Source organism: Pleurodeles waltl, chromosome 5, assembly GCF_031143425.1.
Source record: "Pleurodeles waltl isolate 20211129_DDA chromosome 5, aPleWal1.hap1.20221129, whole genome shotgun sequence".
In the NCBI taxonomy this organism is placed as follows: domain Eukaryota; kingdom Metazoa; phylum Chordata; class Amphibia; order Caudata; family Salamandridae; genus Pleurodeles; species Pleurodeles waltl.
Window position 1 is genome coordinate 1,720,915,606 of NC_090444.1, and position 225,634 is coordinate 1,721,141,239.

Genomic DNA, 225,634 nt, shown 5'->3' on the forward strand with positions numbered 1-225,634 from the left:
AAAACCATTCAGGGCGGCACAAAGGCCTAAAGCCTGAAGCTAAATGCGCAAAAGATACGTAAAACTAACCACACTACAGTAGCAGCACATCCTCAACCTGAGGGAGGTCTTGATGAACTGACATTTGAGGAGTCATTACCTGAGCTGCTATCTGAGCCACACTCAGACCCTGACGAAGGGCTTAGTGGTGAGTCACACTGAGTAGAGACCGAGGAGCATTGGCTGAGAAGGCAAGAAAAAGAGAGATTCAGATTGCCTATGGAGGTAGCCGAGTATGGCAGATGGGCTCTGAGTGAGCTCCGTAGTGCCGCGCCAAAATCCAAAGTAATCTGTCAGCTCCGCAGCACGACATACTCAGGGTGAGCATAAGATGGCAGAAGAAACCTTGACTGCAGCAAGGGGGACCTCTAGCAGCAGATTAGAAGCCTCCAGATAAGTTCCTAGGGCTGCAACCAAAACAGCAGAACAGAGCGGCCTCTCCAGACCATGACCACAAGGACACAGGGAGGTTCAACCTCACTTGCCTAGACTCCACTTGCCCTGGGCTCTGTTGGGAGCAGCCTGACCACTGTGCTCTTGAAGCTGGGGGCCCGAGTGTGTGGGGGTTGCCAGCATAAGAAGGCTTAGGAGTGCGGCCTAGCCATTTTCTGTGGTGATTGTGCAGCAGAACTGAAGAGTGATGCTGGAGGACACAGAACCGTTTTTTAAGCTGACCCAGCCGTAGAATGACAGGCCTGTAAGAAGAGCACAGGTGAGCCGGGGGAATGGGAGAGGGTCCAGTGAGCTTTAATCTGGAGAACACAGAGCACTGGAGGACGGGCCCGGGGGAGAGACAGCCCAGGCAATGCTAGTACTGTGAGGGGCCCCCAGGACCCCCCTGGAGGGAAAGGAGCTAGGGAGCACTGTGCCACCCCAGGTTTGCACATTGAGCTGGTTCAGGAGGGACGAGCTCAATTAGAGGCCCATCTGGAGAATGGCCCTCATATCTATCTGGCTTAAGATATGGGTCCCCACTTACGATTTATCAATCTGTTTTGTGATTGAAAGAGCTCACTGAGCCCTGATGGCTAGATTGCCGGTAAGGGCCCCGCCTAGCCCCTTTATTGCCTGTGTTCTTAACTTTGAGGACAGGGATGCGGGCCGTGGGGCCTCTGACATGTCACTCCTCCCCGTGATGATTTTTCAGATTACACCCTGAAGGTCCAGCAACAACGGCGTTCATTTCAGGATGCTAAACAAAAACTGACGGCCATGGGGATAAAATGTATGCTGCTCTTTCTGGCGAGACTGAAGGTCCTTCTTCTGGACAAAACCCTATTTATTGACACCCCCAAAGCAACCCGGGACTGGATCGAGGAGCACCCCAACCTCTGTGGCAAAGGCGACTCGCCCGGAGGGGGTGACGGTAACTGACTGGAGAGAGAAAGGAGACGGGGCAACAGGAGGACCTACTAGGTATGGGTGGGCGTACGACACTCAAAAAACAACCTAGATGCAGGGACAGGAGGGCACAGTCCTTGGGTCATCATTACAACCAGAGAGACATGAAGCCTGGAGGTGGAGGGAACAACCCTATTAGCTGCGGTAGCCCCACACAAGATGGGATCACCATCTCATGACTGAAACTTGAGTTCCACACTCGCAGCACTAACACTTATGCAGTTGTGGTGCAAGTGAACACCGTAGGCACTAGCTCATAATTACCACCCCCCAACTGATTAGCTGTTTCCTGCCAACTGAAAGCTTACGTGTTTAAGATGTAGAGTTAGCGGGTTACACTAAAGGCTGAGAGTTAGTCTTTAAGGGGATCTGGAATGTCTAGAATAGCCCAGTTGGCTTTTCCCGTGAGGCACACAACAGGTACTTCTAGGCTGGGAAGGTAGGGGGATGTAGGAGGTTGTTCAGGGTTTGAGTCCAATTCCACATTCTGATCTTTACACTGCAGACAGGGTACAACTGGGTGACATGCTCCCACCCATAACATTGATACTGCATGCCCTCCCATTCCAAGACAGGTCTTATGGAAGGAAGAGGTGAAGAGTTGCTGCCACGGCCATTGTCATTCCTGTCCTGGAACGTGAATGAGCTACTAGATTAAACGAGGGGCAGTGCTCAAGTTGGCACACCATCATGGGGCAGAAATCCTCCTGCTCCAGGAAACGCACCTCATGAGCACTAGGTGTCCATTCCTGGCCAGCAAGGGCTACTTCCAAATTCATAACTCTGGCTTTCATCGGGGGTAATGGGGATGGCCTTTTAATTCACAGAAGGATTTCCCTGATGGTTACCAAGACATGGCATGACAGCTTTTGTAGATATGTGGCGATAACGGGAACATTGGGGAGCTCTCCCATATCCATCCTTTGTGTGTGCGCTCCTTCCCACTTGACTGCTACCTTTTTGGATGTTTTAGGCACGCTTATACAGGAATTGCCAGATGCATTGTGGTTCCTAGGGGCGAACTTCAATGGGATCTGTGATTCCAGACTGAATCGATCCGGCATAACCTCAGGCATGGCAGGAGGGTCCACGTTGCTATCTGGGTTTTTACGCAGTCTGATGGCGATCGTTGTCTGGAGGGCCTATCACCCAACAGAGAAACAAGCAAATGCTACATTGGCTCTGCACAGCCCACCAGTCTGGGTCACTGGTAAATTTTCTGGAGAGGGATGATGGCACTTGGGTTACAGACAGCACAGATATTGTGGCTGTCTTCGCGAACTACTACAGTAACCTCTATGAGGGACAGCCAGAGGGTCCACCTGCAGATTTAGAACAATTTGTAACTGATGTACCACTCCTGTGATTAATGCCTGAACAAAAACAGTCTTTAGAGGGGTGTGGCCAGGCCGTCCAGCAAGATGGCCGTCACACCGTGAGGCTCTGCCCGGCGGGAGACTTCATCGCCTCGAATCTCCTGAGGAGCAAACATCCAGCCCCTACGCCTTTGCAGGGGTGGCAGGGGGGGCTCGGAAGACGGCTGATAGCGGCGGTTTGCCGCTTGCTTAACGCGGCCAGGTCCGGTCTGCCCGGCCTCACTGGGCGGGCCTGGATCAGTGAGCGGGCCACGCAGGCCTTGAAGAAACACGCCTCCTGAGCTCGGGGGACCGGACTGGTGGGTGCCGTGGGGGACGACCCCTCGTCTCTCCTGCCGGCCTTGCCCCGTGATCGGGTTCCCGGGGAGGCCTCCCCAGTCCGCTGGATCGTTGTCTTGGGCCTCTCTCTCCTGTGGGGCCTGTTCAGCAGCGGGATCGGGCCGCGGGCACCCGCAGGGATAGCGACCTACACTTTTTTGGAGGTTGGGGCCTCCTGCCCCCCCCTCCCCATGTGCCTTGACGAACAGGAGAAGCCTGCTGGCGTTCTGGCCTCGAATTATTTTTAGCCAGCCTCGCCCCGCAATCGGGGTCTGAAGACCTGGGGATGGCCTCCCCGGCCCACACGATCGTCACCTCTGCCATTTAGCTCCCACGGGGCCTATTCGGTGGCTTATTCGCTCTGGACTTCCTTGGAGGCCGAGGCCTCCTGCCCCCCTCCCCTCATGCCTTGACGCACCCAGGGAGCCTGTTGGCATTTTGTGGAGTGGCCTACTGGACAGCTGGGGTGCGGTTTATCCCTCCCTTTCTTTTTATTATCGCATAGCGGTGGCCAGCTGGCACTCCTGGACCTCACCTTTCTGGCTCGGCTGGGGCCCCATTAGTGACGGACCTGCGGGGCCTGTTCGGCGGCGGGCCTCGGGCCGCGTGGCCCCGCAGGTGAGGGGGCTGCAACTGTGGGCTGACGCAGGTGACCTATGTGACCGCGTCTGGGCCGAGAGGTGACGGACAGTGGGCTGGCTTTGGGGCCCTGTGCCCTCCTTCATCCTCCCCCAAGTTTTGATATGATATTAACGACGTGTGGGAGCAAACGCCAATGTGGAGCTTATGTCTTTGGGTGGCCCTACCTCTCAGGTAACTTCTACTGGTGTAGAGGGGTGATGCTTTGCTGGACACTGACCCGGCTGACCAAGGAGAGGATGGGGAAGGCTGAACAGAAGCAGCCTAAGCTCACTTTTGAAGGTGGGAAAAAGAAGAGCGGCCCAGCCGGCCGGTCGGCAGATGACCTGTCGCTCAAGGAGGAGGCTTCAGCTTCCTCCGTGAAGGCTATGTTCCTAGACCTCAAGCATAGCCTGGCCAGCATCCGAGCAAATGGATCATCTAAAGGAACGGGTAGATGGTCATGATGCCCGCTTCGAGCAACTGGAATCTCGCACCTCAGATTTAGAGGATGGTCGCCGTGCAGATGGAGAACAGTTGCTACACATGGTGCGAGTGCTGGAGGTGATCTGAAATAAAAACGAGGACCTGGAGGCCCGGTTCCACCGGAATAACATTTGTATTATAAGCCTCCCGGAGTCAACAGCCATGGGGCGCATGGAGGACTATGTTGAAACTGTGCTTACTGCGTTATTCCCTGGCAAGCTCTCCCAGGTGCTGGTGGTGGAGAGGGCCCACAGATCCTTGGGACCGGGTCAGCCGCCAGGAGCTCCAGTGCGCCCTATTATTGTACGATTACTGAATTAGAGAGATAGACACATTATACTCAGACTGGCCAGATAACGTAGACCTGTGATATATAATAACACTGAGCTGAGCATCTTCTCTGACTATACTCCTGGGGTGCAGGTGGTGTGTAAGGCTTTCTTGCCGGTCAAGCGCACTCTAAGCCTAACCGATGCCAAATACTCCCTCATTTATCCAGCTAAACTGCAGGTGCAGCATAAGGGCAAACTGTACTTCTTTACTGACCAGAAACTGGCTGCTAGGTACACTAAGGGGGTCATTCTGACCCTGGCGGCCACCCACGGGAGCACCGCCAACAGGCTGGCGGTGCTCCCACGAGCATTCTGACCGCGGCGGTTCAGCCGCGGTCAGAAGCGGCAAGTCGGCGGGCTCCCGCCGACTTACCGCTGCTTGGGGGAATCCTTCATGGCGGCGGAGCGCGCTCCGCCGCCATGAGGATTCCGGCACCCCGGGAAAGCCGCGGGAAAGCCGCCATGAACAGGATGGCGGTAGGGGGGGTCGCGGGGCCCCTGGGGCCCCTGGGGGAAAAACTCATAATACCCTCCGCGGTCTTCTGACCGCGGAGCGGTATAATGGGGGCGGAATTCTGGCGGGCGGCCTCCGCCGCCCGCCAGAATCAGAATCACCCCCTAAATCTGTTCCCAAAAAGGCATCTCTGGAGAGTCTGCAGGTTGCTGGCGAAGAGGGTGATGTCCTCAGTGACAATGACTAAATACCTTCCTCTGTGTCGGGCCCTTGTGGCCTTGTTCGATGCCTCGTGGACGGCAAATTTGTTGTTGATCTAAATGTTATTGCTGGCTGCTCTACTATATACCCTACATTGGGAGTCCCCTTGCCCCTCCATCCCGTTCGGGATGGTTTTTCGGATGGCCTTGCTTACGTCCCATTGGATGAGTCCATTCACACTGTCTATTATCATGTTGTGGGATGTGCATTTGGGGTTGGGTGGGATTGCAGTACTGTCCCATTTGGGGGGTCAGCATGGGTGGGGGTTGGTATGGTTCCATTCTTGGTTTACCCCTTCTATCTTCTTTCTTTCACTCCTGCTTCCTTTCCTGCATGCCGCTGAAGCAATAATGGTGATAGTATGGTAGGATATGTGTCTAGATAGGTTGCTGGGATGGCTCCGAATAGCGTGACATCTGTGCGCTGCCTCACCTGGAATGTCCGGGGGCTGAATGATGGGCGTAAGATCAGACTGTTGTCTGCCTATATGCAGAGACATGTGATTGATATTTGTATGCTGCAAGAGACCCATCTGGTAGATGCCGCAAAGCATTGAATAAGAGCTGGCTGGATAGGTGAATGTCACGCTGCGATGTATTCGCACTATGCCCGTGGAGTGGCGATTGTGATCCGGAAAGGGCTGCAGTGGCGCACTGAAAGAGTAGTTGTGGATCCAAATGGTCGTTATGTTATGTTGCGAGGTACACTGCTAGATAGACCATGCAAATTGGTGTTGATTTATGGCCCTAATACTGATGTCCCTGAATTTTTGGGAGAAGTGCGGCGGCTGATTGGCTCGCTGGGACCCGGATCCCTGCAGTGGGGGGGGGGGGTGACTTCAACGTGGTATTGGACTTTGGCAGATCGTGACAGCCTGGCTAGACCACAGCAAGTGGCGGCAGCCAAGACCCTGTCTCTAGTGATGGCCGAAGGTGCCTTGGTGGACTTATGGAGGGCTAAGCATGGAACTGATAGGGAAGGCACCTGTGTCAATTATGTGCATAGTAGTTGGTCGCGCATTGACATATGGCTTGGTACCAGGGATGTTGAACTCTGGACGTGATCGATTCAGCATAGGGCTCGCACCTTGTCGGACCACTCGCCGGTCTTGTTGGAGCTGGCTGTTCCCGGAGGTCCTGGTCGTGCCTTTATCTGGCAGCTTCCCCATGGTGCACTTAGAGATCAGGTATTTAGAGATGAGGTCCGCGATGGTATTGTACACTACTTTGCCAAGAATCAGGGGTCTGTGACCTCTGCTGGCACTGTGTGGGAGGCTTTCAAGGTAGTGATCCGTGGGGTATGCATCTCTAAGCAGCATGGAGTGCCGAGGGTGCTGAGGCGTGAGCTGGCGGATCGGAAGGCCCAGCTTGCCGATCTTGAAAAACGCCTAGCCGATGACTGGTTGGGGGACCATCTGGCCACCTTGCGTAGAAAAATAACACCGTTTGAGGAGGCGGCCCAGCGCGAAGTCTGCTTTCTAGGGAAAAATGCTACAGCAAGGAGATATGGCGAGGGAGAGAGGGCCGGCTGTACACTGGTGACAATGCTTCGTAAGCCTTGGGCAAGTAGCTTCATTGTGGAGCTGTCTGACTCGTCAGGTGAGCGACATACTGTCACAGAGGAGATCAGGCGCATCCTTACTGACTTTTATATGCTGAACTATCTGGGTTGGAATCAGCGGCAGCCAATGACTACTTTGCAGATATTAGCCTGTTGTGGTTTGAGAATTTGCATAGGTTATATCTAGATGCTCCCTTTTCTGTGGACGATGTAATCCAGGTTATACCTAGTCTACCGGGTGATAAGGCGCCGGGGCTGGATGGCCTGACGCCGTCCTTTTATAAGGAATATGCAGATATATTGGCGCCGCACTTCCTGGATGTTTATGTGGAAGCTCTTGAGACCTTCGTTCTCCCGGCCTTGCTGCGGGAGGCTCTTATTGTGACTATGCTGAAGCCCGGGAAAGACCTGGGCTGTTGCGATTCAAATCGGCCCCTTTCATTAATCAATATAGACAATAAGATTTTGGCGAAGTTGATTGCGACTCGACTGCAGCCTCTGCTCCCGCCCCTGGTGCTGCCGGATCAATCCAGCTTTGTTCCGGGACATTCCACCTTATAAAATCTCCGCACCTACTTTGCGATATCTAGCATGATTGACCCTGATGACCATGCAGCGGCGGTATTCCTTGATGTCACTAAGGCCTTTGACTCTCTCAATGGCCATATATGTTTGCACTGCTGGCTCAGGTGGGGTTGAGTTTGAGGTTTATTCAGCTGATCCGCCTGCTGTACATGTAGCCCCCTGCCCGGTTGAGAGTGAACAGGACTATATCAGACCCCTTTATGATTGCCAGGGGCACTCGTCAAGGCTGCCCACTCTCTCTTCTGCTTTTTGCAGTCGTGGGTGCTGGGGGACCTGGTTACGGCCCAGACCGCGGGGTGTCGACACTGTGGCCTGCACGGCTAGGGCCTGGACTGCGCTGCTGCGTCGCACGGATGTGCATTAATCTTTTGCACCTTCAATGCCGGTACTGGATGTAGCTGACAGGCAGTTGTCAGATGATGTCCGAGTATGTAAGTTTCTTCGGCGATCTGATCTAGCCTCCCTGGACTCTTGGTTCTCTGATGGGCTGTTCATCTCCTTGGAGACAGCGCTTGGAGGTGCACCGATTTTCTTTTCCTTAGAATTCGTGCCATGCTCTGCGCGCGCTACCCCTGTTTCCCTGCAATGTCCCCAGTGAGCCAAGCGCTGGAACTTTTGTATCAAACGCAATCCCTGCGCAGGCTCATCACCAAACTTTATGACTGCACGCAGAGAGCGGTGTCTGAGACCAAGATTAAAGCCAAAGCACACTGGGAGGTGGTCATGGGTGAAGCCATCCCTGAGGACGTGTTGCGATGGTGCTGTGCACATATGAAAGAGCTGTACCCTAACTACAGACTGCGCCAAATTCATTTAAACTTTTTACACCGTTTATATTATACGTCCCGTCGATTGAAGAGTATGGGTGTCCGAGCTGAAACGCGCTGTGAGAGTTGTCTGTTACCCGATGCGTACTTTTTGCATCTTGCGTGGAGTTGCACAGCGTTGCGTGAGTACTGCACCAGGGTGCTGCGGACGATGGAGGAGATTATTGAGCTTGGACTGCCACACACCCCAAAACTCGACCTTTTGGGGTATGTTGAGGAGATTCCCGTCGCGAACAGGAGATTGGTGGGGCTGCTGCTGGCTAAGCGTAGGGTCGCGATTTGCTGGGGTGCTGCTGGGCTTCTCGTTGTGAATGGTTGTGGGATGTTTCATATTGTCAAGAACAACTAATGGTATACTCAATCAATCAAATAATTTCTTAAGCGCACTACTCACCCAGAAGGATCTCAAGGCGCTGGGAGGGGGGGGGGCGGTTCCTGCTTGAAAAGCCATGTTTGTAGGTGTTTTCTGAAGGTTAGGAGGTCCTGGGTCTTGCGTAGGTTGGTGGGGAGGGAGTTCCAGGTCTAGGCGGCGAGGTGGGAGAAGGATCTGCCACTGGAGGTGATGTGTTGGATGCGGGGGACTGTAGCGAGGGCGAGGTCGGTGGAGCAGAGCGGAGCTGTCGAGTTGGTATGTGGAAGTTGACTCGTTCGTTGAGGTAGGCCCGTCCAGTGTCGTGGAGGGCTTTCTGAGCGTAGACAAGGATTTTGAAAATGATCCTTTTGTTGATGGGCAGCCAGTGTAGTGATCTGAGGTGGGTGGATATGTGTTCGTGGTGAGGGAAATTGAAGATGAGACGTGCGGCTGCGTTCTGGATCTGCTGGAGTTTTCTTTGAAGCTTGGCTGTGGTCCCTGCGTAGAGTGTGTTGCCGTAGTCCAGTCTGCTGCTTATGAGGGCGTGGGTGACTGTGCTTCTTGTATCTAAAGGGATCCAGTTGAAAGTCTTGCGTAGCAGGCAAAGGGTGTTGAAACAGGAGGATGATATGGTGTTGATTTGCTGGGTCATGGAGAGAGACGAGTCCAGTATGATGCCAAGGTTGCGTGCGTGGGTGGTATACTGGGAGCTTATGCCTGAGGGCTCCCGACCAAGAGACATATGGGCCCCCCTGCGCTCCTTCTTGGAGACCAGCTCAACAAGCAGCATACAGTCTCCCAGCGCTTTACATTGATCATGCCATGGTTAGGTTCTTCTTCCATGCTATCCATAAATACCTGCATTTATATTGGTGATCTGATGGCTGCAACATTCTTTTTAACACCCCCCCCCCTTTTTTCCTGCGTATCCACACTCTGTTTTTCTTTTTCTAATCACTTTCATTCTGATCTCCGCCCTCCCTCTGTTGTTTTTACTTTCTTTCCCTTCATTCACTAGACATATAGCAGTAACAAGATACGGTAATTTGTGCACTGTGTTTAGTAGTGATATGATACCTTTCTATTGATTCATACATAAGATGATTATTCGCCTTTGTTGTTTTTCACGCCATAAATTGTCTAGAGATGCACATATTGACCTTCAGATGTGTTATATTGGTTATGTTATTTCAAAAGTTAAAATAAAAATAAAGAAAAAAAAACGAGTCTTTAGAGGCGGAGGTCACCTGTAAGGAGCTGGGGACCGCACTAGGCCAGTTCAATGGGGGAAAGGTGCAGGACCCAACGACTTCCCGGCTGAATTTTGGTGCCGGCTCCATGAATCCATGGAACATGGTGCCCTATCTCACGATCTGAGGGTGGCCAAAATTGTCGTAATACCCAGGCCTGGCCTACTGGGCACCAAATGTGAAGAGTATGCACCAATATCTTTACTAATACCGAAGTAAGGCATGGGACAAGAAGCTAGCTAATAGGCAGAACAGGGTGATCTTGCAGTTAACTCATCCTGACCAATCTGGGTTTATGCCCCATCGGGCTACCAGATACCTTATCCATAGGGTTGACAATGCACTGGAGCTGAGGAGAGACTTACCAGGCCACCAGGCACTCCTTTTGGTTGATTTCCACAAAGATTTCGACACAGTCAGCTGGGATTATCTTTTTGCCCTGCTCCAACAATAAGGGTTTGGTTCGTGCTTCATCGGTTTCATTCGCCTGCTTTACACCAATTTGACGGTGCTGGTACGGGTCTGAGGAACTGTCTCCTCCTGATTTGTTGTTGGGCAGGGAATGCGTTGGATTGCCCCGTGCCCCCCAATCTGTTTGCACAGGCGGTCAAGTCCCTGGTGGCAAGGGTGCCGGTGGATGCTCTATTTCGGGGATTTCAGTGGTCCGAAGGGGTGAGTGATAGGATGCCCTTTATGCAGACAAAGTCCTATTATTCTTAGACACACCAGAGGACTCGGGACCCTGAGCAATGTAAATACTGCGAACATTCGGTACTTACTCTGGCCTTCACGTGAATGAGGCTAAGTCAACTATATACCCGATAGGGTCTTGTCCCCTGCCTGCACTGCAAATATTTGAGTGTTTGTTACACTGGACAGGACCACTGTGCATGAATGCAATCTATACTCCACTGTCCAAGGACTGGCGAAAGATATACAATTTTGGTCCACCTTTCCGCGATGGGACGCTCGGCAATTTTCAAATTTGTGGCACTGTCAAAACTTCTGTACCAACTCCAAAACTTCTCCTACCCGATAGACTGATTCTTCTATCCAAAAATCAATACCCTGTTGACGTTAAAATCCTTGCTGTGGGCAAAAGGGGACCCCGCAGGTGTCCCTAGGGAAGTATTGTCAGCCCGTGTTCAATGGCATTTGGTGACGCCTGACATGGTTCTCTATTACTGGGCGGCTCAAATGTTAATTCTCAATGATTGGTGGTTCACAGGCTTTGATTACCCGGCCTACGCTGCAGTGGGATGGGTCATGGGATGTACCAATCTATCTCACCTCCTCTAGGGAGGTGCAGTCCCAGAGCGGCTACCCTCAGCCACCTAGACCAGGCTGAAGACATGGTCAGACTCGCATAATACCATGGAATGGGCTTCCAAACACACACTGGAGACCCCATTATGGAACGGAACCAAACTCCTGCAGGTGGCGGCCCTCTGTGGTTTCTCCACCTCGGATATTATTGGTATCTCCACCTTAGGAGATGTTCTACAGGAAGGACTAATGAAATCCTTTTCGGAGCTGCAAGCCAAATATGTCCTCCACCACTCTCAATTTATCAGATACATCCAACTCTGGCACGCACTATAGCCCTACTTGTCCCAGGGAGGTGATATCCCTGCATACATCCCATTGGAAAACGAGTTAATCATGACTAAAATCAAGGAACATAAATTCACACACATCTACCCATATGCTTGTTCGGACTGTATGGCTAAGGTGCGGAAAGCATGGTAAGTGGACTTACCCCCACTCAACGACGAAGACTGGAGTGACACTTGCTGCTCCCTGGGAGGCAGCGATCATTTCCCAGTTTTGGTTAATACAATTTAAACTGCTACATAGGATGTATTTTACATGTATGCAACTGCACAAGATGGGACTGATCCCCTCGAGTGGCTGCTTGTGTTGCAGTCACCCGGAAGAAGATATACAACACACTTTTTGGCAGTGTCTTGCCTAGTGACAATCTGGAAATACATCCTCAATACTTTGGGGAGGTACTGGTTTGGCCTGTCCCGAGGGATCCAAAAACGATACTTCTACACATCGCTGAGGACCTTGAAGGGAATAGGTACCATAGAGCACTACTGTGGCTAGGGCTAGTGATAGCGAAAAGAGACATTGCCCAAGAACAGAAATCAGATTCCACCACAATCACCACTAATTGGGCAAAGGGCATGGACCACTATATGGCCCTAGAGAGACCAATATACCAGGTGCAGAGATGCCCCAACAATACTCCAAGATATGGCAGGGATGGGCTAAATGTCGAGATGTCACGTTGGAACCATTCTTCGTCCCACCCTGGTCCATACACAAACACCCTACATCACACTGGAGGGGGGAGATGGACAGTTGGGCATATTTGACTCGTAAAATAGGGGAAAGGGATGGGAACAATAGCGATATAATCGTTGATGCTGTTGTATTGCTTACAATATGTAGAATGCACTGTGTATTACAGAATATGTGGAATGTCAAGATGTTATGGAAAATAAAAAAAGTTTTGCAAAAAAAGATTGCCTATGGAACGAGGACTGAGTACTGTCCTGAGAGACAGTGAAAGTGGACAACCAGTTCCCAGGAGATCAAAAAGTGCTAGAGTGCCATGTCGGAGGTACTCATCCCCTGAATGGACATATTTTGGTGATGATACTTGTGAAAGGGAAACTTGTGATTTGAAAGACAAGATTGAGATCCCAGTTGAGCCTCCGTAAACTTGAGTTACAACCTGAACTGAGTTTGAACTTGCGCTCTCATTGAACAAATTGATTTGGAAGACAATTGACATGATCATTTGAACTGAACTTTGATTTGTAAATAATAAAAAGGACATTATTTAAATAGAATTAAGAAGAGTCCCCAGGCCTGAGGCAGCAGAAGGAGTGTAAGGGTGTAATTTAGAAGAAAACGGAGTAGGGCTCATGAAGATTTTGTACATAATTTCATTGCCTGTCTCTGAACTTTGTTTTGCTGTTAGCACAAGTAGAAACATACAGAGAAGTTTCTGTTTGCTGCTAATTTCAACTCAATGGTCCGATTCTAAAGAAGTTGTGGAAACTATTAACACGAATTGAGGTAGCTATATATTAGTAGGAGTATTGTTGACACTGCTGTAGTATTAATCATTCTCCTTGTAACATTATCTTCACCTACATCTTCCACAATAGCCAAGCTTAAGCCTAGTGTTACCCCTAAGACCTCGAGTTTCATAGATCATAGTCTGCACGCACTGAATTATATAGCTTTGTATGTAGATGCATCTAGAAGATATTATTATTCAAATGCCTATTTTAAATTGCTTTACAAATATGTTGACAGTATGGATGCAAAGCAGGGCACAAGTCGGGGTGCATGTGGGTACACAGCGTGCCCCCACTATTTTCCCAGGGCACTCTGCAAGAAGTGAGCCCCACTGAAATATGCTGAACAAGTCCAGCTGTGTTTTCAGAGACTGGGACACAATCAGCAGCGCCTGCACCTTCGCTGCTCTCATTTCGAACAGCAACATGCAGGCAGTGAGGGGGCATTCATGTTTCAGATTCCTGCTGGGCCCAAAACAAAGGCCGAATTTAAGGGGCCATCAGGCCTCCTTTTGTTCCGCTATCATGACTGGGATCTATCTGATCCTCACACCTAGATGCAAATGCAAGGGAGGGGAACCAAGGCACACAGATTGTTGTTATCTATTCACAAATATTTAAGAGAGGCATACTTTCTATGGTGTTCAATTCTTGTATAGAAGAGATAAGCATGTATTCTGTGAATTTTAGATGTGTTGGTGTGTTACAGTATTTACCCAAATAACAATTTAAATAACACTAATTTATTTTATTTAAAGTGCAGACTTTGCAAACAATTAAGCAGAACAAATTTACTGCTATGTTTCTCCTTGATGCCAACATCTTTGTGGCAGAGTTTTCAAAACATAAGTGTATAAATTGAGGCACACATATTGTGTCAGGATTGCGTCACATTTTTGACACAACCCACACACAAAATCTCATTTGTTAATTCTCATTATGCCCTCAAATGTATTCATGATAGACCTGTGAAACATGTGTGAAGAGTTAAAATCTGATATCACTTCTTGTCATGTCACTTCCTGTGAGATCATGGGTTCTGATGTCACTTTCTGTGATGTCACTTGCATACTGCCTAACTTGCTTAGTCCTCCCACTTCTTTTTTTACGACTTGTGTCCTGATGTAAAGGTTTGATATGTCAGTACGAAGTTACCTGCGTCAGCTGGCAATTACCTATCACCATATGCCTCTTACATATGGTGATACGTGTAGCCTCCTGTTGAGTCTGTTTTATGAAGAGGGACATTTCTAATTATTTAATTCTTTTTTTGAATCTTTATTTATGCTTTACAAAAACAAATGCAGTTAAGTATAATCATATATAGTTATCAATGAGGGCCTAGGGAGGAAAAATACCAGGGGGAGATCACATGAAGAACTGTATTGATACCAATTTGTAGACAGGAGTGCGAGTACACAGTAACAGATAATAACAATCAAGGAATACTAAGAAGAGGGGTACGGGTAATAGAGCAAATGCAGGATTCAGCAGCGTTAGGCATGAATATCGGTGCAGATGGCGAGAAGGTAGTCCCTGAGGGGTTGCCAGATGTTGCAGGGTTGTGATGTGGGTGGTTGTAGTGCAGCATAAATTTCACTGGTGGTATCGCAGTAGATTAGGCTGTCGAACCATGTCCTGGTCATCGGGCTTACCCTGCTACCCCAGTGTATCGCTATCTCTCTCATGGCCAGTAATAATGCAAGTGCTATGTATTGGTAAATAGATTTGGGAATATCCACCACGTAGCCAAGAAATGCCATAAGCGGGTTTGAGACAAGGTCAATATGTATCATTAAGGAGAGAGGTGCAAATACATTGTGTGGACATATCTATGTGAGGTGAGCAAAGTCAGAGTCAGGTGTATTACATTTCTTACAATGCAAGGATCTGGTGGAGTCGATTTTGGCCAGGGTACTGGGGGTAACATATGCCCTATGTAGGAATTTGAATTGTGACAGCTTGTGTCGATGATTGGGGGAGACGAGTTTAAGCTGTGAGCAAAGGTGGGACCATATCTTGTCCATAGGAGAATGTCTGAGATCAGTCTCCCATTGCTCCCATATCCAAGTGACATGAGAGGGTTTTAATGGCATACAAACTTTATATAGCTTGGAGATCAGTTGGCTCCCTTCAGAGTCTGATATTAGTAGTGACAAGAGTTGAAATCTGCAGGAACTAAAGGGTATGAGGGGATGCTAGGGACGGAGAGCAGCCTGAAGACAACATAAGATGAAAAGATCCAATTGTGTGGCTTTCGCGAATGTGGGGTTGTTGGCATCTGAAAGGACATACCCATTGGGAAATAAATCTCTCATTGTATATAGTCAAATTTGCTGAGGGTGGTTGTACCACGCACTCATGGGTGGGGTGGACCCACAAATTATTAGTTATGGGTAAGAAAGGGGAGTAGAGTGGGTGTCCCTAAATCACTAAATCTACCCGTCATGACGATCAGCCCAGATAAGGTGAAGCAGAAGACAGTGAAGAGTAAGGAAGAAGGTATTGGTGAGAGCTATGTGGATATTGCAGATGAGATAGAGGAGGCAGGGTAGAGCAACCATCTTAAGAATGGTTATCTGAACCGCCATCGAGAGGGGAAGGCGTATCCATCTCTCAATATGAACAATAAGTTTGTCAACAGCAGGACCGCAATTTAAGCGGATCACTTGTTCCCGGTCTCTATGGAGTAGAATACCAAGGTATTTGGTGGTCACCACACCATTGAAGTGGGTAGTCACAGAGGACATGCAAAGTGATGTCCATTAGTGGAAAAAAGTCTGATTTTGCTAAATTGGGATGGAGTCCAGAGAACTCCCCAAATCAGGTAATTTCCTAGACAACTGGGGGGAGATTTGTGCAGGATCACGCAGAAAAAGCAATATGTTGTCAGCATACATAGAAATGAGTAGAGGGCCTGGATGGAAATGGAGACCGTGGTGCATATGTTTTTCCTGTAAGAGGTGAACAAGGGGGTCCATAGCAATAATAAAAAGTAACGTTGATAAGGGGAAATCCTGGCAGGTTCCTCTAGTGACTGCAAATGGGGATGTTAAGGATCCATTTACACGTATTTGCGCTACTGGTTGGGAGTAAAGAAGCATAACGAGGGCTATAAACCCTTTAGGGAGCCCAAATTTATGAAGCGTGGCCAGAAGGAAAGGCCACTCCAAAGAATCAAAGGCCTTTTCTGCATCAAGTTGTGTGACGGCCGCGGGAATCTCAGGAGAGACCCTGTTGAGCACCGCCAAAACTGTTCGAAGGTTGAAGGCTGTGGAACTATGGGGGACAAATCCTGTCTGAACTGGGGAAAGGATCTGGTCCATTAGCAATGCCAATATGGTGGATATTACTTTGGCGAGAATTTCTTTTCGAAATTTAGAAGAGAAAGGCGATGTTATGATGTGCAAAGATGAGGATCTTTGTTAGGTTTGGGCAGGAGTGTAACCACCACCTCCTGAGGTGAGGGTGGGAGCACTCCGCCGTCTAAGGCCTCAGCATACATACTCAAAAGATGGGGAATTAGGACAACTATATATGTTTTATAGAAGATGCCTGCAAGCCCATCAAGGCCAGGTGTCTTGGATCTACTAAGCGCATCTATAGCCAGAGCAATGCCTTCTGCTGTGATGGGCTCACTCAAGAATTCGCTCTGTGCGCCTCTGATCAAAACCATGGTGACCTCATCAAGATAGGTCGCCCTGGCAGTATCATCGCCAGACAACCTGGTAGAGTACAATTGTTCATAGTAGTTAAGTGGGGTGTCATCAATGTCAGCACTAGATATGATTTGCCTGCCATCGTCAAGTAATAGCTCAGGGATGTAATCGGGACCACGGATAGAATGAAGTAGTCTTGCCAAGTTGTGCCCGAGGTGCTCCTCCTCTCCATATTGACAAGCTCTAGCATATCTGTCAAGTAACGTGACCTCCCTCTCAGCCAGTGAGTGGTACTCGTCCAGTAGTGTAGCTTGCCTGTGCAAGTGGGATAGTTCGTGTGATTGCATGTCAGACCCATCAAGATCCTTAAGGACTGTTTCCACGCAAGTGATACTGGTCCAGATATCTCGGAGAACGCCCACATATTTTGGAATGCAGATACCCTGAATGTATGCTTTGAATGCCTCCCAGAGCGTGGTTTGACGGATCACTGAGACAAAATGTATCATAAAATATTCTGTTATGGCATCCCGTATCTCAGAGCGGACCACCTCATCGAGGAGAGCTGTGCCCGGGAGTATCTATTTACGTGAAGATGACCTCTAAAAGAAAGGACTAGCACGATATGAACAGGGGAGTGATGAGACAATGTACGTGGCACATGTTGTATGTCCCTGAGCCATGAAAGAGCGACGTACGATATGAGCCAATAGACTATGCATGTCCATATAGCATTCGGTGCCAAGTAGATTGTGTATGAGGGTATTGTGGAGTGTATGTGCTTTCATGCATCTTTGGGAGAGTAAGTTTCCACAATGTCCTGAATTACCCGAGCAGCCTGTGGCCTGGCAGTGGAATGCGTCCTGTGGCATCTAGTTGTGAGTCTGTCCCTAAGTTAAAATTGCCACCTAGTAGAACAAAATTGCATTGACAAAGTGGCCAATAATTACAGAAAATATCCTGAAAAAAAGTTAGGGTTATCAGTTTTGGGGGCAGACACGTTAGCGAGGAGGACACATTGGTCAGCAAGGCACCCAACCAAAATCACAAAACCGCCCTCTTTATCAGTAAAACTAGCGGTAAGGGTGAAGGGGATACTTTTATGGATTAGTGTGCATACGGCCCTTGAGCAGGTACTGTAACTAGCTAAATATCGATGTGCCACCCAATTTTTTGCAAAAGCAGGTGAAAGTGGGGGAGGTATGTTTCTTGCAAAAATACAAGTTTGGCCCCATGTCTATTAATGTAGGCCAGGACCGGCTTGCACTTACGCAGGTTATTTAAGCCCCGTACATTCCAAGTCAGACAATTAATGTCTACATTTTCAGCTCGCCCTGTCACAGTCTTGGTCATAGAGAGAGATATATGGATGGAGCAGTGCACATGTCAAATTGTAATTTCCACTAGGCCTAGCATGAACAAGAGTACACAGAACAACATAACAATACCCATAGGAACAAACACCCATCACCCACACCCAAACAGAGCTCCTAATTAGTATGTGAATTCCAGAAAAAACACAAAGAAACTAAAATTAAAAAAAACAAGGTACAGTATATACCATGAGGGTGGGCAGGGCTAAAGGCAGCATGGCCCAACAAGGCTGACTGATAAAGTATATGATAGTTGCAGGCAGAATAACGCAAACCTATCCAGACCATGATGAAAAGGTGACAAATAAGAAATTGGACCAGTGTAAGCAGCAGTCTACCGCATCCACAGATGGGACAGCAGAGGATCAGTCTGGAGGAAAAAGGTCCAAACATTGCAAGGCTCAGGGGGCCACAGAAGCCAGGTCCGGTGTGAGTCGCAGTGAAGAAGCACCAGGAGGGCAAAGTGGTTTACAGTATGATAATGCCTCAGCTTTATCAGTCAAATATATGTGACTTCCCATCCACCTCAATCCGAAGCAGGGCAGGATATGGCATATTCCATTGGGAAGCAAAGTATTGACATCCTGAAATTCACTGTGTGCTTCTTGGACTACCATTGTAAAGTCTGGGTATATAGAGATGGAGGAGCCCTGGTTCTGCAGGGGGCCACGCTCACGGGCAAGACGGAGTGCTGTGTCCCTATCCCTGAGGTTTAATAAGCAGGCAATGATTGGACGGGGTGGAGCCCCTGGTGGGAGCCGAGGACCTAATGCTCTATGCACCTGCTCTACCACAAAGGTATTCGTAAAGCTGTGGCAGTCAAGTAGTTCAATGAGCTATCTCTCTACAAATTGATCTGGGCACCCCACATTGGTGGATTCTGTGATGCCAGTTACGCAAATGGTATTTCTGCGCGTCCTCACTTCAAGGTCTTCGTTTTTAATAGCCACAGATTTGAGAAGGCGTTTCATCCTGTCTAGACACTTGGAACGGGAAGAAGTGTTGTCCTCCAGTCCTCAAATACGTTCCACTGTGCCATCCAGTCATGTACTTTGATGCTCAAGTTTCCTTCCCATGTGTTCTAAGCGTTCAGTTAACGTATCAAAGAGGGCGTTAATTGAGGGGAAGCCGGCTCATAACTCCGCCATAATGGCATCAGTCCCTGAAAGATGTTCACTGTTGGCGATGGCCTCGATGTGGTCTTCACTGTCAGATGTAGACTTCGGCCTCCCTGACTGCCAAAGTTTTTCAAAGGGGAGTTTGCATTGTTTGGGGTTGTTCTTCCCCATATTGGTGCTGGAGACTATGAAACAGTAAGTGTAAATCTGTGCTGATAAGCGGCGTGTCAGGATAGGGTGCCTCCAAGTAACAGATGAGGGAGATCTGTACGACCTGTCAGGTCTACATGAGGCAGAGGAGGGTGAGGGGTGTATAATCGTTGGTGAGGGGGGGCCTACCTCCAATGCGGCCATAGCAGTTACCGCACTCCGGTAATCCTCCGCTCCAATTCAGCAATGTAGCATGGCCGCGACCAGAGCCCGTCCACAAACCAGGGCCTCCTTCTCAGTTGTCCTGGGGGGCACCCACAGTCGATGGTGAGACATCCCTGTGACAGTGGGCCTCGGCAGGGCCCATAGGGTCCGGTATCCCAGTCTTCAGGCTCGCCCACGGCCCCTATGCCGCAGGGCCTCAGTGGAGTCCGGACCGCCTAAGCCTCCAGATATGCAGACCTCATCTACCATTTGCCGGGCATGGGAGGAAGGGTGTGAAGGCAGGGAGTGATCCGATGTATTCAGGAGACGTGGATGGTATGAAGATAGGAATGGGGGCCTGCAAACTGCGTGTTTTAGGGCAGATGCAGCTGGAGCTTCACTGCCACACGGCCCTAGTGGATGCTAGCGTGGCTACGCCCCTCAATATTATTATTTGAATAATGATTTGGTATTTTCTGAAGTTCCCTTGTTGAAGAGTTTGAATTGTCAATTCCATGCTGAGACAATGAAGATGGTTGGCAGTATCCTTAAACCAATTAAGACACTGGACACAATCAATTTGACATGTTCTTTAACTGAGGTTGAGAAGAAATGTTTTGTTTCAGTAGAAGACAGGAAGAGAGCAATGGGTGAAAGGGGAAAACAGGAAGGGATGAGAGATACAGGGACAGTAGGATGAGGAAGAAGCGAAACATTGAGACTTCTGAGCTATGCCAGCACTACTTTTAGATTGGGAGCACAAAAGAAAATTATGTGAGGGTAGAAATAAATCTTCTCTTAGCACTAAGTTCATGGGTAGAGGTGATTGTGACCATATTTGCAAATATGGAGATATTTGGCTTCTGTTCTTGGAAGGACGACATCCTGTTATTCCTGGAGTTTATTTTGTATGTGGGGGTCGTGCATATTTCAAATTGCCCAAACGATGGTATGCTATATGTTATTTGGGTGTGGTTGTCCCAAAGATTTATCAAGTAGAACATTTAAATGTTTTTGTGTTGGAAACGAAACGTAGAACTAAACGAGGTTTTATTGGAGCTGAAATTGTGTGATACACTTTAGTGAAGTGATTCCAACTGTAGGTGTAATCTTGAATGATCTCATTATTAGAAAACTGTCCACAATAGTGGATGAATTGGTCTTAGTTTTAAAATGTATTCTGCTTGGATAGTGTGTTCTTTCTTTTGCAGGTGCATTTCAAGGTTTCAATATATAGAGAAATAAGAGTTTTGTTATATGTATTAGTTTGGTTGATAATAAGGCCTGAGAAGAGAAATTTTGGCAAGAGACGTGGCAACCTTATGAGTAGCTGGAGTTCCCTATTGATCGCGTATCAGGAATGGGGATGTTTCAAGGTTGCAGTAACAGTCCTTGTTCTGAGGAATGGGAAATTCAGGTGATGGTGCAAATGCACTTAATGGAAAAGGAGCTGATTTATAACTGGGGGGGAGGAAAGAGTTACCATTGATGCTTAAGAATCTGTTTGTTTTCATTAATGCTGAAGCTGTTAGCAGTTAAGGCAGATTCTCTTAGACTTCGAGGGGTACAGACCTCTCTGCTTTCTTTATTCTTGCAAGTGTAAAGCTTTATGCCAAACACTTACTTCCTTTGCTGGAAGACTTCTACTGGAGCCTTCACTATGCTTACACCTTCTCAGGTGTGCAAATTTTCCTTAGATTTCATTTAAACCATCCTCATTCCTTACTTAGAACTCTGATTAGATGGTTTGAGAACAATTTCATGTTTAGGAGAGAGAGCAGGGGTTTCTTTATGGAACACCTGTTTCTACTTCTGTTTCTGTAGTGATGTGGTTGTTATTGCTTTGTATCTTAATATAATGAGACTGAACCAAGTGTGATTTTCCTGCTTGCCAGCAGTAATTGTGTATCTCTTTAACATTTTCAGGACATACATATATAATTGACTAATTATTGATTGGAAATAAAACCGCTTAACTTCAATTACTGATTCCTATTCCTCATTGTGTGGTCAAACAGGCTTCACGAAATGTGAATTATTATTAACTCCCTCAATGTCACGCGCCTTAAAAAGATGCATCAGATGAGAAATTGTAAATCACGCTTCTGCATGCTCTCACATTCCAAAACACCCAATGGGGGGAGACTCCTGATTCTGAAGCAAAAAATGGCTTTAATTTATCTATCTCCCGCCTGATATTTCCGCTGCTCCTATAGATTTCAAAGGAGAAAATACATTCCCCAGAGTTTGTTTTCAAAATCTCCCACTTGCCTCACTTATGTTAGCCTGTATTACATAGCATGATCTTGAACCTCCTTTATGTGAGCACCAGTTACATTACACAAGGTCAAATTCACTTTTTTTGGCAGATGATATGATGTAATTAAATGTGTCAACACAGTTCTCAGTTTTTCTTTTTTTTAAATCTGCGCACTCTGATTGAAAAATGACAATCAAGTACGAGGAGAAAAATACATTTGAAAATGTCCTTATAAAATATGTGCATTTGCCAGCATCAAGAGAAAACTATCAAAAGGTGGCGCTGTGTAGTGCTTAAATTCCAAAATGCACCTGTTCCTGTTTTGTAAGCACGCGCACGTGTTTTTTCAAGATTCAACCAGAGTCAGCATGTGAGGCTACGGACCTGTCATAGAAGGGCTATGCGGTAGTGTCGCTCTGCACACCGACAAGAAAAGAGGCCATCTTATAAAGGTAAGTTTTTTATTGTGGTATATTTAAAACGTCAAATAAAAAATAGGGATCTTAACATAGAATTACATTTAATTTAACAAAAGACTCCTTACCTGAATTGTATTTTCATAATGATGTATCATGTGGCCGATAACATGCATTGAATGTAAGAGACCCGATCCATTTCAGTCTTTCTGAGATCAGAAGTACTCGTTTCAATTATAATGGAACTATGGTAATAGGCTACAGATCTGCCAGTTCGTGAACGCCATCAACCTTGATAGCATGCACGGGTAGACATTTCCCGAAGCGACCCCTGCATACGCTTGTTTTCCTTCATAAGTCAGCATTTCAGCCCCCTCACTTGACTGACGGTTGGGCTGATCAATAGAATTTCAGTTTTGGGGACGTCACAATAGCTTACTGTCCAATAGGCGAGTCGCTGAGCCGCGGTAGGCGAAGCGTAACAGGTGCTCACGCAGTACAGACAAGCCGCAGGCGGTGGAGGGACGGCAGAGCTGGTACTCGGCCACTCAGGTAAGCCCCCTCTCCCTCCGGCCCCGCCCCTAGAACCACTGAATGGGAGTGGGAGGTGGGACCTTACCTCGCGCCCCTCGGACTGTGGGACGTTGCAGTGAGGATGGGACGTTGTATCGAATCCCCTGTGTTCTGCTTCGTCACTCACTTCGATCTTCCGAAAGGCAGAGACGATTGACTGTATACTACGACCCTACCGGCTGTTTTACTTCTGTGTGTTTCCAGAATATATACTGCACTGTCCTTGTTTTCGTCCGCTTCTAAGCGGTACACATGATGCGGAAACGAGAAACGAAAATAAACTTAATTTGTCCACTACGCACTTGCACTAACTTGGAAAAGGTGGGGTTTGAACCCATTTTTATGTTGGGTAAAGCACACCGACTATCCTTCGGTCGGTAACCCGCAGCCATTTGAGAGGCGTGGACCCCCAGCAGGGGTAATGCAACTGTCAGAAATTGGTAATGGAGGTCTATCAGTTGCTGTGGATGGTGACCACCGTAACGTGTACTCCTTATAATGACCAGTGACAAGACCTTGAAGGAAAAGGCGTCTCGGCGGCGTTGGTGAATTCCGGCCTCTTCAAACAGTTGAGGAAATGGGGAACCGTTTTGCAAGAACTGCTTCGCAGGCAGTGCTTTAAATGGAAACACAGAAGTGCAGTTACTCATTATTTAGAGTCCATGTTTGCTTCCGAGAAGTACTAGTGCTCTCCCATTAAATATATTGCAGCAGTGGTGATAAGTGCAGGTACTCTCCCTTTCAAAATAAAGAAGTGCAGGTACTCAGTAATGCACAGTACTTGCCCATTTGAAGCAATGTTCGCAGGATTGTTCGTCGAGCAGACATGTAGCCCATTGTATATGAGGCAGGATATTTTCATTTTGCTCTTTCTTTAATTGGCGGCCAGTGCACTAAGTTGCTGCTGGTCTGGTGTGGTCATACAACTTCAGACCAAACAGTTGGGCTGTATACTTTTGAACTTTATGGACTTGTACGTGGGATGTATCGGATAGGCCTGCATTTAGGCAACTGCAATAATCGAGGCATGACATGACCACAGTAAGGATGTTGTTCTGCCGCCCAGCCAATGTTGCTTGCTCTGTGCACACTCCTCGCAGTCTGCTCCCTCTCCGAATATGGGTAAACATTTGCTTTTCTATATCACGTGTTACTATGTATCTTGGTTTGTATCAGTGGCTCCCTTTTGGGAGATACGTTTCAACACAAAATGCTATTCAGTAGTATCAGAATGACTGGTATATTTGTCTGAACGTTGATATAACTGAGAATGGTTTTTATTGGTCCTGAAGATTGCGAGGGTCTTGCCATGAATTGGCCTCTTTAGCTATGGGTTCTCGTTCCAGCCCTTCCAACTTAGTCAAAACCCATGTAGGTATTTTCTACACAGAATTGTCATTTGACCTCATCAATCAACTCTGTGATCAAATATGTGGTATTCTACCCTTGCTGTCTGTGTGAGATACTCCTCTTCAAGGTCCATTAGCCTTTGTATTAGCTGTGCCCCTATGACATTGTTTACTTAAGTGGAGCGAACGAAGGCGAGTTACCTACAAATAGCTCAAAGATTCACCATCAAGCTCTTTCTCTGAAATACGTGTTCTGTTTACATTATTTTAAGCATCACAGTTACTTACTAGGCTGCCAATCATACAAAAAATTCAATTGGAACTACTGTGCCTATTTCACAAAGGCTTGCTTGGTTCAGCTGTTGGTTACTTTCCAAAGGCCTAAGGTAGGCTTAGCACCATCTTACAGCTTTGCAGCTGAGATACAAATGGTATTGGGACCAGCCTCTTCAAGAAGCTCATGTCAGACCATTCTGCAAACAACTAGGGAAGGACACTTCTTCCCCCAACATTTTGGTCACATATTACGTTTCATTCTCCCTGAGCTGAACCTTACATACATGATCCCTCTAGCTATCAATATCTGCTCTCATGATATCAACGTCCTCTTCTATGCCAATAACATGCAACTCCTTCTCTCCCTTATGGACAAAATGCTCAGTACCAGATCAAGGTCCATGACTGAAATTGCCCACTGTATGAAGAACAACTGTCTAAAGCTGAAGACCTTTGCTGAAAGGTCTGGTTCTAAAGGAATGTTATATGGTAACATGAAGCATTACAGATAAATAAAAAGAGTGATCATTTATTTGTGTGGAAGCAAAGAACTGTAGAATAACAAAAGCTTAAACATTTAGGTGACAATTTCCACTGTCAAACAAGATCTTAAAAAGCCCCCATAGGTTAATGACAGCCCCCTTTCCATCTATGCTGCTGCTAGAGAAAAAGAACATACCTTATCTATCTAGTTATCCAAGGCACTTTAATAGCCTTACCCTGTCATGAGTGCCCCCGAAAGCTCAGGCAGCTGGATAAATAAACAAAATGATTGCAGTTGTGTGTGTGTGTGTGGGGGGGGGGGGGGAGGGGAAGGGCAAGCACTTTTGTGGTAGCGCTCTACTTCTGCCCTATCAAATTTACTCCTGGTTCCCAACATGTGAACGGAGCAAAATCCCCTCTCCTGGTGATCCTCACATAATTATCTGGCAACAGGTTCTCTGTCAAGCCAGACCATAAACATGAAAATATGCGTTTTCCTTCCATGTATACAGAATCTAAAATTAGATCCCTGAATCCTTGAACATTTCCCAACCCAGCTCCAATTTAGGAAAGCACCAAAGACACGCCTACTCCCACTCTTAGGAACAAGCAGCTTCCCCAATCACTTGTTCAGTATATCTCTGGCCTTGACCCTGTAGTGCTCCACTTTCTTTTGGCTATGTTTGCACTATAGAAATACGGCATAGATACAACCATTTTCTACTCTGCCTAAAAAACAGCCAATGATTTAGTCTCTGGTACCAGCCTTTTGCCACACAGGTGGATATGGCTCTCCCAGTTTAAAATAAATACTAGATAAACCCAAGTCATCTGCCTTTGTCCAGTACAATGCCCACACCCTACTTTTGGAGGGAGATTCAAAGCTTAATTTTGTTCAGGTACGTCCCAGTTACACTGCAACTAGGCTACAGGTAACTGTCACTCCACTTTTCTGGATTGGGGTCTAGATGGCCTCTGGCCTACCAGATGCCTTTGCAGTGTCCCTTCTCTTGTGACACAAAAGGACACAGGGTAAGCAGAATGAACATGTAACCCATCCATTTTGTGTAAGGTGTGCAGCTTTGTCCCTTCTCTTGCTTAGCCACGCCTTTAATCAAGTAATGCTTCTTGGGCCTCAGGGTGTTCTCCTGAAAGTTTCCTGGTGCAGGTCAAGTAGGCACAATTAACTGAATGTGAATTTGAACCACAATACACGCTCCTGGCTTTACAATTGTTTCTACACGAGGGGGGATGGGGACTAAAGAGCAGTGCTGTGGGGGTACTCCACCTGTCATATGGCCAGGCACGTTTGTGCTCACATCATACAAGCAGGGAAAAATCAAGGTGGCAAGTAATGGCACATTCCAAGGTGTTACACAGAGAAGGCTTGTTAGCAGTGGTGCAGTTAAACGTGATCAACCATTAGTTGTCATGATGTGGTCCTAGGACCAGGACTTTTCAATGATAACAAGCATTTGCAATGCAATATGTCTAGCATTTACTTGAGTTGGAGCTATTTGCATTGTACATGCATAACTGGACATTAATTTGTCAACCCTGTGATATATTTTTAGGTTTTTCCTGCCATATAGTTCCATAGGCCCTGCATCTAACTAAAAGGCTAGTAGGCCTACTGGATATTTTTTCCAAACAAGGCCCTTAAAACAAATTACTCCCTAGAGAGAGAACATTGTTTTAACATAGTTTTATCCAGTAGAAGCTTGGACTCATTATAAGGTAGCTTAGAGGATTAATGTGGCTGCTGCAAAGAATGTGTGTTGGGCAAATCAGAAAGTGCATATACAACAAAGAAACACCCATGTAAGGCCCCCTGACATAAGATAACACAAGGCAGCTTCATTGTGTTTCTTTTGGGATATAATCCCGCACAGAGCCATGCAAATCTTGATTTGCATACCTTGGTAAATCCCAACATGGATTTTGGGTTGGGCTACGACACAAAATCTTAGTAAATCTGGGCCTTAATCTCTAGGGTTCTTAACTCAGAGACTCTCATTCTAGAGACTGTACTCTTGGCTGAACTCATGGCATCAGCCCTCATCTGAGTTGAATGGCTAAACTCATACTCTAACTCATGCAGGTTTGCGTGACCAAACCCAGATTACGAGTTGTGCGTTAATGGATTTACTCCATGGCGATATTTCCTAAGGGTATTTCCGCCGATGGGCCTAAATGTTGACAAGTGCTTTAATATCTCTGGCCATCGCATGCCTAATTAGATGTATGGATCTGGTCTGTGTACATCTCAAGAAATATTCAAAATATGAATACCTTTCAGTTCTTGTTAGTTCTATTCTTAAATTAGATATCCTATTTATTCCTTTAGATCATTACAACTGTTTGCATTGAGGCTTACTAAATTTGCTATTGTTTATGATTCTAACTGATTTACACAGTACAATTATTTTGTGAGATCCGCCTCGATTTTTCACGTAGGCTAAGAGCGCTTCCTGAACTGTTTATTTGCCTGGCAGATGTAAAGCATTGTACAAGCCAACTGATTTTTTTTTTCTACAAGTACACTGCAGTTGTTGGGACTAGACTGTCGACAGCATTGTTACTTTACATGCAGAAAGCAGTCCTATGGTAAGGGAAAAAAAGAAAAAGTGCAGAAAAAAACTGCAATTAAAAAAAAAAAAAAATTCACGTGCAAACTTTCATCAAAGTGTCTTTTTCAGTAACACACCTTCTGAAGTAAGCTACTTGACCTGTGTTGATATCCTTCTTTGACCGCCCCTCCATGTTGACTCTTCTAGTGCTACAGTGTCCTTTTGTCGCAGTGGCCCCTTCTGTGCAGCAGTTTATTGATGGGTTTCGGCTGCTTTGGAGAAGGTTTATCCTTCCTGAAAGCAGTGGACGCTGAGGGCATGGAGTCATTAGTTTTTATTTCCCTTGGTGTATTCTCATTCATTTTGCTCGGTGCAGTGGGGCAGTCCAGCAGCCAGCTGGCATAGTACTGCAGAGCGCATACAGAAATACTGCATTCAGCACCATTAATACTTGGGAGACAAGGTGATTCCATGATTTCTTTAACCGAGGATGTGCTCGGCTAGAACTACGCACTTAAATGCACAAAGCAAAAATCAATATTAACTGTGGCATAGATATTGTATTCTTACGAGATGCATTTGTGCGCCCTTTTTTCGAAAACATTACAACATTAAATGTCTGGAGCCATGGTATTCTCATAATGATCATTTAATGTGCTGCTATGCGTTGCACAGACAGAGCCGTCGGCACTCTACAGCAATTGTATTTTAATGGGTCACATACCGTGTGTGGCCTGGAACAGACAGGCAATATTCCCCCCCTACACCGGACATGGTGTTCTCCTAAAGCAAGGATGCTGAACTTTAAAGTCAGTGAGGGATATTGGAACATTTGGACAGAGGTGTAGTGGTCTGTATGTTAATTGGGGTGGGTTAAAGTGATGAGGGAGCATGCAGGACATGACAATTGGGTGACATGGATTTTGTAGGAACTTACCTGACTCCACTCTCAGGATGCAGTATGTCCAGGACCGTCTCCTCCCAAGATGTGAAAGTAGGGGGGAGGAGGTGGGGCCCACCACCAGTCTTGCGTACTATCAGCTGGTGCCTGGATGCCATGGAACAAACCTTCCCCCTGAGGTCGTTCCACCTCTTCCTGATGTCCTCATTTGTGCATGGATAGCTGCCTACAGAATTGACCCTGTCACCTACTATTTGCCACAACTCCATTTTCCTAGCAATTGATGTTTGCTGGACCTGTCCTCTGAACAGGTGTGGCTCTATCCTGACAATTTCGTCCACCATGATCCTTAACTCCTCATCTGTGAAGTGTGGGTTTTTTTGTGGGGTCATGGTAGTGTTGGAGAAGACGGTGTGGTAGTGTTCAAAGAGAAAGGCTGCAGAAAAAGGTAAATGGTGAAGTGTAGGTGCTGTGATGTGAATGTGTGATGATTGTCTGTGGTAGTAAAATGTGTGTTGTGTATGTTGTGCAGGTGTGTGATGTGTGCGTTGTGAAATGTAAATGGGTGCCTTATCTTGATTTGTGTTTCTCTCTACACTAGTGGTTGTCTGTGGCTTTGTGTGGCGTTTTAGTTGCAAAGGATTGTGGGTGTGTTTTATAGTGGAGTGTGTAGGTGTGTGGATGTGTGTCAGATGTGGAGTATTTAAACTATCCATTGTGGCGTTGTGTTAAGTGTGATGTGAGTTGAGACGGCTGCGGTTCGCACCGCCAATGGTTTTCCGCCATGGAGGAACCGCTGTTGTGATTTGTGGAACGCATTCTGATGGGTGGATTTTTGTCAGGCTGGCAGTGCTGGTGGTCGGACTCCCTCTTTCCTTCCTACATTGTCCTGACGGTTTTGGAAATTTGGATGTTTTGGGCAGACGTCACAGTTTGACTCAATACAGCGGTTGGATTACCACCAACATGGTGGTCTTTTGACGGCTGCCACCGCAGTGGTCTTCAAAAAAGGACGCCAAACTCATAATCAGCCCCTTTGTATGTTACCTCTGACACACCCAGCGTCCAGTACTCTGTTGGTCAGCAATACACACAATCATGTAGATCTCCTCAGAGATCACGCATCAAGTCTATTGCACGAGAAAATATACTTGTCTGGTCAGAATGAGCAACATTCACCCCGACACTGTGCCAGGGACGTTCAACCCGATGCATAGCTTTTTTAATGCGATAGACGAGAGGATAACTCTACATTCAGGTGCAGACTGAAGAGTTTTGTGTTCCCACGGTCTTTGATTGTTAATGTTGTGATTATACTGGGGATTTTGTATTTCTGTTTTTGAAGCACTGAGAGACTTCTGGCAGTGCAGCTGTGGGAATGATCTTACCATAGCATAGCCATACTTATGAAGCTACAAAGCAATGGGATAATTTGTTTTAGACATCCCTTGTGCCGCAAAACCCTCAATGTGAAATCAAGGTACCTACTGCAAACTTTTGCAGGTAGTCATGTAGTGACAGCTGTCATTTTTCTTTATAGCAGACCTAATATTTACCCATGTGTCTGGTGTCCGAGGTCAAGCAGATTTGCTAGAGGAGGCCGATTGTAGGAATGCCGCAAGCACCTTGCAGTGTGATCCTGAAAAAGGCTCCATTTGTTTTATTTGGTTTGTGTGCTTTAAAATGAAGGACAAGTTGGAGTCCATTGACTGGTCCTTGGGACAGAACTGCTTTGATTTCATCAGGTGAAGTACTGTAATTTGTATGTGTGATTGGCACAGTTAAGTGTATGGAACACCTAAGATGTTGGATGTCCTCAAACAGTAATTGTAAGGCATTTAATATCCTGTTAGAGAGATCAATAATGGATTTTCAGATGTGCACAACCCTTATTATGTGGATATTTAGGCATGTGATTGTTAAAAAAAAAAAAAAAAAAAAAAAAAAAATCCTGTTAGGCCCCCTCCCCCAAAACAGTTTATTTTTTTAAAAGGAATTTTTATATGCTATTACTACACAACAGTTGTTAGATTGAAAGATGTTTGAAACTGCATGTGTAGCTTGCTTTGAAGAGTAATGAAGTCCAATGTTGAGAATGTGGGTTTTTAAATCACCTGAGATATAGTTTCAAGGCGTGTGTGTAGAATTTCTGTCTGGCAGACAATTTTGAACTGAGGTTGAATAGCAGATATGGTAATTCATGCAGCATGATAACATGATTATTTATGAACCTAGGAAATGCTGGAGCCACTACAATTATGAAGCAGAAATAGAACCAAGTAGACTTTCTTGCTACTACAAGGAAACTACAGCAGGAGAAAGTTTATCTCTCTTACTAAGGCATCAGGGATGATGATCACCAAAAATACAGTGAGCCCTTTTCACGAACCTGTGCTTTTTCTGTGTGTTAAGAGGCCTATATTTCCAAGTTCAGTTCTTGTATGATTATGGAACTTTTAGCCCCAATATACATAGTCACTCAGTCATTAAATCATTGGAGTGACTATGTATTGGTTGCAGTGAAGAGAATCTGAGTGATACATTCTGATTGGTATGTCCATCTATTTCTCTGTATTAGTTAACTGATCTTCTGGATCAGATTGTTCTGTTTGTTGCACTGCAGCATGCCTCCTTAGCCTTTAAACCTCTCTTAGTTACAAGTCGCAACACAAATGATTACTGTTTATGTGTTGCACACAAAAACACAAAAAAGTATGGGGTTCACTTGTAATGAGGAGCTATACCTGGGGGAAATTTTCCTGGAGCTCCTTAACCTCACGAGGTAAGTAAGCGGTGAATGGGTGCTGTGAAGGGTCGTAGAGTGATGATGGGGGGGTATTTCCTTTATGGACTAGGTCGTCTCACACTATATAGTGTCATTGGCCATTTATTTTTAGATAGGTGACCCAGTGAGTCCTAGTTCGCACAGTGGTGTTCCATCCTTGTTTTTAACACACCAGCAGACACCATTATTAAAAGTGTACATTTCACACTGGTAACTGCCTAGGTGTTTTGATATTTTCCCTAGTTTAGCTGGATCCCACAATTTCCAGAAACCAAAAAATGTGCGCACTCCCTCCTGTTCTTTTAACAGTGAGGTTCAGTCCGCTAAAGGAAGTACCCCCCCCTTCATCACTCTACGACCCTTCACAGCACCCATTCACTGCTTACTTACCTAGTGAGGTTAAGGAGCTCCAGGAAAATGTCCCCCCGGTATAGCTCCTCCTTACAAGTGAACCCCATACTTTTTTTGTGTTTTTGGCTTTACATGTAGGGAGATAGTATGGGTCGATTAGTTTGAATTTAGATTTGTTTAATTTCAGTCTCCCTGACTCTATATTTGTTTTGATATGTGTTGCACACTACAAACTGAATTCTCCTTTGGTGCTTAAGTAATAGGTCTTTTAATGCCAACATGCATGAATAATCTTGCATAATAGCTATATAATTGTCTCACAATGACATCACAACTCACCAACTGTATATAATTATGATTTTCTCACCGTCTCATAATACTGTACCACACTTGACATCAGTTCTGGTTCTTGTAGAACTTCATGTCAGCAGGATTCACATTTTCTCCTACCGGGTAGTTGGTTACTCCTCTTTCCACACCAGAGGAAGCTTGCCCCATTAACCACTTGAGTCTTCAAAGACAGTCTATCCTGCAAGCACCTTAAGACCTCGGTACCACACGCCTGTTGGCTTTTATTGTCCACCTTAAGTTAATTATGTCTTTTTGTTGCAGCCCATAACATGTGTGCTATCTTTGGCTTTGTGTCAGCTCAGAATTGCCACATGTGTTGGTGCCATTGTAAACAGAGTCCTGACTAGGGCTCTAAATATTATTTAAGAAGTAAAATTTATGTAAACAGGAGTATGAGCATTTATGATGGACTGATTCTGAAAAGCGTGAGGATAGATGGATGAGTGGCATTTTGAGAAATTAATTGAAGCAGTGATGGATGGATGATTTGTCATTGTATGAGTGGGTATAAGAATGACAGACCGAGGATTGATCAGGGATGTGGAATTAAAAAAAAAAAATCTATTTGTCCACAATCTATTTGTCCTTAAAAAAAATAAAAAATAAAAATCTACTTGTCCCTTTGTTGCTATGTACTGCCGCGACAAATTAAGGTAGCAATATCATTATATAAGAGCTATGATAAGAGCCTCTCTGATTTATGACTGGGCGAATACTATAGTAGGGCTTGACTACTAGCAATATCAAGCCTTACCATAGCAATTTCCTTATTTTGCCACCTTTCCACATATCTACATACTGGGACTGGATCAGGTAGTAAATAATAGTTCCAGGACTGAAATGCCTTTGAATCTGTGCAAACCTACTAACTTGCAGTTTTAAGAATTTTCACCAGCTCCTCTCTAATCTTTTCCTATAATGAGAAATGGTGGCAATTTACTCCTGACAAGGGCAGAAGTAGAAGTTCTTCTAGGGTTGGGAAAAAAGTGGTTGGAGGGAAAGTGAACTTGTAAACGCTCAGTAGATTTTCGCATGAGCAAATCTACACATGCATAATTACTTGAGCTAAAATACAGTTCACAAATATTTTCTAGGAGTACTGTTTCCTGGTCTACTTCTGTAAATTCTTTTGAATTCATTAAAGCCACTAATGCAAAGACACATACCATGGGTACACTTTTGTGACTTTCTTTAAGAATTGGGCTCCTAGTTAGGTCTGGTGTTAACCAAGACATTTTGTTTTTATTAAAAATAATTTTTTCTATCGAATGGCTTTACTGTGAATGATAGCATTCAACTCTTCCACAAGGAGCAAATTGGCACACAAAGTAGTTTTGTTCAGTGCCACAAACTGTGGCAATGTGTGCTTTTTGAGACCAGATTTTTTTCTGATTTTTGCCAATATTTGTGACAATGGCGAGGGTCTGGAAGCTCCCACAGCAATAAAGTGTTACAAAAGCCGTGTCAAAGCAAGACGCACATTGACAAAACCAAAAGACTGACCACCAGTGTCGGCTCGGTTGGCTTTGCCAGTGCTTGTTTATTTTCATGTTTCCCATAATCTTGCTTCAAAGACACAGCACCTAAAATTTCATAGTAGTTCAGAAAAACGTTTCTTTTCCTACTTGCATTTTTCCTGAACATTTAATTTTGAAAGCAAAGAATCATTAATCGTGCTTACAAGCTTCTGCAAACATTTGCATCTAATCAGAGAATATTCTGGGAGCTTTATATATAGACTCATATTGTTCAACTTTTCAAATGTGTGTACGCATTTTTTTTTTTTTTACTGGAACCATTGTCAGTAGTGCAATGAGACACTGCAAAGCTTATTTATGGTGCTCACCCTCATAATAAAGGCTGTGCGTTAATGATCCTCAAATACAAGTTTAAGCGGCATTAACATGTTGGCACAACTATTACCTCATCTGTAGACACTTCCCTTTCGTTTAAACTGGCTACAAAAGGGTTTGTCCTGCAGGGGGTTGGGCCTGCTTGTCCCAAGGACAAAATAAACATGAAAACTTGTTGTCCTTGACCCCAAAAAAGATATGCCATGGGTGTCGGGCTATAGGAATTCAACACCCCTGATTGATGGATGAATACGTGAAGAGAAAAATGATTCATTGAATAAGCAAAGATGAAAACCCGCAACTGGATAGATTGTGAGTTTTTTTTTTAGTTCTTTGTAGGAACTTTCCGTTACTTAAGCAGGGATGTGGAATTCCTATCGCCCGACGCCCGGGACATCTTGTTTGGGGTCAAGGGCAACAAGTTTTTATGTTTACTTTGTCCTTGGGACAAGTAGGCCCAACCCTCTGCAGCACAAACCCTTTGGCTGCCTGTTTACAGAGAGTGGAACTCACTGCAGTTGAGGTAATGTGTTTCCAAAAGATAATGCTGTTCGAACTTGTATTTATGGTTCATTATTTGAAAGCCTTGATTATTAGGGTGAGTGCTGTAAATAAATGTTTTAAGGTCACACTTCACTACTGACGTTGGTTCCAGTACAAAAAAAAAAAACAGCTGTGTATACACATGTTTGAAAACTTTAGGCTATGAGGCTAAGTATAATGCTCCCAGAATGCTCTCTGATTAGATGCAAATGAAGTGTCATTTAGTAAAATGTGTTGATGCATGCTAGTATTTCCCAAAAATATTTCTAATGGAAAATCAGTGTAACCATTTTCAACACGAATATGGGAAGCATGAAAATAAACAAACACTGACAAAGCCAACTGATCTGACATATTTTTATAAGTCTTTTAGTTTCATCAATGCGTGTCTTGTTTTGACATGGCTTTTGTAACACTTTATTGTTGTGGGAGCTACCAGGCCCTCAACATTGTAACAAACACTGCCAAAAAAAAAAAACCAAAATGTTTTGAACTCTAAAAGCACACGTTGCCACCAGTGGCATAACAAAGGCCCCGCAGCCGCCCTCCAAGGGGCCCCTTTAGCACAGCACCTGCCCTGAGTGAGTGTGGAGAGGGGGCTCCTCCATGTTCTTTGCAAAGGGGCACCCTCCAGTTTCCTTACGTCACTGATTGCCACTGTAGTTCCTGACACTGAACAAAACTACTTTGTGTGCCAATATGCTCCTTGTGGAAGAGCAGAATGCAATCACTCACAGTAAAGCCAGCCAAAAGAGAGAGGAATAGAAGTTTTTATTAAACAAAATGTCTTTGTTAACACCAGACCTAATTAGGGACCAAGACCCACATGTAGGTAGCTTTTTGCATGTCACAAACAGCGACTTTCGCTGTTTGCGACGTGCAAAAAGCACATTGCGATGCACAAACCCAGTTTTGCGATTCAGTAACCTGGTTACCGAATCGCAAAACGGGTTTGCGAGTCGCAATTAGGAAGGGGTGTTCCCTTCCTAATTGCGACTCACAGTGCAATGTAGGATTGTTTTGTGACCTCGAACGCGGGCGCAAACCAATCGCAGTTTGCACCCATTTCAAATGGGTGCTAACACTTTCGCAAAAGGGAAGGGGTCCCCAGGGGACCCCTTCCCCATTGTGAATGTCACTGTAAACATTTTTTCAGAGCAGGCAGTGGTCCTGTGGACCACTGCCTGCTCTGAAAAAATGAAACAAAAACGTTTCATTTTTCTGTTTTTGTAATGCATCTCGTTTTCCTTTAAGGAAGCAGTCACAGACATGGTGGTCTGCTGTCTCCAGCAGGCCACCATCCCTGTGAGGGCCGCTATTCGCAAGGGGGTCGCAAATTGCGACCCACCTCATGATTATTCACTAGGTGGGCATTTGCGAAGCCCTTGCGAATCACAGATGGTGTCAGGGACACCATCCTACATTCGGATTTGCGACTCGCAATTTGCGGGTCGCAAATCTGAACCTACCTACATGTGGCCCCAAATTCTTAAAGAAAGTCACGAAAGTGCACCCATGGTATATGTTGTACCCCTATAAAATATTTGTGAACTGTATTTTAGCATGGGTAAATATGCATGTGTAGATTTGCTCATGTGAAAATCTATTGAGCATCTGCAAGTTCATTTTCCCTCCGGCCAATTTCTTCCCAACCCTGGAAGAAGTTCTAATTCTGCCATTGTCAGGAGTAAATGTCCAACCTTTCTTATTATGGGAAAATATTAGAGAGAAGCTGGTGAAAATCTTTAAAACATGCAGTTCTGATGGATACAACTACCTGTGGATTCCTCACCTCATGAATACTCCCATGGCGCCAGCATTCGACGGAAATCTTCTTACTAGTCTCTGCACGTCGACGAGGACGTCACTGTCTCGCACGCGACGCCGTCTGACGTCATACAGGCAATAAGAGGTCCTCGACGACGTGCGGACGTCAGTTCCCTTTTTTCCGTGCATTCGAAACGGTTATCTTCGAGGGAGCAACTGTTACTCTTGCGGTTACAGTGTATATCTTGCTGCGTACTCTTTCTCTGTGGAAATAATGTCGCAGAGAAAGTCTGGATTTAAGCCTTGTCGTGAGTGTGGAGGCAAGATGTCGGTGACGGATCCTCATTCCGATTGCCTTTGGTGTTTGAGCTCCGACCACGACGTCTCGACTTGTGATTCGTGTCAGCACATGAATCCGAAGGCCATTAAAGAACGTGAGGCGAAGCTGTTTATGGCCAAGTCAAAGGAGAAGCATCACAAGAAAAAGTCTTCTCCAAGACATCGGCGTCATCGAGACTCCCGGCGCCGTAGAGAATCTCGGCGTCATTCAAGGGAGGCTCGTTCCAGGTCTCCGGATCGGCGCCGGAGGACATGGGAGGTCAGCCCCACGGTGACGCCGCATCCTTCGACGCCGTTGCTCTCTCCGACGTCTCCAACTTCGCCTGGACAGGCGTCGGTGATTGAGGTATTGGAGCCTCAGGTGTTTTCTCCGGCGCAGACGCCGAGGCCGGCGTCGGGGTCGCCTCCGAGTCAGGCACCCCAGTATCCGGCTTTTCCCACCCCTGGAGCCGATAGTTCCGCATTTTTGAATGCGATGTATGCCATCTTCCAACAGATGGCTCCAGGGGGTGCTCCGGCTGGGCCTTTGGCCTTTTCTTTGGGTGATCCTGCGCCTCTTCGGCCGGCACCCTTTATGCCCTTTCTCCCGTTTGGGAACGTGGGCTCGGCGCCAGTGTCGGCGCCGGTGGCCGCTCCGATGGCTTTGGAGGGATTGGCCCCAGGGATTTCCATCCCGTCGACGTCGAGATTTCGGCCTGTGACTCCGGTGGGTCCATCCGTTTCATCTGCTCTTCAGTCGGCGCCGAAGTTACCTGTGGCGCCGGATGCGGCGTCGGTGGCTTCGGAAGATCGGCGCCGATCTCCGACTTCGGCGGAGGTGTTGTCGACTCCGCGGATTGAGCAACGACTGCATTCAAGGAGGCGTGCTCTCCGGGTACTAGAGGAGCAGGAGTACCAACGAGCCCTAGAGGAAGGAGAGCTAGAGGACTCGGGTGATGGGCTGCGTGGACTGGAGTCGGCCAGTGGGCTGGACACTTCCCCTGAGTGGGACCTTTCGTCCCCGGGGGAATATACCGAGGAAGCTGCTTCCTTTCATACAGTGGTACGGAAGGCAGCTAGTTTTTTGGACCTGCCTTTGCCGGTGGTGGAGGCGAAACAAAACCTTTTGACAGAGGTGTTGCATCCGGCCTCAGCCGCGGCGGAGCCTCTATTACCTTTTAATGACGCTCTGCTGGATCCGGTTTTAGAGGTGTGGAAGAAGCCGGCATCTTCCCCAGCAGTTCACAGAGCCGTGGCCAGGAGGTATCGGACGGCTCCAACTGATCCTGGTTTCCTATCTAGGCACCCTACGCCGGAGAGCTTGGTTGTGCAGGCCTCCTGTTCGTCCAAATCAGCGCCTGGTTCTTTCCCGACGGTGCCTGGGGACAGAGACTCAAAAAAGCTAGAGGCGCAGTCGAAGAAGATTTTTTCGTCCTGCAGTCTGGCGTTAAAAGCCACTAATGCGACCTGTATCCTGGGGAGGTATATTCATGCTCTGATGGATGACATCTCCTCTTCGTTTACAGAGCTTCCCCAGGGTCTTTTGGATCTTGTCTCTGATGCCCAGGCTGCTGCGACCCAAATTATCCAGACGGGACTGGATACCACCGACTCGGTAGCCAGAGCAATGGGCACAACTGTGGTGGAAAGGAGACAGGCCTGGCTACGTAACTCGGGCTTTTCGGCAGATGTACAGTCCACATTGTTGGATCTCCCGTTTGATGGGGACAAACTGTTTGGGGCTAAGGCTGATTCGGCCTTGGAACGTTTTAAGGAGAGCAGGGCCACGGCTAAGTCGTTGGGACTCCAAGCTCCTTCTTCCACGGCCTCTTCCAGATTCTTCAGGAGGTTTCGTGGATTTGGGCGTGGCTCTTCCTCCTCTTCCTTTCGGGGAAGATATCAGCAACCTGCCTCTTCCCATCCCTATAGATCTTTTAGGGGGAGGGGTAGGGTCCGCACCAGGGGAGCCTCTCAGCAGCACTCTGCCTCTTCCTCATCCTCTGGCGGGGTGCAGCAGGGGAAGCAGCCTTAGGCTTCCACCATTTCCCACTCACTCCTCTCCTGTAGGGGGAAGATTACAGCATTTTCTCACCAAATGGGAGACTGTTACGTCGGACACTTGGGTTCTCAGTGTTGTGGGAAAAGGCTACACCCTTCCCTTTCGGGAGTTTCCGCCCCTCATCCCGCCCCGCCCTTCGTATTGTTCACAAGAACACCTCCTGTTGCTAGAACAGGAGGTAGAAGTCCTCCTTTTAAAGGGCGCGGTGGAGTTGGTCCCGGAGCAGGAAAGGGGTCAAGGAGTTTACTCAAGGTATTTCCTGATTCCCAAGAAGGATGGTCGTTTGAGACCAATTCTGGACCTGAGGATCTTGAATTGGTTCCTCAAGCAGGAAAAGTTCAAGATGCTGACCCTAGCACAGGTGCTTTTGGCGTTGAACATGGAAGACTGGATGGTGTCTGTCGACTTGCAGGATGCTTACTTTCATATCCCGATACTCAAGTCACACAGGAAGTATCTCCGGTTTGTGGTGGGATCGCAACACTACCAGTTTGCGGTCCTTCCGTTTGGTCTTACTTCAGCACCTCGAGTCTTCACGAAGGTGATGTCGGTGGTTGCGGCAGAGCTCAGAAGGAAGGGGATAGCAGTATTCCCTTACTTGGACGATTGGTTGATCAAAGCCAAGTCCCCGGAGCTTGTGTTGCGTCATCTGCAGTCAACAACCCAGTTGTTGTTCGACCTGGGCTTTTCGGTGAACGAGCCCAAATCTCACCTGGAGCCCTCTCAGCGCCTCCTGTTCATAGGGGCAGTACTGGATACGACATTGGGTCGGGCCTTTCCTCCGCCTCAGCGGATTCAAGATATTCAGGATTTGGTTCCAATGTTTCGAAATGGAGCGGTAGTTCCAGTCCTCAAGGTCCTTCGTCTGCTCGGTCTTTTTGCCTCCTGCATTCTGTTGGTCACGCATGCTCGCTGGCACATGAGGGCTCTTCAGTGGTGCCTCCGAAGGCAGTGGTCTCAACACAGAGGGGATCTAGAGGGTACTGTCAAGATCTCCAGAGATGCTGCTGTGGATTTGAAGTGGTGGATTGCAAGCAACAATCTTTCACAAGGAAAGCCGTTCCAGCAGTCGCCACCAGTGGCCACAGTCATAACGGATGCTTCCACTCTAGGGTGGGGAGCTCATCTGGGGGATCTGGAGATCAAAGGTCTTTGGTCTCCAGAGGAACAGATTTTTCACATCAATCTGTTAGAGTTACGGGCTGTACGTCTGGCTCTCAAGGCCTTCCTCCCTTCCCTTCGTGGTCAGTCGGTACAGGTCCTAACGGACAATACTACCACGATGTGGTACATAAACAAGCAGGGAGGAGTGGGGTCGTACCTTCTCTGCAGAGAAGCTCTTCGACTATGGTCCTGGGCAAAGGACCATCGGATTTGCTTGATAGCAAACCATCTGGCCGGAGTCTTGAACGTGCGTGCGGACAGTCTCAGTCGCCACTTCTCGGCAGACCACGAGTGGCGTCTCCATCCAGATCAAGTCCGTTTAATCTTCCAGAAGTGGGGGTTTCCTCGGGTAGATCTGTTCGCCACTCGAGAGAACGCGCATTGTCCGTTGTTCTGCAGCCTTCAGTATCCGATGCAGGAAGCGTTGGGGGACGCGTTTCAAATGACCTGGTGCGGCCAGTTGCTTTACGCGTTTCCTCCCATACCCTTGATTCCTCGAGTATTGAGGAAGATTCGCCAAGACCGGGCTCTAGTAATCGTAATAGCTCCGGATTGGCCAAGGAGGGTGTGGTACTCCGACCTTCTCCAACTCTCAACGTGCCCGCCGCTCCGTCTCCCTTTCAGGGCAGACCTCCTCTCGCAGTCGCAGGGGCAGGTTCTACACCCCAACCTCCAGAGTCTGCACCTACATGCCTGGAGATTGAACGGGGCAACCTGAGTTCCTTCTCTCTCCCGCCTGAGGTAGTGGATGTTATATTAGCGGCCAGGCGACACTCCACTAAATCTATCTACGCTAATAGGTGGTCTAAATTTGTTGCGTGGTGTGGAGAGAGGCAGATTGATCCTTTACAAGCTCATCTATCGGACGTTTTGTCTTTTGCTCTATCTCTGGCGCAGAAAGGTTGTGCAGTGGCTACCATTAAAGGTTATTTATCGGCCTTGTCAGCCTTCATATGTCTTCCAGACCAACCATCTTTATTTAAATCCCCTATTGTTATCAGATTCTTGAAAGGTCTTCTAAATCAATATCCTCCAAAGCCATTCGTTATGCCGCAATGGGATTTGTCCTTAGTCCTGACTTTCCTTATGGGGTCCCCTTTTGAACCTATGCATTCTTGCCCCTTGAGGTATTTGTTTTTAAAAACAGTCTTCCTGATAGCTATAACATCAGCAAGGAGAGTGAGTGAGTTGCAGGCCTTATCAGTAAAACCCCCTTATACAACTTTTTATGGGGATAAGGTGGTGTTGAGGACCAAGGCTGCTTTCCTCCCGAAGGTTGTTTCACCCTTCCATTTGGCTCAGGCAATTACTTTGTCCACGTTCTATCCTCCGCCTCATCCTTCCAAAGAGGAAGAAAGACTGCACCGTCTGGATCCAAAGAGAGCGTTGAGCTTCTTTATCGATAGAACAAAGGATTTCAGGCTGGAGGATCAGCTGTTTATTGGATACGTGGGCAAGAGGAGAGGAAAGGCAGTCCACAAGAGAACACTATCCAGGTGGGTTGTTCTTTGCATTAAAATATGTTACTCTTTGGCAAAGAAGGATCCTCCTGAGGGCATTAGAGCTCATTCCACCAGAGCTAAGTCGGCCACTTCGGCCTTAGCCAGAGGTGTTCCTGTGGTCGACATCTGCAAGGCCGCAACTTGGTCGTCCCTTCACACTTTTGCAAAACATTACTGTTTAGATTCTGAGGTTAGAAGGGACGGCCATTTTGCACGGTCAGTGCTGCAGGATTTCTTGGTTTGACCATTTAGGCACCCACCGCCGGGCGTGGTACTGCTTTGGGACTCTATTCATGAGGTGAGGAATCCACAGGTAGTTGTATCCATCAGAAGAACGAGTTACTTACCTTCGGTAACGACTTTTCTGGTGGATACATTAGCTACCTGTGGATTCCTCACGGTCCCACCCGCCTCCCCGTTGCCTTTATGGTCTTGCCAAGTAATCCTTGAGTGCGCTCCTCTTGATCTTTGAGGGTGCAATAGATGTATATATATAATATATTTATATATATATAGGTATATGTGTATATATCTTTATGTATATACTTGGTGTGTGTATATATTTTAAAAGAAAGAGTTTTATATATATATATATATATATATATATATATATATATATATATATATGTACATAAAAAAGATTTACAGTTATTCATACAATGTGGTGTATTTTTACAATATAATGGATGTTGCTTTGTTCTTTCATTGCATTGCCTGGTTGTTCTCATGCACGTAAAAAATGATTGGTACTGACGTCCGCACGTCGTCGAGGACCTCTTATTGCCTGTATGACGTCAGACGGCGTCGCGTGCGAGACAGTGACGTCCTCGTCGACGTGCAGAGACTAGTAAGAAGATTTCCGTCGAATGCTGGCGCCATGGGAGTATTCATGAGGTGAGGAATCCACAGGTAGCTAATGTATCCACCAGAAAAGTCGTTACCGAAGGTAAGTAACTCGTTCGTTAGTAGGTTTGCAGACTCAAAGGCATTCCAGCCCTGGAACTATTGCTTACTGCTTCCTCCAGCCCCAGTATGCAGATCTGCAGAAAGGTGGCAAAATAAGGAAATTGCTACAGTAGGGATTGAAACTGCAAGTATTCAAGCCCTATTATGGTAGTAGCCCTGGCATAATCAGAGAGGCTATTATCAGAGCTCTTACATAATGATATTGCTGCCATAATTTGTCGCCACACTACATGGCACCAAAGGGACAAGTAGATCTTTTTACAGGACAAGTAGATTTGAGAAGCAACCTGTCCCCTGGACAAGTAGATATTTTAATAAATTCCACACCCCTGCTTAAGAGTGCTAGGAGAGCTAATGATATATGCATAAGTAATGAGTTTGGAGTCAAGTCAGGAGGGTGGAGCTTCATTCTGATGTTATTCGATGACAGCCCTTGATCTTTGAGTTCAGTTCGAAAGCAAGTCTGAATAGTTCTGCCTTCAATGTCGTTTTGTTGATAGTAGAAAATTGTGACTGAATGCTGCAATTATTAAGAAGATGTTGATGTTCAAGAGTCGCTGACTTTTGCTATTTCCAGGCCAGAGCCCAGAGACTTTTGAAAGAAAGAGAGCTCTATTGAAGATCAAAAATGAATTAGTGACAAAATGATTACTGGCTCCGGTGTTCTTTCCTGTGAAATTGAAGGTGTTCCACCGGGATAGGACAGTTCTGCTTTTCCCAGTGATGCTTCAAATGCTTTACTAAACAGTCTAGAGGAGAACGGGGTGCATTGTTTTTTTGGTCAACCTTTTGCTCTTGTTTATGGCGATTTCACTTGTTTTCACTCAAAGTCTACTACTGTCGTAACCCTGAGGTTGCAAAGTCAGTTTGTGTTACCATTGGCAATGTGACTCTAAATGGCTGGAAGAGTTTTCCTTGAGGATGAGAATGTGCGCGCTGGATGCATGTCCAGCTATCTTTTCTGATTCTTCCTGCTTCCCTTCTTGACCCGCTTTAAAATCCTGGTGTCCCACATTGTTAATTTATTTCGGGATTTTATTACCCTATTGTGTGTTCAATATTGAAAGCAAGGAGAGAGAGTATGATGCTATATATTTTTAAATAAATGTGTATAACCGTATTTAGGTGCACTAAAGGCTATATGGTAACAAAGATTGTAGTTTTAAGCTGTTAAAAAAATTAAGAAACAGGTGGCAGCAGGAAAAAAGAGGGATAAAATCAGAAGGTAAAATGAAGGGAGGGACAGGTGAGGCGTTGAAGCAGAGGTGAGGCAGCTGGGATAGAGGTGGCTTGTATGGAACGGGGTGATGTAGCACAAGAGATATTAGTGGAGGTGGTGAATGAGGCAGATGACAGCGTGGAAAGCAGCATGGTAAAACAGGATGCTATAGAATGAAGAAGGCAATAGGGAAGGTGACAAGCATGAGAGATCATACATAACATCTTGCTCTATTGATGAGTCAGGTCCCCATTTCTGAACTAAATATCTTGATGCGTCTCTACTACATTTTATGTTCCTCCCTCCTGAATATCTTGTATTTAAGTGGTTGTTAGGATTGATGGCACAGACTGGGCCACTGACTGGAAGATATTCTAACTTTAAACCTGAGGAATGTTTAAATGTCATACTTCAATAAGAGTAAGAGAAAAGTGAAGCAAATGCGGGTTGTATTTCTTCTATTATATTTGCTTTGCCACTTTATTTGTAAAGAAAAAAAAATAAATTTTAGGGTTTGGCCAACTACATAGCCCTTTTTTCTACATTCAGGTGTATACAAAAATATGCCATGTTACAGATTTCCCTTTTGCGCTTTCAGTTGCAGATAGGACCTTATGAAATCTTGGGTGAAGGGAGTTACATTGCAGAGAAGATGTTCAGTTCCAAGTCTAAGAAGAATATGTTTCTTGTAGTGAGAATTTTTGCTTTCCACTGCAGCATCTTTTTAAAAGTAAAACTTTGGTGCACAGCGTCCTTTTGTTGTTCTCCGCCGCTGTCTCTCCTGCTAGGCCCATTTTGCTGGCTTTCATAATGCTTGGGACAGCAAGAAAGTGGGCTGGGAGAGTGGCCCAGTTGTGCCATGAATAGGATGTGAGTCAGGGGAGTAGGAGCTCAGGGTGTGAAGAGCAGCAAGACAGATGACCTCTATCATGTACATGGATCAAACGATTGACATCTTCCAGGACAAAGCACCATCAACAGGAGAAGGTTTCTGGCACCAATAACTGCTGGAACTGAGATGCAGACAGGTGCGCATCTGCTGGACTTTCTACTCTGCCCCGCGCCTTGAGACCCTAACGGGTGAGTAGTTGCGCTTTACAAGCACTAATTGATTGAACTCTAATACACATGTAATCTACACTGTCAAGCAAGCACAGGAGATCCTGGGCGCTATCAAAGTGCCAAAGAGGGCCCTCAGTCACGGTCACCCAAGGAGGACTCCAGTACAACCCATCCCGAGTCCTGCTGGGAAATTCTGCGCTCCACGAGGATAACTCAGTGGAAATAGACCGGCCCCTATTTTCTTTTTTTTTTTTTTTGGTTATATCCATTAGCGGCTATTGGAGGTCACTGAATTGGCTGAGGACATTGTCTTGGGACTTCTTCATTCAGCAGTGGCTGATTACATGCATCATCATGATTCTTTGCGACTCTAAAGGTGTTGACTTGGCCTGGCTCCCACTCTAGCAGCCACTGGGAAGGCAGATGGCAGGCCACAGCGCACTTCACCACTGCAGCAAGATGGTGAGATGTCTAGGGAATGGGGTTTGCAGTTGAAGAGGGGGGGGGGGTGAAAGCATCAGTTGGGAGGGTAAGAAGGGAGTGGACAGAGTGGGAAGGTTTTTTTGGGGACAACAACGGTGGGTACAGACAATGAGCAGTCCGCTTCACCCTTTCCCTAGATAGGTGGTAGACTGACGACCACAGATGCACCCTAGTAAGAGCTTACTTCCTTTAGCCATGATCAATGGTGCAACTTATGACTTGAAATGTTAAGGGGCTGAACTCCCTGGTTAAAGGACATAGGATTTTGGCAGATATAGTTTGCCTTCAGGAAACGAGCATGTGCTCCTCTGAGACATACCTAATGTGCCACATATTGTACCCCATGAAAATTCTTTTCAGCCACCAATAAGAAAAAGAGGGGGAGGGGTTTGGTAGGCATATATAAAGATTTTCAGTTTGAACACATAAAACTTGAGTAAGACCTGAGTGCGAGTTGCTTCCTCTACTTGGAAGGCGAGTGAGTGGATGGTCCAATTAATATCCTTAACCCCTTCTGTGCCCAGGACGTAATGGTTACGTCCTGAGGCACAGTGCTGCTGTGCCCAGGACGTAACCATTACGTCCTGTGCACAGAGCCCAGAGGGAGCGCTCTCGCTCCCTCTGTGGGGTTCCCCCCCACCCCCCCAAGTCAGAGATGGAAGGGGAAGCCCTTCCCCTCCCACCCCCGACCCTCCCAACCCCCCCTGTGACTTCAGCGCGCGCTGATTAGTCACAGGGTCTCCCCCATCGCGCTGGAAGCAGAGCTTCCAGCGCGATTGAAAAAGAAATGCTTTTGCATTTCTTTTTCAATCCCATGGGGGAGGCCCCGAGAGGCTTCAAAGGGAAGGAAATGTATTTCCTTCCCTTTGAAGTCTCTCACAGGTTTCAAAAGCCGGATTGCTTGCAATCCGGCTTTTGAAACCCCACTAGACACCAGGGATTTTTTTTTTTTTTCCTTGAAATTGGCAAAAGGGAGCGACCCCTTGGGCAAGGGTCGCTCCCAGGGGGGCATTTTTTTAGGAAGGCCTTTTCTGCCCCCCCTGGGGGCAGATTGGCCTATTATTAGGCCGATCTGCCCCCAGGGGGGGCAGAAACCTCTAGGCACCAGGGACCTTTTTTTTTTTTTTTTTTTTTTTTTTTTTTGTGATGATTTCTTTTTTTTTAGGTGGGGAGCGATCCCTTAGGCAAGGGTCGCTCCCCTACGGGGCAATATATATTTAGGCCATTTCTGCCCTCCTTGGGGGCAGATTGGCCTATTTTGATAAGGCCAATCTGCCCCCAAGGGGGTCAGAAACCATTAGACACCAGGGAGTTTGTTTTTGCGCGCGAATGTCACGCAACAAAGCGACCCCTTTGGCAAGGGTCGCTCCCAGGGGGGGCAATTTTTTGGGAAGGCCTTTTCTGCCCCCCCTGGGGACAGATCGGCCTATTATTAGGCCGATCTGCCCCCAGGGGGGGCAGAAACCTCTAGGCACCAGGGATCTCTTTTTTTTTTTTTTTTTCTTTTTGTTATGTTTTCTTTTTTTTTTAGGTGGGGAGCGACCCCTTAGGCAAGGGTCGCTCCCCTAGGGGGCAAATTATATTTAGGCCATTTCTGCCCCCCTTGGGGGCAGATTGGCCTATTTTGATGAGGCCAATCTGCCCCCAAGGGGGGCAGAAACCATTAGACACCAGGGAGTTTTTTTTTGTGCGTGAAGGCAAGGGTCGCTCCCTGGGGGTTTGTGGGGGGGGGATTATTTTAGGCCATTTCTGCCCCCCTGAGGGGGTAGATCAGCCTATTTCGATTCGGCTGATCTGCCCCCAAGGGGGGCAGAAACCACTAGGCACCTGGGATTTTTTTGTTTTTCTGTTTTACAGATGGGGAGCGACCCCCTTGGACAAGGGTCGCTCCCCTGGAGGGGCAAAATGTATTTAGGCCATTTCTGCCCGCTTTGGGGGCAGATCGGCCGATTTTAAGTCAATCTGCCCCCAAGGGGGGCAGAAACCACTAGGCACCAGGGATCTTTTTTTTGCGCCGTCACACAAGGGGAGCGACCTTGTAGTCAAGGGTCGCTCCCCGGGGGGGGGTAGGGGTGGGGGGGGACAAAATTATTTTAGGCCATCTCTGCCCCCCCTGGGGGCAGATCGGCCTATTGGTATTAGGCCGGTCTACCCCCAGGGGGGGCAGAAACCTCTAGGCGCCAGGGCAAATTTTTTTTTTGTGTTTTTTTTTATTGGTTTGGTGTTTTTTTTAGAGAAGGGGAGCGACCCATCAGGCAAGGGTCGCTCCCCTGTGGGGCAAATTGTGTTTAGCCCATTTCTGCCCCCCTTGGGGGCAGATTGGTCGATTTTAGGTCAATCTGCCCCAAGGGGGCAGAAACCACTAGGCACCGGGGATTTGTTTTTTGGCGCCAATGTCACGCAGGGGGAGCGACCCCGTAGGCAAGGGTCCCTCCGGGGGGGGGGGGGGGGGGGGGGAGTGGGTGTTCGGGGGGAAATTTATTTTAGGCCATTTCTGCCCCCCCCTGGGGGCAGAAACCTCTTGTTGCCAGGGCAAAATTTTTTTTTTTTTTTTTTTTTTTGTTTGTTTGGTTTTTTTTTTTGAGATGGGGAGCGACCCATCAGGCAAGGGTCGCTCCCCTGGGGGGCAAATTGTGTTTAGGTCAATCTGCCCCCAAGGGGGCAGAAACCACTAGGCACCGGGAATTTGTTTTTTGGCGCCAATGTCACGCAGGGGTAGCGACCCCGTAGGCAAGGGTCGCACCTGTGCAGGGGGGGTTTGGGGGGGTGGGGGGTCAAATTTATTTTAGGGCATTCCCCCCCCCCCCTGGGGCCGGCTGAGCTAGAGGCCAAAATCCACAGGTAGGCACTTTGCAAAAAACACCTCTGTTTTCTGTGAAAAAATATGTTGTGTTTTGGGCCATTTCCTTTTGTGGGCGCTAGGCCTACCCACACAAGTGAGGTACCATTTTTATGGAGAGACTTAGGGGAACGCTGGGTGGAAGGAAATTTGTGGCTCCTCTCAGATTCCAGAACTTTCTGTCACCGAAATGAGAGGAAAAAGTGTTTTTTAGCCAGATTTTGATGTTTGCAAAGAATTCTGGGTAACAGAACCTGGTCAGAGCCCCGCAAATCACCCCATCTTGGATTCCCCTAGGTCTCTAGTTTTCAAAAATGCGCTGGTTTGCTAGGTTTCCCCAGGTGCCGGCTGAGCTAGAGGCCAAAATCCACACGTAGGCACTGTTTTCTATGAAAAAATGTGATGTGTCCACGTTGTGTTTTGGGCCATTTCCTGTCACGAGCGCTAGGCCTACCCACACAAGTGAGGTATCATTTTTATCGGGAGACGTGGGGGAACGCTGGGTGGAAGGAAATTTGTGGCTCCTCTCAGATTGTAGAACTTTCTGCCACAGAAATGTGAGGAACATGTGTTTTTTAGCCAAATTTTTAGGTTTGCAAAGGATTCTGGGTAACAGAACCTGGTCCGAGCCCCGCAAGTCACCCCTCCTTGGATTCCCCTAGGTCTCTAGTTTTCAGAAATGCACAGGTTTGGTAGGTTTCCCTAGGTGGCGGCTGAGCTACAGGCCAAAATCTACAGGTAGGCACTTTTCTAAAAACAGGTCTGTTTTCTGTGATGTGTCCACGTTGCGCTTTGGGGTGTTTCCTGTTGCGGGCGCTAGGCCTACCCACACAAGTGAGGTATCATTTTTATCGGGAGACGTGGGGGAACGCTGGGTGGAAGGAAATTTGTAGCTCCTCTCAGATTCCAGAACTTTCTGCCACAAAAATGTGAGGGACATGTGTTTTTTTAGCCAAATTTTGAGGTTTGCAAAGGATTCTGGGTAACAGAACCTGGTCCGAGCCCCGCAAGTCACCCCTCCTTGGATTCCCCTAGGTCTCTAGTTTTCAGAAATGCACAGGTTTGGTAGGTTTCCCTAGGTGCCGGCTGAGCTAGAGGTCAAAATCTACAGGTAGGCACTTCGCAAAAAACACCTCTGTTTTTTTCAAATATTTAGGATGTGTCCACGTTGCGCTTTGGGGTGTTTCCTGTCGCCGGCGCTAGGCCTACCCACGCAAGTGAGGTACCATTTTTATCGGGAGACTTGGGGGAACGCTGGGTGGAAGGAAATTTGTAGCTCCTCTCAGATTCCAGAACTTTCTGCCACAAAAATGTGAGGGACATGTGTTTTTTTAGCCAAATTTTGAGGTTTGCAAAGGATTCTGGGTAACAGAACCTGGTCCGAGCCCCGCAAGTCACCCCTCCTTGGATTCCCCTAGGTCTCTAGTTTTCAGAAATGCACAGGTTTGGTAGGTTTCCCTAGGTGCCGGCTGAGCTAGAGGCCAAAATCTACAGGTAGGCACTTCGCAAAAAACACCTGTTTTTTTCCAAAATTTAGGATGTGTCCACGTTGCGCTTTGGGGTGTTTCCTGTCGCCGGCGCTAGGCCTACCCACGCAAGTGAGGTATCATTTTTATCGGGAGACTTGGGGGAACGCTGGGTGGAAGGAAATTTGTAGCTCCTCTCAGATTCCAGAACTTTCTGCCACAAAAATGTGAGGGACATGTGTTTTTTTAGCCAAATTTTGAGGTTTGCAAAGGATTCTGGGTAATAGAACCTGGTCCGAGCCCCGCAAGTCACCCCTCCTTGGATTCCCCTAGGTCTCTAGTTTTCAGAAATGCACAGGTTTGGTAGGTTTCCCTAGGTGCCGGCTGACCTAGAGGCCAAAATCTACAGGTAGGCACTTCGCAAAAAACACCTCTGTTTTTTTCCAAAATTTAGGATGTGTCCACGTTGCGCTTTGGGGTGTTTCCTGTCGCCGGCGCTAGGCCTACCCACGCAAGTGAGGTATCATTTTTATCGGGAGACTTGGGGGAACGCTGGGTGGAAGGAAATTTGTAGCTCCTCTCAGATTCCAGAACTTTCTGCCACAGAAATGTGAGGGACATGTGTTTTTTTAGCCAAATTTTGAGGTTTGCAAAGGATTCTGGGTAACAGAACCTGGTCCGAGCCCCGCAAGTCACCCCTCCTTGGATTCCCCTAGGTCTCTAGTTTTCAGAAATGCACAGGTTTGGTAGGTTTCCCTAGGTGCCGGCTGAGCTAGAGGCCAAAATCTACAGGTAGGCACTTCGCAAAAAACACCTCTGTTTTTTTCCAAAATTTAGGATGTGTCCACGTTGCGCTTTGGGGTGTTTCCTGTCGCCGGCGCTAGGCCTACCCACGCAAGTGAGGTGTCATTTTTATCGGGAGACTTGGGGGAACGCTGGGTGGACGGAAATTTGTAGCTCCTCTCAGATTCCAGAACTTTCTGCCACAGAAATGTGAGGGACATGTGTTTTTTTTTAGCCAAATTTTGAGGTTTGCAAAGGATTCTGGGTAACAGAACCTGGTCCGAGCCCCGCAAGTCACCCCTCCTTGGATTCCCCTAGGTCTCTAGTTTTCAGAAATGCACAGGCTTGGTAGGTTTCCCTAGGTGCCGGCTGAGCTAGAGGCCAAAATCTACAGGTAGGCACTTCGCAAAAAACACCTGTTTTTTTCCAAAATTTAGGATGTGTCCACGTTGCGCTTTGGGGTGTTTCCTGTCGCCGGCGCTAGGCCTACCCACGCAAGTGAGGTATCATTTTTATCGGGAGACTTGGGGGAACGCTGGGTGGAAGGAAATTTGTAGCTCCTCTCAGATTCCAGAACTTTCTGCCACTGAAATGTGAGGGACATGTGTTTTTTTAGCCAAATTTTGAGGTTTGCAAAGGATTCTGGGTAACAGAACCTGGTCCGAGCCCCGCAAGTCACCCCTCCTTGGATTCCCCTAGGTCTCTAGGTTTCAGAAATGCACAGGTTTGGTAGGTTTCCCTAGGTGCCGGCTGAGCTAGAGGCCAAAATCTACAGGTAGGCACTTCGCAAAAAACACCTCTGTTTTTTTCCAAAATTTAGGATGTGTCCACGTTGCACTTTGGGGTATTTCCTGTCGCCGGCGCTAGGCCTACCCACGCAAGTGAGGTATAATTTTTATCGGGAGACTTAGGGGAACGCTGGGTGGAAGGAAATTTGTAGCTCCTCTCAGATTCCAGAACTTTCTGCCACAGAAATGTGAGGAACATGTGTTTTTTTAGCCAAATTTTGAGGTTTGAAAAGGATTCTGGGTAACAGAACCTGGTCCGAGCCCCGCAAGTCACCCCTCCTTGGATTCCCCTAGGTCTCTAGTTTTCAGAAATGCACAGGTTTGGTAGGTTTCCATAGGTGCCGGCTGAGCTAGAGGCCAAAATCTACAGGTAGGCACTTCGCAAAAAACACCTCTGTTTTCTTCCAAAAACTTGGATGTGTCCACGTTGCGCTTTGGGGCGTTTCCTGTCGCGGGCGCTAGGCCTACCCACACAAGTGAGGTATCTTTTTTATCGGGAGACTTGGGGGAACATAGATTAGCAAAACAAGTGTTATTGCCCCTTGTCTTTCTCTACATTTTTTCCTTCCAAATATAGGAGAGTGTGTAAAAAAGACATCTATTTGAGAAATGCCCTGTAATTCACATGCTAGTTTGGTCACCCCGGAATTCAGATATGTGCAAATAACCACTGCTCCTCAACACCTTATCTTGTGCCCTTTTTGGAAATACAAAGGTTTTCTTGATAGCAATTTTTTACTCTTTATATTTCAGCAAATGAATTGCTTTATACCCGATATAGATTGAAAACGCACGTCAGGGTGCAGCTCATTTATTGGCTCTGGGTTCCTTGGGTTCTTGATGAACCTACAAGCCCTATATATCCCCGCAACCAGAGGAGTCCAGCAGACGTAACGGTATATTGCTTTCGATAATCTGACATTGCAGGGAAAAGTTACAGAGTAAAACGTAGAGAAACATTTATGTTTTTTTCACCTCAATTTCAATATTTTTCTTTTTCAGTTATTATTTTCTGTAGGAAACCCTTGTAGGATCTACACAAATGACCCCTTGCTGAATTCAGAATTTTGTCTACTTTTCAGAAATGTTTAGGTTTCTGGGATCCAGCATTGATTTCATGCCCATTTCTGTCACTGACTGGAAGGAAGCTGAAAGCACAAAAAACTGCAAAAATGGGGTATGCCCCAGTAAAATGCCAAAATTGTGTTGAAAAATTGGGTTTTCTGATTCAAGTCTGCCTGTTCCTGAAAGCTGGGAAGCTGCTGAGTTTAGCACCGCAAACCCTTTGTTGATGCCATTTTCAGGGGGAAAACCACAAGCCTTTTTCTGCAGCCACTTTTTCCAATTTTTTTGAAACAAACGAAATTTTCACTGTATTTTGGCCAATTTCTTGGCCTCTTTCAATGGAACCCACAAAGTCTGGGTACCTCTAGAATCCATAGGATGTTGGAAAAAAAGGACGCAAATTTGGCTTGGTTAGCTTATGTGGACAAAAAGTTATGAGGGCCTAAGCGCGAACTGCCCCAAATAGGCAAAAAAAGGCCCGGCACAGGAGGGGGAAAAGGCCTGGCAGCGAAGGGGTTAATAACTGCGCACCAAACACTGCCCAGAAGGTTTTCATATTGCAGGTGCTTTGGTAATGGAGGCTGGAATCCTCGTGATCTTCTCTTGGCCTTTAACATAGTGCTGTATGGACACCTAATTTGTCAACCCTGCACAACTATTCCTTAGGCGCTATGTTGGGGACATTGCTGAGTGAGGTGAGGGAAGAGAACTCAAAAGGGAAGGAGTATGCCTTTTTCTCCCACATCCACAGATGATAGTTATGCATAGACCTGATATGGGGGACCCGAAGTTGGGTGGAGAACACCCAAGGTGATCCATGGGTCAACTGCGATTGCTGACCACACCTATGTGACCTGGAAAGGCCCGCAAGCAGGGGACCGCGCGGTTCGATGGAACCATTCTTGGAGGTGGGCCAGTGCTCCACTCTGAGGAAGAATGTCGCTGACACAGTCTGCCAGAGCACACTCTAGGATTCATTTAAAGCAGTGTCATGTGGCCAGTGGAGATGGCCTTGGTCCACCAACTCTCTCTCGGGTGCTGGAGGAGGCACTAAAGGTGAGGGAGGAGGATTGCCTGAAGACTAGGTCGTTGTGTTCCCTCCAAGCCCTGAATAGGATGAGCGTGCGCCTGGGTCTGCTGGCAGCAGAGAAGGCAGAGAAAATATTACTGCACATACTCCAGAAATTCTTTAAGAAGGCCAGCAAGACTGACTCCCTGCTGGTTAAGAGACTGAGATGTGCAAAAATGATGAAGAGAATACTGATCCTAAAAGGGGCGGTGGTTCGCCCCCTTTGAGGAAATGAGGAAAAAGGCAAGGCTCCAGACCTATCACACAACCCCTTACTCAGAGAAGCGAGTAGATCTGGGAGAAGTGAGAACGTTCATTGGATCGGCAGGCCTGCCCCAACTCACGCAGGTAAACATGGAATCCCTGGAACAACTGATCACCTCTGATGAGGTCCTCAGAGTTTTCAAAGACTTACCCCTGAACAAATATCCGGGTCCTGATGGCCTCACTAACACGTTCTACAAATCCTTTAAACCAGACCTGACCTCTCAGCTGGTAGCTACATTCAGCTCCTTATAATCGACTCTGTCACACCGATGATGAACAAAGCCTACCGTAGGCTTAAACACAAGGGGGTAAACTGCAGGACCTCTGTAAGGTATATCGACCTATGGTCCTAATGAACTCCAACATCAAGATTTTCACAAAGGTCCTGGCTGACCGACTAATACCCCATCTGCCACACTTGATCCACCCGGATCAGTCAGGGTTGTGCCTTTGATGCTGACAATATCCGCCAGGTGCTCTACTTTATTGAGAGTATAATGTGGATTTGAGGAGCACTGCTTGTCACCCATGAGGGTATCCAGGTGCTGTGTAGAATATAAGGCATCCTGTTCCAAAACCCCTCTCACCATTCTGCCGTTGGCTGCTGAAAATGCATTTAACGGGTTGAGCTGGAAGTTCTTGTTTTAACGTGCTTGAGCAGATAGGCTTAGGTCTCCGCATGAAGACCTAGATAGCGGGAACCTACAGATCACCAGTGGCCAGAGCGCTCGTCAACTGAACCGTCGCAGCACAAATACTCCTTCATAGGGGGACTTGCTTTGTGTGTCCCTTAACTCCATTGCTGTTCACACCGTTTATTTAATCAGGAAGCACCCATACATCCAGGGTATGATGTTCACCACAGAATGTCATTATGCTGTACATTTCGACAACAAAATTCATTGCACCATTATATGCATCGATAACAATATAACTGCAGTAGCTATAAAATGGTTAATTAGCTGTACACCATCACAGGGCAGAGCATGATATAGAAAAGGTAGTGAAAAAATGGGCATAGTGAGCTAAGTAAGAATTAGGGAAAAGAGAGCGGGAGTGTACAGTGGAAGAGATAGAGGGCGAGAGGAGATGGTGGCAGAATTATGTCAGTGGCATGAGAGTGATACTGATGAAGGAAAAACATTAGTGAGCCTTGTGAAAAACAGTAAAAATCTGGGAGCTGGAGAAAGCAAAAGGGTTGTAGAGGACAAGAGAAGAGAATATGCATGTGGTGAATCGTGAAGGTAAAGGTCTGCAAAGTGGAAACTCTTGGAGGAGTTGAGAATTAAGCCTAATATTTGGAGTTCCTGGGAACATGGAGAACTAGACAGAAGTCTTTTTGGATTTGGTTTTGAAAAGGGTTTTTAATGATGCTTTATTTTTCAGTCCTTGTATAGCAGCAAGAAGACTAAGACACTTGCTAGACCGAAGACGGCAGCGTTGAAGGTTCTATTCCAGGGTTCAAAGTGTTTTGAAAATCAGTTTTAAGTAAATGTGCATAAAGTTATCAAGACGTGTAAGCACAGCTTTGTATTTCAGAGCGTAATTGTCTCATCTTTCAGAGCAGCATGTTAGACCCAGCATCCTTGTAGTTGTTTTCCCCCAAACATTTTGCCTTCAGACCTGCCAACGGGTTGAGCACAGGTTTAGGTTTGGCTTGTGCCTCACCCTAACTAGGATTGTGGTTGCTGCTTGACCAGGATTCACTCCCTAGTCAAGCAACAACCCAATTTCTTACAAGCATCGTTCAAGAGATTCTTACCAAGCTCTTGCCTTCTTTCAAGTTCGGGCAGCTAAAAGCGGGAGCCATGACTCCACCTATTTCTCAACTGAGCAATAGTAGTTTGCTAGCTCAACAAATGTAGCATCACTGGCCGCAATTGATGGATCAGGCAATAAGAAGAGACCTGGTTGCAGAACAAATGGCAGAGATTCATTTAGGACAGTGGTCTCAGTTCACCGCACCTTTGAAGTAATTGGTCATAAGTATGTCATTCCCCAATTCTAGAAAATGGAACAATTGTCTGAGAAGATATAGTTACCCCTTTCCTACATTTTACAGAAGAGGGAAGCATTGTCTGGGAAATTGTAAGCCCCCTTAGCAAGGATGTGATTCAGTTATAGTGGATGACATTGGCAAAGGAGCGTACTTGATAATTCTCCTAGTACGGAAGCTGATGTGTGTTTTCCAGCTAGTAATGGACTGCTAAGGCTCAGACTGAAACGAACTCCGTAGTGCATATGAATCTGATCGATGCTTACTTTTTTGTTTTCATACCAAGGAAACTCAGTTTAAAGTCAACTAAGAACATTTTCAGTTTACAATATTGCCATTTTAATTGCAGACAGCATTAGTCGTGTTCACTAAAGGTCAAGTGTCCTTATCCCACTTTGTTTTAAACCTCCTCTTTAGGTTGTGTTTCACAATTAAAGCATTCCCTGAACATTACCTGTTAGACCCGACAACAAGACCCCTTCGAAACAAGACATGGTGGAAATCATGAAGAAACAAGGAAAGCCATCTGCAAAAGAACCAAAGCTTCTGAGGGAACTATAAACCAGATAGTACACAAAGATGCCAAAAAAAGTGTAGCCATAAGATTGACAACCAAGTCACCCAATGCAGGAACTCAACCATTTGGAATGGTAAGGACCACTTCTGTCAAAAGATGGGCGTTGGTACTTTGAAATCAAAATACAAGAAAATAATGGAGGGGGAAAGTAAAAAATTTTGTGGCGGGAGTGGGCAGTGGAAAGGAAGTAGGATCCGGCCACACAATCTGAAATATTGCTTGGTATCTTGTGAGTTGTGAGAAGATGTTTATGCTGTTTCCTATAGTCCTGGACGCATTCTGCTGTTCCAATGTAATTGGGAAATGTCATGTTCATCACTGTTGAGGGTAATTCAGAATTTAGTTTTTCTTACCCTGAATCCAACACAAACCAAGTAATGGTATCCGCTACTACCTCTGGCACACATATATGGCACTGAAGAGTCCTTACTTCCCCGACTGCATTATGGTATTCATACCACAGTACCACATTACATGCTTTTTCATATAAGGACTCTTACAACTAATGATCCAGTGAAATAGTGTTAAGGAGGGAGAATGCCCATATGCCATGACTGTTACAGCTTTGAGTGGTTATAATTTCAGTTTAGTCAAAATGTGAATGACAATGATATGATCATAGGCTCTGTGGGGGACTTACCCAATGTCCTTTTCTTTGTTTTATTGCTTGTATACGCTCTGGCAGGTGGCTAAAGCTGTCTCTAGCCAGGGATAATGAACGAAGAACCACTTCTTTGTCCAATGAAATATTAAATATCTTACCTTCCAAAAATTTTCAACCGGTGGTGCAGGCTCAGAATTTTCATAACATTGACTTGATAATTGCTATTTTCTTCCCAGATAAATCTCCTTTTGAAGGATTTGGAGGGGGGCGAAGGGGAGCAGTGTTAGAATGTGTTGTCAGAAGCTCTTACCTCTACATGACATTCCTGCACAAAGTGCTACCCTGAAGCTCTTGAACATTCAGGAGCAGAAGAGATTGAAAGGGAGCGCAGGGTGTTTGGTGTGTAGACAGAGGTTTCACATCTCAGAGGGACATGCAGTGGTGCACACCCAAGTAATGTCAAGAAGAACTACATGTTCCTTGGAACCACAGAACCCTCAGGAGACTTGGAAATTTGGCATCTTTCTTTAAGGTTTGAAACATGAGTTTTTCATGGTCTATCATATCCTTTTAAGGCCATCCTGATGCATAGCTGCTGTAGACAAGACTTGTTGTAAGAAATCTTGAAGCCTGTTATTGTGAAAGTCGATGAAGTACCTATTTGGAATAAATGGAGTATTCTTGTACCACACTTGTGAAAGATATTGTTGTTTTCACAAGGTATTTTACATTAGGATTACATACTCCAGTTTTATGCTTCATTTGTTTTCACAAGGTGTTATTTGTTGGGATTAAAACCTCTGTATTGTTTCCATTAGTTTTGTAAGAGAAGCCGTTGAAATCAAGTTGGCACAGACTTATTGTTGTGTGGTATGGAGCTACTGGATTTAGAATGTATAATATTAAAGGGGTAAAGGTGAATCATATGATATCAGTGAATGATTTTCATATTACAGTTATTTCTCTTCAACAAATGTCATATAGTAACTCAAAGTATTATTTGTGGTTGCCTTATCAACTTGAATTATATTACAGATCAGGAGAAATATCTAATTTCATTCCAGCATTTAGAATGGGAAATAAAGAGAGCCCGAAAGTATATCATATACGTTATTAGAAATTAATTTCCACAGCCAACACTGTAGATATCGACGCTGCTTCACTGCGAGTAAAGTCCAGTTGTACAACCAAGCAGTGTGAGCCAGTGTCTCATTTCTCTCATTTATCCCATTCACCTCTCCCTGGGTCTACTTGTAACCTAGACAGAAAAAGTATAAGGTTGTTATGTGGTTCCAGAAAATAGAGGAAGCTCTCATTGCTCCTGTTGGATCTGCATTGCAAAATTAGTACATCTTGGCAAAGAGTAATCCCTCAGTTTTACAAATGAGTACAATAGTAAGTGTTGTTGTTAGCATCAGAATTGCTGATCCAGTCTTCATCACCTTGGATACATTAGAAAATAAATCCAGAGTTCACAAAATCAGTTTGTCAAAAAAACAAAAGGCAAAGAGCCAGATTTAGATCTTGGCGGTCTTGCCGCCAAGCCATGTCTGTGGCAGCCCGGAAAAGACTGCCACGTCCACGGTCTCTTGCCCGATTTATTTAGAAGCATTGTGGCCAAGCCAAGGAATGCCTCGACTGAGTGTACTCTATCACTCCAGCTGCTTCCCGCAGCTGACGTGGTGGACTCTAACGCTGACAATTATCACTCTGTCACCGCCCTCGTGGCGCCATCCTGCCAAGCCACTTTAGATCACAGAGGTGTGCTGGAGGTTGTCAGCAGCAGGCCCAGGACGTGGGACCCATCATTATAGTACCATGGCTGTGGCCATTGGTTGGATGCTAGTACCCCACACCTGTTGCAAATTGGACAATTGTGAACACCTGCAAAACACACTAAAAAACACCCTCCATTTCAGACCACGATCCTTTGCCGTTCCACTGCCGATGATCAGCCAGCCAAATCCCTACCATAGGAGACCGGCTTTTTGATTCTGTTTACACCTCCCTCCGTCTTTTTTGTTGAATCTAATTTTCTTACAGTACCCTTCAATTTTTTGAGCACTAGTTTTGTTTAGATATATTTCAGAATGTCAGGGAGACGAAATCCTTGTTTCACAGAGGGAAAATTGTCTGTCATGGTGGATGAAATTATAGTAGAGCCACAATTGCTTGGAGCACAAGTCCAAAATACTACCATTTCCCATAAAAGGCAAATGTAGACCAGAATAGTTGACACTGTGAATACAGTAGCTAACAACCTGCGCACACAGGAGGACATTAGAAGAGGTGGAAAGACCTGCAAGGGAAGGTTCATTCACTGGCCTCCAAGCGTCACCTGGAGTCCCTGAGGACTAGTAGTGGTTCTTTCCTCCCATTATAACTCATTCAGTGGGAGAAGAAGGTCTTGCAAATCCTCCATCCTGAAGGCCTGACTGGAATCCCTTGTGGAGTGCAGACTGGTAAGTCAGACCTATGTATGTCTCCCTAATCGCCAATGGAGTTCTGCCCTTAAGATAGACTTTTAGAATGGTACAACAACCTTAACAACACAAATACATCTATTTGTGACTAAACAAACTCTTTTGTGTTATACAAATTACCAGCAGCATAGGTGTATATCTCCTTCTGACATAATGCAATATGGACAGTCAGATTTGTGTTGCCCCCCATGGATAATTCCTTGCATGGGCTCTGCCCATTACTATCAGTGTAATGTTGTTGTGCTTCCAAAAATAGGTCCAAAACTACATCCATTGTCAACGGTGAGTATGATGTTCCTAAGTTGTATTTTCTCCTAGTCACATAATTATATCTATATATGTGTGTACCAGTTGCAAACGTGTTTTCATCTCTAAGATAGTCTTTGAAAGTGATATGTGTAACATTTTTCAAACAAGTATTGTCCATAGTGTTGGCAGATGACTATAGCAACCATGATGCTCTGTTATTGAATCTGAAAAACAATAATGGAATGTAATGGTGCTACACTGTTCTTTACTTTTCTATGCACACACATTTAGAAAAACCAGTGCGTTAGTCAATCGCCATGTCATGTTGTGGATTAAAATATCACTTCTTGTATACATCAAACACGTTGACAACTGTTCATGCCTACAGTAAATTGATAAAAATGCTTACATTATTCATAGTCTGTTGAATCCAAGATATCGAAAAATGTGTTGTGGCATGCTGAACAGAATTAGCAGCCACACAAAAGTGAAATTTTACTGTCCATATGATGACTAATTAGAGTATTATGTGCATTATGAACCACTTTATATCCAATGAATTTCAGCCTGCTACGCCTTGGAATGGTCCAATACTCCATTCTACTCACCACGGTGTTGGGTTCAGAGTGTCTCACATGTAACCTACAAATCTGAACTAACACTTTGGCCTTTCAGGACATCTCTACAAGGTCAGCACTGGAGTTGTCATCTGTGTAAATCAGTCTGCATGGGTAAAACAATGAAAATAATACAAAGGCTCAATCAGTCAATCTCACTCTTTCTTGGTTTTAGGTTGGCCCTTTTGTAGACCAAGACACATGAAATGCATAAACTATATTCGTATCACATGTCTTCTATATCCTTCAAAGCTCCAACCACCTGGCCCAGTGCACCATTGTCTGTCAGCCAAGACACCTCCCTCCAGGTCAGGACTCCATTGCTGCAAGTCCGGATGATAAGGAGCAAGCTGGTCCATCTGGTCTGTCTGGTCACACAGCATCAGTGAGTTAAACCCAGTCCACAGCTCCACCTCCCACCACAGCTGCAACAAGACCTCCTCTTGAGTACCCCTCCACTTCCTGTGCACCGAGAACCAGCACACCAGTCCTGTGCCCCTAGTCCTGGCTACTGTTGAGCTACTGGCAACTCAGCCTCCAGTTCTGCCAGGATGCAGTGGTTTGGGGCACACGACAAAGGGCACAGGCTAGTGGGGGTAGGGCTCGTAGGAGGTAATCTGTGAGCTAGCCAAGGGAGGCTACTGGGGTTTTAGTTAGCCAGACCAACATTGACCAAGTCTTGGGACCAGTCCAACAGTCCCAAGACATGATGGGCCAGGACCTAAACGAGCTCCGGGACATTAAATAGGTGCAGAGGGAGAACAGTCCAGGGATGCAGAACATGAATTCCAATTTGTGCTCCTTGACTGGGGTGATGTATGACATTTACCACATTATGTGCAGGGCTTTTCCCAGTCCATCTGCCGTGCCTGTGGTCCCTCAACTTCTGGCCAAAGTACAACACTACCAGACACAGACAGGGAGGTCCTGCCACAGGATGGGCCTATCCCTACTATCCCTGTCCCTGCACCTGAGGGCCCCCAGCAACCCCCTCACCCTTACCCCCCCAGAAGGGACGGTGATCTGGACCAGCAGCAGAGGATGGCAAGACCAACACCACCGCCGCCAAGAGTCGCCTTCTGTAGCTACCATTCACTCTCTGGACTGTTTCATGGACACATTTACGTTTTGAGAGGATAGTAGTGTTTTGGATATTGGGCTTCAAACTATTCAGCTGTATTACCATGTTTCCATCCACCATGATAGACTATTTTTAGTTTATTTCCTCTTATTGTATTTCACCTAGCACTCGTTTTCTTCGTCTTAATAAATGTAATGGAATCATAGTTCAAGACTCCTGTTTGATTATTTGTACCATTTCCTTTGTCATGTGCTTCTTTCACCATCATGTTGGGAAAACTATAGAACACCCATTTAGGAAAAAATGTTGCATTTACAAAGAGGAAAAATGTCAATAAATTTATTGAAAGTAAACTACAGAGGGTTTATGTGGGACATACAAATGTTAAAAACAAGTCCTTGTAGAAATGGAGTCTCTGTTACTAACACCACCCCTAACCCCAATATCTGTGACATTCAGGATTATATGCTCCACTACCTTGATACCATGGAGAAAAGGGAACATGCAATGGGAACAATAAAAAAAAAAAAATATATATATATATATTTTTTTTTACGGAGGTAGTACTTCCATCGCTGCACTATAGTTGTGATACACAGCTCCTGTTCACATTTTATCATGTCATCTTGTTAAGACAGTGTCGTTCGTATCTGACATTTAGAAACGCACTAGTCTCAATTTTGAGTGCCGGTGGTACAAAAAACATTTTCTAAAATGAGTAGCTTCACACCCTAAAATGGCTGCTGCCTGACCTTGCCATCAGGACATTCGCTATCCGACGGCCGTCAGTGGAAGTTGACTGCATAGTTGGTGGTAGCCTCCATGACAGGCCCTGCCATAGGCAAGTGTGTGTGACAGCTATGCATGAAAGCCAATGGCTGTGTCTGTCTCCATCACAGATCGTGTCTGTTGTGTACTTGTACGCTGCGTTGTGAAAAAATACTCAATTACCCCCATAACATTGCAGCCATCTAGACCGCCTTGTTTTTTGCTGCTGTTACTGACCTCTGGGAGCCAGGATGGCAGGCACAGCAGGTGACAGGGCCCCTGACTTCTCCCCTGAGGAGTTGGAGCTCCTTGCCAGTGAGGTTCTGTTCCTGTATTGCCAGCTCTATGGGACCCCAGAGGAACAGGTACGTCTGATTGGGAAATGTCAGAGTGAGTAGCCTCTTCCTTTATGATTCACAGTGTATTTGGTAATGTGGGTGGTGTGCTTGGAGTTGTCCGAATGTTGTAGCTCAGACAGATTTTTGTGACAAATGTCTGTGCATGGCATTGTTAAGTAACCTGACAGTAAAAGCTGTAATGTGTGTCCATGTAACACACACATCCTATTTCATCACACAAACCGCAGTCCACTGACTACCAGTGGCCAATAGACAGTGTTTCAATAGTATGCCAATGTTGAAATGACAGTTATGTTGAGTGAAAAAATGTGGAGGGTCATAAGTTGTCTGATGCTGTACTGTCATGTGGGATTCCAGCACATATTGTTGTATCATTTGCTCTTTGTGGTTTAAACCTGTTATGGAGCCACCTAGAGATGGACTTATTTTAGGGGCAGCAAGTTTAGATGACACTGGCTCACCATCATCCATACCAGTCTGTCCCATTTGAAATCACACTTGTTTAAACAACCTACAAATCACTGCTCTCATTGACACATACCAGCCCTCATATCTTGCCCTCAGTCACTGTATGTGATGCAGACCATGGGTTCTGACTCTTGGGGAGTTTAGGCAGGAAGCCAATGTAGCTGTGAATGTGATTATATGCAAGGATTCTATAGGTTGTTTAGCGTTTAGTAGCTAACACTGATTGTGAGTGATCAGGGGTGGGTCTCACAACAGGATTGGTTGCATAGTTCTGGCAAAGATGCTGACGTAGACCTGATTAGGTTACATGAGAAGCTAGCATGTATTGGTGGTGCACATGAGATTATTGCAAATCAGTATTTCCACTCTACCTATAACAGTTTTATGGAAAAAAAATCTAGTAGCTGTTTTATAAATGTGCGTGTGAATTTATTAAAAGTAATGTCACAGCAGTACAGCCCAACAGTGATACTGAATTGCCTTTTCCTGTACCTTTATGTCATCTATACAGGTCAACGCCCTTCAGAAGCAGGAAATGTGGACCCCACCAAGAAAGTGCAGACCCTGGGGATCCACAAGTGGCGTAGCCTGCGCTGTCAGAAGAGGTGGGAGGACCTGCATCAGGCTACAAGATAATCAGCCGAGAGACAAGTCGGGCAGTCTTCCCAGCAATCCAGGCTGACAACCCCACTCTGCCCCAATGGCCACCATCCTTGCAGTGGCTTACCCGGAGCTTGATGGGCAGTTGACGGCCCAACAGCAGCAACAAGGGGGTAAGTCATTGTCTGTAGATATTGTTGTGGTTTAACCTCTATACTTACCAGCTGTATTTTATGCCATCTACTTTGAGGAAAACACACATCCTAAGCCCAAGTGGCTGCATACAAACAAAGGGATTGGCAGCATTTTCACTATCACATGAGGGACAGTTTCACAAAACATGACCCATGTCATGATTGGGCTAGGTGTGATGGTATGTCACGTGTGTAGTGAATGTAGGCTTCATTACTGGTGACTGTGGCAATCTGTACAATTATGAAGCAGTTGATATATCAGACATTGCTTGACTGTTGTATCTGTTTTTTTCAGTATGAACTGATCAAGCCGAAGGTGACAGCAGCCAAATTGGCGGGAATGGAGCTGATCACTGGGGGATCATGTGTGGACACCACAGACCCTGAAGGCCCCAGTGGCACGGAGGGTGTGGGGACTTGCCAGGAGTCCACAAGTGATTTGACATGTTCCTCTGAGGAGGCCTTCAATATAGACCAGTCTCTAGTGGGGCAGACCCGGGAGAGAATGAGTCTGCTCTGTTTTTGTCCAACCCTGTATTCCATTCTCCACCCTTCCTCTTGCTCCCCCCTATAGAAAATAACCCTCTTTTGGTTACCCCCACTTATTGCCTGCTATCAGTATGTTTAGACTGTTTTCATTGGGATCCTGCTAATCAGGACCCCAGTGATTGTGCTGTCTCCCTCTAAATTTGGTTGCATAGAACTTTGCACATCCTTCAATTGGCATATTAGTGCCCTCTTATAAGTCCCTAGTATATGGTACTTTGGTACCCAGAGCATTGGGGCACCAGGGGCTCCCCCATGGGCTGCAGCATGTGTTAAGCCACCCAAGGGAGCCCTTGCAAAATGTGTCTGCAGGCCTGCCATTGCTGCCTGCGTGAAAAGGTGTATGCACCCTTTCATCACAGGTCACTGCACCAAGTCACTGTAAGTCACCCCTATGGTAGGTCCTCGTAGGCCAGAGGGCAGGGTGCAGGTCACTGTGCATGAAGGCAGCTCCTGCTTGAGCAGAGGTGCCCCTACGAACCCCAGTTCCATTACCCTGGACTTTGTTAGTGCAGGGAAGCCATTTTACCCATGTTCTGGACACAGGTCACTCACTACCTGTGTCCTGCTACATAATGGTAACCCCGAGCCTGGGCATGTTTGGTATCAAACATGTCAGAATCATACTCCTGTACTGTTGCCAGTATTGGTTGTATGATTCCATGCCCTCAGGGGGCTCCTTAGAGGACCCCTAGTATTGCTCCTACCAGTCTTATGGGGTTTTCCAGGCAGCCTACGCTGCTGCCACCCCTCAGACAGGGTTCTGCCCCCCTGCTGCTTGGCCAGCTCAGGCAGAGGAAGGCCGAACAAAAGATTTCCTGTGGTAGAGGCAGGCAACACCCTCTCCCTTGGAAATAGGTGTTACAAAACTTTGGAGGGGTAGCCTCCCCAACCCACCGGTTTGCTTTAAAAGGCACATTTGGTGCCCTCCTTGCATAAACCCCTGGTCCCTGCTCTGGCGTGAAATTGAACAAAGGGAAGGGGAGTGACTACTCCCCTGTCCATCACCAGGGGTGGTGCCCAGAGCTCCTCCAGGTGGCCACTTGATTCTGCCATCTTGAAACCATGATGTGCAGAGGCCCTTGGAAACATCTGAGTGGTCAGGTCAGGCAGGTGACGTCACAGACCCCTCCTGATAGGTGGTGACCAAATTGCTTTTTAGTGCTATTTATGGGACTCCCTGTTGGGTGGGTCCCCAGATTCGACATGCAAGACTCCGCCAGGACTCCTCTGCATTGTTTACTTCATCTTATGGCCACTGGATGGACTCTTCAGGAACCAACAATCTGCAACTCCAGCGACGACTCCGCTTTGCAACATTGTTTCTCTGGCTCCTTCCAGTAACTACAACATTTTCCCGGCTGTGCATTCTCTGAGGTCAGCTAGACTTCAGTCTGCACCAAGAAGCAAGAAGGAATCTCCCTTGGAGTGAAGGAGTCATTCCCCTGCATCTGCAGGTACCAACTGCAACGACAACCGGCTGCGTGAATCTGCTCTCCTCTGGAACAGTGTGGATCCAGCATCACAGGTGGGGTTCTTGAGTGGTCCCCTTGGTCCTCTCTGCCAGCTGTCTAGCTTGGGAGATGGTAAGCCCTTGCCTCTCCTTGCAGGACAGTACCCCTGTGCACTGCGTCTTTTGCAGCTACCAAGGCTTGTTTGCTCCTGCGCTAAGGGATCTTCAGGCTCGGTGTAGGTCCGGCTCCCAGCACTTCTTGCTGCAAAGTGCAGTCTCCCCTCTGCTTCTGTAGCAACGTGAGACTCTTCTTCAGGTGTGCTAATTGGGCCTCACTGCCTTTACTGTGCTTGCTGTCAGTGGGATCTGCATCTGCTTCTGTTGGCTCTCCCGACTGCTGAGGGTCACCTCGGGCTCCCCTCCCTGGGTCGAGTTCCCTTGCATTTGCCAAGGCTTGTTGGTGGTTCATCTGCACCCCTGACCATCTGTGACCCGACAAGTGACATGGGACACCATTTGCACTGCTCTAAGGACTCTTCTTCAGCTCCTAGGCTCCACAGCTACCCTTCTTCCCTCATCGACCTGGTTCTGCATCCACAAAAGGGTAGGGAGTGGCTCCTGCCCCCACTGGACACTCCATCGTGGACTGGACTCTGTCCCCTTCTTTTGCAGGTCTTCTACTGGAATCCACATTTGAGTTCCTCCTGTCTGGTCCTGTTCTTGCCCAATTCTTTTTCTAAGTCATCCTGCTAGTCCTTGGGAAAACCAGATATTTACTTCTGCTTTCTGGGTCACTGGGGTCACTATGGTACTCACCTCTTGGGGTTTCTAGTTTCTCTAGCTCCCTTCTAATGATTCCACATCCTTTGGTGGGGGACTGTATCTCGCATTCTGCTTCCTTATGGTTTGTCCCTCCCCTAGGGCCCTTTCTCTTTATAGTAAATATTGCCAGTGCTTCTTGCTTTTATGCTATTTTACTGATTGCTATTGTGTATATAATTAGTGTGTACTTACATTCAGTTGGGAACTGCCTAGAAGTATTCTAGTGTTGTGTTACTGTAATAAAGTACCTTTATTTTTTATAACACTGTGTGGTTCTTTTATATGTGATAAGTTGCTGCCTGGCTATAGTGGTATGGCATAAGCTTTGCATGTCTTCTAGATAAGTCTTGGCTGCTCATCCACAGCTACCTCTAGAGAGCCCTGGCTTCCTAGACACTGCCTACACTTTACTAACCGGGGATCCCTGGACCTTGTATAAGGTGATAACACCATAGGTTCTCACCGCCCACTAGGCCAGCTTCCTACATCCCTCTACTTGGCAGTATCCGTCCCTCTAAAAGGGGCAACGTCACTATTGCTGCAGGCACCTCTGCCGCTGCCTTGGTGTCCCAGGCTGCGCTCACTGAGGGGGATGTTGATCTTTTAAGAACGATTGCTGTAGGCTAGACCGCACTATTAAGTGCTGGCCAGAACACCCAGATGCTGGCTTACCTCAGTGACATTCACGGTGCCCTGTCTGGCCTGCAGCGGTCATTCAAGGGTCTGGCCTCCTCATTAGCCACGAGCTCCCACCCACCCCAACCGCGTGTCCAGACTTTCACCACTTCCCCATCCCAAATGCTTCAATCCAACCCTGTCCAAAACACACACAGACATATACATGCACCCACAGCAACACCCACAAGCAGCACATCCCAACATAAACACATCAAAAACATAAGTACAGACACCACACACCACCACCACAGTCACACCGCCAGTCATTACACCCACCACTACACAAGCGCACACACCCCACCACCACACCAACAGACATAACAGACACCACTACAGAAACACCCACACACCACAAGCACACCCCCATCATCATACCCTCCACCACACATGCATGCACCAGCACACCCATCGACACAACACCCACCACTACAGAACCCCACCACAAGACACAAAACTAAAGATACAGCACATACACCACACCCTCACTTTAAACAGACATGCACAACGGCCACAGCCACTCCCTCTACCTCCTAACCTGAACTCTCTCTCAACTACCCTACGCATTTTCCCAAAAAAGACCTTATTTTTCCCCTGACCCCTTCCAAATCCCAAACCCACCCCTCCATGCACTTACTGTCATTTGTGACAATGGTAAACACAGGTTGTGTGTTTTAGTTGTTTTTTTAAATGCACACATTAGTGTTGTACATTAATAATGGATATTAATTGTAGTGCAACCATTCATGTTGTTGCTGGATACTTAGACCAGAATGATATGATTCTGTTTTTGTGAGTGGAGGATGCATGTGCATTTATTTTAACATGTGTCAATATTATGCACATAGGTATTATACACTTCACCTGGCACTTTACATTTGAATGTGTTCTTATGTTTGTTCTATATTGCACACACAAAGGCGGCATGAGACCTTCAATCATCTCGGACATGTTTGCAGGTCACCAGTGAATACTTTGTTACATTCTATGTACACTCACCTGTAGCATGTTGTAGTGTAATTGCTACATTATCATGTGATTGTTTGGTTAAATTGAGGATACTGTTAGAGTTGATACTTGAGATCTTTTGGTTACATTCTTGCACACACCTTTAACAACACGTTTCTATTTATGATTGTTGAGACTTTTTGTTTAGTTGTCCATTGCCATGTAGGCAGTGCGTAAAAAATTGGTAGGTGCTACTTATATGTCGAGGTCTGTTCTGATACATTTTCAGGCTTCAACATTGCTCACTTCAGCACTGCCCAACAGAATGGTGGTGTTTACCCAAATTATTGATTCATGCACAAGTATTGTGTTACGGGTGACTAGCCGCGCTTTACAAATCCCTGTCTGATTGATTGATTGATTGATGAAGCTTCAACTTCTAGGTTAACAGGAATGCCTGTCACTTACCTTCTGTTCCAGCGACGAGGAGGTTGATTTGCATCATGGACCTGGCTCAGGCACAATGGGAGAACTGGTAGCAGCAGGTTCATGGCAACATGATACATAGAAAGAGTTCAAAAGGTGAGTTTCGTGTTTATATAGCTGTCAATCCGCCAGGTCAGGTGTGAAGATTTAGTTGCCACAGTTGAGTCGGTTGGACTGCACATTGTTATTGGCTGTGCGTAAAAGGGGCTTGAGTCCTGCCGCCAGCTGCTATTTCCTATGGTGCAGTCGACGTGGAAGAAAATTCTTGGCGGTGACGGGAGACTGTCGATAGTATGTTCACACTGACATCTAAATACGGCAGGCCGACCGTCAAGGCAATGAGCGGGTTTCCCATTGAAGAGTCGACAGTGGGACCGTTACCGCCATCATCCAAATCAGGCCCAAAGTGTTTTATTTGTAAACACAAAAATAGGTTTTCAAAATAAGGGCTCCCATAATACGAAGTGTTATTCTAGACATAACCCAGATGATTTTCCGGTCACATTGAATGTCCCTAAAGCAATTGAGGTAACAGCATCTTCATAATATAGGGGTCAGGGGCGTGGCTAAGATGTCGCCAAAGTGGCAGTGAATCCACAGAGCTCTGCCGCATGTGGATTAAATTTGGCGTCGGCAAAGCTCTCCAAGTAGCTGAACCATCACAATTTTACAGTAGCAGTGGGTGTGAGCTGAGCAGTGAAGAGGTGGCGGGAGCCCCTGATTACAGTGCCTTGTGTGTTTGGGGCTTCCGTGACCCCTGCAGACCCTGATGTGGCACTTCCAAGATGGTGGCCGCGGCCAAACTGTGGATGAGAGGAGCTCTCAGGACCTGAGCAGCAGTGACTACAACTGGATAGCTTGTCGCTGCACCAGGGTGAGTGACCGATAGCTGCATCCCGGCCAGCGAACATGGCAGCCTTGCCTGTAAAGCCAAGAGGGTAGGAGTGAGGCCATCCGGGCAGTTGGGCACTAAAGAGGCCTAGTGGGAAACTGGGCGACGCTACCTCTACCAACGTGCATCTCCTATTAAGGCGCAATATCCAAGTGGCCACCTATTAAGACTCACCTCGAAGGCATGCCTACCCCTATACTGTCAGTGACTGCACTTATTCACCTGCACACTCTGAAGCTGCCTCTGCGCCCCCACGGCTGGGCCTCTAAACATCCTGAATTGACGAAAGTGCAGTTGCCAGGCACACCAGCATACTCCTTCAGGGTAACGATGGGGGCTGTGTGCCCTGGTTTAAGAGCTGGTGAGGGCTGGACTCACCCTCGCCATCCGCAAAGTAAGAGATTTTGCCTCTGGAAACCTGCTATTGATCATACTTGGTGGTGCTTTGTGAGGTGCGGCCTAGTGTCCGGCTGACTGTAGCTTCACATAGAGGCCGTGGGCCCAGATACCAAATACTGTTGTTACCTGTTGCCTCCCTGAACCAACACGTACCCAGCCACACTCCTAGTGATACTCTTTGCTTTTGAGATGCTACCATTGTGATTACACTACCAGCGTCCACCTAAGTGATTTTTACCCCTCTAGGGGGAACTGCTGCTTGCTATAAATGGTACATACTGGTGGGTTAGTGGGAGGCAACCAATGCTGTGCAATTACTCTTGGGTGCAGCCACAATTGCTACAATGACCACCAACCGCTTAAAAAAAGACACAACCCTTGTTGCTCAGCAAACCACTACCTAAAATAGTGGAAAAGCAGCTGCTCACGCCACCTGGGACTTCCTCTACAATGTCAGATGCAGAGACGACCATCTTGACTAGTGAGGAGCCTGTAATTTGCATGTTCTTAGAGACTCTTTTTGGCACCTTGAGAGATGACATTGCAGCTCTTAAGAGGTATATGGCAGCTGATGTTAAAGACATTAAGCGAGAACAAACTGAAATGGGGCAGCAAAAAGATACCCTGGAAACAATTGGTGACCAACGGGAGGAAGAACTTAATGTGCATCAGTAGGACCTACTAGAGCTCTGTGATAAAAATGAAGATTGATAGTATCGCTTGGAAGGTTTGGAAAATAGATTGCGCTGCTCTAATATACTTATCAAATGGGTGCGGATGCAAGCAGACTCTGGCAACTTGGAAAACTATACGTCTATTCCATCATGTGGCACCAATGATGGTGGACTAGGGCATCATCTTGGATCACACGCAGAGGTTGGACAACCCTGCCAAGACCCCTGGTACCCCCCAAGATATTCTGACATGCCTCTACTCCTACAAACAAAAGGACCTTACCATGGCGGCTATCAGTAACAAGACTACTATCACCTTTGAGGGAACCAAATTTGGAATCTTTTAAGGCTTATCTGTATCACCCTTCAAAGACACAGAACTCTTCGACAGGCCACGTCCCTCCTCTGAGAGAGAGAGACGTGAAATATTGTTGCCATCACCCCTTCAAGCTCATCTTCATTTGGAACAGTGAATCGCACAGGGTGTGCACACTGGAGGAAGCTCAGGCGGTCCTTGGCCTTACACTCTCCTCAGAGAAGGATGCCAATTCCCATGAAACAGCTGCTTTGTCTCGTCCTTCGATGGAACCGCGCCGCAGCTTAAGAAACAGAAACGCACCTGCTGCCAGACCTACCACAACAGAGAACCACAGAGAACAAGCACCTCTACTCCAGCAACTGCGGAAGCAGAGCAACACATCTGACCCTGAAAGTGACTGATTGTTACAATATATATTTGTTTCCTGTTGACCATTTCCACTCTTCCTGACACATCTTCCTCACTAGCGGCGGACTCCGGGTGGGGTCCCACTGCAGACGAATCAACAAGACACCATGCGGCAGAGCCCCACTTAGTTGGACGATTGACCACTGAGATGTCCGGGTAGCACATAATTGGACCCCTATTGCTTGTTGTGGTTTGCTCACAGGCAAGGGAGCGTGGTTGTTTTGATATGTTAGTGTTTTTCTCTTCCTTATACCACACGCTGCACTCTGTGCTACCACCAGTATGGTCCTTCTCAGTCTGACAGAGGTAGGTAACTCCAATGCTGCTTCAACCAATCACTCCCACGGAAAGAGAATACTTAACATCTCCTCCACCACATGGTTAGAATTCTTAGGGCCAGATGTAGCAAAGGTTTTTCCCCATTCTGTGTCTATGGGAAAAAGTGTTCGTACATATGTCCCTTAGTCTCAGTACATGAGGCCTAAATGCCCCAGTGAAGCGCTTGGCCCTCCTTTCTGTGATAAGAGAATCTAAATGCCATAGCTGCCTGTTAGATGAGACTCCTCTCCTTACGCGGAACTGGTCTTGCATGCGCTTCCGCTGGTTTACCACCAGTTTTTCTCCTCGAGCTCAAAGAAACAGGCGGGATTTGCAATCTTGATAGCTACTCACTTTCCAGGAAGGGTGATCCAAACGCAGACCAGGATGGTTGGCAAACTATTGTCCTTTCATATCTCACTACACTCACAGACACTCAACATAGCCACAATATACGCCCCCAGCAACCCTTTATACTGGATGCGGTGATCCGCGTACTGACCTCACCTGACTCAAACATACTGATAGGCAGTGATTTTAACCTAATGCCTGATGCACAATTGGACAGGTTAGCAAAGAGAATGGGCCAAACTGGGACTTTTACGAAAGGGGGCCTCCAGTGGCTAGCTGACATGGGTCTTACAGACATCTGGCGCTCAACCCATCCCATGGAAGGGGCCTATGCTTATAACTCTGCAGTGCATAAAACTTATAGGAGGATAGACCTCTTCCTTACTTCACACCTCTTGACAGCAAGGGGCATGACTGTAGACATAGGATCTGCTGCTCTCTTTGATCATACACCGATTACCCTCACCTTACACACGCTGCATGCTCCCACCGCCAGCCCCCGCTCAGTGCCTTGCACAGTAATCCCAAACTGTTGCAACTATCAAGACCACGATTGCCACATTCATAGACTTTGACACTCCTGATACGCCAATTGCACTGCTATGGGACTCACGAAAAGCAACCGTGCGGGGAATTTTCACAGGTATTTCGGTGCAGCTCAATAAAGATCGCCGAGACCTGAGAAGTAAACTAGAGAGCTGGGTGGGGGATCTGCTGGAGGAACATGAATGCACAGATTCTCACAGAATATGGCGCCAACTAGCATCAGCCCGTAAAGAGCTGAAAGCACTTGATGTGGATACAGAAGAATATACCATTTTATGTACTAAACAACGCAACTACGTGGGAGATAACAAGGTGGGAAACCTTTTGGCACACTGCCTGAGGGCCCAAGCACTTAAATAGAGGATTACTAAACTAACGTGGGATCAAGGCGACACCATACATCAAGATACACACATTTCTCACAAATGTGATGGTTTTACACCGCCCTTTATACAACAGAGTCACTTGACATAACTTGGGAGCAACAATACCTCGACTCGGTGTCCATAGAACGAATACCTCCAGCCGAATCCGCTAGACTAGAAAGTGATGTTCAATTAAAGGAAGTGTTTATAGCCTGCTTGAAATCTAGGAAGGCCCCCAGCCATAATGGTTACACAGCTGACTTCTTTCCAACATTTGCACACATCCTCACTTGCCTCTTCAACTCCTTTAGTGAATCAGAAACGATTGCGGACACGATGAAGGAGGCCATTATAAAGGTCATGCCTAAACCTGGGTAGGACCCCAAACTTTGTGCCTCATATCGCCCCTCTCTCTCTTTTAAATATAGATGTTAAGCTCTTTACTAGCCTCTTGGCATTACAATTAGCCCACTGTATGCAAGGTCTGGTGGACCTCGACCAGAGAGACTTTATCCCAGAACGCACCTGCAGCGGCAATACTAAACGCATTTGCCATCTCATAAAGTCCACGTTATCATACACCAGCCCTCCTGCTTTCCGCCACAGTGGAGAGAGTTAGGGTGAATGGAGTGCTGTCAGACACCTTTCTTATTGCAAGAGGAACGCAATAGGGTTGCCCCCTGTCGCCCCTCCTATTTGCATTGTACATGGAAACTTTTGCGGAAAGGATACGGGGTGACCCGCGCATAATGGGTGCATGGGGAGGGGGCGGGGACCATAAACTTGCAATCTACATGGATGACTGGGTGATGACTGTCAACTGCTCACCTCTCTCCCACAGCTGATACAGGAGCTGGAACTCTTTGGTACAGTATCCTGGTCCAAAGTTATCCTCCAAAAAACACAGATATTGGGTCTTCCTATTACACACACAAATAGAGCCCTAATTGAATGCCAACCCCCTTTTCTCTGGGCTGCGCAAGGTATCTCTTATTTGGGCCTTCAAATCTACTCTTAATCTTATGTTTCGCCAGTGCGAGCAAAAATAGGTAAATGGGATAAAGTACAGACATCGAAGCAGCTATCCTTGCGCATCTCCCCGCTAACACCCACCAGAGGCAACCCAGCTTCCCCCCCACCCATTGGGGAACGGCATTCATCCCATGGCAGCCTACAGGTTGCCAAAGGCTGGGGGACTTCTTTAATCAAGATGTTCTTATTGATTTTCCTCCACTCCAGACAGATTACGGCATTCTCTGGTCTGCCCTATGACAATATCTTGCCATAAAACCTGTATCACCCAACCCCACATTAACAAACAGCCTCTTACGCCTTTTGAATGATGGCTTTTGACCCGGGGAAACAGAGATGAGCCTACTAGCAGCTATCCATGCCTTTCTTAATATGCCGGCTGCTGAGAAGATCTCTCAGCTCAGAAACAGTGGGGATTAGAATGTGAACCACTCTTCACCTCTAACGAATGGGAGGATATACTTTACAGAGCATGTACTTCTACTTTTTGTTTTGGTGTAAAGAAACACTTTTGAAAATAGCCATTATTGGTACTATACCCCTGCTCGACTGGCCCAGTGGAGACCAGGTGGGACGGATCAATGTTGGCGACATTATGGCCAATGGGTACGCTAACCCACATTTTGTGGCAATGCCTCGCGCTCCAGTCCTTTTGGTCCAAGGGGTTATCACTGCACTCAATAACATATACGACACAGACATAACTCGCTTCCCCAGCTATATCTCACGTGACCTTGTCAACGCTATGACTTATCCATTTCGCTCTACCTGGGACAGGCGGTTACTCCTGCACAGCCAAACACGTCATCCTAGCCAAGTAGGGGACAGACAATATTCCAACGAAATGAGACTAGTTGTATAAACTGGGCTCTCCTGGGGATGGAAAAGATGAGTGCAGTAATTGAATACAAACTACCAGTGTTTGATTAAACCTGGGGCCACTGCATTAGATACAATCCCAAGAATTCAGCGAACTGACTTGTCCAGCATACTTGCACGTTCTTAGCCATGCGCAATCTTCCCAGGACTCTACTGAGCGCTGTGCTCCTGACCCCTGAATTGGCCCTAACTCTGATTGGATTAGCTGCCTCCTCTTACCTGCACGTGATGCAGTGTGTGTACCCCAATATTAGTTCTCTTTCCCCTTTGAGGTTTCCCCACTTCCCTGACCATTTCTATGAAGCATGACACGAAACCCCACTGGCCAGAGAATGTAAGTGCTGGTGTTCTGTATTGTTCAATTACACTTAATAAAAACGATTTACCACCAGGTAGAATCGTGTGGCCACGATCGACTGATTCCCTTCTTTAGGTCTGATCTAGTTGCATTCATGAAGCAGGCCACTGGATGAAACAAAGTTTATTTTGCAAAATTGTAATGCTCGATATGCTGCTCATTTGGATTGACCATTCTGCCATGCCTTTCTTTGTTTTCAAAAATGTAATTGCATTGCTGTGCCTGTGAGGAGCAGGCGTTCACCAAAATATTAGGCACTCCGCTACAAACTACCCTAGCTCATTTCAATTTCTATCTCTTTCTTAATATTGCTGATGGTTCCTCCAATGCCCGCCTACCTCATGGCACACTTAAGATCTTAGTCACTAAATGAAAGTGTAAACAAGCTGAATGCCTATGGCACTACCACTGCAGTCTCCCATCAAAACTTCATATGCATGGCAGTAAGGGACCATAAGAGGCGTGCTTACTCAGGGCAAGCCACGTTGACAAATGCATTTTGAATGGCTGCATTTGAACCAAAACCTGTTCTAAGGGAGACACTGTTCAGCTTTCTTTCTAGCGCTGCTCTTGTACAATCTAGTGAGCTGTCTGTTTTAATGTTTCCATTCTGAATTTGAGCAGATCATGTTCTCACTTCACAGTGACATATGGCAATATGGATGCTCATCCTCTTATATTGGCTCCTGGTACCATTGGCATTGCTCACTCCAGTTTAATGGCTATTGAATCTGGTCTCACGAGTGGGAAATAGTCCTGGTTTGTTCTTTTTCGCCCTAAATCCCACCACAGGTCACTCATGCCATATTGCCATCCTACCTCCCCTGGCCGAGCTCATTGAAAAAAAAAAAATTGTCAACGGTCTTCATTCTTTAAGGAACATTGCGATCAGATGCCCGCTAGCTTCAAACCACTGTATGGCGCCTTTTGTTTTTCTTTTCTCTGGATTAGCCTCAGCACCATGCCATCCCCTGGGGCATTTGCTGCGCTTTACACATTCTTCATTAATTAATTCAGGATGTTTAGAGAACTGTTGCTTGACTTTACTTTCACATGTGCAGTGGCGATGTCTTTTAGTTTGTGCTGATGTCAGTGCCAAAAATATCTCTGCTCTGAAAAGGACGCGGAGTGTCTGTTTTTGTATGCTGCACAGCTTTAATTGCCATTTTCTGAATCAAGGACTGATGTTTTGCGGCAGAACACCGGAATAGATTTTGCACATAAACTGTTCAGCTGTGCAGCTGCAATCTAGCTTGGGGTTGCCAAAATCAAGTGAGTCTGGGATCTCATCTAGCAAATGTTAAAACCAACTGTAGACATTAGCTAAGCCAAGCAGAAGGCATGCCTAAATTGATCCTGTCTTGTACTCTGTATATGGCATTAAAATAGCTTTGGGTAAAATTACTACTGACATTTTGTAATTAATGAATGAGACTGAGGTGTCTGTGTGCTTCTGGTATTATGAGATCCGTCTGCAGCCTTCTTTACCGTAGACCACGAGATGCTATAACTTGAATTAGAACATTGGAAGGTTGAGCACTCCCTTGTAGACCGTGAAGTAGGTCCGGGCTTCTAATGGCTGGTAAGTCCGGAGCCCCAACATTCCAATGTTCGTCTTTCACAGCAGCAGCAGTGAACAAAGGCCTCACGGAGCCCAAGGGGATTTCACCCACTTCGGGCTCCGTGAGGCCTTTGTTTTACTAATTAGAACATTCTGCCCTGAGTTTTATAACCCGGCATAGCAGGGCTATACCCAGCTCCCTTGTTAGAGGCCCTCGCCTTTGGCTCGGGCCTTTAATGCTGGAACAGGACTTTACTGGCCATTATAGCCCGCTATGGCGGGCTGTAAAGCTTTAACAGTGACTTATGCTGCTCTGTCAAACCCATTACTTTCTTGGTTTAACACCAAGCAGATTAGAATGTTCATGGTGATCTGTGTAGTGTGCAGGTCATATTCAGTTCAGCTCTAACAGGGAAAGGAATTGTAGTGTCCTGTTAAGCTTCAGAACTATCCAGAACATAGGTTAGTGTAACTGAATCATTGATTCTTAACATTTCAGTCTCCAAGTCCACAGACAGAAAAACTTCAGGGACAGGTCCCACCATGTTGGGCAACCACCAGTATCAACGTAGGTCTGGCTTTCTCTCCCACTATGCTTAAAACCAAAGAAATAAACCTTTAGAGACTGAGGAGTGGGGTAGGGCCGAGCTCAACAGTTGGAAACACAAGACTGTACCACTCTTAGGCAGAATAGTGGGATATAAGACATATGACAATTTTATTTAAGATTCTGTACATTTTCCAAATGTTAACTGTCTCTACACCCAGGCAATATATCCATGACCTCGAATATGTTTGTTACCCTATCCCTGGTAGGGTAAGAAATAGAGGATCACTAGATTGCGGTGTTTCTTGCGACCATGGCAAGGAGGTCTAGAGATCCCCTTCTGTCTCTACTATGCCACCACTCACCTGTTTTTTTTTATTCATTGGACAAGGAGGGAGTTAGACAAAGGATGATACATGACTGGTGAAAGCAGAACCACTCTGGAAATTCCCTTGGCAGACCAAACTAGAACTCACTAAGACAGTCTACAAATTTCGAATTACCAGTGGCAATTTCGAAATCTAGGACAGAGATGCAGATAAGCAAGTTCTTACTACTTTCCCATCACCCTTTACATGTCTCTGTGATGATGTAGAATTCACACCTGGTTTGGGCAGAACCTCATACCATCGTTAGTTGGAGGGAGGGTGCAAGACACTAAGAGATACGTTCGACCATGCTGCAGCTAGTACATTCGAGCAGCTCAGGGCAGATTATGCTCTACTAGAAAGTGCACTTCACTGTATGCAGTTACTCCAGTGGTTTCTCAACCCCAAAATAGAGCAGAAATAGTTGGAAGAGATATTAACTCTGATGAATAACTTCGCTTCCCACACTGGAGGGGATGGAAACAATGCAGAAGATCCTCTATCCACATTACATCCTGACCTGACTGGCGAGTATGGTGGGAAGGAGGGAGGCAAAGGGAAGAAGGGATCCTGATGCATATTTTTTAGTCCTGTCCTATACTGAAACACTTCTGGAATTCAGTACTATCCACTGTCAAACAAGTCATGGTCCCAGCCACTGACATTTACCTTTTTCATGGGACTCAAGTCAACTTATTTCTCACCCGTTATTTGCTGCCAAACAAACAATCCTAAGCTCGGGGGTTTTGAAGATAATTAGAACATTGGAATGTAGGGAGCTCCATGGAAAATAATGGAGTGCTCCAGTGATTTGTTCACAGCTTTTGCTGTGAACAAAGGCCTCACGGAACTCCCCTCGGACTATGTGAGGCCTTTGTTTTATTTATTAGAACATTCTGCATTCTAGTGGAAGAATGTTCCTATAGCCCATCTGTAGCTGGGCTACACCGGCAGTAAAGCCATGCTCCCTTGTTAAAGGCCCTTGCCTTCAGCTTGGCCCTTTAACTTTGGAGCGGGCCTTTAATGGCCGGTGTAGCCCTTTAGGGCAGGCTATAAGGCTATATAAATTATCCCCAACTTGATGGCTCCGATTCTGTGGTCCTGCATAATCCCTTTGAGTGTTTACCATTTCTCAAATAATGTGAACATATTGTTGCAGGCTGCCATGAAAGAAGGTGGGGATTTATGTGGGGATTGGATGAAGAGAGAATGGGAACCGAGGTTTAGGAAATGCACGAGGTAGGGGAGGGTTTTCATAATGAGCGGAAATTGTTTTTTTTCTGTAGCTACTGCTCGGTCAGTGTTGTTGCTACATTCAGATGTGAATAGAAAGGTATTCAGACTTAAAATCAGCTTGTATTGCTACATCCCTTCACAATATGAGTGTATAAATCTATTTGAATGTCCCATTGTTACCTGTGAGGAGTTATGAGGGTAACATTCCTTTTCTACCACAGTTGTAACACATTAGATGGAGCTTTTTGTGAGACCAAAACCTGATTTATTCCAAATCCATGAAGGGTTGGTTAACTGAATCATTGTGCCTGTAGGATTCATATTTACGTGCTTTCAGATGTATGTTTGTTTTTTTAGGATAGGAGAGTGAGAACCAAAAGGTAATATCTTGTAATTTGGATACCTGATTGAGGATTTTACTCTCCTGAAACCTATCTTCCTCAAGAGTGACATACACCACAGGTATTTAAAGCCTTTTGTTGCCATCGGTAGTGCAGAGGTCCATTGCATGTCCTCCAGCTCCGTTCGGATGAGTTAGACCACAGATGTAGTTGTGTTAATCTAGAGGCCAGTACGTTTACCAAAGATGTGAAATATCTCAAGGTCTGTAGCATGCAACTTCTTCAGGTCCTGGAGAAAAATCAGGTGAAAGTCTGCGTACAGTGTCACCCTGTTTGAGACCCCATATTCTATCATAGCCCCTCACCAGGGCGTTGATGTGGAGCCTGTTGGTGAGAGGTTCAGTTGCTATCACAAATAGTAATTGGAAAGAGGACAAGCTTGCCCTGCCCCCCTACCCCCCCCCCCCCCCCCCCCAAAAAAAAATGGGAAAGTCCTTGAAGGTTTCTCAGCTGAGCCAAACTCTAACCTGCAGAGGAATATACAACAGGCAAAGATATTGGAGAAATTTGTATCTGATGTTGGCTTTCTGAAAGAGTGCAAAGAGATAATTCGAGGAAAAGCTTTTCAAAGACCACCATCAAAAGTGCAAGTGTACCCGGTAGCCTATCCACGACTGCTAGTGCATTATGGAGCCTAGATATGATGTGTTTGGTGGATCGCCTGGGAACGAACCCTCATTGGTCACGGTTGACCAGATGCTCTATTACCACTGTCAGACGAATTGCCAGGACTTTGGCCATGAGCTTTTCATCTATATTAATCAGTGATACAGGGAGGTACAAGCCACATTGGTCCTGTAGCACCCCTGATTTGAGAATCCTTAAAATATCTGAGAGCCGAAGCTCATGTGGCAAACCACCACACACAGCAAAAGTCCTCATCCAACATTGCGTTTATTGTTCATAGGAGGATCTCCGCTGACCAGTAGGTCCCAGGAGAACTCAGCCATGTTCAGAATAGAGGTGCACGTAGTATTCACCAAACATCTGAATCACTTGCTATCTCACCAACAGACCATCAATTGGACTCGCCACAGTAACATATCTGGCCCATTCCCTGTGGTTACATGCCCAATGCAACATTTTCAAGGCATCATTGGCCCATTGCTAAATCCTGCTGTGAGTAGATTCCATGCCGATTTCGCCTTCCTCAGTGGTAAATGCCTAATTCTAATGCTGTAATGGTCAATTTTGTGTTTAAGTGTCAGGTCCTAAGTGGCTTCAGATGTATGTTTCATAAACTGCTTAACGACATACATTTTCTTCTGTTTTATTGTGGATTACTTAGCTTATGAGTGACCACATTTATAAATGTAAACATATAAATCATAAAGTGACCTGAATAACTAATTTACATGTTATGCTCTATGTGATGAGAGTTCATGTTAGGATAGTGATAGGGTTATAATCATTTATTGTGCTGATAAATCTTCCTAAGCATGACGTAAATATAGACACAGGTATTTTGTCCTATGTATATATTTCAGTTCTGTAAGGGGCGAAATTATCTTTGGGATCAGGTAAATTCTTGACAATATACCTTGAATCTTGTGGCATGATGTTTCCTAGCTTAACAAAGCCCGTAGAGGCAGGTGAAACAGTGGTATTTTTGTTTCTTTATAAACAAAATAAACAAGGGTTGAATTCTAACGGGGCCTACAATTGCTGCACTGTCAAGATTCCTTTGTCTTAAGCTCTGTCTTGAGAACTAAAAGAAATTTAGTAGCCATTTCCGTGAAACAAGAACAGCTATTTTTTGTAGATGAAGCAGATAATCTGCTGTGAAGTTAATTTATTTCTCACTTTTGGCGGTCGACTGAGAATATAGTGCTCCGTTTCTAAGACAGTAATAACCCAACTGCTTCAAATGTGTAGTTCAAACAATTTCAGACGTAATTGCTTCTAACCTAACCAAATTGGTCAACTTCTCAAGGTTGTATACTAACCTAATCTTTGCCCAATTTCAGGAATGATGCTGATGCTAACATTATCCCATTCCTAGGTGGAGAATCATCAAAGATCAACCTTATACAGTAGCATCAGCAACATGTTCAGATAACTTACTTCTCCTGATCAGTTCTGCATTGCACTATTCCCATTGTAACCAAGGACATTGCATACATAATGACAGTATTCGACCTAATCCCCCGTTATTAATTAGGTTTGGTATTTGTTAAAATGTTTCCTAGTTTGAAATGGGTCAGGCCCAGAAAGGTGGGTATTTGACTGCCCTAAAAATGTTTTTTTCTTGCTGATCTGTCACTACACACCCTACATTCTTAGTACTGAATTGGTTCATTGTCTTCTTTAGCATTGCCGTGCCTTTTGTACAAAATTTCTAGAAGTGTGTGTGTATGCACACCATGGCTTGGTGTTGTCCTGCTCTCCTTTGTTGAGAGTAATTGATACATTGTGTCTTTTGTATGTATTTCTTTGTAAATCATTGTGTAAAAGGGTCATCCTGCAAAAGGAAACAACAGCTTTTCCTGTGCCCATGCATCGTTCTGATGCTGTACTTTATTGATCAGATATGCTCCATTGTTTCCTTTTGAACCCCAAAGCAGCCCTGGCAGAAATGGTTAACCCAGTCTGTAGGAGGCCTCAACTAAAATGAAGCAATTGAAGTATAGTTGGTTCATGGCAGCCTACTCTGCTCTGAAAACCACTCCACAGCCTTAGCCTACCAGGGAAATGCTGGAGTAGCAGCAGGGCCAGCCTGCCTTTGTGTGTGTTTAAAAAAACAAAACGCTATAGAGCAGTGTAGACTTTTACGTGGTCGAAGAGGGAATACAGAATGGTTGAATCAAGTGCCTCGTAGAGCATGGGTGTCTTTTCCAGTAACATTGTTGAAGCCAAATCAGATGTACATCAGATCCAGACAATTCAGGATACAAACCAAAGACCAGCCCGCTCTTCTGTAGATAAAGTTTAATAAGTAATACGTGTACACAGACTGAGCAGCCTAAGTCAAGCCCAAACAGTCTAAAAGAGGAAGTAATACATGATCTTTTATACAATTAAACCGCAAGCACATTAATACATTTCATTGGTTCTTGATACGGACAAATGATCAAATTTGCAATAGAGCACATGTGATTTATCATTTATTCTTCATAACGCTCCATAAAAGGGTTAAGATCGTAGACAAGGAACTTACACAATATGTCCTGTGAATCTAATAGCGCGTGATACATCTATATTAAGAGAAATAGGAACAATAAGTGCATACGTTAGTACTTTTGAGAGTGAGGATTGCTCAAGCTAGCATGCAGTGATGTCTCGTGATGGCTGTCAAGTTAGCAAGCCTTGCAGTATAATGCGTTCCAAGAGAGATAAACACATCTCAAAGGCCTAGCTAATCTAGCATTCTACGGTGTTCAACAGAAGCAGGCCCAATTGTCATTGTGTATCACAGGGCCCACTAGGCCCAAGTTGACACCAAGGATAAATGTGATTCCACAGTATCTGTTACCATGGTAGAGGTGACTTCATACTTGAGGCTCTCACCATGCATTTTAAACATTGCTACAATAATTGGGGGAAGAAGTGATAGCATGAGGGTAGACTTCAGGTTAACGCTTGTTGGGGGCCAGTCACTTGAGCAAGTTATCGCCAGTACAACACAGTTGGAATGCAATAGTAGTTTATGTAGGACTTACTGTTGCATTGCTGCTAAGCTGTCTAGAGCAGGATGAGGATCCAAAAAAGCTGACCCCATTAAAAGTGCAAGTGACTTCTGGGCAGAAACCTAGAAAGGTCGAATGTGCTTTAATCTGTTAAGCTACAGAGATACTTTGACCTAGTTGGATAAATCACTTGTATGACAAAGGGTGAGACCAAAGATCCCCAAGCTTGCATTACCCAATAAATGGTCGCATCATCTTGTGGAAAAGTCTATGATTTTTGATCACACAAGCAAATTGCTTGATTAGTTACAAATGTCTTGCCTCATTTGCAGCTCAACCCTTGTGGATATAGATAGGTTAAGTTGAAAAATGTGGTCCTTATTTTCACCCGTAAATGTGAGAAGAAAGGTAACAAAGGTTTGAGCCTAACCTAAAGTATCTAATGATCCATCAACTATAAACCTTTGTGCACTCAAGATATACATCCACTTAACTAGTGGCAATTGCTGTTTGTGGGATGGGTCGAGGTATGTAAATAAATCTCCTAGTCAAATTAAATTTAAGCAAAGGATTGAAAGTTTAGGACAATTATGGAAGAAATAACCTTTACAATGAAAGTTCAAGTGCTAAATATTTCACATTTAAATGATGGTAGTTTGTGCACTCTGGACTGTAAGAAGCAGCAATTGCATGTGGATGATCAAAATGTTCCCCTTTGATGCACTCCTGATTGCCTCAACCATACAAACTGCAAGAACTAGTTGAGCAACTTAAAGTTGCAACTCTGAATTAGGCCTGCTGAGAATTACTCATAATGGCAGTTGTGCTTCTAATACACCAGGAGGATAGATTACCAATGAGAGTGCATTACTTAAGGCAGTGCACATGGTATTGCCATTACTTGTTCAGTCAGGGCAAGGGGTGTGGCACTGGCCAAAGTTGAAGTAAATGTCTGGTGATTTTTTGAAAATAGGAATGAGCAAGAAGAGGGACAGAGGCATCTGGTTAAAAGGACTGTTGTGAGATACTGAGTACTTTTGTAAGGTGGAAGAACATGATATGAACCCCCATCAAAGTAATACTCCAGAGCAGTGGGTCCCAACCTGTGGGCCGGGGACCCCTGGGGGTCCGCGGCTGCTTAAAACATTTAATAATATTAGGTCCCAGCTATCAGTAATGACTCCTCGGGGGTCCCCGTGTTCCAATAATGATTCAGTGGGGGTCCCCGGGCTCCAGTATTGATAAAATGGGGGTCCACAGAAGTCAAAAGGTTGGGAACCACTGCTCCAGAGCCTTGAGGAACCATAGGCTTACGACTGGTAGATTTGGCTCAGAAGTCACAGGACATGCCTTTTTCAGAGTACAGTTTGTATTCAAATGTAAAAGCTGTAGCAAAAACATTAAAGTCAAAAATATCAAATAACATTTCCAAACAAATGTATTAAACAAATACTAGAATGGTAGGAATTGAATAAGGAGAATAGGGTCTTCTATATTTTTATTTTGAAAGTTAAAAAGCACCAAGAAGCCATACAGGCCAGGGTTAGGTAAGCCTAGTAGGTTGCCCAGGTGAGCAGTTTCAACTTTTGCACTTGATCTCCAAAGTAAAAGTCAAACTCCTCCAGCGGGGTAAGGGAGGGTACTGTGACTGACAAGGCCAGCTAAGATGAAGTTGAGGTCCTACTGTTGCCTTTGGTTTTGGTACAGAAACAAGATTGGTTTTCACATGACTAAATGCAAATAGTGTCTGGTGAAGTCTCTTTACCGCCGGGATCGTATTACCAACTTTTCTCTCTGCCTTCTGGCTCATTAAAACTTGTTTTTTTCCCCAGCGTTTAGAATCCCTGTGAGGATGTTTGGAATGATGTAGCTGTCAAAGACACACAGAGGCAAGATATGTGTTCTTTGGAGTTCCACTGACGTCTTGGGTTTTGGAAAAAATAGCTGTGAGTAGTGCCTACTGAAAATTGTAGCCCCCTAAGTCCTCTTGCATCCTTTACCCGATCATGCTGTCTAGGGTGGGACTTTGTCACTTTTTTGGAACTCAGAACCATATGACAAGACAATGTTGAGGGCCATCACTGGGCAGAAGTCCATGAGGCTTATTCTGATGAAGTCTCAGATTTTGCTGTGGAAAGCTCCTTATGAATGAACCATGAAATGTGCATGCTGAGGTCATCTGTTGCTCTGATGACCTCTGGTCCTTGCACCGGTTCTCTGAAGGTTGAAATATTTCTAAGTCACCAATTCTTTATTTATTTTTCATTGAACATCTTCCTCCTGGTCACTTCTAAAGCTCTCACACTGCAAATGTCATCTTAAAGGGTACCATGGCTTACAAGCAGTGGGAAGCAAGTTTTGCCCCTCTCTTTAGCCAGGGCCCACCCAAAGTGGAGTTCCACTGGTTATCTGGTAATTTGATAATTCTGCCCTTCTTGTCCTTTATGTACCTGTGACCACTGGAGGCCTGCTGGTCTAAGCCTTGAGAGGCACCACTAAGTATGGGCACAAGTGCAAGCAAGATTCAGGCCTTAATCTTTCCTTTAGGCTGAGAAGGCAGGTTCTTCCTACACTGTTTTTATCCAAACCCCACTTCTGTTCTTAAGTCTCTTGAGTGTGACCTTACCCAGTGATTACTCTAAGAATAGAAGGTTTCCACACTTCATTTAATTATTTTTTTGTCTAATATCGATAAGGGAAGTCCAAAAGATCAGGACTTCAGCGCCCTTTTGTGGAGCTATGTCAGGCTGCACAGAGGATTACCTATAAAAATATACAAACCTATGTAGGTGATTGCCAACAGTAACCTACATATGCTACATAGGCTGAGTCTGCTCAGGGCACCTGTTTGGGTGACGGGAACAAGCCTGGCAATGGGGAAAGATTGCTTAAAAGGCAAACTCAAACCCGAGCCCAATTTAGTATCAACAACTGTTCCTGAGATTTTTTGTTTTGTTTTGGGAGGCAATTACATCATTACACTTAGTTGAGAAAATCTAATGGCTGCCACTGCAAAAGGAGAAGTCAGGCTGGACCAGTTTGGGGATGAGATAAGCAGCTTTTAAGAACATAATCTTTGGGGCTTAATTACCAATTATCTGCATTTATGCATTTCCTAAGACTCCCTAGGGACAGATTACTTCTAAATTTAAAGCATGCCTGGGTAGAAACCAAAGGCTGATGCAGCCCAGTAGGTACAGTAAAGAGCAAGCTTGATTTCTAACATGCTAATCACTCCTGGGCCCCAATCGCACTTCAGCGGTTGCTTAGCTGATGCAGGAAGGATGCTTTTAAACATGCTCAAAAGCGTAGTTGGGCCTAACCCAACTGCAACATCAGCTTGTCGCAGTTCAAGCCTAATGGCAGCTTTGATGAATTGTTTTGGAATCCGTCGTGTGTGATATAAATCCACTCTGCTTTCCGCATGTGACATCCAACTTTAATGCTAATGCACTTTTGACACCATTTTAATTTGGCTTTTAATTCAGGTATGGCAGTTGGAGTTTACCAATTTTTTCTCTATGAAAAGGCATAGCACATTCAGTGGGAGGTGTGCAGCGTCTCCCATTTACCAGATAGGCAAGTACATCCAGTGCCATAGAAGCAAAAAATCTGAGAAGACCCCACAAAAAAGCAAATTTTCCTAAAACTGTATAGGTAATGACGGAATGAATCACAAGAACAGATGTAAGAATTCACCTACATTACAAAATGTGGTTAGTGTCTCTTTGGCCAACTCATTCTCTGTCATTCCTGAAGTATAGTCCGAAGAACAATCCGAATACAAAGGAACTGGCACAGTTTCATGTGGAAATTCAAATATAAGATGAGGTGGAGACAGTTGAGATTTTTTTTAAACTGTTGTTTGATCTTGCAAAGTTTGGATAACAAACAAAAGAGTAAGTGAATCACAAATACAGCATTTACATCTGAAGATCAGTAATCCTGATAAATGTATCCATGGGTGTGGAATTTAATACAATTTCTACTTGTGCATGGGACAGCTGCTTTATAAATTTATTTTTAAAAATCCTCTTGTCCCTTTGCTGCCACGTCGTGTGGCGACAAATTATGGCAGCAGTCTCATTATATGAGAGCTCTGATAGTAGCCTCTCTGATTTTGCCAGGGCTCATACTGTAGTAGTATGACTACTAGCAATTCACTGATTTTTCCACCTCTCAGCACACCTACTTACTGGGACTGGTGGTAGCGGTAAGCAAGTTTCAGCACTGGAATGCAGCATTCTTCTCTTTCAAAAGGAGCAGAGTGACACACAGTGTACTTGTATTTCTTTTTTGTGTTGTAATTTTTTTATTATTTCGTATCATTGAACAGGTATACAGAGCAGACAGAATCCCACCTTTTAGGGGATATACAATCTTTACAGTTTATGATCACTGTTTATAGATATGCCAAATGAGAAAGCACTTGAAATCAGTATTAATATTTACATTTGAGAGCCAGTATTGTTAGCATAAAGTTCTTGTGTCAACAAACAAATAAGATATAAAGATCGGGGAGGTATTCAGGTCTCATCAGCATGTGGTATAATTATAGTTGTCAGAGACATCCATACCGTGATACTGCTATAGAACGGTGCCTGTATGCTAGTGATATTATTATAACCTCTTATTAGCATAATCTGTGTCTCTCACGTGAGTGGGTCGTTGTATGGTTATTTGTGTCTATCCGTAGGAATAGCCCTTCTCTAGTGAATTCAGGGGACCGAAAAAAGGATAGGTGCACGGAGGGGATTGTCAAGATTCAAGGGATAATGATATGGGAGGAATAGATTCGAGCGGCCTCCATGTGGAGGGTGTTAATCGAAGACAAATGGGTCGTTCTATCCTAATATGTGGAGAAGTATTTTGCGGTATGAGTTGGTTTGTTAGTACAATAGTCTAGTGCTACCGATGTGGGTATTCCTGCGAGCAGGGGAAATTTAGTTTGGTAAAATAATATTGGGGAAAATGACAATAGTCCTGAAAAAAAGGGGATGATGATCACAATAAAGATAATGTTACCAATTATAATAATAGCAATAATAATTTAAAAAAAAGGACAATAACAATGATGACCGTGATGATAATAAGAGCGATGGTGACCGAGGAGGGGGATTAAGATTATAGAAAAAGAAAGGTAAGGGTTGTAGTAGTGATGCAAATAGAATCAAGGTTTCAGGGTAGCCGAAATGGTAGTGTTAGGAGATAAGGAGGAAGATGATGGTAAGGGGTTACTGGAAATGTTAATGTAGAAGTGGGGACATAGGGGGGCGTTGGAATTGAGGCCATGAATCGGCTATAGAGAATTGGGTTATGGGGGAATAATCTAAGAGAACGTCATTGTTGTGTCATTGTAGCACTGATTCCATCAAGGGAATACAGAAGGGGGATATGATATAGCGGAGGGCAATATTGTGTGAGGTAATGGGGAAGTGGTGGTCTTTTTGTTTGCGTAGATTAGATGGTTGTAGATCTTCGTAGTATAGATTCAGTTCGTCAGGTTGGGTAGGAAGGGTGACCATGTTTGTAGAAATATGTCAGTTTTGTCCTGTAAATCGTATATGAGGCGCTCATGGGAGGCCGCCTGATACATTGCGCCAATCCACTCTTCTGGGGAGGGAGGGGCTGTTGCCCGCCAGTGTCTGAGGATACATAATTTAGCCGTAGCTAGTGCGGTATGCAATAGTCGGCTTTGGGGTCGGGAGAGGTGATGTAGCTCTTCTGTATCGTGTAAGAGTATGAGGGATGGTGTGAGTGTTGGTGGCAAGGGTAAGACCTCCCTAAGAGTTCGTCCTATCGCCCGCCAAAAGTGTTGTATGGCGGTGCAATCATGCAGGATGTGGGTGAGGTCACAATGAGTATGAGGGCATCTCCAGCATTGAGCAATCGTGCCACACATAGCTTCTGGGGGGGGGTCCAGTACCAGTAGTGTAGAGTTTTGAAAAGACAGAATTTTAAGCTTGCCTCCCGTGCTCCTCGATCTCTAGCCTCGAAAAGGTCAGCCCAATCCTCTAGGTCGTAATCTTTCTGTAGGCGTATTTGCCACTTAGCCTTAAGGGAGTTGAGTAATGGCAGTCAGAAAAGATGTCTGTTCAACACCGCCTGTAGTCCCGATACGGCCCCTTTTAATTGGCTCCATGTTTCCAAATATTGAAGTATTGGGGAGTGTGCGAGTCGTCGGGGGAGCGTCCCAGCCGTTGTACTAGACAGTGTTGTAATAGTAGGTAGCGCCATTTATAGTATTCAGGGAGATTGAATTAATCCTGAAGTTCTCTTAACGTCTTCCAACTGTCTCCGGGGATGAGTTGGTCTATCCTCATGATGCCTTCTAGATACCAGTCTCTCCAATGAATAGTCTTACCCTCTATCTGAAACCCTCTATTGCCCCATAGGGGGGCTCTGTCATGTATGTATGGATCTATTTTCAGAGAGTGGTGCGTCCGTTGCCAGGATTTCCTCATGGCTCCAATTATGGGGTTGATGGGTCGTTGGCCCATCAGGCCTGTGTCATATATCATCTGGAGGTCGTGAGGAGCCTTTGTGAGTGTTCTTTCCACTATCACCCATAGTGGTGGGTCTCGTGCATTCGGAAGTAATTGGGTCAGTTGCTATAGGTGTAACGCGGAGGAATAGTGTTCTACGGAAAGGAGATTTAAACCTCCAAATTCACGCTGGGCTAACAGTGTGGCTCTAGGCAGTCGTGGGCACATGGATCCCCAGACAAAGGCACAGATGCTGCGGTCGATCTCTCGGAGGAGGGCTAATGGTATATGTAGGGGAAGCATACCTAATACATAGAGGAATCTCGGAAGGGTTACCATCCGTACTGCCTGCACCCTGCCCCACATAGAAAATCCTAGTTGTTTCAATTTCTCAAAATCTCATTTCATATTATTAATCAAGGGATCTAGATTATCCGTCACTATTTTTTCTACAGTACGCCTCTATTTATATCTACGCCCAGGTACCGAAGGTGTGAGTGTCTCCATTTAACTGGTAAGCCTTGTAGTATGGAACTGCCTGTTACGGGGGATAGGGGTAAAGCCTCACTTTTATCCCAGTTAATCCGGTAGCCTGAGAGATGTTCAAATTCTGTTAATATCTGCTTAAGGGCTGGTAGAGAGTTTGGTAGGTCAGTAAGGGTGAGCAAGATGTCTTCTGCTCAGAGATAGATGGTGGAACATCTGCCTGGGGTTGGGATTCCTGATATTAGGTTAGAGCTCCGAATTACCGCCGCTAGTGGTTCTAACGCTAATAAGATTAGCAAGGGGGACAGTGGACAGCCCTGCTGGGTTCCTCTATATATCGGAAAGGTGTCAGACAGAAACCCTCCACAGTTTACCTGTGCTGTAGGGGAGTCGTAGAGTAATCGTACTCTATCGATGAAGTTAGTCCCCTGTCCAAAGCGTTTTAGGATTTCGAAGAGATACCACCATTCTATTCGATCAAATGCCTTCTCGGCATCTAGTGAGAGGGCAAGGGCCTCTTCCTGTGAGTCTCGTGCTGTCCAGATGGTATGAAATAATGTCCGAAGGTGGTTCCTCGATGAGTGGCCCAGTACCAAGCCTACCTGGGTGTAATGGATTAGGGAAGGGATGACTTTTTTGAGTCGCGTTGCTAATATTGTTGCTAGTATTTTTGTGTCTCCATTAAGTAGGGAAATAGGGAGGTAGCTTCCGCAGAGTAGGGGATCGCTCCCTGGTTTAGGTAGGACTGTGATTGTGGCTTTGCTGGAGATAGGGTGTAAGGATCCCGTGTGATCGGCACCCTGGAAAGCATCGTATAGGGTTTCTACTGTATCGGTCCCGGTCCATTTATAGAATTCGGACGTGAACCCATATTCCCCTGGAGCTTTGTGGTATGATAAGTTGGCTATCGCCTATTGGATCTCTAACTTACTAATGTCGCCCTCTAAAAGCGCCCTACCTTCGGCCGTAAGACATGGTATATTCGTGTTTTGCAAGAAAGCCTCTAAGCGGTCAGTGGCTTTTACTGTTTCTGGGGTATAGAGGGCTTGGTAATAGCTGCCAAATTCGTTTGCAATGGCCTGCGGGTGTGTAAGGAGGTCATTGTTATGGTTATTAATCGCTGGTATGGCTAGAGTAATTTCTCTTTGATGGAGTTGGGATGCTAATAGACGGCTCGCTTTCTTGCCGTGCTCATAGTGGCAGCCTTTTAGCTTTTGTAATTCATATTCTGCCCGTGAAGTGTAGAGAGAGTTGAGCTCCATTTTGGCTTGTTCTAGAGAGCGGTGGTTAAGTGAGGTAGGGGTTCGTGTATATTCTCTAGTCACGTGAGATATCCTGTCTTCCAGTTTGGCCTGTTGGTCTTTTTTTTTTTTTTAGCATTAGGAATGGCAGCGTCCCTCATTAGCTGGCCTCTAATAGTTGCCTTTGCCGCCGCCCATATGAGTTGGGGTGAGGATACCGAGCCTTTATTATCGTTCAGGTATGTGGTTAAGTGAGCTTTAAGTTGTTCCTTTCCCTTTGGGGTTCTATATCTGGAGTTGGGGAGGCGCCAGGGTTTACGGCCGGGTCTGATCATCCCTAATTCCAATGTTATTAGGACCGGGGAGTGATCAGATATTGCAGCTATGAGGATGTCCGATACTCTAATCGATTGCATCAGTCTCTGGTCGATCATGAAGTAGTCCAATGGTGATTGGGTCCCATGGACCGAGGAGAGAAAGGTGTATTGGCGGTCAGAGGGGTGTTGCAGATGCCAACAATCCAATAGGCCATGGTCAGAGAGGACGTCACGTACTAGGGCCCGATCTGTGTTGTTGCCCATATTGAGGCCACTTGTACGGTCAAGGATGACGTCTTGTACAATATTCCAGTCTCCTCCCAGTATGTATTGTGAGGCGCCAATCAGTGTGAGTAGCCGGTTGAGGAAGAGGAAGAAAGGGCGCTTAGAACCTATCGGGCGTATACTGAGCCTATGCAAATCATGGAGAGGCCTACCCTTATTTTGGCGAGGACGTAGCGTCCTTCTGGGTCATGCCATGTTTTAAGCAATCAGAACTGTAGCGAGCGACGTATAAGGATTGCCACCCCGCATTTTCTTCCAGTGTTTTGTCGGGTACGGGTGTCCTTCCACTATAAAGCACTTTGCCCACCCAGTCTCTGCAGAGTTTTTCAGATTCTGCTGAGGTGAGATGCGTTTCCTGTTATAGGGAAATATCAGCATGTTTAGAACGTAAATAGGATAGTACCTTCTGCCGTTTGACATAGTGGGTCATACCATGTACGTTCCAAGAAAGGATTGTGAGTTGGGTTGACGGTCCCATGGATGCTTTATGGGTGGGGTGTGCTTTGTAGGATGTGTCTGTGTTTTGTAGTTGGAAAGGGGAGAGGGTGGAGGGGAGATAATAGGGAAGGGGTGTGTCGAATGGGGAATAACCTCTCCGGGATGTGTAGCGGGGATAGTGGTGTAGGGGGTGAGAGGGTGATTTGTTTAGGTCCCTCGGACACCAAGGATGATAAAGAAAATCAGTACAATTAAAGGAAGGGTTAGGAGATTCTGAAAATGAAAAAAGAATTGATTCAGACGCTAGTGGGTAAGGGGATGGGGAGGAAACCTCTAGAGAGAAAGAACTCGCTATCTACAAACTATTAGCCTGCGGGTTTGAACCTGTGGGGTCCATGCGCCAGAAGGATATTGTTATGGGGTACAAGTGTAATGAGGGGTGTTTTGATATTTCTTAGATAGTTGTGAGGGGCCATCAGGCAGTCTCCTTGTGTTACGTATCACGGATGTAAATAACAAGGCGTTAGGGGTACGTATGTGAAGTTCTTAATTTGTACGTGGTAGTAGTGCGTCTAGCATCATAAGTTAAAGTATATAATAATAATGCAGGCTGTGGGGAGCACGTGGAGACTCGGAGGGAGCAGGGGCTTTACATTGGGTGGCAGTGGGTGCGCACGGTGGTGTTATTGTGTTTGTCTGAGATCGGTCCGACCACATGAGTCCGATTAAGCGTGTGTTATTCACCATGTCTCCGTTAGTGGCGATCTGTTCGTTGAGAATGGTTCCCGGGTCTGGGGTCTAAGGACTGTGTGTGTGGAAGGGATCTATGGGTTTACTAGTGATATAATGGAGCTATGTGGCCTTGTTAGGCAGGTGCCCTGTCCATTGTCCTTATTTGACGTGTGTGAAGGGGGCAATATAATGGCATGGGGGCAGTCTTTCCCGCACCAAAGTGGCATAGCATGTTGCAAAAGTATTAGAAGAGTTTGATCATATACCAGTAAAAGGGAAGAGTATACATTCGGAAATGACATATTCTAAACAATTTTTACACTTTTTAGTTGACTTAATAATGTCCCAATCAACAGACAACAACTATTAAGAAATTGCGTCCCATGGTTGGGGAGTGTTAATTGAATCCTAAACCGCCCGGGTCCCTCCACATCAAAGATACAGTCTTAGTTTAGAACAGTTGGGCATGCCACTTATCTGTCCGACGATAGTTGGGTCTGTTGTTGAATACGGATCCGACATTCCTTCAGGGTGCTGGCTATTCACGGTGGTCATTGACCTGAGTGATCGTCCAGTGACGGTTTCAAGGGGGAGCAAGATTTGTCTCCGCCTATGTCTTGTGTGTGGTCCATTACTGCCTGTAATACTTGTTCACGGTTGTCTTGTGGCTTGGGGAGGCGGTCATACATTCTGCCTCTCTTGTGTGAGGTAGAGCGTTGTGATTGGGCCTGTGGCAGTGCAGCAGAGGTTTGAGAGGGGTCAGGGTCTTCACGTCCTGAAGAGGTGTCCATAGGATATGAGGCAAGATCGTTGAGAAATGAGCTGAGGTCATCTGGTTCGGTGAAGTCTTTGGATTTGCCACGATGAGTGATCCGCATCCTTGCAGGTTCGAAGAGGCCATATTTGATGTCTAGGTTCCTGACTTGTGGTCTAAGGGCTAGGAACGCCTTTCGTCAGTCTGGAGAAATCGGCAGCCACTATAATCTCGTGGCCATCTAGGGAAACCGGCCCTTGCGTTTTGGCTGCAGAGAGAACTTGCCGAGCCTGTTCATGTCGTAAAAAGCATGCTATGGTTTGTCTGAGGTAGCTTTATGGAGTGGACCGATTCTGTGTGCTCTCTGAAATTCTGGTGGTGGGGAGAAATCAATACCAAAGAGATCAGGCAGGAGTGACTGGAGGAAGGACTTGATATCGGATCCCTCTTTGCGTTCCGGGATACCGAAAAGGCGTATGTTGTCTCGGCGACTCCGGTCTTCCAGATCAGTAACCTTTGCTCAGAGGGATCATAGTTCTGCTTCCTGATCTGGTAATGCTACCACTTGATCCTCTACAGCAGTGAGGCGTTGGTCTAGGGCATCCGCTGTTTCTTTGAAGCCAGCCGCTCGGATGGAGGAAGAGGTTACAGTTAAGTCTGTTATCTTCAGATCCATTGCCTCGAGGAGACGTCCCACCAAGGCGATCTCCAGTAGTGTACGCTCTGTGGCTTCTAGGGCAGGGGGGGGGGTCTGTTGGCAAGGGCGTTGGACCAGGTGTTGCTGTGTGTGCCGCCATGGTTTTTGATTGTGTGATAGCCTCCGAGAACAAGAGTTGTCTGGAGTGTTTGCCTGAGGGCTTCCCGTTGGGCATGTCAGTCAGAGTGTAAGGGCCTCTGGAGGGCAGAGTTTGTTGCATGGACACGTGATGAGGGTGAGTTGTGCTAACTGTTTTCCTTATGCCCTGTTAGTGGAGGCATCGAGGCCGTGTCTGTTGCAGGAGGTTGGTCCTCGTAGACAATGGTTGAGGGGGCGAGGGGCTGAGGCTGTATGAGGGGTCTGCCTTCAGTCTGTCTTCGGGCAATGGGGTGTTTGGCAAGAAGGCAGAATCTACAGAGGGGGTAGCTTCTAGGTTGAGCCAGAATACCTACTGAGTTGAGAAGGGTGACATTGTTAATGAGTATCGGAACCTGACTCTATTTCTCATGGTACCCTGGTATGGGGATCTGTCCCACGTCTATTTTTCGTGCTGTCCTTCTGTTATTATTTCACCTTCCTCATTTTTCCACTCTATCCTTCCGCTGGTATTTCACCTCTTCACCACCTTCTCCATTGCATTCCGTCCCTCTGGTGATATTTCACCTCTTCACCGCCCTCGCCCCCTCACCCCGTCCTTTTGGCGGCTTTTCACTTCTTCACCCCCTTCGTCTTCTCACTCTCTGTCCTTCCGCTGTTATTTTACCTCTCCACCAGTCTCCTGTTCAGTCTGTCCCTCCAGTGGCATTCCCCTCCTTCACCACCTTCGCTGTGTCGCTCTGTTTCTCTGGTGGAATCTAACCTCTGTACCACGTTCGCCTTCTCACTCTGTGGGCCTCTGGGCAGAGCAGTAGATTGTGGCGGGTGGGGGGAGGGTATGTCGATCCTGTATGATAAGGGCCTCCTGGATTGCTATCACAGAGTTGCACGGAGGTGATTTCTCCTTTTAAAGCATGTGTACTGCAGTTAGGCATCAATGATTTTTGTTGAGGAATGGCATGCATTAATTGTTCCACCCATTGGGAGTCATTTGGAGCCACATGTCCCCCTGGGCCAGTGCCTTCATGCTAGGCTGTGAGGTGGGTAAATCCTGTGTTGTAACGCTGCTCGCGGGTCATGGGCGTGAACGGGGTGGGGGGATGATAAAGGGGCTCTGGTCTTTGCTGAGTTTTACCCCCGCGCCCCGACGCTCAAGCTAGTGACTCAGGCCGCTTTGTGCTTGTATGCGGCTGCTGCTTCCTCCAAGGTCGCGTCGCTAGGCGGATTGGGCCCTTCACTGTGGGCCGCGGCTGATCGTTCGCCCGCAGGCGGTAAATGGTGCTGCGCTCAGTAGTGCTGCGGTCGCCGACTTCCGCCAGAAAAGCCGTTGTCTCTCCGGACCGTGCGTCATGCGGTTCCGGGGAGCTGTTGCGAGGCTGCCTGAGGCGTGTAGTGCTCCCGCCGGGGCTGAGATCCGACTCGGCGCGCTGAGATCCGTCCTCAGGCAGCCATTTTGGTCCGTGGCCAAACCTGTACTTGTATTTCTGTGTCAGGGACTGCTTTTGCCATGTGCACTTTTTGAGACTGTCAGAAATTGGGTTATTAGTTGGCAGGGGTATGGACCCTGTCCAAGCAGGAACCCCAGTCCTAGTCAGGTTAAATCCCATACACTTCCTAAATTAGCCTGTGCTCACCCTCTGGTAGCTTGGTACAGAGCAAGCTTAACATAGAAGGCAATGTGTAAAGTATTTGTGCAACACTTAAAACAGTGAAACCACTACACAAAAATATACCACACGAGGTTAGAAACGTGGATCTTAATTTAATGATCAGAAGAAGACCAAAACAACAAAAATCCAATTAGTAGAAGTTGAGATATGAATTTGTAAATACTAAAATGCAATATAGTGCTTAAAAGCATAAAGTGCCAATGGGTCTCTTTGGTCGCAATAGATGGGGTCAAATCTAAAAAGTCAGTTGACTATGGAGCACCGGTCGGACACAGGGACCAGCCTTGTTCCGCTGAAACAGTACCATGGTTCGAAGGTGCGTCAACAACAAGATGCGAGGAGCAAAAGGGGTGATACATTGGCATTGATTCTGCAGATATAGGTGATGTCGGCTCCGAGCTGTGCAAAGTCAGAGATGCTTCGGGAATGGAGGCAATGCATCATGCGGTCAGCAATGTGGTGCTCCCAATCCTCGTAACCGCAGCAATGCACCGGCATCGATGGCAATGAAGTATCCTCTAACCTTGCAGCAGTGGTGAGGTGTGGATGGAGGTGTGCCAGTTCTGATCAACACAATGGCGTTGATAGGCAGGTTTTAGCAGTTATAGCACTTTATACCAATGTCCAAGGGCCCAGGAGTGCATTTGGCACAACCTGGCAGGGCAGGACTTGCAGCAAGCAAAGTCCAGGTGCTGTTGCAGGATGAAGATACATCTTTGATGTCCCTAAGACTTCGGAATAACAGGAGGCAAGCCAGCAAGCCCTTGGAGTTACTTTGGTTCTGGTTTCAGGTCCAGTCCTTCTCACTACCAGACAAGGAGGGCAGCAAAGCAGTAGGTCGCAGAGCAGGAGTCTAGCAGAGTCCAGCATAATGACAGTCCTTTCTGGCAGCATACAAGTCCTTCTTCCTGCAGAATATCCTCAGATGCAGAAGTGTCCTGAGTTGGTGGTGTCTGAGAGCCTGTTCTTATACACAGTGGTGCCTTTGAAGCAGAGGAGACTTCAAAGAGAAGTGCACTGAGTTCCTGCCTTTCCTGCCCTGGCTCCATACTCGCTACAGGAGGTTATGCAGCCATTTTTTTGTTAGAGAGACAGCCCATTCAGGTGCAAGTGTCCGCTCCTCCCTCCCATCTTGCCCAGGATGGGCCATCAGTCACACCTAAGCTCCTTTTGTGTGTGGCTGTCTGGAGGGAATGCACAAGAGCCCAGCTGTCACACACCTAGACATGTATCCAGAGACGGCCAGAAGGCACTAGATGGTTAAAGTAAGAAAATACTAACTTCGGAAAAGTTTTATTTTCAGAATTGCAGTGTAAAATCCAACTTCACCTTAAGTTGTGATTTTAAATTGTGATTCCAGACACACCAAACTTCAGGGTCCCATCTCTTTCCAATCAAAACTACACTTCTAAAATGTTTAAAGCAATCCCAATGTTATCCTATGGGAGAGATGGGCTTTGCAGTAGTGAAAAACTGATTTAAGCGTTTTTCACTACTAAGACAGGTAGAGCTTAACCCCTTGGGTGCCGAGGACGTAACAGTTACGTCTTTGTTTGCACCCCTCGGGTGCTGAGGATGTAACCGTTACGTTCTGCTATGGGCACTCGAGGGGAAGCGCTAGCGCTCCCGCCGATGGCCTGGTACCCCGCTCCCATGGGCAGGGATTGAAGGGGAAAGACCTTAACTTTCCTTTCCTTTGATGTCTCTCTGAGCATTTCTGCTGCCCGATTGTGAACCAATCGGGCAGCAGAAATCCCCACTGGACACCAGGGATTTTTTATTTTGTTTTGTTATTCACATGAGGGGAGAGACCCAGGAGGGCAAATTATTTTAATGCCATTTCTGCCCCCCCTTGGGGGCACATCGGCCTATTTATTAGGCAGAAACCACTAGACACCAGGGATTTTTTTATTTTTTTTAGGTCCGTTTTCACGCATGGGTCGCTCCCCTGGGGGGACAAATTTATTTTAGGCCATTTCTGTCCCCTTCGGGGGCAGATAGGCCTATTTGTATTAGGCCGATCTGCTCCCGGGTTGGGGGGGGTTGGGGGGGGGGGGTGGGGGGGGGTCAGAAACCACTTAGGCAGGGGTTGGTGTGTGTGTTTTGTTTGGGGTGGCAGCCCCTTGGGTAAGAGTTGCTTCCCATGGGGGCACATTGCTGTTGGCCATTTCTGCCCCCATTGGGGGCAGATCGGCCTGTTTTTGTAAGGCCCATCTGCCCCCAAGGTGGGAAGAAAGCCCACCAGGGAAGATTGTTTAAAAAAAAAAAAAAAAAGAGGATGAGGGTATGGCCATACCCCCAACCCAAATAAATGGGGACAAAGTTGCCTACCGGTGGGCAGATGGGGCAATTACCCCCCGATCCTCTCTCTCGGGGGCAGAAAGCCTACTAGATGCTAGGGAATAACAAAATATATATATATAGTGGGTGGTGGCTACCAACCATTATGGGCATGGTTATGCCCTCACCCAAACTGAAGGGGGTAACCGTCTTTCAGCTCTCCCCAGCACACTAAAACATCTTATCCCACAGCAAGCAAGAGGACATTTGATTATTTTGGGTTTTGGTTTTACGTTTGGGCCATGAGAGCTTGTCTAACTCTCAAAATTGACCCACTTGGAATGGTGAGGGCTGCACTTTTTGGACTTTGGGACGCTGCCATGTAGAAAAATCTACGAGACCTAGACACATCTGAAATCTAAACATCTGGGTGAGTCCATGGTGGTGTGATTCACAGGCACCCCACACCATTTTCTTACCCACAATGCCCTGCAAACCGCCAACTTTGCTGGAAATCACTTATTTTTCCCACATGTTTGTGACGGAACCTTACGGAATCTGCAGGAATCCAGAAAATTCCTACCACCCAGCATTGTCGCATCTATATCAATAAAAATTCTGCCCCACTTGTCAGCCTAAAAACATTTTTTTTCAAACTGCCCTTTTGGACCCGCTTTAGTCCCCCCCCCCCCCCCCCCCCCCCCCCCTCATTTTCGACATATTTTTGGCTCTTCCCTGTCACAGGCACTTGGCCCACCTACACAAGTGAGGTATAATTTTTACCAGGAAACGGAGGGGAACGTTGGGTGGTAGGAAATTTGTCCCGGTGCGGTGATCCCACCCAGTAATGTGAGAAAAATTAGATTTTTCTTTAGATAAATTTGAGGTTTGCTGAGGATTCTGGGTAAGAAAACACTAGGGGATCCACGCAAGTCACACCTCCCTGGACTCCCTCAGGTGTCTAGTTTTTAGAAATTCTGGGTTTCGTAGGTTTCCCTAGATGGCTGCTGAGCCCAGGACCAAAAACGCAGGTGCCCCCGCTAAAACAGGTAGCTTTGTATTTGATCATTTTGATGTATCCACATAGTGTTTTGGGGCATATCCTGTCGCCGGCACTAGGCCTACCCACACAAGTGCAGTACCATTTTTATTGGGAGACCTGGGGGAACGCTTGGTAGACAGAAATTTGTGGCTCCCCTCAAGAACTTTGCAGCACCAAAATGTGGAGAAAAAGTTTTTTTGTTTTTTTTGGCCAAATTGTGAGGTTTGCTAAGGAGTCTGGGTAACAGAACCTGATGACAGCCCCACAAGTCACCCCATCTTGGATTCCCCTAGGTGTCTAGTTTTGAAAAATGCACAGTTCTGATGGATACAACTACCTGTGGATTCCTCACCTAATGAATTCTCCCATGGCGCCAGCATTCAACGGAAATCTTCTTCCTAGCTTCTGCACGTCGACGAGGACGTCACATTAGCCCACGCGACGCCGTCTGACGTCATACAGGCAATAAGAGGTCCTCGCCGACGTCCGTTCCCTTTTTTCCGTGCATTCGAAACGGTTATCTTCGAGGGAGCTACTGTTACTTTCATAGTTACAGTGTATTTTCTGCTGCGTGGATTTTCTCTGCGGTAATTATGTCTCAGAGGAAGTCTGGTTTCAAGTCCTGTCGAGAGTGTGGGGGCAAGATGTCCGTTACTGATCCTCACTCCGACTGTTTATGGTGTTTAACCTCCGACCACAACGTTGCAACATGTGATTCATGTCAGCACATGAATCCGAAGGCCCTGAAAGAACGTGAGGCTAAACTATTCATGGCGAAGTCGAAAAGGAAAGAGAAAAAACATCATAAGAAGTCTTCTTCGCCAAGGTCTCATCGCCGTCATCGAGACTCCCGGCGCCGTAGGGATTCACGGCGCCATTCCAGCAAGGAGTCTCGTTCGAGGTCGCCTTCGGCTTGGCGTCGGAAGACTTGGGAAGTCAGTCCCATGGTCACGCCACATCCATCGACGCCGTTATTTTCTCCAGCGTCACCGACTTCGCCTGGACAGGCTTCTGTGATCGAGGTGACGCAGCCTCAGGTGTTTTCTCCGCCGTCACAGACGTCGAGGCTGGCATCGGGGTCGGGGTCGCCTTCGATCCAGGCACCCCAGTATCTGGCTTTTCCGGCCCCTGGAGCCGATAATACCGCATTTCTGAATGCGATGTTTACCATCTTCCAACAGATGGCTCCAGGCGGTGCTCCGGCTGGTCCTTCGGGGCCGTTGGCTTTTTCCTTGGGTGGTCCTGCGCCTCTACGGCCGGCACCCTTTATGCCCTTTCTCCCTTTAGGGAATGTGGGCTCGGCGCCGGTGGCAGCTCCAGTGGCTCCAGAGGTTTTGGCCCCGGAGATTTCCATCCCGTCGACTTCAGGATTTCGTCCTGTGGCCCCGGCGGGTCCATCGGAGACTCCAAGACGTGACTTTCTTCGTCCGGCTCCGACTTCGGCGCTGAAACTGCATGTGGCGCTGGACATGGCGTCGGATGGTTCCGGAGATCGCCGCCGATCCTCGACTTCGGCGGAGGCCATGTCGACTCCGCGTATCGAAGAAAGACTGCACTCGAGAAGGTGTGCTCTCTGTCTTTTGGAAGAGCAAGAGTACCAACGAGTCTTGGAGGAAGGAGAGGCTGAGGACTCTGGTGATGGACTTCATGGTCTGGATACAGCCAGTGGGCTGGATACTTCCCCTGAGTGGGACCTATCATCTCCAGGGGAGTATACGGAGGAGGCTGCTACCTTTCACGCTGTGGTAAGAAAGGCTGCTAACTTTCTGGACTTGCCTTTGCCGATGGCAGAGGCGAAGCAGAATTTGCTGACTGAGGTACTACATCCGGCCTCTGCTGCAGCGGAGCCTCTTTTGCCATTCAATGAGGCTTTGCTTGATCCGGTGTTAGAGGTGTGGAAGAAGCCAGTATCTTCCTCGGCTGTTCATAGGGCTGTGGCCAGGAGATATCGGGCTGCGCCATGTGACCCTGGCTTTCTGTCTATACACCCTACGCCGGAGAGCTTGGTGGTGCAAGCCTCCTGTTCCTCTAGGTCAGCGCCTGGATCTTTCCCGACGGTACCAGGGGACAGGGACTCCAAAAAGTTGGACGTGCAATCTAAGAAGATATTTTCGTCTTGCAGTATGGCATTGAAGGCCACCAACGCGACTTGCATTCTGGGGAGATACATCCATGCTCTTATGGACGACATATCATCTTCATATACGGAGCTTCCCCAGGGACTTTTGAACATTGTCTCGGATGCCCAGGCTGCCGCAACCCAGATTATCCAGCCTGGGCTGGACACGACCGACTCGGTGGCTAGGGCGATGGGCACGGCTGTGGTGGCAAGGAGACAGGCCTGGCTCCGCAACTCGGGGTTCTCTGCGGACGTGCAGTCGACCCTGTTGGACCTCCCGTTTGATGGGGACAAACTGTTTGGGGCCAAGGCGGATTCGGCCCTGGAGAGGTTCAAAGAAAGCAGGGCCACAGCCAAATTATTAGGACTACAAGCCCCTTCTTCTACCTCCTCCACATTTTTCAGGAGGTTTCGTGGATTTGGACGTGGCTCTTCCTCCTCTTCCTTTCGGGGGAAATTCCAGCAGCCCACCTCTTCCCTCCCCTATAGATCATTTAGAGGGAGGGGTAGGGCCCGCACCAGGGGAGCCTCTCAGCAGCACTCTGCCTCTTCCTCGTCCTCTGGAGGGGTGCAGCAGGGAAAGCAGCCTTAGGCTTCCACCATTTCCCACTCACCCCTCTCCTGTAGGGGGAAGGTTACAGCATTTTCTCCACAAGTGGGAGACTATTACATCGGACACTTGGGTTATCAGCATTGTGGGAAAAGGCTACACCCTTCCCTTTCGGGAGTTTCCGCCCCCCATCCCGCCCGCCCATCTTATTGTTCAGAAGAACACCTCCTGTTGTTAGAACAGGAGGTTCAAGTCCTCCTTTCAAAGGGCGCGGTGGAGTTGGTCCCAGAGCAGGAAAGGGGTTGAGGTTGTTACTCAAGGTACTTCCTGATTCCCAAGAAGGATGGTCGGTTGAGACCAATCCTGGATCTGAGGATCTTGAATTGGTTCCTCAAACAGGAAAAGTTCAAGATGCTGACCCTAGCTCAGGTGCTTTTGGCGTTGAACAAGGGAGATTGGATGGTGTCTGTCGACTTGCAGGATGCTTATTTTCATATCCCGATACTCAAGTCGCACAGGAAGTATCTCTGGTTTGTGGTAGGGTCGCAGCACTATCAGTTTGCGGTCCTCCCGTTTGGTCTTACTTCAGCACCTCGAGTCTTCACAAAGGTGATGTCGGTGGTTGCGGCAGAGCTCAGAAGGAAGGGGATAGCAGTATTCCCTTACTTGGACGACTGGTTGATCAAAGCCAAGTCCCCGGAGCTTGTGTCGCTTCATCTGCAGTCAACAACCCAGTTGTTGTTCGACCTGGGCTTTTCGGTGAACGTGCCCAATTCTCACCTGGAGCCCTCTCAGCACCTCCTGTTCATAGGGGCAGTACTGGATACAACATTGAATCGAGCCTTTCCTCCGCCTCAGCGGATTCAAGATATTCAGGAGTTGGTCCCAATGTTTCGAAATGGAGCGGTAGTTCCAGTCCTCAAGGTCCTTCGTCTGCTCGGTCTGTTTGCCTCCTACATACTATTGGTCACGCATATTTGCTGGCACATGAGGGCTCTTCAGTGGTGCCTCCGAAGGCAGTGGTCTCAACACAAAGGAGATCTCGAAGGTGCTGTCAGGATCTCCAGAGATGCTGCTGTGGACTTGAAGTGGTGGATTGCGGGCAACAATCTTTCACAAGGAAAGCCGTTCGCGCAGTCACCACCAGTGACCACGGTAATAACGGACGCTTCCACTCTAGGGTGGGGAGCTCATCTGGGGGATCTGGAGATCAAAGGGCTTTGGTCTCCAGAGGAACAGATTTTTCATATCAATCTGTTGGAGTGGGGGCTGTACGTCTGGCTCTCAAGGCCTTCCTCCCTTCCCTTCGTGGTCAGTCGGTACAGGTCCTGACGGACAATACTACTGCGATGTGGTACATAAACAAACAGGGAGGAGTAGGGTCGTACCTTCTCTGCAGAGAAGCTCTTCGACAATGGTCCTGGGCAAAGGACCATCAGATTTGCTTGGTAGCAAATCATCTGGCCGGGGTCTTGAATGTACGTGCGGACAGTCTCAGTCGCCATTTCTCGGCCGACCACGAGTGGCGTCTCCATCCAGATCAAGTCCGTTTAATCTTCCAGATGTGGGGGTTTCCTCGGATAGATCTGTTTGCCACTCGGGAGAACGCGCACTGTCCGTTTTTCTGCAGCCTCCAGTATCCAGTGCAGGGAGCGTTGGGGGACGCGTTTCAGATAATCTGGTGCGACCAGTTGCTTTACGCGTTTCCCCCCATACCCTTGATTCCTCAAGTATTGAGGAAAATTCGCCAAGACCGGGCTCAAGTCATCTTAATAGCTCCGGATTGGCCAAGGAGGGTGTGGTATTCCGACCTTCTCCAACTCTCGCTGTGCCCTCCGCTCCGTCTCCCTCTCAGGGCAGACCTCCTCTCGCAGTCGCAGGGGCAGGTTTTAAACCCCAACCTCCAGAGTCTGCACCTACATGCCTGGAGATTGAACGGGGCAACCTGAGTTCCTTCTCTCTCCCGCCTGATGTAGTGGATGTTATATTAGCGGCCAGGCGACACTCCACTAAATCTATCTACGCTAATAGGTGGTCTAAATTTGTTATGTGGTGTGGAGAGAGACCGATTGATCCCTTCATGCTCATCTGTCAGATGTTTTGTCTTTTGCTTTGTCACTAGCGCAAGAAGGTTGTGCAGTGGCTACTATTAAAGGTTATTTGTCTGCCTTGTCAGCCTTCATTTGTCTTCCAGACCAACCTTCGTTATTTAAATCCCGTATTGTTCTTCGATTCTTGAAAGGTCTTCTAAATAAATATCCTCCAAAACCATTCGTTATGCCTCAATGGGATTTGTCCTTGGTCCTGACTTTCCTTATGGGGTCCCCTTTCGAGCCTATGCATTCTTGTCCCTTAAGGTACTTAGTTATTAAAACAGTCTTCCTGGTGGCTATAACATCTGCAAGGAGAGTGAGTGAGTTGCAGGCCTTATCGGTAAAACCTCCTTATATAGCTTTTTATGGGGATAAGGTGGTGTTGAGGACCAAGGCTGCTTTCCTCCCGAAGGTTGTTTCACCCTTCCATTTGGCCCAGACAATTACTTTGTCCACGTTCTATCCTCCGCCTCATCCTTCGAAGGAGGAAGAGAGACTGCATCGATTGGACCCAAAGAGGGCGTTGAGTTTCTACATTGATAGAACAAAGGATTTCAGGCTGGAGGACCAGCTGTTCATCGGATACGTGGGCAAGAGGAGAGGAAAGGCAGTCCACAAGAGAACACTCTCCAGGTGGGTTGTTCTTTGCATTAAAATTTGTTACTCTTTAGCAAAGAAGGATCCTCCTGATGGTATTAGAGCTCATTCCACCAGAGCTAAGTCGGCCACTTCAGCCTTGGCCAGAGGTGTTCCTGTGGTCGACATCTGTAAGGCCGCAACTTGGTCGTCCCTTCACACTTTTGCGAAACATTACTGTTTGGACTCTGAGGTCAGAAGGGACGGCCATTTTGCACAGTCAGTGCTGCAGGATTTCTTGGTTTGACCATCCAGGCTCCCACCACCGGGCGCGGTACTGCTTTGGGACTCTATTCATTAGGTGAGGAATCCACAGGTAGTTGTATCCATCAGAAGAACGAGTTACTTACCTTCGGTAACGACTTTTCTGGTGGATACATTAGCTACCTGTGGATTCCTCACGGTACCACCCGCCTCCCCGTTGCCTTTTTGGTCTTACCAAGTAATCCTTGAGTGTGCTCCTCTTGGTCTTTAAGACTGCAATGGATTTTGTATATATGAATACTTGTGTATGTATGTGTATGTATGTGTATATATATATATATATATATATATATATATATCTATCTTTGTGTATATACATAATTAGTATATATTTGTTTTGATTTAAAAAAAAAAAAAAAGGAGTTATATTAAATCTACAGCCATTCCATTGCAATGTTGTGTGATTTACAATGTTATGGGATGTTGCCTTGATCTTTCATTGCATTGGGTTATTGTTCTCATGCACGTAAAAAATGTTGGTACTGACGTCGGCACGTCAGCGAGGCCTGTATGACGTCAGACGGCGTCGCGTGGGCTAATGTGACGTCCTCGTTGACGTGAAGAAGCTAGGAAGAAGATTTCCGTCGAATGCTGGCGCCATGGGAGAATTCATTAGGTGAGGAATCCACAGGTAGCTAATGTATCCACCAGAAAAGTCGTTACCGAAGGAAAGTAACTCGTTCGTTTGGTAGGTTCCCCTAGGTGCCGGCTGAGTTAGAGGCCAAAATCCACAGCTAGGCACTTTGCAAAAAACAGGTCAGTTTTCTTTGGGAAAATGTGATGTGTCCACTTTGTGTTTTGGGGCATTTCCTGTCGTGGGCAGTAGGCCTACCCACACAAGTGAGGTACCATTTTTATCGGAAGACTTTGGGGAATGCTGGGTGGAAGGACATTTGTGGCTTCTCTCAGATTCCAGAACTTTCTATCACCGAAACGTGAGGAGAAAGTGTTTTTTGTTTGTTTGTTTTTTTTGGTTTATTTTTGCCAAATATTGATGTTTGCAAAGGATTCTGGGTAACAGAACCCTGTGAGAGCCCCACAAGTCACCCCATCTTGGATTCCCCTAGGTGTCTAGTTTTGAGAAATGCACAGGTTTGGTAGGTTTCCCTAGGTGCCCGCTGAGCTAGACGCCAAAATCACTTTCCAAAAAACACGTCAGGTTTCAATGTAAAAATGTGATGTGTCCATGTTGCTTTTCCTGTCAGGGGCGTTGGGCCTACCCACACAAGTGAGGTGTCATTTTTATCGGGGGACTTTGTGGAACACAGAATAGCAGACTGGTGTTACTGCCACTTGTCTTTCTCTACATTTTTCCCTTCCAAATTTAAGACCGTGTGTAAAAAAAGAAAGACGTTTATTTGAGAAATGCCCCATAATTCACATGCTACCCCGTAATTCAGAGATGTGCAAATAACCACTGCTTCTCAACACCTTATCTTATGCCCATTTTGGAAATACAAAGGTTTCCTTGATACCTATATTTCACTCTTTATATTTCAGCAAATGAATTGCTGTATTCCCGGTATACAATGAAAGCCCATTGCAAGGTGCAGCTCTTTTATTGGCTCTAGGTACCTTGAGTTCTTGATGAACCTACAAGCCCTGTGTATCCCGCAACTAAAAGAGTCCAGCAGACGTAACAGTATATTACTTTTCAAAATCTGACATTGCAGGAAAAAGTTAGAGTAAAACATGGAGGAAAGTGGCTGTTTTTTTCACCTCAGTTCCAATATTATTTTTATTTCAGCTGTTATTTTCTGTATGAAAACCTTGTAGGATCTACACAAATGACTCCTTGCTGGATTCAGAATTGTGTCTACTTTTCAGAAATGTTTAGCTGTCTGGGATCTAGCATTGGTTTCACACCCATTTCTGTCACTAACTGGAAGGAGGCTAAATGCACAAAAATAGTACAAATGGGGTATGTCCCAGTAAAATGCCAAAATTGTGTTGAGAAATGTGGTTTTCTGATTCATGTCTGCCTGTTCCCAAAAGCTGGGACAATGGTGATTTTAGTACGGCAAACCCTTGATGCCATTTTCGGGGGGGAAAACACAAGCCGCCTTCTGCAGACCTTTTTTCCTTTTTTTTTTTTTTTTAAACAAATGTTTTGCTGTATTTTGGCTAATTTCTTGGTCTACCTCAGGAGTACCCACAAACTCTGGATACCTCTAGAATCGCTAAGATGTTGGGGGAAAAAAGGATGCAAATTTGGCGTGGGTAGGACAAAAAGTTATTAGGGCCTAAGCATGAACTGCCCCAAACAGTCTAAAAAAGGCCTGGCATCTGATGGGAAAAGGCCTGGCAGGGAAGGGGTTAAAAGTACATGTCCTACTTTTTCAATACACTGCAGGCTGACCTTGGGCTGTCTAGGGCCTATCCTATGGGTGAGTTATATGTATTAAAAAGGAAGGTTTGGCCTGGGAAGAGGGTTAACTTGCCAGGTTGACATGACAGTTTAAAATTGTTCACAGGCTCTGCAATGGTAGGCTACTGAAGTGGGTGGCACAATCACTGCTGCAGGCCCACTAATAGCATATAATTTACATTCTTTGGGTACAGGTAGTGAACTTTACTACAGATTTATAAGTAAATTAAATATGACAATTATGAATAAACCAGTGTTACCATGTTTTAAGCAGAGAGCACAAACAATTTAGCATTGGTTAGCAGCAGTAAAGTTCCCAGTCCTAAAGCCAGCAAAAAACAGGAGGTCAGAAGGCAAAAAAGATAGGTGAAACCACACCAAGGGTGCCAGGTCTAACAGAGACCAAAATATATTTTTGCAAATATTTGTTCTAATGGTGAGGGCCTGGCAGCAGTAATGTTGTACAAAAACTGTGTGGAAAAAAGGCTGAATATCTATGTCAGACCTATTGGCTTTGCCAATGCTTGTTTATTTTCATGTTTCCACAATCGTGCTGAACCTTACACTGACTTTCCATTATGAATAGTTTTGGAAATGGTATCACCTATCAATATTTTTTAGTAAAATATACCTCAAAGAAATGATATCTAAAATGTCACAATAGTTCAGCAAAACATTTATTTTCCTAGTTGCATATTTTTGTGACCATTTTATTTTGAGATCTTGCATTCAAGCGTCTGCAAATATTTGCACCTAAGCAGAGAGCATACTGGGAGCACTGTACATAGCCTCATATTGTTAAACTTTGCAAAAGTGTGTACATATGTTTATATTGGAAGCACTGTCAGTACCTAGAGCAATCTGAGCTTACATTTCCTTATAGTGCTCACCCTAATATTTAAAGGCTTTGTGTTAATGAACCATAAGTACTAGTTTGAAACACCATTAATATATGGACATAAATATTACCCTAACTACGGACCATGCCAGTCCCAGATCCATGATGTGGTACTGTAAACTCGCATCTAATGGGTTTGTGCTGCAGAGGGTTGGGCCTACTTGTCCCAAGGACATACTAAACATAAAAACCTGTTGGTTTTGACACCAAACAATATGTCCTGGACATCAAGCTATCAAGAATTGAATGTGTGCAGTAACACTGTAATCTAAGCAAGATAGTTTTGTGTTTTTAAAGGAGTAGCCTTTGTTTTAATTGCATATAGTAGTCCCAGCTGAATCAAAAAAGAATACGTTGACATATTTACTCTTGAGAGGATAGAGGATGCCTGGAGTTGGTGGTTAGGTATCCAGGCCATTGCCACTTTACACTTCGAAAGAAATATTAACATAGCAGTTTTTTCCTATTACAATGGGGCTTTTCGCAGTATAACCTAAAAGTGCAGTGAGGTGATGGTGCAACTTGATTTTTTCATAAATAGTACATACAGTGTCAAAGAAAACCTTCCAAAAGGTTTGAATCACAGGGCAATAATAGAACAAATGCATTGCGTTTGTGGTATGGTGTGAACAGTTAAGCATGCCTGATATATAGGGATTGCATGTGTGCAATTTCTGTTCTGTGCGGTTAATTAGTATTAAAAGTGTAGTGTATGAGCTTGTCTGCATTTTATTGAATTGCATAGTAGCAGTTCCATGTCTGAGCTACAAGACCTCCCGTGTCCTATGGGAGGTTTACCCACTGTGTCATAGGTTGTTACCGGCTCATACTGATTGAGTCAAAATTGGCAAATTTAAGAAGGATAACCATCCTAATAATGGCCACCCATCCTGCATCGAGAAGGGTAGTTTTATCTAGCGGTCTGTGTTTTTTAGTTTTGGCATGAATGGGGCATCGCTATTGTTCTAGCGTGAGTGTGGAAGGTGGTGTTCTGAGAGGTATTTCAGGTAACATTTCCACAGCAGCACAGATGGCCAGTGAAATAAGAGCGAAGCTATTATCTGCACATAAGTGGCGTAACATTTATCAAATTATCTGATCTGAAAATACCATTGTATTCTGCACTTTATTGTATAGGAACAGCTGTGTTGGAATGTGTCATGCGAGCATTCTTAATTTGCAGATGGGTGGTTGTAGCATGGTCATGGGCAAACAGACTTATTGGATATCGGGTGCATGTCTGCTTCCTGTTAAAAAAAAAAAAAAAAAAAAAGCCACGATACTTGAACCATTATATCTTATTTTGAAATCTCGTTGGCCTTTACTTCTGCCAAAACTGTTTTAAAAGCTGTACAACATTTTTTATTACTTTAAAAGCAACGTTTTTATGTTCTACCAGCTGTCAGTGCATTCACAGGTTTGTAAATATAGGTTCTTAAATACCATTTCATTATTGTCTTTTACAGGATCACATGGCTTTGATGAATCAGGGTCCCTAAACTTATGGACATCCACACACAGCTGCAGCCTCAGCTCCACAGTTGCCATGACTATTAGAATTTCAATGAAAAGTATTCTTGGGATGGAAATTGGAACTTAGCCTATCATTTCAAAACCACGTCTGCGGAAGATAAATCAGAGGTGAGCATTTCAAAAACCTCAGCCATCTTAACAACCTAAAAGCTAGGTATATGCATTTTTTCATTAGCAAGAAGTTTAATTGTTGGTAATGTTTTTTATATATTAAAACAGTTACAGTGAACTACATCAGTATACTGTAATACAAGAAAATTAAACACAATCATAGACATTGAAAACTACCTGATATAAGTGCAAATGCATATTGAGGAAAGTCATGTCAGACATGAAATAATTATGGATGCACTCAATAGGCCGTATTTAAGCACAGTGAACATGTTTTTGTATTAATATACTCAGGCAAAAGAGGGGTTCAGTAAAGGAGAGAGTAGGCAGAGAGAAGGGGGCAGGGTGGAAAGGGTTACTATCATGTTATTGCAACACAGGGCAGGTAGGGAAGAGGATACAATTGAAGGAGAGAGGGTAAATACTTGGGGAAGAGGGCAGAATAGCTATAGTAAGGTGCAGGTTGGATAACTTTGCACTATCCTTTGTTAATGAGGGACTACCGAAAGCTAGACGATGAAAGGAGTGCTTGCCTGCCCCCAGGAGAAGCTATTGAAGAGGAAGGCTCTTATTTCTTCAAGCAGTGTGGGCTAGAAGTATGAAACAATTTAGTGGTTGCAAAGACTGCAGGTCGCTAAATCACAGAGTTTGTGACTGCTAAATGGATTTTTTTTAATGTACTTTACCGATTTTGCGATTTGGCAAGTGCTTACTGAATCACAAAATGGGTTTACAAATACATGTTGAATCTTAATTTGGAAGGGATGTATTTAGGACATTCCTTCCAAATTGTGATTCACAATGCTGTTTATCAGGGGTTTCCTACCACAATTTCAGTCGCAACTCATTGATAGGTTACCAACTCCTCAAAGGAGGTGGCAACCAATTTACAGAGAAGAAAGATTTCCACTGAGACATCCCTTTCCTTTGCAAATGTAAAAGAATACTTTGTTTGGAAGTAGACAGTGATCCAAAAGACCGATTTCAACCCTTAAACTTTTTAAAGAAGATATTTTTTTTTCTTAAATGCTAATCCGTTTCCTTTAAGGAAAATTACATAAGTTTAAAAAAAAAATAAGTATTTTATTCATATGCCATCACAGACATGGTCGTCTGCTGATGCTAACAGACCAGAAGTCCTGTGATGGTATTCAATTTAAATGAGTCTTAATTTGCGACCTATGTCATAAATATTGATGGGTTTGGTCAAATTGCGACTCACTCCAAATGGTGATCTTGCGGCCCCCACCTATTATTAGTACATAGCTCGGTTCACAAAGGGGCAGATGTACGAAGCTTTTAGCATGGCGCAAACAGCGAAATTCGCTGTTTGCGCCATGCAAAAAGCACATTGCGATGCTCATTCCCATTTTGCGAGTTGGTAACCTGGTTACCGACTCGCAAAATGGGAATGCGACTCGCAAATAGGAAGGGGTGTTCCCCTTCCTATTTGCGATTCACATTGCGATGTAGAATTGCTTTGTGACCGCGGTCGCAACGCAATTTGCAGTTACCACCAGTGTCACACTGGTGGTAACCCATTCGCAAAAGAGAAGGGATCCCCATGGGACCCCTTCCCCTTTGTGAATGGCCCTGTAAACATTTTTTCAGAGCAGGCAGTGGTCCTATGGACCTGCCTGCTCTGGAAAAAATGAAACAAAAACGTTTCATTTTTTCGTTTGTATTGCAACTCGTTTTCCTTTAAGGAAAAAGGGCTGCAATACAACAACAAAAAAACTGCTTTATTCAAAAGCAGTCACAGACATGGTGGTCTGCTGTCTCCAGCAGGCCACCATCCCTGTGAGTGCTGCGAATCGGAAGGGGGTTGCAAATTGCGACCCACCTCATTAATATTAATGATGTGGGTCTTTGCGACCCCCTTGCGATTCGCATATTGTGTCAGGGACACCATCCTGCATCCGGGTTTGCGACTTGCAAATTGCGAGTCGCTCAGACTCGCAATTTGCAAGTCGCAAACTCGGACTTTCCTACATCTGGCCCAAAATTTCATTGTGTTTCCAATATCAAGACCACATCTTGGAAATTCTAATTTTGTACATCTGGCCCTTTGTTCTCAAAAGAAGCCCATCAAGAGTACTTAACACTTAGCTTTCTGGAGTTCTTTTCTCAACTCCTGTCGGGCTGAAGCTAGCCTGTCCCCATGTGTAACTCCTTCACAGAAGCTTAGGAGACACATGAGTAATTTAGAGTGAAAGGACAATGCCATTCTGTTTTATGTCGTGTTGTGGAGATTTGTACTTAATGACAACATGCTGTTTGGGTGGCCTTATGACCTAACAACCGTAAGAATTGAGAGTTTCAGCGTAAGAATAAAATATTGAGGGTTTACATGGACATCTTAGACTGACAGCAATGCCAGTTTTGTGTCTCATCTGCCCACTTGCCTTAGGATACAGACAAATAAAGGATCTTCATATTAATCCAAAAAACTGGCAAGACAACCTTAAGTAGCAAAATATTTACCAGTGTTTAATTGAGAGGGACAAAAAGATTTGTCAAAAAAGTAAGAAAATCAATAGCATTCAAGCCAGAAATAGCCAAGTCTTCCTTCTCTTCTGTTCTTCTCATCCAAAACATACATGTGATATATCTTACAAGCAACTTCACGTCCATTTCAGTGGAAATAAGCTAGAGTAATGACTTGGGGACTGCCATTGACATTAAGGACATGACTAATTGTGTATCTCCTCCTGCGATGAGCTTAAGCTCTTGTTTGATTTGTTCTTCCCTCTTGTTTGGTCTATTCCTAGGAATTAGCCAGTCAGATAAATTGGAATTGAAATAAACATCCAATAGTATTTCTTGAATACTTTCTTAAATGATGGCTCGACGGTTATTCATATACCATGTGTAAGAGAAAGCCCAGAGTCGAGAGTGTATATGAAAGACTTTGAGTCTTTTTAGGAACATGGGAAGTTAACTTTGCCTTCATCCTATTAGTTTGGGGGTCTTCCCAGCTTGAAATGTATACACCCCTGACAGAGTTTAATTATTGAGTCCCCAGCAAACAAACCGTACTGTGACTTTTTTTTCCATGACAGGCATTTTAATCAGCAGAACATTTCATCTCTTTGTGATTTGCAGCACATTTTGTAATCCTTAAGTTCCTTACATTTTCAGGTTCCTTGTATCACTAATGAGAATGTATATTCCGATATATTAGCATGAGCCTGATTCGGTTTTCATTTAAGCGAACAACATTCTGAAGAATCTGAATGTTGGCACATTTCTGAGTGTTCCTTTTTTTGGGCATCTAACTGTCTTAGTGCCTCAGATGTAGCTCTGCATTTGGCCTTATTAACTGTTTGGCTAGTCCACCACTGTAGTACAATCACACAAGCCTGTCACAACAGGCTTTCTACAATTTGTGCTTAGCTACGATTCGCTTAGGATTTCTTCAGAGTAGATTTTATCGGTAATATTGTTAAAGTAATACATCTTAAGGTCATCTGTTTCAAAAATGTTCCCTAGCCCTAGTTTTGGCTTACAGAATTCTTGCTACTTCTTTGGCGTAACCTGCCAGGATTTATAACATTCAGAACCTTTCATAGATAACAACGTTCACCCGGGCATTTGGTTCTTCTGCAGTATCAGAGATAGGCAAGGGAAGAAACGTATCCGTACTCCTGAAGTTGTTTGGATTCTGCATCTATAGGCCAGAACGCGCAGGTAAAATAGGTGGAGGGATAACTATTGTATACAGAAAATCTCTGAAGGGTTTGTTTGCTCTCTTCAGATACTGAATTGTAAGAGTCTACTATTCACACTTCCTCTCAATCCCACTTTTACCTTTTCTGGGATTTTGGTCTTTAGACCTCCAGGATCACCCCAACTTGGTTGCGAGCCTAGCTGTGGAAAGACCGAATTTCACCCTGCTTGGGAATTTTAATCGTTTGCAATTCAAAGACCCTAGTTCGTGATCTGGCATCACTTCCACTTTCCCAACGAGTAATAGGGCCTACTCATAACAAAGGTCATACTATTGACCACATTTTCACCAATTTATCTCACTTTCAGGGGTATAGCTCTGTACCTCAAACTTGGACCAACCATTATCTGCTTCCTTTCTCCGTGTCTGATGCCTCCTCTGTGTGTGTGTCCCCCCCCCCCGAACAGCTTGTCAGAAGGGCTGTGTCTGGTCTAAGTTGAATACGAGAGAGTGGTTCAGGGCTTTGAATCCTACAAAGCATGCTCGGGGTAGTCAAGTCACCTCATTTTCAAGAAGCTTTAACAACGGGATTACTATTACTTTGGACACAGGCCTTCAGATGAAGCAGCTCAAGAATAGGCGACTAGGTAAAAAAATCCCTTTGGTTTAATCCCCACTTACTCAGTCTGACAAAGGAGTGTAAGCGGTTAGAGAGAATTTGGAGAAAGACGTATGATGCACCCAATAAGGCTAAAAATAGAGTGTGGTCAGGCAGGACAACTCTGAAATCCAAGTTGCTCAACTGGCCTATTGCTCCTCAAAATTCAAGCAGTCTGCAAACTCCCCCAAGGAGAGATTTAAAATCTTAAAAGATTTCACGGGGCCTAAATCTTCTGATGGGGCCTCAGAAGCCTCCAGTAAGCATAGTAATAACTTGGCCTTCTTCTTTCATAAGACGTAACTTTATATCTTTTTGTCATTTTTCATCACCCTGGGACCTCCACTGCTCATCCAGCAGAGACTTTGACAACCTTCCCAGACCTTACTGTGGACTTTATTATAGATCTTTTTAGCACAATAAAATCGGGGATCCCTCTTGACCCTGCCCCTCTCCATAGCCTAAAAAAGAGCTGTGATAGTACAGTCCTGATACTGGTAGAGCTACTCAATCTCTCTCGCCAAAGGGCAGTTCCCAGACGACTGGAAGCATGTGGTGGTCAAGCCATTTTTAAAAAGACCTGGGCCCACGATGTTTGAGCAGCTTCAGGCCCATTTCTTTGTTGCTGGGTTTTCCAAGATTATAGGAAAAACATGTCTGTACACACCTCTCTGCCTTTTTGGAGTCTCATCTGAATCTTCACCCTACCCAAATGGGATTTCGCCCACAGCACCGAAACAACCCTGTTGGCAGTATCGGAGGAAGCTAGACGGCTGCTGGATCATGGAGGCTCAGACACAATTATTTTGTTAGATCTTAGTACGGCCTTTGATTCGGTGGACCATGCTACTATTTTTCTCCATATATAGCGCCAGCTGGCATTAAGGGTCTAGCCTTAGAGTAGTTCTGTTCCTGGTTCTTGATCGTACCTTTTACTCCAATACTCTTTTGGTGAGGTATGGGGTGCCTCGGGGTCTTCCCTGAGCCCCACTCTCTTTAAAAGTTATATGCTCCCACTGGCGGAGATTGTTCGCTCCTATGGATTGGCTATGATTTCTTACCAAGATGATACTCAACTGGTGATCTCAATTTCTCCATCCTCTAGCCCCTCCCAGCTTAGTCTCTCCTGTCTCTAAGATGTAGCTAGCTGAATGGCTTACTGTAAACCCAAACTAAATAAAGACCAAAAAGAGGTGATGATATTGGGTAATAATGTGAGCTCTGCTCTGCTAGGAAACTTACCCAGTCCTAAGCCTGTGATAAAAAAAATTAAAAAAAACCTGGGCATATAGCTTGATAACAAGCTCAATATTGATCATCAGGCAAAGTATCTCGCTGCCAGATGTTTCGGTATCCTGAGATTATTAAGGAAGGTAATTAATCTTTTGCCTTTTCTGGCAAAAAGACTTATCATTCAGGCCTTTATCAACACTTGGAATGATTATGGAAATCCCTTGTATCTGGGTTCCCCTCAATATGTTACAAGAGATTACAGGTTATTCAAAACACTGCAGTGCATCTTCTTATGAACATTCAGAGGCAGGCTTCAGTAAACACTGCCTTGAAAGATCTTCATTGGCTTCCTGTGAAGCAGCAGGTGCAATTCAAAGCCTTGTGTTTTTTACACAGAGCCATGCATAAAAGAGACCCTCTACTGCCAGGTCCTTTTGCCATGCCCCATTTGCCTGTGCGGTTATTAAGATCCTCCACAGCCTCTCTGCTTCAGGTCCCTAGGACTAAGAGATCTTCTTGGGGTGGCTGTTCTTTTTCCTTTCTGATGGATACAACTACCTGTGGATTCCTCACCTGATGAATACTCCCATGGCGCCAGCATTTGACGGAAATCTTCTTACTAGTCTCTGCACGTCGACGAGGACGTCACTCTAGCCCACGCGACGCCGTCTGACGTCATACAGGCAATAAGAAGTCCTCGCCGACGTGCCGATGACAGTTCCCTTTTTTCCGTGCATTCGAAACGGTTATCTTCGAGGGAGTTACTGTTACCTTCGTGGTTACAGTGTATTGTCTGCTGCGTAGTCTTCTCTGCGGTAACAATGTCCCAGAGGAAGTCGGGTTTCAAGCCCTGTCGAGAGTGTGGGGGCAAGATGTCAGTTACAGATCCTCACTCCGACTGTCTATGGTGTTTGAGCTCCGACCACGACGTCTCGACTTGCGATTCATGTCAACACATGAATCCGAAGGCCCTCAAAGAGCGCGAGGCCAAGTTATTCATGGCAAAGTCAAAGAAGAAGGAGAAACATCATAAGAAGTCTTCTTCGCCAAGGTCTCACCGGCATCATCGAGACTCCCGGCGCCGTAGAGACTCACGACGTCACTCCAGCAAGGAGTCTCATTCGAGGTCACCTTCGGCTCGGCGTCGGAGGACTTGGGAGGTCAGCCCCACGGTCACGCCGCATCCATCGACGCCGTTGCCCTCTCCGGCGTCACCGACTTCACCTGGTCAGGCGTCAGTGATTGAGGTGGTGCAGCCTCTTGTGTTTTCTCCGGCGTCGCAGACGTCGGGGTCGCCCTCGATCCAGGCACCCCAGTATCCGGCTTTTCCCACTCCTGGAGCCGATAGTACCGCGTTTCTTAATGCGATGTATACCATCTTTCAGCAGATGGCTCCAGGAGCTGCTCCGGCTGGTCCTTCGGGGCCCTTGGCCTTTTCGTTGGGTGATCCTGCGCCTCTTCGGCCGGCACCCTTTATGCCCTTTCTCCCTTTTGGGAATGTGGGCTCGGCGCCGGTGCCGGCGTCGGTTGCCCCTCCGTCGAAGTCAGGATTTTGCCCTGTGACTCCGGTTGGTCCATCGGCTCCAAGACCTCGTCCTCCGGCTCCTGCCTCGGCGCCGAAGCTGCCTGTGGCGCCGGACGCGGCGTCAGATGCTTCTGGAGATCGGCGCCGTTCTTCGACGTCGGCGGAGGCCATGTCGACTCCGCGTATCGAGGAGAGACTTCATTCGAGGAGGCGTGCTCTCCGTCTTTTAGAAGAGCAAGAGTACCAGCGAGTCCTAGAGGAGGGAGAGATTGAGGACTCTGGAGACGGACTGCATGGTCTGGATACAGCCAGTGGGCTGGACACTTCCCCTGAGTGGGACCTTTCATCTCCAGGGGAATATACGGAGGAGGCTGCTTCCTTTCATGCTGTGGTGAGGAAGGCAGCGAGCTTTTTGGACCTGCCTTTGCCGGTGGCAGAGGCAAAGCAGAATTTGCTGACAGAGGTATTGCATCCGGCCTCTGCTGCAGCTGAGCCTCTCTTGCCATTTAATGAGGCTTTGCTGGATCCGGTGTTGGAGGTGTGGAAGAAGCCGGTGTCTTCCTCGGCCGTTCATAGGGCTGTGGCCAGGAGGTATCGAGCTGCACCATCTGACCCTGGCTTTCTCTCTAGACACCCTACGCCGGAGAGCTTGGTGGTGCAAGCCTCCTGTTCCTCAAAGTCAGCGCCTGGTTCCTTCCCGACGGTGCCTGGAGACAGAGACTCCAAGAAACTGGATGCGCAGTCCAAGAAAATATTTTCGTCATGCAGTTTGGCGTTGAAGGCCACCAACGCCACGTGCATTCTGGGGAGGTACATCCATGCGCTGATGGATGATATTTCGTCTTCATTCACGGAGCTTCCCCAGGGTCTTTTGGATGTGGTCTCGGACGCCCAGGCTGCCGCGACCCAGATTATCCAGTCTGGGCTGGACACGACCGACTCGGTGGCCAGGGCGATGGGCACGGCTGTGGTGGCAAGAAGACAGGCCTGGCTCCGAAACTCAGGGTTCTCTGCGGATGTGCAGTCGACCCTGCTGGACCTCCCGTTTGATGGGGACAGACTGTTTGGAGCCAAGGCAGATTCAGCCTTGGAACGATTTAAGGAGAGCAGAGCCACAGCCAAATCGTTAGGACTGCAAGCTCCTTCTTCCTCTGCCTCTTCTAGAATTTTCAGGAGGTTTCGGGGATTTGGGCGTGGCTCTTATTCCTCTTCCTTTCGGGGGAGGTTCCAGCAACCCGCCTCTTCCCTCCCCTATAAGTCATTTAGAGGGAGGGGGAGGGGTGGGGTCCGTACCAGAGGAGCCTCTCAACAGCACTCTGCCTCTTCCTCGTCCTCTGGAGGGGTGCAGCAGGGGAAGCAGCCTTAGGCTTCCACCGTTTCCCACTCACTCCTCTCCTGTAGGGGGAAGATTACAGCGTTTTCTCCACAAGTGGAAGTCTATCACAACGGACACTTGGGTTCTCGGCATTGTGGGAAAAGGCTACGCCCTTCCCTTTTGGGAGTTCCCGCCCCTCATCCCGCCCCGCCCATCTTATTGTTCAGAAGAACACCTCCTGTTGCTAGAACAGGAGGTTCAAGTCCTCCTTTCAAAGGGCGCGGTAGAGTTGGTCCCAGAGCAGGAAAAGGGTCGAGGTTGTTACTCAAGATACTTCCTGATTCCCAAAAAGGATGGTCAGTTGAGACCAATCCTGGATCTGAGGATCTTGAATTGGTTCCTCAAACAGGAAAAGTTCAAGATGCTGACCCTAGCACAGGTGCTTTTGGCGTTGAACAAGGAAGATTGGATGGTGTCTGTCGACTTGCAGGATGCTTACTTTCATATCCCGATACTCAAGTCGCACAGGAAGTATCTCCGGTTTGTGGTAGGGTCGCAGCACTATCAGTTTGCGGTCCTCCCGTTTGGTCTTACTTCAGCACCTCGAGTCTTCACAAAGGTGATGTCAGTGGTTGCGGCGGAGCTCAGAAGGAAGGGGATAGCAGTATTCCCTTACTTGGACGACTGGTTGATCAAAGCCAAGTCCCCGGAGCTTGTGTCGCATCATCTGCAGTCAACAACCCAGTTGTTGTTCGACCTGGGCTTTTCGGTGAACGTGCCCAAATCTCACCTGGAGCCCTCTCAGCGCCTCCTGTTCATAGGGGCAGTACTGGATACAACATTGAGTCGAGCCTTTCCTCCGCCTCAGCGGATTCAAGATATTCAGGAATTGGTTCCAATGTTTCGAAATGGAGCGGTAGTTCCAGTCCTCAAGGTCCTTCGTCTGCTCGGTCTGTTCGCCTCCTGCATTCTGTTGGTCACGCATGCTCGCTGGCACATGAGGGCTCTTCAGTGGTGCCTCCGAAGGCAGTGGTCTCAACACAAGGGAGATTTAGAAGGTACTGTCAAGATCTCCAGAGATGCTGCTGTGGAATTGAAGTGGTGGATTGCGGGCAACAATCTTTCACAGGGGAAGCCGTTCGCGCAGTCGCCACCAGTGGCCACGGTAATAACGGATGCCTCCACCCTAGGATGGGGAGCTCATCTGGGGGATCTGGAGATCAAAGGGCTTTGGTCTCCAGAGGAACAGGTGTTTCATATCAATCTGTTGGAGTTACGGGCTGTACGTTTGGCTCTCAAGGCCTTCCTCCCATCCCTTCGTGGTCAGTCGGTACAGGTCCTGACGGACAATACTACCACAATGTGGTACATAAACAAACAGGGAGGAGTAGGGTCGTACCTTCTCTGCAGAGAAGCTCTTCGGCTATGGTCCTGGGCAAAGGACCATCAGATTTGCTTGGTGGCAAATCATCTGGCCGGGGTCTTGAATGTACGTGCGGACAGTCTCAGTCGCCAATTCTCGGCAGACCACGAGTGGCGTCTCCATCCAGATCAAGTCTGTTTAATCTTCCAGATGTGGGGGTTTCCTCGGATAGATCTGTTTGCCACTCGGGAGAATGCGCATTGCCCGTTATTCTGCAGCCTCCAGTATCCGATGCAGGGAGCGTTGGGGGACGCGTTTCAGATAACCTGGTGCGACCAGTTGCTTTACGCGTTTCCCCCCATACCCTTGATTCCTCGAGTGTTGAGGAAAATTCGCCAAGACCGGGCCCAAGTCATCTTAATAGCTCCGGATTGGCCAAGGAGGGTATGGTACTCCGACCTTCTCCAACTCTCACTGTGCCCTCCGCTCCGTCTCCCTCTCAGGGCAGACCTCCTCTCGCAGTCGCAGGGGCAGGTTTTACACCCCAACCTCCAGAGTCTGCACCTACATGCTTGGAGATTGAACGGGGCAACCTGAGTTCCTTCTCTCTCCCGCCTGATGTAGTGGATGTTATCTTAGCGGCCAGGCGACACTCCACTAAATCTATCTACGCTAATAGGTGGTCTAAATTTGTTATGTGGTGTGGAGAGAGACAGATTGATCCCTTACATGCTCATCTGTCACATGTTTTGTCTTTTGCACTGTCTCTAGCGCAGAAAGGTTGTGCAGTAGCTACCATTAAGGGTTATTTGTCGGCCTTGTCAGCCTTCATTTGTCTTCCAGACCAACCATCGTTATTTAAATCCCCTATTGTTCTCAGATTCTTGAAAGGTCTTCTGAATCAATATCCTCCAAAACCATTCGTTATGCCTCAATGGGATTTGTCCTTGGTCCTGACTTTCCTTATGGGGTCCCCTTTTGAGCCTATGCATTCTTGCCCCTTAAGGTATTTGGTTATTAAAACAGTATTCCTGGTAGCTATAACATCTGCAAGGAGAGTGAGTGAGTTGCAGGCCTTATCGGTTAAACCCCCTTATATAATGTTTTATGGGGATAAGGTGGTGTTGAGGACCAAGGCTGCTTTCCTTCCGAAGGTTGTTTCACCCTTCCATTTGGCTCAGACAATCACTTTGTCCACGTTTTATCCTCCGCCTCATCCTTCAAAGGAGGAAGAAAGACTACATCGCCTGGACCCAAAAAGGGCGTTGAGCTTCTATATCGACAGAATGAAGGATATCAGGCTGGAGGATCAGCTGTTTGTCGGATACGTGGGCAAGAGGAGAGGAAAGGCAGTCCACAAGAGAACACTCTCCAGGTGGGTTGTTCTTTGCATTAAAATCTGTTACTCTTTGGCAAAGAAGGATCCGCCTGAGGGCATTAGAGCTCACTCCACCAGAGCTAAGTCGGCCTCTTCGGCCTTGGCCAGGGGTGTTCCTGTGGTTGACATCTGCAAGGCCGCAACTTGGTCGTCCCTTCACACTTTTGTGAAACATTACTGTTTGGACTCTGAGGTCAGAAGGGACGGTCATTTTGCACGGTCAGTGCTGCAGGATTTCTTGGTTTGACCATTTAGGCACCCACCGCCGGGCGTGGTACTGCTTTGGGACTCTATTCATCAGGTGAGGAATCCACAGGTAGTTGTATCCATCAGAAGAACGAGTTACTTACCTTCGGTAACGACTTTTCTGGTGGATACATTAGCTACCTGTGGATTCCTCACGGTCCCACCCGCCTCCCCGTTGCCTTTTTGGTCTCTCCAAGCAATCCTTGAGTGTGCTCCTTTTGGTCTTCAAAGTTGCAATACATTTTGCATGTATGATATTTGTATATATGTGTATATTTATATATAAATCTATATATATATTGGGTATATACATGATTCGTATGTATAAAAAAAAAAATAAAAAAAAAAGGTTATATTAAATCTACAGCTATTTTATTGCAATGTTGTGTGATTTACAATATTAAGAGATGTTGCTTTGCTCTTTCATTGCATTGGGTTATTATTATTCTCATGCACGTAAAAAATGTTGGTACTGTCATCGGCACGTCGGCGAGGACTTCTTATTGCCTGTATGACGTCAGACGGCGTCGCGTGGGCTAGAGTGACGTCCTCGTCGACGTGCAGAGACTAGTAAGAAGATTTCCGTCAAATGCTGGCGCCATGGGAGTATTCATCAGGTGAGGAATCCACAGGTAGCTAATGTATCCACCAGAAAAGTCGTTACCGAAGGTAAGTAACTCGTTCATCTGGCCCGAAACTATGGAACACTTTCCTTTGAAATTGCGGCACATGACCAACAAGTGTCGCTTTTGTAAGGCCCTGAAAACCTGTCTGTGTAGCCTCTAGTCCGCCGTTGCACATTCTCTATGGTACTTTCAACTGCTTCGTGCCGGAAGGCCTACGGGTATCCATGCACTTTATAAATCCTATAGAATAGAATTGTTATTGTCTTGTACACCAACATATGATTGAACTTCAGCAAGCAGTGCATTCCCTGTGAGGGCTTTCTACTTTGCTCATATAGACATGTACCTTCATGATCTTCTGTTTGGCTTAGTTCCAAACGCCTCACACTGCTGTTCAGATTGGATTATGTAGGAGTAACCTCAGCTGATCAAACAAACATCTGAAACCACTGATACATTTTTTATTGAACACATTTGAGAATTTTTTATGGGTAGCAGCTCATTTGATCCTTAGACAGCAGCAGTAGCGCCACATAACAACCTCACTTTCAGTTACAGGTCTTTTTTGTGCCAATCGAGAGAATGGTGTATTGTGCAAGTCTGTAGGTTCCTGTGTGGTCCCTTGACAAAACGTGAGCTACCTGTTGGGGAGGTGTCAGTGCTTTCTGAATGATTACCATTTAGTAAAAGTGATGCATTGGATTTAGTGCAATGCCTCACATATGGACTTCAGCAAACAGTATAATCCACATGAGGGCTTTCTGCTGTGCTCTTGCTGTGCTTTTTTGATCTTCTGCTTGGTCTGTTTCTAACCTCCCCACACTGCTGTCCAGAATGGACTGCATGAGGATTCCCATTGTCACTTGTAACACCCATGGATCTACAGGAAAACATCTGTCATCTGTGATGATTTTGTTACTGGAATGCTGTCTTGATGAGAGTTTGGCTTTGCGCTACTGCTTTGGTTCCTGTGATCTACTTGGCCAGTAATCGACCTTTAGATTAGAGTATACGCAGAACATCACATGTGACAGGTGGTTAAAAAGCCTTTGGATTAGAGTATACGCAGGTCGCCACATGCAGTGGGTAAGTGACATAAATACGTACATAGGTGCCTCTTAACAGTTTCCTGTTGCCTCTTGGCCAAGCACCGATATCAGCACCCTCAGTGTAACTCAATAATAATCTTCATGTTCATGCCTATTATGCCACAGCCATTCCTTGCTCTCCAATCCAAAGCAAAGCTGAGACCGAAATCTGCTGTCCCATCAGTTCCCCATGGCCTTCAATGCGACGTGATGCCAACCCTAGAGAATCAAACCACCGGTATCTGTATCTCCTGGCAGGAGAAACACTTGCTGGCATAAAGCTTTACCATCCAAGCAAAGATTGACTACCACTACGGGCTCTGTGGAAGCATGCATCCAGTAAAGAAACTGATAATGTTAAGCAATTTGAAGGAACACAGTGGTGGTATTGTTTGCAGAGTACAAATAAGCTCTGGTCATATGAGGGTCTGGTACCAGTGCAGGTTATTTAATATTGTGTGACGAGTGGGGGACGTGGCTTGGACAGAGAAGCGCATGGGTGCCTCACTCCATCTCTCCTGCAACGCAGAGCAATTTTGACAGTTTCTACTGCTCCAAGATCGACAGACGATAAACAACAAACGGAATTCTGATATTCGATGGACCCCTGCCAGACATGAGAAAAAGAGAGAGAAGATCAGATACGTGTTAAACGCTTCTAATCACATTTTTTCCTCTCATAAAAGACAACATGTAAATCCTAAAATGGTGGTGTCAAGCTTCCGAATCAAGCGCGTTGCTCAACTGCATCTCTTGAAGATTACTGAATAAAGTTTGCACAGCTTGTGCTTAATCTCACTAGAAAATGGATGCATCTCCTTACTTACTGTGTAAGTCATTTTGCCTGCATGAAAAAAAACAAATCGATCATCTGAAACACAACATGCCTGACCTTAAAATGGCGCCCATGCAGAAACTATGTACATTTTCTTCCCTAATGTGAAATAACTGTGACTACAAACACACTACTACTCATAACGTTTAAACTTAATGAAGCAAACATTCCAGTGAACTCGACATTTGATGAACGCTTAGCATGTCGAAATAGACAAGACATCACAGTATAGTTGCAGAAACCTATAAGTTTAGAACTCTCTAGGCCCAGCCTTGTTGAGGTAACAAAAAGGTCAGACAATCCCAGTGATTGTGGTACCTGTGCAAAAATTAATACTCAGTGCATGTTTTATACTCCCACAAAACAGCATATTAATGTTGTCATCAAAAGTGCACAAAGTAGTTAACTCTGCAAAAATAAACATGGACTCCATGCAGCTTGAACTAACGGCTATCAGGGTGGATATCAACACTGTCAACAACAAACTATTAGAAGCAGAACAAAGAATCGGTGGCCTGGAAGACATCAAGAACAAATCTACCAAGGACATTCTCTCTTTACAAACAATAACAAAAACTATAAAAAAAAGACATTGCCGATTTGGAAGACCGGAATAGGAAAGGTAACTTGAGAATTTTGGGGATTCCTGAAGGATCTGAAAATACCCTTCTTCCATAGGAGTAATTGTAAACCTTGTTTCCTCTAACAATGTTCCCTTTACTCTAGGTCTTCTATTAGCCCTATTTTTGATGCACATCACTATGCACCTTTATCATACTACACACAATTATAGCTAATTCTAATATGATAGACAACATCAACATTGTATTTTTGAATGTAAAGGATATTAACCATCCTATAAAACAAAGAAAAATAATGAAATATCTGTACAAAACCAAAAGAGATATTATCCTCCTCCGAGAGACAAGGATTCCAGAGACCGAAGCTCTCAAAATCAAAAACAATTGGATTAATGATGTACATTGTTTTCCCACAATCCACAAAACAAATGGTGTAATCACACTGATGTGCAAAAACGCCAGTTTAATTATTGAATCCCATGTCTCTGATGTAGAAGGAAGATGGATCATAACCACTCTAAGGAAAGATGAGACTAGATTACATGTTGTTAATCTATATGCCCCAAACATCGATGATTGTGATTTCTGGAATACACCTTCAGGAAACTTAGGCCAGATACCTACCAGTGACCTTCTAATTGTAGCTAGAGACTTCAATCTCCCACTAGATGCCACACTAGACAGACAATCCACATGTAATTATCAATATAAAGTACAAGAGGCACTCATTATAACATGAAAAATAATAGTACTCATAAGTCAGTATACATAGGTAATGTTTGTCATATATTTCTGAAAATTAATAGGATTATTTCCAACATAATCCCCAATTACAGTATCACTGTCCAAATCCAAATAGTAGAATTAATTGATCTGTTGTTCCAAGATTGCTATGATCCAAAGTCCAAGTCCAGATTTCTCTAATCAAAGTTCAATCATATTCTTCAAAAGATGATATAGCTTATTATTTAAACTTTAGCAGCCGCATCCAAATGATAGCCAGTCCAGATTTTCTCAAATCAAGGTTCAATCATATTCTTCAAAGGATGATATAGCTTATTATTTAAATTTTAGCAGCCGCATCCAAATTGATAGCCAACACGTGTTTTCGTCCGGGAGTTTCCCCAATGACTTCATCATGAAACATATATGTAGATGCGTCCTATATCATAAATATTCCTTACAAGCGAATCCCAGAATAATTCCGTTAAGCAACTTATCTGCTGATATCAGTTATATCAATCCACCTTCCAATGAGTCAAAACGTGAAGCGCGAGTACGCGTGTGTATCAATGAAGTATCAAAACGAATCTTGGAACAACAGATCAATTAATTCTACTATTTGGATTTGGACAGTGATAATGTAATTGGGGTTTATGTTGGAAATAATTCTATTAATTTTCAGAAATATATGACAAAACATTACCTATGTATACTGACTTATGAGTACTATTATTTTTCATGTTATAATGAGTGCCTCTTGTACTTTATATTTGCAATAGTGCTTTTAGCATCTATCAAGACCTTTTGGGTGTGGTCTTTCAAGAGTGCACCATTTCGAGATTCGACATTCTTTGTTGATATTCACCTCGCTACCCAGAGCGCCTAGTTATCTCCCAGTACAATACACCCACACGTAGTTAGAGCACATGTAATTATCGCCCGTTTAGATCACACAGGATCCTGAAAGTAATTTGCGCTAAATATGACCTTAAAGATACATGGAGACTTCAACATCCTGATTCGAGAGATTATACCTTTTATTCTCCTCATAATTACTACATGAGAATATACTATATCCTTATCTCAGGTTCCCATACTCACCTTAGTGACCAAACACATATTTCACCAATAGTAATTTTCGACCACGCATGCATCAATACGCTACTAACTGGGACCAACTCTAGAACCCGTATCAAAAGATGGCATTTCAATAATGAGATTTTAAATGATCAAGAGAATGTAAAGAAAATTGAAAATCCCATTTCCGACTTTCTCACGAATAACTCCTCCCCGGACGTACATATGCAAACTCTTTGGCACGCTCTTAAAGCAACCTGAAGAGGTACATTAATAGAAATGAAAACAAGAATCAACAAGGCGAAAAACAAATCCTTCCTGGAACTGGAGAATGAGATTATTCACTTAGTATCCTCCCATATCAAAACACTGGACAAAGAGACCCTCACCAAACTTATCGTAAAGAAATATGAATATAATAGAATACTCAGCAAACGAGCAGGCGTATGGATCAATAAATTTAAGGATCTTAAACTCTGTGAGGCAAACAAAGCAGGAAAGATGCTAGCATCATACCTTTAACACAGACAAAATCAAAAGAACATAACTTCCATTAAAGATAAGTTGAACTTCATCCACACCAACTCACAAACAATTATAGACACTTTTATGTGGAGCTATATTCTCAGGATAACCAAATTACAGTTGAACAATGTAATGAGTATTTAAATAAATTACAGGTCCCCGAACTGTCGGAAGAAGATAAAAAAGTATTAGCCAAACCAGTCTCCATAACCGAGATTACAGAGGCTATCAACACACTAAAAGATAATAAGGCCCCTGGACCTGATGGTTTCAACGCCAAATTTTACAAAACATTCACCAACTCCCTTCAATCCACTCTAACAGAATTATACAATACATATGGCTCTTCTGGGAAAATTAACGGTATATCCGCTGAAGCAAAAACAGTTGTCATTCCCAAAGATGGGAAAGATCTACTATTACCAAAGAACTATAGACCAATCTCGCTGATAAATCTGGACTGTAAGATCTACGCAATAATCATGGCCAAACGACTTAACCTTATCCTCCCGAAACTAATCAGTAACTCCCATGCAGGTTTTTAAAAAAATAGGATGGCCAATGATACTTCTATGCTGCGTCATAGAGAAAGCCAAGAAATCGTCCTCAGCATCCATAGCAATAGCCTTGGACGCAGAAAAAGCTTTTGACAAAGTCTTTTGGACATTATTAGAACAGTCCCTTAGTTCTTTTAATCTCAGTGATGACTTCATAAGAATGGTCATGGCCATGTATAGTACTCCCAGATCATATATCTCTGTAAATGGTCTTGTATCCCTACCATTTGACCTAGAAAAAGGTGCAAGACAAGGATGCCCACTTTTGACCTCACTTTTTCTACAAGGTCTCAAACCCCTACTTTTAGACATTAACAGTAACCCTCAAAGATCAGGAATAGATTTTTGTGGGAAAACAGTCAGATTAGCGGCTTGCGCAGATGACATCTCAAGCCTTTCTGACGACCGTCACTGATCCCTACAGGCCCTTATAGACATAATCGAACATTACTCATGGTTCTCTGGATACAAACTAAATAGAGACAAATCAAAGGTAAAATCTTTGAATCCGTTAGGTCCTAAAACTTTAATAGGGGACTCAGGACTAATCTGGCAGTCAAACTACATAAAGTACTTAGGAATCGAGTTTGGGTCTGACTTAATCAACACTATTTATTAGAAGGCTTGTTACCGAAATTCATTACCTGGTGGGGCTGCATCGAAACGATAAAGATAATGATAACTCCCTTGGTTGATTATCTAGTAAATATGCTACCCCTAACACTTACCGACGACTTCCACCGTGAACTGGATAAAATGATCAATAATTTTATCTGGCAAGGCAAAAGACCCAGAATAGCCCCACACAAGTTAAGGCTACCCAAGAACCTGGGTGGCCTCAATCTACCCACTACGAATCAACCTTTCTTGCTAAACAGAGAGCCTATTGGTTTTCACCCCCAGAAAACTACACCCCACTATGGCTAGAAGTGAAAAAAGCAATGTTGTGAAACTTAGACCCTACAACCCTACTGATATCTACGGATAAGCATATAGAATATTCTAAATATATCTTTAAGAATACCAAAAACATCTTACTCTTAATTGACAATTAGATGAAATGTAAATTGAAATCCCCAAACTTGCTTCTCTTTGGTACAACCCAAGTATTAAGTATAAAGGTCAGACTGTTCACTGGCAATTCTGGATAAATAAAGGTATTTATTACCCCCAGACAATTAGGCACACCCTTTAACGTTTGTGAATCTTCAAGAAATATATGATATTGAGAACCAGGAATTCTATACTTTTCTTAAAATTAAACTAGTACTAAGTCTCACTCTCTCCATGAAGACCCTTCTATCCTCCCCCTACTTTCAAAAATCTCCTTGGGCACCAGGTATCTAGAATCTACAATTTTCTCCAACCACACCCTACCAAAAAATGTAGAAAGACTCAAACTCTGGAATGGCCATTCGCAATCTGAAATTACAGATTCAGAATGGATGCAAAATTTGGAGATCAGTAACCCTACATAAAATTACTCCTCTACTCTCAAACCAAATTTTGGTTAATACACAATATCCATTGGACGCCTTCACATCTACACGCAATGAACATAGTAGATACACCTACATGCTGGAACTGCCATGAGGAAAAAGGAGACCTACCTCACCTGATCTTCTACTGCAGACCGGTCAAAAGATTCTGGAATGAAGTTTTCTTATTTATTTCCAAACTTTTCCACATTAAACCAGGAAGTAATTTCTCATACTTAATCACGGGCTTTCTTGACCCTAACATCAAAAATGAACCAGACCACCTACTTCTTGACCTTTTGCTAACAACAGCAGCAGTCAAAACAATGTCCACTAACTGGAAATCCACACACAAAACCGCTTTTGCACCATGGTTAATTTGGATAACTCAAATACTTGGAGCAGATAACACTGCTGTCCAATGCTCCTTGGACAAATTCTTTCCAGAAATCCACCATGAACAAACCTACAGCTCTCACTCCAAAAGAAACCCATGTGTATCTAATTTTTAACTCTTATGATATATACAGTAACCTGTAACTAAAAGCAATACCATGCTGAATCTCATCCTATTTCTTCTCCCTCTTCCTTTACTTTCCTAGCTATTTTATTTTATCTCTTTTCTGTACTACTTTACTTAATACAATACAGGCTTGATCATGTATGTATATGGGAATTGATATTTTTTTGCATTTGCCTGAGACATAAAATAGATCTACTGTACTCTGCTTTTCTTTGTTTTGTAAATTTATAAAAGAATACAAATCCATCAGAACAGGAAAAAAAAATTGTGTGATGAGTATTAGGACTGAGCAAAGTGCCTTAAAAGGAGGAGTATCTCTTCTTAGTGTTGGTAGCCAAGAAGGTTAAAATGATATGGGCCAAGTGGTGACCACCGGATTCTGCACAAGAGCAGAGCATTAGCTGTGTACTCCTCACAGTTGGGTGTTGCCAGTGTAAAACTTCCACAAGTGGCCATACCAGCTCTTCTGACTAGAGTTCCCTAATGTTTCTACAGATAGCCTATTTTCTTTATTACACATTGTGCATTGTTTTTTATATTTGTATTTTTTGTAGTGCCCGGCTATGAATATTACTTGACTAATCCATTCATTTCCTTTTTCTTAGTAGGCACTGAACAGATTCCTTTGTGACAGACCATTACACTGGAACGATGGCTTCCAGGCTGCATGTCATATTTTTCACAGTCTCCTTACTCCTACTGCCTAACATTCTCAGTCTTCAACAAAATGAAGCCAAGGTGTTAATAGTATCGTTTGATGGATTTCGATGGGATTACATCTCCAGAGTTCCAACACCCAGTTTCCAAGATGTCATCGAGAACGGAGTGTATGTTAAACAGCTCACCAATATATTTCTTTCAAAAACATATCCTAACCATTATACCTTAGTAACAGGTCTTTTCAGCGAGACTCATGGCTTGGTTGCCAATGAAATGTATGATCCAGTCCTGAACAAAACCTTCTCCATGAATAAGATGGACATCTACGATTCAGCATTTTGGGAAGAAGCAACTCCTATATGGCTCACCAACCAAAATGAAGGACATAAAAGCGGGGCTGCTATGTGGCCTGGAACAGATGTTAAAATACATGGAGCCAAGCCTTTTCTTTATATGCCATATAATGAGTCTGTTTCATTTGAATATCGAGTTGGGAAGCTTATTGAATGGTTTACAAGTAAACAGCCAATTAACTTTGGCCTTTTATACTGGGAGCAACCTGATGAGGCTGGCCATATTTTGGGCCCAAATAACCCACTCATGAATGAAGTCATTACTGATGTTGACAGAAAATTGGGCTATCTTGTTACTGAGCTAAAGAAAGCCAATTTGTGGGACACAATAAACGTTATTATTACCAGTGATCATGGAATGACGGAGTGCGCGTTAAATAAAACTATAGAACTTGATAAGTACGTGGACAGGGATTTGTATACAATGGTAGATCATTCCCCTGTTATTGCCATTGCGCCTAAAGAAGGTAAGAATGTTCATGGTGAATTTACATACAGTACACTCAAGAATATTATACAAAGGTTTTTTGATGATTAAAAGGAACAAATGTGATTTGATTTTTCTCTTGCAGTCTGAACTAACTGGCAAACTTCCTTAGGTTTCTTGCTCATGATTGGATGGTTTGTTATCTACCTGACGTACCTGCTCAAGGTATTCGATGGCTTATCTCACTCTTCTTGTGTCTGTCCCTCCCAGGAACTTTTAGGTCTCACTGTGTTCTAATTTGATGATTTGTATCTGCATACTTTAGGGGACTCTTTAACTTTGTAATGACCACTCCATGAGACCACTACCCTGCCTTTTCTTTTGACCAACGTGCTCCCTGTGTTTTTCCTATACCACTTCATGTTCTAACATTATTGTTATTTTATTTTTTTATAAATGCTACAAAGTGCTGCTGGTCTTTTGAAATGTTTTTGTGCTCTGCACATACTACTTTTTTACCATTTAACTTAACATTCTACTGTGGCTATCCACTATGATAGAATGCTAAATTTTAAATAGCTTTCATGCACCAGGACAAATGCTTGCACATGCATCTTCATGCATGTATGCACATCACTGTGATTGCAAAACATTTGTTTGCACGCCATTAGCAACAATAATGTGAAAAGCCAGTAGCTGTCCTTTTAAAACCAAGACTCATTGGCTTTGCCAGTGCTTGTTTTTAGGATTGTAGTCCTTTTCATGATGTAAAGAATATGAAGGCTAGGATGTTCTTGCCTATGAATTAGACATGGGGAGGACATCACCTAAAGGATGTCTCTACTTTACTTGAAATGAGCCCCTTTTGGTTATTTAATTATTGTTCAGTTAATTGATCGGCTGTTGTATAATGCAGGCTTGCTTTGACCTTCCTATCATACAGGGGCATTTCTGTGTTAATTAAATATAACATAGCCGTGCAGGCCTTAAGTCTGACAAACCTAGGTCAAAGATCAGTGCTCATACTTATAGTTATTTTGCCCTTCATCACATCCAAGCCAAAAAAGCAGATAGGAATACCCCATTGTATTTCTAGTCTTCTGTCGAGCTCTTCTCAATTCCAAACTGAATATAACACATGCCATTTTGTGGTTGTCAGTGCTCACCCTCTGCGGCGTCAAGGGGGAAACTTTGAGACAATTACTTGTTGCCCATGAACGGGGGTTATTACTACTGGAAGCTCACTGAAATATTAAGAATGCCCTATATGCTATTTGATGCTTGAGATAGAAGGTAAAACAGTCAATGCTTACTCTTGGTTGGAGATGTATGTTTAGAAACAGAGTTATACTTAATGCCAAAAAATGTCAGTAACTTGAATTTCCATTTAGTGTTATGTTTTTGAAAACTAATGTGACTTTTATTTAAAGATAGACAGTAGCAGAGTTAAAAAATAGAACAGTAATCTCCACCGATAGCAGGGATCTAGACTCATTATTACATATTATGGGATCAGTTAAGGTTTTCTGGAGAACAATCCTGCTCTAAACTGGCGGATCACCACCTGCCAAATCTGTGTTGTACCTAGTCTCAGAGGTAGCAGTACTGCTAGGCTTCTGACAGTGGAGCCTCAACTAATTCTGCCGTCGAAATCCTCTGACCCAGCAACCCAACCACAATAGAGCTGCCGGGCCAATGTTAGAAGCCACACCATGTTTAATGCAGTCTGTCCAACATACGTTTTTCTTCGAACATCAGGGCCATTGATGTTTTTTTAATTCAGAATCTAACATTGCCAATGAATGTTTGTTTGTTTTAAAAAAAAAAAAAATCCAAAGTGCTCATACTGATGGTGGAATTAATTTAGCAGTTGGTTTACAGCTGTCTTCGGTAAAAAGGCACACAACCCGGTCATCTCACCTTGTTCTTTTGTTTTTTAAACAAGGCAACCAGGAACTTATTACTTAAATTTGCCACTTTCAGTGGCTGGTCCCTGCGCCTGGGCTGATACGACCATGGCATTGTCGTTCTATTACTCTTGTGTTTGGTAGCCAGTCAGTCTACCTCCACAACATTAATGGGCCTTACAGACCTAGCACTCCAAATAGATGCTCAATAGAGGTCTTTCAAATCTCAGAGTAGAGGTTAAATTTAATTATCCTGGATTCCGAAAAATGTCTGAAAAGATTGACATCCTACCTGATGTGGATTAACCCATGCAGATCGGAAAAGTTGAAAAGACTCTCACTACGGACGATAAAGATAAAACTAGAAAGGCCTTTACTGCAGAAAGGTAAAATATTATGTTTGGTGTGTTGCCAGGTGGCAGAAAATGGATTAGCTCATTCCTGAGTAATGGGCAGGGGCTGATCAGTAGAACAACTTTATGTCCTTTATTGTTAGATTACGCTATTGTTTTATTTAAAAAAGTTCTGGTGAGCATCCCAGGAGGCCCAATGTCAGGTTTTACCTTAGTAGACCTTGTGGCCTCCCTGCGCTTTATGGATAATAATGTCCAGACAGAGGTACAGATAAGGAAATCAACATAGCATTAACCTCCAGAGCAGTTTGCAGGGAAACATTAACGCTGTTGATGGATACACAGACTCGTCGTGTGGAACTACTGCAGTTTGAGCTTTTGATGCACCAGCATTTCCCATAGTCCTGGGAACAGCATGGCTGAGGCAACACAATCATCCTATCAACTGGGAAGCTCAGAGTAGTGCATTCTCATCTACCTATTGCACAGAACGTTGTTTCTAGAGTTCATGTAAGAACTCAGTCATTATCCTATTTTTTTTCTAAAGAAACCACATCCCAGAACACCAAAGGAAACCGTCAAAGAACATCAATCAATGTGATTGGGAATTTTTTGATGTCTTCTTTAAGAAAGGGGTGGATACACTGCTCCCAATAGGGAATATGACTGTATGATCAACTTAGTACCACAGACGCCTATTACACACATAACAATATATCCATTGATTGTGAAGGAATGATATTGTGGCAAAACCTGAAAGAGAATATGGAGAAGGGTTTTATCTGGCATTCTGCCTCCCCAGCTAGAGCTCCTGTCTTCTTTGTGGCCAAGGCAAATGGTGAACATCAACCCTGTGCTGTGTTGATTATCGAAACTGAATGCTATTAACAGCACGGCCGTTATCTCCCTGTTACTTCAGCCCTCTTAAATCATGGCAGAACAGCAAAGTGTGACCTTAAAACGTTTATTTACAGCACTTGCCCTAATAATGAAGGCTTTTTATTACTAAACCGTCAATACAAGTTTGAACCGCATTAACATATAGACGCACATATTACCTCAACTGCAGATAGGTCTCTTCTCTGTAAACTGTCAGCCAAATGGTTTGTGCTGCAGGGGGTTGGGCCTACTTGTCCCAAGGACAAAATAAACATGAAAACTTGTTGCCCTTAACCCCAAACAATGTCTCCCAGGCAATAGGAATTCCACATCCCTGTAACAAACACAGGAACAGAGGGCTGGATTCTGTGAAGAACAGCAAGTGTGTGCTTGAATGCAGCCCCACTTCTCCCAGCTTTAGCTGAATAGATGCCTTATTATCCTCCGAGCAGCCTTTCTTTATCTACACTGGATCAGTCTTCTGAGAGCTACCAAGCTGAGAGTGCGAACCGTGCTTTCCTTCCTTTCCAGGGCGCTGGACCAACCAGTTGCAGCGATTTGCAACGGTATCCCATTTTTATGGTGCAACATATTAATTTTTGTAAGACGGCATTAATTTTTGTGACCGTGTTCTGCTATGACTTCAATAATCTTTACCTATTACAAGTGTTTAATATCTGTATGCACATAGCTTCTTGATATAGATCTTCAGTTTGTTTTGTCACTTTCAAGTACAAACAGTACTGAAATGTTGAAATTAACAATTGTGTGGTAGGCACAGTCCAATATTTATTCATACTTGACAAACTAATGGGAATAGGGACTAAGCAAAGCGCAATTCTGCACATTGCATATGAAGTTATCATTCTGGTACATCTCATCCTGTAGATGTATATAATATGAATTTCTGAAGAGACACACAGTATTTGTGCATGTTCGTCGAGTCTATCAAGCCATTAACAGCTGCAGAAGGACTCAAAGGTTTGTATTTTTAATATCAAAACTTGACTCCATGACTGAATGTATGAAATGGGTTGTTGGTTTACCATACAGTTCTATAAATGTTGTTAGTTTTTGATTGGTAGAGATATTTTTGTTGTTTGTGTCTTAACGTGTGCACTTTAACCGGCGTTACTGCATTGCTATCTTTGAAATTGTGATAGTCATGTTTAGTGTGAGTCATACTTTAATGTCTGTTGGGGTGGGAGGTGGTATTGATAGATAGTTTTTAGGCCTATTAAGGACAGGGTTAAAATGCCAATAGGAAATGTGCTTTTATTCCTTTCAGGGTAGCCTTTTCTGTAAACATTTTACTAACCAAGATTTATGTTAATTTATTAGTCAAACAACAAAGCCTACAATCTTGGATTGTAACTGATTGTGCGTTTTCATCTTTTGGTGAGCTTCTGTGTGTTGGTATTGTGGGTGCAAAAGTGGGGGTAAGCATGAATGAATAACTGATTCATGAACAGAAAGGATGAGTGATTGAGTGCATGGATAGATGCATTCAGGCACTTTCAGTTATTAGTAATGCCAATGTTTGTTTTCCAGTATGTTGAAAGAGAATATACAGCATATAACCAAAATCCTTCGAAAGTTGAGAGAAAATGAGTTTTATGAAAAAACTGAAAAGTCTTTATTACATGTCTCTGTCGGAATTCGAGGATTTATCATCTTTAAGGCAGAATTACTCATGGATCCCAGCGGGAGCAAGGCTCTTACTCTCTGGCCCTTACCTTTGACAGTATGAGTTGGTCATTGTTTCATAGAATATGTCAACTTTTATAGTGCTTTCACATTTGTTTTTTTCTAAAATAGGTACACCTATCACGTTTGTTAACTAGAGGTAGCCAGTATCAGGTGGTCAGCAACAGCTTTTTAATAAAGAGACCATTTGTGAAGCTTTTATTTTACTACTTCCAATTGTGTATTGTTATTTTTAGAAACCTGATGCACCCGAACAGACATTGAGAGTAATCTTATCACAAATATCTACACAGACATGTCTTTTACATACAGGAACCTTCTCTTTGCTTAAACTATGTCTTGAGATTAATTACCTTTAGGGCTAGAAAACAGAATGGAATGGTAAGGCATGTACCTTATCTCACATGCTGGGGAGGGAAAAGGTAGGAGAAAAAACACCTCCTGGGTACTGCACTAGGTAGTTATAGTTAAGACTGCTTTTTTCCATAGATGGAGTGTTTTTTGTTTTACCAATAACTTAAGAGCCGTTTAATGAATCTTCACTAAATTAAAACAAAATATATGACACTCACTTTAGCTGGTGTCTTGAAAGTTTCGGGGTCATCCATCAAGCGGGGGCAAAGAAAAAGGGGGTGGGGGTCCCAAAACATTTTTTCCCAATTCTGTGTCTATAGGGATTTTGCATTCTTTAGTCACGGATACAGCTCGAACCACTGAACAGAATTACACCAAATTTGGCAGGAATCTAGATCTTGGACCACAGATTGTTTTTTGTAAATCCATTCAGTAGATTTGGAGTTATTTAGGGTTAAAAAAATATAGATCTATAGGGATGTGGATCCACCCACTGTGGATCCAGAGTTGTCACATCAGCTGGTTCTGGTTTGTAGGAGGGTGAGGATGGGGGTACAGTGGTAAAAAAAAACATAAGGGCTCAGGGTACAGGTATCCTGACCCCATGGGGCATATAGAGGGGTCCCTTAAGGACACCTCATGGACATAAAAGTGACCTTTTTTTTTTGTTTGTTTTTTTGTCCGATTTGCAGATCCTCTACTGGGCTCAGCATGGCCCCCTTCGGTGGTGGATCAGTGTATCCTGAGGAAAAATTGGAAGAAACACAGCCACTGCATCCAACTCCATGCTGTGCATGGCCTGGGTTTGGGTGCATGCAGGAGGATTGGCCGTCAGCCTCTGCTGCGCAAGGCCAAAGACCATTTGCGGTGCTGGCTATATTAACGTGTGTTTAAAAAACATAGAAATTCACTGAAAAAATCATAGGTTACGGGGACGTTATACTTAAGTTGACGTTTTACCCATACAAAACCATAGCTATTCAGCAGTTAGAGTTATACTGATCTGAAGCAACTATAACTCATGCCAGAAAGTAACGTTAGGCAACAATTGATAGTTTCTTAACATAAGTATAACTAATTTATCTGGTTTTGTTGAGGTAAAATGTTGATTTAACTATAATGTCCCTGTAATCTATGGCTTTTTTCAGTGAATGAATATATATATATATTTTTTTATATATATATATATATATATATATGTGTCAAAACAGTCAGAAATTCATTATTTTAAAATATTAAGTATCATATAGCAAGATAATACAATATAACATCATAAGAAAAGAAAAAAACAAGCACTTGATTCCATAGGGTCTTACATTTCAATGCACACTGGTTATTTTACTTGGTGCCCATTAAACCTGCTTTCTGATTCATGAGTGGGGTCTATATGCAACACAGTCATTTCCAGGCTGTGTTCCTGTTAATTATGGAGAGTTCCAAACTGGCTATATCCTCAAATTGACCACCACAGTGAAATGTTTAGGAGTTCTGGATCTAACCACAATTGTTCAACAGATATTATGACAGTCAGAATCATAAAAAAATACAATGGCAGTGTATTGATCAAAACTGTTATATCAGACGACGGCCTAATTTGGGTCCTAACTAATTTACATATGTCATTAAACAAACGTCTCAGTAAGACTGGAGTTTCAGACTAATTTGAATATGGCTAGGTCTAAACTGAAGTGGCAGCGTGTGCAAAATAACGATGGAGTCTGATGCGACTGTGAGTAATTAACAGTGGCTGAGTTAATTCAAGCATTCACTCATCACTTTTTGTGTATAGTTAGGTGTGATGAACATGTCTCTAAGGAGTGCCACCCTTTATGGAGTGTAAGAATAGTCATCACTCTGAATGTACTATTATATGTAGAATTAGTTATAAAGCTGAAATCCCAGTATACGATAAGGCCGGACTCCCTACTTCACTTAATGACTATTTTGAATGCTAACTAACTTGAGTTGCACATTTTGCAATTCTGCCTTTTATGTATGTATATGGTATTTCTTCAGTGCAAACCTAGTCAAAAGGCAGCGGAGCACTACATGGTCAAAAGGTAAGCTTAAAGTTGGTGACTAATAAGAGTAGAAGCTGAGTTGTGGGTGATTTAATCCATTGTGATGTAGTGTTATTTAAAAAAGTGAGTCTTTAACGTTTTCCTAAATTGAAACAGCCTTGGCAGATATAGGACTGTTGTTCTAGATCCAGAACGCATAGATTGAAAAGGCCTGTTGTCTGGTTCTTTCTTATTTGCACTTCTTAGTCGTAGTCTGAACGTGTGGCTTCAGGTGTTCCGAGAATCACCAGGGCTGATGAGCCTGTCTGCAAGATAAGCTGGGGCGCTGGCTGTGAGGGCTCTGGAAAGCATGGAGATAGTTTTGAAGATGGTGTGGGCTGGCAAAGGGAGCCAATTAATTTTCATCAAGGTGAGAGTGATGTGATAATATTTCTTCAGGCCCTGGAGGAGATGTGCTGCAGGGTATAGGATGGCCTTAAGTGATACCTGTGAGGAGTCAAGGAGGCAGTAGAGGAGGGCATTGCTGCCATCCAGATGAAAAGGTACAAGGGCTTGACAATGGTTATGAAGTCTGTTTCTGCCCTGGATGAATCCAAGTGATTTTGCCATGGGGGTGGGGGAGAGGGTGACAGGGGGGTAGTAAACTGTCAAGAGCATGGTCTTGTTTGTTGTTCTTGTGAACAATAGAAATTCTGTCTTTGTTTGGTTGTTCTTCAGGTAGGTGCTGGACATCTAGATATGGATAATGTGCAAGCAGTGTCTGAAGTGTTGGATGTCTAAAACAGTAACTCTTTTAAGTAGAGCGGTGTATCATCTGCATGTTGGTTAACGTTGATGCTGTTGTCTGTGAGTAGGGCCCCAAGCGGACTCATGTAAAGTTTGAAGGTGACAAGAGACAATATGGAACAATGGGAAATTCCACATGTGATAGTGATCTTTTGTGACTTAGTACCTTGAGGCGCACGTGAGCAAACTGTTATTGGTTGGAAAGGTAGGAGAAGAAGCAGTAAAGGACATTATATTGCTGGTGAATCCTATTCATGACTCAAGGGTGGGTACGAGGGGAGGGTGGTCGACTATGTCAAAGGCATGTGAGAGGGCCAGCAGTATCCGGAGTCAGGAGTCATGTTCATTTTTAATCAGTTTAGCATTAAGCAGGGGTTCTGAGTTATAATTCGATCTCCGAAAGGAGGAGCATCTGACAGGTGTGCTTGAGGTACCTCTGAAAACAATCTTGAGCGCAAATTGTTTTCCTTAGGAGTTTTACCATTCCTGAGTCTCCACGCTTCCCAAAAGACTCATGGAAGTCTATGAGAAGGTCAAACACAAGGGAAGGATGTTGGAAAGTCTGAGTGAGGCCATGTCGGTTATGGCACAGAAGTTGACAAGGATTCAACAGGAACAGGTTTCCACAGAGAGGTGTCTATGTTAAATGTGGATTTTAAATTATTTTCTAAAATGCTGGCTAGCAGATAGAGGACAGTTGGGAGACTGGTGCAAGAGGACCAATGTGGCCTCATTCCAGGCTGAAGCACATCAATGGAACTTAGAAGCCTTAATCTTATTATTCATGCAACAGAGAGAACAGATGTGCAGGGCTCCCTAGTTGCGCTCAACATTGAAAAAGCATTCATCACACTCTGCTGGAAATATATGTTTTAGGTCCTGTTTGGGTTGGGTTTTCAGCTAGATTGCTTACAGTGGATATGACTATTGTACCAGGAACCCATGGCACAAGTGATAACTTGGGATCTGATATTAGATTGATGGTGTGTGGAGATGGGCACTAGGCAGGGTTGGTTGCTGCCCCCATAACTAGCAGTTGAGCTGTTGACAATCAGACTAAGAGAGGTGCTTTACCCATGGGGAATCGGGGGGGAAATATAATACTCAAGGTGTCCAGGCACGGTGACAATGCTGTGATATACTTCCAAAGCCCACTGGCCTCGGTACACCTCCTCTTATGAGAACTAGATATTTTTTCAAATGGTTCATGTCTGTATATTAATAGTCAAAATACGGTTCTATAACACCTCGCTAGTTTGAGGATCTTCTAGGGTCTGAACTTCAGTGAAAGACAGGAACATTCCTCTATCTGGGATGCCAGGTAACAAACACAGTAGAGCACCGATATGCTTAAGGTATGGGGCGAGAGCTAAGGGGTCTCAAAACCTCAAGTTTAATTCTGGAATATATTACCACTTTCCGTAACGAGTTCTGTGGTAGTAGCACAAATATTACTTCTCGTGAGATGTCTTTATAGGCTGCAAAATACATTGTCACAGCTTTCTGGTCTCACTAGTATGGGCCAGAAAAAGAATCTGAATCCAACTAGACATCCTAAAATTGGACAAAGAACTAGGAGGGCTTGGTCTCCCAGATCTGGAACTGTATTATATGTCAGCGCAATGGTTTGCCAAAGGAGGGAATGGGAGAAAACACTATTGATAGTAGAAGAGATGTTACCAGTCTGCCTGATGAGAGGGACCTACAGCAGGGCATGCCCCGCATTGAGCCCTGGTTTGCTGGAGGGCAGCCGTGAAGAAAGTACTGAGACTGCCTTCATTCAGTAGATCACTGTAGATTTGGTGGGTGCCATAATATAAACAAATAAGTCAAACAGTAACCATGGTGAGATGATAGGAGGGAGAATGTCAAACACTATGGAATCTGTAACCCGGGGAGAGATTTATTGTTTGATGGGGCTGAGGAGGAGTTCAGAATCTAAACTGGACAATTCCCTCTCTTAATCCAAAATGTGATACATATATGGGTCAATGATTTTCCGCCCTAATTGATGGATTAGGAATGGGGGAAACATGCAGAGAAGTATTTTAAAAATACTAATAATGCCAGATTTTCATTATCTTTGCCGCACATGTTACTTCTTCCATATTACATAAAATATACTCAGACAGATCACCAACTTCAGATCATGACTTTACCAAAATGTGGGGAATGGGGTGCACATTTTTGGTCTGGAATTGTAGGACAGTATCTGAAACCTGAGAAGTGGTAGTGACACTGCTCCATTGGTTAAGAGGTGTGAAAATAGAGACAATTAAACACTATCTGTTGGGGCTTTTCCCGAATGCCAACGCATGCAGCACAGGTTTGCAGCACTGGACATACTAAATTCAAAACATTCTATAGTGGTATGCTAGTTCTCCCACCCCAACCTCTTGAACAGTGAAATGGATATGCTAGCATGCTCTCTAGCTGAGGAGACATGAACAAGGGAGGTTAGGTGAGACAAGAAAGTACGCTAGGACTTATAAAGATTAGCAGAAATCATGAGTGCATTAACAGAAAAATTAAAGGAAGCAAGTCAGCAAGGGAATTAACAATGTAACGTGGGGACTAGGTTGAGGATACCTGCAAGGACCAGTACAACCACGGGGGAACAATTAAATAACATAAGGAACAAGTATGTTTAATGACTGCCTCTTGGAAAGAGTGCACCGAAGTCCAACAGATAGAGGTGTGAGAAATATGTGTACTGGGTAGTAAAAATGTCAGAAATGTATAAGCTGTCTCAGATGCTGCAATACAAATATTTATATCTATTCCAAAAATAGAAAAAAAAAGATTTATATAAAAACAACTTTAAATGAGATCTAAAGGCCATTGACAATTTTTGTCATTGTACTAACCCTGTGGTAGGAGATGCAATCTTCCGGATCATCCATGCTACTATAGTGTACACGCTCTCTATTTTTACTATTTACTATTTATGCCTTCCCACCATCCTCCACCTTGCTCCACCTTTCCAGCCTGCCCCTTATTACCTTATGACTGCTACCATTAGGACCACTACTGCGTCTCAGTCTAGCAGTCACTCTATCCCTCTCACGTACATTTCCATAACATACACAAGGTTCTTCTCTGTACACTGTCCAATAAACGTCTTGTCAATTAACATCTAGTGAATTAAAAATCCCAGCACAATAACTGACCACCACCATTTTCCTTTTAATTGCCTAACCCTTCCACCTGCATTGACCCCCGTCATACTGTTGCTGCACAAGAAACCATCATGTGTGTTTAAAAAACATAAATTCATAATTTATGATTTGTCACGCCTTTATCCTTGATTGTAGAGAAATTAGACTTTGTCCATTGTGAAAGAAGTTCTCCTGCCTGGTGAGTCTGGGTACATAAATATCTTGTTTTGGAATATAATCTTCAGTTTACCTGATTTTTGCAAGAACACCAATGCACCGATTTACTGTAATGGACTAACCATTTGCCATAGTTAGCAGCGTCATGTGACCATGGCATGAGAGAAGTCGCACTGAAAAAAAAAAAAGATGTTTCTGGTTTGAGTTTTAGTTTTATATAGCTCTTGATTGCCCAAAGGCGTCCTGGCGTTGTTGTGAAAGCAGCATGAACCAGATAACCTAGTGAGTAAAGAGCCAAGTCTTGAGGGACTTCTAAACAACAGAAAGTTCGGACAGCTCTTTAAATTCACGGAAGGGAGTTCCACAACTTTACTGTTTTGAAGAAGAAACTTCTGCCTCCCCATGAAGCTCGTTTACCCCTAGGTAACAAAAGGCACTTGGCTTCCGCAGATCTGAGCTTCAGAGAGTCTGTGTACCAAATGAATCTGTCCTGAATGTATCGGGGGTACTATTATGTAGTGCCTAAAACGCTATACAGCTTTAAATTCTGTTCTCATTTCCACAGGAAGCCAACGAAGCTTACCTGTAGCTTGAGGCACAGAGTGATGTTTTGGAATCTTCATCGGGAGCCAAGCTGATGCATTCTGTAGCATCTGTAGTTTAAGAAGCAGCCCTTTCTTAATGCCCATTAATTGAGTGTTGCCATAGTCCAATTTAGCTTGTACAAGAGTGGTGACCACCGTTCTTTGAAGATCAGAGGAAATAAAACGACAGATTTTTCTAATTATCTTTGAAGCGTAAAATAATGATGAGGCCAGCATAATAATCTGGTCTTTGAAATGTAGTTTATTATCAAACAATCCCCAGGTTCTTCACTTTCTCCACTGGTGAAGGAGGTAACCCCATTTCCTGAGGCCACCAATTTTGAGTCCAAAATGAATTGTCATTGCCTAGGAGAAGAACCTCTGTTTTGCTAGAGTTGAGTTTTAGTCAGTTTAGGTTCATCTAACCACTTATTTGAGACATACAGGAGCTGAATTTAGAGGCAGTGTCTTCTGGGTTGCTGGAGACTGATACTACAGTTTGTGTATCATCGGCAAAAGAGGTTGGTGACAAATCCTTCCAGTGTAACCTGTTGCACACTTTCCGTGTGGAATGATTTTATTAGGCTGACCTCCTAATCCCAATTCGGCGAGCCGGTTGATCAAGGTTGTGTGATTGGCGGTGTCAGAGGCTGCCAAAAGGTCCAATAAAATGAGTGCAGCTTTGCCGCCTTCATCCAAAATGGACCTCAGTTCCTCCGATGCAGCTATCAGTGCTGTCTCTGTACTGTGGGATTTTCTGACTACTTATTGTGTACTGTCCAGCAAATTATTGGTGTCAATGAAGGTCATAAGTGCCATGTTCAAAGCCTTCTCCAGTAGCTTTGCTGGAAAGGGGAATCCGGAAATAGGTCATTAACTGCTGGGCTCTTTAGGGTCCAGGTGAGTAGGGGTAAAATAGAAACCTTCTTTCTCTCCAAGGGGAAGTAACCAGCAGGGATGTGGATTCCTATTGCCCATTGCCCGGGACATACCGTTTGGGGTCAAGGGCATCAAGTTTTCATATTTATTTTGTCCTTGGGTTGCATCACAAACCCTTTTGGTGACAGTTTACAGAGAAAGGAACTGTCTGCAGTTGAGGGTACTATAGGTGTGTGTCCATATGTTAATGCTGTTTGAACTTGTATTTATTGTTCATTAATTAAAAACCTTCATTATTAGGTAGAGTGTTGTAAATAAACATTTTAAGGTCATCTTGCACTACTGACAGTGGTTCCAGTAAAAAAAAAAAAAAAAAAAAGGGGGAGCCACGTTTGAACGGTTTAACCATATCAGACTATGTGTAATGCTCCCTAGGATACTCTCTGATTAGATGCAAATGTTTGCAGAAGCTTGTAAGCAAGTGTGATGATTCTTTGCTTTTAAAATAAACTCTTCATAAAAAAATACAAGTAGGAAAAAACGTTTCGCTACTATGAAATTTTAGGTGCTATTTCTTTGAAGTATCATCTAGTAAAATGTGTTGATGTATGCTAGTATTTTAAAAAAATATTCCTAATGGAAACAAGATTATGGGAAGCATGAAAATAAACAAGCAGACTTTTTTTTTTTTTTTTTTTGTGAGTCTTTTGGTTTTGTCAATGCATGTCTTGTTTTTAAATGACTTTTGTAACACTTTATTGTTACAATAGTGGGGGCCTGGCAGCTCTTATAACAAACACTGGCAAACAGAAAAGCAAGTTTTAGGTGTCAAAGAGTGCACACATTGCCACCAGTGGCATAACAAAGGCCCTGCAGCCTACCTCCAGGGGGCCCCCCAGCACAGTACCTGCACTGAGTGAGTCTGGAGGGCGCCGGTCTGTTCATGTTCTTTGCAAGGGGGGGGGGGGCTCCAGTTTCGTTACAACACTGATTGCCACAGTAGATGCTGGCACCGAACAAAATTACTGTGTGTGCCAATATGCTCCTTGTGGAAGAGCAGAATGCTATCACTGGCAGTAAAGCCAGCCGTTAGAGAGAGAAATAGAAGTTTAATAAAAACAAAATGTCTTTGTCTTTGTTAACACCAGACCTAATTAGGGACCCAATTCTTAAAGAAAGTCACAAACATACACCCATGGTATATGTCTTTGAGTTAGTGGCTTTTGTGAACTGTATTTTAGTATGAGCAAATATGCATGTATAGATTTGCTCATGTGAAAATCTGTTGAGCATTTACAAGTTCACTTACCCTCCAACCACTTTTTTCCCCAACCCTGGAAGAACATCTACTTCTGCCATTGTCAGAAGTAAATTTCCAACCTTTCTCAATATGGGAAAAGATTAGAGAAGAGCTGGTGAAAATACATAAAACATGTAAGTTAGAAGTTAGTAGGTTTGCAGACTCAAAGGCATTCCAGCCCGGTATTTATTGCTTACTGCTTCCTCCAGCCCCAGTATGTAGATCTGCGGGAAAAAAGTGGCAAAAAAAGGAAATTGCAGTAGTAGGGATTGAAATCGTATTCAAGCCCTACTATAGTAGTGGTTCCAGCATAATCAGAGAGGTTATTATCAGAGCGCTAACATAAATAGATTGCTACCATAATTTGTCATCACACTACGTGGCATTTCTCCTCGTAATTGTCTCATCTGCAGAGGGAACACTGTGCAATTTGTGTCCACAACGGCTAGAGGGGAAGTCACTGATCAGTATTATGCGGGTGAGCTGTTGAAAATGGACTTTGACAGAACCTACCAAGCCTGTTGGGTATTCAAGTTTGGCAAGAATCATATCTTGAAAAATATTCCTGCCTTCTAAGAGGCAGCCAAGAAAAGCAGCCACACAAAAGCTGAGTGAATAATGTAATCTAAAATGTACACTCAGCTAACAAACACTGAAGAAGCAGTCCCCAAATCCAAGGGAAAAAAAGCATTTGCAAGTCAGGTTCTCAGTGCCTTCGCTTACACTATTATTTGCTTTGGAGATGAGAGTGAATTTTACATGAAATTTGGTAGCTTCTTGTCAAAGTTTCTTTGTCTGGCATAGTCAATTTGCCAGTCTCTAAATACAATAATCCAGTACCGGCTTCTCCTAAGTGAATATTTACAGGGAGACTTAGGCCCTGCACCTCTGACCGCCAGCACGACTACTGGAGGATTTCCACCCACATTGTGGCGGAAATCCTTCAGTACTCATGATAGGGTGGTTGGAAGACCGCCAGCACTGGTGGTATTCTGGTGTCCATGGCTTTGGCGGTCTTCTGAAAAGACCGCCAAAGTCCTAATGAGGGCCTTAGTATGTTGTTCTCTATACAGAAACACCAATCTCTAGCCGCTTAATAGGTGCCTTGTCATTTTGATGTGGTCTTCAGTTTGACAGACAAAGGGATAGTCCAGTGTACTTTCCATTTTCCCGAGTCAACTGATCTCTGGACAAAATTATGTGAATGGTGACGGTAGCTGGCAGCTGACTGTAGTTAGGGTACAGGCCTTTTTACTTGTAACCAAATTGGATGAGTGGGCCAGAGGCCATATCTAGTCAAATCTGAGCAATTCATAATAACTGAAAGTGTTCATAAAACCTGAATGTGCTTATGTATGGACATGATGGAATGAAGTACGTACCACTAGTGGTGTAGGATTGTAGGGGTTAGGACTCAGTGGGAACGAGGTAATGGGTGTCTTTGTGCACATCTTTGTGCGTAACCAAGACGATGGGCTCCCATAAGCACCACTAGTAGCCCTGTCAAGAAGCTGTTCTGTCACTCTGCTGTAGCTTCTGGCATCCAATCAAGCCCCACTTTTGGACTTATCAAAGTGGGTACCTCAATTTTCCCCACTGGGAAAAATGGATAACACTTTGAATATTTATTCACCGAGTTCCCTGAAGCTGACACTCTACCCAAAGTATCAGAGAAGAGATGAAAGCCCCCCGGTAAAAGGGGAAGAGATACATAACCAGACGCAAATTGGGATGTGAGTACAGCCAACTTCCGGTACTTGAGGAAATATGGAAATAATATCACCTCTGCTACAGGTATGAGAAAGTGTTACAAGAATCTTATTACCCTCCTAAAAACAAGCTGAATCTAGTTTATGACTGGAGCTCACGGAGCCCGAGGGGATTAAAATCCTCTCGGGCTCCGTGAGGCTATGTTCACAGCTGCTGCTGTGAACAAAGAAGATTGGAATGTTGGCGCTGCGGGCTTTTACCGGCCAGTAAAAGCCTGCAGCACTCCACTGTTTTCAATGGAGCCCCCAGCATTCCAATGTTCTAATTACATTTGAATAACATTGTTGAAACTAATGCTGAGATCAACCAATCATTTTAATAGTGTTTTATAGGCTTTGTGAATGAGGAGTAATACAACAAACCAATTCAGTGGTTGGAGGCTTTCGAAAGATCAACGGAAAACTTTCCATGTAGGAGCTGAGGTGATGAATGTTTTTTGGAAAGGGTAGTGCAGATTTGTCAAACAGCACCAAAGCTATTAGCCAAACAACTAACACTCTTCCTATTGAAATGCTGAACTAACTGTAACTACATAATGGTGACCACCACTCTAAGTGTAATGGATACATAAATAAATTGTAATGGTTAGTTATTTGAAAATGTGATGCCTCTCCAGAACAGGAATGGCAAAAACGTCCGAGTGATAACTGAGTAGCATTTCATAACTGTAATGCAAATTCATGTGTTAAAGTTGCACCTGCTTTTTTGTAACATGCTAATCTTAATTCTGAAATCTGTGTTAAATTATTACTTGCCATGCATCCCCATTATGAATGTTTTTCTTGAATGGCGCTATCTCAATTCACTATATAGTGCTCTCCATTCACTTTTTTTTATAAAGTTTGAATAATTGTTTCTTATCTTTTACATTGTCATAGGGAAACTGGAGGAAGTGTACAAAGCCTTAGCCAACGTTCATCCCAATATGACAGTTTACAGAAAGGAGGACTTTCCAGAAAGGTTCCATTACAAGCACAACAATAGAATTCAACCAATTTTAGCTGTAGCTGACTTGGGCTGGACAATCTTGCAAAACAAGTCTGACATATTTCTAGGTAAGCTAATATTTTAGTAGTATTTTTAAAGGATTACATGAATATTTTGAACATGCTGTTTACATTTACCAAATACATTTGGGCTGTTCAAATACACAATGAATGGCAATGTGAGTATGCATGAAAGCTGGTAATAAGTGTAGCTTTAACATTTTTGCAGTGGTTACAATTGGCAGCAGGAAGAGTCATATTTTTTTTATTTTAAGTCTACAAAGTATTCTATTCGGGTTTGCAAGGGATAAGTTACTTACCCACGGAAACACCTTATCTGGTAGAGACAATATCTAGTGCAGATTCCTTACCTTAGAATTTCCCCCAGGCATCAGTCTAAATCCAAAACTTTTTCTTCAGCATTACCCCTGCGCACTGTTAGGTGGTGACAATCTGCTCCGCGTCCGTTGTGGGATATGACGTTGTGGGTCCTTTTTAGGTGCCACTCTGGCTTGCTGACATCAGTTTTGTTTCACAACTTTTCACGCCAGAAGCGCAGAACCATGAAGAACACTGAACACTGGTGCATCAAAACTATGGTCCTGAAAGGGGAGTCCCTGTCCCTTGAAATCAGTTCGCAGAGCGGGGCGGATGGGTGGGTCCATAAGGAATCTGCAACTAGATAATGTCTCTACCAGATAAAACATTACCAAAGTTAAGTAACTTATCCATCTGACAGAGTCATCTGGTTGCAGATTCCTTACCTTAGAATAGATACCCAAGCAGTACCATCCCTGGAGGTGGGTCTGCAAAGGAAGAACACATCAGGTAGTCCTGCAGGACCTACGGGCAACCTGCCCATCTCCACAGACCTGACTGTCAAGGCAGTAGTGTTTTGGTAAACGTGTGCAGAGATGCCCATGTTGCCGCATGACAGATATCCAGGACCGAAAATCCATGTGCTAACACGGTGGTTGCAGCTTTAGCTCTGGTAGAATGTGCACGCAAGCCCTCAGGAGGTTGCTTCTTAGCCAGTACATAGCGCATTTTAATGCAGAGTACTACCCATCTGGAGATGGTTCTCCTCTGCACTGTCCAACCTTTTGTCGCACCCACATAACAAATAGAGTTGATCATCCACCCGGAACTCTTTGGTACGATCAAGGTAGAAAGCCAACGCCCTTTTATAATCCAGGCGGTGGTGTCTCTCCACTTCCTTAGAAGGATGTGGGGGTGCATTAAAAAGTAGGCAAGATGAAGGATTGACCTACATGGAAAGGCATCACTTCTTTCGGAAGAAAGAAGGTGCGTGTGTGAAGCACCACTTAGTGTAGATAGATGGACAAGTAGGGAGGCTTAGATGACAATGCCTGCAGCTCACTCACCCTGCTGGTAGATGTAATGGGCTCAAGGAAAGCTGTTTTCATAGTGAGAAGCCTGAGAGGGCAATTGTGGAGAGGCTTGAAAGAAGCGCACATCAGAATGTCAAAACCAAATTCAAGTACCTTTGGGGCATAATGAATAGGAAAGGAAGCATATGAGTAGGGTCTTTAAGGAACCTATTTACAATAGGAGATTTAAACAAAGAAGGCTGATCAGGCAGCCGTAAGAAAGCAGAGATTGCAGACAAATAATCTTTGCGAGTGCCCAAAGCAGAGCTCTGTTGGGCCAATGTATAAACAATAGAACAGCAGAGAGGGGGTCAACAGACTTGTCTCTGCACCATGCTACAAATTTCTTCCAATGACAGGCGTATACCGTTTTGGTGGAGGGGCGCCTGGTTGCCAAGGTAACATTATAGACTTCACGCAGAAGGTCAAAAGCTGTCAACTGTCACTGTGTAATCTCCATGAAAGAGGGTGGAGACTGGACAGGTTTGGGTGGAGAACCCTCCCCTGCTGCTGTGATAGAAGATCCTCCCAAAGGAGCAGTCTTATCAGAGGATCGATGGCCATGTTCAGTGGCTCAGGATATTCTTTGTGCCCAGTCCGGGGCCAAAAGGATTACTTCGGCCTGGTTGTTCTTGATCTTCCTGATAACTCTGGGCAGACGTGGTATGGGCGAAAAGGCGTACAGGAGCCCTGAGCTCCACTCGAGATGAAAAGCGTCACAGAACGAGTTCCGCCTTAAAAACTCGAACGCGCAATACTGCTGACATTGTGCGTTTTCTGCAGCAGTGAACAGATCTAGCAAAGAGTCTCCCCACTGCTGAAAGAGACTTTGCGCCACCTCCAGATGGAGGCACCATTCGCGATCGACTAAGCATTGGTGGCTGAGTTTGTCTGCTCTGACGTTCAGAGAGCCTGCCAGATGTTGAACCACCAGGAATATATGTCCTGCTGTTCCAGCCATGTCCAGAGGCGCAGACCCGCTTGAAAAAGGGTCTCACCCCACTCCACCATCCTTGTTGTAGTACCACATAGCAGGGTGTTGTCTGTGAACACCTGCACTGCCATCCCTTTAAGAGTGGGAAGAAATGCTTTTAGTGCTAGTCTGATCGCCCAGAGCTCCAAAAAGGTTGATGTGAAATCCTGACTCTGCCGGAGACCAGATGCCTCTGATCTCTGTCTCCTCCAGATGGCCGTCCCATCCCAGGAGTGGCACATCTGTCGCTTCTGTCAGATCTGGTTGGGGAAGGGAGAGGAATCTGCCTCTGACCCAGTCGCAGTTAATTAGCCACCACTGCAGATCTTGCACAATTCCCTCTGAGATCTGGACCGTGTCGGAGAGATTCCCCTGATGCTGTGCATACTGTAACTTCAGGTCCCACAGGAGAGCCCGCATATAGCATCTGGCTTGTGTCACCAGCAAGATGCAGGAGACCATGAGGCCCAACAGCCTAAGAGTCATTTTCACCTAAATCCAGGATAGAAGCTAAAAGATCGGTACTATAGCCTGAATATCCTGGACTCAGCAGTCAGGAGGATAAGCCCGAAACTGAACTTTGTCCAGAACAGCTCTGATGAGAAGGAGTATCTGAGAGGGAGTCAAATGTGACCTCTGCATGTTTACAGTGAACCCCAGCAGATGCAGGAGGTCCGCCATAATCTGGAGGTGGGAGACGACAGCCTGGGGCGAGCCCGCCTTCAGCAGCCAGTCGTTGAGATAGGGAAATACTGAAACCTTTGTTCTGCGCAGATGAGCTGTGACCACTGCCATCACCTTGGTGAACACCCAGGGGCACTGGTAAGGCCAAAGGGGAGGACTGAAAGTGCTCTTGCCCTACCTTGGAATGCAAGTAACGTCTGTGGGCGAGAAGGACAGGAATGTGGAAGTAAGCATCCTGCAAGACCAACATTGCACATTCCCCTGGTCCAGGGCAGATAGAACATAAGCCAGAGTGAGCATTTTGAACTTCTCCTTCTTGAGGAAGAGATTGAGGGACCAAAGGTCTAGGCTCAGACGGAGACCCTTGTACTTTTTGGGCACTAGAAAGTAGCGGGAATAACAGCCACGACCTACCTCTGACACAGTAACCCTCTCTATGGCTTCCTTGGGCAAGGCAGCCATAACCTCCTCGCAAAGAAGTGCCAAGTGATCCTATATTATCCGATCGTAGGATGGTGGCATGGATGGAGGCATAGTCTCAAAGGGGAGGGACTAGCCCCATCAGACTATCTGCAAAACCCACCTGTCTGACATGATGGATTGCCAGCGGAGCAGGATAATTGCGAACCCTGCCTCCGACTGGTCCCTGGTGTGGAATCGTCAGACTAGGAAGGTTTGGGGGGGGGGGCATGTGTGGGGGACAATGGGGTAATGGACTGGCCGAACAGCTGGCTCCCTGATCTACGAGGATGGTGGATCCCATGGCCACACAGAGGCTAGGTAGCGTGCGCGCCACGGTGGCTGGATGGGCTTGTAGCCACAAAAGAGGCGAGGGAGGGTTAGGGGCAGCCGTGAGGCCCAAGGACCTGACCACAGCATGAGAATCCTTGAAGGCCTCAATCGCCGATTCTGCTTTGTCTCCGAAGAGATGGGTGCTATCAAATGGCTTAACCAGAAGATTGAATTGGATATCCTTATCCAGGCGCGGCAACCCTGGGCCACCTTCGATGCAACTGCTCTGCCCATTTAGTTGGCTGCATCCGGTCCACATGTGATTGTGAACTTTGCTGCATCTCTCCCATCAGCAGCAGCTTGAGAGAGTACAGCCCTGGCCTACTCCGGGACCTGTGACAGCACTTGCGCAACCGTATCCCACAGTGTGGGGGAGTAACAACCCAAAAGGCATGCAGTGTTCATGGACCGCGCCGCCAGGCTGGAGGAGGAAAATATTTTCTTCTCAAGTTGGTCTGCCTCTTGGATTCCCTACCCAGGGGTGCGGAAGGAAATGCGCCCTGGGATGTAGAGGCTCGGATAACCAAGTTCAGGGGAGGGATGTTACCTCAGGAACGCTGGGTCATTTGGAGCAGGTCAATAAGGGCCAGCAATAGCCCTGTTAAGAGGAGCCCCTGTGCTGGGTTTGGACCAGGTACCCAGCAGGACTCCATTTAGGGCTTCATTGAAGGGCAATAGGGGTTCAGAAGAAGTAGCCCCAGTCTGAAGCACCTCTGTCAGGAGGTTAGTCCTGACTGCCACTGAAGGCAGGTCGAAGCACAGGACCTCGGCCGCTCTTTGCATCACCATGGAATAGGACGCTCCCTCCTCCGTAGCCATGGGTGGGGGCTGGGGGGGGGGGGGCATGTCATTGTCAGGGGAAGTATCCAGACCATGGCTTCACCCAGGTCCGTACGCCAGTCCAAGGGGTCTTGGAGCTGGTATTTTAAAGTGTCCAGCAACCCCTCCAATTCCTTACCGTGTCCCAACCCATAAGAATAAGGGTCAGGATCCGTCATATGGGCAAAGCATCTGTCGAAGTCGGAGCTGGCAATGAGGATGGGTCAATGCCACTTTGGGGCATAGATGACGTATGAAACAGCATCAAGGAAAGTCCAGGTGGTACTGCTGACGCCGGTTCAGATCCAGGAACGGATCCATTGGTACCCCCTTAAGCAGAGGCTGAAGCCGCCAGAACGGATTCCAAGGGGGGCCCTTCCAACCTTGCAGGTCCCCAAGATGATTCAGCGGAGTCGGACTGCCCAAAGATGAGGCGCAAAGCCTCATAAAACTCTTTGAGATGGGCATGTCTTAGAGATGGGCATGGGTCGCTCTGGCTACCAGATACTCGGGGAGGCACAGAGTTGGCCCAGGCGCAGGCTCTAAGGATGGAGGCCTAGAACCCTGATGCTCCTTTTCCCACATCTCGCCAGTTGACGGACGGGGTGAAATCGAAGAATGCTTATTCTTCTTTGACTTCTTCTTGTGCCTTGACTTACCCAGCCTTCTGAAGAACTGAGTGGGATGACAATAAAGGGGGGCTCCGCGACCATTCTCGGAACATTCCTCTTGGCCGAGATCGGGAGCAACTCGGAGCATGACTCCGGGTCATGGCTGCGCTCCAGACACCACAAGCACACGAGGTGCAGATTCATTATGGACATCGTTCAAAGACCGGATCCGCAGGGCTTGAATCTGGGCTTATACAAAGACATCCTCGACACAGCCAGGAGTGTCAACATTCAAAAATTGTTAAAAAAGATCTGTCAAAAAGTGACTGAGGGTGTATCTCTTCTTTGGATCAGTGCTTGGTTGGCACAAAAAGAAAGAAAAGAACTGAGGTAAGCGCGTCGGGGTGGCACCTATATAGGACCTGCAGTGTCATTTTCGCCACAGACAACACCGAAGACGGGCGCAGAGCTGATTAACACCACCTAATGGTGCGCAGGTGTACTGCTCAAGAAAAATCTCTGGATCCAGACTGATGTCTGGGGGGGAAATTTTAAGGTAAGGAATCTGCAACTAGATGTCTCTATCAGAGTGTCTAATTTAAGAAACCCTGGGCCAGAATTACATGTTGTGTATCTGATGATATGGTACCCCTAGAGCAAGGTACATTTGCCTGCTCTTGCAGCGAGTGTCCAGGAACACAAACTGGGCCTGTTGTGAGAGCAGTAGGCATGTTCTTAGTGTGAACCTATTTAGCCCTGTTTAAAGCACACCTTTTTAGGTCTTAGTGAACCCACTGTAAATGTGCACTGTTGTTGACCTACTCTCTTTGAGATGACCATCAGGCATTGCATTAACGGCCAGGATATATGTGCAGGCAATGTTGCTGTGTGTTATCTGCATGGTTATGGTTGCACATGGCCCTTTTTGCAGGGTCATCCTCAGTCTTTTGCCTCCTTCCTTGTTGGCTTTAGGACTCTCGGGCACTTTACCACTGCTAAACAGTGCTAAAGTGCATTTGCTCTCTGTGTAAATTGTCCTGTTGATTGGTTTATCCATAATTGGCATATTTGATTTACTGGTAAGTCCCTGGTAAAGTGCACCAGAGGTGCCAAGAGCCTATAAATCAAATGCTACTAGTGGGCCTGCAGCACTGGTTGTACCACCCATATTAGTAGCCCTGTAAACATGGCTCAGACCTGCCACTGCAGTGTCTGTGTGTGCAGTTTAAACTGCCAATTGGACTTGGCAAGTGTACCCACTTGGCAAGCCTAAAACTTCCCTTTTACTACATCAGACACCCTTACGGTAGGCCCTAGTTAGCCCCAGGGGCAGGGTGCAGTGTATGTTTAAGATAGGACATATACTAGTGTGTTTTATATGTCCTAACAGTGAAATACTGCCACATTCGGTTTTTGCTGTGCAAGGCCTATCTCTCTCATAGGTTAACATGTGGATTGCCTTTAAAAAGCTTTAAAGCGCAGATTCCCCTTGAGAGCAGATGAAAATGTGGAGTTTAGGGTCTCTGAACTCACAATTTAAAAATACATATTTTATTGAAGTTGGTTTATAAATTGTCTGTTTGAAAATGCCATTCTGTGACTCTGCATGTTTGTGGATTGTCTGTCTGGGTCAGTTTGACAGTTGGGCGGTTTTGCACCTCTCTAGACAGTGACACAAAGGGGATGGGGGTGTAGCCTGATGAGCCATCTGAGCTAGAGGGGAGGGAGGAGTTGTCATTCACACCTGAAAGTACTGTGCCTGCCCTCACACAATGCAGTCTCAGAACCCCTGGTGCATGTCTGGGGCCTGGCCTGGGAAAGGCAGGATTTCACATTGAAAAGAGACTTTACTTTGAAGTAGGCCTACTTCAAAGGACAAATTGGGTATAAGAAGGGCACCCAAAAACAAAGACCCTAGAAACACTTCCGGAAACAAGAGGAACCTCTGCCTGGAGAAGAGCTGAGGAAGAAGAGCTGCCCTGCCTGTGACTGTGCTTTGTGGAGCTATCCTGCAGTTGCTGCTTCTGCTAGAGTAAGAGGGCAAAGACTGGACTTTGTATGCCTTCCATCTTGAGAAAAAATCTCCAAGGGCTTGATCTAGAGCTTGCCTCCTGTTGTTTGAAGTCTCAGGGACAGCAACGACTTCTCTCTGCCAGCACCTGGAGTCTCTGGAGAGACTCCGACTCTGCCCTATGGTGCCCATCCAGTTCCTGGGACCCTGAAAGGAGAAGCTGGCAGCCTAAAGACAAGGAAATCCACACACAGAGCGCCATGCAGGGAAAAGATCGACGCAACTGATCTGCGGCTGAAGAAACGACGCGCCGCTGGCTCCGCAGCTGAGAATCGACGCTCGCAGGAAACGCGACCAAATAATCGACGCACGGAGCAGGTGAAACGATGTGCAGCATCGCTGACGGAGGCTGGGAGATCACAACCCGCGCTGCGGGGTTTTCGGATCATCGTGCGCCTGGATTTCCGACTCAAGTACTGCTGGGATTGGAAAAACAATGCAAGGCCTGCCTGGACCTGAGAGTTCTGACCGGATCGACGCATCGCTCTCCTGTGGAGAGAAGAAACAACGCGCCCGACCCGGCGAAAGGAGAAACGACGCAAGGTCCCACTCATGAGTGGAGTCAATGCATTGCAAGCCATGTTTGACGCGCACTCACCCGTGCGGGGTTATTTTTGATGCAACCAAGGTACTTTTTCATGCTGACAGCGTTGGTGTGTGTTTGAAACTACTTAAAGACTCTTTTTGCATTCCTATTAATAACTTGACTTGTGGATTGTGGATTTTTGTCGTTTTGGTCTTGTTTTATTTAGATAAATATTTCCTATTTTTCTAAACCTGGGTTGTCATTTTGTAGTGTTTTCATTAAGTTACTGTGTGTGTTGGTACAAATACTTTACACCTAGCACTCTGCAGTTAAGCCTACTGCTCTGCCAAGCTACCAAGGGGGTAAGCACGGGTTAGCTGAGGGTGATTCTCTTTTACCCTGAGTAGAGTGAAGGTCCTTGCTTGAACAGGGGGTAACCTGACTGTCAACCAAAGACCCCATTTCTAACAGCAGCCATCATCTGTTCACATCTTGAGCATTGTAATTCTGTTTATATTGGTATCTCCAGACAGAAATTAAGGAGACTTCAAATCAGGAACCAAGTTGCTAGAGCAGCTGTTCAAGTATTCCATCAGGTCAGCCAGTCATTTTGTCCAGTTTTGATGATGAGATAGACATCCCACTAGTATGTATGAACAGAGTTGGGAAAGAGGATAATAGTCAGTAAGAGAAACACTATATTTTTAACTTTGAGTAGTGATCCAGTTTGTACCATTTCTGTGTTTTGACGCCACATGTTTTACTCTTTTTAATTTACAGCTGGTAACCATGGCTATGACCACACTGAACCAGATATGCGCTCCATCTTTTTGGCTCATGGTCCAGCGTTCAAGACGAATCTAAAGAAGGACAGCATGAATTCCACAGATGTCTATCCTCTTTTGTGTCATCTCCTGGACATTCAAGCTCTGCCCAGTAATGGATCGCTGAATAACGTGAAGGACATGCTTGCCAGTGCTGACCCTGTACAACCAGCCAAATATGAAAAGCCAGAATCGTATTCATACTTTATAGGAGTCTTTCTTGGCAGTGTGATTGTGGTTGTTTTCTTAGTGATGCTCTTTACACATTTAATGCGCAGCCAGATACCTACTGTGCAAAGGCGCGACATTGAAATTGCACAACCTTTGTTACAGAGTTAGCATATGCCCATTTGCATTAGAAAATGAGTAGTTTAAGTGACTTAAAAAGCCTTTAACTCTTGGAATCATTTTAGTGTTATCGAAATCTACATGTGAAAATGTAAAGTCTAAAAGCCATAATCGTATTTCACGTTAATGTGAGATATCACTAGGGATCACTGAAATGTATCTGAAACAAATTGATTGCATATTTAGGTGATTGGTGATACTTGATTCTAATTCTTACTTTAGAGGGATTTAAAGTATTGTGATTTTCTCTTAAGCTTATTTTGGGGAACAAAACTTATTATACAGGTTTAGATGCACATTAGAAAATAAAACTACTAGTGTATTTTTATCCATTTTCATAGGTTTGTTATTAGGAAAAGAACAGTGTTTGTTTCTTGCAAAATCATGTACATTGCTCTGTTGTATGAAAGTAAACCATTTGAAATGCTGCAGTCTTTCCCCTATACCTTTCACGTTATAAAATTGCTGGTGATCTGTGGGGCCAATGGCTTCAGAGGGCTGGGGTGGGGAGAGGTGGAATGGGGTGTTCCATCTCCACGATTAATAGTACATAGAAAACTTCAACCATACTACATTTGCTTGGAATATTGCTCTACGAGGCAGGTTTCCTTTACCGCTCTTACTGCTTTTACCTCCTCTGTGATAATTGTATCTCTGAAAAATTAGGAAAGTTATCTGCCCAGCTTCAACCTTTTATGATGCATTTCAGCCTTAGCGAGGTGAGAATCTATTTCCAGCTAAGCAAATCTGTGCATGATAGTAATGAGAAGGGGTTTTAGGTCTTGTTGGAGACAGGGTTAGATTTCAACCAGTGCCCATGTAATCCTAAAAAGTATTAGCAGGTTGTTGGCTCTATTCCTTTGTTGATGTTATTTTGATTAGGCAGCGGCTGTGTTAATATGCCTATAAATTAGTGTCAATGCTCTTAAGCGATAAAAACAGTGTCAGCACAGACTTTGGACTAACTGCAGCAGGAAGAGGTCTTATATTGTGAACTCTGACCAATACTATAGTAATGGAGATTAACTCTGACAAATGCAAAAGGAAGGTGTGATTATGTTGGCAAAGACTGAATTTACATTGTTACTTTTCTTGCACAGATCTCTAGGAGGATCTGGCAAGGTTTGTTTTTAATTTTGAGTATTTGTTAATGTTAAATTTAGTATTGCGATGTAAGTGATTTAAATTATGTCTTTGTAACAAAAACAACACTGACTGCACATTGATTTATAAAGTGGATTGTGTGCTTTGCAGTGTTCTCACCCACATCACCCCCCCCCCCCAAGGATGCCTTGGACGCTCTGCTTGAGAGTCAAATGCTGAAGGATTGCACTAGATTCTCAATATGATTCTAGTATTAAATCAGTGTGTTATTGGCATGCAAATTTAATTTCAGGCCTGGGCAGCAAAATAGATCAATAAAGTGGTCATCCAGTCAGTGCTGAACAAGAGGGGATAAATAAGATCGACCCATGCAGTTTCCAACTCATCCAATATAGGAGAGGAAGTAAAAGGACCCAGCCTAACATAGTGGCGCCTAACCTTTAAGAGTAACACATTTTAACAATAACAACTTTGAGCACACTTTAACAGTAGCAACTTTGGGCTGCCTTTGTAGACCCTGCTACAGAACTTAAGCATCCAGCACGAAAGCACGATTAACCTAACATGCCAGGAGGGCGAATGTACCTCTTTGCGTCCTTTTCAGACCGTGCTAAATATTGTTTCACACCACAACAAGTGTAGTCTTTGTCCCCTGCAGAGTTTTTAAAGCCCTACTGGTTCCTGTCAGGTAGGCAATGAGATTCATTTACATTTTGAAAGTCTTCTCCCTGACCATTGCTAACCATAACAGGGCAGCAGTAGTGATTTCAACAATGATGTAATTTGAGGTGTAACCAGTGATGTCAACGATGTCATTGAACATGTCCTCACTGATGTAATTTAATATGTGAGGTCATAAGCACTGCACGAGGAAGTCACAAGTTCTGTTTAGGATACATGAACTGGAACTGGCGAATTTCTGTGTCTTTTATGTTCAAATGACAGGTATTTGAAAGTGACATTATCACCTTACGATAACACCCCTTTATCCTTAGGTTTTCTGAGTGAATTTCTAAGGTTTCAGTGTAGTTCAACAAAATCTATTATTACCATTCATGGCTATAATGTCACTTTAAACCTTGTTTATTTAGTGCATTTTTAAGGTTTTTTCTGCATGAAGTAATATTTGCATCACCTATTGAGCACTAGAATCAGGTTATGCATCCTATTCACTATAGGTGCCAAACACCTATGGTACAAACATTCTGCACCAAAATTATCCATAGCAATTAATGCCATAGTAATTGTTACATTTTTTTATAATTGAAATTAAAAGTCAAACAAGATATAAGTAAATGATGGTAGCTAACAATTGGATGCAAGAAGCCAATTACCATTTTTAAAAAACTAATTCCCTTCGGTCTCTGCAGCAGTCTATAAATGTTATGTGTGTGTCTGTGTTTGTGTATGTGCAAGACAATGTATTTTATCCTCTGCATAAGTTTGTATATCACAGTATGTGTGTGTGTGTGTGTGTGGGGACGGGGGCTGCCTGTGAGTGTCTGGGGTGTTGTGTACATGTGTGGGTGTATTTGTCTGGGGGTTGTGGATGAGTATGTGTGTTAGGGATTGTGTACATGTATCTATGTGTGTGTGAGATTGTGTGGGTGTGTGTATCTTTTTAAAAACTTGGCAGGGAGTGTGAGCGTGACTGGGTTTGTGAGGATGGTTGTGCCTCAGTGTTTGGGGGTGATTGTTTATGATTAAGGGTGGTTCTGTAACTGAGTGTATAGGGGTGTTATGTGTGTATTTGTGAGGGTTTGTGAGTATTAGTATTTGTGCGTGTGTAGTTCTATGGGGTTGTGTCTGAGGGTAAGTGGGGTGTTGTGTAGCTATCTGTATGAGTCGTGTAAGTGTACGTGTCTGGAGCTCTGTGAGTGAGAATGTGTACAAGGGATTCTGTACATGTCTATGTACGTGTGAGTGTGGAATTGCATGGGTGTGCATGTGTGACTGCATATTAGATTCTGTGATTGTATGTGTGTGTATCTTTTTTAAAAAACAGGTTGTGTGAGTGCTACTGTACAAAATTGAGGGTGGTTGTGCCTGTTTGTGGGTGTTGCTTGTGTACGTGTGAGGGTGGTTGTGTATCTGAGACTATGGGGGTGTTGTGTATGTCTGTGTGAGGTTGTGTGTGTGAGGTTGGGTCTGAGTATTTGAGAGTGATGTAGTATCTGTGTGTGTCATTGGGTGGGTTTGTGGTTGCGTACGAGTGTTGTGTATGTAAATGTGAGTGTGTCAGTTTGTGTGAGTGTGTGTGAGACTGTATTGTATGCTTGTGTGAGTGTGTGTGAAGTTGTGTGGGTGTAAGTGTGTGTGACTCTCCATATGCCATTGTGTGGCGCGTGTGTGTGTGAGGGTGAGTCTGTGTGTGGATATGGGTGAGCATGTGTGTGATTGTATGTATGTATATATGTGTATTTAGGCTTCTGTACGTGTGTGTACGTGAGTGTGTGGTGTTGTCTAAGTGTGTGGGGCTGTGTGGGTAAATATGTGCATGGGTTATGAATATGTGTGTGCGGGGTTGTTTATGTGTGTGTGTGACTATATGAGGTTGTGTGTGTTACTGTGTGTGGGGGGTGAGACTGTGTTTGTGGAGGTGGTTGTGTGTGTATGTGTGTGTGACTGGGTGTGTATATGGTATTGTGAGGGTGGGTTTGAGTGTGTGGGGTGATAGTTAATCTCAGTGTGTGAAGATGTTATGTGGGTGTATGTGAGACATTGTGTTTGTGGTTCTGTCTTAATGCGTGAGTATTATGTGGGTATCTGTATGCCGTATGTGTAGCATATGAGTGTCTGTGGGGTTCTCTGCATTGTGTATGTGAGTGCATGGAGTTGTGTGGGTGTGTGCAGAGCTCTGTATGTAATTGTTAGGGTATGTGTAAATTTGTGATTGTTGGTTGAACACCAATGGAGTATGTGGGGGTGTTGTATGTGTGTGTGGTTGTGTAGGACTCTCAGGGGGTGTGGGGGACTGTGGTGTTGTGTTGATGTGTTTGTGCAAGATTGTGTATGTTTATGAAGTCCATTGAGCAGTTGGGCGGTAGCTGTGTCTAAAGTTCCTAATGGAAAAATGAATGGGAAAACGTGTTGTGTGAATTCCCCCCCCCCCCCCCCCCTTTTTTTTTTCTTGGCCTCCATTTGATGGATCACCCCAAAACTAGTCTAAAAGTAGCACTTTTTTTGTAAAGTTTCAAGGAGATTAGTTAAAAGAGCAGCAACGTTTTTAGCAACACAAAAAGGCATTTCCTATGGGAACACAATCCTAACTATTAGTACCCAGTGGCGACCGCCACTTGCTAATATTATTTTATATATATATGTATATATATATTCACAAAAATCAAAGGTTACAGAGATGTTATAGTTAGGCTTACTTTAAACGTAGAAAACCATAGACATCACAACAGACGCCAACACCTCAGCCCGCAACCTCAACGAATGGATCACCAACTGCACCGATAACCCAGCTCCTCTCTGGACAACTCTAGGGAAACACTCATTCAAGAAAGCCAATTGGTTCACCCCGCACTCCAGGAATCAAAGCGTTAATGCAGGAGTTTGGAGAAGTGGAGAAACAGCAAATCCCCACAAGACCTGGCCACTTTCAAAGCTGCCACAAGATCCCACCACACCCTCATCAGGTCCTCCAGGAACTCTGCCCTCCCTAGAGGACCGCATCAACTCCACCACCCACAACACCAAAGAACTCTACAACGTCATCAACTAATTTGCCAAACGACAAGCCGAGATTACAGACATCCTTCCATTGCAGGATCTCTGCGACAGACTGGCCACCTTCCACTGGAAGATCCAAGACATACAACAGTTTCGGACCCCAAGCCCACCAACAACATCCCTGCCAGGACCAGCCAAACACCCACAACTCCTGCACACCTGGACTCTCCCCACGACAAATGATACCCAATCTATCATGAGCAGCATCCACTCGGGAGCCTCGACTGACCCCTGTCCACACTACATCTTCAACAAGGCCAGTGCCTCGATCGAATCTGAACTCTGCAAGACCATCAACTGCTCCCTAGAGTCAGCAACCTAACCCGAAGATTGAAAGCACCCCAAGATTCACCCACTTCTGAAAAAAACGTCAGCCTACTCGATGGACCTCAAGACCCACTTACCCATGTCACTGCTACCCTTCCCAGCTAAAGTCACTGAAAAAACAATTAACACTTAGCTACGCCAACACATCGAGGACCATAACATCCTGGACGTCTCCCAATCAGGATTCAGAGCCAACCAACGTACCGAAACTGCCCTGCTTGCAGCCATAGATGACATCCGCTCCCTCCTCAACCGCAGACAAACAGCTGCCCTTATCGTACTGGATCTCCCACCCGCCTTTGATATAGTGTCCCACAGTACACTATATACCAGATTCCATGCGGCAGGCCACACCTGTCGGAACCCACTGACATCAGCTGAGGAGGATCATCGCTGAGTCCCACGCTGTTCACCGTCTACATGATCTTACTCACCCCCATCGTCAGGAACTGCACTATGAGCATCATCTCCCATGCTGATGACACCCAGCTGATCCTCTCCCTGACCGAGAATCCCTTAACAACCATGAAGAATTTCAGAGACAGGATGGAAGCATTTGTCACTTGGATGAGGGAGAGCTGCCTAAAACTGAACTCCGACAAAACCGAGATGCTCATCTTGGGACCCTCCCAGTCAGTTTGGGACAACTCTTGGTGACCCTTTACACTTAGCAGGGTCCCCACCCCTACAGACCACGCAAGAAACCTCAGCATCATCCTGAACTCATCGCTCACCATGACCAGGCAGGTCAACTCCGTTGCCTCCACCTCCTTCCACACCCTCCAAGTCAGATCTTCAGATGGATACCAACCGACTGCTGGAAAACCATGACATAAGCCTTAATCACAAGCAGACTTGACTACGGAAACACCCTCTTTGCTGTGACTTCTAAGAAGAAACTGAACTAGTTGCAACAAATTAAGAACGCCACTGCCAGATTCATCCTAGGCATACTCCGCCGTGAATACATTACAGAACACCTGAAGAACCTACACTGGCTAACCGTCGAGAAGAGGAACTTCAAACTCCTTGTACACGCCTACATAGCCATTCACGCGATCAGACCCATCTACCTCAACCACTGCATCACCGGTTACTCCCCTTCCAGACCTCTCCGCTCACCCCAGCAGTCGCTCACCAACGTAACCCCCTTAAAGAAGTCCTCGACTGGAGGAAGACCATTCTCATGCCTGACAGATAAAGGTTGGAACACCTTACCACCGCACCTCACAGTCGCCATCGCTGCCTCTGTTCAAGAAGGACCTCAAGACCTGGATCTTCAACTTGTCTCAGAGGACCCCCCTATCGCCTTGAAACTCTATGGGTGACTAGTGCGCTCTAGAAATGATTGCTAGAAATTCATCTGTTACAGTTAGAGTTATCTGAAGTAACGGTAACTCCTGCCCCGCCAGTCCCGGCTGCCAGCCCATATACCAACCAACCCAACCCTGCATGGCCTCCCATCCCAGGCTGAACTCTGCGCCTGGGACTCCATTCCCCGGGGCCCAGACTATATTTTTATTATTTTTGGGAGGAAAGGGTCCATGAGCCAATCTCGGCCCTGGGTACCAAGAGCCCAGCCTAAACATTTTATGTTTTTGGGGGAGGGGGTGAAAGCTGTGTGGCTCTCTTAGTGGGTTTGAGTGGTTTTGAGGGTCTGTGAGTGGGTTTGTGAGTGGCTGTATGGGTGTGTGAGTGGTTGAGTGGAGGTGTGTGAAAGCTGTGTGAGTCTGTGAGTGGGTGTGTGAGTGGTTTTTATGGTCTTAGTGGATGTGTGAGTGGCTCCATGTGTGTGGGTGTTTGTGGATGTATGGGTGTGTAAGTGGTTGTGGGTGTGTGAGTCTGTGAGTGGCTGTGTGATTGGTTTGCTGGTCTGTGAGTGGCTGTATGAGTGTGTGGGTGGTTGGGTGGGTGGGTGGGTGTGTGAGTGAGTGTGTGACTAGGTGTGAGGATCTCTGAGTGAGTATATTTTTTTTAGGGGGTGTCTCGATCCCGAATCCACCCAAAACTACCTGAATCCTTGATCCAGGGAGGATTTGCAGCTCCTTGTGTGGCAAAACAAAAAGGTTTTTGTACAATTTCTTGTCCATGAGGGCGCCCTTAAAGACCCCTACATTTGTCCCATGCTGTCAGGTTACATCTACCCTGACCCCTTCTATCACTTTTTGTCTTTATTTTCACTGCTGGGAACAGAGTCCTGATGAACAAAATGGCGGCCGCAACTTAGCTTTCTGTTTGCAGACAGCCAATCACAACGCTGGTGTGTGGAATCGCAAATCCAAGGAGGATCTGTGTCTCTATATACACATATTAGATTTTTCTTTAATAGCTCAAAAACTACTGAAAAGTTTTACACCAAATAACAATAAGGGCTCTTTCTGGACCAAGAGCTTCCTTTCTGCCAAATATGGTGTAATTCTGCCCTGTGGTTCAGCCTCTATTCCTGTTCAAAATCCCTTTAGAAATTAACAAGGAGAAAACATGTTTTGGGACCCCCCTCTTTTTCTTGGCCCCCACTTGATGGATCACCCAAAAACTTTCCAGACAGCAGCCGACGTGAGCGTCATATTTTTTTTTCACAAAGATTCGTCAAGCGGCGCCAAAAATATAGGCAAGTCAAAAAACGCTTTTTCTATAGAAACTAGGTCCTAACTGGAACTACCTAGTGGCAACTGCGTGCAGGGAAACAGATGAAAACATTACTTTCACAAGCAGGGAGCTGCAATTTTAATGCAGCTCCCTGCTTGTGGGAGCAATTCCGACTCCCGCAGGACGTGGGGAGCCGGCTAGGAACGGTGGGGGAGGGGGGGTCTTGAGGCTCACCCCACCCCCCCATTCCCCCACTGTCCTGTCAATCTCTCTTCCATCCCATAAAGGGATGGAAGAAAGAGATAGATTGTCATTGCAATGGTGTCTCCAAGCACTAACTTCACAGTTTCCGACTAACAAGATGTTTGGTACGGATATTATAGTTACATTTGGATGCAGAGCGCAACAGTCACTTATGGCCTAATGGTCAAGGTCTTGTGCTGTCACTCAGTAGGCTGAAGGTTCAAATCCTAGTATCGATTAGCAGTGTGTTTGTTTATTTACTAGTGTTTTTACTTTTAAACCTCCCTAGTGATGGAACATTCACACTTCTTTCCAGTCACATGTGTGGGTTGACTCTCATAAGTATGTCTGGAAGCATCACATTAAGGAGTAACCTATAGCCTGAAGGTTAAGGTCACAGACCCTCACACTGAAAGTTGAGGGTTCTGCTGCAGGTGTGTCCATGGTCATTTTCTTCCTTTAATTTCTTTTAAATTTCAAAAGTTTAAGGTTCATACTGAATGGTGATCTCACTCTTTTTAATTGACAAAAACATTTTTCTTTTCAGTTTGTCTGGAAATATGTCATTCTAATTATATCATTCATCAAAGCCTAACTTGCGCTCTCTCTCTGAATCTCTCACTCTGTCTCAGGGTTGGGTGGTTAGAGGGGTTGGCTGCAGTGGCTGGCTGTGGCGCAGGGTTGGGTGGTTAGAGGGGTGTTGGCCACAGTGCAAAGCAGTGGTTGGATTAACGTAAAGTAATGAAAATTACTATATGTTAAAACAAAAACAAAAAAAATCACTGAAAAAACAAAGGATATAGAGACATTATATTTAGGAAGAAGAATTTTAAAAACACATAGAAATTCACCTAAAATAACAAAAGTTTCAGGGAAGTTATAGTTAGGCTTACATTTTAAATGTACCAAACCATAGAAATTCACATGTTATAGTTAGTTATCTCAAGTAATTATAACTCCTGCCCTGTCAAATATGTCCCATTGTCAAAAACTGAAGCTTTCATCTGGGACAGAGATGAAATGCTTCAGCAAGCACGGAGCTGCTGTCAAACGTGCTCCATGCTTGCTGAAGCTATGGCACGGCGAAGGAAGCCTTAAGGCTTCCCCATGCTGCCAGATAGCCCGCAAGGGCATTTTTTATCTAATATATTCAAGAAAATACATAAATAAATATGGAGAGGCCACAGGGGACCCCTTGTCGGATCCCCACCACGGTCATAGAATAAAGGCCTAAAAAAAAAAAAGACCTACAGCTCATTGTGAAGGTCGCTAGACTGGGTTCGAATCCAGCCAGACAGTACAAAATTAGTTTATAAAATGACAAATATATTTTTTAATTTTAAATTGTACATGAAATCTCTCTAAGTAAATCATGCATGAAAGCCTAAAAAACTCTCTCCCTTTCACTTTTTTCATCTGTGACACTCAGACACTTACACACCCACTCACAGATGCACTCAGTTACACACCCACTCAGACTCCCACTCACAGACTTGCGCATACACTGACGCACTTACTAAAACGCTGATGTACGCACTCACACCCAGACAATCTCACAGCTACTCTCACCCCAAACGCACTGCTTATGACCTCACAAATTACACCACTCATGAAATGGTCAGTGACATTACTGATGACATCTCAAATGACATCACTGATGACATCATCCGGTGAGTGCAAGTGGTTGTATCTATGTGTGAGAAGGTCTATAGGTGAATGAGTGGTTGAATCATTGGCTGTATGGGAGAGTGAGTGGATGTGTAAGTTGCTGTACAGGTGAGCAAGTTACTGTGAGTGTCTTTGAGTGAGTGGGTGTGAGAGTACTTGGGTAAGTGAATGTGTGTCACTGTATTGGTGAGTGAGTTGGTGAGTCAGTTACTGTATGGGTTAGTCAGTGAGTATATGAATGAATGGCTGTAAGTATGACTGAGTGGCTGTGTCAGTGACTATATGGGAGAATGAGTGGCTGTATCCTTAAGTGAATGGGTATGTCCGTTTTTAAAAGGGAGAGTGAGTGGATGTGTGAGTACTTGTGTTGGTTAGTGAGTGAGTGGCTACATGGATGACTGACTGACTGGGTGGGTGTATCAGTGCTTGCACATGTGAGTGGGTATGTGAATGGTTGTATACTTGATTGATTGGGTGTGTAAGTGACTGGATGAGTGAGTGGTTGTCAGTGACTGACTGTGTGTGTGTGTGTGTGTGTGTGTGTGTGTGTGTGTGTGTGTGTGTGTGTGTGTGTGTGTGTGTGTGTGTGGTTGTACAGCTGATTGACTAGATGTATCAGTAGATGAGTGATCTACTAATTGGTTTTGTGAGTGATTGCATGAGTGGGTGTGTCAGTGGCTATATGAGTCTGAATGCGCCAGTACGGTATGGGTGACTGTGGTTGTGTCAATGGCTGATGGAGTTATTGAGTGTTTATGTTTCTGTGAATAAGTATGAGTAGATGTGTGTCTGGAAATACAAGTTTGTATGAGTGAATGAGTGGGTGTGTGAGTGTGTGGATGATGTCACCAGTGATGTCATCAGTGATGTCACTGACATGTCATGAGTGATGTAATATGTGAGGTCTTAATCAGTTCATTACAGGAGTGCAAGTTATAGTTAGGTCAGGTAGCTATAACTGCTGAATTTCTTAGGTTTTGTATGAGTAAATTCAGAACGTACCTATAACATCCATGTAACCTTTGTTTTTTTTTCAGTGAATTATATGTATATATACACATCTATTGTGTGTGTGTGTAATTATATATATGCACACAATGAAAAAATAAAGGTTAAAGTGACGTTCTAGTTAGGTGTTGAAATCGGGTAGTAACTGACATTTAAAAAAACCTCTCAAATTCACCATTTGTAGCATACTTGGCCCCCGCGCCATGCACAGCTTGTTGCCTTTTAAATTGCATCATTCATGATATGGTAAATTATATCATTGATGACATCACTGATGGCATCATACAGTCATTGTGCCACCATCTTATAGGGTGTGTAGACTTGAAGTAATTCAAAATGCTACCCCTGTGGACAATTTTCTATTCAGTTGTGGGACTACCATCTTAAAGACTTCACATGACCCACAAATTTAAAGTCAAGAGTTTGATGAGTATACAATTGCCACTGTAAACACACCTTCCGGCAGGATCTGTGGACAGCACTCCGTAGTTTGGTAACATACACTACACACATTCCTGAGATGGCCCTAATGGTATACAACCTTACAGCCATGCTTACAACACCAGTATGAGATAAATCACCTCAAAGTGGGACACCCTTTAATTCTTGTAGCACTGTGTTACAACTAATTTACATGAGCAATAGCCTAGATATCCACTCGTGGTTAATGTATTGTCAACAGCAGCTTTGGGCTTTCTGCTACATTTTTGTTTAACTGCAACAATAGCAAAGTGATGAACTGGAACACAAGCAATCCAAGATCAGTTTTTTCTTGATTAGGGCTCATCAGTTGAGTATAGCTTGGTTCCGGTGACACAGTGAGCACAGGACCCACTGACAATCACTCAGACGGCATCCCACAATCAATCGTGTTTTTGCCTACCGTGCCACTTCAGGTTGGAAGCAGCCATATGCAAATCAGTCTTGACCCTGCTCCAATAGGAACAGTCCAGCCCAAACATTCAAGCATTCCATCCATCCTTTTTTGTATACTTCATTGTATTGGTGGGCCCCATGCACACTGTCACTGGAACTAAGCTGTACCTTGCTGATGAGCCAGAATCCGGGGAACCGGGCCTGGGTTGCTTGTGTTCCGGTTCAGGGAGGGCTTGGCCTGGCAGTTCTTGGTGGACTATTCTCATTGTAGAAGGATCAAGACTGATTTGCATATGACTGTGTCCAAACTGAGGTGGAATGGTGTGCAAAGTAACAGTGGACTGGGATGGGCCCTGAGTAATTACCAGTGACTGAGATTAATTCAAGCATTCCATCCGTCCCTTTTTGTATACTTCATTGTGTCGCCCAAAGTGGGACGAGTATGCCCAGATATAGGCTAGTGCACATAGTCATTGGAACCAAGCTATACCTGGCTGATGAGCCCTACCTAGGGTGAAAGCAGTCCTGGGGTGCTTGTGTTCCACGTTAAAGAAGGTCCTTGCCTGGCAGTGCATTGGCATTGTGTGCAAAATAAGGACCTAAAAACCATAAGGTCCAACTCCATTTTGAGCGGGCAAGACTCAATTTTTCTCTATTTGTTGCAGACTCATCAACATGACTGCCTTGATTCAGGTGTTGTCTGTCCATTTCTTTTCTAGAGCCTGTGAAAGTGTCAAGTCACTCTGACATTGATAAGACACCTGATGTGACATTGACTTGAACAAGTGCCTTGTAATCTTTATTTCAAGAGCAGAAAAGAATAGCCATAACAGTGTAGTCTGAATTCTCATATTTTTACTTTATTTGTTTAAATGAATGCCTCTTAGTCTAGCATCTTGATGCACATTGGTTAGGTTATGCCAGGTGATATAGGAAATTACCTTCTTAGATAAGATATGGTGTAAAAGGCCCTAAACTAGATTACTTGTGAGGCAAGGCCCTCGCCACTGAATGTTGTGCATGATACTGCCAGAGACGATTTCATCTGCCAGAAATGCTGTGCATCACACCTTCTACTGAAATCTGATAAGAGGATAGGAACTGAGGTAATGTGTGTTTACCTTTCACAGGAAACATGATCTCAACTTTTGGCAACTACAACTCTTTGTTGTAAACAGATATGCATTGCGCTGATTCTATCCAAGGGACTCTAGATGCAATTTATACTACTCCATTATCTACTAGTGTAACATATAAAAGTAGGTTTTTAGGGTGTTAGGTTTTTAGATGACATTTTATCTATGGTAGAAATGTTAATTTTATTCTCGTTTGCAATATTCATATGTGCTGTTATATTTTGTGTCGTTATCTTAGAGGTGCTGAAAGTTGAGACTGTTGAAATAAAATGCTTTTTAGTTAAAGTTTATTTTTCTTAGTGCAGTTTGTGTGTGTGATATTGAAGAGAACAAAATAAGTTTGTCTCCAATTTCTATGGCCCCTCTGGATCATTGTTTAAGGACTGTTAGTAACCCAAAAGTATTGACACCACTTCAGCTATATGTTGGGTGGGGTTCTAAAATAACCTTTCAAATTCAAGCATTGGTGTATTGAACTAAGTTCACTTGTGTCACCCGTGGGTGTAAAAACACCCCTTATAGAGCTGAGTCAGAGTCTCAGTTTACACAACATTAGGGCCTAACTCTGGGCCTGGATATTTTGGGGACACTCGAGTATTTTCTTTTTGATATGCACGCACGTAAACTATTATTAAGTCATTATGGAGATGTCTGTAGTAACCATGATTACCTCTTTCAGGGTACAAGGGAGTAAGTATTACCTTAGATTTGTAAAACTTGACTCTTCAAAAATTGATTTCCTATTCTGTGTGTTTTCATTCCACTTGAATCAGTTTGTTTATACGGCGGCCCCTATTGTAATAGCAGCCAATTACTGGGACACAGTTAATCAACATCTCAAGCTTTGAGGTGTTCCAAAAGTGGGAGAGGCAGTTTCTTTTGTAATAGCTGCTCACACAGCGTACACATTGAAGAAATTTTACTCATGAAGGGAGATTGAGGCTATTGACGCTGCCTCTGTGCACATTCAGGCTTATTATGCTGTACCACCATCTGCACACCATAGAATTTGCCAAGATCTGGGGATCCCTTTGACTTACCAGGAGTATCAGAACTAGTTTGCTGGTCCGATATCTATCTATCTATCTATCTCTCTCTCTCTCTCTCTCTCTCTCACACACTCTCACACACACTCTCTCTCTCACACACACACACTCTCTCTCTCACACATACACACACACTCTCTCTCTCTCACACACACACACACACACACTCTCTCTCTCTCTCACACACACACACACTCTCTCTCTCTCACACACACACACTCTCTCTCTCTCACACACACACACACTCTCTCTCTCTCACACACACACACTCTCTCTCTCTCTCACACACACACACACTCTCTCTCACACACTCTCTCTCACACACACACACTCACACTCCCTGAGCAATGCAGGGGTTATATGACCATTACTAGCTGGTTACACACTTGTTCCATGTCCTCACTCAGCACTCGCTGATGTAGGAATTCGCCATTACATAGTAGCATTATACAGGAAACCTGTACAGTTTTTACTGCATAACATAAACTCCAGACGTGCTTTTGTGGTTGGACTGGTAGTTCTGGGACAGGTCCAGTCCATTAGTACATCGATTATAAATGCTAATATGGCAAAATGAGATTGCCTTCGTGTTTTCTCGCAAGATAACCAGTTGGAAGCAGCCTATCAGCATACAACACCCCATGACAAACATAGAATACTGACTGTGGGGGTCATTATGACTTCGGTGGGCGGTTTACACCATCTGCTGACGTCCCGATGGGCAGGTTGCCACCAGTATGGCGGCCTCCCCGCGGGGCCCATTACGAGTTTCTCGCTGGCCCTGCAGGAAACGCACTACAGCATTGTCGCTGGCTCGTAATCGAGCTGGCGGCATTGCTGCACTGCGTAGGGTGCACTAGCATCTGTTGCAAAATGTACTGCTTTGCAGACAGTGAACTTTGAGACGGGGCAGGCCAGGGGGGCCCCTGCACTGCCTATGCCAAGTCCATAGGCAGTGCAGGCCCCGGGCACCCTGCCATGTAACTGCTGGTGGAAGGGGGGGGGGGTCATAATCCTGGTGAATCAGGACCACCAGCCCGTCGGGACGCAGTGTCCTAGCGGTCTGACCACAGCATGACTGCTGCTGTCATAATGTGGCAGTCAGACCACCACATAGCGGTCGGACTATCGCTTTGGCGGTGGTCAGACCGTGAGAGCCGGGGTCGTAATGATCACCTTTATGTCTTCCTTTTGGGATGGTGCCACCCGAAGAGGAATTTAACACTTCGGGAAGCATATTTGCTTCCATTTACTCCTTCTTTGGAAGTTCCACCTGAGGTACTGAAGCAAGTACAGAGCGAACATGGTACTGCACCAGCATTGGACATAGGAATGAAGTTAATGGGAAACTTTTATACAGTTTCCTCAATCATCCTGAGCAACATTAAGGGAGAAGCTTCCATTCTGGCCATATGTCAGGCTGGAAGCAGTTCCAGAACGTGAACAGGAACTACCAAAAAATTTGGCAGAAGTTTACACCTTTGTGGGTCATGATACCTTAGGTATGCAAGCCGTTAAGCCACATCATAAACCTAAAAGTGACATTTAGGGTTCTGTTCGAGAAAAATCTGCAACAGAAGGTAGGAAGAAACAGAGAGAAAGAGAGCAGAAGCTAAATGACCTCACACACCTCAGGTAATCCAGTAGGGATGGTTATAATGGAAGGGACAGTGATAAAATTAAAACACTGGAACTATCTGTATTCAGATATCAGCTCTCCACAGTCTTTTGAGGACACTGACGGCAAGCAGAGAGAGGGAGTTGAACAGAGTACCAAAGAAAAGGAGGGGTATAGCAGGAAAAGTGAAACAGGGCGGGAGTCTAAAGTCAGTGTGAAGAGGGAAGAGAAAGGATACTAAGACTACAATTAAAAGAAGAAAGTAGCAGAACTTACTAAGAATTAAGCTGATGATACAACTATGGATTTTCCTGCAAAACAAGACATGGGCAAGAGCACTTCTAGGTAGTACAGCAAATCTTGCAGTAGTGTGTCAGACACTTCGGAGGTTTCTTGTGGTTACTCCAGTGGAGTTCATACAAGCTGAAACTCCAGATAAGCATTTAAATCCTCCTGATAGAGGTTATTATTTAGAAATACAAATTGAAGGGAATATACCACATATTACTAAACAGCCTCCTGGTCGCATTTATCTGAAGATTATGATGTCATACTAGCTGAAGTTGACTGGACTCCAATCCTTACAAGGGAAGCATCCCGAGGAGAGGAAGTAAAAAAGGGATTTATTTTCTCCATAGTACCTGAAGACATCAGGGAAATTTACACCGGTGAATGGGCTGTTAAACGGGCCTAGCCTTATACAGAAACCAAGTGGGGTGGGATAAACAGTCTATTCCCATGTTATTTACTTACACAATGAACCTCAGGCACAAGCTCAGTGCCCTTTAAAGCCAGACACAAAGCATGGTATCAAAGCAATATTTTGATAAATTGCAATATCAGGGCATTAATACTGCCTTGTATTTCACCAATGAATATGCCCTTTTTTCCAGTCTCCAGACCTGATGGAGCATATAGGATAGTTGCAGACTGTAGGAATTTAAACTCGCATAAAGAACATATGCATTGCAAAAGGCGCATAAACCAGGTTCAAAGATGAAACTGGTGCGTAAAATATACAAAACAGCCTTTTAGATATTTTTGAATGTCTTTTCCAGTCAAAATGTAGCACCTGAAAGCAAGCATATAACTGCCTTTAATTTCAACGGAGTGTGGTTTGTGTACTGACTCTTTCCTATAGGTTATAAGAACAGTCCTGGATTGTTCCCAGCAAGCATCATAAGATCTTACAGCTTGGTCCTGAGGTATTGTCATATAATGATGATGTCTATCTTCCTGATGATGATTTGGATGTACACCTAATTAGTGTGGACCGAATGGTAACACTCAACCCCTTGACTGCAGGACATTCCCCCCCACCCAGTGCTGAACCCTTTTTTTTGGCTATTCGGGATAGTTCGTGCTTAGGCCTCCATAACTTTTTGTCCACATAAGCTAACCTTGCCAAATTTGCGTCCTTTTCCCCCCAACATCATAGGGATTATAAAGGCACCCAGACTTTGGGGGGCCCCACGACACCCCTCACCGCCATCCTGTTCCTGGCGGGCGGAACCGCCAGGAACAGGATGGCGGTGAGGGGTGTCGGAATCCCCATAGGCAGCGGAAAGTCGGCGGTACACCGCCGACTTTCCGTTTCTGGCCGCGGCTGTACTGCCACGGTCAGAATGCCCGGCGGAGCACCGCCAGCCTGTTGACGGTGCTACCGCCGACCCCGGCGGTCAGAATGACCCCCTTTGTGTATTCCCTTGGAGGAGACTGAGAAAATAGCCAAAATATAGCTACATTTTGAGTGTTTTTTGGAAAAATAGGAAAAAGTGGTCTGGATAAAAATGTTGTCATTTTTATAAAAATGGTCTCAAATAACAGTTTTGATTTGCCAAAGTCACCATCTTCCCAGCTTTGAGGAACATACAGAGCTGAATCAAAAAAACTATTTTTATGACAGTTTGGCATTTTTCAAAGGGGCAGCCCATTTTCCCTATTTTTATGCTTCCAACCTACTTCCAGTTAGTGGTGCGAACTTGTGTGAAATGCATGGGTGATCCAGGAAAGCTATATATTTCTGAAAAGTAGACAAAATTCTAAATTAAGCAAAGGGTCATATGTGTGGATTCCTCAAGGTTTTCCCTAAGAAACTAAGGCCCATATTTATACTTTTTGATGCAAAACTGCGCAGATGCAATTTTGCGTCAAAAAGTTTAACGCCATTTCTTTGCGCCACCCGGGTGTCAAATTGATACTTTGACGCTCCGTGGCGCAAACCACGGGTTAGAGTCATTTTTTTTTACTCTAACCATTGCACTACGTCGTAAAGCAAAACGACGTTAATGCGGAGAAAATGACTTTAATCCAGTTTACGACGTCGCAAACCGGATACGTGCCATTTTTTCCCCGCAATAGCGTCAAAAAGTGGCGCAAACACAGCAAAATGTGCAAAGGAGCCCCAAAATGGATCCCAGAAGCCAGGAAAGACCCCAATCGACCAGGAACCAGCCAGGAGAACCCAGACAAGACCCAGGAGAGAGAGAGAAGAAAATAAGGAAGTGTTGTTTCAGTGCAGAGGAGCAGGAAATACTGGTGAAGGAGGTGACGGAACACCAGCATCAACTTTGTCACTTCAAAATTGCCAATTGGGAGGAGAGAGGCAATTTGGCAACAAATTGTGGATAAGGTAAACAGTGTGGCAGAAGTACGGAGAACAGTCACTGAGTGCAAGAAACGCTGGCATGACTGCAAGCACAGGGCCAAGGAAAAAATGGCAAGGAACAGGAAGGCAGCAATGCAGACTGGAAGTGGGAGTCCAGCACTGCAGGAGGCCCTGGACCAGATGGAGGAGATGATGGCAGCTGTCATCACAGAGGAGATCGTCACAGGGATTCAAAGACAGGACAGCGCAGACTACCAGGAAACAACATAGATGCAGGGTAAGTTGCATGGGGGACAAAAATGCCTAAATGTTACCTGCAAGCAAGGGGGGGGCATACCTACTACACAATGCATGCCAGCCCTGAAAATCAGGCAGTGGAAAGGGCAGAGGGGCACGGCACAGGTGCATGGATTGTGCAGGGGAAACCAGGGGCACAGCACAACACTACACCAACAACCTTTGCAGGGGGGTACTCTGCCATGCCAAGGATGTTGGAAAGGCAAAGCCAGTCCTGGAGGGTAGGGTACAACGTAAAACTGGCCTGCTGCCACACAACAGCTGGTATTGTCACAACATGAACTAGGGCTCAATTTCCAGTCTCAGGCCATATCCACATGTGGCATGTACCATTGAAAACAGTTGCCACTACCACCTGTGCTGTGTGTGCTGGTTAAGTAGCACATGGCAGTTAGGTGCCCATGGATCAAACACACCCAAAATAGAGGGTTCAGGATGACAACGTTATCAATCCCCTGTAATTCCTAACAAAGTGTAAATCCTGTCAAATGCTCATTTCTATAAGCGCAATAAACATCAGGTATTGTTACTTACATTATGAAGTACACAGCAGTAATGTCATACCCATGCTGCCCATTCCAGGGTCTACCCTGTACCTGTGTTACAATAGCTGCAATACTACCTTGCAACATCCCAAATGTCATACTGATAAGACAACAGCATTAAGGGGGTGGACACATGTGTCAGCTAGTGAAACACACCTGCACAGTCATAAGAGGAAATGGAACACTGCCAGGCCCCTCAGTAAAATCCAATGTAGCACACATCCCCCAACATCAACATGACACACTACCAATGCTGACACCTGAATCGTGCCATGCCAATGCTATACATAGTATGTGCTTGGTCTCAGCAACGTATAGGTGTATGTGAAATGTCAGAGACTGGGTCAGTCCCATATTGTTAAGTGTGGTGCAAGTGGCACCAGAAAACCCACAGCCATTGCAAGGCCTCACCATGCTAATGTAAGTAGACGGAGGGTTTAGTAGGACAAGAAGGTGGCAACATACAATTTGGACAGAATCTACACCTAGAGGATGTGACGTAGACAATTCCCCAAACTGCCCACGCTACATGTGACATGCAGGTGGGGCATAGGCCTGTGAGAATGCTAATATTAATGACAGGAACAATGAACAGGAACCAAGATTACATCTCACTAATAGGAAGTCAGTGACGTCACATTACAACTGCCACAACACAGACACACTAATTGTACAATATCTCATTGCAGAGGACAATGGCTCTCGTGTGGATATGCCTGTCCTGGACTTCCCCGATGACATGGATGGATGACCAACATTAGCCAGCAGACCCTCCAAGATGTCCTTGGAACCCTCCAGTCGCAAGAAGGAGTACAGATGCAGCAGCCATCACAGAGGACCCACCCACCACCCCAATAGTACGACCTGCCAGTTCCAACCCAGCTGAGGACAGTGGTACCACCTTTGAGAGGACAGTAGTGGGTGTACAGCGGGAGCTGGCCAAGGAGGTGCGAGTGGGGATGCAACATGGCAGCCAGCCTTGGGGGGATGCTCATGTGCATGATGTCATCTGCAGAACAGGCAGCAGCCATGCAAGTGCTACCATCCCTCCTGCAAGGACTACAACAATGTGTGAGGGATTTCACCACAGCAGTTAGGGAGTTGCCACAACACCTGGCATCCCAAACCTTTCACTACGTGCACAAATGCAATCATGATCCCCTCAGGGCAGACCTGGCTGCCTACCACAGTGATGTAGCTGCTATACTCAAGAACCAGCAGCTCCTCCTTGCTGCAGTGATGCCCTTAATAGCCCCATAGTTGGCAGCTACTGGGAATTCTGACTCCACGTCTTCAAACACTAAAGTGTGTGTTGCCCCTTCAAACCCATCACCACCAACGGCAGAGGAGACTACACACATCAGAAGAAGAAGAAGAAGACGACGTGGAACAGATCACCTTCACCCGTAGGAGTACCCGGTAGCACAAGTCCATGCCATATGGGCACTGATTTCCTAGGTCCTGTGCTTGTTAACATGCCAGTCTTGCTACAGTTGGTAACATGCACTGTTCTCCAGCACACTGTTTACCTTACCACTATGCCCTGCAATTGTCTCTCACTACCTCTTTGGCAATTCATGTTCCTCTGCACTGAATGACACTTCACCCCAGCATGTCCAATGACATGTCCCTCACCATTACACTTGTGTTGCATCACAATAGAAGGCGTCACGCTAATGGATTACAATCTTGGACTATGTAAATATTGCTCTACAGCACTTTAAAATAAATAGCACTTACACAACCACTTTGTCTCTGTGTGATGTGACACATCAACTGTGTAGGAGATTTGTGATGTATGTAACATGTCAATGGCCATAGAATGTCAATACAACAGTGTAGAAAGAATGTTGGCTGGTAACTATGCACTGGGGTCTGGATTTTATCATCATCTGTGCTTTCTTAGGCTTATTTTTGAAGTTAAATAAGAACAAACAGTATAGCACTGTGTAGAACTGAAAAAGTCTGCTCCAAAGTATGTATAAGATGAAACTCAATGTGGCCAACATTCCCTTCAAGACAATCTTTATGTATGTGACATCTGACAATAAACTTTAATCACACACACCATACAGCAGGAATGGATATGTACGAGTGTATGGACAATTATGTAACCTGAGAGGGCAGTGTAATAAATGATAGGTGTGAGTTATTTATACAGAACTTCATAAGATTATAACATCACTCAGCTTATCAGGGTTCACATGAACATCAGGCTGCAGGCAGACGTCCCACAGTGGCCAAGATTCCAATACAGGACTCAAACGATGACAGATTTGAAAACACACCAACCTTTACAACACATTGGGAACCATAGTAACCTTGCGTGGTGGGTGCAATGGATGTCAGATGCATAGAGAAGTAGTTTTGTTGTAGCTGCCAATGTGACAGCTCCTTTGGAATTGGGAATAACCACGTCAATAATGCGATTCTGATGCAGGATAGAACACAAATGCAAATGCTAAATTGACACTGTACACCCATGCCAAGGCCCTGATCCCCAAGCATATGACATACTGTAAAGGAGTACCTAAAACTTTATTTTACAGTAATAAAGGAAACAAACTAGGGGAAACACCTTAACAAACCTAACCTATCCAATACATTACCCACAACTGGCCCTATCTACCCTAAGCTAAACTCACTTACCACATTTAACTAAACACTCTAAACATCAACCCCCAACCCCCTTATATGACTGGACACATGTAGGACAACATATACTAACCTAAACACATACTAACTTATCGTAAACAAATATATATATATATAATATATATTTTATATACACATAAACCCCAACATCATCCCCCAAACAAACCCACCCACCCACAAAAAAACATGTAATATAACACCCTCCACCCCCAACCCACTTATACTAACTAAACTAACAGCCAACTCTAACCTAACACTAAGCCCCCTAAACCCACTAAAGAAAAGAATGAGGAAAGAGGAGGGAGGGGAGGGAATCATGGGTGAGGATCCAAAAGTTACAAATTGGCCCTCCGCAGGATCTTTTTGATACCCCGCAGTCTCCTGCTATTGCGGGACACCTCCTTCTGCAGCCTGTCCATCCTGCACAACATTCGTTGCATGTCACGTTTCAGTGTCTGAAAATCCTGTCTATCACAGCAGCTGGGGTTTTCTGGGTACCATTTGTAGATGCCATTGATGGTGCCGGTGCCGTGGTTGGAGGGGGAGGTGCAGGAGGTGCTGCTTGTGGGCCCGGAGCAGACAAAGTTGAGGGACCTGCTACAGTGGCTGTCATCCCTGGGGCCACTGTGCTGTGAGCTGTGGTGGTGGTGGCAGTTGTGGGCAATGCTGGCCTCCCTTGGGCAAATGCCCTCTATACCCCTGTGGCTCTCTCATGGCGATAACGACGTGCCATATTGCGGAACCCAGCCTCCACATCGAGTATGTGGCAGTAACGCACCTTCCCCCTCAGGAATTCCCATATCTCCTGGGCATTCATGTTCATAGCTGTAAAAATAGAGAAAGCCAAACATTAGTGACATTATTGTGTGATACATCTACAGATGATATTCTAACACTTCATCAAAAATAGCACATACTGTCCAAATCACAGTACAGATGATAGAATGTCCCTGAGAAATGACATGCCAATGCAGCCTACACATCAGCTATCTAACAGCACAGCAATGCACAACAAGGTGTGTACTTAATTAAATGATCTGTGCATCTTTGTATTGCTATTAGTCACATAACAAATGCTGCAAGTACTCCACATGTGCCAGGCCAACTAATAACTACCTTCTGGATGACAATCAAGGCACACAAGACCTATGATTTATAAATGGAACTGCCTGAACGGTATGCAGTTGGTAATCATGAGGGGGCATTGTAGTTTGGAACACATGAATGTTTGAATTACATGTCTTTCATCTACACTGGGATCATCACACCTAGGTACACATATTTTCTAGCCCTAACCCTGTGCCTCCGGGGGGATGGACATGCAACACATACTTTCAAACATCAAGGACAGCCACGAAGCTTTGGACAGCTGTCAATGGGTTTAATCAGTCCACCACTGGTAAGGAGGCCTGCCAACTAGGATTGACTCAAAAATTGGGCAATCACATTGACACTAATTTTTCTAATGTATGTGGACAATTGTCAACATCATTACATCTCACTGACACCTTTGCAAAATCAATCACATTGGTTCAACCACCCATCTGGCCTTGACCTGCATGCACGCCTATGACATTTCACTCAAGTGCCACATAAGTGGAGTACAGCATGTGGAGGTAGATGCTGCCGGAAAGTGAACCATACAGTTCTACATGTTCATTACTTAACAGGGATGCTCATGTCTGTGGGTAAAACGTATGCATCACTGGTATGTGTGAATCAGGGTATGACTTGCTGACTAAATCATGACACTGGCCACCTCCAAATTAATTATTGGCATACATGTAGCAACAAATCACCCAGTTCACCTGCCCATGCCTATAGCGCAGCACTCGACTCCCAATATATGACTCTCTGCCACAGAATATCTAACTCGAACATGGAACAAAATGTCAACCTCCAGTCAAGTCACATATCAGATAACGTGCCATCACATCATACCTTGCAATGAGTCCAACGCACAGGAGTCAATCACACAACAGCTGCAAACACAACACAGGACAAACATATTAACACTTACTGGATACGTCTGGGTCTGCAAATCGAGCCATTTCACCAATTGTATAGGGGGCGGGTCCACCTGTAAAACATGGAAGGGTGAAATGTGCTCAATGTCTGCTCACTGTACTAAACTTGGAACAACAAATTACTGTGAGTGATATTTTATATGATAGAGCTGCACATCAGGCATGTAGACACGCCAACAAACATAGTCATGCAAACATGCATTGACACTGTCACTCCATTGAGTGATAGACACACATATGCACACATGCACTGGCCCTAACAATCATGTGGTGCCAAACATGATTATTCAATTTTGTGCTAAATTAATTCTAGAGGGTACTTCATTTCATCATTTGTTATTATGAGAGACATGCAATGCCACATTCCTGGTGCACTGCAATACCAGTGATTCAGGTATTGTGGCTTGTGCATCAAGGGACAATGAGTTACTGTGTGATGCTCACGTGGGTTGAGTTTTGTTCAGGAATTATTGTGCTTTCAATGGTCCATTATATGTGTGCCAGTGTTGTATGTACGTTACATGTGCCACATTGGCAGTGTACCCAGAGCCGTATACGCCCCCTAGAACAACATGATGGCAGGGATCCTGTGTGTTACTTGATGACAATGTTAAGCTAAACATGGTTTGGCCATTTATCTGATTCAAAACAACAAAAAGATGTATGCTGACAGTGTCTAATTTGATCATCTGTGACAGAATGCAATGGCACAGGTGTAGTCATTGCACCGGAAATGTGTTACTCTGGGCCCTGTGTACCTATATCAGGTATTGTAAAACACACTTTGCCACATTCATTAACTTAGAATTGCCAAGTTGGGTTATCTGTGGTAATACAGCCGAACTGACACTGTCTAATTAAAACATGGGTTAGCAAATGTCCTACTTCTGCAATCTTGATGAGGTAGGCCACTATTTGAAAGGACCTTGTGAATGGCGGCAATCACAGGAATGCTTGCCTGCTGATCTTAGCATACCACCATGTCTGGGATAGCCTTCATAATGAGAGTTAATAATTGTACATATGCTGCACTATATCAGCGGGGTGTACCAAAAGTAAAATAACAAACTATTTTGTCACTTAAAATGTATAATGGAAGCAGTCAGTGGTCCCTTGCACAACATCATGCAAATAAATAGTTTGTGACCATGCATTCACAAAGAGCAGGGATTCCATGATGACCCATTCACTTTACAAAATTGTTTGGCTATAAAGTGACACAGATTGTAACTGTACCAGCTCTGTACCAGCAATTATGCCCAAGGGAAAAATGTTGTTGGGCCATGCTACTCAATGATAGGATTTCAACGCCTACTCCGAAAAGCTACGAGATTAACTTGTTTTGTGCTACTGCAGTCTGGTAGCATCCGTTCACAATTAGGTTTGGCCATGTGTAAGAATTTCTGTTCAGACGTAAACACACAGAAACAATGAACCTAGGGCCAGATGTGTCTTTTTTTGTGTAGTATTTGCTTACGCTGCAGCTATGGAAAGCAGCACAAAAAAATTGACTGTAGCAAGTGTACTATACTTTGTCATCCAGAAATAATGCAATTGCTGCACAAACAAAGTAGAAATATCGGCCTAAGATATTAGCACGTTAGGAAGAGCTTTGTACAAATGGCCATGAATACTGTCCAGACAAGGTTTAAAAAAAAAACGGGGACTACATTGGTTCCTTGTATTAGCATGTGAAATATATCCCATTCCTAGTACACTCACAGGCCCTGAATCATAAATTGGTTTGTGGTGCATTACCATCATCTCTTGATGCCAAAGCGGCACTAATTTACAAGATAAAGTTGTCTTTTGTAAGTTTGTGTAGCTTTCACGTCAACAAATGATGGTAATGCATTGCAAAAATTGTATAAATCAGGGCTACATTTTGTTCAACTTGCATTACACATGTCCACAAACATTGCATGCAGCATGTCACAAAATCTGCTACTGTCACTCCAGAGCATTGTACTGTACACATTAGTTAAATTTGTACTCACCAACAGGGCCACCAATCACCACATCCAGGTGGTCCAGCAGGTCCTGCTCTCCGGCCACCAGGTCAGCCCAGGATGTTTCAATTGGTGGTCGTTGCGCTGGCTGTTAAAGTTTCTTCTTAGGTAGAACAGCACCTTTGCCCACCTGAGCCTCCTTGCCTCCGTGTGATACCCCTGTATCACCCGGGCCCCAGCCTCCAATATCAGGGTGAGGAATTGGCACACCAGCCACACAAAAGCCCCTAGCTCTTCCTCACCCATTCTCCCCAGACGTGGCCTTCCCAACATCTCCAAAAATAATAGGATAGGAAAGGGTAAAGAGGGAAAAACAGGGAAAGGAGGTATGAAAAGGAAACTTAACTAACCCACAAACAGCCCAACAATACCCCAAATAACAATAACAACAAACACACTCCCAACAGTACAAAGACAAATATAATCACAATAAATGACAATAAAACACTTACACAGATTAACACAGACACTTACAAAACAACAGAATACAATAGCAATAACTCACAGGAGGCATAAGCACAATATTCACAGAGACAACTCAAGACACAGCCACACAGTCTAGAATAATCACAGACTGGAAAGTGAAAGTGAAAGTACACACACTGTACTATTTCTGTAAACGGGATATCCTATTACATCACTTTCTGTCTCAATTGCGGTGCGTTAGTTTACATTGCGTGTAATTTTATGACTCATACGGGGTTTGAGTAAAAAAATGTGTACGCATATGCATGAAAATTCACCTGCCTTCAAGGAGCAATACATTTTTAATGGTTACCCGATTTCCTGTGGTGCGGTGTTGGACTTAACGATAGGGACCAATCAATGTATTATGGGTGTGAGCGTAATTTTTTAACGCATATGCATTATATTTTGACGCATATGCGTTTTTTTAATGCTTTTGCATCAAAAAATCTGTCTTAAACTGTGTTTGTGTTATTTTTCATTTTTTTACATGTATGCAGCCTGTAACTATACAAAGATAGGATGGGTTGGCCTGCAGTGTGTGTTCTAGTGTTTGGGGACATGTGGCAGACCATTCCACTGCAGACCATAATACTCATGTCGTTGTGCCAGATTAGCTCTCTTAACTGACGCAACAGCAACACAAACTTTTGGAATAAAATTTGTATTTCCTAGTTTGAGCAGGTGTTGCATCAATAGAGGATAGCAAGGCTATGCAACTAAACAAATATAGTCATGGCCTGTGTGTTTATGTCTGTGAATTGGCTCTTTAAATTGTTGTTGTGCCTCTGTGTGAACGTCACAAGAAAAGTTTGGCGTAATGTGCATGTAGGAATGTGTTCTAATTGTGTATAACCATCAGATGCCATTCATCGAGGTACATCAGTCATGATATGTGTTTGTTATATCTGTTGCGTCTTATGCTGTGTGTACTTCCTTGACTTTGGGGACACAACATTTCCCATGGCGAACTATACACAGGATAGATAGAGGACGGTTGATAATGGCTATGTCAGATATGTAACCCATCACATTTCATGAAATGTTGAATATCACCTCATGGTCACTTGTGTGTGTACTACCCATGAGTCAGGCATTTGAACATGCTAGGTAGGTACAGTGTTTGTGACACAGAGGCCCTGAATACAACCCTGGCGGTAAATGCTGTCTACTGCCGTGCAGACGGCCGCCAAGATACCGTGACCGCGGCGGTAATCCGCCACAGGTATTATGACCCACACATAGAAATCCTCCACAATACAGACACCCACACATATCCGCCACACCAAAGGTCAGTGATAAACTGGCGATAGCAAAACCTACACCGTTACGACAACAGGAATACACCCACAGTATCACGACCCACGAATCAACGCAGCGGACTTTAAACCGCGGTAAACCATTGGCAGTACACACCGGCGCGTTTTGAGCCACACCACATTGGACAATTCAAAATACACACACCTGACACACATACACACACCACACCCTCACACTCATACCACTATAAAACACCAACCCACATTACCCACAACCCCTTACAATGAAAAAAATAGAGACCAAGCACAGAGAGACAAGCAAAGAGCACACACTCACTCAGAGGCACAGAACACCATCACCCATACACCATCCACACACATCACAGTATACACCCCAACACATCACCTCACACATCCTCACACATATCACTCACACCACATCCATGGCACCCCAAAGACACCCCAGGTTTTCAGGGGAGGAGCTAAGGGTCATGGTGGAGGAAATTATCCGGGTAGAGCCACAGCTATTCGGATCACAGGTGCAGCAGACGTCCATTGCAAGGAAGATGGAGCTATGGTGGAGAATCGTGGACAGGGTCAACGCCATGGGACAGCACCCAAGAACAAGGGATGACATCAGGAAGAGGTGGAACGACCTATGGGGGAAGGTACGTTCCGTGGTTTCAAGACTCCAGATTGCTGTACAGAGGACTGGCGGTGGACCCCCACCTCCTCCCCCACAACTGACAACATGGGAGGAGAAAGTCTTGCCGATCATGCATCCTGAGGGCCTTGCAGGAGTAGCAGGAGGACTGGACTCTGGTAAGTCAAATCTTAACTATTATATCCCCCACCCTACCTGCATGCCATCACAAACTCCTACCCCTACCCTCGCCCCCATCACTCCAACACCTCACATATACCCCACCATCACAACCCACCCATCCCAATACCAAACCCTGCATGCAACAACAAGACCTGCATGGACACCCATCATCCCAGCATGCCCAATAGAGAGACTCACCCAGCCCACAAAATCACCACTTACACAAGGCCAAGCCGACAGGGAAAGCACAATCATACAGGGAAACACACCCATTGCACAAGATGGCACACACAAATACATTAACAATGCATTTGCATCCCAACAGGACCTCTACCCAACGTCACCAGAGAGGAGGTGCCAGCTACATCCAGCCACGTTCCCCCCCCCCCCCCCAAGAAGAGGCCCACAGTGATTACAGCAGCTCTGCACGCCTGGATCACGATGACCAACCTGGCCCATCAGGGACCTCTGGACAGTCGGTTAAACTGCCACAGTCCCAACCCACCACAGAGCCTCCCCCATCAGGAAACACCAGCACAGAACCCACCCAGCAGGCCCATGCCACTGTCCCCAGTACACGTCAATCAGCAGTGTGTCCACCACTACAGGGACCCCAGGCAACCCCGCAAACACAGGACGATCAGGGAACTGGGGTCAGTGGCAGTGGGCACACGGTTCAGGGGACAGAGGCACAGGACAACAGGGAAGCTGGGAGGACTTCTGTGCGACAGGTGGAGGACAGGCCCAGGGAACCGACCCTCCACGAGGCACTCTCCAACATCCTGGGAGCATACCAACATTCCCAGGAGACCATGGGCAGGGCACTGGCCAAGTTACAGGAGACCCAGCAACTGCAGGAGGGACAGTACCTGGGGATCAGGGAGGACCTAACTAAAATATACACCATCCTGGTCACCATTGCAGGGGTGCTGGCTGACATGGGCAAGACCATGAGGGAAGCAGTGGCACAAAAAAGGGTCTCTGACACTAGCCATACTGAGGAACAGCCTTCCACCTCGGCCGGCGCTAGTGGACAGGAGGCCCTGAGTAACAAAAAAACTGCAAAATCAGAGTCCAGCACACATCAACAACCTGGGGAACAGAGGCAAAAAGTTAAGTGAGACCACGCCAAGGATGAGAAGTCTAATACGTGTCCCCCCCAGCTGAAAGTGGGGAGCAACTACCCAACCTCATGGGAGTTGGCGTGCTCTGTACCAGGACGGTGTTCCACCGTAAAGTCCATCCCCTGTAGGGAAATGGACCACCTCAACAGTTTTGGATTTTCACCCCTCCTCTGCATTAACCATCTGAGGGGCCTGTGGTCGGTCTGAACTCGGAAGTGAGTCCCAAACAAGTGGTGTCTTAGCTTCTTCAGTGCCCAGACCTCCCTCCTAGCACCGAGGCTTCGGAGCTGAGTATCGACACTCGCCAGAAACGCTACCGAAGAATCGATGCACAGAGCAGGAGAAACGACACAGAGCATGGCTGACGGAGGCTGGGAGATCGCCACCTGCACTGCGGGGTTTTCGGATCTTAATGCGGCTGGATTTCCGACTCAAGTACCGCTGGGCGTGGAAAAACAATGCAAGGCTTGCCTGGACCCGAGAGTGCTGACCGGATCGACGCATCGCTCTCCTGCGGAGAGAAGAAACGACCCGCCCGACCCGGCGAAAGACAAAACGACGCACGGTCCTTCTCGTGAGTGGAATCAACGCATCGCAAGCCCTTTTTAACGCGCACTCGCCCGTGCAGGGTTATTTTTGACACACCCAAGGTACTTTTTCACGCTAACAGTGTCAGTGTGTGTTTAAAACTACTTAAAGACTCTTTTTGCATTTTTATTGATAACGTGACAGGTGTATTGTGGATTTTTGTCGTTTTGTTTAGATAAATATTTCCTATTTTTCTAAACTGGTGTTGTCATTTTGTAGTGTTTTCATTAAGTTACTGTGGGGGTCATTCTGACCCTGGCGGTCGGTGATAAAGCAGCGGCCAACCCGCCAACAGGCTGGCGGTCCAAAAAATGGAATTCTGACCCTCGCGGGAACCGCCAACAGAGCCCGCCACTTTAACACTCCGACCGCCACGGCGGGACAGACAAACAGCGCGGCGGTCACCGCCAACCGGCAGGCGGCAGACAATGTACCGCCCACCCTATCACAACTCACCAACCCGCCACCTTTTCCGGGGCGGGAGCCCCGCCGATAAAAACACGGCGGAAACAGACTACGAACGGGAAAACGCTCACCTCTATACACTCCACGAGGACGGAGGACAGCATGGAGCCCGAATTGAACATCCTACCTGCTCTCGTCTACCTGCTCATCTACCACGAGTACGAACTCCGGCGCAGACGACAACGGTGAGTACCGCACCTACGACACAGGGGAGGGGGGAGAGGAAGGGTTACGGGCACACACATACGCATTACACCCACCCCCCAACTATCTACACACCAATGCAGAGCACCAAGTCAAAGTGACCCCACCCAAACCCCCCGGAATAACGAAAAGATATGATTAAAGTGAGAAACTAATTTTATGTAAAAAATAGGTTCATTGAAGTCATGGTAAAATAGGAAAATGAAACAAAAAAATCCAAGTGTAAACATTGCGTAACCGATAAATAGAGGCAATAAGTCCAGCACAGTCACTGAAATTGCAAATGTCCGTGGGCCAAAGTGTATCAACACATGGGCAAAGCCCACACAGGAGACCTGAGTCCGTTGGAGAGAACACTGCAGGGGCATCAGATGATAAAACTACAGGCACCTCAGGGGGAAGGGAAGGGGGGGCACCACAGCCACATGAGTCCACGACGCCAGATCCAAGAAGGGGCCACCATGCCCACTGTTCAATCCTGGGGAGTGCAAAGCCTCAGTCTCTCAAGTCTCTACAGTGGGTGGCTTGCCCACTGTCATATCCTGGGGAGTGCAAAGCCACAGTCCATCAAGTGTATAACAGTCTCCACAGGCAATGGAGGAGGCAGGGTGGCCCGAGTGCAGCGTGAACATTAGCACAACACAGAACCGGCACTGTCTTTGGGCCAGCGGTGCTTGAGACGGCGGGGCCCAGCGGAGCGGTGCTTGACAGGAAGGGGCCCAGCGGAGCGGTGCTTGACAGGAAGGGGCCCAGCGGAGCGGTGCTTGACAGGAAGGGGCCCAGCGGAGCGGTGCTTGAGATGAAGGGCCCAGCGGAGCGGTGCTTGAGACGGCGGGGCCCAGCGGAGCGGTGCTTGACAGGAAGGGGCCCAGCGGAGCGGTGCTTGAGATGAAGGGCCCAGCGGAGCGGTGCTTGAGATGAAGGGCCCAGCGGAGCGGTGCTTGACAGGAAGGGGCCCAGCGGAGCGGTGCTTGAGACGGCGGGGCCCAGCGGAGCGGTGCTTGACAGGAAGGGGCCCAGCGGAGCGGTGCTTGAGATGAAGGGCCCAGCGGAGCGGTGCTTGAGACGGCGGGGCCCAGCGGAGCGGTGCTTGACAGGAAGGGGCCCAGCGGAGCGGTGCTTGACAGGAAGGGGCCCAGCGGAGCGGTGCTTGAGATGAAGGGCCCAGCGGAGCGGTGCTTGAGATGAAGGGCCCAGCGGAGCGGTGCTTGAGACGGCGGGGCCCAGCGGAGCGGTGCTTGACAGGAAGGGGCCCAGCGGAGCGGTGCTTGACAGGAAGGGGCCCAGCGGAGCGGTGCTTGAGATGAAGGGCCCAGCGGAGCGGTGCTTGACAGGAAGGGGCCCAGCGGAGCGGTGCTTGACAGGAAGGGGCCCAGCGGAGCGGTGCTTGAGACGGCGGGGCCCAGCGGAGCGGTGCTTGACAGGAAGGGGCCCAGCGGAGCGGTGCTTGAGATGAAGGGCCCAGCGGAGCGGTGCTTGAGACGGCGGGGCCCAGCAGAGCGGTGCTTGACAGGAAGGGGCCCAGCGGAGCGGTGCTTGACAGGAAGGGGCCCAGCGGAGCGGTGCTTGACAGGAAGGGGCCCAGCGGAGCGGTGCTTGACAGGAAGGGGCCCAGCGGAGCGGTGCTTGAGATGAAGGGCCCAGCGGAGCGGTGCTTGAGACGGCGGGGCCCAGCGGAGCGGTGCTTGACAGGAAGGGGCCCAGCGGAGCGGTGCTTGAGATGAAGGGCCCAGCGGAGCGGTGCTTGAGACGGCGGGGCCCAGCGGAGCGGTGCTTGACAGGAAGGGGCCCAGCGGAGCGGTGCTTGACAGGAAGGGGCCCAGCGGAGCGGTGCTTGAGATGAAGGGCCCAGCGGAGCGGTGCTTGAGACGGCGGGGCCCAGCGGAGCGGTGCTTGACAGGAAGGGGCCCAGCGGAGCGGTGCTTGACAGGAAGGGGTCCAGCGGAGCGGTGCTTGAGATGAAGGGCCCAGCGGAGCGGTGCTTGAGACGGCGGGGCCCAGCGGAGCGGCGCTTGAGATGAAGGGCCCAGCGGAGCGGTGCTTGAGATGGCGGGGCCCAGTGGAGCGGTGCTTGACAGGAAGGGGCCCAGTGGAGCGGTGCTTGACAGGAAGGGGCCCAGCGGAGCGGTGCTTGAGATGAAGGGCCCAGCAGAGCAGTGCTTGACAGGAAGGGGCCCAGCGGAGCAGTGCTTGAGATGAAGGGCCCAGCGGAGCGGTGCTTGACAGGAAGGGGCCCAGCGGAGCGGTGCTTGACAGGAAGGGGCCCAGCGGAGCGGTGCTTGAGATGAAGGGCCCAGCGGAGCGGTGCTTGAGATGGCGGGGCCCAGCGGAGCGGCGCTTGAGATGAAGGGCCCAGCGGAGCGGTGCTTGAGACGGCGGGGCCCAGCGGAACGGTGCTTGACAGGAAGGGGCCCAGCGGAGCGGTGCTTGACAGGAAGGGGCCCAGCGGAGCGGTGCTTGACAGGAAGGGGCCCAGCGGAGCAGTGCTTGACAGGAAGGGGCCCAGCGGAGCAGTGCTTGAGATGAAGGGCCCAGCGGAGCGGTGCTTGACAGGAAGGGGCCCAGCGGAGCGGTGCTTGAGATGAAGGGCCCCTGTTCAGCGGTGCTCCTCCCGGCGGTGCCCTGTTCAGCGGTGCCTTTCTGCACGGCGGGGCCCTGTTCAGTGGTGCCCTTCTGGACGGCAGGGCCCTCTTCAGCGGTGCCTTTCTGGACGGCGGGGCCCTGTTCAGCGGTGCCTTTCTGGACGGCGGGGCCCTGTTCAGCGGTGCCTTTCTGGACGGCGGGGCCCTGTTCAGCACTGCCTTTCTGGACGGCGGGGCCCTGTTCAGCGGTGCCTTTCTGGACGGCGGGGCCCTGTTCAGCGGTGCCTTTCTGGACGGCGGGGCCCTCTTCAGCGGTGCCTTACTGCACGGCGGGGCCCTCTTCAGCGGTGCCTGTCTGGACGGCGGGGCCCTGTTCAGCGGTGCTTGTTCTGTAAGTCAAGGGAGTCAGACCTGGCCACGACTCCCTGCTCAGTCGCCCTCCGACCGTGCAGTTGCTGGACCCTTCGGTGACGGTGTGCTGGGCCCTTGGGTGTCCTCCCTCACATCCGGGATGGGGCTTGTGGGGCCCTCCTGGTCCGCGCTCCTGCTGGCTGACTTCTCCGCCCTGCTGCCCTTGCCCTCCTTCGATGTGGCTCTCTGGCCCTTGCCTCCCCTGGATGTTGTGGCAGGTGAAGTGGCAGAACTTTGGTCCTTGGGGGCAGCCGTGTCAGTCGTCCCGCGGCGTCCCCTTACTTTACGGGTCCTCTTTCCAGGGGGGGGGGGGCTGGCTGTCCCCTTGCTGCTGACCGATGTATCACTGCTGGCAAAGGGGGGACTCCAAAAGCCATGCACTACGGTGACCCTTGAAGCCGGGCTGGTGGTGGCTGAGGCGCTCTTGGGACTCTTAGCAGATGGAGGGGGGGGGTCAGGTGAGGGAAAGAGGTCAAGAGTGGAGAGGTAAACATTTTTAGGACCAGGGTAAAGGGTAGGTGTAGTGGTTATGGGAGTGGAGGAAGAGGAGGTGGTTGTAGGAGAGTCAGGTGTGCTGTCCTTGGGTGAAGGTGCATGGGCTGGAGGCTGTCGTGAGGTGCTTGGCTGTTGGGTGGGTGGCTGCCTGCATTTGTGTGTCTTGGAAGAGGGGGTGACAGACACAGTGGGAGAGGACACAGGGGACGTGTAAATGGCAGTGGGGGTGGTGACTGCACGTGTGCGGACTGTACTGGAGGGTGTGCTGGTGATGGAAGTACTGGCTGTTGGTGGTGTGCATGCAGGTGTGAGTAGAGACGTCACAGGGAGGGAGGAGGGAGACGAGGAGGTGGGGGACACAGAGGTGGTAGTGGCTGTTGGCATGTCTGCATCTGGGTGTTGCTTGGGTGAATGTTTGTGTGATCTGTGGTGCTTATGTCTGGATGAGCTGCCCTTGGGTGTTGAGGTGTGTGCAGGCTGGTCTGATGGTGTGGGTGGGATAGGCAGAGGAACAGGAGACAGAGACAGGCTGGAGGCAGTTAGAAGAGGGAGGCTGGAAACAGGGACAATGGCTGCCGTCAGTGCTGAGGATTGAGCATTGAACGATCGTTGATGGGCAGCCTGACCCGAATGAATGCCCTCCAGGTATGCATTGCTACGATGCACCTCCCTCTCTACCCCCTGGATGGCATTCAAAAGGGTAGACTGCCCAACAATGATGGTCTGTAGGAGGTCAATGACCTCCTCACTGAGGGCAGCAGGGGTAACAGGGGCAGGGCCTGAGGTGCCTGGGGCGAAGGAGACGCCCACCTTCTTGGGCGAGCGGGCACGGAGCGAAGGCTGAGGGGCTGCTGGGAGGGCGGAGCTGGTGCGCGGGGTGGCGGCTGTACCTGTAGAGGCGGGGGGCACGGATGTTGCCGCCACCGCTAGGGAGCTCCCATCCGAGGACGTGTCGGTGTCGCTGGTGTCACCACGGCTCCCCGTTGTGAAGCTCCCCTCGCCCTCCGTATCACTGGTGGCCTCGGTGTCTGTGCCATGGCCCACCGGGGCCTTGTGAGTTGCAGCTCCCTCGTGCTCCGGTGCCAATTCTCCTCCGCCTGATGATGCTAATGCACACATGCACAAGAAGATAAAGAAAAAGGGTGGGGGGAGACATAAAAACAGGTTGAGTGCATGCATTGTCAACACCGTTGGCGGAGAGGACAGACCCAGGAGCCTCATGCACTAAGCCGCACAATCGGGGTACACTACTCAGTACTTGTGACTAGGCCAACAGGTCTAGGGACAACAAACGCACACATGGGTGATGCAGGACCATGGATAGCTGTACTTGTCACCCTACAGAGGTGGGGGGCGGGGGCGGGGGCACAGGGACATGGCTAAAGGAGAGGACTACACTACAGAAAGCGCCCTGGCCTAATGTCACCCACAGCCCTCTTCCCCCACCCAGGCACCTCCACTGCGCGTAAAGATAGCTGAATGTGCTGGTACTCACCCCCTTGTGTTTGCTGTGATGTCCTCACGCGCCCATCCAAATCGGGGTAGGCCACCGCCAGAATCCGGGACATCAGGGGGGTCAGGGTACGACTGGCACCCCTCCTAGGTTGGGAGGCCATCCCCAGCAGTAACTCGGCGGTCTTCCTGGTCCCGCGGCGGATGTCCTCCCACCTCTTGCGGCAGTGGGTGCCCCGTCTGTTGTGGACCCCCAGGGCCCGGACTTCCTTGGCGATGGCACGCCAAATGTCGACTTTCTGATGGGCGCTGACCTATTTGACATGTACAGGGTGGAAATAGAAATATCATCAATTCTCCGCATGATAGATGCGATTGGCCCCCCCTCCCCAACCTTGCCATGTGGCACATGCTCTCATCTGTCGTGCCTTGCACTCGTCATTGTCTCCCCACCCCACCATCTTACATCCACCATACACAACCCAGGCATAGCCCATTCAACGTGCACACGGTGTACTTACCTGTTGGTCTGGAGGACCGTAGAGTCGCGCATACTGGGGCAGGACCCCATCCACAAGTTTCTCCAACTCTTCTGTAGTGAAGGCAGGGGCCCTTTCCCCAGTCGCAGCAGCCATTGTATCTCCCAGACCGAGGTCACAGCAGCACTTGCAGTATAGGTCCTCTCCTGTGGATGATCAGGTCTCGAGTGATTAACCATATAGAAAATGGCGGTCACGCCCGCTGCGGCGCGTACCGCCGCGGTGCGTTCCGCGACCGCCGGCGCAGCTAGTCATTGGCTCGTGAAACCCATAGGGTTCGATGTTAACCAATGCGGCTTTGCGCCGCGGTCTTCGACCGCCTACCGCCACGGTGTGTCACGCCAGCGCATTGACCTCACATCCCACTGTCACACTTCTCAGGTCAGGCAGCCGCCATTACAAGGGCCCACATGGCTTAATTACTACTGCGTCACACAGGCCTAGGCCTTGCATTGCCACTCATACAAGCCATTCAATGCATTGAGAATCGTGTACTGTGCAAGCTGTAGTTACGTACCTGTGGGTTGCTTGACTCTGTGCTCCATGTTGTCCTTCCTAGGCACCGTCCGCTGGGACTTGCGAGGAGAAGGATGAATCCTCCCGTGTACCGACCGCTGGTGGACCTGTCGACAATGGAGGAACGTCATATAATACTTCGCTACCGACTTGACAGAGCCACTATACATGAACTGTGTGCCCAGCTGGAGCCAGCACTGATGTCCCCCATCCGCCAACCCACAGGAATTCCCCCTCTGGTGCAGGTTCTGTCAGTCCTCCATTTTTTGGCAAGTGGGTCTTTTCAGACAACAGTGGCCATGTCATCAGGGATGTCTCAGCCTATGTTTTCTAAGGTTTTGTCCAGAGTGTTGTCTGCCCTGATGAAATACATGCGGAGCTACATTATTTTCCCTGAGGAGGGTGATTTGGCCACTGTGAAGGCTGACTTCTATGCCCTTGGACATATCCCCAACATCATTGGTGCCATTGATGGGACCCATGTGGCCTTAGTACCCCCAAAAGACGATGAGCAGGTGTACAGAAACAGGAAAAGTTACCATTCGATGAATGGCCAGGTGGTCTGTTTGGCTGACCAGTACATCTCCCATGTAAATGCCAAGTTCCCTGGGTCAGTGCATGACGCGTATGTTATGCGAAATAGCAGCATCCCTTATGTGATGGAACAGCTACAGAGACACCGTGTGTGGCTAATTGGTGACTCTGGTTACCCCAACCTGCCGTGGCTACTGACCCCAGGGAGGAATCCCCGGACCAGGGCAGAGGAACGGTACAATGAGGCCCATGGGCGATCTAGGAGGATCATAGAAAGGACCTTCGGCCTCCTGAAGGCCAGGTTTAGGTGCCTGCATATGACAGGGGGATCCCTAATGTACTCACCCAAGAAGGTGTGCCAGATCATCGTGGCCTGCTGTATGCTTCACAATCTTGCATTGCGACGCCAGGTGCCTTTTCTGCAGGAGGATGGTCCAGATGGTGGTGTTGTAGCAGCTGTGGAGCCTGTGGAGAGTGAAGAGGAGGAAGACGACGGGGACGACACGGACAACAGGGACACAGTCATACAACAGTATTTTCAGTAGCACCCAGGTAAGAATCCCCCACGCCATTTTACATTTACTTCTGGCCTCCTGCATCTCTACTTTCTGTGTTTCCCCCCAGTTCCTTTCAACTGAATTGTGACTTTCCCTTGCCTTTTCAGAGCTGTATGACCCACTGCGTGACTTCTGGTTTGTTCGCCCATGGAGTAAAGCACATTAACATTGGTATGTTGTCATCACAATGTAACTGAACAACTTTGAACCATTAAGTGTAATACATTTGTTAAGAATACAAGCAGACTCCTGAGTGTTTTAAGTGCAATTAGTGATTTATTTAAAGTGCTACATATAGGTCCATGATAGTAAAACGGTGATGGGTGGGGGTGGAGTGATGTCCATGGCAGAGTCCAGTTCTCGGTCGCACAGGTGCATTGTCCATATGCCTGTGGAAGGATGGAGCAGGGGCAGTTCAAGGTTGGACAGGGTGACGATGTGGGACAGTGGAATGACATCCGGGGGGACCTTAGGCTGGCTGGGGTCTTGGCATCCTACTCTGTCTTCCTTTGAGATCTCAGGTTCCTCTTGCGGGGTGGTTGATCTTCAGCAGGAGGTGGGGTTCTGGTGGCCCGTCGTTGTGTGGGGGCCTCCTGTCCACTTGCGCCGGCGGAGGTGGTAGGCTGTTCCTGGTCCGGGCTGGTGACAGGGGCCCTTTGGGGTGCCACATGGTCCCGCAATGTGGTGACTATTAGGTTCAGGGCCAGGACGATGTTCCTGAGCTCCTCTCTGTACCCCATGTACCGTTCCTCCTGCTGTGCCTGGATCTCCTGGAACCTGGCCAGTACCGTCGCCATCGTCTCCTGGGAGCGGTGGTATGCTCCCATGATGGTGGTGAGGGCCTCTTGGAGAGTCGGTTCCCTGGGCCTGTCCTCCCCCCCCCTGTCGCACAGCAGCCCTCCCAGTTGCCCTGTTTCCCCGGGCCTCTGTCCCCTGGACGGTGTGCCCACTACCACTGCCCCCAGGTCCCTGTTGTTGTTGGGGTGTTGGGTCAGCCTGGGTGCCCTGTAGTGGCGGACACACCGCTGATTGACCTGTCCTGGAGACAGGCATGGGCCCGCTGGGTGGGAGCTGTGCTGATATTCCCAGAGGGGGTTAGGTCTGCTGTGGCCTGTGTCTCTGTGTGGGGAACCGACTGTCCAGAGGTCCCCGATGGTCCGGGCTGGTCGTCAGGTTCAAGGTCGACAGAGCTGCTGTCCTCACTGGGGGCCTGTTCTGGGGGTGGGATGGACATATCTGGACCCTCCTGGCCGGTGTGTTGGCGTTCGGGCCCTGCAGGGGTGAAAGAGTATGGTTATTGCTTCTGTGTGTTCCATGGCGTGCGATTTGTGGGTGCCCTTGTCCCCCAGTGCTGGCATTCCCTTGTGGCAGGAGTTGTGAGGGTGGTTTGTGGGGGGGATGGGTATGTGCAGTGGTCATGCATAGGTGATGGGTGTCCATGGTTTGTGTTGGCATTCAGGGTTTTGTTTTGGGTTGGGTGGGTTGTGCTGGTGAGACATTGGCAGGGAGGATGTGTGCTGGGGGGTTGGGGGTGAGGGTGGGGGTGTGGGTTGGCATGCTGGTGGTTGGGGGGGGGGGGGGAGTAGTTGAGACTAGACTTACCCGAGTCCATTCCTCCGCCTACTCCAGCGAGGCCCGCAGGATGCAGGATGTTAAGGACCTCTTGCTCCCATGCTGTGAATTCGGGAGGGGTGGGTGGTGGTCCGCCGCCAGTCCTCTGCACAGCGATGTTGTGTCTTGAGACCATCGACCGTACCTTCCCCCGTAGGTCGTTCCAGCGCTTTCGGATGTCTTCCCGGTTTCTGGGATGCTGTCCCACAGCGTTGACCCTGTCGATGATCCTCTGCCATAGCTCCGCCTTCCTGGCTATTGTGGTGTGTTGCACCTGTGTGCCGAAGAGCTGGGGCTCTACCCTTATGATTTCCTCCACCATCACCCGGAGTTCTTGGTCCGAAAACCTGGGGTGTCTTTGGGGTGCCATGGGGTGGTGTGGATGAGGTGTGGGGTGGTGTTTGTGGTGATGTGAGTGGTGGTGTGTGGTGATGTGTGCGTAGATGTGGTGTGGTTGATGATGTTGGGTTCCTGTGTGTGTTGGGGTTTTCGATTGCTGTTCTCTCTCTCTCTCTCGCTCTCTCTCTCGCCTTCTCTCCGATTTCCAACTAGTGGGGGTTTGTGGGTGATGTGGGTGTGTGTTTTATAGTTGCTTGGATGTGTGGGGGTGGTGTTTGTATGTGTATCAGGTGTGTGTATTTCAAATTGTCCAATGTGGCTGGGTTTTGGAGCTGGGTGTGTATTTTGACCGCAGCGGTGTGTACCGCCAATGGAATACCGCGGTTGAATGACTGCCGCGTGGATTCGTGGGTCGGAATGGCATGGGCGTGTTTGTGTTGGCGTGGCGGTGGAGGTTTGCTCATCTCCAGTTTATCGCTGCCCGCTGATGAGGCGGCCTTCCGTGGATGTCAGGTTTTTGGCGGCTTCGCAGTTGTGGGTCAGAATGACCATGGCGGTTTACCGCGGCCGCAGAATGGCGGTCTTCTGACCGGCGGTAAGAGCCTTTTACCGCCGAGGTCAGAATGACCCCCAGTGTGTGTTGGTACAAACACTTTACAACTAGCACTCTGAAGTTAAGCCTACTACTCTGCCAAGCTACCAAGGGGATAAGCAGGGGTTAGCTGAAGGTGATTCTCTTTTACCCTGACTAGAGTGAGGGTCCTTGCTTGAACAGGGGGTAACCTGACTGTCAACCAGAGACCTCATTTCTAACACTGTACATCTGTTATGTATATGGGGAATTGTCTCAATCCGTATGTGTAGCAGTATGCACTTTGTATTAGTGTCACATCCACATGTTTTCATAGCACAGTCCACTTCCTTATTGCTAGCTGGCAATGTCACCCCAGGAGTGATGTGCGATGTTGGTACTGGCTCAATAATTCAATGTCACCTTCATTATAGTCAGCATCATCATGCTATGTGTCTCATGGTGTTTGACCTGCAGCAAAACACATTACACACCCTTACACAGGACGTATTGCTTGGAAGGGTGTGGGATTGAGTGTTATTGATGTGATATTTAAAGGTTCATCTTCCAAGTTGTACTGCCAGTTAAGGCCATGTCATTGTCACTGTGTGGTTTTAAATTGGTCCTGTGTGGCTCTAGAGTGGCATCTCTTGTTATTTGCATCCGTCATTTGTCCATAGGTGTGTATCACATTGGGTCAGGATATCAAACATGACTACCAGTGTCACACCTCATTGTCTTCCTGGTCACGTGTCAATGTAGTTGTGTATGTGTTGTGTGTCCTACAGGGTTGCTGTGCTGTGTGTAAATAACTAGGTTTCTGTACTTATCAACAAGTAGACCATTGCTATATCGTCCATCCTAGAAGTGCTGATTGATGGTGCTGTGGCGGAAGATTAATGAATCATGTACACTCCCAGGATACTTTGCCATGATGTTGGTGAACAATCCACGGTGATCCACAATGGCCTGCAGCTTGATGGAGTGTGTGTGCTTCCTGTTGCGGTATAGATGCTCCGTTGCTGCAGGTGGCACAATTCATACATGTGTGCAGTCAATGGCACCAAGCACGTGCGGGAAGCCTGAATTTGATAAAACCCCTGTTTGGTCTCCTGCTGCTTCTGCTGTATGTTGGGGAAGCTGATGTGGCAGGTGTGAGGGAGATGATGGCATCCAGTACCTTGGGAAGGAAGGCAGAGAATGAGGGCTGTGAGATTCCGGCAACCAGGGCACCTATGGTTTGAAAAGAGCCACTTGCCAACATGTGCAGGACAGCTAGCAGCTTGGCCTCCGGTGGAATGATGTGGGGTATCTGCAAGCTGGGTGCCAATTGTGGCTCAATGTGGCGCAGCAGCTGCTGTATGGCTTGCCAGTTTAGTCTGTACTTCTGGATGATGTCATGTTCCCTGAGGCCCTGAAGGGTTGTCCTGGTCCTGAATATCTTCTCCTGCCTTCTGCGTTACCTTTGGGGTCCCTGTTGGTGTGGTGGTAGCTGCTGCTGTTGCTCCTGTGCTCTGCGTCTTCGTGCATGCTGAATGAATCGCACCTCCATGTCTTCCTTTTTGAGCTATGATGTTGCTTCTGTGAGTTTTCCTTAAGTAGTGGTGTGTTTGCCCCATTTTAACGCCTGCCTTGACCCAGGCGTTACATTTTGGTGCAAATCAGGATTTGCGCCATTTTCCAGCTCTGCCTACCAGACGTGTGCCTTTTTTGCGCGGTTGGATAAATATGGTGCACAGGTGTTTAAGTCATTTTTTAGACGGGAACGTCTGCCTTGCATCTCATTGACGCAAGGCGGTTTCACGCATCCAGAAAATGGCGCACACTGGGATATTTTGACGTTAGACGGGTCTAGCGTCAAAGTATAAATATGGTGTTAAATTTGCACCAAATTAGCGTAACAAAAAATTACGCTAATCCGGCGCAAAGGGAGTATAAATATGGGCCTAACTGTTAGAATAAAGAAATATTGAAAGCGCGTAGGCAAAACAGCCATTGGTGACAGTGTTTTCATCTGTAACTTTTTGTCATGGTGTCCGATTTACAAAAACAATGTGCTAATACGTTCCATAGACCCTTTTGATTGTGGGGATATATAGGGTTTTTTCAAAATGTCTTCTTTCTTACACACTGGCTTACATTTGGAGAGCACAAATGCAGCGAAATCCAATTGGTAATTATAAATATCCTACTATTCTATGCTCCCAAATGTCTTCTGATAAGAATGGTACCTCAGTTGGTGGATAGGCCTAGTGTCTGTGACAGGAAATGGCCCCAAACGCAGCATGGATGCATCACAAGTCAGAAAACTGACCTGTTTTCTGTGAAGTGGCTAAATGTGGATTTTGGGCCCTAGCTCAGTCGAAAGCTAGGGAAACCTAGCAAACTTGTATGTTTTTGAAAACGAGATACCTAGGGAAATCCAGGATGGGGTGACTTACGCAGCTCTCACAAGGTTGTTTTACCCAGACTCCCTTGCAAACATGAAACTTGGGCTAAAAAAACATTTCTGATGGATACAACTACCTGTGGATTCCTCACCTTATGAGTTCTCCCAATGCGCCAGCATTCGACGGAAACTTTCTTCCCAGCTCTTCACGTCAATGAGGACATCACAATTGTACGGCTCCGCACGCAACTCATTTTTTTTGCGCCTTCTACGCTAATGTTTTTTTCCTGGCTCTCGAACAGCTACTGTTTCTAAGGTGTCTTGTTGTACTTCTCACAACGTCTCCGCCAAATAAATCAGGTTTAAAGCCTTGTCGTGAGTGTGGGAGTCGTATGTCAGTCACAAACCCTCATGAAGACTGCTTGTGGTGTCTAAGTTCGAACCACAACATGGAGGGGTGCGTGTCTTGCCAGAGGATGAACCTGAAGGCCTTAAAAGAAAGAGAAGCTAGGCTCTTCTTAGCAAAAACTAAGAGGGGACACACGGGTCATTGAAGATCTAAGGCGAGGGACTCTTCTTCTCACAAGTCCTCGATTCTCGACGCAGTTCTTCCAGAGATCGGTCTCTGTCTCGGTCCCCTCCGAGACGACATTGTACGGCATGGGAGGTCAGTTCAACTATTACTCCCCAGCCTCAGAGTCCACAGGCTTCTCCGGCGCCATCACTGATTGAGGTCGTCAAGTCCTCGGCGAGACCTCCGACTCACTTTTCACCCGTGTTGGCTCAGGAGCCGGTGGCACAAGTTTTGGATCTGACCCAAGCACCTCAAGATGACCAGAGGTTTCCTGCCTTCCTGACTCCGGGAGCCGATCTGGCGGCTTTCCTTAATGCTATGTTTAGCATTTTCAACAAGGCTATGGCCGTTGCTGGTGCACCGGCTGGTCCCACGGGTCCATTAACGTTCTCCTTGGGTTTGCTGGCACCGTACAAGTCGTCTCCGTTTGTGCCCTTCTATCTGGCTGAGAGCGCTGGTTCGGTGCCAATGACGTCATCTCCTCAGATGATGATTCTGGTGGATTCAATACCGGCGCTGGATGGGTCCCGTTCGGGATGCAGTGTATCTCCACCATCTCCTCCACCACGTCCATCTGCCTTGAAGCCAGCGTCATCGATGTCGGATAACTCTGTTGACGCCGAGATTGGAGGTCAGATTGAGGCTCTTGGAGGAGCAGGAATACCAGCAACAGTTGTTAGAGGAAGGAGAGATTCCTGAGCCTATGGGGGAGTTTCAGGGTCTGGACTCTACAAGTGGACTGTGATACCTCCCCTGGGTGGGATCTTTTATCCCCGGGTGAATTTATAGAGGAGGCAGCATCCTATCACACTGTCATAAGGAAGGCTGCTGAATTGTAGCAGCTTTGGAAGTGAAGACAAACATCTTGACGGAGGTGTTGCATCCTTCCTCTACTTCTGCGGAGCCCCTACTTCCTTTTAATGATGCTCTTACTGAGCCTATTTTAGACATTTGGAGAAAACCTGTCACATCTCCAGCAATTTCCAGGACCGTGGCTAGGAGGTACAGGGTTATTCCTGGGAATCCTCAATTTTTGTCTCAACATCCGACTCCTTAGAGCTTGGTGGTCCAAGCATCTTGTTCTGCCCGATCTGCACCTGGCTTGTTTCCCGCTAATCCATCTGACAGGGAGTCCAAGAGAATGGAGCAAGCAGAAAAGTTTCTCCTCATGTAGTATGGCCCTGAAATTGGTCAATGCTACCTGTGTACTGGGGAGGTATGTTCAGGCCCTGATGGACACGGCAAGCGCTGTAGTGCCGAGCTTGCCTCAGGATATGCAGGGGCAGTTTGATGAGCTCCTTTTGGACACTCAAGTGGCGGGCAAACAGATTATCCAGTCAGGTCTGGATACAGCAGATTAAGTGGCCAGGGCAATGGGGAATGGGCACTTCGGTGGCGACCAGGAGGCATGCGTGGCTTACGTCTTCTGGCTTTTCCACGGACGTTCAAACAACTTTGTTGAAGGCCACAGTCCAGCGCTCAACAGGCAGCCAACCCTCACTATAGATCTTTTAGAGGGTGGGGAAGGGTTAGGACACGAGGAATCACCCAGCAGCATCCTGCCTCATCCTCTTACTCTGGGGGAACCCAACAAGGAAAGCAGCCCTAGTTTTCTATCCATCTTTGATCATGCTTCTCCCATAGGGGGCAGGATATTTCATTTTCTCCACGAGTGGGAGTTAGTCACATCAGACTCTTGGGTACTAAATATTGTGGGGAAAGGTTATGCCCTTCCTTTTCGGGAGTTTCCACCTCCCATCCCTCCCCGTCATTCATTTTGTTCAGAAGATCATCACCTATTGATTCAGCAGGAGGTGTAAGTCCTTTTGTTAAAGGGTGCAGTGGAGTTGGTTCCAGAGCAGGAAAGGGGTCAGGGATGCTATTTGAGATATTTCCTGATTCCCAAAAAGGATGGTCGATTGAGGCCTATCCTGGATCTGAGGATTTTGAATTGGTTCCTCAAACAGGAGAAATTCAAAATGCTGACTCTAGCACAGGTGATTCTGGCATTGAACAAGGAAGACTGGATGGTGTCTGTCGACTTGCAGGATGCTTATTTTCATATCCCCATTCTGAAGTCGCACAGGAAGTATCTCCGGTTCGTGGTATGGTCGCAACACCACCTGTTTGGGGTCCTTCCTTTTGTTCTTACTTCCTCACCTCAGGTCTTCACGAAGGTGATGGCAGTGGTTGCAGCGGACCTCTGAAGGAAGGAAATATCTGTATTCCCTTACCTGGACATTTGGCTGATAAAAGCCAAGTCCCCAGAGCTTGTGCTGCATCACTTGCAAGTTGCACTAAGGTTGTTGTTCAACCAGGGCTTTACGGTAAACGTGCCCAAGTCTCACCTGGAGCCCTTTCTGCGCCTCCTGTTCATAGGGGCAATACTGGATACCACATTGAATCGGGCCTATCATCCGCCTCAGCAAATTCAGGACATTCAAGCTTTGATTCCAATGTTTCAAAATGGAGCGGTTGTTCCAGTCCTCAAGGTCCTATGTCTGCTCAGTCTGTTCGCTTCCTGCATTCTGTTGGCTACTCATGCATGTTGGCACATGAGGGCTCTCCAATGGTGCCTTCGCAAGCAGTGGTTTCAACACAAAGGCGATCTCGAAGAGTCGATAACGATCTCCAGAGACGCTGTAACGGATCTACGATGGTGGGCTGTGGACGGCAACCTTTCCCAAGGAAGGCTGCTTTGTCTACCACCTCCGGTGGCCACGGTCATAACGGATGCTTCCACTCTAGGGTAGGGTGCTCATCTGGGGGACCTGGATAGTAAAGGTCATTGGTCTCCAGTGGAACAGGTGTTTCACATCAATCTGTTAGAATTGCGGGCGATTTGTCTGGCTCTCAAGGCCTTCCTGTAGGAGGCTGGCCTGGCTTATAGTTGGTACCTGATGGTACTTACACCTTGTGCCAGGTCCAGTTATCCCTTATTAGTAGATTAGTAGTGTTTTAGCAGCTTAGGCTGATAGAGGTAGCTATAGCAGAGCAGCTTAGGCTGAAGTAGGAGACATGCAAAGCACCTACTATACCACTTATATCATATAGGTACTAGATCACAAGAAACACAATACTCAGGGTTACTAAAAATAAAGGTAATTTATTTTAGCGACAATGTGCCAAAAATATCTCAGAGGATATACTCCCTTAGGAGGTAAGTAAAATACCTGATTTTGGTTTATGTGTATATTTTGTGTATTTTACTTACCTCAGAAAGTAGTGCAAACACTGTAGAATACAATAGGATGCAATAGGCCTAGGGGCAACACAAACCATATACTCTAAAAGTGGAATGCGAACCACGAATGGACCCCTAGGCTAGTGTAGTGTGTAGAGGGTCGCTGGGAGTGTAAGAAAACACTAAGGGTGTCCAAGATACCCCACCACAAGACCCTGAAAAGTAGGAGTAAAGTGCTACTACTTCCCCAGAAACACACTAAACTCGTGATAGAGGATGGATTCTGCAAAGACCACAACAGACTGCAGAGCACTGAAGACGGATTCCTGGACCAGAGGTTCTGCAAAGGAAGGGGACCAAGTCCAAAAGTCGCTAAAGTGTCCAGGGGGGGCAGGAGCCGACTAAACCCCGGATGAAGGTACAAAATGGCTGCCTCCGGATGGAAGAAGCTGAAGATTCTGCAACAACGAAAGGTGCTAGGAACTTCTACTTCGTGCAGAAGATGTCCCACGGAGTGCTGGAGGATGCAGAGTTGTTTCTTTGGAGAAAGACCGCATACAAGCCTTGCTAGCTGCAAAGGTCACAGTTGAAGAAAAAGGGTGCTGCCTGGGCCCAGGAAGGACCAGGATGTCGCCACTTGGGAGAGGGGACAGAGGGGGCCCTTAGCAACACAGAGAGTCCACGCACAAGAAGGCAGCACCCGCAGAAGTACTTGAACACGGGTTCAAGAAAACTGTGCACAGCGGTCGTCTCAACACTACAAAAGAGGGTCCCACGAAGCCGGAGGTCAACTCAGCGAGTTGAGCAATGCAGGACAGCGTGCTGGGGACCTGGGTAGGCTGTGCACGAAGGATTCCTTGCAAAAGTGCACAGAAGCCCTAGCAGCTGCAGTTCACGCGGTGCACAGGATTACTGTCTGGAGAGGGGAGGAAAGGACTTACCTGCTCCACATTTGGACGGTTGGACCAGTGGGCAGTCTGGGTCACTTGGGTCCACCACTTGTGTTCCAGGGGCCACGCTCGTCAGGATGAGAGGGGTCCCAGAGTACTGGTGACGCTGAAGTTTGGTGCCCGCTGGAGTAGGGGGAAGATTCCGTCGACCCATGGGAGATTTCTTTGTGGCTTCCAGTGCAGGATGAAGGCAGGCAGCCCCCAAAGCATGCACCACCAGGAAACAGTTGAGAAAGCCAGCAGGATTAGGCGCTACAATGTCGCTGGTAGTCTTCTTGCTACTTTGTTGCAGTTTTGCAGGCGTCCTGGAGCAGTCAGCGGTCGATCCCTGGCAGAAGTCAAAGAGAGCGGTGCAGAGGAACTCTGGTTAATTCTTGTAAGTCATTATCTGAGGAAAAGCCCACAGGAGAGACCCTAAATAGCCCTAAGAGGAGGATTGGCCACCTAGTCAGGTAAGCACCTATCAGGAGGGGTTTCTGACGTCACCTGCTGGCACTGGCCACTCAGAGGCCTCCATTGTGCCCTCACACCTCCGGATTCAAGATGGCAGAGGTCTGGGACACAATGGAGGAGCTCTGGGCACCACCCCTGGGGTGGTGATGGACAGGGGAGTGGTCACTCCCCTTTCCTTTGTCCAGTTTTGTGCTAGAGCAGGGACTGGGGGTTCCCTTAACCGGTGTAGACTAGCTTATGCAAGGAGGGCACCACCTGTGCACTTCAAAGCATTTCCAGAGGCTGGGGGAGGCAACTCCTCCACAGCCCTTAACAACTATTTCCGAAGGGAGAGGGATTAACACCCTCTCTCAGAGGAAATTCTTTGTTCTGGCTTCCTGGGGCTGGGCTGCCCAGACCCCAGGAGGGTGAACCCTGTCTGTGGGTTGGCAGTAGCGGTAGCTGCAGAGAAAACCTCAGAGAGCCGGTTTGGCAGTACCCAGGGTCCATAGTGGAGCCCCGGGGATACATGGGATTGACACCCCAATACCATATTTGGCATGAGGGGACAATTCTATGATCTTAGACATGTTACACGCCATGTTCTGAGTTACCATTGTGAAGCTACATATAGGTATTGACCTACATGTAGTGCACGCGTGTAATGGTGTTCCCGCACTCACAAATTCCAGGGAAATTGCCCTGAACTATGTGGGGGGACCATGGCTAGTGCCAGGGTGCCCTCACACTTAGTAACTTTGCACCTAACCTTCACTAAGTGAAGGTTAGACATATAGGTGACTTATAAGTTACTTAAGTGCAGTGTAAAATGGCTGTGAAATAACGTATGCGTTATTTCACTCAGGCTGCAGTGGCAGTCCTGTGTAAGATTTGTCTGAGCTCCCTATGGGTGGTAAAAGAAATGCTGCAGCCCATAGGGATCTCCTGGAACCCCAATACCTGGTGTACCTAGGTACCATATACTAGGGAATTATAAGGGTGTTCCAGTGTGCCAATTAGAATTGGTGAAAATGGTCACTAGCCTATAGTGACAATTTTAAAGGCAGAGAGAGCATAACCACTGAGGTTCTGGTTAGCAGAGCCTCAGTGACACAGTTAGGCACCACACAGGGATACACATACAGACCACAAACTATGGGCACTGGGGTCCTAGCTAGCAGGGTCCCAGTGAGACATATAAAACACACTGACATATACTCACAAACAGGCCAAAAGTGGGAGTAACAATGCTAGAAAAAAGCTACTTTCTCACACTTCCTCCCATCCCTTCGCGGTCTTTCAGGTCTTGACAGACTACACTACCACGATGTGGTACATCAGCAAGCAGGGAGGAGTAGGGTCGTACCTTCTCTGCAGAGAGACTCTGCGGCTCTTATCCTGGGCACAGGACCATCGGATTTCCATAGTAGCAAACCATCTGGACGGGGTTCTCAACATACGTGTGGACAGTCTCAGTCGGCATTTCTTGGCCGATCACAAGTGGCGTCTCCATCCAGACCTGGTTCTTCACATCTTCCGGATGTGGGGTTTTCCACAGATAGGCCTGTTTGCCACTCAGGAGAACGTGCACTGCCCATCGTCCTGCAGCCTCCAGTATCCGGTTCAAGGAGCATTGGGGGACACGTTTCATTATCTTGGTGGGACCAGTTACTTTATGCGTTTTCCCCCATACCCTTGATTCCTCGGGTTCTGAGGAAGATTTGCAAGATCGGGCTCAAGTCATTTTAATAGCTCCGGATTAGCCAAGAAGGGTGTGGTACTCAGACCTTCTCCAACTCTCACTGTGCCCTCTGTCTTCCTCACAGGGCAGACCTCCTCTTGCAGGGGCAGGTTCCACACCCCCACCTCCAGAGCCTGCACCTACATGCATGGAGATTGAACAGGGCAATCTGAGTTCCTTTTCTCTCCCTCCGGAAGTGGTGGATGTTATCTTATCGGCCAGACGACACTCCACCAAGACTGTCTATGCTAACAGATGGGCAAAATTTGTTGCTTGGTGTGGAGAGAAGCAAATTTATCCCTTGAAGGCCCATTTGTCTGATGTTTTGCTTTTTGCCCTTTCCTTGGCACAGAAGGCATGTACAGTTGCGACTGTGAAGGTTTATTTATCGGCATTGTCGGCCTTTCTGTGACTTCCTGATCAGGCTTCCTTATTTAAGTCTCCTATAGCTATTAGGTTCTTGAGAGGCCTGACAAACAAGTTTCCTCCTGCTCTGTTCCTCATGCCTCAGTGAGATTTGAATTTGGTTCTAACTTTTTTAATGTGTTCACCGTTTGAGCCTATGCATTGTTGCCTGTTGAGATTTTTTGTTTTAAAAACAATTTTCCTCACAGCTATCATGTCTGCTAGGCGTGTGAGTGAGCTCCAGGCTCTTAGTGTGAAACCTCCTTTTACCTCATTTCATGCTGACAAAGTGGTGCTGAGAACCAGGGCGGCTTTTCTTCCCAAGGTTGTTACTCCCTTTCATATGGGGCAATCTATAACGTTGCCTTCCTTTTACCCTCCTCCCCATCCTTCAAAGGAGAAGGAAAGACTTCACCGCCTAGATTCAAGAAGGGCTTTGAGTTTTTACATTGAAAGGACAAAAGACTTTCGTATTGATGATCAACTCTTTGTTGGATATGTGGGCAAGATGAAGGGCACCCTTTCCAGGTGGGTCATTCTTTGCATAAAGATTTGTTATTCACTGGCAAAGAAGGTTTCTCCTGAGGGTATTAGGGCTCATTCCACCAGGGCTAAGTCTGCAACTTTGGCCTTGGCTAGAGGTCTGCCAGTTGTGGATATTTGTAAGGCAGCAACTTGGGCTTCCATCCACACTTTCGCAAAGCATTATTAATTGGATTCGGAAGTTAGGAGGGACGGCTATTTTGCACATTCTGTGTTGCAGGATTTCTTGGAGTGACCTGCCAGGCACCCACCTCTGAGTGCGGGACTGCTTTGGACTTTATTCATAAGGTGAGGAATCCACAGGTAATTGTATCCATCAGAAGAACAAGTTACTTACCTTCAGTAATGCTTTTTCTGGTGGATACAGTAGCTACTTGTGGATTCCTCACAGTCCCACCCACCTCCCCGTTGCCTGTCTGGTCATACCAAGACTTCTTTTATTATATATGTATATACGTTTTTGGTGTTTTTTTATATAAACAAATATTGTGGTTTATATTTTTATTTGGATTGGTATATATATTGTACTTGTGAAGTTGGTTTTCACCTGTTTGCTTCAAAGGCACGGAAAAATTGGTGAAACTGATATCAGCACGCCTGCGAGGACTTCTTATTGCCACGATGACATCAGATGGAGTCGGGTGTGGAGCCAGGCAATTGTGATGTCCTCGTCGACGTGAAGAGCTGGGAAGAAAGTTTCCGTCAAATGCTGGCGCATTGGGAGAATTCATATGGTGAGGAATCCACAGGTAGCTACTGTATCCACCAGAAAAAGTGTTACCAAAGGTAAGTAACTTGTTCTTTCCTCACATTTCTGTGATGGAAAGTTCTGGAATCTGTGGGCAGCTACAAATTTCCTTCCACTCAGCATTACCCTAAGTCCTCTGGTAAAAATGGCACTTTACTTGTGTGGATAGGCCTAGTGCCCTCACCAAGAAAGGCCCCAAAATACAACGTAGAGACATAAAGATTTCCAGTCACAAAAATGATCTGATTTGGCAATGGGTGTAGCTGTGTTTTTTGGCTAGGGATCAATGGCCACCCAGGGAAATCTACCAAAACCAGACAGTTCTGAAAACTAGATATCCCGGGCAGCCTAGGGTGGTATGCATCATGTGGATCTCACCAATTCTTCTTACCCAGTGCCCTGAAAATGTCAATATTTGCCTAAAATTGCACATTTTCCTTGCATTTCTGTGATGTAAACTTACGGAATCAGCAGGAATCCACAAAATCCCTACCACACAGCATTCTCCTACTATCTCACTTGTGTGGCTGGGGCTACTGAATGAGACACAAGCATCAAACTAAGGTCAACAGGAATCTCGTGGAGCAACTCTTGTTTACTCTGGCTTGATTTGTGCCTGATGGGGGCACTTTACCAAGTCACACAAATATGGTAGCATTTTTATTGAGACGGGGGGAGCTCTGGGTGAGGAAGTTTGTGGATTCCTGCTCATACTGGAAGTTTACGTCACAGAAACGTACTGTAAATGTGCAATTTTAGGCAAAATTGGTGGATAAGAAAACTTTATGGAATTCAAACAAGGCATACCACCCTGGACTTCCCTGGATGTCTAGTTTTCAGAAATGTCTGGGTAGGTTTCCACAGGCAGCAGGTAACCCAAACCAGAGAAGTGCAGCCATTCAGCATACAAGTGGGACAATATTGAGACTTAGCCCAACTTTGCTACCGATATATAGAGATGGGAATGCTTTTACCGTGGGGGGGGAAGGGGGGAGATCATCCCTGGTGTCTATTGGGCTTTCTCCTTCCCTCACCCGATACCCCTCCACACACCTCCACCTTGGGAGGCATATTGAAGGTAACCTGGGCCTGGGGATAGGGATAGGGGGAGCATTAGCTAATTCCCGGGCAGGCCACTCCCCCCTCCAAATATAATCAGCGGTGCTCTAGTGGCCTATTTTTCCACACCGGGGGCAGATTGGGGGAAAACAGCAACTATCTGGGGGGAAAATAACTCCTATCTACCCCTGACAAGGGTCGAAAGACTCTTGTGGGTTATTTGGGTTGGAAAGGTTAGGCCCAATGCCTGGCAGGGCTGTCCCACCCATTGTGCCACAAACAATATCCTTAGGCCCATATTTATACTTTTTTAGCGACACATTTGCGTCATTTTTTGACGCAAAAACGGCGCAAACTTGCAAAATCCAATTGTATTTTGTACGTTTGCGCCGTTTTTGCGTCAAAAAATGCGGCGCAAATGCGGCGCTAAAAAAGTATAAATATCGGCCTTGGTGTCTAATGGGCTTTCTGCTGGGGAGCAGAAAGACTTTTGAGCATGGCGAGGGGAAGCACTATCCCATTGTCAGGGGGGCTGCTTCTCCCTAAATAAAATGCCTGGTAGTCTAGTGGGTTTTCTGCCCCCCCGCCCCCCCACAAGGGGCAGATTAGAGGAAAATGCTTCCTATCTGCCCACGAGGGGGGGGAGAAGGACTTATGGAATGTACTTGCCTGGATGGGGGCTATGCCTGACGCCTGTGAGGGCCGCCTCCACCCATTCTGCCCTTTAAATGACAATCCCTGGTATCTAGTAGGCTTTCTACCCCCAGGCTGGGGCAGGGGGATCTTTAGCCCACTGCAAGGGGGCGGTCCCCCCTTCACAAAAAATAGTCCCTGGTGTCTACTGGAGTGGATACCTGCTTGGGATCGTCCTCCTGCAGTGATCCCAAATTGGAGATCCATTAGGGAAAGGTACCATTGGAAAGCAGAGATTCTCCCCTTTCCAACGATACTGCTACTGTGTGCTTTGGTACTCGGAGGACTGAGATATGCCCCCGAGCAACGAAGCAGTGAAAGTGAAATGAGTCAGCTCATTTCACTTTCACTTAAATGACGTCATCATGCCACGTGTGCCGTTATTTCAGAGAGAAAAAATTGCCTAGAGAGCTGGGAAAGCTCTTCTCCAGGTCCCAGGGCTAAAATAAATTAAAGGAACTCCCTATATTGCATGCACCAGAGGGATATCCTGCCTCAGGTGCTGGGCTGACCTGGAGCTGTCCTCAACACACAAGCACTGGTGCGGAGAATGGCTCCAGGCCTTTCTCAGCTCCAAAGTGGTTAACATCACATGGTTGCAGGGTTAACTTTAAACAACTGAAATTGCCTACCTTTCGGTACCTTCGGAAACGCGTTATCCAATGACACAAAGGTCTGGCTTCTGATTTTCTTCAGAAATGTGCTACCTTCCATCCTCCAGACACACTAAAAAAGTTGCACTCCCTGCTGGAATTTCTTAATTTTGGATGTACTCACTATGCTGAGCAAGTGAAGCCTTTGTATGACTTGATTTCTACCACATTTTCAGCAAAATAGTGTATGAACAAACACTGATATCTTGCATTCTCTGCAAGGAGACATGCTAGAGAAATATTTACAAACTAGGGACAAAGCTAGTTTTCACAGTCAGACCTAGCCAATCCGGTTATACTTGTATCACCTACAATGAGGATAGACCTTTCCCATAGCATACAAGTCTCACTTGTATTCTTCAGCCGAAGCACATTTGTTTTTATTAAAAAAAAGTTATTGCAGCTGTTTTGAAGCAGCACCCTTTGGTGCCAGGAAAACTACTGATTGTGGTTTCTCCCATATTGACATTAAAAGCAGTCACTAAAGCAAGCATTCCTAAGGCTCTTGCTCTGCACCTGAGATGAGTGCAGTGGGTGTCTTCTTTGAGTGCAGCGGATGTAACATTTCAGTATGCCACTCTTCGTACACAAGCTTTTCTCCAATATGAACAGAATGTTGCTCCAACTCAAAAAAGCCTTACCCATTGAGTCTTATCAGGGAATAGTCTACAGGGATGGCTCTGCTGAACTGTAGAAACAAATTATAGGTACTCCTCAGCCTGCGCTGTAGTGCAAGGTCTAATGAAAGATAAAGAATTCCGTGTACAGCACATCCACAGTAAGGCCCATATTTATGGGAAAGTGGCGCTGCACTGCACCGTGTCACTGAGAAAGGGCAGGAATGCACTATATTTAAGGCACACTTTGCATTCCTGTCCTATCCCCCTGTGCTGTCGCATTAAGGGCTGCCTAGCGCTAGTGAAGGCATCCTCGCACCGTGGTGCAAGGGTGCCTCCATTGCATGCAGGATTGTTTTTCTGCAGGAAGAGGCACCTTCCAGCACAAAAACAATTTTTAGAGGCATTTTCATCTATCTATGTGTCCTGCAAAGGATGGAAAGAGGGTGTATATTTCTCTTTGTTACCCCTCTCCCGGAAAGAAGTTTATTTTCGTGTATTCCCAGGTTTACCAGGTTTGGTAAATCTGTAAATGCATCAAAAGCCATAGGAGTTCCATGGAAAAACCCGTTCAACATGGATGGAACGCCTCCTTTGCACAGAGTAAGGCAGCACAGCTATTTGCACTGTGTTGCATTATTCCATATTTTTGGAGCCACGCAAAGTGGCTTTCCATAGTTTCAAAAATATGACTTGGACATTTGCTTCACGTATGTGCCATGAAGCATGACAAAAACCTCTTGTAAATATGCTCCTAAGATCTTAGGCGACTACACTGTGGAACATGCAGAACTTCATGTCCTGGTACTTGCAACACAGAAGGCTAATCCATTAGTTCCCACACTCAGTGTCTGATTCATCCGTCTGTGTGCAAGGGTACAATTTTGACTTTGATAACATTGGCGCCTGAATGGATTCAAAGGGAAAAACATTAAAAATAAACATCTCTGGGGAAAGGTAGCTGTCTTATAAGATAAGTTGCTATTGGTCCCTTCAACTGTGTCCTGGATGGCACAGTGGACAGAACTCTCCTTCCCGACAGGGCACCAAACTGGGAATGACGGCGGCAATAGCACAGATGGAGGCAAATCTGGGCCTTATTGATTTCTGGCATACACATCATTCACATTCCATAGAGTATCATGCTACACCTCTGCGACAAAGACATATAGCAGGTTGGCTTACTTTATGATTCAATTGGAGGCAGTGCATAGAATATTGGAGACATTATTTAGTTCGATATATATCCGATCATTCCCCGCAAATGGTTATGTATACATTGGAGCGGCAATCCACTAAAAGTACCTTCGTGGAGGCTTAATGCAGAGGCCCTGACAGATCTAGTTTCAAGGTACGGTGTCAGAAGCCATAGAACAATTTTTGGAGACTAACTTAAAAAGTGCGAGCCACCGGGCGACTGAAGTGGATGCTTTGAAAGTGGTACTAAGAGGGGTATGCATGGCAACCACAGTCGAAGTACGCCGCACACTAGAGAGGTACATAACACATCATGAGGCAGACCTGGCAAGGCTAGAAAAGACTCTTACAGATGATCAGGCACTGCTAGGTGAGTGGGATAGACACCGCCACAAAGTATGTGAATAATGGGATCAGCTAGAGAAACAGAACCGCCATAATGGACGTAGATGCTGGTATATTGACTGGGACAAAGCAAGTTGCCCATGCCTACTGGAGTGCTTGATTAGATCAGAGGAGGATGTCCATCCGACACTGGCCCTTACAGATCAGAATGGCTGTGTGGCATATACCCAGAAGGCAATTAATGACATCTTCACGGCACAATTGAGTGAAGTATAGACCAGGAAACAGGTTTCAGAGTATTTGGAGCGTCCGGCCTACATACGAAGACCGGGAGGCGCTTGGGGCACCGTTGGCAAGACAGGAATTGTTAGTAGCTACAGATGCGCTGAAAAATGCTAAATTGCCGGGTGGTGATGGGTTTACGATGGACTTATATAAAATGTGTGCCGGGACAATGGTGGACCGCCTATTAATGGTGTACAATGAGGTGCTGGAAAGTGGGTGCTCCCGAGAAGCACTCACTGTCCTAGTACCAAAGCCCGGAAAGGATCCGTTAGAGGCAAGCTCATTTCGGCCTCTTTCCATGCTGAATGTAGACCTGAAAATCCTTAGTCACGCAGTGGCATCTAGTTTACTACCTCATCTCCCTAAATTGGTTCTTGCGTACCAATCGGGATTTATACCACACCGCAATACCCTGCAAAAACGTCATCGCTTGACACACGAGATGCATGCCCCGGTGTTGGCAGAGGCTCAATATGCTCGGGCCTTTTTGGACACAGAGCAAGCTTTTGACTCTGTGAGATGAGACAATTTCTGGCAGGTCCTAGAGAGGGTGGGTCTGGGACAGAATTACATACACTGGATAAAGCTCCTTTATATTAGAACATTGGAATGCTGGAAGCTCCATTGAAAACAATGGAGTGCTGCGGGCTTTTACTGGCCGGTAAAAGCCCGCAGCGCCAACATTCCAATGTTCGGTTTGTTCACAGCAACAGCTGTGAACAAAGTCTCACGGAGCCCGAGGGGATTTTAATCCCCTCGGGCTCCGTGAACATTTTTTTTTTTAATAGAACATTTTGCCTTGAGTGGCAGAATGTTCTAATAGCCTTAGAACCCGCCGTAGCGGGCTCTACCAGCTATTAAAGTCCCTCTCCCTTGTTAAATGCCCTCGCCTTCGGCTTGAGAGTGCGAACAGGGAGATATGTTTCTGCAGAAATCCTGATACAGAGGGACACTAGGCTGGGATGCCCCCTGTCCTCATTAATATTTGCCCTCGCCGTGGAGCCACTGGCGGACCCTACACCTCCGGGGCATAAAAGTAGGGAGCTCGAATCATGTAGTGTCCTTATATGCAGATGACGCTATGATTTATTTATGCCAACTGGATATATCCTGCCCCAAATTACTAAATGTCATGTCTGAATTTTGGGTATTCTCAAAATTGTGAGTAAAGTCGGCTCTTTTTCCCCTAGGACAGCTACGGGGATTAGCACAATCTCAATTGCTGGGAGTGGGGATACAGGAAGAATAGATAGTGTTAAATACCTGGGTATATACATTACACAGGGAGAACAAAAGGTGCTTGACTTAAACCTGGGGTGGGTGATTTGGAGTTTGTGCACTTCCATAACATTTTGGAACACATTGAAACTATCCCTGATGGGGAAAATATCACTTATAAAAATGGTAGTGCGGTCCTGTTGCTTGCATGTGTTACAGGTGACTATGTATGAGATACCACAGAAAGTGTTCCGGGAGCTAGATAGACTGTTGATAGAGCTTCTGTGGGCGAACAGATGCAGGAGGGTAAGCCTTAGGATTCTCCACAGACAACGGGACAAAGGGGGGAATGGTAGTCCCTGATTTGGAACTTTACTATTTACCGGCACATCTGCAACATGCAATACACTGGTTAGTTGGAGAACAAAATTGGGAGAGAGCATTGTTGGAGGGCACTCGTGAAGGCGATCAACTTGGGGTGTTACTGATGCGCGGAGGAGTGATGTCCAGCATATTCCTGCATCTGGTCTGGTTGATGGGCCGATTGTAGGAGAGGGCAGTATGATGGGTTCTGGGTAGGGCACCATATGCCCCAGAACTAGACTAGTAGATAGCATGCCCTTTTGAACAAATGTCTTGAACAATGGCAGTGCACTGTTGGAAAGAGAGAGGTTGTATTATCTTGTTGGATTTATCACCGGGGCGTCGCTTTATAACCCTGACTGAAGCAATAGAGACATTTGCATTGGGGAGGGAACAATTCCTCCAATGCATCAAAATAGTAGACACGGCTCGGCAGCTCTGGCTGCCGTTCCCTGAGGCCCCAGAGCCAACGCAAACACTGGTGATGCTCCTATCCATGGCGGGGGGATGCAGGTTTATTACACATATCTACTGTGCACTCTGCGCGGATAGAAAACATGCTCCACGTCATATAGAGGAAACCTGGCAGCGAGACAGTGGCAAAACATTTACCACTAAAGAATGGACAGAAATACATGCAGCAGTATGCAAAGTTTCCATTAACTTGTGGTTTAAACTGATCCAATATAATATGGTACAAATGACATATCTCTCCTCAAAGAGACTATGGCCCTCATTCTGACCCTGGCGGTCGGTGATAAAGCGGCGGCCAAGCCGCCAACAGGCCAGCGGTCTAAAATATGCAATTCTGACCCTGGCGGGAACCGCCAACACAGCCCGCCAACTTAACACTCCGCCTGCCACGGCGGTACAAACAAACAGCGCGGCGGTTCCCGCCAACAGCCAGGCGGCAGACAATGTACCGCCCACCCTATTACGACCCACCAATCTGCCACCTTTTCCGGGGCGGGAGCACCGCCGATAAGAACACGGCGGAAACAGACTACGAACGGGAAAACGCTCACCTCTACGCACTCCACGCGAGATTCCGGCAGTATGGAACCAGAGTTGCAGGTCATCCCCGCACTCCTATTCCTGCTCATATACCAGGAGCACGCCCGGCGGCGCGGAAGACATCGGTAAGTACTGCACCTACGACACAGGGGAGGGAAAAGATTACCGGCACACACCCACCCACACCCACTACAACACACACATCAATGCATTCCCACAGATCACTGTCACAACCCACAAACCACCCCCCTCCGAAATAATGCAAAGACCAAAAGAAGAGATCATAAACGGGCAGATATATTGAAATATGTACACCAGTAATCCCAATAAATAAATAAACTATGTACAAAATATATACAGCTACTAAATGTAGTCCAACCACTGTCCGTGGATCACAGGGGTCCTGTGCAAAGGGGCAAGGCCCAGTCCCACGACAAGAACTCCACGGAGAGAACACTGCAGGGGCATCAGAAAGAAAATAGGACAGGCACCTCAGGGGGAAGGGAAGGGGGGGCACCTCAGCCACTTGAGTACACGACGCCAGATCCACGAGGGGACTCCATGACCACTGGCCCATCCTGGGGAGAGCAAAGCCACAGTCCATACAGTCCATACAGTGGGTGGCCTGCCCACTGGGCCATCCTGGGGAGAGCAAAGCCACAGTCCAAACAGTCCATACAGTGGGTGGCCTGCCCACTGGGCCATCCTGGGGAGAGCAAAGCCACAGTCCAAACAGTCCATACAGTGGGTGGCCTGCCCACTGGCCCATCCTGGGGAGAGCAAAGCCACAGTCCATACAGTCCATACAGTGGGTGGCCTGCCCACTGGGCCATCCTGGGGAGAGCAAAGCCACAGTCCAAACAGTCCATACAGTGGGTGGCCTGCCCACTGGGCCATCCTGGGGAGAGCAAAGCCACAGTCCATACAGTCCATACAGTGGGTGGCCTGCCCACTGGGCCATCCTGGGGAGAGCAAAGCCACAGTCCATACAGTCCATACAGTGGGTGGCCTGCCCACTGGGCCATCCTGGGGAGAGCAAAGCCACAGTCCATACAGTCCATACAGTGGGTGGCCTGCCCACTGGGCCATCCTGGGGAGAGCAAAGCCACAGTCCATACAGTCCATACAGTGGGTGGCCTGCCCACTGGGCCATCCTGGGGAGAGCAAAGCCACAGTCCATACAGTCCATACAGTGGGTGGCCTGCCCACTGGGCCATCCTGGGGAGAGCAAAGCCACAGTCCATACAGTGGGTGGCCTGCCCACTGGGCCATCCTGGGGAGAGCAAAGCCACAGTCCATACAGTCCATAACAGACCCCACTGCCACTGGAGGAGGCAAGTTGGCCAGAGGACATCCTGCAGCCCTGCCCGAGATAGATCCTGCCCTGCCACGTCTGCCAAAGGGCCAGCGGTTCTTGCCTTGAAGGGCCCAGTTCAGCGGTTCCTGAGACGGCGGGGCCCAGTTCAGCGGTTCTTGAGACGGCGGGGCCCAGTTCAGCGCTCCTTGCCTTGAAGGGCCCAGTTCAGCGGTTCTTGAGACGGCGGGGCCCAGTTCAGCGGTCCTTGCCCTGAAGGGCCCAGTTCAGCGGTTCTTGAGACGGCGGGGCCCAGTTCAGCGGTCCTTGCCCTGAAGGGCCCAGTTCAGCGGTTCTTGAGACGGCGGGGCCCAGTTCAGCGCTCCTTGCCTTGAAGGGCCCAGTTCAGCGGTTCTTGAGACGGCGGGGCCCAGCGGAGCGGTGCGTGAGACGGCGGGGCCCAGTTCAGCGGTTCTTGAGACGGCGGGGCCCAGTTCAGCGCTCCTTGCCCTGAAGGGCCCAGTTCAGCGGTTCTTGAGACGGCGGGCCCAGTTCAGCGCTCCTTGCCTTGAAGGGCCCAGTTCAGCGGTTCTTGAGACGGCGGGGCCCAGCGGAGCGGTGCGTGAGACGGCGGGGCCCAGTTCAGCGGTTCTTGAGACGGCGGGGCCCAGTTCAGCGCTCCTTGCCTTGAAGGGCCCAGTTCAGCGGTTCTTGAGACGGCGGCCGGTCTATGGCCAACTGCTAATTGCCTGGTGGTGCCCTCCTGGGCAGCGGGGATGGTGCTCCTTCACTGCCCACCTGGGCTGTGGGTGGTGGGGCCCTCCTGGCCAGCTGGGCTGGGTCCTCCCTGGGCAGCGGCTATGGGGGTGGTGGGCTCTCCCGGGGCAGCTGTGCCGGTTCCTCCCGGGGCAGCGGCTATGGGGGTTGTGGGCTCCTCCTGGGCAGCAGGCCTGCTGCCTGACCTCTCCGACTTGCTGCCCTTGCCCTCCTTAGTCGTGGGCCTGTGGCCCTTTCCTCCCTTTGGAGCTGTGGCTGGTGACTGTCTCTGGGTGGTGTCCGGGGGGGATGTAGAAGGCGGGCTCCTGCGGCGCCCCTTCCGCCTTCTGCTCCTCTTCCCAGGGGGTGGGCTGGCTGTCCCCTTGCTGCTGGGCGAAGATCCAGACATGCGGGCTGGCGGGCTCCAATACCCCTGCAACCTTGTCAAGGGGGCTGCAGGGCTGGTGGTGGCTGAGGTGCTCTTCTTACCCCGACGAGAAGGAGGGGGGGGCTCAGGGTCAGGAAAGAAGTTAGTAGTGGCGAGGAAGAGCTTCTTGGGACAATGGAGAGTGGTAGGTACAGTGGGAATGGGAGTGGAGGGAGAGGATGTGGTTGTAGGTGAGTCACGTTTGCTGTCTTTGGGTGCAGGTGCAGGAGGGATAGGCTGCCGTGAGGTGGATGGCTGTTGGGTGGGTGGGTGGCTGCGTTTGTGTGGTGTGGAAGAGGGGGTGACAGACACAGTGGGAGAGGACACAGGGGATGTGTAAATGGCAGTGGGGGTGGTGACTGCACGTGTGCGGACTGGAGTGGAGGGTGTGCTGGTGATGGAAACACTGGCTGATGGTGAGGTGAATGGAGGTGTGAGTGTAGACGTCACAGGGAGGGAGGAGGGAGACGAGGAGGTGGGGGTCACAGAGGTGGTAGTGACTGTTGGCATGTCTGCATCGGAATGTTGCGTGTGTGAATGTCTGCGTGATCTGTGGTGCTTATGTTTGGATGAGCTTCTCTTGGGTGTTGAGGTGTGTGCAGGCTGGTCTGATGGTGTGGGTGGGACAGGCAGAGGAACAGGAGACTGGGAGGAGGGAGTTAGTAGAGGCAGGCAGGAGACAGGGACAATGGCTGCCGTCAGTGCTGAGGCCAGAGCCTGGAACGATCGCTGATGGGCAGCCTGACCCGAATGAATGCCCTCCAGGTACGCATTGCTGCGATGAACCTCCCTCTCCACCCCCTGGATGGCATTCAAAAGGGTAGTCTGCCCAACAATGAGCGTTCGGAGGAGGTCAATGACCTCCTCACTGAGGGCAGCGGGGGTAACAGGGGCAGGGCCTGAGGTGCCTGGGGCGAAGGAGATGCCCGGCTTCCTGGCAGAGCGGGCACGGGGCGAACGCTGAGGGGCTGCTGGGAGGGCGGAGATGGTGCGCTGGGTGGCGGCTGTACCTGTAATGGCGGGGGGCACGGATGGTGCCACCCCCGCAAGGGAGCCCCCTTCCGAGGACGTGTCCGTGTCGCTGCAGGGTCCAGTCGTCCCCGTCGTGGAGCTCCCCTCGCCCTCCGTCTCACTGGTCCAGTCTGACTCTGTGGCATGGCCCTCCTGGGCCATGTGAGATGCAGCTCCCTCCTGCCCCGATGCCACTTCTCCTCCGCCTGATGATGCTGATGCACACAAGCACAGAAAGACAAACAAAAAGGGGGGGGGGAGAGAGAAATAAAGGGATATTGAGTACATGGATCTCCGGTACAGTTAGCGGACATGACAGACACAGATGCCCCCTGCACTAAGTTGCGCACTTGGGGTCCGCTACGCATTCCGTGGAACATGCCCTACACGCCTAGAGTTGACAACTGCACCCATGGATGACACGGCCCAGGGATGGCTGTACTGACACACTACTGAGGGTGGTGGCTGTGGACACCGGGGCTTACGGGGGTGCCCAGCCTACAGATATCGCCCTGGCCTAGGGGGACCCCCAGCCCTCCTCCCCCACCCAGACACCTCCACTGCGCGACAACAGAGTAGATAATGCTTGTACTCACCCCCTTGTGTCTGCTGTGCTGCCCTCACGCGCCCATCCAATTCAGGGTAGGCCACCGCCAGGATCCGGAACATCAGGGGGCTCAGTTGACGGCAGGCACCCCGCCTACGTTGGGAGGCCATCCCCAGCAGAGACTCGGCGGTCTTCTTGGTCCCGCGGCGGATGTCCTCCCACCTCTTGCGGCAGTGGGTGCCCCGTCGATGGTGGACCCCCAGGGTCCGGACTTCCTTGGCGATGGCACGCCAAATCCCGATCTTCTCATGGGCGCGGACCTATGTGACACGTACAGGGAGGGAGAAATACCACGTTCAAGTTTGTCAGCATTTTCCTTTCCAGTGGCCCAACGCCCCCCATCCCCTCCAGGCCCCCCGCCATGCCCCCCGCCAGGCCCAACATGCCCCCCATCCCTGCCAGGCCCCCCGCCAGGCCCCCCGCCAGGCCCAACATGCCCCCCATCCCCGCCAGGCCCCCCGCCAGGACCCCCGCCAGGCCCAACATGCCCCCCATCCCCGCCAGGCCCCCCGCCATGCCCCCCGCCAGGCCCAACATGCCCCCCATCCCCGCCAGGCCCCCCGCCAGGACCCCCGCCAGGCCCAACATGCCCCCCATCCCCGCCAGGCCCCCCGCCATGCCCCCCGCCAGGCCCAACATGCCCCCCATCCCTGCCAGGCCCCCCGCCAGGACCCCCGCCAGGCCCAACATGCCCCCCATCCCCGCCAGGCCCCCCGCCAGGACCCCCGCCAGGCCCAACATGCCCCCCATCCCCGCCAGGCCCCCCGCCAGGCCCAACATGCCCCCCATCCCCGCCAGGCCCCCCGCCATGCCCCCCGCCAGGCCCAACATGCCCCCCATCCCCGCCAGGCCCCCCGCCAGGCCCAACATGCCCCCCATCCCCGCCAGGCCCCCCGCCAGGCCCCCAAGCCAGCCAGTGGCCCCAAATCCATATTGAATTAAACTCACTTGTTGGTCTGGAGGACCGTAGAGTAGCGCATACTGGGGGAGGACCCCATCCACAAGTTTCTCCAACTCCTCTCCAGTGAAGGCAGGGGCCCTTTCCCCAGGCGCAGCAGCCATTGTCCCTTCCAGACCGAGGTCACAGCAACACTTGCAGTATAGGTCCTCTCCTGTGAAAGTTCAAGTCGCAAGTGGATAAGTAGATAGAAAATGGCGGTGACGTCCGCGGCGGTGCGTACCGCGGCGGTGCGTCCCGCCACCGCCGGCGCCCTTCGCCATTGGCTCCTGAAACCCATAGGCTTCAATGTTAACCAATGCGGCTTCGCGCCGCGGTCTTCGCCCGCCGCCCGCCGCAGTGTGCCACGCCAGCGCATTGACCTCACATCCCATTGTCACACTTCACAGGTCAGGCAGCCGCCATTTCCAGGGCCCACATGGCTCAATTTCAACTGCGTCACACAGGCCTAGGCCTTGCATAGCCACTCAGATACGCCATTCACTGCATAGAGAATCGTATACTGTGCTAGCTGTGAGTACGTACCTGTGGGTTGCTTGACTGTGTGCTCCATGTTGTCCTTCCTAGGCACCGTCCGCTGGGTTGGGCGAGGAGACGGATGAATCCTCCCGTGTACCGACCGCTGGTGGACCTGTCGACAATGGAAGAACGCCACATTATCCTGACCTACCGTCTTAACCGTGCCACTATCCATGAACTGTGTGCCCAGCTGGAGCCCGACCTGATGTCCCCCATCCGCCAACCCACAGGGATTCCCCCTCTGGTGCAGGTCATGTCAGTACTCCATTTCTTGGCAAGTGGGTCATTTCAGACAACCGTGGGAATTGCTTCTGGGATGTCTCAGCCCATGTTTTCGAAGGTGTTATCCAGAGTGTTGTCTGCCCTGATGAAATCCGTGAGGAGCTACATCATTTTCCCTGAGGTGGGCGAATTGGCTACAGTGAAGGGTGATTTCTACGCCCTTGGACATATTCCCAACGTAATTGGTGCCATTGATGGGACCCATGTGGCTTTGGTTCCCCCAAGAGACAGGGAGCAGGTGTACAGGAACAGAAAAAATTACCATTCAATGAACATCCAGGTGGTGTGTTTGGCTGACCAGTACATCTCGCATGTAAATGCCAAATTCCCAGGGTCAGTGCATGACGCCTACATCCTCAGGAATAGCAGCATCCCTTACGTGATGGAACAGCTACAGAGACACTGTGTATGGCTAGTGGGGGACTCTGGGTACCCCAACCTGTCGTGGCTACTGACCCCAGTAAGGAATCCCCGGACCAGGGCAGAGGAACGGTACAATGAGGCCCATGGGCGTACTAGGAGGGTGATCGAACGCACCTTTGGCCTCCTAAAGGCCAGGTTTCGGTGCCTGCATATGACAGGTGGATCCCTAATGTACTCACCTAAGAAGGTGTGTCACATCATCGTGGCCTGCTGCATGCTTCACAACCTGGCTTTGCGCCGCCAGGTGCCTTTCCTGCAGGAGGATGGTCGAGACTGTGGTGTTGTGGCAGCGGTGGAACCTGAGGAGAGTGACGGGGAGGAAGACGACGGGGCTGAAACAGACAACAGGGACAGAATCATTGAACAGTACTTCCAATAGGACACAGGTAACATTTCAAAGAGAATTTAGTAAATGTTAACTACTCTCCAGCATCTCTGCTGCCTATCTATTTGCCCCAGTGTATGATGACTGAGTTTTGGCTTTTCCCTCCCTATTTCAGATCTGGGGTCCCCACTACGAGTCCTGTGCTTCGTTTCCCCATGGACTACAGCTTTGTGGCAGCTGTTTGTTGACTTCACCATGTACAAGGACATATTTGCACTGTCATGTCAATTACAATATATTGAAATCACAGCCAGACTCCAGATATTTTGGTGCAAAATAGGTGTTTATTTAAGTGCTCAAAATGGGATGGGTGGTTTCAAGTGGGTGGGGGCTATGGTGAAGGAATGTCCATGGCAGAGTCCAGAGTAACAGTCACACAGGTGCATTGTCCAGAGGCCTGTGGAGAGATGGAGCATGGGCAGTTCAAGGATGGACAGGGTGACAATGTGGGACAGTGGGATGACATCAGGTGGTATCCATTGCTGGCGGGGGTCTTGACATCCTACTCTGTCTTCTTGCGAGATCTCAGGGCCCTCTTGCGGGGTGGTTCTTCTCCTGCAGGAGGTGGGGGTCTGGTGGGCTGCTGCTGTGCGGGGGCCTCCTGTCCACTAGCGCCGGCGGAGGTGGTTGGCTGTTCTTGGTCCAGGCTAGTGGCAGGGGCCCTTGGGTGTTGTTGAGTGTCCGCCCTGTTGTTGACGAGGTCCTGCAGCAGCCCTACCATGGTAACCAGGGTGGTGTTGATGGCTCTGATGTCCTCCCTGTACCCCCGATAGTGTTCCTCCTGCAGTACCTGGATCTCCTGGAACCGGGCCAGTACCGTCGCCATCGTCTCCTGGGAGCGGTTGTATGCTCCCATGATGGTGGTGAGGACCTCGTGGAGAGTGGGTTCCCTGGGCCTCTCCTCCCCCCCCTGTCGCACAGCTGCCCTCCGAGTTCCCCTGTTTCCCTGGGCCTCTGCCCCCTGGCCGGTGTGCCTACTACCACTGCCCCCAGGTCCCTGTTGTTGTTGGGGTGGTGGGTTATCCTGGGTGCCCTGTAGTGGTAGACACACCGCAGATTGACGCGCCCTGGAGACAGAGGCATGGGCCCGCTGGGTGGGAGCTGTGCTGGTGTTCCCAGAGGGGTTTGGGTCTGTAGTGGCCTGGGCCTGTGTGAGGGGAACCGACTGTCCAGAGGTCCCCGATGGTCCGGGCTGGTCATCGGTGTCCAGGTCGACAGAGCTGCTGTCATCGCTGACGGCCTCTTGGGTGGGGGGGGTGGAGAATTCTGGCCCCTCCGCCGCGGTGTGTTGACGGTCGGGTCCTGCAGGGGTATAGAGGTATGGTTATAGTTTCAATGTGTGGCATATGGGTGTATCTGTGGGTTCTCGTGTCCCCAAGTGCTGGCATTCGTGTGTGGGGGCTTTGGTGAGGGTGGCTTGTGGGGGGGATGTGTATATGCATTGGGCATGCTTTGGTGATGGGTGTCCATGCTTAGTGGACGCATGCAGGCCTAGGTTTTGGGATGTGTGGGTTGTGATGGTGAGACATTGGCGGGGAATAGGTGTGCTGGGGGTGGGGGTGAGGATGGTGGTGGGGGTGAGGATGGTGGTGGGGGTGGGGGTGAGGGTGGGGTTCGAGGATGGGGGTGAGGGTGGGGTTCGAGGATGGGGGTGAGGGTTGGGGTATGATTTGGCATGCAGGTGGGGGGGAAGCAGTATTGAAGCTTCAACTTACCAGTATCCATTCCTCCGCCGACTCCTGCGAGGCCGTCAGCATGCAGCATGTTCAAGACTTCCTCCTCCCATGATATGAATTGTGGGGGTTGAGGTGGGGGTCCTCCGCCAGTCTTCTGCACGGCGATGTTGTGCCTGGATACCATGGAACGCACCTTCCCCCGTAGGTCGTTCCATCGCTTCCTGATGTCTTCCCGATTTCTGGGGTGCTGTCCCACTGCGTTCACCCTGTCGACAATCCTCTGCCATAGCTCCGTCCTCCGGGCAATGCTGGTGTATTGTATCTGTGTGCCGAACAGCTGGGGCTCTACCCGAACGATTTCCTCCACCATGACCCTGAGTTCTTCGTCTGTGAAGCGGGGTTGTCTTTGGGGTGCTATGGGGTGGTGTGTATGATGTGTGGGGTGGAGTATGTGTATTTAAGTGAGTTGAGTGTGGTGGTGTGTGTTGTTTTGTGTGTGGATAGTGTGTGGGTGATGGTGTTGAGTGGCTGTGGCTGTTTTTTTTGGGATGCTGGTGTCTCGCTCTTGCCTTCTTTACGAATTTTTTAGCGTAGGGGTTTGTGGGTGATGTGGGTGGGTGTTTTATATTGTATTGTGTGTGTGGGAGTGGTGTGTGTATGTGTATCAGGTGTGTGGGATTCAAATCGTCCAATGTGGCTGAGTTTTGTTCGTTTGTGTGTATTCTGACCGCGGCGGTGTGTCCCGCCAATGGAATACCGCGTTTGAATGACCGCCGCGTGGATTCGTGGGTCATAATGGCATGGGCGTATTTCTGTTGGCGTGACGGTGGAGGTTTTGTCACCTCCACTTTTCCGCCGACCGCTGGTCTGGCGGTCTGTTGTGGCGGTCGGATTTTCGGAGGTTTGCCTTCTGCGGGTCAGAATGACCGTGGCGGGTTTCCGTGACCGCGGCGGGATTATGGAGGATTTCTGACCGGCGGTAGGCGCCTTTTACCGCCGAGGTCAGAATGACCACCTATATGCCATCTATCCTTCCAGGCCACCCGACTGTCGTAGATGTGCGACTGCTGTGGCTGACTTTCTGCGTATGGTGTTGAGATATATCATACAATACTGGATGGAGATATTACACTGCCTATAGGGGGTGACTGGATGGGAGGTGTTATATACAATTACGTATCTTGGGCCTCCTCTCCAACAACCCAAAAGAAAATTGAGTCGTCGCTTCACAAAGCTGGGGTTAATTGTTGCTAAAAGGCACATTGCGGTTAGCTGGGCCAGCTCTAGACAAGATGACTAGCGTAGAGACTTGATAGAGTAGGCTGGAGCAGAAGAGGCATATATGCGGAAAACCTGCATAGACGACAAGGTTCTATATGATTTACTTGCTTATGGGTTATGATATGAACACTTTTAGACCTTCCTGGAGCTTTGCTGGAGGAGGGGTGGGACGTAGTGGGTTTGGGGATAGATCGGGTGGACTAGTAGCATTGCCCCCCCACCAATGTGGCCTGAGAGACAAAAAGGGAACATGAAGAAGTTTGATGACTTGGGAAATGGACTGATAATATTTCATTCACAGCAGTCGAGTAGGCGACTGAAAGCAGGGGGGGGCAAGAGTGGGTTGAAGGGAGGACAGTTGGGTATGTTAAGGATTGTTTTTGTTTAATTCATTGTTTTATATAGCATTTTGCAAAAAGGAGCTACAAAGTGGTATTGTTAGAAATGGAGTCACTGGTTGGCAGTCAATTTGCACTCTTGTAGGAAAGTACCCTCTTTTTGGCAGTTTCTGCCTGATGTCGGTGTGTTTTTGACTGTGCCACTGGGATCCTGCTAATCAGAACTCCAGTGCTCATGCTCTCTCAGTTTCTAAATTTGTCACTACATACTGGTGACTCAGTATTTCACTCCAAATTGGCTTTTTGGTCCCCCCCCTTATAAGTCCCTAGAATATGGTACATAGGATCCCAGGGCATTGAGGTTCCAGGGGATCCTTATGGGCTGCAGCATTTCCTTTGCCACCCATAAGGAGCCCATATAAAGGCTTCTACAGGATTGCCATTGCAGCCTGTGTGAAATAGTACATGCACTACTTTCACAGCCATTTTCACTGCACCAGGTCACTTATAAGTCACCTATATATCAGGTCTTCCAAACCTGAAGGCTGGGTGCAAAGTACCTGTGTGTGAGGGCACCCCTGCACTCGCAGAGGTGCCCCCGCGTCGTCCAGGTCCATTTCCCCGGACTTTGTGAGTGCAGGGATGCCATTTTACGTGTGCACCACAGATAGTTCAATACCTATGTACAGTTTTACAATGGTAACTCCAAATATGGCCAAGTAAGGTGTCTAACAACTGGGAATTGTACCCCAAAACTGATTCCAGTGTTGGTTGCACAATCCTATGCACTCTGGGGGCTCCTCAGTAGACCCCCAGTACTGCCATACAAGCCTTCTGAGGTTTTCAATGCAGCCCCAGCTGCTGCTACCTCACAGACAGGCTTCTGCCCTCCTGGGGCTTGAGCAGCTCAATCCCAGGAAGGCAGATCAATACATTTCCTTTAGGGGAGGGGTGTTACACCCTCTCCCTTTGGAAATAGGTGTTACAGGCATGGGAGGGGTTTCCTCCACAGATGGTGTCCTCCTTGCATAATCCAGTCCACACCAGTCCCTGCTCTGGTGTGAAATTGGACAAAGGAAAGGGGAGTGACCACTCCCCTGACCATCACCACCGCAGGGGTGGTGCCCAGAGCTCCTCCAGAGTGTCCCTGGGTTTTGCCATCTTGGATTCCAAGGTGGTGGGGCACTTTGGGAGCATCTGAATG

General features: G+C 46.7%; 1 protein-coding gene across 5 annotated transcripts; it reads left to right on the forward strand.

Moving 5' to 3' along the window:
• Nucleotides 1-22,561: 22,561 nt before the first annotated feature.
• ENPP5 (ectonucleotide pyrophosphatase/phosphodiesterase family member 5) lies at nt 22,562-156,459 on the forward strand. 5 transcript variants are annotated; one of them, XM_069236091.1, is made up of 6 exons: nt 22,575-22,689; nt 55,403-55,635; nt 109,113-109,287; nt 129,297-130,171; nt 146,885-147,061; nt 155,640-156,459. In XM_069236091.1, the coding sequence occupies exons 4-6, from the start codon at nt 129,343-129,345 to the stop codon at nt 156,020-156,022; spliced, it is 1,389 nt and encodes a 462-aa protein (XP_069092192.1). In that variant the 5' UTR covers nt 22,575-22,689; nt 55,403-55,635; nt 109,113-109,287; nt 129,297-129,342; the 3' UTR covers nt 156,023-156,459. The 5 variants fall into 5 exon arrangements, with proteins under 5 accessions (XP_069092191.1, XP_069092195.1, XP_069092192.1 ...); XM_069236092.1 differs by lacking the exon at nt 55,403-55,635 and adding an exon at nt 62,703-62,964 and having other exon boundaries at nt 22,604-22,689; XM_069236090.1 differs by lacking the exon at nt 55,403-55,635 and having other exon boundaries at nt 22,562-22,689.
• The last annotated feature ends 69,175 nt before the right edge of the window (nt 156,460-225,634 follow it).

Excerpts from the sequence above, each read along its gene's own strand:
- ENPP5 (XM_069236090.1), top strand. The coding sequence starts at position 129,343 with ATGGCTTCCAGGCTGCATGTCATATTTTTCACAGTCTCCTTACTCCTA. Across the intron at positions 130,172-146,884 it reads TGCCATTGCGCCTAAAGAAG|GGAAACTGGAGGAAGTGTAC; the intron begins GTAAGAATGTTC and ends ACATTGTCATAG. Across the intron at positions 147,062-155,639 it reads CAAGTCTGACATATTTCTAG|CTGGTAACCATGGCTATGAC; the intron begins GTAAGCTAATAT and ends TTTAATTTACAG.